The sequence below is a fragment of the Mustela putorius genome, unplaced genomic scaffold (assembly GCF_011764305.1).
Source record: "Mustela putorius furo isolate JIRA1106 unplaced genomic scaffold, ASM1176430v1.1 tig00003846_pilon_pilon_pilon, whole genome shotgun sequence".
NCBI lineage: Eukaryota > Metazoa > Chordata > Mammalia > Carnivora > Mustelidae > Mustela > Mustela putorius.
In genome coordinates this window covers 2,853,237-3,119,415 of record NW_025421999.1, presented here as the reverse complement: position 1 = coordinate 3,119,415, position 266,179 = coordinate 2,853,237, and the positions used below count along the sequence as shown (strand labels likewise).

Genomic DNA, 266,179 nt, shown 5'->3' with positions numbered 1-266,179 from the left:
AGGACAGCAGTCTGTGTTTTAACAGATCATCCAGGTGATTTTGAGCCATGCTGTCATGTGAGAGCCATAGGTACTGACGAAGAGAAATTTGCTATAGGTTCAGAAAAGCAAGAAATTTAATCATTTTATGTTTAAATCCCACTAGAACTATGTTTCTTCACGTAACTATTTGGTGGTACTTCTGGTGGAAAGCTGAGTGGATTCTCATTTTCATTTATTTTATTATTTATGTTACCTTCCCAGCGAGGCCTTTTTTAGTTCACTTCAGGATATACTCCTCTATGTACCAGAGTTGCCTCTAGCATGCCTGGGAAGGTAACTCAATGGAGCTCAGCTGAAAGGCCTTCAATCCCAAAGAATACAAGAGTCAGGCCCCACTGAGACAGAGATGGGGCCTCAAGGTAAATTTCTGAAGGCTCCATTAATCAAGAGTGCATTTTAAACAAAAATAAAAAACAAAGTACAAATGAAAGTCATAGGACCTCATTAAAAATGAGTTACAGGAATAAACCGTGTATGTTTATCGAGGGAAAACCATTTGGAAAATTGACTTTGATTAGGGAAATATTTTTATGCAACATGTGCTGTTCAAAAGTGTTTTGTTTACCATTTTAATCTCTTGACCTCAGCCACAGTTTCTGTGCCATCCTGGTTCTGGGGAGAACAATGGATCCATTCATTCATCTATGCACTCATTTGTTCAACAAAATATCTCAAGTACCCTTGAACCTCAAGTGACATGAAAAAAGAATGTTAACTCTTTACTTTTCCACCCTCATTCTCTTCTGTCTCTGGGTCCTGAGACCTAGTTTCTCCCCCTTTCCCAAAACTGATATTTTGGAGGTCATCTGTGACTTTCTACCAGTCCACCTGCTCGTCATCTGGCTGGTCTTCCCTTCAAGTTTGAGCTCAGTTGACCATCTTTTGCCTCTTGGAACTAAATGCCTTAAGTTCATTCTTTATTTCTATGGTGGCCTCTTCCCCATACCTTTAACTTAATTCTCTTCCATACCTTCTTTCAAAAACAAGAGTTCTATGAGACTCTCTCCTCAGTACCATTTTCTTCTCTTAGCATGTTTTCTTTACCTGAAGGAAGTCATCTACTCACACCAGTTTCATTGAGCTTCATTTATCACACCTGGGGTGGGGGGGCCGGGGGTAGCTCCCTAGTCTTTTTAATTTTAGCACATGTTTCCAAGCTCCTCCACTTCAACATCTCTAAAATAGGACTGATTCTTTTCTTCTTCTTTTTAAGATTTTTAAAAAAGATTATTTATTTATTTGAGAGAGAATATGAGAGAGAGCACACAAGCAGGGTGAGGGGCAGAGGAAGAAGCAGACTCTTCACTGAGCAGGGAGCCCAAGGCAGAGCTTGATTCCAGGATCCCAGGTCATGACCTGAGCTGAAGGCAGATGCTTAACTGACTGAGCCACCCAGGCACCCCAAGACTGATTCTCTTCTTTACAAATTTTTGTCTTCCATTGTAGTAAACACATACTTATTGAGGCACTACTCTCTGCTGGGCATTGTGTTTTTGTTCTAGGAATATAGCAGAACAAACTGGCAGAGCCTGCTCTCAGGAAGCTTATATTCTAAATGAGGCAGGGGAGGCAAATGAGGAAAAAGACAAATAATATGGTGAGATGCATGCGCGTGCGCGCACGCGCGCACACACACACACACACACACATACATACTTTGAAGAGAAGTAAAATAAGATTTGGGAGATAGAGAATGATGGGAATACTTTTTATTGAGGGTGGTCTGGGCCTGATAAGGTAATATTTGATCAGAGATCTGAAGCAAATGAGGGCATGCACTCTACAGATAGAATTCAATGAATTGGGATCATTTGAGTATTTGAAAGGCAGAAAGTTCAAGATGATGCTAAAAGTGCCAGGTAACCAGTGGTGTGCTGAAGAAAAATTGTGACTCTGATGTCAGAAAATTTAGTGTGGCTGGATACATGGTCATGTATCAATTGTCACCATGGCAACCAGACCGGGGAAGGGTGCACCTGCTTCTACCCTCTGGGGCCACCCCATGTTCTGAATCACTGGTTAATTAAATCAGAAATTTAGTTAATGTTATTCCGTATATATGTGAGTGTGTATGTGCATGTGAGTTTGTGGTCTCTCCTTGCCAATCTGTATCCATCCGAGACACTATTTATTATTTATTATTTTAGGGTTACTAATGAATTCTATTTGTCCCTAGTTACTAGTTTCTTCCCACTCTATTCCTATTCTGTTCTAATATGTCTATAGTTACTATGAATAATCCAAGCATAATCTCACAAATATATTTGTGGATATGCTTTGTGTACACAATCCAATGTGGATTTTTCTCCCAGTATTAATTCTTTTTTTAAAAGATCCTTTTAAGATATGGAGAAAGTACCTTTTTTTTTTTTAAGATTTTATTTATTTATTTGTCAGAGAGAGAGCAAACACAAGCAGAGTGGCAGGCAGAGGCAGAGGGAGAAGCAGGCTCCCTGCCTAGCAAGGAGCCCGATGTGGGACTCGATCCCAGGATGCTGGGATCATGACCTGAGCCAAAGGCAGCTGCTTAACCACTGAGCCACCCAAGTATTAATTACCCAATATTTATTAATTAATATTAAATACCCAATATTTCCCAGTATTAATTACCCAATATTTCCAACAACTGTTCAGAATGGTGCTTGTTTAATTCTGTGGGCAAAGAATCAATAAATCTAGCCAAGTACTGGTACTATTTTTGTATAGTCAAAGCAATAAGCCATTAATGATATTTGTGATATCTGCCTTTTTTTTCACTTTCTTGGTTAAAATAACATTGTTTTCTTTATGTTAATGTTTATTAATGACCATTAGTGAGAAAGTTTTATTTTTTATTTTTTAATTTTTTTTCAAGATGGATATTCTTTTTTTTTTTTTTAAAGATTTTATTTATTTGAGAGAGAGCAGAGAGAGAGAGAAAGAGAGAGAGAGTGTGCACACTTGAACAGGGGTAAGGTGCAAGGGAGAGGTACAAGCAGATTACCCAGTGAGCAGAGAGCCTGATGTGGTACTTGACATGAACAGAAGGCAGATGCTTAACCTGTTGAGCCACCCAGGCACCTCACGGAGGCACCCCTTTTAGATGAAAGGAGATTTAATTTTTTTTGGCTGATAAAGTTTCTAAAGACTCGAAAATAACCGTTGGAACTCTGATGGGTATTTCTCCATGAAATACCTCTTTGCATGTTCCTTATTGTCTCGGTTATTTCCCAGACTGCAGCTGTGAGAAAATAAATAACTGCAAGTCAGTTGCACTTGCTAAAAAGAATGGTTTTGTTTCTTGGTGCAAAGAAAGTTCCCAGGCAGGGCAGTTTAATCTGCAAACCCAGTGCTGGAACTTGGGGAGCTTTCTGCAGGCCCCAGGACTCCAAATCACGTGGAATTTCCTGACCTGCAGTTCAGAAGGTACTTTGAGATGCTTAGTCCAGCTGTGGCACAGCAGGATTGATGAGGGGACTTTTAAATAACCCTCATCCTGCTAGAGTGGGTACCCTGAGGGGCCAGAGCCATCACCTGAGGTAGAGAGGAGTGTAGCATACACACCCTGTCTCTACATAGGTTTGGTGTGAGTGAGGAGGGCTACTAGGGCAACAGCATCAGGAGGCACCTGGGCTGCGGGTGGGTGAATGAGCTAGGAGAGCTGCTTTAGAAGGTGGGCGGAGAAAATAAAAGATCTATGATGTTGTCGAGTCAGGGCAGCTGAAAGGGCAGCTGAAAGATCAGACGCAACCAAGGGCTGGTGTCTGGGCCTTGCAAGGAGAGGCGGGGCTCCTTAGCATCACTGCAGACTCAAGATGAGGACAAGCTTGGACTGCAGCTAGCAGGCAGACAGTGTGGAGCTGGGGCCGTGTGGCACAGCACGTTCACAAGGCCATTTTATGGGAAATCTGCCTTTTATTCCCTTAAATAGTTGATAACAATTTGGAGAGAGGAAAAAGGAGAGTGTTTTGGAGAATGCGGTAGCTGGATGCAGGGGAAATAGATCATAAATAGCCACCTCTCTCCTGGTAAAATTAGAAACAGCTTCCCATGAATCGAATTATAACCACAAACTTTGATTTCTTGCTCATGTAAAGCAGGGGTGGCATGTCATTTTATGTTATCTTTTCAAATAGAAGAGAAAAGGGCATTTAAAAGGTTTTAAAGCTTACCACTTTAAATGTCTCCTCAAGTAGTAGGATTGGCTTGAAAGAAAAGTACTTCCTGGCCACATATTTGATTGGGAGTTCCATGCAGCATAACTAAACCCTTCACCTTCTGCTTCTCCTATGTGTCTGTCACTTTCTCTTTCACTCATAATTGACTTACCAATTTTATTTGTTGTCTGTCTCATTCCACTCTAATGTAAACTCCATGAGAGCAGGGCAGAGCCTTTCCCCTTAACATTTATTATAAAAATTCTCAAACACCCAGAAAAGTTGGGAGAATTTTACAGTGACCATTCACATGCCCATCACCTAGATTCTACAATTTACATTTTACTATATTTGCTTTTATTACATATCTATTCATCCCTCTATTCAGGCATGAATCCATGTTACCATTTCATTTTTGGTATAATTTGAAGTTGGAGATGACAGAATATTTTTCTTCTAATATTTCAGAGTGCATGTAACTAATTAGAGTACGATACTTGTTTCTTTTTTTTCCCCTTGAGGTAAAATTTACATGCATCTGCTTACATGTGCAAAGTTACATGACTTTGACAAGTGCATTTATATACCTTTTATTGAGATACACAGTATTGCCATCAGAAAATTCTCCCCTGTGCCTTCCCTGTAGGGTTGCCAGATTTCATAACTAAAAATACAGGACAACCAGTTAATTTGAATTTCAGCAAAGCAATAAATAGATTTTGATTTATTATAAATTTTTATTGATCTCTTTAATTCCAGTATAATTAACATGCAGTGTTATATTAGTTTCAGGTGTACAATATAGTGATTCAGCAATTATATACTTTGCAGTGCTCATCATGGTAACTGTACTTTTAATTCCCATCACCTATTTCCCCCATGCCTCCATCCACCTCTCCTCGGGCAACCAGCAGTTTGTTCTCTATATTTAAGAGTCCTTTGTTTTGTTTTGTTTTGTTTGTTTTGTTTCTTAAATTTAACCTGTGGTTGAAATCACAAGGTACTTGTCTTTTTCTGACTGACTTATTTCACTTAGCATTATACACTATAGCTGTATCCAAGTTGTTGCAAATGGCAAGATTTCATTCTTTTTTATGGCTGAGTAATATTCCAGGTGTGTGTGTATGTGTGTGTGTGTGTGTGTGTACACTACATCTTCTTTATCCATTTACCTATTTATGGACACTTGGGTTGCTCCTGTATTTTGGCTATTGTAAATAATGCCGCCATGAACATAGGTGTGCATATACCTTTTTGAATTAGTGTTTTTATTTTCTTTGAGTAAATACCCAGGTAGTGTTATTACTAGATCATATGGTAATTCTATTTTTATTTTTTTTAAGATTTTATTTATTTATTTGACAGAGAGAGAGAGATCACAAGTAGGTAGAGAGGCAGGCAGAGAGAGGGGGAAGAAGGCTCCCCACTGAGCGGAGAGCCTGATGCGGGGCTTGATTCCAAGACCCTGAGATCATGACCTGAGCCGAAGGCAGAGGCTCAACCCACTGAGCCACCCAGACACCCCTCTATTTTTAATTTTTTAAATGAAATTCTAATTTCAATTTTTAAATCATATGGTAATTCTATTTTTAATTTGTAATTAAAAATTAAAAAAAATTTTAATACTGTTTTCCACAGTGGCTGCACCAGTTTGCATTCCTACCAATAGTGCATGAGGGTTCCTTTTTTCCACATCCTCACCAATACATGTTTGTTGTGTTCTTAATTTTAGACATTCTGGCAGGTATGAGGTGATATCTCATTATGGTTGATTTACATTTTCCTGATGATTATGATGCTGAGCGTCTTTTCATGTGTCTCTGGGCCATCTTTGTGTCTTTTTTGGAAAAATATCTGTTCATGTCTTTTGATCATTTTTAATTGGGTTATTTGTGGAGGGTTTTTTTTTTTTTGGTGTTGAGTTGTATAAGTTCTTCATTTATTTTAGATATTAACCCCTTATTGGCTATATCATTTAAAAATATCTTCTCTCATTCACTGTATTATTTTTTTGTTTTGTTGATGGTTTCCTTTACTATGCAAAATCTTTTGATTTTGGTATAATCCCAGTATTTCAATTTTGTTTTTGTTTCCTTTACCAAAGGAGTGGGAGTGTTTCTGTAACTGATGTCAAAGAGATTATTGCCTATGTTTTCTTCTAGGAATTTTGTAGTTTCAGGTCTCACATTTGGGTCTTCAATCCATTTTTGAGTTTATTTTTATATATCATGTAAGAAAGTGGTTCAGTTTCATTTTTTTTAAGCAAATAGCTGTCCAGTTTTCCCAAAACCATTTATTAAAAAGATTATCTTTTTCCCATTATACATTCTTGCTTCCTGTCATAGTTTAATTGACCATATAACCAGGGGTTTATTTATGGGCTCTCTATTATGTTCCATTGATATATGTATCTGTTTTTTGTGCTGGAACCATACTGTTTTAATTGCTACAGCTTTTTAGTGTTACCTTGAGATCTGGAATTGACATTCCTCCAGTTTTGTTCTTCTTTTTTAAGATTGCTTTGGCTACTTGGGGTCTTTTGTGATTCCATACAAATTTTAGGATTATTTGTTCTAGTTCTGTGAAAGACACTTTTGGTATTGTGATAGAGATTGCATTAAATCTGTAGGTTCCTTTAAGTAGTACGGCCATTTTAACAATACTTGTTCTCCCAACCCAGGAGCATGGACTCTATTTCCATTTGTTTGTGTTATCTTCAGTTTATTTCATCAATGTTTTATAGTTTTTATAGTCCAGGTCTTTTGCTCCCTTGGCTAAGTTTATTTCCAGGTATTTTATTATTTTTGCTACAACTGTTTTATTGTTTTTTTAATTACAACGAGCACATTTTTAGTATAATAATGTCTCAAATATTGCACAGAATATACTTATAATAAAAAAAGACTTTGTTGTTTATTTGAAACTCAAATTTAACTGGAAATCCTGTATTTATCTAGCAATGCTAGTTTTTAAGTAAATTCTTGTCTCAGCCCCAGAGGAACCATCATTCTGATTTTTTTCCCCTATAGATTGTGTATACTGAAGGAGGTGTACAATATGTATTCTTTTCTATAAGACTTTCTTCACTCAGTGTGATGGTTTTGAGATCCATCCATATTGTTTATGTATTTCATGCATTTTCCCATTTTTATTACTGAATAGTATTCCATAATATAAGTTTAATACTTTTTGTTCACTTGTTCTTCACCTTGGGCTTTTTTTCCAGTTTCTGTCTATTATGAATAATTTGCTATGAACCAGACCGTGCTTGGAAACATCCAGTGGCTGCCAACCAAGTTCTAGATGAAGTAGAAACTCCTTATTATGCCTCACAGACACTTTCTACGTTAGCTTTTCTTACCTCTTCCCTGGTCTTACCTCTCACTGTTCTTTTCTCAAGTTCACTCCTCTCCAGTCATCTTCTTTTCAGTGCCCCGAAGTTTCTATGCTGCTTCCACGTTGGGCCTTTTATATAAAGTCCCCCCCATTGGAATCCTACTGCTGGCTGCCTGGCACATTTTGTTCAGGCTCCTCCACTTACTGTAGGGTGACTATAGGCAAGTTTCCTCATCTCTGTGGGCCTCTATCCCTAACCCTTTGTCAGAGTCCTAGAATAATAACCATTCCTTTCTCAAGGGGTTGTTATGTGGATTAACTGAACTAACATATGGAAAGCACTTAGCTAGGCAACACAGTAAGTGTTCAATGTTAGTACTCCATGTTATGAAGAGCTTGAGTTTTTAGAAGCTTATGCTTTAGGTCTACTGCATACAAATGAATGGGGAATCATGGAAGGGGATGGCAGCAGAGTGGAAGAGCAATTAGGAGCAGCAGGCCAACACAGGGGTAAGACTAGCTGAGAGTAATAGTTTATGTGAGTACACTCAGTGGGAATTGAGGTAATGGCAGTAGGAATTGAAAATGTGAAAGATTCAGAAGACCTTTATTTTGGAGTCAGAACTGACTGAATGAATGTCAAAGAGTGAAGTCCAAGGTAGAGACATAGATACCTCTGAGCCTTCTGTATTGGTTATCTGTGACAAGTTTGGTGCAAAGTAATAAGATAAGGGACTCAGGTAGAGGGACTGGATTTGGTGAAAAATACGTTTGACTTTAGGTTATTTAGATAAATTAAGGATGCTCACTGGACATAGGTGAAACTGTCCACCAGAACACTGGAAAAGAAAATAAAATCAAAAGCATGGATTTTGATCAGGAATGAATTATATCCTTGTATCATCTGAGGACTTTGTCTTCCAGGAAATAAAGCGGTGATGCTTCTATTGCTGTTCTATAGATCTCATTCCTTTTTTAGACTCATCCCGGATAAGATTCTAATAAGTGGACAACTCTGTTCCTTCCACATTCAGGTAACAAAGATACAGGAATAAGTACAGGAGAAGGCTCTTTTAGTAGAAGAGGGCCAAGGGCTCACCTGAGGAGCCTGTTTAAAAGTCAGAAGAAGCAGTGTTTGAAGGGAACTACTTAATAAGGTCTGGCTCTGGCTGTGATTCTTTGCTTCTTTCTTCTTTTTTTCTTTCTTCTCAAGGATTAAGACTTTGGTACTTTGAATCACGGTGTTCCAATTTGCAGCTTAGGGCGGATTATTTTAAATCCAAAAACTGAGAAGAAAAAGATGGAGTCTGTAGGTAGCCTTTAGATTCCTGATCTCAAGGCAAGAGGCCAGTAATACATGACACAGGGGAGAGAGAGAGAGAGAGAGAGAGAGAGAGAGAATGTGTGTGTGTGCGCGCACACACGCTTGTGCATGCGTTGTCTGTCTTCCTTGTTTTGATTCTTTTCCACTGCTAGGCAGGAACCGGAGATCAGAGCAGCATCTGGCACTGCTACTGTGGCCATCTCTTAATAAATAAAAACTAATAAAAACTTCCTAGTTGTAATGCTGGGGCTTTGTGTCACTTTTTAGAGAATTAGGCGTATGCAATTTTTATCTATTACTCTATATAGTTTTTATAGAGTGTATTATAACAAAAATCACCCAAGATTTCTGAACTGAAAAGTCCTTTTAGGACAGAATTACTCATTAAGAAAAAAGAAACTGATCTTACTTAAATTTTTTTCTCTGGATGTATTTTAGAAATACATAAATAAAAGCCATAAATAAAGTCCTGCCTTCCTGATAGAAATAGTCATGGAGTAAAATTGTTTCCATCTAAACATTTCCAGGGGTTATCTATCTAACCAAGTGAATCTACTTACAATACGTTATTTGTATTTATGTTCATGCAAGTCTTTGTATTTTGAACAAGAATTCTGATACATTATGTTTTTAAAGAGTTATTTAGAGAAACTCAGAGAATCTTTCATGTCATAGACACCAGGTATTTTACTGCTAATTCCGAACTTCTCATTTCATGAAAGGAATAATTTATTGTTAGAAAAGTACTTTTCCACTCTACTATGGTCCTTAACAGTGCTAATGGTATTCCCATTAGCTTAGTACTCGTAGACTTTCCATGGCACCTATCTCTGTCTTTTATCTCTCCTCTTAAAGATGATATTCCAGCTTCGAGTTCTCAGAAACATTTGCTTATTCCAGATGGATCAGATGGCAGATGTAGAAGACCAGGGCAATAAGAAGAATGGATTTAATTTGTTGCCATGAATATGGAGTTAATTTTCATATTTAACTTAGTTTAATTTCTTTTCAACAAGTATAATTCTCAATTCTCTGAAAGTCTCAGTTTCTGTTTTTTACTTGCTCTTCAAAGCATGACCACCTCTAGGGGTGGAGTGTTGGTCAGGAATATATTTTGGAGATTACTAGCTTTATAACTTAATTGGTTTTAATCAAGTCTATTGGTTATAGCACAAACTTTTCTTTTCAGTGCTTGCTTAACGTGTTAAACCCATTATTTTTCAGAGTGGCTTCCCAAAGCCTTTATAGTTGGTTTGTGTATTAGGAAATTCTTCTACATTTCTTAAGAAGTAGAATAGGAAGTACAGTAGTTGCTTACCACTAAGTTATTACTAAGGAAAAGCAGATATGTACATCTGCTAAACATATATATATATATTCATATATAATACATATATACACACATATGTAAATTGCCCTTGCATGGATTAAATTTAGGTGGCTCCTCTGTTATTATTTATTAAAATGGTGCAGAAAGACTTGGCAGCAAAGGGCATGTATCTTTGCCCATTTTTCACTTGCATGAAATACTGGCTTATTCTCAATTCTAATGAAGGAATTGAGAAACCAAATTTGAAGTGTTCGATGTTCTTAAATAAGACAGCCAAACCTGAATGAGAACTCTGTATTTTTTAGATTGCAAATGATCATGATTGAAAACAATCTTCCCATTCAATGAATAGACATATGACCCAGCTATCATTGTATTGTTACTTGGTTTTCTTAGACGTATTCAGACAAACAGTACGCTCAAGGAAGAATATGTCATTTCTTTCTCCACCTGACTCACATGGGTGAGTTCAAAGGGACTGTGCAGTATTACCTGTTACTTCAAGTTTACCTTTTCTTCTAAGTACAGTCATTCATGCCTTACAAATAGGCATGCCATGAATTACTGAGCAGATTTCTGAGGTGTGCAGGAGTTGGAGGTCCTAGGAGGATTCAGTGGTCTGGTTCTGTTGCTGTACCTGGATTTCTGCAACGTACAATTGTGTCTGAGTTGTCTACCTCTGCACATGGAGGGATTAGTCCCTACATTCTGAAAATAAGCCTCCAGAAAAGAAAGAGCAACTAGAGGAGATGGAAGGAAATACTGCAAGAGATATATTCTTTCTCATGTATGGGGCTGACTTTTGGGACACTGGCATGCACTTTCTAATAAATTATCCATGTGCCTATTCTTATCCATTCCTATCAGGAGAAAAAAGAGAAAATCAAAATTCCTACCAGTCTAGGAACATTGTGAAACAATGTCAGCCATGAAATATTTATGAGAGATTCTGGATGAAGCAGAGTCTGAGGGAGGAAAGGACTGAAAAGTCTGAGACACACAAATATTTTGATGATTGAGAATCATTGTCTGGTGATTTAAAAAATACAGCTAAGAAAAGATTGGTTCTTTAAAAGGACTGGTTCCTATTGGATGTTTCAAGTATATATATTTCTCACAAACACAGGAAAAATTTCTAACAGCCATTGACTAATAACTCCCAAGTCATATTTGAATTGATATATTACCAGTTTAAGTGCCAAGTTTACTTAAATTAACCATATCCTGACCACTAGAATTTTGGTTTGGAACTTCTGTAATATTCTCATAGAAGAAATAGGTTAAATAGAGTCAGAGTAAAATCTCCCTCCCCAAGCTACTTAGAATTTTTAACTTAATTTCTCTTGACGTTTCTGGAAGTGAAAACAAAACAAAACAAAACAAAACCCTGAACTATTCATTAATCTTTGAACATTTTACTTACATGCATAACCCTGCGAGCTATAAATCTGTCATTTCTTTGAGAGGCCCTTAGGACAGAAGTGGTAAAATATATCTGGAGTAGACATTAGTCCCAATTAATACAGAAACAAGATTTGCAGTAGTCTATTTATATCTGTTTGACTTTTGGGAAAATCATATCATTTCTTTTCCCAAAGAAAAGCATAGATCCTCTTGACTGCATGAGAAAGGAAAGAGAAACCTCTAACCTAAATAGAAGGGGACAAAATTAAAGCTGGTAATTGAGTAAGCCTCAAGCTTCAAATTTCCAGCTCTCCCCACTTTTCCTTCCTCTTCTGCCAAGGTTTCAGGAAGTAAGAGTCAGAAGAAGCAGTGAAAAGTCCAAGATCCATTTGAATCATTGCAAAATTCAAGCATCCTGGGCAGTTAAATTCTTTAGCAAAGTATGTTAGACTGTCAGATGAAAGCAGGTAAAAGCAGCAAATAGCCAAAACCCTCTTGAGGGAGGGCACACATCATTTTAATCAAACAAACTGAGAAGAACTGATGTATCATATTACAGAAAATATTAACGAGCATCAGCCTAGTGATCAGTCATCACTGAGATAAATTTGTTGGGTTCTGTGCAGATACAAGCCCTTACAATCTTCATCTCTAGGTGTTCTTAGTTGGTCATTATTGACTTGACAACCACTAGGTGACGCTGTTGCTTCATAGAGTTGTGCGGGACATTCCATTAACCGTTTAAGTTATAGAAGCAGGGCTATTGTTTATATTTGTGATAAACATATTTTTAATGTTTAAATAAGCATATTTGGTTTACTGGCCTGAAGTTGACCGAATATTGATTGTCAGTATTATTAGAAATATCTCTGATGATACTATTTATTATATACAATGTACACGTGCTGAGAATAAAGCGAACTACTACTTCCGCTGCTACACATGGCTAGTGTTTATCAGCTGCTAGGTCTCTGATGACCTTTGTGCTTAGTCTTTTAGGTAATTATTTTACTGGATCCCTGTCAGTAAAGCCTGCTAACGATAATATAGCTGAGAAGTGGCAGAGTAAGAATTCAGATCCCATTTAGCTGGTACTCCAGCCCCTTCATGGATAATGTGGTGATCAGTCCCCTGGTAGGCTGGGGTCAGGACACTACCTGAGCTCTGTCATGGCATTTCCAACCCAGTTCTTTATATCAAAATACAAGATTGAGGGGTGCCTGTGTGGCTTAGTCGGTTAAGCATCTGCCTTCAGCTCAGGTCATGATCCCAGAGTCTTGGGACCGGGTCCCACATTAGGCTCTTTGCTCAGCTAAGAGCCTGCCTCTTCCCCCAGTCGTGATCACACTCTCTCCCTGACAAATAAATAAATAAAATCTTAAAAACACACACACAAAAAACAAAACAGGGTCTAGGGAAAAAAGTAGTAGAGCAGGTTTAACATAAGCATAATATGATTTCCTTTACATTACTTTTAAAAGGTATTTTTGGGAACTCATATTTGTGGGAAAAACAATACCTGTGTCTATTTGATATACCTATTAATATTTTTATTCACAGAAGATAACCTGAGTTTAGGATTACTGGATAAAACATAGGATCTGCATTTAAATTTGTATTTCAGATAAATGACATTTTAGTGTATGTCCCATGCACAAATCTCAATTTCTGACAACCAACAGATACATTTATTCCTTGTGTAAATCTATTCCAAATATTGCATGGAGCATATCTATATTTACAAAAAGAAAAATCATTCTTTATCTGAAATTCAAATTTAACTAGGTATCCATTTTAGTTTGCTAGATCTGGCAACATCTTCTTACCTATTACTCCAGTTAATTTGAGGCAGGATAACAAAAACTCACTGAATTTTCTTTCCCTGTATCTTGGACTTTCTCCCTTTGCTCTGTATGTCTCCTTCCATTCCTGTCTGAGGAGTACACATTTGTTCTTTTAGAGGATGATCCTGTGGTCTCTGTCCCTCATCCTTTTGCTTCCTGCCTTTTCCCAGATTTGCTCCATCTGGTACCGTCATGCAGGTCTCATTTTCACCTCCCTACTTTGTCTTTTTTTTTTTTTTCACTTATAAAAGTGATTAGAGATTTCTACCTCAAAAAACCTCAGGCTTCCTCTGCATCCTATTTGCTTATACTTCTTGAACGCATAGCCCATATTTTCTTACCATCCATTCATTCTTCAGATAACTGCAATTTGGTAACTTACCTATTACTATAATAAAATGTCTGTCTGAAGGGCGATTACCACCTTTCTAATTGCTAAATTCCATCCTTTTCTAAGCCCTCATCTTTCTTTTTTCCTTCTGTTTGATGGTCTTCCATCTCTAATCCCCTATTTCAGTTCTCAGTGCTATTTCCCATGGTTGCATCATCACCTTCTTGTGTACTCTGAGATTTTCAGTATCTTTAGTTCTATTGTAATAATGGCATCACTGTAGACCCAGATACTAGAAAGATTTGTCTTTGACATTCTTTGGTGCCCCCCCTTTTTTTGCTCTATTATGCAGCTTCTGTTTCTACTACATCCTCGCATTTATCCATTCCTTTTGATTTTTAATTTGATCACATTAATCAAACAAAGGAAGGGGATTTTTTAAAAAATTAAGATTAATAGGAAAGGAATTTTCTTCTATTATTCTCCACCTTAGTCTGCTTAGCTGATGATTATCCTGGGGTGACAGGAATAAAAAGCATATTCTAGTGAAGGCGTTCTTTATTTTTCTGGACTTGTGGTTAAGTTGATGAGCTCTCTGCTTTCAGCTGTATGCTTTTGGGGAGTGATCCCCTGACCCATGAAGATGGAGGTGGGGGATGAACTACTTTTCTTATCTTGTACCTGAAGTGGGTCAACAGGTTCACAGGTTCAGAAATTGCTTTATTGATAAACATGATACAGGTACTTTCATTACATTCACTGTTTTAAGCATTATCTACTCAAGATGTGGTCTAGAATATGGGAAAGATCATATATATGCATTGCCTTATTTCTAGTCTCAAGGACCATTCCAGAAAGGCAGTTTATACCTTGAACTCTTAAATTTTTTGCCCTTGATTTTGCAACCCTAATTATGTTAGGTCTCTTAAACTATAATGCTTCCTCATCTTGAGACTTCCTGGGGAATGGGCAATCCATGGAGATACATCAGAAAACATGCTGATCATCCTGCATAATTTTTTAAGCAACCCATCAAAACAGCGGTTTCAAGTAATAAGAATGTTCATTGGATTGGAGACTTTGGGAATATATATTTAATTAGGTGGAGATTGTCTTTTAAGTACAGGTTAGTCAACTGTCCATCAAAAATAATTTCTTCTCCAAAGAACTTCTTCTCTAAAAGACTTGATAGGCACAAGTACTATGTGTTACTAAACATATTCATTGCTTTTTATTCTGCACTAATTTTAAATTTCTAAGTACAATAAAACCTTGTTTTTTTATAGATTCGGTTGAGATAGTCAATTTGTTAAAAGCAATTTATAGATCAAAAATATGAGAAAATGTTTCTGCTAGCTCTCTTAAAGGATTGCCTTAGATTAAAAATTCTTAGAGCAAATATGGTAAGTTTACGCTGTATATGTGGTCACTCCTGCCAATGCCTGTGGAAGACATCACCAATATATCTATGCCAACTTTCTTGCTGATGAACTGCTTTATAATTCTGTCAATTTCTAATTTCAGTAATTCAACTGAAGAAAAAAATTCATCTCTGTTGACATAGGATATGGGTGGCCCTTTTGTTAATTATACTCAGAATAGAGAGGATGAATACCAGAAGATAAAGTCAAGAGTTAAGGAATTTCAGGACCACTTTGAGGACACGACAATGATTAGGATCTGAGCAGAGAGAGTGAAGTTGACATGCAGATCTGCAGACTAGACAGACAGGAGTAGACGACCGTGTTTTGAGGATAAATAAATAATGCTGTAGCCTAAGTCAGAATTTCAGATTCAAGCAAGGTCGATGGCAATAGATTTGGGCTGTAACTCAGGGTGGATGCTAAGTAGACTGGTTTGCAAAAAATTATAAACTGAATAGGAGTATCCATTCCAGAAGAAGAAAACATTCCATTCTAATTGAATAATGATGGGAAGTAAGACATATATGGTGTTCTTCTTCTATGCTTTTAACGCATTAAGGCATTCTAAAAGCTCAGTTCAAAACTGTTGAAATACTCACACACATCTTTCAAATCATCTTAGCAACCAATGAAAGAAATTTATAGGAGTTAACAAGTAAGATTTATCTATGCCTTTCCCATGCGCCAGGCATTGTCCTTGGTACTCTACTTATCTAAGTCCTCCCCTCAACGACCTTGAAAAGTTAGCATAGAGTGTCAGCTTAGCTTGCCAATGTGCTGCCTGGTTGTCTGGCTCCGCAGTATAACACTTCAAATATTTCTTTTTTGTTGTTTTCCTTTTGACATGAATAAAAAGTAATGTTCTCTAGGGTTTGGTTTATCTGCTCTAGTGTATATAGTTTTTACTGCCAATATTACAGTGGATATGGTACAAAATATCATTGTAATCTATGTGCAGTATAAACCGTGCAACTTCTAGTGTAATTTTCAGTAATGCCAATAATTAATTGAGAGAATGAGAAGTCTGGTACTATCCCCTATATGCTACTTCTTAAAGCAAGAGAAGTGCTTTATGGAAGGTATAAAAAGACCCTTAAAATTTTGAATTAATTTTCAATAAACTAAAATGGCTTGGGTATTTGTTTACATCTTCCAATAAATGATAAATTTATAATTATTAACTATTTCTTTTTCTGTTTGGCTTCACTGTTAGAGTTATATATAGTCACCCAATTTGAATTCTTAAGGACAAATAAACTTGAACACTGAGAATTTCTGAATACTGTTATTTTTAAAATTTTTAAATTTTTAATTGAAGTATAGTTGATATATAATACTAAATTAGTTTCAGGTGTATAATATAGTAACTTAACAATTATATACATTATTAAATTTCTCCACAATAAGTATATTATAATATTATTGACTATCTTTCCTATGCTGTCTGAATATTATTATGTGCTTTCTGGTAACAAGACATTAGTGGTAGCCCACATTAGAATTATGTTGTCAGATATGGAATGTAAACCAGAAAGTAAAAACTATCTCAAAAGAAAAATATGTTCTGTGGCTTCAAAGTCCCAAGAAATTCTAAAGATGATGCTTTAAATTTTTATTGGAAAGTCAATTGATCCAGAAAACTAGACATCATTAAGTATTGTAGAAGTCAACATGTGACAAGTCAAAGAATGTCCCAGTGAGACCACTCAAAAGATGAATCTATTATAAATCTAGGGCTAGTGTAAGATGTTAACCCCAAAAAAATGCTTTGGAGCATGAGAAAAATATCCACCAATAAAAAATGACATCATTTGTAATGATTCCTTGCCAGTTAGACCCTAATAATTCTACTTCTAAGGAAATAGTCCAAGATCTGGTTTAAGATTTATGTCCAAAGATGTATATTCCAGTGTTATGTGTAATTAAAAAAAAGCCCCCCAAACTAGAAGAACCAAAGTATCTACTCCTAGGGGAGTGGATATGTAAATCAAACCATCTTTATGAAGGAATATTGTGCAGTCATTTAAAAAAATGGTGTTCCCTTAGAGTTTTCTATGAAATGGTAAAGGCTGATGATATACTACTCAGTGAAATGAAAAATTATATGTGCAGTAATGTCTCAACTACTTAGGGGAAAACTTTTCATGGGGGAAAAAAAATGGAGGACAAATGTACCGAAGTTTCAATCATCAGTATGATTCTGGATTATATTTTTCTTTTTCTATTTTTTTAAATGTTTCTATACTTTTCAAAAATTTCTATTTTATAATAGTAATTTGATTATCTAATAACCAGAGAAATGAAGAAAAATATTTAGAAAAATAAATAATTTCTGAATTCTTGTTGAAGTGTAAATGTTCTGCATTTTGCTCTCTTCATCTCTAACCTCAAAGCCATGAGGTTAACCATGGAAAGTAAAGGCAATTGAATGAGTAGGAACTTGAGTTTTAATTTTTGATATTTTAATACATATATGTTTATGAGAGTACTTTGGTTAATTTTCAGTTTTGTAAGTTTACTCATATTCCATGTATAAAGTAATTGTCTTGATAAAAATACTTCTTGGGGGTGCCTGGCTGGTCCAGTCAGAATATGCATGTGGCTTTTGCTCTCAGGTCATGAGTTCAATCTCCATGTTGCATGTAGAGATTACTAAAAATAAAACAAGTAAAAGAAAAACACTTCTTCTTACAAGTAAGAACCTAAAGAACCTAAAGTAGTTATCAGTCCCATCTTAGAATAGCCCCCTGTTTCATGCATTAAAAGCTGAGTGACCATCTCATAAATGCTATAAAAATTATTTCCACATTGCTTGGATCTTCTTCATTAGGGATTATCTCTAGGTACTATTTAGTACCTAGATTATCTCTAGGTACTACTTAGTACTAGGTACTTTAAGACTTAAAAATGAGGGATAATATTTTGTATGGCAACCTAAGTTAACTAATACAGGTAACACTGTGTGGCTCAGCCAGTTAAACGTCCGCCTTTGTCTCTGGTCATGATCCCAGGGTCCTGGGATCGAGTCCCACATCGGGCTCCCTGCTCGGCAGGGAGCCTGCTTATCCCTCTGCTGCTCCCCTTGCTTGTGCCCACTGGCTCTTTCTCTCTCTCTGACAAATAAATAAGATCTTAAAAAAAAAGAAGACTTAAAAATGAATAAGTCTATCAGTACAAGATCCATTCTAGTATTGAATTTTCACTAAAAGTAATTTAATAAATTAAGCATTGATAATATTGGAGAATAATATTGATAATGTTGGGAAAATTTTTTTTAGGTTGATCCTCATGGAAAATACACAACAGTTCCAAAGAGTCCATTTTTCTCTGATACCATGATCCTTTCTAGATGAAGACTCTGTGTCCAGAGGGAGAGTCTAATGAAGCTAGTAGACAAACTCCATTATGTCTTTCAATAGAAGTATGAGATTGAAAGGTTACAAAGTTACATGACTGCTTAAGACACAGTATATTTGATTTTAGGAATTAAGTTTGATATAAACTCTTAAGATAACTTTTTAGACAAAATGAGAACAACTAGATTTGACTGTTCTCAAATAATTCCTACTAAAGAATAAATTTTAAATGAGGGACATTCTAGTAGATGTGTCTGGTTTTTCTTATCTATTGATTTGAATAAGGACATAAAACATGCATCATTTTTTCCCAATTCTATGGACTGAATTGTATCCTTAAGTTTATGATAACACCCTAACCTCCAATATGATGATATTTGGAGACAGGTCTTCAGGAGATCTTTAAGCTTAGATTAGGTCATGAGGATGGGGCCTTTCTGATGGAATTAGTGCCGTTATAAGAATAGCTATCAGAGCTTGCTGCTTCTTTCTCACCCTGCTGTGAGACACAGTGAGAACAGAGTGAGAAGGTGGATGTCTGCAAGGTAGAAAGAGGTCCTCACCAAAAACCAATCACCATACCTTAATCTTGGACTTCCCAGCCTCCAGAACTGTGAGAAATAAATTCCTGAGGTTTAAACTACCAAATCTATGGTATTTTGTAGGGCAACCGAACTTAACTAATACAGGTAACACAGTGTTTGAAGGAATAACTAATATGTTGAAGTGAAGTATATAATTACCAGTATTAGTAACAGCTATCTCAGATTCAGAAAGACTTTGTCCCAATGAATTAATTAACCAGATTCAAGATGTCAGATAAGGTTTAATATAAAATTTAGTATTTAGATTTTTTATAAAATCTCCTACATAAAAAGGATAGAGAACAAATCATTTAACAGAGTGGTTTGGAAAAAACTAGAATTAAATTGTATGGTACTGTTTACACTTTTCAAGTCAGAACACAGCTAATCACTATTAAATTTTGGTACCATATTCTAAAAAGAAAATTGGCAAGGTATAGCAAATTTTAAGGAAGTGATCACAATGGTAGACTGTTTGAAAGCCATATTATATGATGAATAACTTTAATTTCCATCCAGAATGGAGTAACAGAGACTAAGCTTATCTTTCTGTCTGAAACAAAAAGAAACCTGACAAGCATGTGAAACAATACTGTCAAGAATTTGGACATCAGGCAACAAAGGACAGTAATCTTGAAAAGATTGGAAACAAACTAAATGAGGCACTGATTGTCCCAGTTTACTGCTAGGAAAATTTCCAAGCCAAGGTATAGCAGAGCCTAGGGGTAGATGAGAACTCAGAAGACTGGTAGTCTATTTAACTTGGAGTCTGGGAGGCCAAAGTAGAGAGATTTCACACAGAGTATAAGAGAAAAGAGTGATACAGAGACAGTGTCAGAAATCAGCACATGCAAAATGTTCAGCTAAATAAAGATGAATGCAAGAGTATGAGGAATCTACAGACATTAGGGAAATGGCTAGAAGGAACAATCCTAGGGATTCCTACAGTGTCAGGAATAGTTCACATTTCCATCAGACTGAGCGAAAATCTCATGATCCACAGAGCATCAGGTAGTGACTTTGGTTGTATCTTAATAGTGGGAATAAATGTTCCTCTGGTCCCACCTACCAGTAAAATGCTTTCAGGTCTTGCTTTTAATCTCTGAGATGAAAACCACACCAGATAGAATGTACAATAGATTAGAAATTACAGAATAAAATATTATTGAACTTGAAGACAATGATAGAAGCTACCTAAAATGAAACATAAAAAAAGCTGACATAAATATGCATAGAAGCACCTGCAAACTGTGGGACAGTATCAGGTAGCCCAATGTATATTTATTTGGAGTCTCCAAAGGATGTAGGGCAGAAAAAAATATTTGAATAAGTAGTTGTCAGACATTTTCCAAATATGGTTCAAACTGTAAACCCACAGATATAAGAAGCTTGACAAACACCAAGTACATACATCAAAAAAGGAACAAAATATGCTGCAAGGAAGAAACACTAAGATACAGTACAATGAAATTACTTAAAAACCAATGATAAAGACAGAGTCTTAAAAGATCTAGAGAAGAAAGACATAACGTACAGAAGAACAAAGATGGTGACAAAAAATTTCTTGTTGGAAAAAGCTAGACAGTGGAACAATGGCTTTAAAGTACTAAAACAAGAAAAAGAACACAACTGGGACAATAAAAACAAAGAAAATCTCTGTCAACCTAGAATTCTATACCCAAATGGAAATATCTTTCAAAAACAAAGCAAATTAGGTGTGCCTGAGGGTTTCAGTTGACTAAGAGTCTGACTTAGGCTTAGGTCATGATCTCAGAGTCCTGAGATGGAGCCCCGAGTCAGGCTTCCTGCTCAGTGGGGAGTCAGTTTGTCCCTTTGCCCCAGCCCCCTTGTGTGCTTGTGCTCTCTCTCTCTCTCTCTGCCTCCTTCAAATAAATAAACAAAATATTTTTGAAAAGTCAAAATAAAACCTTTTTCAGATATATACAACCTGAAAGAATTTATTTAGCAAATCTTCGCAAGAAGGTATATTAAAGGAAGTACTTCAGACAGGAGAATAATACCAGATGAAAATCTGGAACTATCCAGGGAAAAATGAAGACCAACGGAATGGTAACTTAATGGGTAAATATAATAGAATTTTAAAATTATTTAACTGTCTTTAAAAGGTAAGCAACTTTAAGACGGAAAATAATAATGTAGATATAAATCTATGACAGTAATAGCACAAAGGAAAGTGGAAGTGTACAGTTGTAAGGTCCTTATACTAAATGTGAAGTGGTATGCTATCACTTGAAGATAGACTTTGATAAGTCAAACATGTGCAATGTAAGCCCTAAAGTGATCAACAAATTAAGAGTTATAGCAAAAAAACTACAAATGAAATAAAGTATAATCATAGAAAATAATCCAAAAGATGGTAATAGGAGAGGAAAAATAAAGAGCTGATGGAATAAGTATAAAATTATAGCAAAAATGGTAGATTTAAACCCAACCATATCAATAATCATATCAATTTAAATGGTCTAAATAATTCAAAGAATTACAATTTATGCCAATAACTGAAGTTACTTAGGACATGTAGCTGGAAAATGAGGCTACATAAGAGAAGCACAATCACAACCTCCAATTTACACATATTTCCTTTAACATGTGTAATGTTCATGTTAATGCTTTTAGAAGTAGGAAAGCTAAAGCAGTATTTATAGATTCACAATCATGGAGCTCTTAGAGGGTGGATTTCTAGCAGTGTACTGGGTAATTCCCTCTTTTGGCATTTTCAAATCTTAAATCATGATATGTCCCCAGCCATAGTATATTTCACTTATTGTGTATCAGTTGGTGGTCAGAAATGAGAAAGGGCTTTTACTAATTCTCAATGAACTAATATTTTTACTGTTTCTTCCTTTTTCCTTCCTTTCTCCCTTCTTTCCTTCCTTCCACATCCTTCAATTCTTTCCTTTTCTGCTCAGAATGCTGTAACAGAAAGACCATGGACTGCGTGGCTTAAATGACACACATTTATTTCTCACAGTTCTGGAGTATCCTCCAATATTCTTATGTTGAAACCTTAACAGTAAATGGAATAGTACTAGTAGGTGAGAACTCTAGGAAATGATTAGATTTATATGATGTCATGAGGGTAGAGACTCCGTGATAGGATCAGGGCCTTTATAAGGAGGAAAAGAGACACGAATTCTTTCTCTTGGCCATATAAGATACAATGAGAAGGTGGCTGTCTACAAACTACAAAGGGAAGAGAGCCCTCACCAAACATCTACTCTTTGGGTGCCTTGTTCTTAGACTTCCCAGACTTTTCCTAAGGAAAAGAGACAAAACATGCTATGTGAATAATCCCTACTCACAAGGAATTTACAATCTCATGAGCCAAATTGAATAAAATCAAATGAAATAGATTTCAAAGAAGAAAACCAATAGACAGTGAAAATGACTATAACTGTAGACCCATTAATAACTTCAGGGCTACTTGGGTGTATAGTATGAACAGAACTATGGGGAAGCCAGGGAAGGCTTCATGGAAGAGGTAGAACTGAGTAAACTGTTTAGATGAGGAAAAAGACCATGGAACAAGAGAAATTAGCATAGAAATCTATTAAAGAGTAAACCATGAGTATATTTATCTGCTGGAACAGAGGGTCTAAGTAAGGTGGGAAGCCTTTTTTCTCAGCGGCCATGCCATTCTCTCCCTTCTCTGGGCAACCATCACATTCTTGTGTGACCTTTTATTAATTTATGCCATTCTGCTTTGAGTCCGTTAGTTATACATTTCCTATTTTGTTCATTAAATGCTAACTCTCAGAAATGAAGACAATCTGCCTGCCCCCACCACTCTACTCCATTTCTGTAGCCCTTCACACAGAATCTAGCAAATAGTAGGTGTTCAATAAATAATTCAATGGATTTGATGAGAAGCTAGTCAGAGGTGGTTAGGGGAATGGAATAGAGTCATATGCTTGTGCTGATGAGTTTAAGTTTGATACTGGACATCACTGGAAGTTCAAAAATGTCACCAATGTGATCAAAATATTATTTTAGGAAGAAGAATTTTTCTGTCATTGCCTAAGTGGTAGAGGTGGAAGATAAGGTCATCTTTTTATTGTATAAGTGTTACATGGACATTTGGGAAGAGCTGTCTCATATAGATTATACACAGTACTGAACTTGAAGCTAATTTTAGTCATTGAAACTTCTGAACAAATATATTTAGTCTTCTTGAATTTTATGGGCTGTATCAAAGTACTCTGAGAATCTTGTGGGTGTGAATAAATTTCACAAGGTTTTTTGGTATTGTTGGTTATAAATAGGAGTGATACCCTGCTTTGGAGTGAGATTTTGGCATGTTTTTAAAAATGTGATAGCATATCAAATTGAAAAAAAATCTGGATTTTGGAATTCTAGATTTATACTTAAAAATTTTTTGAAAGATTTATTGTATTTTAAAAGAGTTTTTTTGATTGAAATAAAACAGAACTATTTTATCCAGCTAATTTCTCCTCTTTTCTGGTCTTAGGATATTTTAGAACATTTGCTGGTACTAATATACTTAGATACTTCCATACAGATTCATCTTCAATTCTAAAAGTCCATTCATGTGAATTCTTTGTGATAAATATTTAACATAAGGGTTTTTAAAAAATGATTGAAATTACACAAATCGTAGCTGTTGCTTGGTGATTTCAGTCAAGTTTTTTTTTTTTTTTACTTTCATCAGTATAGATTTGAATTTATGATTTAGATTTGTTTTGAAAAAATATCTTTAGTGTTAATTTTGATTATAGAAGCATACACACATGCATATATATCTTTGTTACTGAATGTAATATATAAAACAGAGTTAAAGATTGCTGTTTGTGAAGGAAAAGCAATGGAGCATCTCTATTAAGAATGGATTTACTGTACACCTGGGTGGCTCAGTTTGTTGGGTGTCTGCCTTTGGCTCAGGTCATGATGTCAGGGTCCTGGGATTGAGTCCTGCACCTGGGTCCCTGGTCAGTGGAGAGCCTGTTTCTACCCCCCCACCCCCAGCTCCTGAGTGTGCTCTCTCTCTCTGCCTGCCTCTCTGCCTATTTGTGATCTCTCTCTCTGTCAAATAAATAAGTAAAATCTTAAAAATAAATAAATAAATAAAACAGAAAGAGACTGGATTTACTTATCTGGTGGTTTTATCTTTCATACCAAGAGGTAGGGTTAAAATGCTATGACTCAGTCTCTAAATGGACTCAATATCTAAACTAAGGAAGGATTTGTAAATTTAACATGATGTAAACAATTGGAAAAATGCAAAACAAATTCTATCCTGTATGTACGAATGAAGTGTACCTGCATCCCTACATATTTGGGACTTATTGTATTTATAAAGAAAGTTGTTTTTGCACAGATAGAAAGCCATTCATATTTGGAAAGCAGAGATAATAGTTCTCTACCTTAATTTAAAAACAATGGAAAAAGGTACAGTAGAGGAGCTTGGATGTAGTCAAGGGCTCCAAGTACTCTGCTATTCTTAAGGTTTTCAGAAATCAGATTTCTGCTTTCTCAATAAATAGGTATTAAAGAGGCTGTGCAAACTTGTACATGATATTCTTTTTCTTGGCTTCAGGATTTTAGTTAATATATTGGCTTTTTGGTTTAATTCCAATGGCACAGCTCATAAATGCAGTGTTTTTCTTCTGGGGTAGGGGGAAATCATCATAAAATAAAAACCTTTGACAGCCTGTCCTATTATAAAATGTAACACACTACCTAAAAAAAGAGAAACCCCCCAAAGGTCATGTGAAAAGAAGGCAGCAGCACAAAACAATTTGGGGAGACTTTAAACCATAGTTTGAACCATACATTATTCCTTTAGAAATTCTAGTTATGGGGCAACTGGGTGGCTCAGTGGGTTAAGCCTCTGCCTTCGGCTCAGGTCATGATTTCAGGGTCCTGGGATCAAGCCCCATATCAGGACCCCTGCTCAGCAGGGAACCTGCTTCCCCCTCTCTCTCTGCCTGCCTCTCTGCCTACTTGTGATCTCTGTTTCTCTCTGTCAAATAAATAAATAAAATATTAAAAAAAAAAGAAATTCTAGTTACAATAGCATGAGTGTGAGAATTAGATGATTTAGAGAAAAATTGAATGAACAATGTCATAGGCAGGGAAGCACTGTTGCCACAAGTATTTGTTCATGGTGATGCTTATTTTCTTAGCCAGTGAGATGAAATTTCAGTTTGTTTGTGTGAACTGGCTATTCCGTTCTCTGACTGGGCAGCGTCTGTCTGAATGTTTCTTTATGAATGAAAAGCTCATCTCCCAAGGAATAAAAAAGATAAGGATATTTAGCAATACCCTCTTCTTTTTCTAAACTTTGTAGAACTGGCAGTCGTCTGATATATTGAAAATATATACTTTCTCAAAAAGTAAGCCTAGATTGTCTGAATGTATTGCGCACGATAGACCCCTCCGGCAGTTTTATGTTTTTGCACAGCTTGTAGGGCAGAGACTGGACTAGCTTCCTGGTTGCATTAGCATAACCCAGCCCACTTCCAACACACGCCCAGAACTACCTCATTAGCCATTGGGATTGGAGCCAAAAACATAAGACTACAGAGAATATAAGGGGAATTACTGGCAAAAGAGCTCTAGACCAGCTTAACACTGAACCCATTACTTTTCCAAGCTCAGAAAAACCATACACTAACAGGAACCATTTCCCCATCTTGTTCAGATAACGATTCAAGGTTTTAAATCTATACCTTTTATCTGGAATAATTAGCTTCACCACAATAAGGCATACAGCCTGGCTGCATATATTTAAGTGTTTCTGTTAATCTCTCTCCTCTCTCTCTCTCTTTTATTGATTTGTTTTCTGGATAGCTTTGACATTGAAAACCACAGACGAATTGGAGCCTGGCATTGAAAGGAGGTGTTCTGCAACAATTTTTTTTTCTTGTCTAAAGAAGCTTATTTCTACAAGAGGGAATCTGAAAAATGACAGGGACAAAGAGGAAAAAGAAAGGCATGCTGTGGAGCAAGATGCAAACCCCCCATTGCGAAGACTTTAAACAGTGGTGTCGAAGGCGTCTGCCTATTCTGGAATGGGCACCACAGTACAATCTAAAAGAAAACTTGCTTCCAGACACCATGTCTGGGATAATGTTGGCAGTTCAACAGGTGACACAAGGTAATGTACTGCATTTGATTTTCCTGTTTTATGCAGAATAGATGTCACTTCGCTTTCTTGGAAGAGTATATGACCCAAGAGCTATAATTTGCTAGTGAAATGGATAGTTTGTTAACTCTGGGGGAAATAAGCACACGGAATACCTGTACACGAAGGCTTTCCTAGTGGTCTTTTTTTTTTTCTTTCTATTTTTGAAAGCTCTTAAGCACAACCAATTTTTGAATAGCATTAATATGTATTTATAATGTTAAAACATACTATGTAAGAGGAAAAGATCAGTAATTGTAGGAAAGTGAGATTTTATAGTTTGACCTTACTGATAATAGTTTCTTACTTTCACGGAATCAGGCTATAAAATATCTCCTGGCTTGTACGTAAAGTTTGTAAACCTAATTAGCACCACACAATGACCTGTTGTAGCCTTTTGAGTTGCTGTAAGCAAGGAACAGAGCTTTCTGTACATAAAGGAGGCTCTTTGCCAAGATCATTATTTGCAAAGAGAATCCTGTATGTCCTTAGAGCTTATGTTTTACTGTGCATGCTGATTTAATTCTGTATTACATTACGCCCTGTATTTATTTCTCAATAAGAAATTTAAACGGTTGAGTAGTCTGAGTTTAACTTTCACAAAGCAGATTCTAAGTGATATTCTGGATTTAGATATGTGTTTCTCTTGGTGAAAGCTGTAAGTTAAGTGGTGTGTACATGTGTGTGTGAGCTTGTGTGTGTGCATATGTTGTTTGCCTTAAAGGTACATTTGTTGTATTATTATTAGTGTTATTATGATTTTTTTCTAATTCAAGTAATAATTTCCTACCTGTAGCAAGGAAAGAAACCAATTTCTCAACCTTGAGGATTTGGAACACTTTCCTTGGCATAGACTCTGTAGATTTATATTTCCTTGTAGTTTTACTGTATCCCTGGCTTCAACTATTATTCATACTGTTAAATTATAAGCACTCTTTTAACTGAATTATTCTGTAGCTGGAACAAACTGGTTTGTGTATTTGTATTTTTAGTATGATTAGGAACATCTGCACTGGTGGCTTTACTTTAAGATCCATAATACTATCATACTTTATAGGATTCTATTTCCCTGAATAGTCTTATATTACATTTTTAATGACCATTTTGCCAAGAGTGAAGCATGGTAATCTTTAATAAAAATGCAAAGTAAATAATAGGTTAGGACATTTTCAGCCTTGTTTTATTCAGCCTTGTTTAAATTCAAAATGAGACACTACTATGTGTTTTGAATCTTAGGTGATTGACTTCCAAGGACTTTTTCACCAGATAGGTCAGTATATGTTATACATTTATTTTGCTTTAATTTAATGTAGAGTGAAAGAGAAATGTATTTTTAAAACAATTTGTAGTTCCATCTCTGTAAAATATCAAGTTAATAGGGAAATTTGGGGATGTGATATATACCTATGATACACCCTTAGCAGTAGTATTTATGTATAAGTCCTTGGCAATTAATTGTACGGCTTTCATTTGGATATAGATTTTGGGGGGATTTTGTTTTATGAGTCATATATTTCATTGGTCACAAAGAAGCACACTGGCCAGCCCCTGACTGAGGAGAAGCACAAAGCTTATTCAGCTCTGTACATTGAAGTTACGGATCTGGCTGTTGGTTCTCTTGGAAAGCTACCAGTGACTGGTCAAGGCTACACTGCTAGAAAGCTCTTTAGGGTTTTTCTTGATATATGAAAAGACTAATCCTCCTAAAAGTACCTACTCTTTTAAAGACAATTCAAACTTTCTCAGGCTTATGCACTATGGGGAGATAAAAAGTGAAATATAAATAAATTACCGTTGTTGTCAGGGGCCCTGTGCTAAACTCCCCTATTCATTATCTTCCCCTTTCCTAATAAAATCCCAAGAGACAGCAGTTTCTTCTCTATTTTCCACATGAGAAAATGGAGGCTTAGAAAAGCAAGTAATTTTCTTTGGACCTCACACCTGATAAGTGGTAGAGTTAGGACTTGATTCCAAAGCCAACACTTTCAACATCTTATACTTTAGGCAGTACACTGCCAAGATAACTAGACTTTTTCATTATACCAATGTTATTAGTAATAGAAGCTATTTCTTGGGATAAGTATGAATATCCTTCCCTTCAAATTACTTTTGCATTTAAGTTTCATCCCTGAGGTTTTTAGACTTGAAGGTGAGTGATGAGGGAAATAACTACCGTAGAATATAGAGTAAGAACGGCATTTAGATATCATTAGCTTCTATTTATGTGAATATACGCAATCATTATCCGCCCATTTCTTTGGGAAAATCAGAAGAAAGGAGTAATTTTTGCTCTTGCGTCATAACACAATAGAACCAACTACCTGTTTTCACTCTACTGAGCTTTGAAGCAGCTTTTCAGTTACTCAGCATAGTTGAATTATATGAAAGCTTTGAATTTAACACTTTTTACCTACAAATATGCAAAGTTATATGGTTCAATCCAGTAGTTTTTCATTCTTCCCTCTCTATAAATGCATTTAAAATTGAGAAGAATAATGGAAACTAACCTGTGAATGTATTCTATAGGTCAGATATTTTAAATTATGTATTTTAAATCACTTTATTAAAGATTTCCCAATTGTTCCATGTAGATGATTGTCAGTTATCATCATATTTAACTCACGTAAAGCATTTTCTGTATTGACTATACTCTTTCTTTATAACTTTCTTGTCTTGGTTTTGAGACATTGCTCTTTCAGTTTTCTGCTCCTACGCCTCTGTCCCTCTCTTGCTGTGAGTCTCTGCAGACTTTGACCCTATCCTATCCACCCATTAAGCGTCTGTGTCCCGGACACTCAACCTCTAGCCTTCTTCTCCAAGAATGCTGGAGGCTATATAATCAGCGCAAGAGGTTTTAACTACCATCATCCTTCAGAAGAAACTTTCTTATAAACCTGAGATCTGCATATTCAGTTGTGCAAACCTGGAGTTGTCTTCTTCTTTTCCAGTTAGCCAACATATAGTAGTACATCATTAGTTTTTGAAGTAGTGTTCAAGGATTCATTTGCATATAACACAACACATGCCCTTCTACAAGCGCTTCAAATGCAACATTTAGTCTTTGAAAACAAACTGAATCACACCACCATCCTAACCAGAATTATAATAATCAATAATAATAGCAGTAATTTTTAGGCATGCATGTAAACACTGTTGTAAGAATATTTGACATTATGTACAAGGCTGAGGTTCAGAGAGAATAAGTCACTTGCTTAAAGTCACACAGCAAAAGAGTTAGGATTTGCACTCAAGTAGTCAGGCTCCAGGGACGAGGCTCTCATCTTAGACTAGACTGTGTCTCACAGCAGGGCCCAAGAGCCATTTCCAAATCTTTCTTGTCTTTTGCCACTTAGCCACCAGCACACAGTCAGCCCCTAGGTTCTGTTATTTCCAGTCCCCGATTATCTTTCCAACGGGGTAGTCTTCTTCATGCCTCCTGCTGAGGCCTAGTTCACTGTCTGAGCCATTGCAGTCATCATTCTGTGGGCCTTCCTTCTCCCTTGTCTCCTCCTGTAGGCCATATTCTGTATTGCAGTCAGAATGATCATAAAAGACTGAACGCAGCACTTCTCTGTTCAAAAACCTTCAATCCTCTCTTTCTTCTAGAATAAAAGTCCAGTTCTTCTGAACAATTTATTAGATCATTAATAATCTGGGCCCCTTGATACTAAGGTCTACTCAAAGAGATCTCTCCTCTGAGAATCCCTCTCAGTCTCCTGGGAAGATGCCTGTTTTCTTCCCTCCTACTCCCTCTGTACTTTTTAGGTATCTCTATGATAGGCCTTAACAGATTGTATTATAATATTTCGATACAGCCCTTTCCACACTGGTCTGTAGGCTCTGGAAACAAAGATAATGTTTTAATCTTCCTGTTATTACCAACTTGTATATTTCCTGTTACATAGAGTAGGTTTTCAATAAATATCTGTTGGAAGTATACAAAACAATTTAGCTCCTGCTGCCTCAGATCGTCCCATAGTAGCACGTTACCACTCGAGGGAGGACATTAATGTTCTTAGATTTTCAGAATATATGCAACAGAAATACTACTAGTAAAAAGCACATTACAAATATGAGTAATTAATTTCTTCCAATTCCTCTTACTTCGCTGAGGTTACAGATGTGCAGCCCTCCAGACAAATATAGTAAAAAATAGATTTCCTTTGTCTTAGCACTTCCCCAAAGTGCTAATATTTTCTCCAGTCAACATCAACAAATATGAAGAGTTCATATATAAATCCAGATGCCTGGCTTCTCTTGAAAAGGGGGAAAGCATGGGGGTGCCTGGGCAGCTCAGTGCATTACAGCCTCTGCTTTTGGCTCAGGTCATGATTTCAGGGTCCTGGGATCAAGCCCGGCATCGGGCTCTCTGCTCAGTAGGGAGCCTGCTTCCTCTTCTCTCTGCCTGCCTCTCTGCCTGTGATCTCTCTCCTTGTCAAATAAATAAATTTTTTAAAAAAATTCTTTAAAAAGACTTTTTTAAAAAGGAGGGGAAAACATGGCCATACAGGGTCCACATTCCCATTTGGCAAAAATCTTTTGGACTTCAGAGAGGGGACCCCTTTTAGACAGGGCACACACTTTGCATTTTGCCACACTCTTCATACTCACTTGTGCCAAGCCACCCTTCCTGCTAGTGCTCCTGTTACCTGCCCAGGCCCATGAATGTCTGAACTCATCCCTAAACAAAACCTTTACAGAGAGATTATGTAAGATTAGGTTCTTAACTTAGAACCACAGAACCCTTAGGTCTACGTACCTGGATTAATGTATTCCAGTAGACTTTATTTCTTTATAATCCTTTGTATTCTCTGTTAATTATTTTTTAAAAGAGTTTTCTGGGAAGGCGTCCACAGGCTCTGCCAGACTGCTAAAAGGGGAGCTCGCACCTCCTCAAAGTAAATCAATGAAAGTATGGGTGTCCTCGTTGCAAAGTAAGAGAAACCTTAGACCCTCTTTCGGCACGTTTCAAGTATTTCTAGAAACAATTTGTCTTTTAAAACTATTTAACGAATCTGGAGGCTCTTATCATTACCATTAGAGTTTGTATCTACCACAATCTCCTTTAACGGATCGTTTGTGGGACCTCACTACAGAATGTGTTCTGAAGATGAGCAAACATTGTAGAGAAAGTCATTGATTTAAAACATGTCCCAGACATGGTGGGCGAGCTAAGCACTACAAGGCTGTGGTCTCTAGGGTATTTGGACCACATTCTAGCCCAAGCAAGCACTTGGGGGGAGGTAGGTTCTTTGTTTCCAACCTGAAAACTCAAGCACTGAGACAGGGCGGAGCCCTAACTTGCATGACTTGCCACGTAAGACGCTAATCCACTGAGAAGGAATATGAGAATGTTTTGCCTTGCATTCCAAGGGATCACCTAGAAATTGTGTTCCCAAGCCATGAAAATTTTATGCTGCCATAGGGCTGCCTGATGTTCAAACCACAGTGTTTTGAGCCACAGACAAAAGATGGATATTCCTTATAATTATGCAGAATGTGTGGCATTACTGGCACCGAAACATATGTGTGGAAGCTGAGCTTCGTTGCACTCCTGAGGGCAGCTTAGGGACATGTGGAACAATAAGTGGAAATTCCTGTAGCATACCGCCTTGGGAAGATGAAAGGCTTGTCTGGGAATTTTTTGCTGCATGGTCTTAGCCTTGAGGATTCAGAATCCTGGCATTAGCTACGTCTCTCTAACCTAACCCCCTAGACTATTACTTCCTGCTAGTAACTTTTTTCTTCTCAGAAACAAGGGCAGCAAAATATTGCTATGTAAGTCTAAAGTATACTTGTCCTGATCCTTATACAAATATGCCCACAAGCTAGTAACTCTTTGCTGGCTTTTCTCTTCCATTTCCTTTTATCCCATGACCCATCCTCACAGTATAACTCCAGACTTCATTCGATACTTCTGGTTTTCTTATTATTTTTCTTAAATGTAAAAAAGATGATGATCTGTATAGTAAAGGGCCATTTACATACTTCTGCCCCTAAAGTAATGCTCTTGGTAATATTTAGAATTGTTCGCATGGAAGAATCATGACCTTCCTTTTTAGTGCGTCAGACCTTAGCAAGGTTTACAATGAAATAGACCGGCAGTGAGTGTGAGGATAAATTGTGTGGCCTATATATGAATAGACTTCTATTTTTATCAGCTAGGATCCATTCTTACTTTTGCTAGTGACTATATCCATTTTTAGCATATGTGGTTCAGTATATGTGTATATGAGGTTGGAATTTTGACTCTAATGTTGGAGTCAAGGCCAGTTATAGGCTGGGTCCCCCTCAACCAGATTCTCAACCTTGCAGCTTCAAAGAATGTGGATACCTGGGTCCCATTATCAAGCTATTATCAGACTTCCTGGGAAGGGTTCCCAGACATCGAGGCATTATGTTTTTTTTCTTCTTTAAGTTGTCCCAGACTCTATTGTGCATCAGTGTTGAGAACTGGATGCAGACACAGTGATTAGTTCAGGGGAAGGCTTACGGCTAAAGCCATGGTAGTTGGTACAATCCCATACATCAGGCCCGCGACGGTTCAGGGAAGAGATCTGCCACCTACACACAAGGGCGTGGATTTACGATGCAGTAAGTCAGTCATTTTTTTGTTTTAAAATGAGAATGGTAATATAGATGGCCGAATGGTTCTATCAGTCTGGATCCCAGAGTATGTGTGGACCTTTCAAGAAGAGACACCTTTGTTTGTCCTGGGACTGCTGGCAGGGAGGCTTTGTGCCTCTGTAGCTTCCCAGGATCTCCACAGCTGGAAAATGAAGCCAGCCCGGCAAAGAGCATAGCAGAGAGAAACAGTCCTCATGACAGCTAGTATACCTTCAAATTTTTACTTGCATGTACAAACACATATTTTTAATTGCTTAATTAGGTTTAAGCTGGGTTACTTCTAATCACCTTAACTACACATTTGAGTGTTGTTAAATTTAAATGTATCACACAATTTTTTTCTAATTCTACAGAACCCAGCACGATATATATCAGTATACTTTTTATTTTTATGAGAAGAGGAGTTTGAGGCTCAGAACACTAGATAATGGGCAGCTTAAGAGGGGTTCAAATCTACATACGCCAGGCTCCATCCCTCAGTTTTGTTCGACTAGAACAGATATAACCTGAGGAGGACTGGGACTGACTCTGGGCAACAGAATGCCCTAGCCTCCCTTCCCAGCCACCCCTCAGGTGCCCCTTCCTATGACAACATGTCACCTTGCTGATGAAATAAAAACCGGGAGATTCCGGTTGAGAGCGGAAGAGGGCTCTGCCCCTGGGAGGTGGGGCTCCTGTTCTTTTCCTCCAGAGCGTCTCACTGCCCCCCTTAGACTTGCTTCAGAGGAAAGAGGGAGAGGAGATGTGTTTGAACACTGGCCCTGAGCATCAATGAACAATAGCTTGTACCACTTGTACCATGTGGCAGAGGGAGCACGCGGATCAGATGTTTTCAGATGTTTGGATGAGACTTTACTAGAGGCTAGGAGGCAATAAAAGTGAAAAGTGGAGTGCCGCAGGTCTGTAACCAGGCTTACTCATCTTCATACCGTTTGTTCCCCTTCATTCTCAGCTCTGCTGTCCTCAATGACAGTAAATGCCATCTGTAATCCTAACCACCCCTGCTCAGGGCAGCACTGTGCATATCTATCCTTTGCCATTCTAAGCCCAAGAGAAGGCAGCCTCCCAGGAGCTCTTCTAACTTTTCTGCCACTAGAGATGTTTGCCCACCAGGCATGACTCTACGTCCCTCTGTAGCCATGAGCTCAGCAGCATAGGTCTGTCTCAGCTTCACACCATTTCTATAAATAAAAAACACAATAGCCTATTTGTCTAGTCTTTGTTCTCAATCATCTTTTTCTCTATACGTTTTGTTTCTCATGGGCTAATCCATTTCTGTGGCTTCAGTTCCCACTTTTCTGTTGGTGAGTTGTAAAAATATATTTCTAGCACAATATTCTCTTTTTTTGTACTAGATGTAAATATCTAGCTACCTATTAAACATCATCTTAATATCTCCCAGGGATGTATTTACAGCTGGACACATGACTTTCCCCTCTCAAAATCAGTCCTTATCCTCTATTCTATATGATACAGAGAGTCACCCCCATCTACCCAGTTGTCTATACCAGAAGTCTGGGAATGATCCTTACTGCCCTTCCCCCTTAACAACTGTATTCAGCTGAGGAGGTTCTCTGAATTTCCTCTTAACATCTCTTAAATATACCTGATGTCCATTGCCCTTGTGACCATTGGTATTAATAGTATTAATAGATATTAATTAGATATTAGACCTCGGTATTAATATTGTACTATTGTACTTAACCGGTACTGTTTTATTTGCTGAGTGCTTAAAATGTGCCACAAATGGTCCTATACATGCATTGCGTATTATATTAATTAAACTTCAGAATAAGAGTTTGATACTATGATTATCTGTATTTTACTAATGAAAGAAAATGGATTAGTTTGTTTGTAGTGCCAAGTAGTACAGTTTCTATAAAGCAGAGGGTTTTGTTTTTTTTTTCCCAAAAAGCCTCTTTTTTGTTTTACTTGATTTTTCAGCCCTAGGCAGTTGTACAGGGTTGCTTTAGCTGGAAGTTATCTTCTTGGACATTTACATTTTAAGTACATAATAAGATTTCCATCTCCAAAAACAGAGAAAGAATGTAAGTTTTCTCTCAGAAGGAGTTTAAAGGCATATTTGCTCAAATCTGGAGCATTTACTATTTAAGTTTTAAAATTTAATTAATTAATTAATTAATTAATTGTATAGAGGTAGTGTTCTAATATTTGTCTTTCTGGCTCCTGAGCCCATGCTTTTATCTTAATTAAAAGCCACCATCATTTCTTCCATGCCAGTTAGAATGTCTTCTTGTTTATAGTATTGTTCTGTATTCTTTATTTCAAACTTCAACAAAAATTTTTTGAGTTAGATGGGGATGTTTGTCTTAAATTCCTTCAGCCACACCTCTGCCAGTGGCTTTTGGACCTTTTTTGGTTTGACTCCATAGAACACCCTTGTTTCATTGGTCTCTCTCTCACTTTCCCAGCCATCTTTCCTCTCATCACTTCACTCATGTGTCCCTCAGGTGTGTGTTTATTGACTTGTATCATGTTGAGAGCTGACATTCAAATATCAGAAGACTTCATTTTAAAACTGAGAGGGTTTCCCCCTTTATTTAAATGTAATCATTTAAAAACAAGTGACTCATATCTCTAAATGAACACCGTAGGCTGAAGTTTATTGGTGCTTGTACCCTTTCTATGGGCGTGGACTTTCCAATTTATCATATTCCCCAACACTTGCTATTCTTTTCCATTAGTACGACTTCATTCCTCTTATTCAGTCTCATCAGAACTAGGGCAGGATGTTCTCAGGCTCAGCTCATGGCACCATGATTATCCAAATTCACAAGTATTCAAAGAACAACATATTTAATATAAAAGCATACACTATTTAGAAGGTAGTTATGGCTATAAATAGCCAGCTTTTCTCTCATTAGATAGCACTGCACTTCTGAAGATGTTTTTGAAAGCCGCAGAATATCTGGATCTCACTTTTCCAACCACATCACTACTTATTCACCCTATGTTCTGGTTACACTGAACTGCTTAGTGTTCTAAAGGATCATGCTTGTTTTGCCTCAGGACGTTTGCACATACTGCTTCTTCTTAAATGGATAGCCTTTCCCCCTGGATTCACTCTATATAGATTATATCTTCACCTGATTGTATCTTAGCATCTCTAAGGGCTGGGTTTAGCTCAGTGTTATTTGTTTTTGTTTGTTTTTTTAAAGATTTTATTTATTTATTTGACAGAGATCACAAGTAGCAGAGAAGCAGGCAGAGAGAGAGGGGGAGAAGGAGGCCTGCCGCTGAGCAGTGAGCCCAATGCGAGACTTGATCCTAGGACCCTGAGATCATGACCCTGTAGCTCAGTGGTTCTTAACCTTGGCTGCATATTAGAACTCAAACAGCAATTCAGTAATGTGGAACCAATGCACAGAAATCAGTTGCTTTCCTATAATGTAACTATACATTATATAGTATAATGGGAATTATACTATATACTAGGGAAATTAGGAAACCAATTCCCTTTACAATAGCATCAAAAACCATAAGCTGCATCGGGATAAACCTAACCAAAGAGGTAAAGGATCTGTACTCTAGGGGTGCCTGGGTAGCTCAGTAGTTAAGTGTCTGCCTTTGCTCAGGTCACGATCCCAGCGTCCTGGGATTGAGCCCCACATCAGGCTCCCTGCTCAGCGGGAAGCCTGCTTCTTCTTCTCCCATTCCTCTTGCTTGTGGTCCTCTCTCGCTGCCTCTCTCTCTGTCAAATAAATAAATAAATAAATAAAGTCTTTTAAAAGAAGGATCTCTACTCTAGAAACTACAGAACACTTATGAAAGAAGTTGAAGAAGACCAAGAAGATGGAAAAACATTCCATGCTCATGAATTGGAAGAATAAACATTGTTAAAATGTCTATGCTATCCAGAGCAATCTATACTTTCAGTGCCATCCCAATCAAAATACCAATGGCATTTTTCGAAGAGCTGGAACAAACAATCTTAAAATTTGTATGGAACCAGAAAAGACCCTGAATTGCCAAGGAAATGTTGAAAAAGAAAAACAAAATTTGGGGGCATCATGTTGCCCAATTTGAAGCTATATTACAAAGCTGTGATCACCAAGACAACATGATGCTGGCACAAAAGCAGATATATAGATCAACGGAACAGAATTAAGAGCCTATATATGGACCCTCAAATCTATGGTCAACTAATCTTTGACAAAGCAGGAAAAAAATACTCAAGGGAAAAAAGATAGTCTGTTCAATAAATGGTTCTGGGAAAATTGGACAAGTATATATGGAAGAATGAAATTTGACCATTATCTTACACCATATGCAAAGATAAACTTGAAACGGCTGAAAGACCTCAGTGTGAGACAGGAATCCATCAAAATCCTAGAGAAGAATATAGGCCGTAACCTCTTTGACATCGGCCACAGCAACTTCTTTTAGGACATATCTCCTAAGGTAGGGGAAACAAAAGCAAAAATAAACTTTTGGGACTTCATCAAGGTAAAAAGCTTCTTTCACAGCAAACGAAACAATTAACAAAATCAAGAGGCAGTCCACGGAATGGCAGAAGATATTTGCAAATTACATTACAGATAAAGGGCCAGTATCCAAGATCTATAAAGAACTTCTCAAACTCAACACTCCAAAACCAAATAATCAAGTCAAAAAATGGGCAGAAGACATCAATAGACACTTCTCCAAAGAAGATATATGAATGGCTAACAAAACATGAAAAAATGTTCAACACCATTAGCCATCAGGGAAATTCAAATCAAAACCACATTGAGATACCACTTACACCAGTTAGAATGGCAAAAATTAACAAGGCAGGAAACAACAAATTTTGGAGAGGATGTGGAGAAAGGGGAACTCTCCTACACTATTAGTGTGAATGCAAGTTGGTGCAGCCACTTTAGAAAACAGTATGGAGGTTCCTCAAAAAGTTAAAAATAGAGTTATCCTATGACCCAGTAATTGCAGTACTGGGTATTTACCCCCAAAGATACAGATGTAGTGAAAAGAAAGGACACATGTACCCCAGTGTTCATAGCAACAAGACCACAATAGTCAAATTCTGGAAGGAGCCAAGATGCCCTTCAACAGATGGATGGATAAAGATGTGGTTCCTATATAAAATGGAATATTACTCAGCCACCAGAAAGGATGAATACCCACCATTTGCATTGACATGGATGGTACTGGAGTGGATTATGCTAAGTGAAATAAGTCAAGGAGAGAAAGACAATTATCATATGGTTTCACTTATATGTGGAACATAAGGAATGGCATGGTGGACATGAGGAAAAGCAAAGGAAAAATAAAGGGGGGATAATCAGAGGAGGAGATGAACCATGAGGAGCTATGGACTCCAGGAAACAAACTGATGGTTTCAGAGTAGGGGGTGATGAGGGAGATTAGGTAGCCCTGTGTTGGATATTAAGGAGGGCATGTATTGCATGGAACACTGGGAGTTATATGCAAACAGTGAATCATGGAACACTATACCAAAAACTAATGATGTACTGTATGGTGACTAACATAACATAATTAAAAAAAAAAAAAGAAGAATCTCTTTTAGCATTTAAAACCTATTCTCAACTGCTAGACCAACTAAATTAGAATTTGGGGGAATTTCATTTAGGGAAAATCATTTAATTTCCTGGGCCTTAGTTAGCTTCCTCAACTGATAATAAAGTGAAGTAAAATGAGTTGCTAGGGTTGAGAATTACAGATTTTGTTCCCCCATAGTACTCTCACTTATCCGCTAAACTATTGCATTCGTTTGCAATTTGTATTGATTTCCCCCCTTAGTTCAAGTTTCTCGAGGACAGGGGCTATTTATAGTCTCGAGTGATCAACCATCCTGGTTTCAGCAATGAAAGTCCTGAGTCCTGGGAAACCCTTTCAGCTCCTATCGCCTAGTAGGTACTCAAATGTTTGTTGACATTGAAAAAAATCATAATTGAGAAGACAGGACCAAATTTTCTTATGTTCACTCTGCTTTTGTTGACTACTCTCTCCATGGAAACTTTCAGTCTCTTACTCCTTCTGCTTTATCAGCTTTTAGTCTGTTCATCCTGAAGCTTCTTGGTCATGGTAATTTCTTTATTTTTCACTCTTATTGAGCTCTCACCTGTATAACAAGCTATGTATGGGGTGAAAGAATGATATGATTTGCCTTAACTTTTCTAGTGATTAGAACCAATGATCTTTGATTTACAGTCTTTTCTGTGAACCTAGAGAATGTGTGTCTATAGGAATTTTGTTTGCCTGTAGTTGTGGTTCTTGAATATATGTAAATTTACTCTGGGAGACCCACTTGTGATATTGCTTAGCCCTGAGCCCACTGATGCTGTGAATCAGACAGTTGATTATACTGTGGTTTTCTAATAACAATTCTAAGACCACCACAAACCAGTTACCAGAGGGAAATAAACTTTCATCATTACCCACACAGTTTGGGTTTGATTTCTTATGTGTAGTTCTTGGAAGTACCTACTGCCACCTAATTATTTTGTTTTCAAGAATACTAATCTGTCTTCCTAGGGTGCTTTATTCATTTCTATTAAAAAACATACTTGAAAGAATACACAGTATTTTGCTATGTTCTTGGAAAGAGACAGAGAAGTATAAGACAACAATCCAGCCCACAAGGGCCTTGTTATTTTCCCTTCTTCAGAAATTTGTACAAAGTATATGAGAATATGATCTTGTTATTCAGCCTTAAAGATCTCAATCTGGTGTGGGTACATAAGGGTGGGAACATTTTCTTAATGAAAGTTTGTAGAGTATTGGTTTCAGCCACTTTCTGCTGTGAGTAGGTTGTTTAAGCTAGGCAGCTGCCAAAGAATGTGTTTTTATTTAGGAACATGAGAAGTGGTACAAGCCCATCTATATAACATAACATGAAATGAATTGGTGGTAAAAACTGAGCAAATATAGAGATCCAAGTGGCAGTCTTAAACAGCTGGCAAGACTTGATTTGTATAGACATATGGTATTATTATATGAAATGGCATTTTAAGAAATCAAGTCCTGCTCATCATTCTTTCTCTGGAGAGGATCTCAAGGGAACTATGTACACAGGTAACATTTAGGGGAAGGCAACCAGTGTCCCACATTATCTGCTGCATTACTGCTTAAAGTGCAGCTCTAGCTAAGCTGGATTGTGTCAAAAATCAACCTAGAACTGAGGTTTAGATGTGCTTGTGACCAGAGAGTGAGAGAAAGATGTATCATTGCTTACCTTGAGGCAGGCCCTGGTCTTTTTATCATATTAGGAGCATAGAAGAAGATATAGTAGAAGAGAGAAAAACATACATGTGTGGATATACTTTTGCCCATCAAGAAATTTGTCTTTTCGGATTAAGAGTATACATCACAATGAATGTTGAGTAGTATATAGAATTGTAGAATCACTGTATTGTATAACGAACGCTCTATGTTAAATATACTGGAATTAAAAAAAAAAAAAAAGAAAGAAAGAAATGTGTCCTCATCAGAGCGTTCAACTTTCACCTCGCCAATTAGTAGCCCTTCTCTTGGGAGGTAGAGGGCAGTAGGGAGAAGAGGTCTGAGAACTGCTCCATTGTTTGAACTGAGGTTGGAGCTGTAACAGGAGAGAGAGGGATAGAATCAAGCCATTTGAGAAGGTGGGACTGAAGTCAAGTTCAGGAAGGTGAGTTGGGAGATGCAAATTCATCCTGGTGGGTGGAAAGTTTAGCACCTGGATGTCCACCAGTGAGAGCAGGATAAAAGGTAAAACTGGGGAATGAAGTGTTAGAAGCTAAGATGAAACCCAGGAGCAATGCCAGATTAGGACCTTGGTCCAAGGTTCCGGGTAAAAAGGGTCTGCGTTACAATCTAGGAAGCCAGCAGCATGGACAGATCTCAGTGTCTTTTATAATTTTCTACCCAGTATATGAGCAGGCTTCAAATTTTGGTGGGTGGACTTGAGCCTAGTGAAGGCAGTGAGAAAATACACCTGGCTGGAGAAGAGAAGGTAGAAGCATGAGCCAGCAATTAATGTAATGTGGGACGAAATTTCTTGCACTCTGCTGCTCCGTGGTCTAGTGTTTTCTACATGGGTGTTAAGGAAATGTGGTACTCAGAAAAAAACACTGGAAGATGCCAGGGGACAATTCCTGTTCAGATTTACTCAGGTAGAACGGTCAAGGGGAAAGAGCATCAGGATGTATGAGAAGTCTCAAAACTCGCAGTCATACTCTGCCCGATGTGGTTAGCACCTCCTAGAAAACTGGCCTTCGGCACCTTTGGGTTGGTTCTGGTCTCCTCAGTGAACCACTTATTAACCTCATTTCCTGGACTGTTTATAGTTTCTTGACTACCTGACCTTGCTTATGTCTCCATCTGCCTTGTAACCAGTACCTTTCTTTGTCTCTGATCCTTTGTTTGTCTCCTCTCAGATCGTGGGTAAATGGGTATCTGGTAAATCTGGGTAAATGTATCACTTCATTTCTAGGACCCTTCCTGTCTTTATCAGAGCCCCATGAAAAAGATCCCAGTACCTTGCTTGACACCTAATAGTTTACTTATAAATGGAAATAGTTTTTATTCTCTGCCTTAACAATAGATCTCACAATCTCATTGGCGTTCTAGACACAAAAGCTAGATAATTGTAATAATTTTGGTAGTATATAATTGAAGAATATACAGTTGCATTGTATGGCATGATCAAGTCTTGCCCGGAGTAGGGTTGAGGTTTGTAGTTAAGGAAATTTTCAAGAGGAAACTATACTTTGGGTCTTGAAGGCTAAACAATAGTTTCCCAGGTAGTCCATAGATGAAAGGCACTACAGACAGGAGAAAAAAAACATATGAAAAGATAAGAAGAATAAAAGAACAGTTCATTTAAACAGTCATCAGTAATCTCATTCAGTGGGAGTTGTAGCTGGAGAGGATAGAAGGGCCCACACCACATAAGGCTTCAGTAACATGGATAAAGTGTTTGGGCTTATTTTCCAAGGCAACGGAGAGCATTGATGGATCCTGAGGGATGCCAGCGTGTGACAAAGGTTTGTGTCACTGAATAATCACTCTGGCAGCAGCTTCTATTACATGTTTGGCAGAGGCAAGAGACTAGTTAGGAATGACTAGTGAGGAGAAATTCCCTTCAGGAAAGATTATATTCATAGGGTTGGATGGGATCATTCATCATTAGTTCATAGAACAAAAAAAGAAACCAGGAAGAAAGCAACTTTGGGGAACACTGACATTTCAGTGGCTGAGAACTAGCAAAGGGAAATGAGAAGTCATGGTCCCTGAGCATCATAGTGCCCCGGGAGTACTAGAGTACCAGGAAGAGTGTGGTTGACATGGTAAAATGTAGTTATGAAATGTAGAGTTCCCAGGACTTAAAGAATAAACCAATCATGTGAAATTTGAGGGAACCCTGGAAAATATATATATTTTTAAAGATTTTATTTGTTTATTTGACAGATGGAGATCACAAGTAGGCAGAGAGGCAGGCAGAGAGAGAGAGAGGAGGAAGCAGGCTCCCCGCTGAGCAGAGAGCCCCATGCGGGGCTTGATCCCAGGACCCTGGGATCATGAGCCAAAGGCAGAGGCTTAACCCACTGAGCTATCCACATGCCCCTGGAAAATATTTTTATTGATAAACTCAGATGTACCAAAACAAAATGCTTCACAACTTTTCAGGAATGAGGGCAACTTGTGGAAAAAAATTCTTTCTATTCTCAACCCCCACTTCAATTCTTACCTTTCAAAAAAACTTTCTGGGACTAGGGCTCCCATATTTCTCTGAACTTTGACCATACTGATCATTCTATAAACTGCACATGTAATTGTCTCAGGCAAGAACCTTATAGTTCATATCCCATGGTCCTTTCTATCTCTAATGAAACTGAAGGTGAATTTGGGTACACAGTAAAAGGTTTAAGTACTCACAGGATAACTATCAGAAAGACCTCAATTTTGAATTCTACATCACTTGGTCAAGTTCTTTAGCTGATCTAAGATTACTTGTTCCTGTATGTACAAGGGGAATACTAACACCTAGTACATAGAGTTACTTTGGGGACTAAATGAGAGACAATAAAGTACTCAGGACAGTATCTAGTACCAAAGAAGTGTTTAATAAATGCTGTTATTTTGATGCTATGATTGCTGTCGTCTATTTCCCAGGAGAACGTAAACTCCAGAAAAGCAGGGATTTTCATCTGGGTTGTTAGTTACTGTACCTCAAGTACATGGCCCCTTGTATGTGTTTCATTCAAGGTAGATGCCCTCCTATGCCTAGGTCCTACGCCTAGGTTTGAGTCCTGCTCCTTGGAGGTAAAAGAAAGGTAAGAAGATGGAAAATAATCAGTGTTGCCCACAGTCTTCTGAAACAATTAAGTTAGAGAAATTCTAGGCATCTTACAGAACAAGGGTGCCCTCCCAATTCGCCAGGATGGTACTTCAAGTCTTCCTTCCAGCTGTCACGGATACCAGTTGCTAGACAGATGTCCTTGAACATCCGCAGGTGCTCAGTGTATGAGTGTGCACGTCCTCTGTCTCTCTCCCACTTCTCTTTCCTTCCCTGTCTACCCAGTTAAAAAACAGAAACAGAAATGAAAACAAATCCGAAAGGGAATGGGAAGAGGTGCCAAATAAGCGAATTAGCATTTTAAGCTCATTGTATTGTTCTGTTTGGCTCTGGAGGCCTGTGAGCCAGCACTTACATCCGTGACTGGGTCAGAGAACATTCTGAGGACTGTTTGTATCCGGTGGGTTCATGATCATTCTCATGTAGCTTGTTGTGTGTAAACTGGGGGCATTTCTGGAGAATGGCACTGGGCAGACAGGAGGCTCATTATTGCTCTGGTACAATTTGTGTGGCCAAGCCATCTCTGAGGCTGCATTATGTGAGGCGGGAGTGCCAACCCTGGACTGTGGCTGTTTGCGCTGGTCTGCACAGACAAGGGCTCCTTGGTTTTGTCTGGAGCCAGGGATTAGCGAAGTGTGCTTTTCCTCTGCTCAAACAGATCCCCATTTTCATGGGGCCTTACTGTTTGTTCTTAACACACTTAGCCACTTGAAACTGGTGAGCTAATGAAGCCCTCCCAGAAGTAGCTGGGCTATCTTTAAGGAGTAAATTAACCCTTTCTGAGCATGGGGACTGTACATGATCCATTTTTGAAATGACTTAAACCATTACAGCCTGAAAAGTGATATAATCTCACAGGCCTGGTCTGACGTTTACTTATATAATTATGTCACTAAAGTTCAAGGATTACTTCTTTTCTTCCCCCACCCTGAAAATATAGTTTTGAATATAGTTAGGTAATAACTCTAGTATTAAAAATATTAAAGGATGGAAGTGATCCAGAGAAAGTCCTTCATACTGATCCAGTTCAAGACAGGGAAACCAGAGACCACTGTTGCAGTCTCTTTCTCTTCCTAATTAGTGGGTCTCAGAGTCCCCATAATTACAGTAAGAAGAAGCAAAGAAATGGCATATGTTGCATATATTTGAGTTTATACTTGCACACTTGCCTCTGGTTCCTGTGATTCTTCATCGCCACAAAAATCAGACCCTTCCTTTATCACTTCTCCTTCTCCTTCCCTTCCTCTAGTACACAGTGTGTGTCCTCTCTGGCTTGTTATTCCCAGTGATAGCTTCATGGCCAGCCTTTACCAGTGCATCCTTAGGAACCCCTCTTCCTTTGGGAATAAAAATCCACACTTCCAAAATGTTCACAAAATATTCTCGCAACTCATTCGTCTTTCTTAAAAGCTTGTGCTCTTGGGGAGCCTGGGTGGCTCAGTGGGTTAAAGCCTCTGCCTTAGGCTCAGGTCGTGATCCCAGGATCCTGGGATTGAGCCCCGCGTCCGACTCTCTGCTTGGTGGAGGGCCTGCTTCCTTCTCTCTCTCTCTGCCTGCCTCTCTGCCTGCTTGTGAACTCTGTCAAGTAAATTAATAAAATCTTTTAAAAAAATAAAAGCTTGCTCTCTCAGGCAAGGGAATTACCCCCCCCCCCCCCGCCACTCCTCTCACATGGAGGCTCATTGTCCTCCCTTTGCCCTTGGTAATTCACATACAAAACACATCATACTTGTATTGCCATGCTTACCATCCGTCTGCTTCAATACTGCCTCTCCCTTTGCTTGTGCTGCTTCCAGGGTCAGTTGTCTTCACATGGTCATGTATTTTTGCAGAATTTCCCAGGTGAGATATTTTAACAGAAGTTAATTAAGAACGCTGGCTTTTCCCAACTCAGCTTCCCTCGGGCCCTTCCTCTTCTGTCTGGTGGCATTGGCATGACTGCAGATATTTTGGGGATTTGGCTAAGATAAGGTTGCCACAAACAGCTGACACTGACAGAGATCAAATAACACTAATCGGACAGTAATGTAACAAGAGCGTTATCAAGAAACTAGGTAATTAATGTCAGCAGTTCTCAAGTCATATTTAAATTTTCTGCACAAGAAAACTTGAAATGCCCTGAAATCTTACAGCTATCAAGAATCTCAAAAGAGGCTTTCTCAGTTTGACAGTTTGAATTACATGTGATCTTAATAACTAGTTACATAGCTAAAATAAAAATTTCTAATCTATCAAGTAATAAAATACAAACTTAAATACACAAAGGTGACTTTAGTCTGATTCTCCCCACAGCTGGAGCCTGAGTCAGAGAGCTTCTGTGCAACTTTGTAATTAAGGAATGCAAGCCCAGAGAGCCGGGGGAGGGACTGTTAGGGAGAGACAGTGGGGGCGAGAGATGCCTATAAGGGGGCTGGCTCTCTCCAAGGGTGTCACATGGCTCTGGCATGGGGGCCGTACTCCCCAAGAAGGTATGGACTGCACCTGCAGACCATTTTTCAGTTGGGAGAAATGAGGAAAGTTGCATGCACTAGTTTTTTCTGTCACAGGTCAAAGACACACCCTTTGGGTTCTCCTCTGAGCTGACATGTGGGAGTCTGGGCATTAACAGAATCACAGAGCAGGTGTCAACAGAGAAACACCAGGGTGAGAAAAAGAGAAGCTGTCAAATTGCACCACATGAAGTCAGACAGCCCCCGCAGAGCTCTGAGAGACGGGCGAGGCCGAGAACACTTGAAATGATATATTAGAAATGTCTGATGTGCAAGAGGAAAGCCAAATTTATCTTCCTCCTCTTGATAGCAACTATCAGATACTAAAAGTCGTCAGATGAAGAAGTGTTCAAAGAACATCCTAGCCTAAAATTATAAGGGGGAAAAAGAAGTATAGAGATATATCAGGCAGTTAATTAATACAAATAGTGTATTATTTTTTATGGCTATTTAGTTGTGGAGTTTGTCAGCTTTTTAGAATTTATAATTTAGCATGATTTCTCAGTGTAAATAAATACTCAACTTTGTAACTAAATTTATGTTGTAAATTTATCTTTTTTGGGCTCATAAAACTGACTGCCCAGGGGCGCCGGGATCGCTCAGTTGGTTAGGCATCCAATTTTTGATTCTGGCGTGGGTCAAAGTCTCAGGGTTGTGGGATCAAGCCCTGCACTGGGCTCTGCACTGGTCATGGAAGCTGCTTGGGATTCTCTCTCTCTTCCCTCCGCCCCTCTTCTCTCTCTTTCTCTCTCCCTCTCTAAAAACAACAACAACAAAAATCCCTGACTGCCCAAGGGACGTGTGTATCCTATCTTAAAACTAATAAGAAAATAAACACACTCTTTTTTCCTTCATCCCTGTGGCCATTTGGCCCCAAGCCTTTTTCTCTTCTCTTCACTAATAAGGCTTTTTGGGCGTTGGTTCATGTTTCCTGCCTCTCCTCCCTCAGGACCATTCCTTAAACTTCACTCCCCTGCCCCCGGGTCCTATGCCCCCTATTCCCCAGCAGTGCTGGAGAATAGGTCTTCAGTGGCTCTTCTGTTATCCAATTTAAAGGACATTTCTTTTTGTGTTTGTTTGTCTTTTTTGTTTTTGTTTTTTGTCTTATTTTTTATTAATTATTTTTATTAACATATAATGTATTATTTACCTCAGCGGTACAGGTCTGTGAATCGTCAGGCTTACACATTTCACAGCACTCACCATAGCACATACCTCCCCAATACCCAACCACCCTCTCCACATCCCCCTCCCCCCAGCAACCCTCAGTTTGTTTTGGGAGATTAAGAGTCTCTTATGGTTTGCCTCCCTCCTGATCCATCTTGTTTCATTTTTTTCCTTCCCTAACCCCCAACCCCTCACTCTGCCTCTCAAATTCCTTATATCTCTGATCGACTTATTTCGCTCAGCATAATACCCTCTAGTTCCATCCAGGTTGCAAATGGCAAGATTTCATTTCTCTTGATGGCTGCATAGTGTGTGTGTGTGTGTGTGTGTGTGTGTACACATATATCTCACATCTTCTCTATCCATTCATCTATTAATGGACATCTAGGCTTTTTCCATAGTTTGGCTATTGTGGACATTGCTGCTATAGACATTCGGGTACACATGTCCCCTTCGGATCACTACATTTGTTTCTTTAGGGTAAATATAAATACCCAGTAGTGCTATTGCTGGGTTGTAGGGTAGCTCTATTTTCAACTTTTTTGAGGAAACTCCATCCTGTTTTCCAAAGTGGCTGCACCAGTTTGCATTCCCACCAGCAATGTAGGAGGTTTCCTACAACTTTTCATTTTATTTTTTAAGATTTTATTTATTTCAAAGGACATTTCTGTTCTTTGTCATGCATACTGTTTCTATGGAATTGCCACAGACTTCGGCCTTGGCTTCTTTATGCCCTTTTCTCTTAATTCTCTTCCTGTGCATCTGGCAGTTTCTTCACTCTTGGAATTTTGGTGTTAACCAGGCCTTCAGCCTTCTTATGCTGACCTGCCCGGTCTCTTCGGGCAGAAACCAGGATGTTAGCGGGCTCCTGTTACATCCACTTACATCCAGTCAGTCACCTTTGGCCCTGTGACATGTTCTAGGAAGAAAGTGCTCTGTGCTAAAGCCACAGGTCAGGGAACTGATTTGTTTTTTGACTGTGTGTAATGTGCCTTTATATGTGATGGAACTGTACTTTCTTTCTCTACTGCAACTACCTGGATATTGGCAGGAGCTCCCTAACTGTTATTCTTTCCACCAGTCTTGTGTGTCTTCCACATAACCCCCAGAGTGATTGCTTAAAAAACAAATCTCATCACCTTGCTTCCATTAGAAAAAAATGTAATGACTTCTCTAATATTAAGGATAATATTAAGGTTGCTTTCAAAAGTCTCCATCAAAAATGCGTAAGTTGTATAGTTTTATAAACAATGTAAAATGTGAAAAAAGTTTCAAAGATGTGCAAAAAGATGTATAATCCTCTTTCTTGGATTTTTACCTAAAAGTATTACATAAAAAATATATGCCTATAACCTGTTAGTCATGTCTAACAATGTATAATGGACATGTCTCCAGGTTAATGGATACGGGTCTAATTCATAGCTACATTATATTCCATAGTTCTGTTATACCGTAATTCATCTAATGGTCTCCATATTGATGACTATTCCGTTCATTTCCATTAAGATGTGTAGTTGCTAGGCTGATTGCCAGGATTCAATGTTCTTATGTTCCTACTGTCCTGATGTCTTCATTCTAGATATTTCTACCACCTTCTCTGAGTCAGAAAATATCAGATTATTTTAAAACAGAGAAAGAGAGAGGGCTCAGTCAGTTAAGCATCTGCCTTCAGCTCAATTCATGACCTAGCCCAGCTTAGGGCTCCCTGCTCAGTGGGGAGCCTGCTTCTCCCTCTCCCTCTGCCCCTCCACCTGACTCCTGGTCTGCCTTTCTCTCCCAAATAAATAAATAAAATCTTTTAAAAATGCTATAAAAATAGAGAAAGAGAAAAGGAGAAGGTGGGGAGGAGAGAAAGGAGGAGAGAGACAGTGAGGGAAGAAGACAGGGAGGAAGAGCAGAACCCTACAAAACCTTTCTTCATTACATAGCGTTTTTTCCTTTGTAACTGTTGACCTGGAAAAGTACTGCAGGATCACCTTGCCTTCCATTTCCTTTGTCCACACAAGCGGCCCTTTCATTTTCATGAAAAAGGCTAGTCATAAGAGTCTTAAGTCAGTGATTAAGGAATGCAGCACAGGATTGGCTCTTTCATTTCCTTTCTTTGAGTTTTATTGTTGGTGCTTTCTCTAAATTCCAAACACTTTCTCTTACCCTTCTGGGATTACTGGTGCTTAGTCCTCACTCTTTGGAATGAGAACTTTTAAGTGCTTCTATCTTTAGCAATTCTGGGCTTAGAATAAGTTCTGAAATGCGCACAAAATTACTTTTGATCCTTAATATTCATGACATCACACTGCCACCACTTCCACTGCCAGCCCCTAGGCATTTATAAGAAATAATTAAGCTTTTGTTATTGGCTTTTACTCCTATGAAGTATCTTTACTGTGGGGGTGTCATTTGGATAATGCTACAATTTATCAAGTGGCATGACTTAACCAGGATTAGAATCTCGGCTTTAGTTTTAAAATAAAACCAGGGGGCAGGGGGGTAGGTGAGAAACACCACCTTCCCCCCACACTCCCAGCTGAATAGATTATTAGCGTCTATCTCAAATCCTAGAGTTCCTCTATCTTATCCAAAGGCAACAATTCGTCTGTGGGCCCAAGCATCTAGAACTGAAAAGGAGCGCTTGTTTTCTGCTTAGCAACTTAAATTGAATACAGTGCTTTAATGTGATTTTGAGAAATGAATATTTTTGAGGTTGACCAAACTAAAAGCTTCCTGTTTTTGCAGAAGATAAGGGAAAGCTATCTATGCTTTTCTAAAGGGGCAGTCACAGCTCACAAATAAGGTGTGTTGATCATCCAGCAGGGGGCACCTTTTTCTAATTTGCATAGAGTGGGGAATGATCTAGCACCAGCTTCAGTTAGCTGCAGGCTGGGCGCCAAGGCTGGGGTCTTCCCATGAGCTGGTCAGCCTGTGTTCAGCCTTCTTGATATTTTTGTAAATATCTTCTTTCTTGTGTACTAGAAATTGGAGAGATTAATGAGACAGTTCAGTTATTACTTCATATAGAAACTCAATTCACAGAGTTTTTAAAGACTGACCATGGTTTTAGGGGGAATAGCTGCCTGACCTTAGCATAAACAGGTGAGTCCCTAAGCCAGCAGAACATGGAGGCTCCAACAGAGTGGCTCTCTATGTCTAACCCCAGCACCTGATCCTCAACTTTCTGAATAATTGCTACCATGTAAATCCGGATAAAATGGCTGACAGAGAAATAAAAATCTGTATCTTCAAGTATCGAACATTGTCTTCTCTGTGATAAACAGTTCTCTTTCTCACCAGTAGTGACAGTGTGACTTTCTAGCCATTTCAACCAAGAGATTAGATCAGGAGCAGAGGCGGAGACTCAAGAGTGACCAACCAGCCTCTCCCTCATGGGTCAGGCACTGGTAGGGAAGCCATTTGCCTTGCAGCTGGCCCGGAGTTCAGGGGCAAGAGGAATGGCGGGAAATGTGTGACATCGTGCTCAGGGCCCCTCAAAGTCTGGTGGTGTTCACAAACCCTGAAGCTAGGGATGGTGTTGATGTGGGAATAAAGAGTCCATTCTGTTTCTGTACAAAACATGTTTTCTTAAAAACCATCTTTCAGTCCTTCAGAAAGTGACCATTCTTTTGTGGTTACATCAGACTTGCCTTATCAATATATGATTTTTTTTTTAAAGATTTTTATTTATTTATTTGACAGAGAGAAATCACAAGTAGTCGGAGAGGCAGGCAGAGAGAGATAGGGAAGCAGGCTCCCTGCTGAGCAGAGAGCCCGATGCGGGACTCGATCCCAGGACCCTGAGATCATGACCTGAGCCGAAGGCAGTGGCTTAACCCACTGAGCCACCCAGGCGCCCTCAATATATGATTTTTGATCTTTAAAAATAATCACCCCTCTAAAGACCTTAAGGTCTGGGCTCTGTCCTCCAATCTCTCTTTCTCTCTTCCTCCCTTTCCCCCTTGCTTCTGTTTCTTTCCTATCTGTTTCCTTTCCTTCTGTATCTCCTTCCTTTGCTGTTTCTTTCCTATCCGCCTTTGGCACCCTTTGGCCTGATATTTATTTTGTTTTTATTTCTTGATCCTTCTTTTTGTCCTCTTGCTTCTTTTCTAGTCTAAGTTAGATTAGGTAATACAAATATTTATTAGCATTTGCAGTATTTCTTCCCCAAATAATAGAATTAGAGAGTTGTAATCCTGTTCTTAATTTATTAAATACCCTGTTTCGTAAACTTGGAGAAGAGTATAGATAATTCTGGTAATTTGTAAGTGACTCAAACTAGTTAATATTTTCATCATTTTTGAAGTGTTTTCCCTATTTTAGCTGGGTGAATGCCCGTGTGTGAAAATGTGTATGTGGCTTATTTTCTGACCCAGAATAATAAATGAATCAGACTTTACCCAGGCCCCTGTACATTTTGGAGGTGTGTGTGGGAGGATGGCTTGGGTTTTATGGTTCTGATTTGTGGAAAGAGTATTTTAAAGCACCGTTTATCTGTGTTCCCCCATTCCTCATTGCCGTCTTAGCAAAAAAGCAGATTCTGGCTGAGGGGGAAGGACACTGTTGCTCAAAGGGAAAGCTCAGTTTCCGTGTCAGATGAGAGGAAGGAAATGGCTACAACAGTATTTCTGTTTTTTGAGGTTTTTTTTTAGAGTCTACTGAAGTAATATTTTACATTTTTAGGTTTAGAGAGCTCTTAAAGATTCGGATTAAACATGTTTTACATGATTATCCTGACTTCAATTTGATAAGAGTATGAAGTCTGAAGAAATTCTGTTTTTGAATGGATTTTGCTATCTATAGATATTGCAGGGGATTAAAGAAAGACAGGGAGAGAGAGGGAGAGGGAAAGAGAGAGAAAGAGAGAAAGGAATTATTAAAGCTGACAGATAAATAGTCGGCTGTTCACTAGGTAAGAGGTGAGGATCTCACTGCTTCTAGGTAGGTCTATACATTTTCTGTTGCAGATAGAATACAAATGTAGCCAAATAAGGCAACTCTTAGCCTGTTGATATTTAACACATTTATCAAAATTTCATGCGCATATAATTCATTCATCTTTTGTTAAAGATGCTGCGTTGTGCAATTTTCCTTTGCCCCCATCCTTGATTTAGTAGATCTGGTTGATCTTCTGAAATGTGGGCCACATTTTTTTCTTACCTGGAAACATTCAGCATTCTGTCTCTTGATAGGTAATTTTTTCAGGTAACTCATTCTGAAAATGAAAGGGAAAAGTTATTTTCTAGCTTTCTGTGTGACTGATACAATGTACAATTTTTGTACAAAGTTGCATAAGCTATAAATGCCAGGAGGGGCTTTTTTTGGGGGGGGAGGGTGGGGTAACACTTAAAATAGTCCTTCCTAAATCCAGTATGCTGCCTCTTATCATGCATGTATGAAATTTTAGAGCAGAGTCTGCCACTGAACCATCTAGAATCACTTTTTATTTATTTTTACCAGACATTTAGGAATACATTGTAAGTAAATAGCAATACAGACTTTTTTAAGTTAAAAAAATTTTTTAAAGATTATTTATTTATTCATTTGACAGAGGGAGACAGAGAGAGAGAGGGAACACAAACGGGGAGTGGGAGAAGGAGAAGCAGGCCTCCCGCCAAGCAGGGAGCACGATGTAGGGCTGGATCCCAGGACCCTGGGATTATGACCAGAGCTGAAGGCAGACATTTAATGAATGAGCCAGGTGCCCCCAGATGGGTTTTTTAAAAATAAAGAAGGGATGGTCACTGGTAAACATTTTATATATTTTAATTAAAGCTGAAATGTCTTCTAGTGCTTGAAAAAAATATTTGATGTATAACTACTGCTTATTTTTTAAAAAAATTTTTTAAACTTAATTTTAAAACACTAAAAGTTAAACAGTAAATAAGTATTTATCCTAGAACCATAGGGTGAATAATGAATTAACCTCATATGCAGGTAATCTAGATTCTAATGCTACCTCCTTCCTCAAGTCCCTTTGTGCCTTCTAAAATGAATTATGTTCAATCAAATGCTTATCAATAAATTGTATAGACTTGGATGGTTATGTCAGAACCTAGCTTAACTAGCCATGACTAGCAAGATCACTTTAATGAGCTCGTACTCACATGTATTTTGGTCACATGTAAACCACTAGTGCTCATTTAGACACATCTAAGAAAAGTATCTATTTGTATATATAACATACAAACTAAATAGGCAGTGGTATCAATGAGGAATAAAAATGAACAGTTATGGGTTACTCCTTACCTACTCTTTGAATAAACAAAGTTGATTTTTTTTTTTTTTTCACTCTAAGAAACTAGAGCTGAAATAGGTTGGGATCCAGGATGGGAAGTGCTTCAGTTCACACGTCCCCCTGCTCCTGTGACACAGTCTGAGATCCGCCGGCCAGCGGCCAGCCAGGCAGCCTTGAGCGTGTGTCCTTCTTGCCCCAGCTTCCCTGACCCTTGTCAGCAGTAATGCTGCTAGTCCTGCCTACCCCACAGATGCTACTGTGCCAATAAAATGATCCCCCCAAAACTGTAGAAATGCTTCTCGAAGTATGTGTGGAGATATTTTGCCTTAGGTTGGTATCACTTTTACCAGGAAGATTCTCTGGACCAGTCTTTTCTTATAGACGTCTCTGTAATCCAGGGAAAAGGTAGTGGTGCCAAAATAATGGTTTTTAGAACTGAAATTTAAATATGAACTAAATGAGGGAATTTCTAGTTACTTAGGATGGTAACTCTAGAAACTCTAGAATCTCATTGAGCGAGTGGAACAATTAAGTCGTAGTTCCTTTAGTCACTAAAATAAATATCCATTCTGCTTTGTAGTGGACTGTATCTTGGAGTTTTCAGAAGGTCCTAATTACCTGGGTCTGCTTGACAGGGTTGGCCTTTGCGATTCTTTCATCCGTGCATCCTGTGTTTGGTTTATACGGGTCTCTGTTTCCTGCCATCATTTATGCCATATTTGGAATGGGACGTCATGTTGCCACAGGTAATAATTTCTCTCTCTGTTTATGCTCCTCATGCTATTAATGGAAAGGACTCAGAAGTGCTCCTTAGAAGGATGCCTGGGTGGCACATTTGGTTAAGCTGGCAACTCTTGGTTTCAGCTCAGGCTGTGATTCAAGGTCATGAGATCAAGCCCCACACTGGGGCTCCACACTGAGCACTGAGACTGCCTAAGACCCTTACTCTCTGCCCTCCATGCTTGTGCGAGTGCATACACGCAATCTCGCGTCCTAAGACAAATAAATAATTTTTTTAAATGCTCGTTAGTTACTGATTATATTTCCAAAGCAATTCTAAGTTTACTTCTGAAAACCTCAGCAAATATTAGAACATGACATTTAACTCTCTGTGCCTCACTCAATATGTACTGTGACTTATTGCTATATTATTATGTAATCAAGGTTATTTTAAAAATTCTTTGCATTTTTAAGTTGCAAAAAGGTCATAAGAGAAGGGCATACATTCTGAATTTACAGTGAAATGAGAGAAGGTAAGCTCTTTAAGGAAAGAAAAAACTATTGAATTTATTTACTCCAATGTTAAAAAACATTTTTTATGTAATTGATACTTAGACTCAATGATCTGATAGGTTTCATCCAAGCTAGATTCCATAATGCCCTTTGTTCATTTTTATTTTTAAAATTTTTTTATTATGTTCAGTTAGCCACTGTGTCAGAGAATGGGTGGAAGACATGAATAGACACTTCTCCAAAGAAGACATACAAATGGCTAATAGACATATAATGCCCTTTAATTAGTATATCTCTTACCTTGGCAATCTTCTGCCTTACTAAATAAAATGTGAACTATCACAAATAATCTGATAATAGAACAAACTGGTTAAAAACTTGTTTGTAGAGTGAGATGGTTCTGAGTATATATCTTATTTGTTGTTTGCTATCTGCATGACCTTGGACATCATTTCAAAGGCTTATTTGCTGCTTTCTGGATAGTGAAATAAAAAAATTAATATGACTATAATTAGAATTAGATGAGATAATTAATGTATAGTGTCTAATTTAGTACTTGCTACATTAGAGTTAGTAAGTTATTATTATTATAGAAATGATACCTTAATCTTAAATATTAAGGTAATAATGATAAAAATACTTTTAACCAGAAATATTCATAGAGGCATTTCTATTTATTTTGTGTGCTTAAGATCTCAGCCTGTAAGTATGTGTCTATTTCTTCACTGGTCAGTTTGTGTCACTGACTGCGTTGGTTTCCTATTTCCAAAATAATAAGTTACCAGGAGTTTAGTGGCTTGAAACACGATAAATTTATTATCCTATAGTTTTGGAAGTTAGAAGTCTGAAATGAGTTGCATGGAGCTAATACTGAAGGGGAAGAGTTCACAGTTAACCACTGAGCCTAGTGAGGTTTTCACAATTATCATCTCATTTATGTTTCCCCCAAGCCCTGAAAGGTAGGTATTATCATCTGCAGTTTACGGGTGAATAATGGAGACTCAGGGTCATGCACTTTAAGTCACATTATTGATAAATAGAGGATTTGCATGCAAGCCTAAGACAGGGATCTTAATCCCTGTCCTGAGGATACTCTGTGCAGGTCTGCAGAGTGGTGGGAAAATGTACATAGGGTCTGGGAAGAGCAAGGAGCTGGGTGTGGTCATATGTTGAAGGACTGTGTGTATCTGTAGGAAAGTTTCTGCTTCCTCCGTGGAGTGGAGTCAAGGGTGGAGGAGTCAGGGTGCTGAAAAGAGTGTTTCCAATAGATCTGTTTAGTTTTATATCATGTGCTCAACTTCAGTGGTAGAATCCAACCATTATTGTTGAGTCCATGACTAACAGAAGATTGCCCCCACCCCCACCCCCTCTTAGGCACCTTCGCCTTGACATCCTTAATATCAGCCAACGCAGTGGAACGGCTTGTCCCTCTGAGCAGCCAGAACTTGACCACACAGAGTAACACAAGCACACTGGGTTTGTCGGAATTCGAGCTGCGAAGGATTGGTGTTGCCGCAGCTGTTTCCTTCTTGGGAGGTGTGATTCAGGTAAGTGGTACTGAGACTTGGGAATGAAGAAAGGGAAACTGGAAGGAAAGGCAGTTGGTGCTTTGTTTTTATTCCTATTTGTGTCTTTGTCTCTATAGAGGGATGAAGATTTTATCGATGTGTTTTATCTTTATGGAAACACTGCTAAGTGCCAGTTGAATAAATGAATCAGCATCAAGAAATCAGAGTTACAGAGAAGCAGTTTTTGAGTCTTCAGGAATGAGCTTCCGAGGGCACCTGGGTGACTCAGTGGGTTAGGCCTCTGCCTCCGGCGCAGGTCATGATCTCAGGGGCCTGGGCTCAAGTCCCGCATCAGGCTCTCTGCTCTGCTCAGCAGGGAGTCTGCCTCCCCTTCTCTCTCTGTCTGCCTCTCTGCCTACTTGTGATTTCTGCCTGTCAAAAAAAAAAAAGAAAGGAAGAAAGAAAAAAAAAAAGAATGTGCTTCCTAAAAAACATTTTACAAAATGGAATGGGCTTCCTTTTACGGCAGTGAGGCAGTCCTTGCGTTCATACAGTGACTGGATCATCACTGTAGGATAGGGTAGGAGAAGTTCCTACAATGGGAAGAGTCGTGACTAGATTTCTCAGGTCCTTCCCAATTTTCAGAGTTTATGATGTTACTGCCTCCAGCAGTAACAACTGGTATTTCCTTTGTGCCAAAGACTGGCCAGCATGAGGTCTTGTGTCTCAGGTCTGCACCCGTCTCTGCCCCTTTCAGCATCAGGCAGCTGTTCTGTTGCCTGGTCTGCTCCAGTCTTTCTGCTTCTTCAAAGTAGCAGACTATGTAATTTGCTGTTTCTAATCGGTCATCAGAATCAGACAATTCAGAAGTGACTATAAAATAAATGTAGGATAGTGCTATTAGACACGGAATTTATCTGACGGCCATTTTGGCTTAGTCTTCTGTGTTATAATGAGTTGTATGTACATAAACTTCCCAGGCAACTATCTTCTGCGTTGGTAGAGCCTCTGTTCTACAGTGTAATGTTATTTACTAGGTCAAAGACAGTGTAAAGGCCAAGAAGGGAGAAAAAGAGTTGATGATTGCCTGGAATTGGAAGGTTAGAAGAAAAGATGTGATCGAGAGGGAAGGAGACAGAAATTGTATTGCTTTCTAATGAGGTAAAAAGGGTGGGAGAATTTAGGATATAAGACCAATACTAACTCAATTCTTCCCAGTTCTTTAGAGAGTAGACCATGTGAGGGGCAGTTTTGCCTAGGAGACTACTGGACTAGAAGGCCAGTGGGTGTCGTGTGCAGTGATGGTGTGCTTTCAGACTGGTTGCCCGAGTGCCCTGTAAACTTCGTTTTGTTTTTTCAAATGTGGATGATGTGCGTGTATTCCGAGACTTGCATAAGCAAGCTTAGTGGGCTCTTCTTCCTTGACTGGCCACTGTGAGACCCTCTGATGGACCTGTGATCTGTGTCCACTTCAGAAATAATCAGCCATGTGAACTGGTGATTCAAAAAGGGTATGTTGCCATAGATTTGGTCTAGGTTTTCCTTAATCTCTGCTCATTTAAAATAAACTAAAAATCTCTGTATTAACACAGCGAAAGTAACATCACTTCTTCTGGTCCCACTAACTACCATTCACATCTCTCTTTGAATTTATGAATTTTACTAGGTCTGGACTTTTTCTTATTCTTTTAAGCATGGAACAACTAGTTTTAGGTGGATATTAGTATTTTGAAAAATCCAAGAGGGTATATAACTAACAGTAAGACCCAACAACCTTCAGCTTTGTCTCATTTTAGCCCTTTTCCATAATTTAAAACAATCATCAGGTATTTGGTTATCATCTGCCATATTTAGATTAAGAATTTAAATGATAATAAAATATAAAAGTAAAAGCCAGGATTCTAACAACTTAAAAAATGAAAGTCTCATTTCTCAGAATGAAAGTCCTGAGAATCATGAAAGTAAAGCAGGATATTATTAAAGAGAATAAAAATAATTTGATTTTCATGGACTTTTATTACATGTAAAAGCTGATCCAGAGAGTCGCATGTTATGTCTTATAAATTCATCAAACATCTGCTTTCTTTTGTCTTTTCACTCTGATCCTGGATATGTGACCTATGTTTCAGCCAATTTTTGAACAGATGGCTGGACTCTATTTGACCTCCAAACTCATCTGTCCATTGTGAACCAGAACCCTATGGTCTGCTGGATCTGTTGGATCCAGCTTTTCGGTCATTTTTCCTTTCCTCCTTCAGATCTGAAACCTCCTGAATATGAGGGCAGTCCCAGGGTTTCCAGCTTCTATGAACACAGTGTTTGTTTGTTTACCTTGCTTTGTTTATTTTTAATTCCGACTGACGGAAGTATTTATTTATTTGACAAAGAGAGAGAGATCACAAGTAGACAGAGAGGCAGGCAGAGAGAGAGGGGGAAGCAGGCTCCCTGTTGAGCAGAGAGCCTGTTGTGGGGCTCAATCCCAGGACCCTGAGATCATGACCTGAGCCGAAGGCAGAGGCTTAACCCACTGAGCCACCCAGGCGTCCCTGATTGGAACTATTTAGGTTAATAATATTATATATTAGGGTGTTTGAAACAGTCACATCCAATCTGGTCGACAGATTGTGGATTAGCTGGAAATGCTTTCCACTGTAACGGAGAACCTTACTACCGGAGGCTTACTTATATAGACATGCATTGCATTTTGTGTTACAAGAGGTCACAGCAGACCTCAGGTTCATCAGTGTTGGGCAACGCATTCAACTGATGAACTGATCTGCCTTTTTCATTAGATAATAGGGTCTCTGTGACTTAGTGCTTTTTCCTTTTTTGACTTCTCTTCTGGTAATTCATCAATAACTTTTTCCCCTAAATTGTTGCTTTTATTTATCTAACTTCCTTTCCCATGCAACTGTTTCTCTACTTCATAACTGGACTTACATTCTTTAACATTGTGTTAATGATTTTAGTATGTCTTTCTCTTCAATTTTTAGAAGAAACTATGGCATAAAATAATGAAGAGATTAGAATTAAGATATATACTTAGAGCAAACTGTTTCTATACCATAAGATTTCTGATTTTGAGATTGCTTCTTTTTTTGCCTTTCAGCTATCTGTACATCTGTAATATTTTGGTTTGTTTTCTACATAAGACATTATGTGGAACACAAGGTTTTTGCAGTTACAGTAGCTTTATCTGTTTTCCAGTTTTCATAGTACGTAGCCTAGCATTCCACACATGGTAAATTCGCAGAAAATTTAGTGAATTAAAAAATAAACTATCCAGAATCTGAAAAATCAAGAAACAGCAGACATCATGCCAGGTAATAATTTTGTGATTTTTAAAGGAATTGAATCTGACATTTGTTGACTTAATTATTATAACACGAGGAGACTGAAAAAAGGTACATCAGAGAACTGTCATTCTCCCCAGCCCACCCCCCGTCTCTCTCTCCTTTCTGCTCTGTTCTCACCCACCTCCTGTGGGTGAGCTGTCTCATTCATTTCTGGTTGATACTTTTGCAGAATGAGTGTTTTCTTATTTACCCTGCTTTCTGACATGAAAGTTGGCATTCTTTTGTGTCTGACTTTCTTTGCTTAACAGTAAAATATCCCAGAAATCATTCTATGTCAGCTCCTAGAAACACCCCTCATACTTTTTTATTGCTGCATTGTGCTGGGTTATGTGGATATGTCATTGTTTATTCAACGTATCTCTTATATTTGGGCATTTAAGTTAATTCCAACATTTTGCATTTGTAAACAATGCTACTATGTATGTGCATATGTATTTTCATATTGTTGGGGTGTCTGGTCAGGGTGAATTCCTAAAATGGGATTACTCGATCAAAAGGTCAATGCATAGGTAGTTTTGTTGGTATTTTCAAATTCCCTTCCAAAAGAGTTGTTGCAATTTGCATTCCCCACAGAAATAAATGGGAGCACCCTCAGCTTCACAACAGAATGTGTTGTCACACTTTTAAAGTTTTAATCAATCAGGTAAGTAAGAAATCATATTCAAGAATAGTTTGCATTTCTTAAATTATAAGTGATGGCAAATGATGACATCTTTGCATATGTTTAGACTCTTTTGTATCCATTTTGTGGATTATATTTTTTGTTCATATATATTTCTAATTTTTCTGTTAAGATTTTGGTCCTTTTTCCCTCAAATTTTAAAAGCTCTTTATATAATATGGATATTAGCATTTCATCTATGATATATGCTTCAAGTGTTTTAGTCTAATTAGACATGCAAGTTATTTGACCATGCAATTGAAGAAATTTATGTAGATTTATTAATCATTTTTTTGATTACCCCTGGACTTTGCCAATATTAGAAAGCTTTCCTTTACACTAAGTGTATAGAGACATTCAGCATATTTTTAAAAATTTATTTTTTAAAATTATTTTCTATTTGCATTTTTAAAAATATTTACTTTCCTGATCAGTATGGAGTTTATTCTTATGTGTGTGGGAGATAAGAATATAATGGTATTCTTGGGGCACCTGGGTGGCTCAGTGGGTTAAAGCTTCTGCCTTCAGCTTGGGTCATGGTCCCAGAGTCCCTCTCTGCTCTGCAGGGAGCCTTCTTCCCCACCCCCTCTCCGCCTGTCTCTCTGCCTATTTGTGATCTCTCTCTCTCTGTCAAATAAATTAATAAAATCTTAAAAAAAAAAAGAATATAATGGTATTCTTTTTCTAAGTGGTTGCCCAGTTGGTCCAGCGACATTGATTATAAAGTTCACCTTTGCTTCTGTGATTTATAATGCCACCTTTACTGTTTCCACATTTACTTAGATCTGATCTATTCTATTCTATTCCATTCTATTCTGCTGGTCTGTAAATAGCACTCTGTGTTAATTATGGAGTCTTATAGTATGGTTTAATCTGGTAGGACTGGTCTACCTTTGTAGGTTTTATATTTTAGCATGTTTTTGGCTAATTCCTGCATGTTTGTTCTTTCTTCTGAACTCTGGCATCAACTTGTCTAGCTCCATTAAAAAAAAACCCAACTTGCTGATATTTTATTGGGATTGTGTTTAATTGGCATCTTTATGCCATGGTGTTATCTTATCCCAAAATATATAGTTTTGTTCAAGTCTACTTTTGTTAGAATTTCAAGTCTTTCAGGAGTGTTTCCTCTTACACATTTTGCACATTTATTCCTAAGTATTTCATCATTTTTGTTGCTGTTATACATGGAACTTTCTTTACCATTATGTCTCCCAGCTGGCTATTGCTTCTGTCTATAAAAGCTATTGATTTTTCCCCACTCATTTCTTTATTTAACAAAGGTATCTGTTAAGATGCTGCAGAAAATATAATTCATACACAAAAGTGGTTTAAAAGATGGAGTTTAGTGTTTCATATGACAAGAATTCTGGTAGTATCAGGGTTCCTGGTTGGTTAATTCAGTAACTATAATTGTGTCTATAGCCTATATTTTTTAATAGCTTCCTGCTATGCCATCCTTGGCTGGTTGCTTTTCTTCCTGGGTGACCCCTCAGTCCATGACTGCATGGTTTCAAAATGCTGCTGTTGTGGCAGGCACCACGTCCTCATACAATCTCATCAAGACTCAGAAAAAGTCTCTCCTTGTGCATCTCTTTGTCAAGAATAAAAGCTCACCCCAGAAAGACCCTGGTGGACTTCTCCTGCTTGAAAGTATCACATGCCCATTCTTAAGTGAATTGCAAGTGGGGTGGGGGATAATATCACCATAATTGTCATAGACTAATTAAAATTCACCTCTGGGATGTAGAACTCTGGGAGTTCAAGGAACTCCTTCCTTGAATACCTCACAAAAAGAAAAGGGAACAAATTGGGATTCTGCTAGTGATAAAGAATGGGATAGTTACTAGAAGATTAAATATCAGTGCCAGACATGGAAGAATTTTCTGGAACTCTACACTAGCCAGCTATCTGCTAGACATAGGGAAAACTGGAATGAGAGAACAGGCTCAGGTCACTTTTCATAGAAGATATAGTCTAGTAGGTAGAGGGGTAACCGAACAAGTCATAATCGAGAAAAAAATACTGTTATTCTAGTACTGTGTATATGTACATATGCAGTGCTTAGGTCTATTCATTATATATCCTAAAACCTTATCGATTTGTTATTTTTTTGGTTTTTTTTGCTTTTTTACTATTTAAATGTTTTATTAATTATTGATTTTTTAGTATTTCCTAGAGGTACTTTTACTTTTTTACAAATTAATATAACTCATGATTTCTTTTGTTCAATTGCATTACATGGTATCTCTGCTATTATGGTAAATAATAGTAGAAACAACAAGGTTTTTTTTTTTCTTTTCTTTTCTTGAACTTGCTCAAAAGGCCATTAGCATCTCCTTTAAGATGCTAACCTTGAGAATAGAGTATATAAATTTACCATGTTAAGAAATTACTATTGTTTTTTGTTCCTTTTTCTATTGTGGTAAAATTTCCATCACCTAAAATTAACTATTTCTAAAGTGTATGATTTAGCGGCACAATGCATTCTCAAGTCTGTGCAACCATCACCAATGTCTCCTTCCAATATATTTTTGTCACAGTCACAGGGTTTCCTGAGCCCATTATGCAATCCCTCCCCATTCTATCCTATCCCCACCATTACTAATATACTCTCTATTTTGTAAGAATTTAATTATTCCAGATACTTCATTTAAATAAAATTAAAACATAAAAAAAAAGAAAAAAGAAATTACTATTGTTTTATATTTTTTGTGTATTTAATAGAAATTAGAAAAAGGGCTAAATATTGCTGTAGGCTTTTTCAGCATCTATAGGGATAATCATGTGATTTTTCTCCCTCTGAAATCTATTATATGTTATACTCTATTAATGGATTTCCTAACATTGAACCAACCTTAAATCGCTCAAATGACTCCCACTTGATCATGGTGTGTTTTAGTCTTAATGTGGTCATGGATTCTGTTTATCAATTTTTTTTAAAGATTTTATTTATTTATTTGAGAGAGGCAGAGAGAGAACATGAGTGGGGGAAGGGCATAGGGAGAAGGAGAAGCAGACCCCCAGTGAGGGCAGAATCAGATGCAGGCTGGACGTGAGGCTCAGTCCCATGACTCTGAAGATCATGACCTGAGCCAAAGGCAGATGCTTAACTGAGTGAGCCACCAGGCATCCCTGGGGGTAATTTCTTGATAACGTTCTGTATTCTTCTATAAAGTTGTCATGTGTAGCACTCTGTCTCCAATATGGTCAAATTTGATACTGTGTTTTTCCCTAGATTATTGTCCTTTTTAATCTAGCTTTTCAAATTTACTGGTAGGTAGGTCTTTGATTTCTTATGATTTTTAAACAGTTTCTTGTTTCAATGTTTTCTGCTTTGACATTTTCTAGTTTTGTATTTATACTTCACTCTGTTTTTTTCTTGATTAAATTAGCTAGTGGTTTGTCTACTTCAATTCTTTATTTAAAAAAACAAAACAAAACAAAACTAGGATTTTGGGAGCGCCTGGGTGGCTCAGTGGGTTAAGCCTCTGCCTTTAGCTCAGGTCATGGCCTCAGGGTCCTTGGATTGAGCCTTACATTTGGCTCTCTGCTCAGCAGGGAGCCTGCTTCCCCCTCCCTCTCTCTCTGCCTGCCTCTCTGCCTACTTGTGATCTTTCTCTCTCTGTCAAATAAATAAATAAAATCTTAAGAAAAATTTTCTAAAAAAAACTGGGATTTTGAAACAGTATGTCTATTTTTTTCTGTTGCTACCTCTGCTTTTAATTTTGTTTCCTTTCTTTTGTTATTTTTTTAGTTTATTTATTCTTTTTCTAGTTTTTTAGTTGGAAATTCCATCATTTATTATAATTTTAAGATTTTTATTGACAAATGCATTTAGTGCATTTAGTGAATTTTCTCATGCTCTTTGCTTGAAATGTTTTCTGTACATTCTGATAGCTTTTAACTGTCAATGTTTTTTTTAGAAATTCAGTATATTCAGTTTATATTTCCCTTTTACCCAGCAATTATTTAGGGAAAGGTTTTAGATTTCTAAACAAATGGACCTTTTTGGTTTTTGCCAATAATTTTCTGGTGTTATTACATTGTGGTCAGAGAGAGCTGTTTGTAATAACTTTACACTTTCTAATTTACTGATGTTTTCCGTGTAACTAATATATGATCAATTTTTGTGAATGTTTCATGAGCACTTGGGGAGAAGAAGGTATAGTCTCTTAGTGTATAGCTATAAGCTCTGCCTTTTTGATTTAAGTTGCCAAGTTTTCAATATTCTTACTCATTTTTTGTCTACTTGGTCTTTCTTGCACTGAGAATGATGCATTCCTTACTGTAGGCTGCTTTCACTACAATAAACAGACTTGCCTTTTAGCAGTTTGATTACCTTTTAGGTAAACTGTTTATGTGTACATCTTAAACATAAATGCTTTCAAATATCTCTTATTCATTGTGATTCAGGCAAAGAAGTGATTCCTGTTTCTCTTCTTCCTTACCATTTTTTTTAACCATTTCTCTACTCTCTTACCATTTTTTTTAACATTGCTAGTATGAACTGCACTTTTACAACCACAATAATGTAATATGATGCTTTCTATGTTATTGATTAGATTATGGGCCCTTTAAAAACTGCTTTATTGAGGTGTAATTGCTTCACATAAATTCCACACATTTAGAGTGTATAATTTGATGTTTTGACATATGTACAAAGCCAGCACCGCAATCAAGAGAGTGAAAATATCTGCGACTCCCCTAAATTTTTCCTTGACACTTGACCTTCTCACTGCTTTAGAGCCCCCACCTCCCATCAGCCAGGAATCACTGTAGATTAGTTTGCATTTTCTAGAGTTTCATAAAAACGTATTCACTGTATTATTTTTGTCTGGCTTCTTTCCCTCTGTGTAATTTCATTGTTGTTGATTTAGTAGTTTTTTGGTAATGGTTTTGTAACATAGCAAGGACCTCTGTGATTAGAACTTATGCAGTATCTGATTGTAACTGAACTTTCTGGTCGGGGAATCTTTTTGTTTCCCCTTGTACCATCTCTTTCTAAGGTACATTAAGTGTCTCATTTTGCAGAGGAAGTGTTTCTGTTGTAACTGATGCAATTTTGTGCTATTCATGTTACTCTCCAAAAATAAAAAAATAAAAAAGAAACACTTCTAGCCAAAAAACAGTAGCAGCCAACAGAGAAATTGCTTGCTCACTCACAGCAATGAGGCGTTAATTTCAAGGCAAGGTGGAACCTTTTAAAATGTCAGTATCAGTAAGCATTTCTGTTGAGGAAACAAACACTCCATAAAAGTTAAGGCACTTTTAAAAACCATTGTTCTCTTCTGCCTGTAGCTTTTATTATACTCATGTTGGGCATCTTGCCCATTCCTTTTTCCAAGAACTGAGAGGGGTCTAGGATTGTCCCCTGCACATTTACTTCTGGAAGTTTTCCCGAGCTCTGCTTTTCTGAAGCGACTATGGGACAAGATTTCTGCCCTGGAGGACATGGGGATATACAGCTCCTTTGTTTGACAGTTGCACAAGCATGGGGTGACACAGGTGGGGGTGTTCAATGGTGCAAAGCCTTATATTATTGAACTTCTGCATTCTGGAAACACACAGGCTTACATCTTCAAGAATGATGGAAACCAACTGCAGACCCAAATAGGAGATTTTCATTTACTTTTGGTTTAGTACTGAACATTTTTTAGGTGTATTAAATAATGAGATCATGAATATAGAAAGATTTAAGATCTAGACTAGTTTAACCTGCCTATTCAGCACATCCTATATTCTGCTTCCTGAAAAATCATTGCCTTCATTCTTCTAAAGTGCAGGGGGAAGGTAATCTAAAATTTCTTTTGAGGATGTTTCACTATTTCACAACCATTATCATCAGGAAGTCATTATTCTGTTTAATCTAAATCTTTTCAGCTGTATTTGTACCTGGCGAAGCTCAGAAGTAATACACTTAAAAGTAGAATTATAACATCCTCAAAATTATAACAATAACAATTCTTCACATTGAAAATAACAATAATAGTTAGTTTCCTACTATATGCCAAGTTCTGTTCTCGTCTTAGTGCAGGTATTCATACATGCAATCCCCATCACCATTTTATGAAATAAATCATTTTATTCTTCCCATTATACAAATGAAGATACGGAAAGGCAAAGTGGCTTCTGTTTAGAATCTCATAATTAGGAACTAGCCAAATAGGAGTTGGACTCTGGTATACATCCCCCTAACTGCTATGCTAGCTACCTGGCTTTCTCCTCATACTGAGATAGGAACCAAGGAAACTCCATCCAGTAGCTTCTAAGGTCAGGTGTTGGGTGTGTTCTTTCCCACAATTCATCTCCTCAGTGGTAGCAGCAGCCTATGCACTAGGCTTTGCGGCAATGGTCTTGGCTGTATGGCTGTGTGCCTACCATCCTCCAGGCACTCAAGGTCCTTTTCCATGTCACTTGCATGTCCTTCAAGGCTCAACTTAAATATAATCCTCTCAGAGAAGGCTTCCCTGATATCTCTTGATGTGGTTATAAGTGATTTTTCCCACTTCCTTCGGTGAGACATTGCTCGTGACTTACACAACAGGATTTTTCTTTCTACCAGGCAATATTTTCCACATATTTACACCTGCCTTTCTGGACTGTGAGTCTCTAGAGCAGAGACTGTTTATCCCTATAATTCCAGTAGCTAGTATTTAATAAATGTAAGTTGAATAATTTGAATAAGAAAAAGGTCAATTAAATGTTAATGGTATCACTTATGTTAAGTAACCAAAATTAAATTGAGATTTTTAAAAACTTTTATTAATTTACCATTTTTCTCTCTCTATCCCTGACCAGAAGATAAAGAATGTGTTTATATCTGTTTAAACTGTAAACGGTTCTTAATGAAAAAGGAATAAGAAAATGTATTATAATCTTCTAATTTGGTTATGAATTTTGTCAGATCCATCCAGTGGGAATGTGAAGACCTAGTCAGTGAAATCTCTCACCTCTCCCCACAGCTATTCCCTGGCCAGCACCCAGGGAACAATAAAAATACAGCCTCCTCCCTTGCTCCTGTGCCTTTTAATACTATCGTGCTCAGGCATCCCATCCTATGATGTCATTGTTTTCTATAACTGGGGCAGAAAGGGAGGGAGAAGAGTCAGCTCACTGTACACCCATAGCACTTCTGATTCTCATCGCCTCTTGCATTAGAGGCTTTTTTTTTTTTTTTCCCAGTAAAGTCTGAGAACTGAAAAGATTATGGCGCCCCTTTCAACCATGAAGTTCCAAATAAAAATAATTCCTAACACCAGCGAATTTCTGATATATTCGACAATAAAAAATCAAATGGAAAAATAAAATGTGTTTCCTAAGCCTAAAATCAATTTGCCTCTGGATTATCCAACACATGGCTCATTTCTGTTCTCTATTCCTGCTGTGTCCAGTTTAGGTGTTTTCCGTCCTTTTTCCTTTAGTTACTCCTCTTATACTGACCTTTTAAATGGTGAGTTGTTCCACATTTCATCATCAGATTAATTCTAGCAAAGCCCAGGTCTTCTTTTCGAGCCAGTGTGCAACACACTTCTTGGCAAAATTAGGTGTTTAATAAATGTATAGAAGAGTGAGGTCACTCACTCCTGCAAAACTCTGTTTTCACTACTTTTAAGGTGCTCCATATTCTGACTCAAAATGTCCTGCTTTATTTTCTATTACTCCCTTCGGGCTAGTTGTGTTCCTTTGGAACCAGCAGCTCTGTGTCTTCTGAACATATCCCATGCTGTCCTGCTTTATTTTCATATTCTCCCCTCCTTCTGGAATGCTTTCTAATAACCTCTCCCGCTTGGATTCCTCCTTATGTGTCAAGGCACGAGTATACCCCAATCCAGCATAATTCCCACTCCCTCTGAAATCTATGGCATGTTTTCTATTCCTCTCTTTTATATGTGTGCACAGTTGTCTTGGTGTGCTTATTTACTCACAGTCATACCTTTGATGCCCAGCTGTGTCAGGTTCCTCTGAAGTGCCCTCCTCGCCCTCGCCCCCCACCCCCTGTCCACATGTGCAGAACTCAGGAACTCATCAAATGCGTCACACACATGGGGAAGAAATGTCAACTTACCTGAAGATTCTGTGGAAGATGTGGAGGAGGTTTCTTTCCCTTTTTTAACTTTTTGTTTTAGAATAATTTTAGATTTCAGTAAATTTGCAAAAAGAGCAGAGCTGCCACCTACTCCATCCACCTACAGTTTCCCCTATTATTAACGTCTTACATTAGTGTGGTACATTAGTCACAATTAATAAGCCTGATGGATACATTGCTATTGACTGAAATCCACATGTAGTATTCAGCTTTCCTTAATTTTTACCTAATGCCATTTTTCTGTTCCCAGGATCTTATCTAGTACACCACATTATGTTTAATTGTCCTGTCTCTCTCTAGGCTTCTCTTAATTGAAAATGTCTGAGACTTTTCTTGTTTTTAATTACCTTAACAGGTTAAGAACTTCTGGTCAGTGTTCTGTAGAATGTCCCTCCGTTGGGATCTGTCTGATATTTTTCTCATAATTAGACTGGGCTTATGGATTTTTAGGAGGAAGACCAGGGAGACAGAGTGACATTCTGATTACATCACATCAGAAATCTAGACTATCAGTATAACTTATCATTCTTGGTGTTAACCTTAATCACTTGGCTGAACTAGTGTTTGTTAGGTTGCTCCAATGTGAAGTTTCTCTATTCCTTCCTTTATTGTATTTTTTGGAAAGAAGTCAACATGCAGAGCACACTTAAGAGGTGGGAGTTAAGAGGTGGAATAATAATTTACACAGGAGATTTTTCAGCTCCTCCATTTAAAAAATGTAATCAATTATTTATATCAGTATGGACTTAAGGTTATTTATTTCATCCTTTGGATTATAGTCCAATGTTACTTTATTTATGTTGTTCCTCAAATTGTTCTAGCTTTGGGCATTGGGAGAGCTTTCAGTTGGCTCCTATGTCCCTCTTTGACATACCCCCCCATTTATTTGTTTGTTTATTTTTGGAGCACTTCCTTTGTTTCTGACACTACAATATAAGCCAGGCTCCAAATGTATATTTCCTTCCCCAGTCCTAGAGTCAACCATTTCTTTGAGGAGCCCTGGCTCTTGTTACTGGGGAAATAGCATCCAAGATCAAGATCTGGGTGCTAGGTATGCTCATTGCAACTGGGTGTTGTTCCTTCTAGTGCTCTCAGCTGAGAGAGTGAGGAAATATATATATGTATTCAGACATACCTGTATATATTTCTGTATGTATCTACCTGTATCTATTTCTATTTTTTTCCCTAAGATACTCTCCCTGTTATAAAGGCAATAACCTTAATGTCATCTGCAAAATTCCTTCATAAATTAGTGTGTGTGTTCTTTTTTAATATTTTATCTATTTATTTGACAGAGAGTGAAAGAGCACAAGCAGGGGGAGCAGTAGAGGGAGGGGAGAAGCAGGATCCCCTCTGAGCGAGGAGACTGATGTGGGGCTCAATCCCAAGACCTTGGGATCATGACTTGAGCCAAAGGCAAGTGCTTAACTGACCAAGCCCCCCAAGTGACCCCATAAATTAGTGTTTTATTGAATAACTGGGAATAGGAATTTGGGGAAAAATTCTGTCTACCACACTGAGTTTATATTTCAGAACTGAAGTGTGCATGGTTTGATAGCTCCTTCCCTTTTAGCACCAAACGGTATGGAAGAGGGTTTTATGTTCTCAAATCCACAGTGCGTAGGTATCCATTTGACATTTTTTTATTCTCAAGTTTTCTGGCCACACAAGCTTTTTTGCCATATCCCTGTGCAGCACTCAGTAGTTTTCCTATTGTTATGAGCAATTTAGCTCTCTTCCCCAGACTTGCATATGCTGCTCAGAAAAGAACACAGCTCTTAAGCATTTTAGCTCCCACCCAAGGAGCTCCTCAGACTTTACTTTCCTAAGTCACACATCTACCTTACAGTTCTTTATGTTTTTGATTAATATTGCCCCCTCCCAACATCTTCGTTTCACCTCTCTTTGTATGGTTTTTTAAAGCATGAACTGTATCTTTATCATTGTATTCTGGAACAATGCTACAGCTAGCCCCTAGTGTGTATGCAGTAAATATTTATTGAGCAGACAAATAAATGACTTGGTACAATGTAAAAATCAGATGGCAAAGGAACTGATAAACTTGAAATGCATGCTATATTCCATCCGCTTGGGTAGGATATTTGTTTACTATGTACTCTTTTCTTTTTTTTTCCACTGTGTGAAAACCACCTGCAAAAAATGGCCTGAAATCTGAGATGCATTCGATTTATATAGAACACATGCTGTTTATAGAAGCATTACTCAATAGTATCACGCTAGTGAACCTTGATAATATGTGTCAGAGGTTTCAGCATTAGCCTGGATCATCAGCTTTACTACAAACAGCTAAAATATATTGATGGTATAAAATTTATTTTCTCATAAAATGTTGCATGGCTAAATTTTGGGACTTGGCTAACCAGCTTAGAATTATTTTTATCTATATGTTTAGTAAAAGGAGCTGAGGTGGCTGTTTATTAAGTCATTCACTTAAAAAAATGCTTATCATTGATATAAAATTTAAATACTGGGCCTCCGAATGAATAGCCTAGAATGATCCTCATTTCACATACTTAAGTTCTAAGATAATCTTGGAAGTTGCACCCATCTGTGGGTGCTTCTTACAAAACCTGCGTTGGATGGGTACTTGCTGTCTTCAAGCTGTGTACATCAGCCTCTATATGCTAGAGCCCTAATTTTGATGTGAAAAACTGTTCAAATTTGGGTAGTGGGAAAATTTCTCCTCTTTCTGATCCTTCTCTTTCCTTTTTCCTCCTCTTCTTCCTCTTTGTCCTTCTTAAAATAGCCACCATTGTCTTGAGTGTCACACATTTTTTTGCAAGTGGTTTTCACACAGTGGAAAAAAAAGAAAAGAGTACATAGTAAACAAATATCCTACCCAAGCGGATGGAATATAGCATGCATTTCAAGTTTGTCAGTTCTTTTGCCATCTGATTTTTACATTGTACCAAGTCATTTATTTGTCTGCTCAATAAATATTTACTGCATACACACTTGGGGGTCACTCTTGTTACCCACAAGAGTAATTTTTCTTCAGTTAAATCTCACATGTTTGCAGTCATCCTTCAAATACCCAGTGGTTTGTGTCAGAAATGAGCAATTAAGGGGCTTGTTGACCTTTCAGAGTCAAGAATTCTCCGTTTTAGGGATTTATCTCTTGCTGGGAAGATTTTTTTTTAAGCATAAAAATGTGTAGAAGTAGAATATTACAGAAACACTTTGAGTTTTTGGCTAAGCTTTAAAGGAGGGTACTCCATCTTTTCTGGTTTCTATTGTAAGGCAGGTGTTTGTATTTTCAATATGTGAAAAGGCAGAACTCTGTCTATCTTGAACTTTCCTGAGCCCTTCCATTTGTAACATTCAAGCTGCGGAAATGAATAAGAAGCTGCTACTAACAGCCAGTGGTTAGCAGGAAGTGGTTGGTGAATGACTTCAGGTGAAGTGACCTTTGTTTCTCAGCCATGAAAAATCATTAATTCTTCTAAAAAGGTGCTAGAATTGAAACAAATAATAAACAGAAGGTAAAATGATGGTTTATACAAGGGCTTCCAAAACTGTTTTCTTCCACAATAAATGAAGATAAGATTTCTTGGCATCCAGATGAGAACTTTCCAACATTCCATGTGTGCATAAAATTCCATATATGCAAACAGGTTTCACAATTTCAAAGATCTGGATTGCTTGTAGGCTACATTTAGCTGAATTGAAAATCCGTCTCTCTGGTATTCATCTTACCCCAATAATATGTGAATTTTATCCTTAGGGCCTGTAAGAGTTAATGTCATAAGTCGGAATTTACTTACTAGTAGATAGATGGTTGGGGAAAATTGGTTCAATGTTTTTCTTAACTGATTGTGTTTTCAAGATGAAAATCAACAGACTATGAATCAAGAGTTGCCAAGAAGATCAGTGCGTTCCTTTTGTACCTATACCATTGATTGCATATTTCCCTCCGGATAATTCTACTTTAACAAACACACACATAGTTTCTGGAAAAAAAAAAAAAAAAAAGAAAGAAATGTTAGTAGCAGAAGCTGCTGCTCTGGCCTCCTATGTTGGCAGAAAGAGATTGCCTGATTTCTATGTTGGCGATCCATATTATTTTTTTTTTATTGCATATTGGATAAAAGGGGACTGCTAAACTGCAAACAATCTGAATACATTTCTTTCTGCACTGATAAATTCTCTCAAATTTTCCAGCGTTGGAAAAGGTGGGGTGGCCTCTTGTACGTTTTTAAAACTGAGCCTTGTGTTTTGTACTGGGGAAGCATGCATGGCACCCATGTTCCTGGTGCATCATGTATGTTGCACATTTTACAAGTTTCAAAGCCCTTTTTTATATTATTTCATCTTCATTTTATAATGATTCTACAAAACAGCATGGACATCACTGTAATAATTTCTAGATGAGGAGGCTCAGAAAATTTCAGTAGGTTTTCTATATTCGTCAGGCTAGGAGAAGGATTAGGACCTAGGTTTTCAGATTTGAGGAAACTCTGGTGCAAGTTCAGAGCATGATTGCTTTTGGTCAAAGGGCCTTGCAAGGTGATAGCAAGGACATATTTTGCAACTTATGCTCTGGAGTTATCCGATAGCACTTTATACTTCTCTTTCCCATCATTGTGAGCTCTTCATAGAATGAGATCTCATTGTTATTCTTTCCTCTGATTTTTAATAATTAATCTTATTTTCCAACAGGAATTTTAAAACCTGACCTAAATATTATAATTAACACATTGAAAGGTTCTATCAATATGACCCACTCAGGATCCCTTTTGCGGTATGGAAATTCATGAATGTAATTTAATGTTACTTTCAAAAGACTGAATTTTGTGTTTTGCAGTTTCCCTGACGGAGTTTACACAGTTGTATTCAGTGAGAGAGGATGGGCCATCTTCTGAAAGCTCTCTCTCTCTGGCAAAGGAAGGACACTAAGTGCTGCTGTATTAATAGTGAGAGATGAGAGTTTTGATTCTTCCGTCATCTTTTGCCCAGCAGAACTCAATGCACAGCTTCTACTCACTCCTGATCATTATGCCTGGTCATGGCGTGGTTTTTCCATGGAGCACGATGCTATGAGTAGATAAGGACTGTTTAAGGAAAATGACTTTTCTACTGATTCCTGGGTTTCTGAATTCCTATCCCTTTAATCTACCTCTGTCTTTTGCTCTTTTCCACATACAAATAAGTCCTCATATCTTCTTGTTAGAATTGGCCATTTAGAGCCACTTGACAGAGATTCTAATCATGAAAGTGTTCCTATTTCTCAGAACCAGGGAGAAACTCAAGAAATGGCTTTTTTTCTTCAGTGCTTTTGAGGTTTTAAGCCTCTTGGGTGTGGAGTAGTGCATCATGTCCTTCTGAATTTTTCTTAAATTAAATGATAATGCAAATTTAATTTTTCTCCATAGAGCCCCATCTATGAACTGATCTGAGCATATTTCCCCTTTTTATGATGACGAAAAGAGAAAAAAAGAAGTGAATTTTCAGGGGTGAAAGATGTGTTCCTTTTAATTGGAGCACTTACACTATACCTAAGAATATTTGGAAAGTGTTGGAACCTAGTTATATTTTCAAGAAAAACTCCAGATATTGAATATATAAGATTTCAGAATCCCATTTCGTGTGAATTCTTCAGGTCTGGGTGGAACGAACATGAAAATGTGTTGGACATTAATTCCTCTAGGAAGTCTGGGAAATGTCACTCTCCTTTGTCCTCTTAGGTGGCCATGTTTGCACTTCAGCTGGGCAGTGCCACCTTCCTGCTTACGGAGCCCGTGATCAGTGCGATGACGACCGGGGCTGCCACGCACGTTGTGACTTCACAAGTCAAGTATCTCCTGGGAATGAAAATGCCATATATATCTGGACCACTTGGATTCTTTTACGTGAGCTTTCCATATGTCTTTGTTCATGTATTTTGGGAGTGCGTTTCACAAAGTAGAATTCGGTGAATTCTAATACTGAGATTTTTCGGTAGGAATGGAACGTGGGTTTAAATACAATCATTTTTGGGATACTTTTAATGTAATTTAGGATATGAAGCTAACTTAATATGTTCTATCTACTAATTTTGGAAGCAATTCTTCATAAAAATTGAGTATGATATAATTTGGGGTCATGATTAGAAAAAAATAACTGGAATTTTTTTCAAGAGCCAGCTCTATTGCAACTTCTCATGGAAGTCATCTACTGGGATTGGGGCCCAGTTAGACTACAGGACACTCTACCACTTTCATTTAGTATTGTGAACTCCAGTTTGGCTCAAATCACAGGCCTGGGCAAAATTGGTGGCCGGAGCCCCGGTGGCCGACTATGAGCTACTAAAAGTCACTTAAACCTGAGGGAGGAACCTATGGCCAATTTCAAAATATTACCCTAATAATACTTCATTGTTTTTGTCCCCTTTTGAAGCTGACCTAAAATCTCTGACTGCACAGGAAGTCATATCCTATGGAGCTTTATAAGAAAATGAATGTTTCATCAATAAACTGGAGGGCAACCAAACTTCATTTTACTTAATTTCTTAATTTTATGTAGTAGAGAAGGAAAAAAAAAATTTCCCTTCTTTCTAGGTTCTGAGCTGTGGATCCTTTAACAAAAAAACAGATTAACCAGAGAAAACCAACAAGTTTATTAACATGTGTATCATACAGGCAAGGGAGAAACTCAAGAGATGAGTAACTTGAGAAAGGCTAGAATTTGGGTGTAAATACTTTCTTCACCCAAAACAAATGAGGAAAAAGTGTGCAGAGCCAAGTTATGGGAAGGTGACCAGGGAAAGTACTGTAAACAAGGATAAGGTTTGCTGTGCAGATTTAAGTTCTTCTTCTTCTTCTTCTTCTTTTTTTTTTTTTAAATTTTTTATTTTTTATAAACATATATTTTGTTCCTTCTTCTTGATGGGAGTGCTTTGTGATTTAGAGTCACCCTTTCCTTCTATGGAGAAGGAGACACCTTATAGGTGGAGAGTTCCTTTGTGAATGTAAATTTCTCTTACAAAAGGGTTCCTTATATTCTGTTTCCAGAGCTTCCTTGTGTCTGCTGTTTCTCAAAATAACAACCTGAAGATAATCCTTACGTCAAACAGGCATATTTTGGGGTAACACATCCTGAGCTCTCACAATGTAATGCTGCATACTAAGTAACATTAATGTTTTATAGTGAGAGAATTCTGACCCTCAATTTTCTTGATCTTAAAGGCTAAATAGTAGCTTAACATAGAAGTACAATAATTTCTTCATCTAATGCCTGATGTTAAGGTAGTTTGCGGTGTTTCACTATTATACATGGCTTCACGAGGATCTTTGTTATTTGTATGTTATTATCTGCATCACTGATTATTTCATTGGGATAAATTCCTAATAGTGGAATTACCGGGTCAGAAGGATGTAAGATGTTTGCCAAATTTCAGTCTGAAAGTTGTGCTCATTAATATTGCACACTCACCTTATCATTGTCAACTCTAATTATTACTATTTTTAAAATTGGTCACTCTGGTACCTGAAAAGTAGTATTATCTATCTGCTTAAGTGTGCGTTTTTCTGAGTGACTGGTAAAGCAGTCCATAAAGATAATAGTTGGCAACATGGAGCTGGAAGCTGGTTCTGAATTTTTGCTATTTAGGTAATATCCTGCTCAATGACTCATTCATTATAAGAGAGCTTAAAACCAGAACAAGAGCGCTGGAACTGAGCCTGGAGGCCCCAGATCAAAGGAATGCAGACCAAAGTAGCTGTAAGCCATCAGGTGACGGGTCCCTTACGACTTCTGGTGACACCAGGTCTACACCAGAGAACCAAATCAGCATTGGATTCTGTCTTGACCTTCCTGAATGGTGTGCTCATCTGTGCCTGGGAAGTGTAAGGAAATGTAAACAAATTACAAATTAGCCTCTTCAGTCATATTCACACACACAAATAATCATCCCTCCTTTCTCTAATTCTGTTAAAAGAGGCAGGAAAGCCTGATAGGGGAATGACATTCAGTCTTTCAGCTTGTTTCTCTCCTGGCAAGTATATAAAATGCCATGTTAAAGTGTTTTGTGTATGTTTTCTTTTTTCCATTTTATTTTCTTGTGAGGAAAACTGTAAGCTACTTAATCTTTGCCTTGTCTGTCAAATCCTATGTGGCTTTTTGGAGGCAAGGGGTTAAGTTCTCACAATGAAACAGGATCAGATTTTAAAATATTTATAGATGGCTGGCTTTACAGTCACTGTATTCAGTTGGTGGGAATTGCTAAGCTGTGTGCTGAGAGAAAATGAAGAAAGTTGCTATTGCTTTTCCGTGTCCCAGAGTCCTACACTGTTTAGTTGCTGAGTTGGAATGGTGCTTTGAGTCTTTGCCAGGGTTTCAAAAATGAATGTGGTTATTTTAACCTCAAAAATTGTGGTGATCTGAGCTTTAGATTAAGAAATAAATTTTGTGTCATGCATAGGTTCTACTGGGACATTTGCAAAGTGAGCTTTGGTGTAGTTAGGCTGAGGAAACTGATGATGATAATGTAAGTGTGAACTTGCCCCTAGCTCGTTTGAGTGGGGTGTGCAGGACCAAAGCTGAACTCAGGTCTGAGGTATAGAACAGAAAACAAAATGGAGGCCTTGATCATCAGGGCCAGAGAACCCAGAGGAGGGTGAATTAACACATTGGAGGATTGTTCACTTTTTGACTATGTTTCCTACCTGTGAGGTTTCACAACTTCTATTCTTTTTGAAAGCTACTCAGGCTTTCAAATGATGGGAGATAAAGAATATGTAGCTGATTATCTTTGGAACATAAATTAATATCTAGAGTATTTGAGACTCTTGTACAAAAGTCAGTGGTCACGCCTAATTTTCTCAGCCGGAACACTCCTTTTTCTTAAAAGAATTCAAGTTTGGCCAATGAAAATGTCTGTTGGTTAATTTTGATAGTTGTGATCTTTGCTATCAACGTCACCTTCTGCCTTCATCCTGTTCTGAGGTCACTGGAGTTGGGGTCTCTCCTTTCTGCCATGGGGATGATTTCTTAAGTGTCTTCTACCTGGGGGATGCCTGAGGCTGTGCTACTAAGAGAATCTGATTTTCTAGTTTGAATATCTAAAATCTCCATCCCTTTGGTTGCTCTGGACTGGTGGGTGTTCTTGCCTCAGCAAAACATTTTTTTAAAGAGCAGTTTGAGTCAGAAACACCTGGTGGCAGGTTCTGCCCTGTCAGATTGCAGAACAGATGTCTGATAGGTCGTAAGAAGTAGATGTGCCCTAATGCTTCTCCCCTTTCTACATTTGCCATGTAGATCACATGCCACCAATGCCAGCTAAGATCAGAGAGGCCACTTCTCTTCTATCTGAAAACTGGTAAGGAGCTTCACCAGAGGAGGGGCTCTCCTATCAGTGTTAAAGCCTTCTAAAGCGTTCAGCTCCTGATCCTTCGAGTGCCTCTCTCAGAATTTCTAGGATCTTTATATTCAGATAGATCCCCATGTACACCCTTATGATCTCCTTGATTCCCAAGAAAAGTGGGTAGAATTAGGCAAAATTCATCTTTCTTATTTAACTCCCCAAATTCCTTCATGCATCATGTTTTACTTTCCCCTTTGTTATGTGAGTTTTATCTCTAAATTCATATACCTCTAATAAATTTTAAATTATGGCCATTTCTTAATGGTCTTTGAAGTATCGCACATTCCTTTTTAGTTACTTATGGGGTAAAAATCGGGTTTTTTCTCTGAGTTGACTTTTAGCTCTGCTGATTTTATTTAGGGCCCAAACACTCAGGTAGGCCATAATTCATCTTTTCTTTTCCTTAGAAAGAGGCAACAGGAGAAAGAACTTGAGAATTTTATAAGCCCATATTCAGATCATAACTCTGATCTTGACAAAATCACCAAATATCTTTGACTTCTGGTTGCCTGTTCCATAAACTGATGATAATTATACCTATTGGGATTCATTCTTTAAGTGAAACGCCTAGAACATATTCATTAAACAGAAGTCATTATCTTTGTACTAGTAATGCATCATTGGATGTAACAAATTTAAGATTTTTGAAAGAGCTTCTTATGTAAGAGATACTTCTGTCTATTAATAATAATAGAATAGTAATAAATGGTTTTCCTGTAAACTGTGGAGGACTCGATCAGATAACCAAAGCAAAAGAGTAAAACAAAGTTCTATCTCTTCTTGCAACTTAGAAAGATGACTTCAAAATTTATAAAACTTAAAAAAACCCCTGTATCTGCTGTTTATAAAAAGAGGTAGTCATCAGAATTCAAGAAATGCTATGTTTTTAGTTTATTTTTATTTAAAAATATTTCCATCTATTCAGCTCACCACCCCAATAGTTAAAAATTCACTTAATAAATTATAACAGTGCTGGAATACATGTTACACTAAGCAGAAGCAATAACATTCTGTCTTGGGACTTTGGCAAACCAGTGACACTATTTTATTCCTGTCTTTTTTACAATTCGAATATTTGACTGATAGTTGGTTCCCCACATACATAAGAGGGAAAAGTTTAATTCTTCTCTAGAATATTTTTTTAAATTTAATTTAATCTTATTTTTTCAGTGTTCCAAAATTCATTGTTTTTTTTTTTTTTAATTGAGAAATGATGATGTATCTTTTGTTAGAAAGGATGTTTCCCCAAAAGGCACAATAAAAATTACAAAAATTCCTAGTTCCTATTAGCACATGTGGGTTTCTTTGAGATGGCGCCAGTATCTCAGCCTGGAGCAACATATGATAAATTTGGCTGAGTTAGTCTCATTGGCATGGCTTCATGTGAGTACTGTTCTAAATAATTATGTACAGTTCTGTACATTAAACCCAAGAGCACAAGGCAAGCTTGGCAGCATATTCAATTACCCTTCTTGGAAGTTTTTATTTCCTTCCTTAAATCTGAGGAGTTTCAGGACTGAAAAACAGTTTCATTCCTACCCCAATCCCTGAAGTACAAGCAAGCATTTTCTAGTTTGGACATCCCCGAAGGCTGCAAGGCAGGAACCAAGAATGTTAATAAAATGGGGTAGAAACGTCAGAAGGAAATCAGAGCCAATAAAACATTTTTTTAATAGAGAATGAGCTCACAATTAAATATGTACAAATGAGGTTTATATGTGGAGAATTAATCTACTTTGAAGACCTAGGCCCTCTGGGAATTCTGAATGAAGAACACGCTTTGGTGGTTTAGGAAAGCCTATGTTTTCTCTTCAGTTACTATGACATGTCTATTGTGAATTGCTGGGATGTACAATATACCCTGAAAAATGGACAGAAGAAATCGAAGGGGAGAGGAAAGGAATGTTCATCTGCAGCTTGATTCAATCAGTGACGTTGGGAAGAGAGAATGTGGCAGGTTTAATTTGGATACGGGACAATTATGTGGGAATTTATAACAAAGATTACTTTAAAATTCTAAATCAGAGGGCAGTTAAATTTTGCAACTCAACCATCTTGGGTTGAGCTCTTGCTATGCCCCACAACTCACTGAAAATCAAAGCACTACAAAATCCACGCTCAAGTAATTCAAGTTAAACTTCATCTTCTAAACAAGGGATGGCCGGATGCCACCAAGGCTGTGGCGAGCTTGGTTGTATGTGTTGTAAGTTTTGTGTGCCCTGTTGTTTTTAGTGTTGAGCACACCATTCTTCCCCTAGTTCACATTTTGGTTGCAGACTTAATTTATCCCTTAAAGAAATAGTGAATGGATTTTTAAAAAAGATTTTATTTATTTGATGTAGAGAGAGAGAGATCACAACTAGGCAGAGCAACAGGCAGAGAGAAAGGGGGAAGCAGGCTCCCCGCTGAGCAGAGAGCCCGATGTGGGGCTCAATCCCAGGACCCTGAGATCATGACCTGAGCAGGAGGCAGAGGCTTAACCCACTGAGCCACCCAGGCACCCCAATAGTGAATGGATTTATTCCCAGTGTGAGAAGCACTTGTTGATCAGAAGTTTGCATATAATTATGTAAAAAATTAAATGGAATGTGTTTTTTTTTTTTCCCCCTATCTTTGGAGGTTTTGTTTGTATTCATGAAAACACAGCCTGGGGTTAAGCTTTCAGCTTAATATATTTCTCTTGTTTTTCTGTTTGAGTGACTTTAAGAAGTAGAGGGATTTGAGGAGTTTGATTTAACAATACTGACCCTAAAATGTTTAATGATACAATGATATGTAGGCAGAGTTTATAGGAGACATCAAATTCTTAAGAACAGAGAGAACTAGTACTCACATCAATTTTGGAGGGATTGGATATGGCTTTAAGGATCTCCAAGAAGAATCTATATCTGCTTAGAGATGGGATATAATGAATTTGAAAGTGAGTTGAGGCAGGGAGAGGACATGTCTGAGCAACCGTAGCTCATGTTTAAAGGCCCCAAGGATGTGAAAGCTGCCTTTAAGAACAAAACCCAGGGCTGAGAGTGGACTTGTCTCTCCACCTCCTAGGTGAGAGAGTTGGACTAAGTGTGAGGCTTCAAAACCAGAAATCTTCAACAGATTAATGTGGGGGAGATTTTAGGAACTACACATGGATAGGAAGAGATTAGTATGTATGCATCCTTGATTTAAGAACCACTAGAATAGATTTCCTCTGCAAATACTAGCTGACTGCCTCTTAGGCACTGAAGATGCAGTTGAGAATTAATATCCCTGTTCCCATGGAGTTTTATTGAAATACTGAGGTGGGCATGAAATAGGGCAGGAGGAGACAGATTGGTGAACAAGATCATCCCAGATAATGTTAATGAAGGAGGCCAGCTCTTGTAATTGAAGGTGGGTAATGGGATAGAGCAAAGAAGAAATGATAATACTCACCTTGTATTAATTGGGAAATTAAATGAGTCACTGCACGTAAGATAGCCTAGTGCCTACAAATGTTCCTTCTCCTGCTCTTCTAGAGAATCATGATATTGAAATAGGCTCTCCTATTCTTTCTACCACAAGCTGCCCTCTCCACATCTGCGTGTGGTGGTGAAAATATAAAAATTCTTCTGTTCAGGTGGAAATAAAGGGTTAAGGTGAATGCACTGTAGGGATTCAAGGAGTGACCGTTACTAAAACCTTCCTGTTAAGTTTCACTTTGTGTTTTAGAAAGACTTCTATCTCAGTCAGCTTGAAGAGGGGGGAATTTCCTAGGTATACATGAAATCCCGAAGGCATAATATCCTCTGTGTTCATTTTGGTAAGGCTGTTGTAACAAATGGCCTCAGGCTACGTGGATCCAACAGCAGAAATGGCTCTTCTCACAGTTCTGGAGGCTGGATATCATCCGGGTGCCAGCATGGTAGTTTCCTCTGGGGTTGCTCTCCTTGGCTTGCGGATGGCCCCCCTCCTGCCTCTTTACATGGTCTTCCCCCTGGCCACGCACTTCCCTGGTGTCTCTATGTAGGTCAGCATCTCCTCTTTTTATAACTGCAGGAGTCAGATTGGATTAGAGCCCACTCTAATGGCCTCATTTTAATTTAATTACCTCTTTAAAGGCCCTCTCTCCAAATATAGTCATCTAATGAGGTACTGGGGGTTAGGGCCTCAGCATATGAACTTTAGGGGAACACAGTGAGAAGCATTTGACTTGGTATATGTTAGTGTCCTGTGACTACTATTACAAATTACCAGAAACCTGGGGACTAAACACAGAGAACTTTATTCTCACATTTCTGGAATCCAGAAGTCCAAAAATCAAGGTATTAGCAGGGCCATGATCTATCTGAAGGTTCTAGGGGAATCCTTCCTTGTCTTCCAGCTTCTGGTGGCTCCAGGCAACCTTGGCTTGTGGCTACATCAACCAAACTGTGCCTTGGTTACCCCAAAGCGCCTTCTGCTTTGTGTTCATGTCTTCTCCTCTTCTGTCTCTTGTAAGTGCACTTGTTGGATTTGAGACAAATATCTGTGCACAGATGATGCCACAAGTGTTTTCAGACCACAGTCTGAACACATGGTAGAAGCATTTATGAATGTTACAGTTTTTTTTTTTTTTTCCTAGAGATATTCCTGGTTTTGTGGTTGATGACAGACTCAAAGTCATATATTGGGAATCAAGTCTTGTGGATCACAGATTAGTACTTTATACCTACTATAAAGTAAAATGCTGACAGCTTTATTAAGGTTTGCTGATTGTACCATCACTCTGTTGTTTTTCCAGTGAAACATAAAGTGATTTATGACAGATTCCTAATACAAAAATAGCATAGGAATGATAAATAATTATACTAAAGGGATTATGTGTTCTTTTTGGCATAAAATATATGTTAGCATATTTCATGTGGTCCCTTTATAGATAGTTCAGAAATATACTTATCACTGCTACTGAAGAATTGTCAATGATAACATTATATACTTAAAATATTAAAAACATTTATTTTCTGTTGTGGACATTTCATTATAGCAATACCTAGAGCATGGAGAATGCTGGTGGAAAGGATATTTGATTGAGAGAAATTTCTGGTTAATTGAGTATTGGACAGAAAATCCATTAGTTTGCTTATACTTACTAACATTTCTAAACATTTAAGATCTTTCCCTTTGCCTTATGAAGTTTAACAAAATGGACATAATTTAGCTTTTTCAATTACATAATGAGAAACTATTGAATGGGTACAACCTCCTTTGCCTGTTCGTTTGTTTTTTTTCCCCTTAACTAAATCCCAAATATGAGTTTTTTCAGCTTTGGATTTTGCCTCATTCTTATAAAGATGGAGTTACTAAAAATCTGATTATTTAGATCAGATAGAAGATATAAAAATCGATTACTTGAAATTTACTGCAATGGTAGCTTTAATATTTAGCTCAAGACCTGCCTATAATAAAACTTTAATAAACATGAGTGATTAATAAATGATAGCTACAAAGCCCCATAATGTGATATAGCTCAAGTATTGATAATGAGAAAAGAAAACTCTGGGTCCTGTCTCTCTTCATCATTCTGCTTATTCAAGTTAAAGTCTCCTATTTATTATTATTTTTACTACATTAGACCAAAGTATTTATTCATTCGGCAATATTTATTGAGTGTCCATCTGCCAGACACTATTCCAGAAATTGAAAATCCATCAGTTAAAGAAAAAAGCCAAGATTGGCTATTCTATAAATAAATTTGTTGGGGCACCTGGGTGGTTCAGTCAATTAAGTGATTGCCTTCAGCTCAGGTCATGACCTTGGGGTCCTGAGATCGGGCCCTACATTGGACTCCCTGCTCAGCGGAAAGTCTGCTTCTTCCTCTCTCTCTACTGTTTCCCACTGCTTGCGCTCTTTTGCTCATGTTCTCTCTCTCAAAAAATAAATAAATAAAAAAATCTTTAAAAAATTTGTGCGTGGGCGTGCAAACATCTATTAACTACTTCAGAAAAATCTCATCTGTCAAGAAAACAGTAAGAAACAACATATGTATCATGAGTAGACTACTTTTATTTTTTGAAATATCTCAAAATGGATTTGTTTGGACATACCAACAGTTTTCATTTAATGTCAAGTTGTAGTAAATGGTCAATTTAAAGAATTAGCATTATAGTTTCAAAATTAACTGAACTCCTTGTTTTGTTAAAGTGGTCTGTTCTGGTGACACCGTGTATTTAGTTATCCATACACGTATTAAACTGCCTCTGCTCTTCTGAGGGAAAGATGCTCTTCAGTGGGAGTTTTTATCCACTGGAGCTTAGTGTGTGACAGCATTCCCTGATGACTGGATTGATGAGCAATGAGAAATTTTAATGTGTGCTTAGGATGCCTAGACCTGCATATGTAATTACATATGTGTTTGTATATCTGCTTGTATCCCTCTCCCTGTTCCTGCCTCTGTCTCCATATGTCACTCGTGGCCCTCAAGCTGACTTTAGCTGTGACTTCTTCCTGTGGGACCATGTGACAGTCATTAGGATGACACTCCTCCTCAGCCTGCTTTTCTATTGTGTTCTTCACGCTGGTTGTAACAAGCCTTTGCCCTCCCCCACCGTTCTTCTGGAGCATCTTGTGAGAAGTGCTTTGCCCTACAAGTTGTTGTTTAACCCAGACAGACAATAAAACCCTGGGGGGGGGGGCTTTTCTCATTCCTTTCATTCTGGGGTGGTCATTTTTATTATTGCAAACACATGTTCTCAAAATGCACATTACAGCAGATTTGGTATGGCTTGGCAGTTGAACATAGCCCTTCCCCCCTTTCTTAGACAGGCACTTTTGTGGCATACTTTTAATACCATAAAACAGAAGGAGTAATCCTCTAAACTCTTTAAAACATTTGGATGCTTGTGTTTTTTCTTGCCAAATCATCTGAATGATATCCTCATTTTTGTCCTTAAATCATCAGAAAGCAATGTATCTGGACAAAATTTTCTTGACATTCCTCTAACCCTATCCCCTATAGAATATATTTCACTGAGAGGCCTTTTGAATTTTAGTCCTCTGCTTTGAGTAAGGGGTGACTATGAGAAATAGAACTTGCTCCTTCACTTGCTGTACGAATTCAGTGAACAATTATCGTCCACAGCATGGAGAGACAGAAAAAAATGTTGTCTGTGTCTCGGAGAGCTATGATATTGTAGTACCAAATTTTCTTTTCAGATAGTGAGGGATAAAATAGAATACTGGGCAAAAGATAACAGGTAAAGCTATTCTGATCCCTCATTATTCCTTAATATATCTGATACACAAGTAGTGAGGTTTTTTGGGTTGTTTTTGTTTTGTTTCTGTTGGTTTTTGTTGTTTTGTTTTTCAACTGTGGGCAAAAAGGATTCTGGATTACCTCTGTGGTCCCTTTCACTCAGTGAAGCTTCAGTTTAACTGAGTTTATTTAATTTGTTTGTTTGCAAGAGTTACAGTGTGAATGATAACGTTTAACCTCTAGAATTCAGGTTCGGATAACCTGAACCTGATGTACCTCCTTAAACCATCTCTGGACCAGATCTCTAGACCAGATGGGTTAAGTCCTTTGATTAGGAAACCAAATTAGTAGAGCAGAATTTTAGGAGATCCTGAAGAACATGGTCTATGTGAGCTCTTTTGATCCACTGTGTACGTAATATTTTGATCCAGTATTTTTAGTTATGGTCAGCTCATACTTGAGATACTGAAAAGAGAGGCCAAAGAATGCCAACAAGTTGGACTGCTGTAAGAATAGCCTGTGTCCTAGAGCAAAAGCTAGTTTTTATCACCTGAAATGACTTGAAGAATCTGTTGTGGACAAATAAAAATGAGCTTATAAAAATCAGAGTCAGCATGATCCAACAGAAGGAGGAGTTAAGGGACATGTTGAAGATAAGCATTTAAAGCTTATTTAAAAACCTTTAAAATTATACAAGTGATATATCTTTGCAAGAGAGAATTTGGAAGATACAGATAAATGCAAATACTTCCTTATGCAGAGCTCTTAACTTTCCAGATGCATCCATAGATATTTAAAGTGCATGTGCTTGTTCTATCCTGCAGTGTGAGGAAGAGTCTGATGAATCTGCATGTGGGCAGTGAGTTTTAGCATCTCTGCCTGATGAAGGCCCCAGAAGAGTCATCCTCTCTAGCAGTGTCCTTATGTAGGAAGGAGCGACCACTGAGTTTATTGGAAGAGTCAGGGACAAAGCGGTTTTATACATGCAAATGAATTATAGGTTGCTCTGCATTAGTGCTGACCACACTTTATGCCTACCTTTCCACACCCCATCCCTTAACATGATTTTTTGCAAAACATCAATGAGTTCATTTGGAGCCAGATTTCAGTGTTGGTCTGTTGTGGATGACCCCGAGTTTTGTTTGCATGTTCCCTTATCACTGCAGATCTACGCATATGTCTTTGAGAACATCAAGTCTGTCCGACTGGAAGCACTGCTGTTATCCTTGCTGAGTATCGTGGTTCTCGTTCTGGTTAAGGAGCTGAATGAACAGTTTAAAAGGAAAATTAAAGTTGTCCTTCCTGTCGATTTAGTTTTGGTAAGTATGAAATCAACATTTAGCATTCTGCCTTACAGTGCTTGCTTGTTGTTGGGGTAACCTGCAGAGGCTCCCTATATCGTTTGCAGTAACCCACAGCTATTCCTGTCTCTCATTAAAGGAGGGCTAATTTTGCATGGCTATACATTAATGTAAGAACAGGAAACATTTTGAGTCAATAATTTTAAAAAGGAGGCACACATGTTTTCAATTTACACAGCATTTCTCATATGCTTGTAATTTTTTAATAGAAATAATAGAACATATAACTTAAGGTTTTAAATAAGGAGACATTTCTGAGGGTGAGACTCAAAAGATTTCTGGAATGATTCTCTCTAAAGCAGTAAAAAGGGATATCATATCCTATTGATGTGGCATCTATATGATATGTATAGAAGTATTATTAGTTGACAAATGTCCATCAATGATTGGTAAAGTTATTAACACTTTTTTTTTACCAACCTAATTTTGCTTTATTGAAAGGACACTCATGATTTTCACTGGCCGGGGCTGGTTCTCTAAGATGTTTTTTGTTGCTATAGCTGGCCAAACAATGAATTATACTTTGCATTAAGGTTTATGGTTTAAGGTTTATGGGTTATGCATTAAAAAACAAATTTTGAAATTTTAAGAGCCTCTAATGGGAACTCTTAATTAAACAAAGCATTAAGTTGAAAATGTAATGTTAACACAACCATAGTCTACTAATTTAATCATTAATTGGCTTTAGTTTTTTAATGGTCTTTGGGTTACACATGTACAGAACAAGTGGTGTCTAAATAATTTCACCTCTTGAAATAGTCATTTATATTGCTGAAATGGTAGGTTTACATAAATAGATAAACCTAGCACATTGGAAACTATCTCTGAGGACCGTGAATTACTTCAGTAGAGCTAAAGTGGATGGCCTCCCTCCATAGCTAGAACTTGTATGATTCTATACTCCTGTTAATTTATGGAGATCCATGTAACATATGTGATCTATTTAATGTGTGTGTGTTTGTATTTCAAATAAGCCATAAAAGTGGAGGGTACTGTGATTATTAATAGTTCTCACAACAACTGTGAAACATACCATTTTATTCCAAAATCCTATAGGTATTAAGAAATCTTATTATATCTTGGGAATCTTTATTATGTATGTTGCATGAACCAAAAATTGAAAATAACCTTAGGTAACATGTCCCTTGAGCTAGTAATAAAAAAATTACTTATTCAATGCAAAAGTAGTAAGATATACTTTATCCTTATAAAAAAGAAAAGGAGAGGTAATTCTTACACAGTTTGCCCCTAATATTGCAAGATCCATGGTAAAAGTACTAACGCAGGCCCCAATACTTAAAAGTTATAGATCAAAGTGTTAAATAAAACATGTTCTGCGGTGCCTGGGTGGTTGAACTGATGAACCATCTGACTCGTGATTTCAGCTCAAGTCACAATCCCAGAGATCTGAGATCAAGCCCCATGTAGGCCTCCATGTTGGGCATGGAGCCTACCTAAGATCCCCTTTCTCCCTCTTCCCCTCCCCCTTCTTTCCCACCCTGCTTGTATGTGCTCTCTCTCTCTAAAAAATACCCCGAAAAACAAAAACCAAAAAAAAAGCAAGTTCTGTTTTCCTATTTTGACTAAAACACCTTAGTGATTTCCTTGAAAGGTCGGAATAGAGAATTCTCCATCCTTCGAGTTCTGTCAGAATGAGGCAGCATGGGGTGAGCCAGCTCCTTGGCCTGCCCCTTCTCTTCCTACTCCAGCTCTGTGGGACCCACAAGGGGATTCGTATGTGTATGTGTGGCTCTTCCTGCTCCAAGCCCCAAACACATCCTCACTCTTTCATCACCCAAACTGTCCCTTGACCTCTTCGGGGGTCACACTGGGAGGATGAACCTAGGGGAGCAGCCTTGGGCCATTGGAGCAGGAAACTGTAGATTCCTGAGTATCCAAAGTGAGGTCCAGAAAGACAAGTACAGGTGAGCTGGGCACCCCTACAAAGCTCTTATTTTATGGGGAGGGCCAGATTAGAAAGGACCAGATTAGAAAGCCCTGACTCACTGGGCCTGACTGGACCAGGATCCTCTGTTGCCCCAAGTCTAAGGGCAATGATGGCCTTATACACACATATAATATTAAAATAATATTGAAGAGGGAACCAATGATTCATCTGATAGAGGAATTTAATTTTGTCAAAGAGATAAGAGTAAGGAAATAAGATATTGTCTGAAAGCTAATTCAGTGGCTTAAATTACTTAAGTTTAGTATTGCCTATAGGTATTGACTGTCATGTATTCTTCCATTTTCAATAAGGAACCAGTACTTTGTGGCTATGGTATATTTTCTTTTACAGCTTATAGTATTTTCTGACCTGATATAAATATTTCATGGAAATTATTAACAATTAAAATTTATTAATCTTCTTAGGAACTTTTAAATATATTAATGCTTCTGATTCTAACCTAATAGGATGAACTTTTAACTACTATCTTCATCAGGAAACACTATTATATCACAATATTTATTGTTCAACAGTATAACCTATACAGTTTTGTTGCCTTTTTAAAAAATCCTCAAGTCTGTGTTGCTTCTTAAGTCTATTTGATGTTTTAAAATCCTCTGTAAATTAAGTTAAATATTATTATAGAGAAGAGAAATACACAGATAGGAAAAATCCCTACAAAATAAAATTATTGGGCATTAATTGTTAAGTATGTCTTAATTTGCTAGTGTGATTTTGTTATACCTTATTTCTGGCCATCTGTGTGGTAAATTTGTACTTTAAATAGATAATTGGTATGTCTCTTTTTAACAAAAAAGTATAGTACATAAGTAGATCCAAGCTAATACCAAACTGATACCATAACCATGTGAAATTCCCAGTCCCTACTAAATTTATGAGAAGAGTGAAAAGAGAATGTGAAAATGGGTGAAAAACATGGGGGTGGCATGGCTAGAATAACAGAGAGTGAAATGGGTTCTGAGCATCCTTTTAAAGGTAATTTAAAGGTATTTAAAGGTATGCAGGCAGAGAACCTGATCTTGCCTATTGAAGGTCAGATAATAGAGCATAGGGAACCTGAGACTCCAACAGAGGTAATTTTAAGAACAGTGATTCCAGCTTGTTATTAACTAGTACATTTTACTTCAAGAAATAGTAAAAACTTGGGAGCGCCTGGGTGGCTCAGTGGGTTAAAGCCTCTGCCTTCAGCTCAGGTCATGATCTTGGGGTCCTGAGATCGAGCCCCGCATCGGGCTCTCTGCTCAGCGGGGAGCCTGCTTCCCCCCTCCTCTCTTTCTGCCTGCCTCTCTGCCTACTTGTGATCTCTATCTGTCAAATAAATAAATAAATAAATAAAATCTAAAAAAAAAAAGAAATAGTAAAAACTCAAAATTCAAAATTATTCAAGGAGACTATAAATCATTATCGATTACTGACCTATGTAGTCGTTTATGCAATATCTCAGACTCTTGAAAGTTGGTGTCCTATAGGGAATTGTGCTCTGATATAAAGTATTTCTTCATGTTCCAGGAGCTAAGTATTTAGGTTGGTTATGGTATCTGTACACACACACATACGCTCCCATATTCTATTCTGCGCCTCTTCAAAATCAGTCATGTTTGGATTGACGTCTTGGAAAGGATGTTAGAAAAGCCATATTGTGGGGATTCCATTTGGTTTTTGAGACTGCAAATTAAGTGCTTTCAAGTTTCAAAGGCATTTTTTTGATTTTTTAAAATTTTCTTAGTTTTTAAAAATCTGTGCAACTACTACATTACTCTGGATAATCATGGGACAGATAAGTAATGTTTACTTTCAGAAATAGCTTCAAGGTGTTTGGGAGGCCAGTAATAATTTTCTTTTTCTTTTTTCAAATGGAACCACACAGATTATTGCTGCATCATTTGCTTGTTATTGTACCAATATGGAAATCACATATGGATTAGAAGTAGTTGGTCATATTCCGAAAGGGTAATGTAGTCTTTTTCTTTCTTTCTTTCTTTCTTTTTTGTTTGTTTGTTTATGATGGAGGAAAAGTCTTGAGGTAGATGGCTATGGTTTTCATTTCTTTCAAAGGCCCTCTAGAGGACAAATTCTAATTAATTTCTATTTGAAAATGATAGAAACAAACAATACACATATGGAGAAAGAGTAACCTTTTAAACTGTTTACCTATTACTAAGGAAGTTGACAACTATTTTATACAGCATTGCTTCAGGTTAAAGATTTGGAAATTATTTACAAAGATATTATTTGGGGGGAAAAAGGAGGGCATTGAATTTCTAAATTATAGTCATGCTCTGGGATTTATTGTTCCCTATTCCACACATGTATTCTTATGACTATTTTTATTTCACTTAAAATGTAGTAAAAGCACATAAACATCAATTGAAATAGCAATCCCACAGGCCTGGGTGGTGTATAATGGTAAAAGAGGGTAGAAATAGAGAAGAGGGTATGGTTTCCCAGAGCCTTCCTCTGGACCCTAAGAGGAAGGTTAACAAGAAGTGCTCACCCTAAAAGGGCAAAAACATTGAGCCAAATATAGCCTGGAGGAACACAAAGACATCTTGGGGAAAAGTGGGGTGTCATAGGGTTATTCTCTCTTGATGGGCTGTATAAACACTGGTACTTATAAATGTGGGGCAGAGTTACAGTTGTTTCCTCTGTATTTTTATCTTCCAGTCCCAAATTTGGGCTTCTCATTACATTAAAATGGAGGAACAGTAGAAAAATTGTCAAGGGCTAAAAAGATAATTTAAAAAAAAATCCTGTCTTTAACCTTTATGTTAGATGCAGGCTAATGGTTGTTATTTAAATCAACTTGGGTTTTCTGGAAGGGGTCTCTACTTTTCCACCTTCAAAAGTCAATTTATTGTTTCTAGGTCAGCTTATTATTAATAATAAATAGCGAAGCTCAATTTTTATGAAACAGAAGTTCTTATGGTTTGAAATGGCAGATCTCTTATATATCATATTAAAATATCTTAGGGCCTATAACGTTACACATCAGTTTCTCTTGGGTGTAAACTTAAGGAAGTGGATAAAAGAAATCATGCCTCTCCCCCACCTGCTTTAATTCTCCTTTATTTTGAGTGACCTTTCCACACCCATTCTCTGAAGGAATTATGGAAGGAATGTGGCATTGCAAAGAGACAGTGAACCCCAACATTACCATTCGCTTTGTGATTTAGGTGCATTACCTAAACTTTCTTAAAATGTTTTCTCTGCCATAGAGTGCATGAGTGGCACTCACGTGGGGTTGTGTGGACGATTAAATGAAACAGCTAATTGAGAGAGCTGAACATTCCACTTTCTTGCTAGATATTAAGTCAACATGATTTATCTTCCCTTTTTCTTCTACTTTTTCCCCAGAGAGATTTTTTGTTTGTTTTTGGAGGAGAAGTAAGTCCTCCAAAGCATCATCAGGGATAAATAAACAATGATCCCTTGGCTCAAGTGGTTTTCAAAAGACAAGGAGACATTGGCTGGGTATTAGGTGAAAGAAATATTTTAAACACTTCCTTAAAGCTGAGGAACTGGGAAAAAAAAACTGGGGAACTATATTTTGCAACGGAGGGTACATGGAAACTTTACACACATTTTTCTTAACATATGTGATGCATAAATTGTACTGTAAAAGGATTGAGTTAAAAACATAATTAAGATTATGAATTAAGATTATAATTAAGATTATGGCAAATTAAGGGACTAGTTTAAGAATTGTAGCTCACAGTAAACCATTGTTCGCATAAAACACTGTAGTACTCAGGGCAGAAAGTATAGTCTTTAATCCCTGCCAATCACATATTTGGAAAGGTTCGAATGAAAGAACACTCCAGATCTGCTTTTGTTCTGATACAGGACATTTTTGTTGAGTCAGAGTTTCTGTAGTGTAACCTGGGCATAATGCCGGTGGAGGCATGGAACCCATCTCCATGGTGATCCTTGTGATTTTGCTTTTCTGCTAAATAATATTGAAAACAAAGGGCTTCCAACCACAAGGCTCCTTGTTCACATGGGTGTTTCACTTTCTCCATGTAAACGTCAGTCATTACCACAGTTGAATTCAGTGTAAGTTGTTACAGAAATTACATGAAAATTGATGACTTCAGAAATTACATGAAAATTGATGATCTTTCTTTCCACAGAATCCCTCCACCTAGAGCTCCCCCCATGAATGTCCTCTCTGCAGTAATCACTGAAGCTTTTGGAGTGGCACTTGTCGGCTATGTGGCCTCCCTGGCTCTGGCTCAAGGATCTGCTAAAAAATACAAATATTCAGTTGATGACAACCAGGTGGAGTACGCCTCAGCCCCCCTCTATGGTAGTCGCGTCATGGTACTCCGGTTCCAGACCCTGACAATGTTGAACTTACGAGAAATATAACTTTCCTGAGTGTATAGCAAGAATGATAGAACAAAACAGAAATCTCTAAATCATTCATAGAAAGCTGAAAATCTGGCCTCCACGGGTTGGTTTAAACTATAAAAATTTTTCTCCCTAGGGAGAAGGACATCTTGATGTCCTTTCTGGTGTTAGGATAGAATCTACAAATATTTATCATTGCATGCTGACTTTTAAAAAAATCATAGATTTCAAAATAAAAAAAAACACTAATATTATTTGTGTTAGTAAACAACTAAAGAGCGCAAGGGTTTATTTTAAGACTATCAAAGAATGAAAATTTTACTGATTTACTTCTGAAACGACTTCTGCTAGTTTCTTATTTCAATCCTTGTGGCCCTCCCTACATGCCTGCATAGGTCTGCAGAGGCAGCTGTGGGACAGTGGTTATGAATGTTCTATTACCTGTGTCTAAATTTCACTCTAATGCTATGTATCCTTAGTTGGCTGTGTGCCCCGTTTTGTTATCTATGGAAAAAACCCACATTTATTCATTTAACAGATGTGTATTGAGCTGTGCCATGTGCTGGACACTGGTCTAGGAACAAGGGATGCAATGGTATACAACACAGACCATGTCGTTCCTGATCTCAAACCCTCACAGTGGCTTCCCATCGTATGCAAATGAAATGCCTCTTTTCCATGCCTTATAGAGCCCTACACCACCTGCCACCATCTCTGTCCTCTCTGATCTTGTATCCCTTTTACACTCTGTTTTTGCCACACTTACTTCCATGTTTCTGGCTTAGGACATTTGTACTTGCTGCTCCCTTTGCCAGGAGCTCTGTTCCTTCAGATATCTGCATGCCTCTTTTATTCAAAGTTTCCCTTCTCAGGGAGGCCTTCCTTGGTAAACTAAAATCCTAAACTCCAGATTTTTCCACGCCCTACTCTGCTTTGGTTTTCATTATTAATCTTGTTTACTGTCAGCATCCACTCACTAGAGTGTAGCTGTCTGAGGGCAGGGATGTTTGTTTTGTTTACTGGCAACAGCAGAAGCAAGAAAACATCCAGGTAACATTTGATGACTTGGACTGGGATATAACAGTGCCGGAGATGAGAGGAAGACAGATTCTGGATTGGATGTGGATACTATCTGGGAAAAGGGAAAGAAGCCAAAAACATCTCTAATGCTTTTGGTTTAAGTAATTGGAACTTGAGGTGGGGAAGAATGTGGGAGGACCCGGTTGGGGACGGTGGAGAGCAAGAGCCTGATTTGGTGAAGTTTGGGATACCTGCCAATCCAAATGGAGATGCTAGGTAGCAGGTTGGCCATATGAGACTGAACTACAGAGGAGTGGCCCTGGCTAGAGATGTAAATTTGAGAGTTGTCAATGTGTATTTGGGTAGCTAAGATCAGGGAGACAAGTGGTCCAAATTTGTGATTGGTTAGATGAGAAGGAACCATAAAGGAAATGGAGAAGTAGTGGCCAGGGAGGTGGGAGGAAAACAGGAGGGTGTGAGGTCCTAGCAGGACCTAGAAGGAACCTTTAAGGAGGGAGAAGTGAGAAACTATCTCAAAAGCCAATTTTAGGCAAGGTAGATAGGAAATAACCACTGGAGTTAGCATTACGGGGGCCATTGGTAGATGGCCTACTTCCCTAGAAGGTGGTTATGAGCATTAAATGCTTAGAACAGTTTCTGGCTTATTGTAAGCACTCAACAAAAGTTATATATATATATATATATATATATATATATATATATATATAACTTTTATATGTATAAATAAAAGATATATATATATATAACTTTTATATATATACATATATATGTATATATTTTAAATAATAGGTCACAACAAATAGGGAGAACTGAAATTGAATACAAACAAGCTTCATCCTTTGACAAGATGTCCCTGTGGTCTCCAAAAGTTAATAGTGATTAAGTAATATATTCTCTTCCTATCAATCCTGTAGGAATTTTTGGCCCATGGCCTCAGCAATGTGATTCCTTCATTTTTCTTCTGCATACCAAGTGCTGCCGCCATGGGAAGGACTGCCGGCCTGTACAGCACGGGCGCGAAGACACAGGTAAGTTCAGCATTCAGAACGGACCCAAAAAACTGCTGGTTACTCTCGTTTTTGGAAAGGGTGAAAATTGAGCTCCTCTCTAAAGTCCTGAAAATATTTTCACTCCTTCAACTTTTTTTCTAACTAGTTTTGAGAAAGTCTGTCTCTTATGAATGATCCTTCCAGAAGCCCAGTGACTCAGGGAGCATACAGAAATCCTACTAGTGGCAGCATTATTGTTGGCAACCTTTGAATAAAGCTCCCCCTAGTGGTGCTGCTGGTTTTGTGTTTTGCTAATCTAGCCATTCAATTTGAAAATTTTTCCTTCTTGTTCATTTCCTTTAAATAAAATGAAATTGATTATATGAAAAATCTGTCCTTGATGCTGAAATTTATGTCTATAGAGATGTATAAGTATATAGACAAGTGGTAAGTCACGTGTTCATATTTTAGGTTAAAGAAACAATTACATATGTTTTAGGAACTTAATTCAACATTTGTTGAGAGCCTCGTCTATACCAGGTATTGTGCTGGATGCTGGTAGGCAGACAGTGATGATAATGAAGATGTTGTCTTCATTGATGATGATGGTGGGAGTGTTGGTGAAAGCATATACTATGTCATAATTTTTATATAAATGTGTATGTCATATGTATATGTCATGCTTTTTATATAAATGGACTCTTTTAAACTTTGGGCAATTCTGTGAAGGAGGTATAATTATTATCCTCAGTTTCCATATGAGAGAGTTGAGGAAAGGAGGGTTAAAATAACTTATCTGGGTCACAGAGCTCGTGAATGGCAGAGCTGGGATTTGAACCCAGATAGATCAACCTCAAACCTTGCATTTATAAGTACTGTTTCACATATAAAAATTTATGCAGATGTTACTATAAGAAATTAATATTAACAACTAACCATCATTAAAGCAACTGAGAATTTAGAAAACATTTTATGTGATGACTCAAACGTTTATTAGGGTTCTACTTTATATTAAGTCATTTGGGGGGGTTTTAGAAGAATGAATTTGAAAAAGATATGGCTCTTGACCTTGGGGGCAAGTGGCAAGAGAAAGATGGGTAAATGGAAATTAAAACATAGCACAAAAGTAACTAATAAAATTACTGATGAATATACCATGGAGCAGAAAGGAAGCAGCAACAAATTCAGAATGTATAATAATTTCAGAGATAATTGCCACAACTCATGAGCTGAGAGGTGATGTCATCATTCAACCTTGTTTTACATGACAGTTTGATTGGCTTTTACGCAGCTAGTGATGTCAAGCCTAGGTTTATCATGTGCTCCGGCATGAACACTTGCAAACTGGACTCTCAGGTGTTTGGGGGTTAAATTCGAATGTTTAATATGTAGTGTACTCAGTATCATCCCCAACTCTGAGGACCCATCTATCTATAAAATTCTAGGATTTTATAGAAGTTTCCGCCTGGTTTCTCACGAGGGAGAAATATATTCCATTTCTTCTCCTTGTATTCAGACTAGATAAATAAAGTAAATGGCTGAGGGCATGGATTCCAGAGCCTGGGCTGTGTTCTAGCTCCACCATTAGTTACTGAGTGACTTAACACAACTAACTTGACCTTTCTAGCCTAACTGGACTTGGCTGGTAATGTATTTGTTATGGGGATTATACGAGTTAATATGTGCTTAGTTTGCCCAAAGCCTGAACACTAAATAAATACTCCTTCAATGTTAATGATGATCTTTGATTGCATTATTATTATTGTTCAATATTTTTATTATAATAAAATCTTTCCAGAACCTTTTGTTTGACAATCCTGGTTTGACTGCAATGCAGTAAGGCAGTTTCAATTCCAAGTTGCCCCTCCAACTTGCTGGGGATGTTGAACAGGTTAGCCTCCTCATCCATCACATGGACAAGAGGAGGTTGGAATAGAATCTGTGAGATGTCTTCCACCTCAGGGTATATCACGCTTGGAGTTTCTTAGGCATTTACTACTTTTCCAATTACTCTTTTAGTAATAAAACTGTCTCATTAATCCTTGTAACTTTAAATATTGAATGTCTAAGGGGACAATATATTGAGAAAACTCAGTTATTTTTAAATCTTGGAGGGCTTTTTCTCCTTTTAGTTGGACGTGCATTTGTTCGACTAAGAGGGTGGGGATGGAGGGGCACCTTTCTCTGTTCTGTGGGCCATATGTTTGGATAATAACAGCAGTAGAACTTCTCTAACGACTTTTCAGAGTTATCTTCTGCATGGCATTTTATTCTAGACTTCAGAAGAAATGAAAGAAATCTAACAAAACACAAGTTCAGAGAAACAAAGCTCAGCAGGAGAGTATTTTCATGCTTCGCTTGTTGGGATGGGCACTAATCTGTTCAACAATACCCATTAAATTGCACAGGGAGGGAATCTGATTTAATGGGCATACCCAGATTGAGAATGCTTTCCCACTGAAGTTGTTTTAGATCTTCAGCACGTGAGTATAACAGATAACTGACATGACTTGAAGAAGGCACTTGGGAAAGCCTAGTCTGAAAAGTTTTGTTTTAAATAGGCTATCCGTGAAACCTGTTTTCTGTGTGATAAGACTTTACAAAACAACCCCTTAAATGGTTCTGTCCTTTTTTAGGAACTAGAGTTATCCTCAGTAAATTAGTCTAGAAGACCTAAGAACTCTAACTTTCAGGCTAATGACAACTAATTAAAGGAGCAGCGGGAACCATTTTCCATTGTTAATTATTTCACCAACAAACTCTTATTTGGAAATATTATTGGTATTTCTGTAGAAAGTTATCATTTTCAAATGTAAATATGTTCTTGTTATTTCCTCCTAAAGCACTTAAAAGGCTTTGCATGGGTCTTGGAATTCACACCTTTATGGTATCTACCAGGTTCTGAGTGCTTCCTTCTAGAGTCTCATCTTGGACTCCTTTCTTCCTCTTTCCCAGCTCTTAGGCCCAGGATCCTTCTTCCTTCGGGTGGGCCACAAGTGACTGTGTCCTCTGCTGTGGCTGTCTCCCTTTCCCCTCTAAGATAACTCCTCCCATCCCTCAGATCTCACTGTTCCTTTTGGCACAGCTGTTCTCTACTGCACATTAAACATTCATCAATGTGATTTTATGATTGATGCCTGCCTTCTACCCTTGACTGAGGCTCTTAGAGAACAGGATCCCTTCTGCTTTGGTCCACCACATCCTCGGTGTCTAGTCTAGGACTCAGCACATAGTAGGTGTTCAGTAACTATGTGTGATAAGAATGAATAAAATGAAAGCATCTGATTATGATAAAACTAGTGGGTTTTGCTGACATGAAAAGGGACAGGTGAAGCCATGTAGCTTTTATTGAGATTTAATACAGAATATTTGAAGTTGGGAAAATCCCACTTGAAATCAGTCTTAGAATCACAGACTTTAAGAAACTGCTATTCAGTAGAAACATAATAGGAGCCACATAGGTAGTTTAATTTTTTTTAGTTGTCACATTTTTAAAAAGCAGAAGAACCTGTTAAAATTAATTTAATAACACATTTGATTTATCTAATAGAATATTATTTCAACAAAGAATCTAAGAATTGTCAATGATATATTTTACATTATTTTCTAATTGTATTAAGTCTTTAAAATCTGATGTGTATTTTACATTTCCAGCCTATTTTAATATGGGCTATCCATGTCTCAAATGCCCAAGACCTACATGTGGTCATATTAGTGCATTTAGGAACATTTTACATACAAGAGAGTTGGTAGTGGGAAGCCTGGGTGGCTCAGTTGGTTGGACCACTGCCTTCGGCTCAGGTCATGATCCTGGAGTCCCGGGATCGAGTCCCACATAGGGCTCCCAGCTCCACGGGGAGTCTGCTTCCCTCTCTGACCTTCTCCTTGCTCATGCTCTCTCACTGTCTCTCTCTCAAATAAATAAATAAATAAATCTTTAAAAAAAAAGAGAGAGAGTTGGTAGTAAATTGTTTCAGTGCTTTCAAAAATTGAATTAAAATGTTTGAATTCAAATAAGAAAAGATACTAATCATTTAATACCAAGTGCCGTAGTCAGAGACCAACACATTTCTTCTTTTTTAACATCTTAATTGTATTTCTTTCAGTGTTCCAAGATTCATTGTTTATGCACCACACCCAGTGTTCCATGCAATACATGCCCTCCTTGATACCCACCACCAGGCTCACCCATCCCCCTACCCCCTCCATCTAAAACCCTCAGTTTGTTTCTCAGAGTCCACAGTCTCTCATGCTTCATCTCCCCCTCTGATTTCCCCCAGTTCACTTTTCCTTTCCTTCTCCTAATGTCCTCCATATTATTCCTTATGTTCCACAATAAGTGAAACCATGTGATAATTGACTTTCCCTGCTTGACTTATTTCACTCAGCATAATCTCCTCCAGTCCTGTCCATGTTGATACGAAAGTTGGGTATTCATCCTTTCTGATGGAGGCATAATACTCCATTGTATATATGGACCATTTCTTCTTCATCCATTATTGAAGAGCATCTTGGTTCTTTCCACAGTTTGGCGACTGTGGCCATTGCTGCTGTGAACACTGGGGTACATATGGCCCTTCTTTTCACTATGTATCTTTGGGGTAAATAACCAGTAGTGCAATTGCAAGGTCATAGTGTAGCTCTATTTTTAATTTTTTGAGGAATCTTCACACTGCTTTCCAAAGTGGCTGCACCAACTTTTATTCCCACCAACAGTGTAAGAGGGTTTCCCTTTCTCCACATCCTCTCCAACACTTGTTGTTTACTATTTTGTTAATTTTGGCCATTCTAACTGGTGTAAGGTGGTATCTCAATGTGGTTTTGAATTGAGTTTCCCTGATAGATAGTGATGATGAACATTTTTTCATGTGTCTGTAAGCCATTTGTGTATGTCTTCTTTGGAGAAGTGTCTGTTCATTTCTTCTGCCCTCTTTTTGACATGATTATCTGTTTTTTGAGTGTTGAGTTTGAAGAGTTCTTTATATCAGCACTTTGTCAGCCTTCTTTTTCCCACTGGATATTTTTTCCTACTTTGTCGAAGATTATTTGACCATAGAGTTGAGGGTCCATTTCTGGACATATTCTTTTCTTTTGGTCTATATGTCTGTTTTTGTGCCAGTACCATGCTGTCTTGGTGATCACAGTTTTGTAGTAAAGCTTAAAATAAGGCAACGTGATGCCCCCAGCTTTGTTTTTCTTTTTCAGCATTTCCTTAGTGATTTGGGGTCTTTTCTGGTTCCATACAAATCTTAGTATTGTTTCGTCCAGCACTTTGAAGAGTGTCAGTGGAATTTTGATCAGGATGGCATTGAAAGTATAGATTGCTCTGGGCAGTATAGATATTTCACATTGTTTTAACAATGTTTCTTTTAACAATGTTATATTTTATTACAATGTTTATTCTTTTTTTTTTAAGATTTTATTTATTTATTTGACAGACAGAGATCACAAGTAGGCAGAGAAGCAAGCAGAGAGAGAGGAGGAAGCAGGCTCCCTGTGGAGCAGAGAGCCTGATGTGGGGCTCAATCCCAGGACCCTGGGATCATGTCCTGAGCCAAAGGCAGAGGCTTTAGCCCACTGAGCCACCCAGGAACCTCCACAATGTTTATTCTTTTAACAATTTTTATTCTTCCCATCCATGAGCATGGCATGTTTTTCCATCTTTTTGTCTTCTTCAATTTCTTTTATGAGTGTTCTGTAGTTCCTTGAGGATAGTTCCTTTACCTCTTTGGTTAGGTTTATTCCAAGGTATCTAATGGTTCTTGGTGCTATAATAAATGAAACTGATTCTCTAATTTCCCTTTCTATATTTTCATTGCTAGTGTATAAGAAAGCAACTGATTTCTGTGCATTGATTTTGTATCCTGCCACATTACTGAATTGCTGTATGAGTTCCAGTAGTTTGGGGGTGGAGTCTTTTGGGTTTTCCATATAAAGTATCATATCATCTGCAAAAAGAGAGAGTCTGACTTCTTCTTAGCCAATTTGAATACATTTTATTTCTTTTTGTTGTCTTATTGCTGTTGTTAGGACTTCTAGTACTATGTTGAACAACAGTGGCGAGAGTGGGCATCTTAGTCGTGTTCTTCATCTCAGTGGGAAGGCTGCGAGTTTTTCTCCACTGAGAATGATATTCACTGTGGGTTTTTCATAGATAGATTTTTTGACTTTGAGGATTGTTCTCTCTATCCCTATATTTTGAAGAGTTTTAATCAGAAACAGATGCTGTATTTTGTCAAATGCTTTTTTTGCATCAATTGAGAGGACCATGTGGTTCTTCTTTCTTCTCTTATTGATTTGCTCTACCACATTGATTGATTTGTGAATGTGGAACCACCCTCGCATCCCAGGGATAAATCCCACCTGGTCATGTGGATAATCTTTTTAATGTATCATTGGATCCTATTAGCTAGGATCTTGTTGAGAATCTTGGCAGCCATATTCATCAGGGATATTGTTCTGGAATTTTTGATGGGGTGTTTGCCTGGTTTGGCAATCAAGGTAATGCTGGCTTCATAGAAAGAATCTGGAAGTTTTCCCTCTGTTTCTATTTTTTGAAATAACTTCAGGAGAACAGGTATTATTTCTTCTTTGAAAGTTTGGTAGAATTCCCCAGGGAATCCTTCAGGTCCTGGACTTTTATTTTTGGGGAGTTTTTGATCACTGCTTCGATCTTGTTACTAGATATTGGTCTATTCATGTTGTCAATTTCTTCCTATTTCAGTTTTAGAAGTTTATAGGTTTCCAGGAATGTATCTATTTCTTCTGTGTTGCTTTACTTATTGGCATATAACTGTTGATAATAGTTTCTGATGATTGTTTCTATTTCCTTGGTGTTAATCATGATCTCCCCCCTTTCATTCATAATTTTATTAACTCGGGTCCTCTTTTCTTTTGAATTAGTTTGGCCAGTGGTTTATTGATCTTATTGATTCTTTCAAAGACCCATCTTCTAGTTTTATTGATGTGTTCTACTGTATCTCTAGTTTCTAACTCATTGATTTCTGCTCTAATCAATTATTTCCCTTCTTGTGTGTGGGGTTGGCTTAATTTGTTGTTGATTTTTCCAGTTATTTAAGGTGTAAAGAGAGTTGGTGTATTCTGGATTTTTCAGTTTTTTTTTTTTTTTTTTTTTTTTTTTTTTTTTTTTTTGTGAGGCTTGGATGGCTCTGTATTTCCCCCTTAGGACCACCTTTGTCATATCCCATAGGATTTGGACTGATGTGTCTTCATTCTCATTGGTTTCCATGAATTTTTTAAGTTCTTTGATTTCCTGGCCGATCCAAATATTCTTGAGCAGGATGGTCTTTAGCTTCCAAGTATTTGAATTCCTTCCAAACTTTTTCTTGTGGTTGAGTTCCAGTTTCAAAGCACTGTGGTCTGAGAATATGCAGGGAATAATCTCAAGCTTTTGGTATCGGTTGAGCCCCGATTTGTGACCCAGTATGTGGTCTGTTTTGGAGAAAGGTTCATGTACTTTCGAGAAGAATGAGTATCTGTTGTTTTAGGGTGGAATGTTCTGTATGTATTTATTAGGTCCATCTGGTCCAATGTGTCTTTCAAGGCTCTTGTTTCTTTGTTGATTTTCTGCTTAGATGATCTGTCTGTTGCTGACAGTGGCATGTTCAGATCCCCTACAATTAATGTATTCATATCAATATGACTATTTTGTTTAACAGTGGCCTATGTAGTTGGCTATTCCCATGTTGGGGGAATAAATATTTACAATTATTAGATCTTCCTGGTGGATAGCCCTTTAAGGATGATGTAGTGTCCTTCTGTGTTTCTGACTACAGTCTTTAGCTTAAAATCTAATTTATCTGATAAGAATTACTACCCTAGCTTTCTTTTGAGGCCCATTTGCTTGAAAGATGATTCTCCATCCCTTTACTTTCAGTATGGATGTATCTTTAGGTTCAAAATATGTCTCTTGTAGACAGCATATGGACAGGTCCTGTCATTTTATCCAGTCTGAAACCCTGTGCCTTTTTATGGAAGCATCTAGGCCATTCATGTTGAGAGTGATTATTGAAAGATAAGTTTTTATTGACATCATGTTGCCTGTGAAGTTCTTGTTTTTATACATTGTCTCTGTACATTTCTGTTCTATGTCACTCTTGGGTTCTTTCTTCTTTTATAGAACCCCCCTTAGTGTTTCTTGTAGTGCTGGCTTTGTGGTCACATAATCTTTTATACCTTGCCAGTCTTGGAAATTCCTTATTGCTCCATCCATCCTGAATGTCAGCCTTGCTGGATAAAGTATTCTTGGCTGCATGTTCTTCTCATTCAGTGCCCTGAGTATGCCTTGCCAGCCCTTCTGTCTTGCCAGGTTTCTGTGGACAGATCTGACATTATTCTGATGGTCCTTCCTCTGTATGTAAGGAATCTCTTCCCCCTACCTGCCCTTAAGACATCTTGTCTGAAATTATGATTCATGAATTTCACAATGAAGTGTCTGTATGTCTTTCTAGACTCATTGATCTTGGGGAGGGGGTGCCTTTCTGTCTCCAGGTAACAAACGCTTATTCCATTCCCCAGATTAGGGAAATTTTCCTCCAGTATTTGTTCAACTATATCTTCTAGTCTTCTCTCTTTTTCCACCCCCCTCAGGGATCCCAATAATTCTGACATTGTAATGTTTCATGGCATCATTTATTTCCCTAATTCTCTTTTCATGGCTTCTAAGTTGTTACAGGCCTCCTCCTGATCCTGCTTTTCTGTCAGTTTGTCTTCCTTGTCTAATTCGGTCTTCTGCCTCAGTTACCCTAGATGTTAGAGTATTTATATTAGATTGGATTTCATTGATAGCATTTTTTACTTATGTCAGATCAGCCCTCACTTCCTCCCTTAGAGATTCTATGCTGCCACTAATGGTCTTCTCCAACCTAGCCATTGCCTGGACAATTTTTACCCTGAATTCCGTTTCTAACATACTGTTTATGTCCATATCCAGTAGTTCTGTGGCAGAGGTTGCAGTCTCTGAATTTTTCCTCTGTTGGGTGCTCTCCTCCTAGTTATTTTGGTGAGAGGTGGTTGAGGGAGGTATAGGTCTCCACGGATGATCTCTTGTCGCCACAGAGATCCAGAAGTGTTTAATCTTACATCTCAGGCTTATTTCATGGGTGTTCGGAGTGTTCTTGTAGATATTTAGCTTACTTCAGGGGACTGGTTGAAACAGGGTCTCCTACTTCTCTGCCATCTTGCCCTTCCTACTTTTTTTTTTTTTTAAAGATTTTATTTATTTATTTGAGAGAGAGAGCAAGCCAACAAGCAAGAGAGAGTGGGGTTGAGAGGGACAGAGGGAGAGAAAATCTCAAGCAGACTCCCTGCTGAGCATGGATTCCCACTAGTGGGGCTTGATCCCAGGACCCTGAGGCCATGACCCGAGCGGAAATCAAGAGTCCAGAAGCTTAACCGACTGACCAACCAGGCACCCAAAAGGCTAATACATTTCTGTCCTCCACACATAGAAACCCTTTTAACACTGATTCCCTTAAGTTGTGACATGCTGAGCATGGATATGTAGGAATAAGAAGGTCTTGGTGCTGCCTAGACATACAGCACAAAGCAGTGTTACAGATCCTCCTTCCAGCCTTCCCTCTGAGGACTGGTCATCATGGGAGGGAGCACAATATGCCCTGGCTCTCTCCCCTGTGTTTCCCCTTGCTTCCAGAAGATTAGATACACTGGTGCTCTGCAGGCAGTTCAGGAGGCATAACCGAACCATGAAGGATGGGAGGCAGCATCTGCTGTAGGCGAAGCTTGGTCACAGCCGGAAACGACAGCTGGCATGTTTTTCTGCAACACTGATTGCCTCTAGGTTCCAATTTGCCAAGCTATATTCTTTTATTCTTTCAAATTTGGCTTATTGCTTCCAACTTCTTTAAAGATTTTAAAATCTAGCCTTAGTTACCCAGTATCTTCTCTCTCCTGCTGCCCTTTCCCATCACTTTTGCCATTCCGCCACTTTGTTGTGCATACAGTGAGCTCTTGACTGACTTTGCATTCTTTAACAACTATTTAGGAAGGAAATGGCTGGCATATTACCCTTCCTTCAGCCATCTATAAAGGTATGGGTAACATGAATGCCTGTAGTCATCTTTTTTTTTTTTTTTTTTTTTAAGATTATTTATTTATTTATTTATTTGACAGCGATCACAAGCAGGCAGAGAGAGAGGAGGAAGCAGGCTCCCTGCCGAGCAGAGAGCCCGATGTGGAGCTCGATCCCAGAACCCTGGGATCATGACCCGAGCCGAAGGCAGAGGCTTTAACCCACTGAGCCAGCCAGGTGCCCCCTGTAGTCATCTTTTTAAGCAACCTAAAACATATACAATACATACAATAATGTAACAAGAAGAAAATATAGATTTCATTATCCTTTATGCAGAATTAACTCAATGTGAGTAGTTAGATTTTAGAGCAAAAAAAATAATTTGTCTCTAGCCATTTAGTAAGTATGACATGGAAAGAGTTGAAGAAGAGTAAAATACCTAGACTGTTTGCTCTGTGCATCACTAGGGGTGAGAACACTTTTCGTTACTGGTTAACAACAGAGGTCAGCCTGAAACTTATTAAGGAGAAGGCACTTCAGTGGCATTTGTTTTCTGAGTTTTGAAAAAAAGTAACAGGGTTGGGGGTGGAGTGTGCCTGGGTGGTACAGTTGGTTAAGTGCCCAACTTGGTTTTGGCTTGGGTCCTGATCTCAGGTTCATGAGATGGAGCCCTGCATCATGGTCTGCACTTAGCAGAGAGTCTGCTTGAGATTCTCTTTCTTTCTCTCTCTCTCCCTGTGCACCACCCCTCATCCCCCACCACTCTTTCTCTCTCACTCTTTCTCAAATAAAATAAATAACTCTTTAAAAAAAAAAGGGAACAAGATTCTCTTTGGTTTTGGTAGCAACCTACCTTTAAAATGTTTCTCTTGGTAGATCAGAGATATTTAAAAAGCAGCATTTCATATGCAGAGTAACAGATATTCAGAAACTGGGTAATACTTGAAAATATAGCTCAACTGTGTTATTCCAGAAACCTTAAGTTAGAGAAGTCTGTGATACTACTGCAAATATTGATCTCTGTTCAACCTCTTGTACAGTTGCTGAGTCAGCCATCTATGAATGATGACTTGGACTGCGTGACCTCAAAGATTTTTTATGACTCTATACTTCAGCATCTGGGGGTCTTGATTGGAGACACAATGAATGTCAGTATTTTGAGAACTTTGAGGGCAGAAACTGTTATATTATTGATTTCTATGCCTGAGGAGTAGATACACTGGGCAGAACTGATAAAAATTTCTTGTGCAATTACATACACTTATATTTTGAGCTAGGGCATCAACAGGGATGAGGCAAGTGCATTGAAGGAGTTAAGCAATTTGTTTATATGATCTATTTCATTAAATGACTTACCATCAAAGGTACCATAAATAATATTTTTCACCTTTGGAAATAACATCCATTTAGCTCTTGACTTATTTCAACAATGATTGAAATTGTAATTCAGTAAGTGCATAATTGTTGACGTACCTACAAAGCATCAGGTAAACAAAAGGTCAGTTAAATATTAGAGAAAAGGCCAAAGGTAGCTGTAATTTAGTGTTTTAAAATAAAATTATTTACTTTGGTAGTAATTTCTATAACAGCTTCAGTGAATTATAAGATATTTAAGAACCTTAAAATACATTTAGTTTTATGGATCCCAATTTGGCTTATAATCCATATGCCTTCTGGCTCCCAGGTTCTAAGACCTTGGACTAGTCACTTTGCCTCCTTATGCCTCAAACCCTTCCAAAGGAGTTTACACAATAGCTGTCCAAAGTTCATATCTATGACTAAGATTAAGAGTTTTATTTTCAAGTACACTGTAAGTGTATTGAGTGAAGAGTCTCATAACAGGGGCACAAGCCATTCATTATCTTTTTTCATGAAATAAATAAACCTTTACATTTGGTACCCTTTTCTTTCCATAAACGTACTTCACTTACTGAGCCATCTACATAAATCCTATGATCTGCTGCTCTCTGACACCGGCCTTTCTCTAGCCTACTGGAATGTCAGACATATTTTGTTGTTTAAAAATTCTTCTGTAAAATAACCAGTTATTCCTAAAAGATCACTGTAATGGTTAGGTGTACTATGACTTGTTTTATGAGTGATTTTGGTTCCGTAATGATTTGTTTCCCACAGAAGAATTATTTTTTCTCTTTATATGCTGGGGAGTGCTGGAGAAGAGTTCCAGTAAATATGAAATGAAACTGTGTCTACTTTCACTCAGCTTCATGGTTTTGAGTTTCATCCATACTGTTGCATATATTAGTAGTCTGTTCTTTTATTTTATTACTAAGTAATATTCTGTTGTGTGGATGTACCACAATTTGCTTATCTGTTCACCAAGGGATCAACATTTACGTTATAGTTCTCAGTTTATGAATAAAGCTGATATAAATATTTACATATAGGTATTTGCATGGGCATGTGTTTTCATTTCTCTTAGGTAGTTCTGTATGTATTACTATATAAGAAACTGTCAAACTCCTTTCAAAGTGGTTGTACTATACTACATCCCCACCAGCAAAGAGTCTGGCAGCTCTAGGTGCTTTGAGTCCATGTCAATCCTTAATATTGATTGCTGGTTTATAATTTTATTTTTTACTTTAGCCATCCTACTAGATCCTGATTCTCTTGCTATGTCCTTAATGATATTCTGGGCATCTTTGTGGCCCTGTGAACCTCTTTTCTCTCATTAGGCTGACAATTTAGCTAAATGTTTTTACTAAGTCATGCACATTTGTTTATGTGGAATCAGGTTCTCCATCAAGTGGAGCATAGCTAGGAGTCAGGGGTTCTGAATTGCCTTTTGTCAGCAGGTTGAGTTGGTTGGAACCTGATACTAATGACTCTTCAGGATTAATAAAGTTAAGTCTACTTGACTGCAGAGACTGCTCCTATAATCCCATATAACTGCTTCATACTAGAACCCTTCTTAACAAAGAACTCCAAAGACAGTAAATGCTTCAGTGGAAATTTGTCATCAGCGGAGAAAAACCCTAAGCTGCATATTCAGTTATTATTCAAACAACTCGCTAGGAAATGGGGAGAGTCAAGCTGAACAACAACAGGCTAACGGACTTTTAATTGAAATGTCACTTTCACTATTAAACAAAAAAAGCCATTGCTATGATGTGTGATAAAAGTTGATGGTGTCCTATTTCTTTGTGTGGAATTGCTTTTCTCTCATCACTGACTTAATTTGATTGCAACAGTTTGTCAGCTGTCATGTTTGGGTTCCCTCAGCTGCAAACTATAGATAATGGGAGTCTATGCAATTTAGCAATCATGTTCCAACATTTGGTCTCTTATAATCAGGATGAACTAAGAATTTTATTTTCCCCTATGACTTTGGAATAATAAAGTTCAAAGCTTTCTTTTTCATCTGTCCTGTTTTTTACAGGTGGCTTGTTTAATATCTTGCATTCTTGTCCTGATAGTTATCTACGCGGTAGGACCCTTGCTTTACTGGCTGCCCATGGTATGGTAGTACTTTTTTATTATTTACTTTTTAACTTTACTTTTAATGAAATCATTGTATATTAAAATGTCTTAGAAGAGTAGTCTCAATGGCCCTACATCTGAAAACCATGTGACAGAAGTAATGATTGAATGGAGGAGGGGGTTGGACAGAGACCACATTTGATGGGTGAAGAAAGGGAAGAGTCCGTGGCTGTTTTCTGTTTCTTAGACTTATGTGTAAAAATGGCATTGTGGAATTAGATTTATTCTGTGCTTGTTTGGAGGGCAGAACTGGGCAATCTCTGGTGTATAAGGCACAGACTTTGGGAGAATTTTATCAGAACTCATCGACTGTTAGAAAAATATGTGTAGAGCAAGGGAGTAAGGAACAAAATACATCTTGCCACCCTTGATATCTTTATACAAAGTGACCCAGAACACCACTGTGCTTTTTATAAGTCTGGGGCACTGAAGTGACCCAAATAAGATCCCGGTCTTCAGAGAGCCAGAGATCATTCATTCCTGTCTTGTTCTAATTCTTCATTAATATAGTGAGTATCAATCATTTCCACAGCAGATCTAATAATCAAATTCACTTTTCAAGAGAGTTATAAATATCCACATGTGATACCAGATCATTGGTGCTGAAGGCAATTATAAAGAAATATATAATATAAATATTTAATTTTTTTGCAACAAACTTCAAATGGCAGTGGCTAATTAAAGTTAAGAGGACATTTGGCTTTATAACATGCACCCTTATAATTCATTACTTTTCTTTTCTTTCTTTCTTATGTTTTACAATGACATAAATTTTATACTGTGATTTTCTAGAATTGATATTATATTCCTAAAGTATAATAATAGGCTAGTTCTAAACAAAATGAATATTGCTTTAGTCTTCTAAATGGTGATTGCTTTTCTCTAGTAAGTACTTTAAAAACAAAGGCATAAAAATTCCTTAATCTTTTTAAATTCAGATTAAAATCTTTATCTTATTTCTTCATCAACTTTTTTCTATTTGTAGTGTGTTCTTGCAAGTATTATTGTTGTGGGACTGAAGGGAATGCTAATACAGTTTCGAGACTTAAAAAAATATTGGAATGTGGATAAAATTGATTGGGTAAGTAGAAATTTGACCTAAAATTTCCTTCTTTGGCTTTAACATGCATTGCAAAATCAACTGTAATATTTTTATTTGCAGAAAATACTTTTGGCCATTTGAAACTTGTATACTTCATAAGCTACCATTTATTTTCTGAGTTCTTAATAAAGGCATTAAAATATAGAAAGTAAACTATTTTTGTAAATATATAGACTGTAAAATAGAAAACTCATTTATTTGAGGTATATAAGAACAGAAATGGAATTTTGTCAAATTTTGATTGATGTTTTGTTTGAGAACTTTTAATGAAATGCTAACTAACTTGAATTAGGGATTCTCAGTTTCCATTTTGAATTGATTCTGGAAATGAAGCTCATCAAGGAAGCACACACTAATAGAACACATATGAAAAACTATCACTAATTGCTAAGAAATGTGTTGCATTAATATAGGTTGAACATCTTAACAATGACCATATTCATTCTAAATATAGTCTCACGAACTTAGTTTTAAAGGGGTTACATTGGGAGGAGCGTTATGTTAATAGGATGTTGCCAGCAAGAGATTAAATATTACTGATCAATGATCAAGTGTGGCTTTTACTAACAGAAATGTTTAACATACATATTCTAGAGAAATGTATCTATGCAGGAGCATCCAAAATACTTTACATTTCCAATATAGGTGAAGTATTTCATAAGTACCCTTTATTTAGCTCTATCATGGCATTCACCATATGGAAATGCAGTTGTCTATATATTTCCCCTCCCTTAGATTCTTTGCTCAGAGAGACTTTGGGGGGGTTATTTGTGCTGGTGCCTATTTTCATAATATATCTCCCAAGGCTAAGTGTTACTCTACCAAAGTACAAGGCTGGGTGCCATGGGGAATTCAGAGATAAATAAAGAACTATTTGTCTCCTCCAGACACTTATATTCACTTATATATATATTCCAGAATATTTGTGTAGAAGCAGACATAGAAACATCAACTTATTATGCAAAGCATGATACAATGTGACCTCAAGCAAAAGTACAAGTTTAGTTCTGGGGGGAAAAAATGGAGGCTGGAGCATTTAATTTGGACTGGTCCAAATGAAAGAGTCTGACAGCTGAAATGTGAACTGAGACTTGAAGGAACAGTATTTGATAGGCAGGCCAAAAGATTAAAATTAGCCAGACTCATGGAAGATCATGGCTTTTTAAAGGTGATATGTGTGAGGTAGCACATGGATATAGAGAAATTAGAGGATGTAGACTTACTGAATAAGCTATTTGATAACCCTATGATAAAGGTATTTCTAAGGAATGCATTAATTACATAAGAGGGAGCACATGACCATATTGGAAGGGGAGTGATGTCAGGGAAGGTTTTTTCCCAGGAAATGATGGGTAGAACATCTAGTGTGAGGGTGGGAGTAGTGACAGATGGGGTTGCAAAACTTAAGAATGAGTTGGACTTGGAAAGGCTGCTAATGTTGTGCGAAGAAGACTAGACTTCATTCTGAGGGCAGTGAGACATCATCAAAAGGTGATGAGTCTAAAATCCTTTCCCATAGGGCTTTTTAGACCTGGTGCTATCTGCAGGTATTGAGGGATATGACAGAGAAATCACAAGTTAACATGATTTTTTTTTTTTGGTTATTTTATGTGAATTAGTTTTACTGAATGGATGTTCAGTGAAGTTCTTTCTTAGCATGATGTTTGGTAATATTATCAGAATATTTCTTGTGGTTGAACACCCAGCATCAAGTTTCTATGAGAGTGATGTGTCCTTTTTATCTCAGAATTAAGGATTATATACAAGGTTGAAGTGGACAGATATTTTTTAGTTGCTAAGGAATTTAACAGTGAGAAGCCATTGATGATTGGGATACAATCTGGGCATAGCATTTATAGTGAGAATCTTGCACAGACTTTTTTGTATATAGATTATATTACCCAGTAGACAGAATATGTCCAGATTACTCAATAGATACCTAAAATATCATGGAAGTGAAGTTACCAAAGATGTTTATATATGTAAAATAATTTGAAGGTTGAAAGTTTAAGAAAATCATGTAAGCAGTCCTCACATGAAAAGTCAGAAATTTTTATTACTTTAAATTGTTTATAGTAGAGTAATGATTCCACTTTGAGCTGTAGATCAAAACATTCTCTGAGGTAGTGAGGAAATAGGAATCCAAAATGGAGACCATGGGCTCAGAGCTGAGTTTGAGTAACTGAACAGTGGGAATAGAATTCACATCTACAGAAATATAATAATGTATATCAATCACCAGAACAGATCAAGAAGAGGTGAAGTGATTGAGTAGCTGCTCAAATGTATGTGTTTATGTGTTTATGTATTTCCTACTTGAGGTCAGCTTTGGAGTTAGCTTGTGTTTAGGGGTTGTGAGTGCTAATAGAGGAGGGATCAAGTGGGAACATATAATGAAAAAAATAGGAGGCTGGGAGTTAACTAATCCCTTATAGCTGTGACAACAACATTTGGATCTTTAATAGATATTACAGAATAGTTATGGGACTTACGTTAACCAATGGAACTGTATACTGGCTATGTTGTTAATTTACATTTGGTATTTTTTTCAAAGCTATAAATGTAGCCCCAGGAAATAACTAAGCATTGTGAACTCAACTTACAATAGATGATATTGTGGGAGAGTAAATATGCTTTAAAAAATAGAACCAGATGGTACCAAAATTTTTGGTTGCTCTGATGAATCATGGCCTCTGGGCTCTGTGGTTTTTTTAAATGGCAGGAACCAGGATCCTCAGTTCCCTATGCTATATTGAATCATGGAGGTTGGCCATGAGGAATTGGACTTATAAAGCTTTTGGGTAAAATCTTATTCTGCCACACCCAGGCGGGTTCAGTCAGCATTAAGGGATGAGTAAGAAACAAAGCAATCATGGCAAGTTGAAGTAATGATCAAAAACTTACAGCCTTATTTTGTATGTGATGAAGCATAATGTAACTCATTCGGGGGGAAAATTACACTGTATACATATAAAAGACTCAAATGATTGTCTTTTTGCCTGAATAGAGGAAAAACATCCCAGTGTCTAACCTATGAGATGACAGGCTGAGGATGATGTCATAGTAAGTCCTAACTTAGCATTACATTTCTTGGTGATGGATCTGAACATGAGAAAACTCAAAATATATTTTCTCTTTTTACTTCAGATTTTTGTTTCTTCTATATCAAAAAGAATTTTATAGATAAAAATTTCTCCATTTACTTTCAAGGGCTTGGCTTTTCTAAATAGCCCATCACAAAGAACCACTCAAGCTCCATTTAGTTAAATAATACAAAGGAGAAGCATGTAAAAAATGCTATTTAGAAACATTTGCTTCAAACTTGTCTCACCCCGCCCCACAAAAATCTGTGCTATCTTCAGATTATAGAGAAGTTTCTAACTTTTTCATTTGCATATGAAATTGAATTAGGTTGTTGAAGATGTTTTAAAGTTCTAATATAGCCATCTGGACAGAAAGAAATTAATTTTAGAATTGTATGCATAGGTAAAAGTGATGCAAATAATTTAGGGAAAAGAGAAAGCTTGAACATTTTGTTGGTCTACTATTTGATGAATGCAGGATATTGTGTTTAAGAAATAAAACCTCCTGGATTTCACAAATTATTTTGCTTTTAAAGATTTTTTTTTTTGCCAACAATAAACTTAGAAATGTCAACTATAATACAATATTTTGTGATAGATTTTCATTTCAGTAGTTGGACAAAACTGTAATAATGTTGAATAATGTTTGAATCCCAACTGGAGAAAAATAATTTTCTTGCTATCTTTTGAAATATTCCCGAGGCCTAAATTGGCCCAGAATGTTCAGCTTTCACAATGTCATAAGAAGTCGCCCCTTGCAAATAAAATTATACCAATCTCTATAGTGGCTGATCTAAAAGAGTCATTGGTAATGTAGATTTAGTCATTTTAACTGTTAGGCTTTGAGGGTCTTAGTTTATTACTACATTAGTTCTTTGTATAACAATCTTAGAACACAGGCATTGTGGGGAATGACCAAAAATCTGCTAACAATTGCTTGTAATATTACATTAAATGAGAAAACAGTGGGAAATTATGCTTTTGAACCATACACGTCCACCAAATATTTACAGATCTGAAAGGAAGTGTTGTTGGGGATTGTACTAGTAGGGGCTGGCAGTTTCTAGAAATGAAAGAATGTGTCTTTTCCCCACTTTTGCTGCTGGGAGTCTGATGGGACCAGGATTCGTCTCTCTGTCCCGGGCTTCTGTTTACCCCTTTTTAAATAATATATTCTTGCTGAGAGATTTGGTCACAGGAATGTTGTAGAATAAGATTGTGAGGAATTTAGCAATCGTGAGAAAGATGAGAAATTACCAAAGGACTCGTATCTCTTATTTCCTCCTTCTCTTTCAGGGCATCTGGGTCAGTACATATGTATTTACAATATGCTTTGCTGCCAATGTGGGGCTGCTGTTCGGTGTGGTCTGTACCATAGCTATCGTTATCGGTCGCTTCCCAAGGTAAGATCTTACTTAAATGCTGTCTATTTTGACACAGCAGCAAAGTCAATGATATTGCCAGTTACTTTTATATCTGTGGAATATTGAGTGCTATGCTCATGTTTTAGTTGGTATCAGAGAATTAGAGATGAAAGGAAAAATTTTCTCTACATACAATATATAACAATTTTGGTCTTAATGAAGAGACTTATCTTGTCCACACTATAAAGTAAAACATATAAAATCTATCAAAGTAAATAAATTAACTCATACCCATACACTATGCTGCAGAGCTGTTTTTTTTTTTAATCAAGTGAAGGTGATATATTATGCAGTGACTATATAAAAGTTAATCATTTAGAAAGTTAAATAACTTCAGTAAATTTTTCAGAAGCCAAATTTATATATATAATATACATAAATATATATATAATATACATAATCATTTATTGAAGAACTAGATAATTTATTAAAGATAAGTTAGATAATTTATTGAAGAGCTCTAGATAATTTATTGAAGATTTCTACTGAACATCTGTAAACCATTCCCCTATTTTGGCCAGTTATTTTTCTACTTCAAGTGTTCATCACCTGATAATGCTTCTACTCATTTCTCATCCTTCCCTTGAAATTCTTTGTGAAATAATATACTTCAAAAACATTTTAAGTTTTACCTCTATAGATTCTATAGAGAGATTTTTATAGAAATCTGTGTAAATTTATTAGTATCTGGTCCTATTTTGCCACTGATTCCCTCTTTACTTCTTTTTCCCTTAAAACAAGATTTTCCCAAACACTGTCCACTCTCTTATTACCCTTTTGGTCAATCTACCTCTTGTGGCTTGGACATATGGGGTTATGGGAACCCAGATGAGGTAAATTATAATGGTTAATCTCTACCTAGATGTCTCCAGTGTTACTCTCTATTCCTGAGGATCCCAGAGAAATATAGAATTAACAATGTTTTATGAACAAATGGGATGTAGGATTTTAACCATTACAGATAAGTTCTATTTGTTAAAATGACATCCTTTTTACATTTTCATTGCTAATGTAGTGATTCAGAAATGCCATTTTATTTTTATCTGACTGAATTCTAGGGCAAAGACGCTGAGTATAAAAAACATGAAAGAAATGGAATTGAAAGTGAAGACTGAAATGGATGGTGTAAGTTTCTTTTTCTTTTCCTTTGTGTAATTATTAAAAATTTCTGTAGTTCAGATAGTTTTAAGGTATCATAAGTAGATAATGGATTTTAAGTAGATGGTGATTTTAAATTCGTGATAATTTTATTTTTAATTGGCATGAACTTTCCATGGTATCTGTGACCACCATACACGTGGCAGTTGACATGCAAAAAATCAACAGAACAACAGCAAAAATCTTGTGTTAACATTCCACTGAGATGATAGTCATAGAACTACAGTTCACAATGGGATCTTTGTCCAGATTAGTTCAGACATTTGGAAACCTCTTCCATTCGCTAAGTTGCGTAAAATAGTCAAACTAGACAAATAGTCTATTCTGAATTAAATTATGGAAGAAGATAGGGAATAAAGAAGAGAATAAAGCAAGGATGGATCATGGTATTGCTTTATTTTTTTTTAAACACAATTAGATTGCATTATTAGCAGAGGGTAATTAAGTCCAATGGTTATGGAATGCTAATAGAATTGGTTTCTTGAGCAGCGGACATCTTTTTTAAGGAAACAGCTTATGGAAATAGTCTTGCCTGTGCATGTTTGAACAGGCCAGTTGTGTTTGAGTTCTATTCTTACATAACTTATATATTCTGAAGGATGGCCAAAACAAGTTTAAGGTGAGGGGAAAGATGTTGACTTAAATATTTTGCCAATTTAAAAAAATTGTCTGCACTTGGAACCTACTTTGTAAATGTTTGACTAACCGTTGTTGTTGGTTTTTTTTTTCCCTTCTATTTATCTTATTTATTTGTTTCGGTACCTCATGATTGCCTTCAGAACAAAGAGAACTGGCATTCCACCAGAAGGACCTATTGTCAGGGTATTTCTGAGTAGACAGGAAGTAGGAAGTAGCGCCAGGAGTCCTGTGACATGTAGGGAAATGGCGCACATGTTTACACATGAACATGCATGTGTGTATGTGTGTAAATTGAATAATTAGCATATAGTATTATTGTATTAGATTCAGGTATATAACATAGCGATTCAGTATTTACATACATTATGGCTTGTGTTTTTAATAAGTGTGAAAAAGTTTGCTTCATAGAGAGATATTAGAGTACAGAGCCCTAAGAGTGTCTCAGGCTCAAGCTTTCCACCAGTGATGCCTTTCTTTTCTTTCTTTAAATTTTCCATGAGAATTTAGTCCTCACACAAAGTCCTAGACTGGCTCTTGGGCCCCTAGAAGCCTCTGTGTATCCACTCTACACATACAACTATGCACATTACCCTTGACATTTGTAGCTTGGAAATAGAATTCCAGTTTGACCATTTTTCAGCTTAAAGATTATGCAGAAGAATAAATTCTGTCTCATCTGTTCCTTCTTTCCAGGTTAAACATATGGGCAAGTGAATGAGAGGATTTTTAGGAAGATAAAAATGTCAAAATTCAGACATCTTTAAACATTGGTTCCAGTGTAGTCACATACCTGAATAATAACTGTGTCACATGGAAATGTTAATTTTCTTGGAATATTATCTTCACTAATTATTTAGTATTTTGTATTAAAAATAAGAGGGAAAGAAAGCTCAGAGCGAATTTTTTTTAAATTATGTTATGTTAGTCACCATAAAATACATCATTAGTTTTTGATGCAGTGTTCCAAGATTCATTGTTTATGTACAACACCCAATGCTCCATGTAATACATGCCCTCCTTAATACCCACTACCAGGCTCACCAATCCCCCCCAAAACACTCAGTTTGTTTCTCAGAGTCCACAGTCTTTCATGGTTCATCTCCCCCTCCTATTTCCCCCAATTCACTTTTCCTTTCCTTCTCCTAATGTCCTCCATGTTATTCTTTATGTTGCACAAGTAAGTGAAACTATATGATAATCGACTTTCTCAGAGTGAGATTTTGAACATGAGCTGTTTAGGTGGAGTTTTTAGCCAACTTCAAGCATGGCAATGGTCCACCACTCCCTTCCTCTGTTCATGCTCTCCCACCTCTTCATTTGAAACAAATGTCCTTGACTTGGGGGAGACCTCTTTTGGAGTGAACTCAACCCCGATGAGAATTTCTTTTATAACACAATTTGAATCTTTATTCCTAAACAAATACCTGTTTTTAAAAAAGTTAACTTAAAGCAACATATTGGCCCAATCATGTGGTATGATTGGTGGGTTGATCTTCAATGTGGGACTTTTTCTTCCCCACCCCCAAAGATTTTATTTATTTGACAGAGAGAAAGAGATGGAATGAATAAGCAGGGGGAGCACCAGAGGTAGGGGGAAAGCAGGCTCTCTGTTGAATGGGGAGCCCAATGCTGATCTTGATCCTAGGCCCCTGGGATCATGACCTGAGCCAAAGGCAGACACTTAGCCAACTGAGCCACCCAGGTATTCCTGATACGGGGGCTTCATGATCACTAAGTATTACAGGCCCAGGAATTTTTTTATTTTTGGTTTGTAAGAGAGTTACTCTTTTTAAAAAGTTTTTTTTTTTTTTTTTTTTTTAAATTCCAGTGAGTTAATGCACAATGTTATATTAGTTTCAGGTCTACAATATAGTGATTCACCCCTTCCAACATCATCTGGTGCTCATCACAAGTGCCCTCCTTAATCCCAGTCACCTATTTCACCCAACTCCTTATCCTCCTCTCCTCTGGTAGCTATCAGTTTCTTCTCTATAATTAATAGTCTGCTTCTTGATTTGTCTTTCTCTGTAAGAGATTTACTCTTGATTGAAAGTTAATCTGATAACGTAAGGTTTTTGCTTTCTGGAATAGTTTATTTGTAGCAAATCTCACTTTCTAGAGTTTAATCAGTTGTGTAGCCATAGATATGTTTTAAGACTATGTAGTTTAAAAATGTACCTACTTAGAAGATGAGGAAGCTGAAGAGTAACACCTAATATTTTCTTTCTTTCTCTGATTGTATGCTTCTGTATTCCCTGGGTTTCCTCTTCTATGCAAGTACTAAAGCCTGAAGGAGTATCTCTTTATTTAATTGGCAAGGAGTTATTTCACAGAACTTAACCAGCTTCTTGATTTCTAGGTCAGACCCCTGCCCCAAAGATCATGGAGAGCAGGATTTCAGGTGCATACAACCAGATGGTGCCAGGAAGACCTGGGCAGTGGCCAAAGCAGGCACATTTTGTTTGGAAGCTTTTTCTTCTCCCTTCCTGCATCTCCTACTGTGTCCTGGCAGTCTGGTGTAACCCAGGCCTGCTCCAAGTGAAGCCAAATTCCCCATACCTCCTCTTGGTTTCTTTCTCCTAGTTAGGACTATAATTGCTTGTAAGGTTATAATTCCAGCCAAAAGAAAGCTATGTCTTTATGAGGTAAATGACTGAGAGTTGACCCTTTAGGACAGATTTTCATTAAAAACAAAACAAAACAAAACCCTGATGATCAGGTGAATGAAATTTTGATTTCTAGATTGTACGGAAGAGGTACTTTTGGGAAAACAGGGCTTCCTGGTACTCTTTGGATATCCTAGGGTGCTGCTTTCCTCAAATCCATAGGAATAAGGGCCATTTCCTGAAAAGATGCAGGATCACCTCATAGTTATTAATGCTTTTTAGTAAAGAGGAAGTGCATGTTTTTCCTAAGAAGCATGATAATATACTAAGTTCTCCAAATAAGTTATAATAATGACAACCTTGGCTAAGAAACTGCTTCCATCATTGAGTGATATTTGGATTTATAAGATTTAGATTCTTTAGATAGAGTTATCCTCTTATTTCATTCAGAATTCTGAATTTATTCCTATTTTCCTCCAAAAGGAAACCCTGCAGCAGGTGAAAATTGTCTCAATAAACAACCCTCTTGTTTTCCTGAATGCAAAGAAGTTTCATACTGATATAATGACCATAATCCAAAAAGAAAATGTGAGCAACCAGCTACTGGATGATGTCAGCAAGGTAGGATCAGCTAGTTCATGATTACAATAATGTACTACAAATAACCGTATATCATGATACTAAGACATGAATCATGAAATATAACACATTAGAGAGTGCTTGGAGACCTCTCCCTCAGCAAAGCCTTCTGTCATGTTAAACTTTTCATTTGGTTCTTGTAGTTAGTTTTTAGGTAATTACTCTCATTCATCCACTCATTCCTTCCCTCAGCATATATCTAGTGGACATGTGTACTAGGTATTATAGCCCTGAGAAGAATAAATAAGCAAATCACTTACCCTAAAGGACCTTTTTACCAAGAGAAAGAAGAGCCATATCCAAATCCAAGAGATAGAATATGATAAATGACTTCAGCGATGTGTTAACTGTTGCCATCATTTTGTAATTATTATATTACTAAATATTATATTACTAAATATTATATTATTAAATTTTGTATTATTATAAAAAACTAGCATTCCTTATCTGCACAAGTTATCTTCATTAACAGAGATATCAAATGTGCATCAGGTTGATTGTATGTAAATAAGCTATCTGTGATTATTTGAATCCTTAAGCCCTTAAGCATGGACTTTTGAGCGAAGCTGTTTGGGTTTAACATTGATGAGCTGTGGGAAATTAACTAAGTTATTAAACGTTCTGTGATACAGTTTCCTGGTCTATAATCAGGATGATTAAATGAGTTAATATATACAAGGCACTCAGAATAAAGTCTGGCCTACTCAATGCTATAAAATCTTAACTAATATTATTAGTTTGAGTGCAAGTAGTACCCTCTCCATGAAGCTTTTCCTTGACTACTTCAGATTACACAAGTCTCTTTCTCCTGTGTCCTTGAGTGTATATTATCCCGTCACTCCAGTACCTAGAAGTATTGACTCTCCCATTTCTAGAATTGCAGAAGCTGTCTAGTAACATATTCCTGATCCTTGCAGCTTTCTGCTTCTGGGCCTCATTCTGATCTACCCCACAGAGGTCCTAAACACAGGATCAAATATATTATATGCTGGGCATGGTGCAAAGTGAAAATGTGAGGTCCCTTGTTCAACAATTATTGAGTTTCAAGATGACATTCACAGAGCATTAAACCAAGTAGGAGACCCTTCTAAGAATGGGACTCTGTATGACCACACAGGTTGCAAGCCTATGAGACTGGCTCAGCCTGCATATCTCCAGCTTTGTCTTTTCCTCTCTACTCTTCAGTATGTCACTTTCATCAGATTACTAGGAACCCTACCTGTGATTTTGGGTTGAGAAGAACTTGCACTCATGCCTAAGATGGACATCATTCCTAGTTGTTCAAGTTGGATACAAGGCCTCTTTCTTTTATAAAGCCATGCTTACTTCATAGCAATGTTTAGCTCTATTATGAGATAGGCAGGTTCTTGTGGCTGATGTAAGTTCACAACCACCATACACAATAATATTGTGGGAAAATTTGTCCACAGTTCCAAATAACCTAATTAACCCATATGAAACATGTAGTCTTATTTTACCAAAATGTAAATTTACTTCTTGAAATGATATGCTTCTTTGTAGGATTTATCATGACTAGTAGAGACATGAATATTTTTATAACCAGTTATTTATTGGTAGTTGATAGTATTTTCCTTTGAATATTTTCCTGAAAGACAAAGGTTGTTCCAATGTGTTTTCAGAAATTGAAAGTTGGCATATGGTTTATCTCGTAGCATATGAAGTCAGAAATAAACCTCATTAATGCAGCTTTCTGGGAAGAGGTTCCACATACATGATTTTACCTACTTGGGACTTACGAAATTTGAGTCTAATAATCAAGTAGAGTTCAGGGAATCTAAGTTATTGGTACATAATGACATCCAAAGGGATTCTTTAACTCAGAACTCTGTGGTGGTAAGAAAGGATTTCTTGAGAGTATGTTTCACTGTAGTGAGAATAATGCAAATATTCTGTATTAACAGACTGCGAGTTTTAAAGGATACGCTAAGGATGCACATGGTAATCTGGAATCTCTTCTGTCTGAGGAATCAGGGATGAACCTTTATTCAGAATGGTTAAACGGATGGTCTTGAGTAGCACAGATGTTCTTTGGGACACCTCATATTATTCTTATCATACACTGTCTGGGGTATCTACCTCTTGTTTTAAGGCCTGTGCTTGTTCCAGTTTCAGTTTTAATGTAACAAGACAGTATCAGTTAATTTCTACTACAGATTTGCCTCCTTTTGCTGCACCCTATACAGGGGTCCACAGTTCTGTCTTAAACTGGGGTGCTCTGCTGGGGTCTTGGTCTTCTCTCCCAGCCTCATTTTCAACAGATGGCAGTGATGGGAGGGCATTTAAAACACCCTAGGGCAAGAAGAATCATATTGTATTCAAAACACAAACTGATAAAGGATTTCCTGTTTTGTCAAACTTTATGACAATATATTTCCTATATGTCATCATTAAATATCTTCCTGAATGTAGAAGCTTAGGAGGATCTCAGGGTCCTAGTGTTTATTGGATTCATGGTCATTATTATATAGGTTATATATAGAAACTCATGTAATAGTCACCAGTTTGTGAGCTCACTTGGCAAAGGAAGTTTCAATTTGTTGTTTATCCAAAATTTTCTTTTACTCAGACCAGGTATTTTTTTAAATAGACTTTATTTTTTGTAACAGTTTTAGAGATACAAAAAAAAATTGAAACGTATTATAGAGAGTCCCTATACACCCTGCACCATATAGTTTTTGGTGTTATTAATATCTTGGGTTAGTATGACATACTTGTCATAATCAATGATGCATTATCATTAACTAAAGTTCATGTTTTACTCAGATTTCTTTAGTTTTACAGACTGTCCTTTTTCTGTTCCAGGATTCCATCTAGGATATTACATTTTATTTAGTTGTCTTGTCTCCTTAGATGCTGCTTCACGGTGACAGTGTCCCAGACTTTTCTTTTTTGTTGACCTTGACAGTTTTAAGTAGTACTGGTCAGGCATTTTGTAGAATATCCTTCTATTAGAATTGATCATGATAAGATCAGGGTGTAGCAGCCCAAACGTGAAGATTGTGGAGATGGGCTTCACCTTCTGGAAGGTGGAATATCTACATAACTTATTGGAAATTTTTTTGCACAGATTTCAGACAAGATTAAAAATAAGAGGAAGGAAAAGAAACTCACATTCACTGAAAGTCTCTCAAGAACTGGTACTTTTAACTAGGCTAACAATCACCAACAGCCCTGCGATGTAAGCAGTATTACTGGAATGCTACAAAAAAACAAAGATTGAGACTTAGAAATGTAAAATTACCTGGTAGAAATACAGCCGACAACCGTCAGAGCCAGAATTAAAGTATATCAGCTGTAGCATTGCGTATCAGGAAGAGAAAATAGATGTTCTCTACTCAGCCTTTAAGATGAAACTGATGGGATGTCTCGGAGAAGTGGTATAACGTAGTGCTGGAGAGTGTGAGGTTCTGAATGGAAAAGCATGAGCTTTGGTTTTAGCCAAGGTTCTTACCAGCTTTGTGACTTTGGTCAAGTTATTTAACCTTTCCAATCTTTAGCTCCCTCTTATGGAAAATGAGATTAGTAACTTCATAGGATTTTTCTGAGGATTAAATAATTAATATAGAGTCCTTGGTATATAGCAAGTAGTCAAAAATTTCAATTACTATCATCATCATCAACAACATTTGAGAAGTAGATAGCATGTGATTTCATTAGAGGCATCAATCAGTGTCACTTTCAAAGAACTTTAATTGTAGGATGCAGAGTTATTTTCATTTTTCAGCATTTCCATAAATTGGGACTGTTTCTCAGACATTTTCTTGGAGCTGCAGGTGAACTGTTCACTTTCACGTAATATGAAATATATGGTCAGTGGTTCTCTGTAGAGAATGTTGTGTTAATGAGGTTAATTTCTGATTGGATACATTATGTGAAAAGAGATGCAGATTTTTAATTCCTGATCAAAAGTCAAAACAAACAATCTTGCAGAAAATATTCTAAACAAGATAGTCTAACTTGGTAATATATGTTAATTCCTCAGCTAATAAATACTTACAGCCAATGGTCACTTCATTATTTCAAGGTGTTGTATTTATCACTCTAAAAAAAAGGACTGGTGAAAAATAATATTTAGAGCCCAATTTTTTATTATTTTTGGTGAAAAGAAAAATGTGCTGTTCTCAGGGACAGAAGCAAATTTTTATAACGTTATTTATATTCATTTTCATTTCAGTGTGAACAAAACACATTGCTCAATTCTCTATCCAACGGCAACTGCAATGGTGAGTTAGCTTAAAAAAAAAAAAATCCAAGTGAGTGTCCTGTCTTGAGTATAAACCACTGTCCTCTTTCCTCCTCCTGCCATTCTGCCTCCCTCTACTGCCCTCCTCTTCCTTCTCTCTCTGCTCCACCTCCACTCCCTCCCTCCATCTGCTTCTCCTTTCCTTGTTCTGCTCTTCTCCCCAGTCCTCCTCCTACTTCTACTTCTCTCTTCCTCCTTTCTTCTCTGTCTTCTCTCCCTTCCCTCACTCCTCCTCCTCCTTCCCTTCCTCTCCTCCATCTTACCCCCTACTCATTTTTACAATTAAATTTAAGTAAAGATGGGTAGACCTACACAGGATGAATTGTAAAACTTTATTACAAGGTGTTAAAAATACTTGCAACAACAACAAAATACTTGCAACACGTAAGTAAATGGTATTTAGAAATAAATGGAAGGGAATTGCAATGTCCATTGGTTAGAATACTCAATATTGAAAAGGTGTTAGTTTTATTTATGTTGAATTGATTTATAAATATAAATTTAATCCTTATTAAAATTCCAATGGGACATTTTAATGGCAATTGACAAGCTTATTCTAAATTTTGTATAAAAATTCCAAAGACCAAGAATAGACCAAGACGCTCTTGAAATATGTGAACAACGGGGAGAGAATGTTTTCTTAACTGTCAAGATATATTATAATGCTCTCATAATCAATGCACTATGATACTGGTTCCAAGATAAATAAGCAGATCAGTAGGACAAAGTAGGGGCCTCAGAAGGGGAGAAAGATCCCCCACATACTAGTGTTCAATTTGGGACAAACTGACACCAAGTGAGTAAAGGACAGTCTTGCTAATATACAATGATGAGACATGTGTCTACAATGAATGAAATTATTCATTGTAATTCACACACCATACCACCAGATCTCTACCAGGTGAATCAAAATCCTAAGAGTGGTAAACAAAATAAAAATTTAGATTCCCCCAAATCTGGAGACAACTGAAATATCTTTATAATTTTGTATGATTTTATAATAATCTTTATAAATTAATAGTATAATAGATAAAGAACACATGGAATGTTTATATAAGAGGATAACATATTATAATACTTACATTACTGTATAAAAGATATTCTGAATGAATATATAGCATATAGAATAGAATAAAATAAATGTTATATAAATACATGAATGAATCAACAGCATTGACCCATGTCAACATGGGTGTAGCTCAGATGCCATCTTCTCTATTTTTTTCTGACTTTTTGTGGCAAATTGATTTTCTTCTGCTTTATGCTCTCAAAGAATGTTTGCATAATACTGGTATAATACTGACTCAATGATCACTTCTTGAATGTCTTAGTTTCCTGCTTATCTGGAAACTTTTTAAGGGTGTCCTCCCCTCTGTCTCACTAGCCTAGGCCCACTTTTCACAGAGCACTAGCTGATGGGTGCCATTACCTTTTCTGGGTCCCTTCTGTGGAAGTCAGAACTAGTTGATACTAGAACTAATAGAAAGAATGTTTCTTCCAGTATCTACCTCCTCTCCCTCCCCCGGTCCTATCATCTCTCCTTCTTGTTCAGAAACACCAACCTACTCTCCCCTCCCTGTGCTTAAATGCTAATGATTCGTCTACTGTACACGTTCTTGATTTTTTTCTTCCATTTAATTACTAAAACCTATAACTCTTGGTTTTATTAACTTTGCATATTCACTTCTGTGACTCTGATTCTGTCCTTAATCATGTGTAAAGTGAACGAGTAGGTTTTTTTGTTTTGTTTTGTTTTGTTTTGTTTTTTTCTGCTATGAGATATCCTTGGCTTTAATCCATGGATAGAAAATATCCAGTGTCCTATGCTCACCCCAGAGAGAACTACTAGAATTACTAGTAGATCAAGACACTTTCTCCCATGAGTGGGGGTGGGAGGGTGAGGTGGGTGGGTGGAGGGGGTGGGGGTAGAGGTTGGTTGGTGGGTGAGCCCAAGAGTCTTCTCAACCCAGGGCTGTAGGAAGCTACTGCAGATGGTTGGTGTTGACATGCAAGGTGAGATGCAGTTGCCTTCCTACCCGTACTCTGTTCTCTGATGTAATGACTGATTAATCTTAAATCACCGCTACTTTAAAATCTGTCTTAAGGGGGCGCCTTGGTGGCTCAGATTGTGAAGTGTCTGCCTTCCACTCAGATCATGATCCCGGGGTCCTGGGATCCAGTCCCATGTCGGGCTCCCAGGTCAGCAGGGAGTCTGCTTCTCCCTCTCCCTCTGCCTCTCCCCCTGCTTGTGCTCTCTCTGTCTCTGTCTCTGTATCTCTCTCAAATGAATAAATTTTTTAAAAATCTTTTAAAAAATTTGTCTTATGATTCATCGTAAAGTTTCCCTTTTGAGGATCAAGTGCCCTCTCCTCCTCAGCACGGCACCTAAAGCTCTTCCTTCTCTTCTTGAACTGCTTTCCCTTTTATTCCACAGTACACAAGTCCTCCATTCATGTCAGATAAATCAGTTCATGGTCCCTGTATCTAATTCAGTCATCCCTGGCTCTGAGCCTGTGTTTGGATTCTCCTGAATAGAACCATCTCCTCCATCTGCTAATTGAAACCTTATACTGTCTTCAAGATTTAATAGAGAAGTAAAGTAAATTGAAGGACACACTACTTGGCAGTCCCATTAGGCAGAAAAAGAAGTCAACCAGACCCATACAGGGGAGCATACTGCCAGCGTGCGTGGAGTTCAGTATCTTCAGCTGTGAGATGGAGATCATAGTAATAGAAAAACGGAGATACCACATGCTTTACATAGTTATATAATGTCTTATATGGTTATAGGTTGTTCTTTTTCTGCATATTTTCCTTCTAACTAGATTTTTAAGGCAAGAAATGCATTTTGAATTCTCACTGCATTATCTTTCATTGTCCAATGAACACTTACTTAGTCAATGAATGAAAATTATAATGATAGATGATATTTGTACAGCACTGGAAAGTTTTCAGAAGACATTCTTGATAACTCTGAAATAGGTAATAAGTAAATACTGTACTTCCATTTTCAAATAGGTGATAGGATACTCTTCTTTTACTGATGAAGAAGTTGGGGCCGCAGGGGCTGATTCACTTGCTCTGAATCGTGCAGTTAGATAGGAATAGAGGCAGAACACAGGTCCCTGTTGCAGTCGGACAGGCATACAGAAAGAGATGCTCAAAGCTGGGACAGGAGAGCTTGGTCTGAAAGCAGCCTGCAGGGTGCAGGTATTAACCAGCACCGTTAATACCTCTGCTTTGGTTACAAGGCTATGAAAATGGGGGGACAGGATGACCTCGAAAGAGATTTCAGCATGTTGTGAACACAGCTGGCGCTGTCTGGGTGTTGGGGGGTGGAGAGGGCAAAACAATGATTTGATTATGAAGCTTTGAACCTCTCACACTAGGATGATGTGGAACCTGAGGAAGAAAAAGGGAAGATTAATTTACTTCAGAGGGTGGTGAATTAAAGATGCTGGGAAGTCATCCAATGCAGCGGGTTTAGGGGGAACACCAAATAGATCTGGAAGTAGCTAAATTAAAGGGAGACATAGCTGAGCAAGGGAGTGGGAAACAGAGAAGAGAATTAAAAAAAAGTCCACACCCCCCACAATAATTTTCATAGAAGGGGAAGATTTGTAGTTGAGCACATGATTGAATAATCAAAACATATTGAAACAAGCTATATAAATGATAAGATGGCAGTCATCATATTTGTCTGAATAAAAGCAAAAATTGTTCAAATGTGAAGAAATAGTCCATTATCATTCCATTTGGGGAGGTTATGTCCGCAATACATTATAGTCACGTTATGCCATTCCCAAGAGGCACTCTTGCACACGTCTCTCTTAGGCTTCTGGTTGGCCAGCTGTACCTCCACCCCCTTCTCACCCACTCAACTTCTATTCATGCCTCACATCTCCACTCACGTGTTCTGTTCTCTTCATTCTTGCATCCATTGTTTCCTGTCCTGTTTCCTCAGCAAACTGAATTTGAGTTTGTATTCACTGAACATCTACTAGGTTCTGGGCACCATGGTAGGTGCTGTAGGTTCAGCTGTAGGTGCTGATGAAAGTAGGCATGATTTATGCTATCATGGATCCTACAATTTGTCTAAAACAAGTTCCATGCCCTCACCACCACTCCTTACTCCCCCAACCAGCAACCCAGGTGTATTGGTTTCCTCTTGCTTCTGTAAAAATCACTACAGACATAATGGCTTAAAACAACACACATATATTATCTTATGGTTTTAGAGGGCAGAGGCTCAAATGAATCACACAGGAGAAAAATCAAAGTTTTGGCAGGATTCTATTCTTCCTGGAGGCTCTAGAAGAAAATCCATTTATTTCCTCGCTTTTCCCAAATTCTAGAAGTCATGTGCATTCTGTGACTCCTGGTCCCTTCCTCCTCCTTCAAACCAGCAGTATGGTGACATCATCAGATTTCTCTTTGACCTCTTCTGCCTCCACATCTTCTCTGATTCCCACCCTCCCATCTTCCTCTTATAAGGACCCCCGTGATTACATTGGACCCCCTCCTGGATAATCTAAGATAATGTCTCTATCTTAAGGTGCTTAACTTAATCAAATCCACAGAATTCTTTTTGCCATATAACAACCTATTTACAGGTCTTGGAATTAAGATGTGGACATCTTTGGGGTCATTATTCTATCCCCAAGATAGAATAATGGGGGGGATAGAATAATGTCTACAATTTTAGACAAATTGTAGGATCCGTGATAGCAGAAATCATGCCTACTTTCATCAGCACCTTAAGATGTGGACATCTTTGGGGTCATTATTCTATCCCCAAGATAGAATAATGGGGGGGGGATAGAATAATGTCTACAATTTTAGACAAATTGTAGGATCCGTGATAACAGAAATCATGCCTACTTTCATCAGCACCTACAGCTGAACCTACAGCACCTACCATGGTGCCCAGAACCTAGTAGATGTTCAGTGAATACAAACTCAAATTCAGTTTGCTGAGGAAACAGGACAGGAAACAATGGATGCAAGAATGATATAGATATAGGTCACTCCTCTTAGCTCTTTGTGCATATTTTTTTCCAGCCTTCAGAATATTTCAGATTACTAGTTCAGTCAACTGGTTTGCTGGCTTTGTTGTGAGCCTATTGAGGGCAGAGAACATCATCTCTCTTGTTCACCATTCTACTTGCCTTACTTAGGACAGCATTCAGAGCCCTGAATATGCCCATATTGACTGACTGCTTGAATGAATGAATGAACAAATGAGATGCTTGATAATATGTGCACATGTTTTCCAAAGAGAATGTTGTGGTTTGTCCTAAATATTTCATAGTTCCCTGTTTTCTTGAGAAATTAGAGATGTAAATCTGCTTCTCAATAGTTAATTGATATTAACAGAAAATTCCTTCTCTTAAAAAATTATGAGTGACTCACAGACTGTCAAGAACCTTTTGAAGTATATGAAAAGCACTCCTAAATTATGCAGCTATGAATACTTTTTAATTAAAGGAGTTAATGAATATTCTACAGGAAAAAGCTAGCTTCCACAGTCTGGAGTTAATTGCCCACCCACACCTGATGGTTAATTTCTTTCTGAAATGTTGGTTTTTGTAGATAAAGCCCATCATTTACCACATTCCACATGGGTATAGATTAGTTGTCTCCTTTGCACATGCTCCAAGCTTACTTCATTTTGCTTAAGGCAGGATATTAGCTGTGAATTCACTTTCCTTTTTTCTATGATGATGTGATTTTTATTGCACTGGTTGATTTACTTAGAAGCTTAAAACACAAGGTTATAGCCATAAAATTAGTACAATGGCAGAACTGAGAGGGTCGTGTGTAAAAGAAAACTTCACTTATTTGTGGAAAGATTTCAGAAGTGTCCATTGTCTTTAAATTTTCATTTGAGTGAATTGGTAACTTTATCACTAAGGATGTCTTTTTTATTTGGAAAAGGCATCATGAATTGCTTCTCTTTAAATAGCTTACTTAAATAATAACCTACAACTACATGGCACAATTCTTTTGTTTTACTTTATTTTCCTTAATTGTGAATGGCCTGAAAAAATGCCCTATTTTGATGAGGGGAACAAGAAAGATGAAACTGGATGAAAGACAAAGCAAGCCCACTGGGACGATAGAAGGGAAATTTTTGTACTGTTAGTGATAAAACCCAAACATTTTTATACTTAACAGCCTATCACCACTTAAATTATGAAATAACCATGAGAAAATATAGATAATGACAAGTGCAGTTTATAAGTGAAGTAAGTGTGATGGGTTAGGGAAGAAGAAAAAATTGTTTCTTAAAGAATTTTCTGTTTGTTTTACCACCATTTTCTGGTCATTTAGATCCAGTGATCAATCCCTCTAAATAATATCTAAATAGATTGGTTTTTTTTCACAGTAGTATTGAGTTCAGATTGACAGGTACATTTCTTGTGAATTACTAGTGGCTTCCTGAAGCAGGGAGTTGATAAAAATTCTAAGGTCTTTGACGTTGGTGGAAAAAGCACTGTGATTAATCAGCCATTTCTGTCTGGCTGAGGAATGGGTATGACAGAACTCATGCCATAGTGTAATAGTTATAGATAATAATTTATGTGGATTCTTTCAGAAGAAGCAATGCTTTGACATTCTTTTGACATTTCTCAATAAAACAATTCTGGTATTTTTTTAGATTATAGTTACTTTTTTTCCAAGCTTCTCTTGTAGATAGTACCAATGACAGTTGTGTTTTTAGTAAGTAAATAATAATGAAAAAGTTCTCAGAAAAATTCATATTTTTAATTTTTAATTTTTGGGATTAAATACTAATGATAATTTTTTTCATAAAATTTTTTGAACTAAGAATTTAAATTGTAGCTTATTTTGAAATATAAACTGTTTTGTAAAAGACATATGTCATTTGTTAACAATGGTGCCATAAATGGATGGAAAATGGGCTATAGAGATTCTGATATCAAATTTTGTCATCATTGTCATTTTAAGATTTCTTGCTAAAGATGGAAGTGGTTTAAGAAATGTATTAGCGGGGCACCTGGGTGGCTCAGTGGGTTAAAACTCTTCTGCCTTTGGCTCAGGACATGATCTCAGGGTTCTGGGATGGGATCGAGCCCCACATCAGGCCCTCTGCTCAGTGGGGAGTCTGCTTCCCCCTCTCTCTCTGCCTGCCTCTCTGCCTACTCGTGATCTCTCTCTCTATCAAATAAATAAAATATTTTTAAAAAGGTATTTAGTTAAAGCCACTGGATTTTTAAAAATTACTGATTGCATTCCTTATATTTAATAAGCATCTCCACCTTTAAAGAGTGAAGTGCTGGTAAATAACAAGAAACTCTTGGAACAGGGGGCACGAGGTAAGTTGGTGGAGTAGAACTGATGTGTAGTATTTGCCCATTTCCATGGTGTAAATATTTCTACCATGACTGATTCCAAACTACCAACATGCTGTCCTTAATCTTGGAGTTGAGAAGATATGAACACAATTGACATACTGAAGAGATGTCAGGAGAGCTGGTATGAGCTGGCTCCAACCCAGTACTGCCTTTAAAGAAATCACATAAATTTTATTTCTAAGACTGATATATTTGAAAGTATCTGCATAGAAACCATTTAAGTATTGAATTCCATGGTACATTGCAAACATTAGTCTTACTAAAACTTTTTATGTCTAACTTTGTGAGAAAATGTCTAATCTACTGTATACATTTTTTATATGGAAATCATGAATTATCGAACATTTGTAAGAAAGCTTATCTGGTAATTTAATCATTAGAGGGAAATTTTTATACTCTGAAAATTCAAAAAAATGTTTGAATTGGATAAAAGTGTGCTTATGAATTTTAAAAAATACTCAAGGAAATACATATCATGGATCAAATAATGAACCAAATGTCTTAGAAGCTCTGTTAACATTGATCTAGTGATTCTTCCTCTGTAATTCTAAGCAAAATAAAATAACAGTATATATACAGCAATTATTATAGTACCAACTTATGTGTGTATATGTGTGTGTATGTGTGTATAAATATGTGTGTGTGTGTATTTATGGGACTGAGAGATAGAAGGAATAAAGGTCACTCAGCATGTCACCATTTACCTTTGCTTCAGATATGTATTTTTCTTTTTCCTGTGATCTTACAGGAGATCCTCTCTTATCTCTGATAGTGAGCAGGGCACATTATATCTGAGGATATAAATAAGAGTCTTTGCATTAGTAGAGGTAGGTTCCATATTTAATGAGGCAAATAGTGAATGGGAGGGATTACTACTGAGTGGTCAGTGGATGATCTCAGTTATGGTTACTCCCAATTTTGTTTAAAGTCCTAATTTGCTGTTTGGGGCCAATGGAAGCATACCCTAAACCTACACTTACTCCTTAGCCCTCCTTTCTGTGGGAGAAATAGGAAAACAGAAGGCCCTACTGGAGTGCCTAGCACACAGTAGGTCCTCAATATATGCTGGTTGAGTGAAGAGGAATTTGAAATCTCAAAATATCATTAGTGTTCAGTTACAGCTGTCCATATGGAATACTCACAATGCATCATTTCTCCTTTTTGGAATCATCCACATCCTAGAAGTCTACTTTGCCCAAAGTCTTGAGTGATCACTCCCCAGACTTATCCTTCTTGTAAATCTCCATTCGTCTTCATTTATCATGTCATTTATATACCAATCTTATCCTTGGCACTCAAGGATGAGCTTCTAGAATAAAGGGATAGTATTTGACTTGTATTACCCTCTACCATGTTGAAACCTTGTAGTTTGAACTACATTTGAACAACTATATTCAAAAAGTTTCCCTGAATGGAGTACCTGCTTGATACTTATTATTTCAAGTAATAAATATAAGTATAGATCTAAAGGTGAAACTTGGAAACAAATCCTATACCTGAATACTATTTTTCAAATACATTAAAATCACTTTGTGGCAGTTCTCTTTTTGCTAGCAGTTACTGCAAAAAGTAAATGTTCAGTGTTTGTTCTATATTTTCCACCCACCTCTTTTTACCTTTAAGCAGCAGTATTAAAAAAATAGATAATTTCCCTTATACTTCCCTCCAATGCTAACTGAGAAACAATAATATTCCCATGGTTTTGTAGCCACTATAGATGAAAATCATGGGTATTTTAAATAGCAAAACTAGTCCAATTAAGAATTTATTTCTTCAGAGAATTTCATAATCACTAATGACCTGGAATTTATTTGATAGATTTTGCCTATCAACAGCAGAGTTATCTTACTTTACATGGTCTGTTCTGAGAGCCATACACTCCTTAGAGGGACTTTAGACATGGCCTGTCTGAAACCATGTCACGTGAGGAAACCATGGTGGTGAAGATATCAGCAAATGAGAGGTCAGGATCCATGATGTCCTGAGTAAATTTTTCTCCCTCAGGTACATTCAGAGGCCGATTTACTGTGAACAAAGAAAGCTTTGTTTTTTCGGGTCTCTCTTACAAATCCCTTCCATGCCAAGAGATAAGCCCCAACAATGAATCTTTTCCTTAAGATGTGACCCCCAAACTATATTAGCTTTGGACACCACAAAGCAGGGCTTTACCTCTGGGCATGCCCATGAAGGAAATGGTATGAGAGTGTGGAAGGAGTACTACTATTCAGGGTGCCTTGAGGCCTCGATTCCAGTCTGTCTTTGGAGAGGACTTGCCAGTGTTCTTTCAAACCGTTTAAAATGATGGCTGAGTTTCAGCTTGTCTCTCTGTGAAATGAGAGGTAATTAACCCATCCCATCTTCCTCTCTGAGTTATGTATTAAGTACCTGAAGTCACATTTGAGTAGTTAAATGTTAAAGAGTTCAGAAGTAATCCGTAATTAAGTGAAAAACATAAAATCTGAAGAGTGTTTGGAATCAGTCTTGTTAAACATGTGGTGGCTGTTACACATCCACATTCAGCACAGCCTGCAGCAGACATCTCTGAGAATTCTCCCTAACTCGAGTCTCTGTTTCTCCTGCAGAGGAAGCGTCCCAGCCCGGTCCAAGTGAGAAGTGCTTTTTAATCCTGGATTGCAGTGGAGTGACTTTTTTCGACTATTCTGGAGTCTCCATGCTTGTGGAGGTATTTACATAGCTTGTGTTTGGACTGATTCTTTCCCTTTTCTGTAGTAACAGGGCTACTCTCGCAGCCCCAGGGTTTTGACTCCACTTGTTTCAGGGCTCATCTTACCCATTGTCCCCAAAGGCAGAACTTGACGCCTAGCACTGCCATAGCTTGTCTTCAGGAGATCCCATCAAGCTTCCAGTGTGTGTATGTGTGGGGGGCAGTGGTGGGGGTAATCACATGGGGTGATCAGAGAGAATAGAACATAGGCTTGAGATGTAGTGGGCATAGTGCCTGCTGGGCAGTCAGCTTACAAGCTTCTGAAAAGAAAAGTCCCCTCCATGAGAAAGTGGCCCTGGTCATGGCAGGATCTTTTCTCTCACCCTCATGGATGGGTGGAGTTTCACCAGATACCTTATCTGATCTCTCACACAGTCCCCAGTGCAGGAGCTTTTCTCCATTCTGTCAGATGCTAGTGTTTACTTCTCTACCCGGTGATCTTCATGGTGTCTCCATGGCCCTGGTGTGCAAAATATAAAACTGCTTATTTCCTTAAAATGAACATGGGTCACAGGACATTTCCACAGGAAGAACAACACCTAATTTTTCCAATTCAAGGAAAACTCAGACACTTCTGGAATTTTTTCCTCTGCTTTTTAAAAAAAAGATTTTATTTGATTATGCGTCAGGGAGAGAGCACCCACAAGCACGGGGAGTGGCAGGCAGAGGGAGAAGCAGGCTTCCAGCTGAGCAAGGAGCCCCATGCAGGACTCGATCCTAGGACCCTAGAACATGATCTCAGCTGAAGGCAGATGCTTAACCTACTAAGCCTCCTAGACAGCACCCCCCCCTTTTTTTTTTAAACTAAATAGTATGTCAACAGGGGAAATTACCTCCTTTCTCCATTGTTCTCTCCCTCAGTGTCTTGAATTCGTTGGGGGGGGTGTCTTGAGGATGGAGCAACATCTGTTCCTCAACTGTCCTCAGTCCTCTACCAGCTTCTGCTGCGTGGAGCTCGACTAACCTGTCTCTGGGTATCTGCTCCCCACGGGCTCTCTACCCTGCCTCATAGTCATGGGTAATTTTGTATTCTGCCAAAAACTTAATCAAAATCATATGAACATTTCTGGAGCTCTTTCTCTGCTTATCTCCCTCATTTCCATTACTCTCTCCCACTGATTCCGCCCACCTAATCCTTCCTGAACTCCACTTCCGTCTGCTCAGCTCAGTGAAGCTCTTGTATTTTACTCAGGCATCCATCATTCTCTGGCCCAGAAGCTGCTTTGTGCACAAAGCTGAGCTCCTAGGGAGCTTCTCTCAACTGTCTTCTTTCCCTCAGGGCACTCAGTCCTGTGCTCCCTGTTCCCACTGTCTGAAAACAGTTGTTCGTATGTTTTTGTTTGGTTGTCTACTTTTATGGAGTTTGGGATAGTCTTGTTAGTTACTCATCAGGGCAAGATGTAGAAATTGGAAATAGAGCTTTAAAGAGTTAAGATCAGTAGTTTTTGGACAGTTTCACATTATGGGTGTTGGTTGTTTTCTGTGGTGTTGCGTAACTGTGCCTCTATCCATTTATAAATATAAAATCGAAATGTCCACAAACCTCCAGATTTAAGAAAGTGCAAAGTCAAAAAAAACAAAAACAAAACACACACACCAAAAACAAAGACAAGAAACACAGTGCAAAGGTCAACTTCTATATCTCTTTCCTATGAACAAAGGGTGAGAATATACTATCCCACTAGCTGTGAGGCATGAGGGATAGCACTAGGCCCCCTGGGTCGCTGTTTATGCCCCTTGTAAAAATGAGGGGAGGATTTTGTCTCAGTATGAGCAGATATTTAGAAAGAAAATCATGTAAAAATGGTTGCGTTTTAAATATTCTAGACTTAAATCTAGTGGCAGTTTTTGGTATGTCACCCCTTTTCCCCCCATATAATATGCTTTCATTTTCTTGTTTCTTTCACTATAAAAACTGCACAGTTTGGCATAGTTCAACCTGAATACGTCATGTTTTCTTGCATCCAAATCTGGACTGGAGACAGATGGTTCTTGGCTGGTGGGTCTTTCTGTTTCCTTTGCGTCACCAGGGTCTAGAAGAGTGCTCTCCAGTGGGTGTGCAGAAGGGCTCACCTGGGTTGCTTTTCAGCCACATGGTTGGGTGCTAGTTTTGGTCCAGGAAACTTTATTTAAACAACCACAGGTGATTCTGAGGCAAGTGGTCTAAGATCATATTCTGGGAAACACTAGATTAGGATTGTTCCTTTACTGGGAAAGACCAGGATGTACAGTTTTGGTTTAATTGTATTTTAAATTTATTTTGAATATGCTCAAATGTTTATCAGCACCCCTCTCTAGAGATTACAAATCAGTATTAGAGTTAGTAAACAGAAGGAAACGGTTACCTATGCCCACTAAGGTTAAGATCTAAAGTTGAAAATTCAGAGGAATCCAAACAACTCAGGTACTAGGCATGTTGAGAAAGAGTTTTTTTTTTTTTTTTTTTTTAAGATTTTATTTATTTATTTGACAGAGAAAGATCACAAGCAGGCAGAGAGGTAGGCAGAGAGAGAGAGAGAGAGAGAAGGAAACAGGCTCCCCGCTGAGCAAAGAGTCTGATGCAGGGCTCCATCCCAGGACCCTGAGATTATGACCTGAGTTGAAGGCAGTGGCTTAACCCACTGAGCCACCCAGGATCCTTTGGTTTTTGTTTTTTCCATTCATCTTCATGGTTTTAAAATACTGCACAATGGAATTATGAGATAAATCAGCCAATGCATTTTATTTTTAGATTAGCAAAAAATAACATTTGCTCTTGGCCTAGTGTTTCCTGTCTGTATATAGTACACCAGCGGCTTTGTGTCAGTTTGCCCTTTTTAATTTCTTTATTTCTGTTTGGTTTATTTCATTATGATTACAGTAAATTATGTGTGTATTAAGAACATTGGCTTTAAAGATAGATAAACCCTGGCTCCGAGTATTAGCCATATAATGAGTTTTATGATCTGGGCTAACGTATTTACTTTTCTGTAAGTGAAAGTAGACATACCTGCTTCATCAAATTGTGAAGCTTTACAGCTTTACAGTGATACATTGCAAAGAAAGCACACAGCAAAGTTTTTAGAAGTTAATAAGTGCTCAGTAATTTTAGCTTTTATTATTTGTTTTCATTTTGCAAAAGTCATTTCTTAAAATGCAAATAATACTATTGTTTTAGTTTCAGCCACTGAAAGAGGGTCTAGAGTAAAGAACCCCAGGGTTTCTTGAGCTATGCCTGTCTTCCTGCTTCCTAAAGTTCCTCATATATTTCCTTAGTCACTGTAGTACTAGGAACATGCCCCTGTGAGTTCTAGGTTGGAGGAAATGGAATGACTTCTGTTTATTCTTCTACTTAGGACACTGGGAAGGTCAGTGAACTGGAGATTATATTTATCAACATCAATAAACCACCTGTAGCAATGTGTTTGAGCTTTCTGAGCTTGAGGAAAAAGTCAAACACTGACCGGTCACCTTGAATTAGTCCTTTTAACTTTATAAAAATAGGTGTCATTTATTCTGTCCAAGTTTCAGTCCATGTATTGTTTGTTTGTTTGCTTATTTATTCATGCTCAGAGTGACACATCTCTTATTATTCTGCAATTCTTCTACCATATAACTATTTACTGCCGGAAAAATAAAAGGGAAAATTTTTTAATGTATCATGCAAACTCTTAGAATGTGTTGTAAATGCTTTCTCTATTTTGTATGTAAGATACATCTTTATTACACAACCAAATCCATCCTATTGTTGCTAAAACTTCTCATTTTATTTTCATCGAGTTTCATGGATTGACTTCTGTCTGGGTGAATTTAAAATCTGGGCATTCAATAAGTTGTTCCTTCATGGTGTTTTCTAGGACCTGAATGAGGCAAGCCTCCAAAATACACCAAGCACATTAGTTAGCATCTCTCATCTTGATGGACCTTTAAAAAATGGGAGGTTGGACAATCAAACTCGGCTTTGATTCTGTTAGTTCTCAGCTTACCGTCCATGGATGGGATTTGAGAGTCCACGAATATGCACAAATTGTTGTAAAATACTAAACTGAGCAAGAGGTCAGCAGTTTTCATCACTTTTTTAAGTGGGTCCTTGACTTCCAGGAAAAGAAGGTTGAGAACAACTTTCTAGCATTCTTACAGGGAAGGGAATGTGGTGTTTTAGTTTTTATGACATGAATTTTCATTTATTAAGTAGCTGGATTTAGTTGCTGGAAAGGTGAATATCCTGCCGCCTTAATGGTGTTGGCGAAGGCTGTCTTTTAGAGGTTTGCCCCGGTGTGCCCAACTGTGTAGCAATGTCTCCCTCTGGTGGTGTGACACCAGACACATTGGCTTTTTTGTTTTTAACCAGGAATTCTTTCTTCTTAAACCCATCTTCCCTGCCTGTTCTCCTGTATTAATTATGGGATACTATCTTCATTCCCCCAGGTTTATAATGACTGTAAGAGCAGAAGTGTGGATGTCTCGTTAGCCCATTGCACAGGTAAGGGAGGATTCTTTACTAACATTGAACAGGATCCTTCTGCTGCTCCAGCTGGCCTTAAATTACTTGTGTTTTCTTGTAGCTTCCTTGGTAAAAGCAATGAAGTACTGTGGAAACCCAGACTCAGAGAAACCAATTTATTTTGATTCAGTATCTGCTGCACTAAGTAACATCTACTCAAATAAGGTGAGCCATGCAAGTTGGCATGCAGGAGTTATAAGAAAAATTAGAATGTAGAATCCAGGGCTTTGCTTTTTTTTTTTTTTTATTAGCCTGTTACCTCTCTGATATTTAAAATTTATGACAATTTTTCCCCTCTCAGAGTCCTCTGCTGCAGTAAAGGAATGTTTCCATTCCCAACTTGGATCAGTTATGAACATTATTTAATAATTTGGGTCTCCAACAATATCATGGCTTAGAGGATTTGGAGATCACCCATTAAGTGCAAAGTGCTTGCTTGTAAAAATAAATGCTTCTTCCAGGATCTACTATCCTGGAAATTTGAATCCACCTCTGTCAAATGCTAAAACTTTAGATTTAGTCTTATATAGCCTTTTTCTGCTCCAGTACTCTTACCTCTAAGTTCATATTGGCATCCTTGGGAATATTATTTGCAGAGCTCAGCATTCCCATGATGTGAAGCATCACACTTATCCTCCAAATACTGGGCTTTATAGTTAAAAAGCAGTTCCTAGGGCTTTGATTTCCTGCAATTTTTCTTTGACTTTGAATCGTTTTGCTTTTCCCATCCCTAGAACAGCATTTGGCACTTCCCAGAGTCATCCCTATCACATTCAGTCAGAATAGTACATATTTACAAAATGATAACAATGACAGAACAATTATTATTATTATGATATACTTGACATTTATTGAGTATTCCTTATATTGCAGAGATATCCTAAGAGCTTTACCTATATTAATTCATTAGACTTGCTACAACCTTATGAGGTAGATACTCACCAAACTCTCATGCCTCACAGAATGTCTGTCTGCTTAACTTGGCTGGACAGCTTGCATCTGTTGCTACTGTTCTTTGATTATGGTACCAATTTAAGAGTCGAACATGTGCTTATTTCTTCCTCTTCTATTTTAGAATTTGAGCAAACTCAGTGATCACAGTGAAGTCTGAGACCCTTTTGCTGCAGTTCAGCTCTTGCCTTTAGCAACTGCCCTGAAGAGGCCGTACTCTGGCGTTTTGCACAACCTTTTCTGTTGTTGAGATCCTGCAGATGACCTCAACTGTAAGAAGGATGTGACTTAATGACCACGTAGCCACTGGTCGAGATTCACCAGCAATTTTTCCTAATCTTTGCTAGTAAGCATATTTACTTAGTAGGTTATTGTAGAGTTATTTTATAAAAATTGGTATGCATTTAGTTTTAGTGTACTAAAAGGTAAACATGAATTTACTTCCTTTGCCACAGTATTTTGTGTTTTATTTCTGTTTCGTTGTAAGTAAACTTGCAAAACTGAGAAAAACTTTGCATAAGAGATTTAGAACATTTGCAAGACATTTGTAAAAATCCAGGATCATCTGTAACTAATACATAAAAACAACTTAGCAAATGTGCCATGTTCCTCTCCAAAAAACAAGCCAGTAAACATCAATAAGATTAAATGTTTCTTTACAATATGATACAAAATTCACAGAAATTAACTCCAACAAAAACAAATGACAAACTAGAAACCATTGTTCTTCATGTCTTTCCATGCAAGGAAGTTTTCAAGACTATTTTCAAGATAACCAGTGTCCCAGTGAAACCAAGTTCTTTATAGTAATCTGTGTTACTCTGAATATTGGAAATGCTTAGTCCTAAATTCTGCATTCCAAACCCCAAAAGTCTCTGTTTTTACCTTAGGTTTCACTAGAGCCAGAGCATATGGAAGTTGCACATTTTATATTTTGTCACAAATGTGATTTTTAGATGAGAAAATAAATACCAGCAGTAGAATTAAAATAGCTTTGTGCTATTCTAGTATACAATTAATTGTAGTAGTTTGGGACTTTCCTATTTCAGAGAAACAGCCAATATAATATAATACATTTATCTCTCTATCCACTTAGGTCTCCATTGTATGTTTTTCTTTTTCTTTTGCCAGAGTAGAACTTAGATATGCGATTATCTGTAAAAATACCAAATCAGTAGGATAACTGAAAAGCACCATAGGCCAGGATGACCTGTATAAGTTATTGTTTTCATGCTTGTACATATATTTTCAATCATGTACAATTACACAGTTTCATATTTTTATCAGGCAATTGGATACATTTATGAAGAAATCTCATTTTCAAAGGTAGGTCTGCTTCAGTTTGAAGGTATTAGAACTATTCTTGAAATTACCAGTGTAACAAAAAACCAAGTACTTTTAAAATACTTGAATTTGAAATGTAGGTTGAAAACAAAACTTAAAGACTGGTCATTTGGGTATTTTTATGGGCATCTGTATGAGAATATGCCTGCCAAGTGATATAAAGGTCTCAAGCAAATGTGTGGTGAACATTCACATGGCCCTTAATTTTCACGTGAAGTCATAGGAGGGCAATGTAATAAAACGATGGGGAATAATAGATGTTTTGAATCTCATAACTTACCCCTTCCATTTCAATTTTGGTTGACATAAAGAAAAAGAAAAAGAAATGTCTTTGTCCTAAAGGAAGCCTCAATCCTCTCATCACTGATTTGGATTGAAATGAGTGAGGACAACTTTCATTCTCATCGCTTATTGTTCCAAGAATAAGTGAAAGTAATAGTTGGAGGTAAAATTTCTTTAGAGAAAGGAATTTCACTCTGTTTTATCCATTTAAATTATCCCAGCGGTGGATGATTGCAAAATTTACCATCCAGAATCCATTGATGTTGGCACATAAAGATATGTCAAAGAAAGTTAAGAAAAGAAAATATATTTTGTTGTTTATAAACTGATATTTTGCTGTCCAACTTGGACCTAGCTAAAATCATGCGCTGCTGGCATTTTATAATTTGTTAGGGATTATAGGCCATGGATGACCTTGAAATCACTACAGTTAATCAGTGGATGCTTTGTTCTATTTTATTGTTAAAGGTGACACAGTATTGTCTGAGCAGGTGTATTTGAATGCGTTCCAGTGTTTATGTAGAAGTTTAATGGATAAAACTTTGAGGTCACGACCTTGAGTGTCAAATGTTAATATTTTCAAAGTAAAGGAAGACCAAACCACACACCATGTAAAGCTCTTTGTTCTGTCTTTTTCTGCATACAAAATCATAATGGCTGTTAATCTGGAAGAATTCCTTGGAACTCAGTTCTGAGAATCCAAAGTTGAATATAAGTTTTCAACACCCAAGAATCTAAAATACACATATTTATTTCAAAGCAAGCATTAACAAAGGAACTATAATATGGTCTTGATGCTAGAATGTTTCTAGTCATGCTAAATTATTTTTATGAGTTCACCTTATTTTTATATATGATAAACTACTTCCATAGTACTTATTATGGTAAAATAAAATTAGAAAAAATTAAAACTGACCTATAAGAGTGTTAAGGACCTAATAGAGTGACATATATAAATTAAGCATAAAATATGAAACCAGGAAAAAACCGTTAACATTACGTTTATGCAAATTAAATGCCCTTAAATTTTACCATTTGTCTTTCATTTTAAAGGTTATTTGCCCCCGATTATATGATTCAAGTGTTATAAGGTCTAGCTTGAACTACTTTGTGGTAATTTATTTGACAGTTCTCTATTCTATAAATGCGTAATGTAATGAGGAAAGAGATCTTTCTTTTTTAATGAAAACATTAATGTGTTAATACCTTGTATGGATAACGTTTGACATTTAGTGGTTACCAAAATATATTGGTATGTTGTTGAACATACATATGCCTTAAAAATGCATGTTCTGTATTCTGTGGGATGATGATCTAATTTGATATAGCATATGCTTTTTGGCAGTGAGTTTGTTGCCAGATTTCAAATAGGGAGTTAAGTGATGCCTTCACAATCCAAAGATTTTTAGTTAAAAATCATGTAGTCTAATATGTCACATTTATTTTTTTATATTTTTCAATGCATTCAATTATCTCTTTTGTAATTCTTTGTACTAACTCAGCATGTAATAAGCAATTTACATGGAAATAAATTGAAATATAATAACTATTATGCTTGAATAGATTTGTATCCATTATTTCCAAGTATTTACTCTCCTGCAAAGCAAATAATACATATTGCTTTCTTACACTGACCAGGGTGTGTTGAAAATTCTTGGAAGCATCCATTACACTTGGTAATTTGTTCTTACAAAATATCAGTGGTAAGGTATTATCCCTTCATTTATGGACCACTAATAAGGGCACTTTCTGCTGCGAGACAACATCTATACAAGCCTTTCTACAGGCTTGCATCTGTTACGTTCTGATTGCATTAATGGGTCCATGCTCATTTTCTATTTGGGTTCTTCATTTATGTGTTGTTGTTAATCTTTTCTCAGTGTCTAGGCCAGGGTCCGTATTCTTCAGCATTTTAAAAGTTGACACTCCAAAGATCAGAAGCTAACACATGCTTCTAGGTTTTAGAGATATAGCAATGAATAAAGAACAACAAAAATCCCTCTCCTCGTGGAGCTTACATTCTAACAAGGGAAAACTGGACATCAATGGATAAATGTAAAATATACTTATTGTAAGTTAGATGATAGTATGTGCTAATAATAAGAATAATGCAAGAAAAGAGGATGGGAAGTATGGCGGAAACTGGGTTTCCTAGACAAGGTGGCAGGAACAGTGGCTCGGGGGAGGTCTTAGTCTGTTTAGGCTGCTATAACAAAACAGCACAGACTGCAGGACTTCCACTAGAGACATGTCTTCTTCGAGTTGTATAGAGAAGATAAAGATGAAGGTGCCAGTTTTTTCATGAGAGATCTTTTACTGGTTTGCAAATGACCACCTTCTTGCTGTGTCCTCGCATCGTGAAGAGGGAGAGAGATTGCTCCTTACATCTTTTTATAAGGACACGAATCCTATCAGCTTAGGACTTCACCTTCATGACCTCATTTAACCATTATTACCTCATTATAGGCCTTGTCTCCAAATACCCATAGCCCACATTGGGGGTTAGGGCTTCAACATAGGAAATTTGGAGGTGGGGGGAACGATTCAGTCCACAGCAAGGAGTTATAAATTTCTTAAAGAAAAAAGAAAAAAAAGGAAAAATTTTTCTTTTGGGGGTGCCTGGGTGGCTCAGTGGGTTAAGCCTCTGCCTTTGACTCAGGTCATGGTCTCAGGGTCCTGGGATCAAGCCCCACATCAGGCTCTCTGCTCGGCAGGGAGCCTGCTTCCCCCTCTCTCTGTCTGCCTCTCTGCCTGCCTTTCTGACTACTTGTGATATCTCTCTCTGTCAAATAAATAAATAAATCTTTAAAAAATTTTTTTCTTTTTGTGTCTGAAAAACAGGCTTACTAGAATTTTATGTTTAATAAAATGTAAGGTTTTTGCACCAAAACATGATAATTACAAATGATGCAGTTAAAGCATTCTAATACTAGAAACAGCAGGTTAGCATAGACATTGCAGGCTATATCTGCTGCTTAAGAGAAGGTTCTGAGTTGAAGTGGTCAGAAGTGGGTTGGCAATATACCAACGACTATTCAGAAATTGAGCTGTATGCTTTAGTGATGGTCCCTAATGATTAACAATTAACAAAGAATAGAGAATTGAATTAGTTAATTTTCTTTTAGCTATCATATTATTTTGAAGAAAATACCAACAGAGACATGCTTAATGCTGCCTATTGACACAGAGACTGGCACAGAACATTCTGGATGCTAACTGCAGTGAGAGGCTCCACTTTTTTGTTGTTGTTGTTGTTTCTTTGCTTTGAGGTTTTTCTTTTTCTTTCTTTCTTTCTTTCTTTCTTTCTTTCTTTTTTTTTTTTTTTTAAGAAGGAAAGGATGCTAGGTTATTATGAACTAGCTAAGTGCTATGAAATGCTCTCCTTCAGAGTGGGCATTATGTACCAGTCCTTACTCATTTTCTATTGATTTAGCAACTGGAAGGTCATTTTGTTCAACTATATCTCCTTTTTGTCCTAAAATATAAAGAAGCATTCTCTCTATTAAGTATAGGAAGGTTTGTAGTATTCTTTTTTCTTAATTGAAACCTCTGGTTCTTATGGTCACATTTAGAAATTGGCTAATTAACAAACCCATTAAGAATATATACTTATTAATTGCTACAGTAAAAAAATGTTTCAATAATAAAATAAGTGAAAACAAAAAGGGGTTCTATCTTTATTTCCTTTCCTTTGCTTGACTTTTTCCAAAACGCTTCTTGGTTTTGAAGTAAGTTCTGCTGTTGTAAGGATAGAAAAGTGAGGAAAGAGAGAAAGCCTCTTTTAGACTATAATGTGTTTTCCAGGTCAACTTGCATGGTTAAGTCTCCTGTTCCTATACTTCTTTACACTTTGCTTTATATCCTAATAAGGTTCCCGAGCTTCCCGCTTTTCTTAAATTTGTCGTAAGGGTATTACTGTTCTAAAAAGGTGCCTTAACTTGGGCTAACAGTGCCTGAGAGCATGCAGGGCAGGGAGGGCAGGGAACACAGTGCCTGGGCATGGGACGGGTTTGGAGGAGAGAGAAAGATAGAGGGTAAGGCAGGTTTGCAGAAGGTAGTGCGTGTATGAGGAGGAAGTTGCCTGATATGACTGACTCTATGGCGGTATGATTTCAGCAGTATCTCGATGTCTCTTGAGTCCAGAGATTTGTTTTACCAGTCTTCAGACCAGGGGTCTGAAGTTCTCATCATGAGTCATTTATTTAAACTGAAGGAAATATTATAAGAAAGGAAAAACACATGTAAGCCATTGCCATGCATTGTGTGAACCTTAGGAAGGACTATTTTATCAAATCAGTTTATAAGATTTTGTCATAATTTTGATGAGAAAAGCTGGTTTGAGACTCCTTGGAGCTTAGGGTGCTGCTGAGAGTGGGATTAGGAGTGGTGGAGGCTGGAGTGGCAAGGGGGGGCCAGACGGTGATGTTGGGGAGGCACGCTGAGCCTTATGCCCCTGGCATTCTTGGATGATCAGGGCCCTCCTTGTCCCTTACCCCAAAGACACAGACACAGTGGAAGCAGAGTTCATGAAGCCAAACAATTCTTCCCACATAGCAGCTTTTCCTGGGGCTTGGACCTATGCCTTTTGCTTTGGCTCTGGCTCTGGAATTAAAATTTGAGAATAGCAGTGTGACTGCCAAAAACAGGATTGACATACCATTCTTGTCTCATGTAAACCTTTTCTTTCTTTCTTTCTTTTTTTTTTTTTTTTTTTTTTGCCTCTCTTCATACTGCCAATGAAAATATTGAAGTAGTAAGGGTCTCACTCAACAGAGAAGAGGTTTTAATCAATTAAAACCAGTCCAATAACGGTGCCAGATATCTCCTAAAATTACTTGAAATGTAATCCTGATGATATCTGCACCAGAATCACCATGGGTATTTGCTAACTATGCAGAGTCAAGCCCACTACCCGAGATCTAGTGAATCAGAATTTCTTTCAGCTGGACTTGAGAGTAAGGATTTTTTTTTTTTAAGATTTATTTATTTATTTATTTGACAGAGATCATGAACAGACAGAGAGGCAGGCAGAGAGAGAGGTGGGAAGCAGGCTCACTGCTGAGCAGAGAGCCCAATGCGGGGTTTGATCCCAGGACCCTGGGATCATGACCTGAGCTGAAGGCAGAGGCTTTAACCCACTGAGCCACCCAGGTGCCCTGGGAGTAAGGATTTTTAACAATCATCTGCTTTAGTTTCACATCCTACAGTTTGGAATCCTAGTCACAAAAGCTATTTGGTCTAGTATTTGAAAACAACCGCGTACTCTATTAGGCTCTATTTGGGATTGTGCCCTGGTCACTATGTATTCTAGATATATGGCGGGTCTGTAGTGCTATTCTTAAGGAAGCAGAATGGGGTCTATAGTTGTGTCACATGGCAGAGGACCACGTCAAATTCACCGTAGCCTTGGGTCATTATGAGTTTGTGAGAGTCAGAAAGTATCTGAGGCGTACTCTCCCTATTCATATATTCCTGGGTGAGTTTCCTAGGACTGGAAGTTTGCATTTAATACCTTTCATCATGGAAAACTTTAGTGTCCTTCTCATTTCACAAATTTATACTGTTTCTGACAGGTACTGATTCAGTCACGTAAGAAAATGGTCCCTTCCTCCAGGTTGCCGCTCTCACATTAGCCATTAGAAACATATTGTAAAAGAGAGTGAGAGAGATTTCCCTTCTAGCCTCAGGCTCCATGGGTAATTATTTTCTTTCAACACCTTCATTGAAATTCCCTGTATAATGCTACCAGAGTGAATTATAGTTAAACCTTTCATTCTGCACATATGGAACAGGGATAGAGAGACGGTGCCAGCAATATTACTCAGCTACTTTCAGTTTGGGGATTGAGGCTGATGCAAACCATCATAACTAGAGAGAAAATGATATTCAATTATGAATCACTGCCAGATGTGTGAATGTATGTCTTCGGGTTTCGTTTTTCTGGAATCAGCTTACTGTAGGATATTCCTTATCTACTTTTTAAGTGATTCTCTTTCTGTGGGTAATAGATTTAATTGCCCTACATATGCCGAAGATCAAAAATTAATAAGATATGTATTTGGACTCCATCTCACAATAAAAAAAAAGGAAGTCAGAAATTGTTCTAAAGTAAATGTTACGTAATAATGTTCTGCAATCCATATCCCCAAGGAGCCGTGAGGAGGACGCCACAGCACAATTTCCGATGCCTCTCTTGCCCCAGGCCAACCATCCAGGTGGATGTCAGAGTGAGGGAGAGAAAGGGTAAAATAAAACAGGACATAGTAATTGTTAGAAAAATGGCTTGCAGTTGGATTAGACCTGAAGGGGTATTTAATCTGTGTGGTCCTGACATTCTGGATCCCAACCCTGGGGTAATCACAGACCACCAGACAGTTTGGAATCCAAATGAGGTAGATGGAAGATGGTCACATTTCTTTTTTTTTTTTAATTCTGTTTTTATCTTTTTTAAAAAATGTAAATTCCAGTTAATTAACACATGATGTACTATTAGTTTCAGAGGTAGAATTTAGTAACTCATCGGTTGCATATAACACCCAGTGCTCATCCTAGCAAGTGTCCTCCTTAATAGCCAGCAACCCATTTACCCCCCCATCCCCTGCCCACCTCCCTGCCAGCAACCTCAGTTTGTTCCCTATAGTTAAATGATCCCATTTCTGCAGATTGGTGTCTGACAATTCCAAGTCTCTAGCCTGAGGTGGGTCTTAGAGCTGTCTGTCAATGCTTTCCCTTCTGTGTTCTCAGAGATAATGCCACCCCTATTTGCCAGTATTTCCAACCCTCACTACGTCCTTAACCCCTTCTAAATCCCATTCCTTAGGTACTTCCAGAGGTAACCATACCTCTACCTTTAGGAAGCTGTTCTGCTTTTTTTTCCATCAGTTTCCTACTGATCTGGGCCACCCAAAGGTATGTACATCCAAGCCCTTAGACACTTGTATTGCTTGAGCATCACTGGATGAGCTTTCTTTCTCTAATCAAGATTAAATCTGCCACATAGGGTTTTTCTCCTCTCCACCCTGCTTTGTTAGTTTATTTTGTTGTTTTGTTAAATCGAAACTTTCCCCTTGCTTTTCCATCTTGTTCTATCGATCAATCGCTCTTCCCAGTGTCTTCAATCTCTTTTACTTGGTTGACTGTAACCTTGGTCTATAAAGATATCTTTGTTGTCTTATTCCCTTTTAAAGAAAAAGAAGTCCTCATCTGGCCCTGCCTCCTTTTCTGCCTTTTCTCTCCACTTATCTTCAGCCTCTGTTGAATAATTTCCACTCCAATTTGTTGAAACAGTAATCAACATTTGCTGCCTCGACTCGCTCATCCCTGGCCTTTGCAATCTGATTGTGTTCCCCATCACACTTTTAAAGGATTCTGGAAAAAATGATCATTCATTCCAAATTTCCAAACTCAGGGGCTACTTTTCAATCCTCCTCTTACTGCCTTTCTCTGCTCCTCCTACTCAACCACTGTCACCTTCTGAAAATCCTAATTATAAGCCTACCCTTTATGAGCATTTGTTGTCATTCTCTGGAGACAAGATGGCTACCCTTATCCAAAATTTGATTCAAGACTGATGATGCCACACAGGCACCAGTAGGGTTTGAAAAGGTTTATTACCTGCATAATCAGCTTCCTGAAGAGAGCAGGGCGGGCCACCCAAGCTGGTCAAAAATGATTTCAGAGATCAAGGGAAGAAGACTAGCCTGAGATTTTTATGGTGGTTAGAGGGGTGTGGCTGAGGAAAAGGCTGAACTTCCCACAACAAAGGAGGAAGCACCAGGCTTTCTTATCAGCTTGCCCAGATGTGGGGCAGAAGGGAAAGAGTGAGGTAGAGGCTTAAAAGCCGTCCGCAGTAGTTTAGTCAGACATCAAAAATGGATTTAGTTTCTTTATCACAATTCACCCAATTTACATTAGATGCCCATCTGTTCTTTCCTCTAATGTTACACAGACAATATTTTACTGAATTGTTCATTTATATACTTTCAAAGGCATCAACTATGTAGGAATTATTATTGTATTCCTGGCCCAGTAAATGTTATGGATAATATGTGTTTGTTGAAGGGATGAATAAAATGGTAATCTATCAAAACTGAAACTATATGAAGATACTAAAAACCTAGGAACCAACTAAAGGAAAGAGGTTGGCAACTATCTTTAGAAGACTCAAGGTCAGTGTGTGTAGGACAGGCTGAACAAGGTCAGTGGCTTGAGGTAAATCTGGAGATTTAAATAGAACTTTCCTCATGAGAAAGTTGCTGTCTCTGTTGAGCAATTTACACTGGCCAGTTTTTAATCATAATTACATTGTGGTTTTCTAACCTCAACTCCTAGAGAACTAATCTCTACTTTCAAGTTCAGTCAGTAGGTAAGGTACCATCTAAGGGGAATCAGAAACTTCAATTCTCCAGATACCTTGCCAATTTGTGACAGTTCTCAACATGTCTACTGATAAATCTCTCTTTTCTAGTAAAGTGCTAATTCCGTAGGTCTTCTGTACAAATGCTATACAGTAGCCAAACCCCCCAATCCACCAGGGATCTGTTCTAACACCCCCAGTGGTTCTGTTAGAACCACAGATAACACCACATCCTATACCTTGGTTGTTTGTTTGTTTCTGTACATAATACCTATAATAAAGTTTAATAAGTTTATAATAAAATTTAATACATTTATAATAAAGTTTAATAATTTAAAAAATATAATAAAGTTTAAGAAGTAGGCACAGTAAGAGATTAACACCACTAATAATAAAATAGAATAATTTTAACAATGTACTATATAAAAGTTATAGGAATATGGTTACTCTCTCAAAATACCTCATTGTCCTCTAGTCACATCCTTCTTGAGATGACACGAGATAGTAAAATGCTTCCATGATAAGATGAAGAGAAGTGAATGAGCCAGACATTGGGACATAGTGTTTGGCTACTATTGACTTTCTGAAGAAGGAACATCTGCTTCTGGATAGCGTTTGACTTCGACCAGTGGCAACTGAAACTAGGGAAAGCAAAACTACCAATAAAGGGGGACTACAGTCATATAAAAAGAGAAAATCAAGATATTAACTCAACCTTACAATTGATATATTTCATTACCTACTGAAAATCCTGACCTGGGTCAGTGGAACTAATAGGGCGGTAGATCCGGGATCCATAGAAAGATAAACTTTTTAGCAGTCAATTTTATTGTATTAATTATCCATTTCTTTTTAACAAATTACTCCAAAACACGGTGAGTTATCATTTCTCATGGACTGTGCAAGTGGCTGGACTCAGCTGGTCTCCTCTGAGCTCACCCAGGTTGCTGCACTCAGCTGGGCTCACCTGGTACCTGAGGAGTAGGTGGACCTGGGACACCTGAGGAGTAGTAGACCCATGTAGTCTGCACGTGGGCTTCCTCATCAGCCTGCTGGTCTCATGATTCTATGAGAAGGAAGGCAGCAGCTGCAAGCCCTCTTGAGGCTTTGGCTCAAGAACCAAAAAATGTCACTTCCACCACAAATCTAGCCCAGTTCCAACCAAAAGGAGAAATAGACCATCTCTGGGTGGGAGGAGCAGCAAAACCACTTTGCAGAGAGGGATGGGTTAATGTTGTAGCCATGAAACAATACGGCTACTTTTAGTGTTTATTTTCTTTTTAATTTATTTCCTATAACTAAACTAATTTCAGAATCCACTTCTGTTGATGCAAATTATTCACATTCCTTCAACATGAAAAATACACTCACTCTCATCCAGGGACTCCAAAGGTTCACACCAATGATTACGCCAGGCTTGAAGTCCAGGAACTCATGACCCATGTCTAGTTCAGTACAGGGGAAGCTCCTCAGAGGCAGCTGCTTTTGATGCTGAGAGGGGCAAGCTAGAAACACGAGTGATCTTCCAGCTACACACTCAACATAAAATGGTAAGACAGGGCCAGAGTAACCTCGATAGACACATGTGCTCAAAAGCAGTAGTAAGCATGGTGCATGGAGAACACTCAGTACCCAGGTTTTGGTTTTAAATACCACCATCCAGGAGAGGGAACAAGTGCTCCTTGGAGAAATGGCTGATTTTCCATTAGAGAATCTGGTTAGAACTAGAGCAGTTGAACCATAAAAAAAGAAAAAAAAAAAAAAAAACCAAAACCATAAAACCCAAGTTGAGGGTCAAAGTCCTATAATTTGTCTTCAAAAGACCTTCAAAACAAATGTCAAAACCATCAAGATTATCCAATGCAAAGAAAGATTAAGATACTGTCCCATGGGACACTTGGGTGGCTCCGTTGGTTAAGTCTCTGCCTTCGGCTCAGGTCATGATCTCAGGGTCCTGGGATGGAGCCCCACATGGGGCTCTCTGCTCAGCAGGGAGCCTGCTTCCTCCTCTCTCTCTGCCTGCCTCTCTGCCTACTTGTGATCTCTCTCTCTATCAAATAAACAAATAAAATCTTTAAAAAAATAAAAAAGATACTGTCACAGTGGAGAAAGCTAAGGAGACACGTCATTGAAATGCATTGTGGGACCCTGCAGAGTATCTTGAAACAGAGCCTTAAGACAGTAGGGAAATTAGGACACGAGGGAAAAAGTAGTGGAACTTGAGTATACTGTAGAGTTTAATTAATGGTAATGTACCAACAGTGGTTCCTTTGTTGAGACAAATGTTTTATGGTTTTGTAAAATGTTAACAGTTTGGGAAAATGGATGAGAGTACATGGGAACGCTGTTCCCCAGGAAATACAAAAATACCTCTAAAATTTTTAAAAAGTAGGTAAAAAGTAAAGAATGGGAGGGGTGTCCTCTGCTTTCAGCTCAGGTCATGATCCCAGAGTACTGGAATCAAGCCTGGCATTGGACTCCTTTGTTCAGTGGGGAACCTGCTTCTCCCTCTCCCTCTGGCCCTCAAACCAACACCCCCCCCAACCATGGTCACTGTCTCTCTCTCTTTCTCTCAAATAAATAAATAAAATCCTAAAGCAAATAAATAAATGAAAGTGAAGAATGGGGAACATCTAGTAGTCAGGATTTTGCAGTAATTCTGAAAAGCCATTGGGTACACATCAGCAGTTTTCCCTCCTGTGTGGGCAAGGCTGCTTCCTTGATCAGGGTCCAGTGCTGCAGCGTGCGAGTGACTCATGAATCAATCTCCTTTTCTCAGATCTTGGCTCCACACTCTGGCCTTTTGGTTCTGTTCTCTAAGATGCCTTCTCTTTTTGATCAGAAGTCATTGGTGTTTGCAGCTAGGTAGCTGTCTCAGCCTGCTTTTTTTTTTTTTTAAAGATCCAGGAGTTTTTTTTTATTATTATTATTTAAATTTTCTTGGCCATTTTTGTTCCTTTTGGTCCAAGGAGGCAGAGTTTGTATAAGTACCATTTTCTTAAAATTTTCATCAATCTTACTAGAGTTGATGCCATGCCCCAAAGGTGACATCCATGGTTCTTTTGGGGACAGAAATCTATCAACTTTGGGCATATAAAAGTGCTGTGGGACAACCTATTTTCAAATTTTAGAAATCTTTTTGACTGATTAGAAGTCTACTAGCCACCAGCTGAAGTCTTTCTGAAATCTTAACAAGGGGTTTTATAACCCTAGACTTAAATAGGTCTTAATGCACAGAGCATTTCTTACTAAGAATCTTCTATGGGATGGAAATGTCAGTGTTCTCTTACAACCCAGCAATTCCTAATTCTTCCATATTTCCTTTAAGTTTTGCTTTCTGAGAAATTTTCGTGAATTTCTTTCTGAGAAATTTTCTCTTAGTTCATCTCTCTTGCCTCACCTTATTCGATGCAGCTAAAACAAAGACAAAAACAAAAAACCAAAGGGCACTTTTAGTAATGCCTGCCACCCCTCCTTAGACAGACTCATAAATTCATTTTCTATATTCCAAGTTCCTATAGGCAATATTGTCTCAGTTGTTCTGCCTCCCAAAAACGGAGTTGCCTTTTTACCAGTCTGTAGCCATGTTCCTCACTGCTCTTCCAGTTTCCACTAATAAGCCACCTTCTGGTTCCCCTTTTCCCCTTCGTCCTCTCCACCTGCTAACTCCCACTCCCTAATCTGTGACCTAAACATTTATTTGCCCCTGCCCCATCTTGTGAATTTCTTAGCAATATTCTTTGGCCAGAATATCCACATTATATCCCACTTCCTTCCTTGACAAAGGAAGGCACATCAAAGGAAAATTAATAATAATAATAATAATAATAATAATAATAACAATAATCCTAACTTAAGCCACTGTTAAAGGGAATAAAACTTGTGCAGAGATTATTCTCTCCTTCACCTCAATCTCCAAGAAGAGGCAAAATAGACGTTGAAAATGCCCAAACTGATTGAAGATACAGAGAGTTGGATATATTCCTAGGTTATAAGGTAAACCTAAGTAGTTCATTTTATAGGAAAGTGTCTAAAATGTTTAAAAGTGAAATATAAATGATCACTTATTGATGACTTGCTGTGGCAGCATTGTTTTAAATACTTCACGAGTATTATATAATTGAATGTGTAAATCCCTCTATGAGGTAGAAATCTTATTTGGAGTTTATCTTTTTAAACATTGGTTAAGATGTCCAAAAATCTGAACATTCATTTTTAAACATTTCAAAAAGATCCACATTTTCTTCTCTGTATTTATGTCTGTGTGTATCTATTTACTCCCAGGGCAAAATTATTTGGGCTTTGTACATGATTTTGCTTTAGTTTGTGCTTTTTCTCTTTCTATGTAATTGGTTTATACCTGAGGCCAGTTTCTAAAAGTTATGGATTTACAAAGCTTGAAACCATTAGTTTTCAAAGCATAATGTACAAATTCAGAGATAAAAATCTTGGGACTATTAGGGGAGATAAGAATGTATTTAGAATCTTTCCTTCTGCTTATTTCTCCCATAGTGGTGAAATAAAGGTGGTATAAGGAAAAAGAAAAAGGAACATTGTAATATTGTGGTATATCAACTTTTCTGTGGAAATGTTGTATGTGGTATTTCCTAGCATAGAAATATGCTTGGGTCCATTGACATGGATAATGCTATGTCACCAAACAAATATTTAGAAGCCAGTGTACGAGTAGACTGTGGGTTTCTTTAAATTTCTCCAATTATCGGAGGCAGGCCCCTGGCCAGGGCATGCCTCCGCCATTAAAAGATGGCGCCTGGCTAGTTGCCAGGTTAGGATTGCCTTGTGAGACTAAGCGGATCGCCCAAAGAGGAAGTAAACAGCATTGGTTGCTAGCGCAGTTGTTCGTTTAGGTGCACAGCCTGATTCGCTCCCTCCTGTACCCTGCTCGCTGATTGGTCATGTAAACGTATATAAGTGTGTAGACTTGCGGAAATAAAGAGAGAGAAGATGCATCCGAACCAGGGTGTCTTGTCGTCCTTGCGGGGCGAGGGCGATATCCAATATCCCAAAGGTCAATGACTAGAAGGAAAATGTACCATGAGGACCTGACCCAAAGTCATAATGAAATGATGCAATTGGAAACAAAAGCCGGTAATCACACTTAATGGGTTTTACTTTGGTAGAGGAACCTGTCTTAGTCAACTTGTGGTACCATAACACAAACCACTGTTTGTGTGGCTTAAACAACAGGAATTTATTTCTTAGAGTTCTGGAGACTAAAGTCCTAGATCAGTGTGCCAGCAGGGTCTGTATCTTGTAAGAGCTCTCTCCTTGAGCTACTGAGAGCTCTCTCCTTGACTGCTTTCTTATGCCCCCACATGGCCTTTCCTTAGTGCATGAAGGTGGTGAGAGAGAGCTCTCTGCTGGGTCTTCTTGTGGCACTAATCCCATCTTGAGGCCACACCCTAATGACCTCATCTAAACCTAATTACCTCTGAAGGCTCTTCTTTCAGATATCACCACATTGGAGTTTAGGGCCTTCAACATAGGAGTTCAGGCAAGACAACGCAATCCATAGCAGAAACTAACTAACTAACTTCCTTCCTGCTTTCTTTCTTTGTCTCTCTCTCTCTCTTTCCTTTTTTCTCTCCCTTCCTTCCTCGTGTTCCTGCTTTCCTTCTTTCCTTTCTTTCTCCATATATCATAGTAGCTGAAAGTTAGTTAGAAGCCCCAGCAAAATAGAAGGATGATTCCTTTTAGGTTCCAACCAAGACCCCACCAAATAAAGTCCCCCTTACCACTCCTGTGTCTCTAACCCAACCCAAGGTGTTAGTTTTTGTTCCCTAGGCTTGTGTTCAGCTAGAGCTATGGTTATTGTGGAAAGGTTTTACCTTTTCCTTGCTTGATCTGCTTGATGACCAGTTGCTGAAGAGGTGAGTGTAGCCGAAGGATGTTAGGAGCAGTGGCACTCAAGCTACATGGAAAGGATTGTGTATTGGCCCAAGATTGTGATGGTGAAAGAGACTTAAAACACACACATACACACAGACACACACACACCCCAATTCTAAAGGTCTATATCACACTGATGCTACAAGTCTGTGAGACCTGTCAGATGGGCATACAATGGTTAAAATCATGGCCTGAAGTCCTACAAAACTGGTTTTGGGCCTCACTGTCTGTAAATGAGAGGTGCATTGTCCTCAGTAAGCTCCCAGGGGGATCAGTCATTAAGTGAAAGAATTAATTCAAGGCATTTAGCACATTTTTTTTTCATCTAATGAATGTTTATTGAGTACACGTCATATGCCAAATTCTTGTTTATGTGCTAGGTGTAGACAGATCAGTGAATAAAAAGGACCTGGAACTTGACTTTGTGGTGCTTTACCCCAGGAAGGAAGAGACAAAAATAAGGCTAATCAGCAGGCAAATAAATACTTGTAAATTGAAAGAATGCCCTGAAGAGCTAAACAAGGCACAGCCACCGCCAAGGTAGAAAATAACACAGCCAGGAAGGAAGAAGGTTAAGGAGGGATTAAGTGAGTCAGCTGGGAACCTACTCCTGCTAAGGCATTCCTGGAAGGCTTCTTGGAGGAGACAATTTTTAAGTGGGACATTATGGAGGAAAGGATGACACCCAAACTTAAAGCAAGGTTAGGGTGAGGGAAGCATACCCGAGAGGATTCTAAAAGAAAACTCAGGCACTAAATGTCAGCAGGAGGAGAGAGCAACAGTGGACCCACTGGGGTGATGGGGGGGCGCCCAGAACAAAGTCTGGCAGGAAGGAAGCATCTTCAAATGCTTTTCTTATTCTTGACTTTTTTTATGAGGAGAAAATGAGACAATGTATTAAAAACTTCAAGTACTTGCCTTCTGCTCAACCAATAGAGTACATTGTTGCTTGGGTTGTTATCTTTAGCAGTACACGTAGTGTTGTTATTTCCTGAAAGATAGATGCACTTCAAGTGTCTCCTTTTGATTATGCTCTCACGTGTCTTTGTTTCTGTCAATCTCTGATGGAAGAGTAAATCTCTGACTCTTCCTGGGGCTTTTTATCCATACCTTCTGAGCACCACGGTTCAGCTGTCATACCCTCTAGATACTCCACACATTGTTGGTAGCCCCTTTGGAAGATTTCAATATATTTGCATCATGTACTGCGAAGTTTTTTGTCTTGCCTATTAATTAAAACATTTTTTTTTTTTTTTTTTTTTTAAAGAGAAGGGACCAAAGAAAATAATTCAAAACTCAGACTGGTTTGATCAAGTGCCTCTCCTTTGGGATTGAGAGTAGTAGCCATTCCTGTGACAATCTGGGAAGAAAAAAATGGGAGTCCCGCTCCGCGTGGGACTCAAGAACCTCCTCCTCCCAAAACATGTGTTCGTCCCTCTCCAGCCACAGAGAGGCCTATTACTCTCTCCAAAGTATCACGAATGATTGATTTGAGATTCTGGATTCTTCAGAGCTTCTTTCAAATGAACAAAAGACAGTCCTGCTCTGAGTCTTGGTGGCATTTAGTCAGCCCTTTAATGTGATTCTAATGGTTTGTGTGTGTGTGAGAATTCACAGTAAATTCATTATGAAAACCCATTTACCACAGGGTTGACACCAGCAAAAGCCCGAGGCAGCTCGGGGAATTGTGGGACGCGACATCTGTTTCAGTGAACATAACTCAGGCATTCCACATCCGTGCTCGCTCATTGGTGCTTAATGGCTTCTTGCACAGCTCTTTTTCTCCTCAGGACATACACATTCAGACACAGAAAACCATAAAGGCCAAATGTCTTCTTTAATCCTCCAAGGCTTAGCCAGCTAAAAGGAAACTGTCAAGAGCCATAGCAACTAGCTATGTGAAAAGAAAAGAATAATAATAATGATTATTATTGCTACTGCTAATAATATGAAAAAAGCTAGTACGCTGATTTAATACATTAAAGATTCTACCTTTCTCTATTTTGCTGTTTTTTGTGTCAGATTCTTATGCATATTTGAAATAGAATGTATAATTTGATCATACCTACTTTGTTATGATTTACTGTTAATAACTTTGCTGAAGTGTAAATGGCCTCACATGCTAATTGGGTGTGCTTCCTGTGACATATGCAAACTGACTTAGAAACTAACATATGCTGTTATTACTCATAATAGATCAGCTTTGTCTGAAATATTTGTGCCCAAAATTACCATTTGGCATGTCTTCAAATTCAAATCCACCTTCTGCCCTGAGATGAAATTCAAGGATTTGTTTTCTGTTTTTTTATATTTTGGAGAGGCTGCTTTCACTGCTACAATAAGGAGTGTTCAGTGTTTACATTATAATGACTATTTATGGGGGTTTAATATGTTGCTTGTTGCAAATTGCATCCGACGGAAACTTGGCAAAGTGACACAGAGATGTGGGACCACATTCAACTATATTTAACATCATATCAGGCGGTTGATCTTTTGAAAATCTATGGTGTTAAATGATATTTAGCATAATCTTACATCGTCTTTCCATCTTTTGCTTGGTAAAAGTTACAAGTAGTGCTGAGTCTTACAGTAACTTTGCAGGGAAAAAAATGTGTTTTCTGGTTGTCAACAGGTTATTAACGTATGGATAGGAACAATGAGAAAACCTAAAATCAACCTGCTTGTTTTGGGGCTGTTGATGTTTTGTAGACTGTTACTGGATTTTTGTGTTTTGGTATCATCTGGTATGATGCCCTTCTGGCTGAGTAGAGGATGGAGGCAGAAATGGGATCTGGAAAAAACCCGCGTCCATGTTACAGAGTAACACAATAGCCAAAGTGAAATGGTTAGTTTGTATTACAAATAGCATTTTATATGATTCCGTACTGGTTTGAAATAAGATACCATTGGGTGCCTGGGTGGCTCAGTGGGTTAAAGCCTCTGCCTTCGGCTCAGGTCATCATCCCAGAGTCCTGGGATCAAGCCCCACATCGGGTTCTCTGCTTGGCGGGGAGCCTGCTTCCCCCTCTCTCTCTGTCTGCCTCTCTGCCTACTTGTGATCTCTTTCTCTCTGTGGCAAATAAATAAATAAATAAATAATCTTTTTTAAAAAAGAGACAAGACACCTCATTGTAAGGGCTAAACAGCCAGATAATTCTGGGTAGGTGGGGATGGAAGGAGGCTTTTCATTATTTCACCAACTTTAATTTGTACAAAGGCGAAAGGGTTTCAAGACAGTTAAGATCATGGAATCGGAATCAGATTATATAAACAATAGCATGTCCACTTACTGTTTAATTTCAAAGGAATATTGTGGTTTCTTGAAAATAGCCTTGTAAGGGGAAGTAGTTCATCATATAAACTGCAAGTTGTATCGGTCCCCCGAGACCAAGCAGTCCTCATAGTTAGCCACTAGGGCCACGAAGCAGGCACAGATGACCGCAGCCTGGCCTTCGTGTAAATGCTATCCCGTCCCTCTTTTTTTTTTTTTTTTGTTATTTTATTTTATTTCTTTTCGTGCTCGCTTCGGCAGCACATATACTAAAATTATTTTATTTCTTTTCAGTGTTCCAAAATTCGTTGTTTATGCACCACACCCAGTACTCCATGCAATACATGCCCTCCTTAATACCCACCACCAGGCTCCCCCAACCCCCAACCCCTCCCCTCCAAAACCCTCAGTTTGTTTCTCAGAGTCCGCAGTCTCTCATGGTTTGTTTCCCCCTCTGATTTCCCTCAACTCACTTTCCCCCTCCATCTCCCAGTGTCCTCCGTGTTAGTCCTTATGCCCCACAAGTAAGTGAACACTCCTGCGGGGGACAGGTTGAGGCTGCTTGCTCAGGAATTGCTGGTCCCTTGGCTCTGGGTTCCTCAGCCATGGTACAACCCACTTCATGTGTGACATCCGTCTTGTCCCATGGTGTCACCCATGGGACTTGGGGACCCAGGGTCTGGCATCTCAGTGCTGCTGTTCCTGCTGCTGTGCTGTGAGTAAGACACTGTCTTGTCTACATTTGGCATCTAAGGAAACGTCTCGGATTGATTGCCTCCCTTCTCCCATAAGGTTGGGATTCTTCCCTGACAAATCTGTTTTGGAAGATCCTCCAAAAAATGGTTTTGATTCTAATCATTTAAAAATTGTTTATCGGCAAAGTATAATAAACAATGGAACGTATTTTAAATAAGTAGTACAGATACTGCCCTTATTATGAGAAATTATTATCAACTTGTTAGAGCAGAGTTAAAAATAACTCTCATTTACTGGCATCTATTATGCACATTTGTCTCATTTATTGTCTCAACAGCCTTATAAGGTCTGGATTATTATGCTGTTTTTGCACACCAGGGAAATTAGGCGTAACTCGTGAAATAGCCTGCCTCTGCTGGATGGCTTTTGAACCCAGGTGTGCTTGGCTCTAAATTCAGCATCTAAATTCAGCTACCTGAAGACCAATGACTGCTCTAGGTATTTTAGGATTAGTTTTATTTCCTGATATAAATTGTATGTACTAAAACATTGTTCTTAGAAGTATAGCCTTCAAGCTCCAGGTGTGGCTCTTCTACACTTTTCACTCATTGCACTGTTGTTCTGAAATCTTAAGTCATACACTTAGAATAAAATCAGGATTTTTTTTTTTAAACATGGGCTTTTCTTTTTTTTTTTTTTTTAAAGATTTTATTTATTTATTTGACAGAGAGAGGTCACAGTAGACAGAGAGGCAGGCAGAGAGAGAGAGAGAGAGGGAAGCAGGCTCCCTGCTGAGCAGAGAGCCTGATGCAGGACTCGATCCCAGGACCCTGACCCTGAGATCATGACCTGAGCTGAAGGCAGCGGATTAACCCACTGAGCCACCCAGGCGCCCCTAAAATCAGGATTTTTATGTCATAATTTGAGTCTTGTTTGAGTATCATGAGACCTGGGCTGTTTCTAATAAATAAGATGTTTCAGATAAACTTGATTGTTCATACTGGTAAATAACTAGATAGGCCCAAAATGTTGAAATTATTTTAAATAAACTGAATCATGGTATATTTAATTGGCTTCATTTTTTCATACGATAGTACCTCGTTTGGCCAGACTCCTTGGCACTATAGATAAATGTGTAGAAGCTAGGCCAAGCAAAGGACCAGATGGCCTGAGGTGGATGGGAAGGAGTAGTCCTGTTGGGCATATTTGATATCTTCTGTTTAGAGTTTTGTACCTTTTTTTTTTTTCCATTTCTAATGCCCCTGGCTGAAACTGCTACAATAACATAGTTACAATAAATAAAGCAAAACCAGCTGATTCCACTAAGTCAATCTGATTACATTTAAAAAACGTTACTTGCTGTCAAATTTTCTAAGTGCATGCAAGTAATTAATACATGATTGAATATCTATTGTGGTCTGTAGCATTTTAGGCCAAAACTTTATGAAATAAAAACAGACTCTCAAATGGACTGAGGGGCACAGCAGTGGCAGTGGACTCCTGCGAACAAATAAGGATACTTCCAAACTGTGGCTTTGGAGAATCACTGTCTTAAAATTGGAAAGTTTTGAGCACTTGCAATTCTCAAGCTAGTGCCTGAAAAAAAGAGACGTGGGAGTTCCAGTTACATAAGATGGATTCTGACTCCACATACAGAAATAGCCCCAGCCTGCCTGGTTGCTTGAATCTTCTGCCCTCAGGCATTGCAAACGGGGAGAAGGGAGGTCTAGGCTCCAACGGATCCGAAGCCTACACTATTGGAACTGTTCTCTTTAAATCAGAGAAAGATCACAAAATTGGTGTGAAAAGAGATACTTAGAATGAGGAAAAAAATTAAATCACATTTTGAAAATATGACAAAACTGACAAATACCATAGATACCCTCAAAGTCAGAAAAATAATATTATTTTTAATTAATTCACTTCTGGATTTACTTCCATAATATTTTTAAAAATCCTTGTTTTTTGTTTTTCTTGTTGTGAACTCTTTGTCTTTTCATACAACAGAAGTCCAGTCATGTAACATGTTTTAAAGAGAAAGGAAAATTCATGATTTCCTTCAGCATGGTTGACTAAAGTTCATATATTTGTGTTGATAGTATTTAAAGTACTTCGATTTGATATTAGAAATGTCATGTGGACATTTAGGATGGTTGTCAAAGTTGTGAAGATGTCTAATCAAAATTTCTTTGATGTGTCAGCTGTACTATTTCAGGGCATTTCCAGTTTTCTTGTGCAATGATGACTTTTAAGTGGTCTTCAAATTGATAATTGGGATTAACTATTATGTGATTGGTGTTCTTATTGTAGTATCATATTCTCAGTGTTTTATTACTTTTTTTAAACAAATTGGAATATTTGTTTATTTCTCAATTTACAAAAATGGACTTAATTTGATGATGTAACAGATAAATTTCAACTTGATTGCTACACAGAAGTACAGAAGATAATCTGCTTTACCATGAACTTTAAAGTTCAACTGTACACAGGCAGCATGCTATATATGAAAAAATTACTAACTGAATTATAGGTATTAAATACTGAAAAAAGATAACAGCTTATTATAATTGACCTTATTTAACAGTCTCGGAAGTTGGCAGCCATCACGTAGTTCCTGGGAAACTTCAGGTGCTGTTGGGAATTCAGGAATCTCCATGGAGCTGTTAGTTTAGTGACCCTCATGGGTAAAATACATGCAAACTTTCCATAGTGCATGTGAAGGGATGTCTCTAAAACTGAATTCAGTAACTTCATTCTCAGCAAACTGACATGGGCCATTCAACATGGCTTTTATTGTTCCGGATGTTAGTGCATGTTGTCTTTTTACAGTAAATTCACGACCATCCGAAGGTATTGATATGACATACATGGCCTCATAGTCTTCATAGCCATGATAGGTTTTCTCTTCTCCACCCATTATGTTCTTAAGAAATTCCACTTCCCTTCCACAGGAACTTTAGTAGTTTCTGAGTGAGGTAGGGACACAATGAGTCTATCACCCACTTCCATCTACAGAATGTCTGAGTACTTTATTATCTTTGTCACTGTGTTCATATTGGTTATATCAGCAGGTAACTTACACTTTTAAAAAATGTTTTCTTATGATTTACTTCTTTTCATTAATTGGATGGATTCTCAAACAAACCAAGTGCCTACTTATTATTTTTATTTGGAAATTATCTTCTCTTACAAAAAAATTACTGCTTTTGATATTATGTGAATTTTTGTTGTGCTGCAACTCAGTTTTCATTGTAGGATCTTGTTCTTAATTTCCTTGCACATATTTTTGATTCTCTGTTCTGCACCACTGATTTTTATCCGAGTTTTTAAATTTACTTTATAAGTAAATTTTAAAACAGAAAATAAAATAAAGCCAAATTATCTGAAATTTCCATTTGTTTTCTTGAAACCTCCAAAAGATCCTTCCATATTTTATTTAATATGGAATATTTCCAGCTTAATTTCTCTGTAGCCAGATCCCCAAAGATAGTCACAGCCATGTGGAAGTGAGCTGCTACAGGTAAAGTGTGATGAAGGCATAGATGGAAAGAGAAACCACTCTTCATCAGCTGAAGTTAATATGTCCTAGTTTTGTAAGTGTTGAACCCAAAACTTCCATCATGTCAACACATTGCTGAAGTCTTTTCTTGGGGATTTGGAAAGGACCCTTCCAGGTGCAGGGCTCTGAGGGTTAAGCTTTAATAGCTTCATGGTAAATGGTCCTCTGTTGCCCACCTGATCATGGATCTAGCCATGAGCAATCCAAAGAGCTTATAGGTTCTGAAGTTGTAGAGGGCTTCCATGATAATATATTCCAGAACCTATGCCTTGGATGGGACAGAGAAAGGAGTAAGAGAAGGTTAAGTTAGGTCATTTCACTAAGGACTGGTTCAGATCTGAAGACTGTCACGAGCGACAACTTGGACTCAACTGAAGACTGTTGTCCCTTCTGTTCACTACTGAAGATATAAACCAATAGTACAAAGAACAAATATATGAGTGAAGGGACATTTCTTCTCAGTGCTCCCTGAGTTCCTTGCGACAGCAATCTGAAAATTACTACTGAAAATTTGGTAACTCTCAAAGCCAGAGGTATAGACATCTCTAAGCTTCCTTCAGTTACCCCCAGTAGGAGTAACTTCTACCCTCAAATGTCCACTGCTGCATTGGGCTTACCGCAGGCCTGGCCCTGTTGTACCACTGTGAAAAGAGAATGGGCCAGAGTTAAGTCTTCTAACACAGGCCAGGGTTGTCAACAGGCCTGGCTTTTCTGAGATTGAGGTGTGTCCCGAGATGTAGGTCTCAGAATCAGTAGAGTGTCAGGAGAATAAGGATGTTTGCCACCCTAAATCCTACATGGAGTCTGTATCACAATAATCCCTAAGGGTCAGAACATGGATTGTGGCAAAAGCTAAACTGAGTTTGAATCCAGTTTCTAGTCATAGGTCTTGGGCAAATGGATTAACATTTCTGGGCCTCATTCATAAACCAGAGATAACAGTGATATAATTTAGAACTTTTATGAGGAATAAATGACCTAATAAATGTAAAGATCCTAGCATAGAGTCTGATAGTTTCAAAACCAGCCACTTTCATCAATATCACTCACATTATCATCATCCAAAGACTTAGATCTGTTGCGGGGGTGGACTCAGCAGCAGTTTGAACTCACTCATCAGCTGATGGTGATATTTTCAGCCAGGTAAATTGCAGAATCAGGACTCAATTAAGTCTTTCCAGATAAATGCACGATCTTTGAGAATGTCTTGGGGGTACTAGAGAACAGGTTTTAGTCTTAGGGAAAGGAACTGGCAAGAACCAGGAAAGTTAAACATGTCTGAGCAAATAGGCTGGTTTCATGGTAGCACATTGGTTCCACCAAGGCATTAGAACCACAACCAGAAAGCTGAGCCAGTTTGAAGTTTGACTTTGTGTCCTTGGGTGAAAAACGCTTATCTGTATGTATCCTGTTGAAAAATTTTAAAATGAAGATTACTACTAATGAACGCAGAATTCCTAGCACAGAGCCTGTCTCCTGCTAGGCATTGAATAAGTGAGCTCTCTACACTTGCTTTAGGTTAAAGGATGATACAGATGAACTGCCATCAGCCTAGAAAAGCTGATGGGTCATGTGACAAGTGACAAGTGAGCCAGTTACTCAATGCCTTACCGCAAGGCCTGCAAGGAACTCTTTTGGCCAAATGCACATAGGTCTATCTATTTTGTATTGCCAATCTGGATGTCAAAGTGTCTGAGATTAGATCGGGTCCCAAAGCAGAACCTTGGGATGAAGTGCCCATATTCCAGTGACCAGTTGGGCTGTGAGACCCAAGTGGGAGTGCCAATCAGGTTATCAGGAAGCTCTAGACAGAGATATGTGAGAAAGTCCTAAAACAGGGGCAGTCATAGTGACGTTGAAGTCTGGAATTAAGCTATAAGTCCCTTTAAGACAGAAGTTGTGATATCTATCTCAACAGTAGCAGTTCTATCCCAAGATGACAATAGTTCCTTGCTGGTACTGCTGCTGGTAGAGGCTCAGCTAGCAAGTGTCTTTTAGGAGCTGGGGAAGGAAAGGGATCTAAGTTTCACTGGACAGATGGTTGGCTTCATGGGATAATTGAGCACAATAAAGACACAGGGCTCCACAGATTTGTTTAGATAAGGGTACTGTCCTTTGGTTCTGTTGTGGGAACTATTTTGGATCAGGAAGGGAGATGGGGTGAGAAATAGATCAATAGTGATAAGGCAGCTTATTTTTAGTGCACAGCAGTGTGTTTACCAGTGTTGAGAATTCCAGAGAAGCACATGTTTGGCAAAACTGAGGGAACCACTTGGGTCAGATAGAACTGAGATCTCCCACAGAAGAGCATTCCAAAGGTCTTTGGAAAAAAAACAAGTTCACTAGTAAACCTGCTAATTTATAGACTTATAGAAAATAGGGATAATGCCTCATTTGTTCTCTACATCCACAGCCATAACTCAAATATCTAGTATGATGATTAGCTTGATGAAGGGTCCAACATACATTTGTCTAATGGTTGAATAAATAAATTAATGAACAAAGGAATATATTAATTTTCAAGCATTACTATTTTTTAAAGATTTTATTTATTTATTTAGAGTGTGCATGTGAGCAAAGGGCGGGGCAAAGGGAGAGAGACAGAGGGAATCTTAAGCAGACTCCATGCTGAGCATGGAGCCCGATGTGGGGTTCTATCTCATGACCCTGGGATCATGACCTGAGCCTTAACCTACAGTTGGATGCTTAACGAACTGAGCCACTCATGCACTCCTATTACATTGGTTTTCAAATGCCCTGGGTAACTTTAACTGCAGGTTATCCATTCAGGGATCTATTAAATAACTAGAGTATCAGAAAATTGGACAAAACCATAATTTTGTAGAAATTAGAGGGGAATTGTAACCTGACTCAAAAGGCAGACAATATTTCTTAGTTGCCATATTTATTTGATTCAAAGAAATAGGTTGTCTAATGCACACATTTGGAGCTGAGGAGTGTTTTCACTTGAAATTCTTTTGGCTGATCTGATGAAGCCTTGTATTTCCCACAATGAAGAATCAATAGCTATTATTTGATGTATCTAAGAGAACAAGATGGGTTTGTGGTATATAAAGTTTTATGTAGCAGGTTTAAGATGCAAAAATCACCCCATCTTATATTTTTTTTAGAATGAATGGTCACATTCTAAAATTATATTTTTTTCAAAATGGTCACATTCTAAAACTTTAAGAGTTAAAAAGAGCTCTGCTTTAGACAATTTCCCTATTGCCGTTCTTTATGAAGGCTTCTAAAATAATATTTTCTTCCTTGGAGAAAAACACAAACTTTCTAAATTAATTTAAGCTATCTGGTTTATTGTTCATAACCTTTGGCACATCATGTAGCAAATCTTATACTAAAATATCAGCATGTGGAGCATTAGTACAATCCACAAAATCCTCTTGGAGGAAAAAAAAAATTTAAAGAAATATCCCAGGGCATAACATGCAAAACCACTTTTCACTAATCAAAGAATCATTGCAGACTTGGCTGACAATCCTCTAATAAATTATCTTCATTGTTGCTCAGAAACTTACATGTTCTGTGAATACAGCACATTCCATATTATCTAAAATTCAGTTTTGAGGTTGGAGGCTGTTTTTAGTCCAGCAAGGGAATGAAAGATGACTTTTCACTTAATTCCCATGCCCTGGAACATGCCCTTGAAAAATTATTGACCTTTCTGTGTTTACATTCATAGAACAGAAACCCTAACTTGATTAATAGGGATGCAGAAAAAATTAGCTTGAGTTGTGATTAATTCAGCTGCATAAACTTACTTTGCATACACTAACTAAACCAGAGAAGTTTACATAGCCTGATATGTATATTTATTTCATTTAACACAAATTGAGATTTTTGAAATATGTGCACTAGACTTATTTCTAAATAGAAAATTTATACATAATCCTGGTCAATACTGGTTTTGTATTGAAGATCGAGGATATTAAGTAGATTGTATCACCAAGAAACCACTGTTTTCTGTTGCTATTTTTAAAATTAAATAATAGATTTTCTTCTCTATGGTCATGATACTTAAGGAAAATTACTAGGTGGATCACTTTATTTTCTCAAAGATATAATCTGATACTACTCTGAAATGAACTGTAGAGCTAGGATATTTTGGAAGACATATTTTGAACAAGTACTTGGCAAACTGTATTATTTGTATATGATGAAAATGAATAGAATATTTTATTTTATTTTATTTCATTTTATTTTTTAGAAATCGATCAACCTCCTTCAAAAAGAAAGCTTAGGAGGACATCTATACCTAGATGGGGCCAATCTGTTAAGTCCATGATGCTTCAGTAGATGAGTCCATAGAACTTAGAGAGGGTACCATCATGCCATATAAGCACTAAAACCATCTTCTGGTTCAGTGCCTTTCTGAGAACAGTGTAGCAGAGCAACAGTATTGTTAATGCTTGAAAAATTTTTGTGAGAAGTCTTCATAAAGAAAGCAAGATGTTAGAAAAATGTTTCTGGGACAATATTATTTATGCCCTGCTTTATTACACTCCCTTGGTTTCAAATGACTCTTTTTTCAAAGAAGTTCAAGATCCTACAAATGTAGTCCATATTGTTGAACTGGACTACAGAACAGTCATTTAAAGATGCTCTCTGGCCATTCCTTCATTCACTTATTTAACAAACATTGACTGAGAAGTAAAGAATTCAGCTAAAAGGACGGAAGACACTCAAGCAGCTCACAGGTTGCTGTTTGAAAAGGGCCTCACAGGAAAGTAAACTGATGAGGAATGGAGGTATGGCTCTTGGGTTTGTAAGTCCAGGAATTCTATTTTTCAGTGTATTCATGGGTAATTTGAGTCAGGAGGACAAATGCATGAGACATATTATAATAAAAAACAAACAAACAAACAAAGAATCTTGAGAGCTGCAAAAGAAAAGTGATTCCTCACATAAAAGGGAGCTCCCATAAGATTCTCAGAACACTTCTCAGCAGAAACATTTCAAGCCAGAAGGGAGTGGGATGATATATTCAAAGTGATAAAAGAAAAAAAAAACCAAAACCAACAATAACAACAAACCAGCCAACCAAGAATGCTCCATTGAGCAAAACTCGCCTTCAAAAAATGAAGGAGAATTAAAGAACTTCTCAGATTAAACAAACAAACAAACAGCTGAGTGAGTTCATCATCCCACTAGACATCCCTTACAAGAATTGCTAAAGGAATTCCTTGAGATTGAAATGGAAGGATATTAGGCAGCAACATGAAAGTACATAAAAATATAAAGCTCTCTAGTAAAGGTAAATATATAGATAAATACAGAATCCTATGACACTGGAATGGTGCTGCATAATCATTTTCAATTTAGATTTAGAATTTAAAGGATAGATACACAAATATGTAACTATAAAACTATGTTAATAGATACAAAACATTAAATGGCTATAATTTTTTTAAAAGGTTTTATTTATTTACTTGACAGACAGAGATCACAAATAGGCAGAGAAGCAGAGAGAGAGGAGGAAGCAGGCTCCCTGCTGAGGAGAGAGCCCGACGTGGGGCTCGATCCCAGAACCCTGGGATCATGACCTGAGCTGAAAGCAGAGGCTTTAACCCACTGAGCCACCCCAGGGGCCCCAAATGGCTATAATTTGTAACATCGATAATATACAATGGTTAAGGGGGATGTAAAGGAGTAGAGGTTTAAGTTATTAGTTTAAAGTTAAGTTGTTATCATTTTAAAATAGATTGTTATAGCTAGAAGACATTTTGCATAATTTTCATGGTAGCCACCAAGGAAACACCTATAGAAGTTGTGCAAAAGAAAATGAAAAAGAAATCAAAATATGTCATTACAAAAAAACCCAATAAAACACAAAGGGAAGCAACAAGAGAGAGGAAAAGGAAAAAAATAATTATAGGAGATACAGAAGCCAAAGAACAGAATAGCAATATAAGGTCCTTTCCTGATACGAACTACTTCAGATATAAATGGTTTAAACTCTGCAGACAAAAGACACAGAATAGGTGAATGAATGAAAAAAATTTGCCACCACATGCAGTCTAAGAGACCCACTTTAGATATACTGACATTTACAGGCCAAGAGTGAAAGAACAGAAAAAGATATTTCATGTAAATAGTAACTGAAACAGAGTAGGGGTAGATATACTTATATTGGACAAAATCAATCAAAGGTTGTTATAAGAGATAAAGAAGGACCTTATATAATTGTATATAATCAACTCACAAGGAAGAAATAACACATATAAATATATTTGTACCTTGCAACAGAGCACTCAAATGAATGAAGCAAATATTGACAGAATTGAAGAGGGGATATATAGACAGAAACAAATAACAGTAGGAGACTTCAATACTCTACTTTTAATAATGGGTAGCTCTGTCAGACAGATCAATAAGGAAACAGAGGACTTGAAAAACACTATAGACAAATTGGTCCTAATTGACATACACAATGCATTCCACCTAACAAGAGCAGAACATTCTTCTCAAGAACACATAGAATATGTTCATGATAGATCACACATTTGGCCACAAAAACAAAATAACTACCATCTCCTTTCTGCCACCCAGCTCCAGCAGAAGAATCTCCAGTCCACCACAATTGAAAATATACAAGAGAAAGGAATTTTGGAAAATAAATTTCAGTATAGTCAACTGGGCTCATTACACTCATCTTTTAAGATAAAAAGGTATGTAGCTTGTTCTCTTCTTTTCTCAACTTACATTCTGGGGGATGAGGGATGAGGATGCTACCTCATCCCTCTCCATGGCTTCTAAGTGAATATTCCCCAACTTAGCTGACTTGTCTTCTGAGCTATACACTTAGACATCCAAGATGCCCCATGGACATCAACTTGATATTTCCCCTGACCCTCAAGTTGTTCAAAATGAATTCATATCTCTCCTCTTTGTATAGTTCTCATTCTGATTATGGGTACCATTATTTACCTAGGATCCAAAGAAAAAATCTTTTAGTCATTCTATATAGCTTTCCCTCTTAGATAGCTATGATTAGTAAATACTAATTTCTATGTGTTCTATTTATTCTACATTACCACTGCTATTTCTCAGTTCAAACCATTATCATCTCACAAATAAATCGTTGCAACCATCTCCCATCAACCCAACCCTCTCTCTCCTTACCCAATTAACTTCCATGTTCTAAGTATGGAAATCTGATCCTATTACTCCCCTGTTTAAAATCCTTCACTTGTTCCTTTTAACCTATTGGATGGAACCCAAATTTGTGCAACATAAAAGATTCTTAAAGATCTGATCATGGCTTACCTTTGTAATTATGTTTTCTATTATCCTGTTGTAGCTCTCATATTTGTTCCCTTTTATAAGACTCAAACTAGGACTATTTTGTTAGTCCTTCTACGGAAATTCTTATTCTGGATCTGGCTTTCTTTTCTGTTGGTAGAATGGGTAGAATGTGAGTCCTTAACTCCCTGTGGTTGCATTCTCTACCCTTTGGAAAACTCCATGTATAGTGAAAAAGACTAAAAAAAAATGCAAAACAAAGCCGAGATTTGAGACCCAAAGAAAGAAAGATGGAGAAACAGAGTCCTAATAGAAGTTCTGTTCATGGATCCCATTGTTCCAAAGGCTATCTTTGTTTTAAATCAACAGGTTTCCTTTTTTATGTTTAAGGTCATTTGAGCTATATTTCTATCTCTTGCAAAAAAGGAGCACCGATTCATACAATCCCCACACATACACTTAATGTTTAGTCATACCACCCTACATTCATAACCCCCATGTCTCTGTGTCTTTGAACACAATATTCCTTCTCCTATTTTGTGTATGAGCTGGAGGATTATCCTTCAAGACTCTGAACATCACTTCTTATCAATTTCTCTCTTGGTACCTTCAGATTAAGCTTACCATTAAGCTCTGAGGACCTAAATATCCTATAGAATTTACCTTCCTGTATTTATTTATGTACTTCCCTTATTAGATGGTGACATTTTTAGGGAAGGGATCCTGCTTTATTCATTTTGGAAGGCAGCCATGCTCACCACTATACCACCAATGCTTCATTTTGTATGTCATCAATCACAATGTCTGAAATAGAGAAAGTGTTCAATTCATATTTGTTAAATGGTGGATGATTTTGTGATCTATGCTGCTTTGAAGATCACTTTTGTGCTCAGAGAAAATTCTTACTGATTTTGGGATAGTATTTGCTGAAACTCTCTATTTTACCATTTCATGTATTTATGCTCTATCCAAACAAGGAAAGGACCAAATGCTATTGTTTCTATTTTATAAAGTGTATAAATAAGTTAGTTCATAGTATTTTCAAAAATATAATTTAACAAAGGGAATGAGAGTAAAACTGAAAGGAGATCTCCTTTAGGACTTGGATTTCTGGGCACTGTGAAGGAAGGTTGATATTAACATGCCGCAATCCAGTGGAGACTCAGCCAAGCCCTGAGGCAAAATTTTCAGAATAAATACCTTTGTGACTATCAGCTTCAAATTTGGTATGTATAAATGCCTTAGAGTTAAGCTTCCTCTTCATTTTTTAAAATATTAACCATGATATATAAGCGTACCAATGTGTAATTGTCTGAAGAAAGCTCTGTAGCATCCCAATTTCAGTCAGTTTCTTGATATTCAAAATAAAACTCGAGTTAGTCTAAGTGAATTGCATCAGACAGCCTCTGTATTTTATTTTCAAATTCTGTTGTACTGTTCACTGCAATAGACCAAAAAAAATAATTTTGGTGATTTAATGCTATTTTATTGTACTTGAGATTAATTAATATCCAAATTGATAAATGTGTATAATTTTAGTCAACTAGATTGAGATTAAATACTTGTAAACTGTATATTTTAACTCTAATAACAACATTCTTACACTTTAAAGCATGTCTGAAGATATTTTTGGCCCGGTAATATAATACAATGCTGAGTTCAATGGAATTATAATAGAGAACTTTTTCCATTGAACTGCAGAAAAACCCTGAATCAAACCAATATCTTCTCTCATCTGTAGTCAACCACCACCTTTTAAGGTCTATAGCTAAAATAAAGATCTAGGTTCCTCGGATTTTAATCCCAAAGGCAGAAATGACCACTTGAATCAATGAACCCTGATTTTTTTCTATAGGAAATCTGGAAGTCTTTGCGAAATTGTTTACAAAACATAATATTGAAGGAGGACTTTTTCCTTTTTGATCTTCCTTTTCTCCAACTACAAATTCTCAAAAGAGAACTATAACAGAGCTGACTGTTCTTATACTTTTACTGGGCTACTGTAGCTCAGAAGAGGTGGTTTTTCTCTTTCTCGCTTATCCTTTTCTTTTCTCCTCTTTATTTATTTATTTTTTAATGTATGTGAAATGTCAGTGAGCTAAAAAGAGTTGAGTGAGCACAACTTCTTCTTCATTTGATATTCTTGCCTTTGGCCAACCACTTCTATTTTTCTCTTTCAGGAAGTGCTGGAGGAGTTGATGAAGAGTGAGTCAAATTTAAGAGCCCTCAAGAAGAAACCGAGACCAGATCTCTTCATGTCTTTAATATTTTCCAGCAATGATAGAACCACATGATAAAGAAATAGGTACTGGTAGTAATTTTATACTAGTGATGGTGATGGAATACTGAAGGTAAATCTCACTCAAAATATTATGCTGTGAGTCATGCAAATTGGCTTTAAGTTCTATGAGGGCAGAGGGGGTTCCAAAGGATCTGTAATTAGAAAAATGAATCTTGTTTTTTTGTTTTGTTTTGTTTTGTTTTGTTAGCCATTTCCAAAGCTGTTGGTATATGTACCTATTTTTTTTCAGAGGTCATTGCTAAGACTTGTTCATAGTGTCTGCTCAATAACTATATGTTGAATGATTTCTTATTGAAGGCAGAAACTGTATCTATTTTTATGTTAAAATAATGTTTTACTTGAATCTTAGTTGCAGAACAGAAAGATAACTATAATAATTATTACTTTATTATAATTATTATCTATCAAGTGCCTTTAATTTGTGATTGTAATGTACATTGTAATGTGCATGTATTATGGGGTATTTCTTCATGATAATAGGGCTTTCCAAAAATCTCAGTTAATTTCTTAGGAACGAAGTGAGTGATCAACAAGCATCTGTTATCAATACTCTAAAATTTAATAACATAATGATGTTCTATTAGTGGTAATGTTAGTTTTGTTTACAAAATAAACTGATTTTAAATAAGATAACAACAGAAAAAGCATTTGAAAGTTTTCCCTAAAAAACCAGACTATCCAGAAAGACATAGTTTAAGTTTGCTGCAGTAGTGAGAAGTCAGTTGTGAAATGGAGTATTTCCTATATTTTATTTCTTCCTGTAAGTAAATTTTTAAAAATTGCTTTATTAATATAAATAATTGTTTACCCTCAACTGGCAAATCCTGATTTTAAAAATAATATAATGATGGATATGATGGAGAATAGCTTTAGGATCTTTAAACATTTCGGTACACTGAAAAACTGGATAGGGGGGCACCTAGGTGGCTCAGTGGGTTAAGCTTCTGCCTTTGACTCGGGTCATGATCTCAGGGTCCTGGGATCGAGCCCCGCATCAGGTTCTCTGCTTGGCGGGGAGCCTGCTTCCCTTCCTCTCTCTCTGCCTGCCTCTCTGCCTGCTTGTGATCTGTTTGTCAAATAAATAAATAAAATATTAAAAACAAACAAACAAACAAACAAACAAAAAACTGGATAGGTCATAAGTGACAAGAGTGAATTAGTGTTTTTGGACCTCAGGTTAATGTGGGTAAGATGGGGCAGAGTATGTAGTGTGGATTCATGACCAGCAAGATAGCAACCTACCACTTTTTGAAAGCTGGACACTAAAAAACTGGCCAAGACAGAAAATATGCTTTTAGTATACAGCCTCTGGGTTTGTAGAAGCTTCTGTTTTATCTATCTAATCAAATTTTCTTAAACTTTAATTAACAGAGAATTTGAGAGGAGTGGGTTGTGGGCCACAGATAACGTGAACGCGCTGTAAGATGGAATCATAGGAGCAGCCAAGACGTTTATTGAAATGAAGTATTTAGTTTCAAAGCCGTCTACATTGATGTTCTGTTATAACAATTTTATTTTGACTGTATCAAATGATGGATGAAGATGCAGTTATCTGGTCTGATGGATGTGGTACTATGCAAAGGTGCAATGCTCTGAGCTTTTTTATTGAATAATTGAACTTGAATTTTCCCCTGGAGAATAACTAGACACTGCATTTTCACCTAATTTACTATCTTGAAAATTTCTATGCAGTTGGCAACATAATCATGGTTACTTTATTATCAAATAGCAAATAATTTTGTATGCTCACTAGCATAATAATTGTTAGATAGAACTTGGTCAGCAGTTTGTCTATGATGATGATGCCATGTGAGAGTACGTAGGGAATGTTATCTACTGAACTATGTCCTCCTAAATTTATATTTTGAAGCCCTAACCCCCAATATGACTGTGTTTGGAGATAGGTCCTTTAATGAGCAATTAAGAAGTAATTAATCCAATAGAACTGCATTCATAAAAGAAGGAAAAAAGACACCAGGAGTGCAACCAGGAGTGAGAAGGCAACCATCTGCAAACATGGAAGAGAGGTCTCACAAGAAACCAACCCTGCTGACAACTTGATCTTGGACTTTCAGCCTCCAAAACTGTGAGAAAATAAATTTCTCTTGTTTAAGTCACCAAGTCTATTGTATTCTGTTATGGTAGCCTTTGCAAACTACCACATGAGGTCTTATGGGATATCAACTTCAGAGTGTTGCCTACAGCTTCAACTCTTCTTGGTTTCCCTAAGTACCGAGTTCTGGACTTACAAGGAGAAGCTTCTTGAGCTCTAGTTTTCTAGTGGCACCATCTTTGACTTAGTGAATTCCATGCTTACTACCACAATAAACATAAAAATAAACTTTTATTACATAATGTAAATATGACTATTTCAGCTATTTCTAAGTGTACAGTTTTATGGCTTTGAATATATCCACATTGTTGTATAACCATCACTTAAAGAACCATCCCCACCATACTACCATCCATCTCCAGAACTTTTTCATCTTCTCCAACTGAAATTCTGTACTATAAGACACTAACTGCATGTTCTCTGTCCCCTCACCTCCTAGAAAACATCATTCTTCTTTCTGTCTTTATGGATTTGACTATTCCAGGTAACTCATATAAGTGGAATCATAAAATATTTATCTTTTTATTACTGGCTTATTTCACTTAACATGATATCTTTAAGGCCCATCTATGTTGTAGCATGTATCAGATTCCTCCGTTTTAGGACTGGATAATAAAATACATTGTGTGTGTGTGTGTGTGTGCATATATATATCAATCTATATCAATCTATCAATCTATATCAATATCAATATATATCTATATATATCAATATATATCTATACATCAATATATCAATATATATCAATATATCAATATATGTCTATATATATGATATAATTATATATATCACATTATGTTTAACCATTCATTCTTCCACAGATACTAGGTTGCTTCCATCTTTTGGCAATTGTGAATAATACTGCTATGAATAATGAACACATATCTGTTCAACTTCCTGCTTTCAGTTCTTTTGCATACATATTCAGAGGTAGAATTGCTGGATCATACAGTAATTATATTTTAATTTTTTTGAGAAGCCATCATACTGCTTTCTACAGTGGCTGTACAATTTTATATTCCCACCAATAATGCACAAGGAATCAAATTTCTCCATATCCTCACCACTTTGTTGTTTTCTTATTTTTTTTTCAATAATATCTATCCCAGTGTGTATAAAGTAGTATCTCATTGTGGTTTTTATTTGCATTTTCTTAATTATTAGTTATTTTGAGCATCTTTTCATACACTGGGTGAGGATTTGTATATCTTCTTTGGAGAAACGTTTATTCAAGTCCTTTGCCCAGTTTTTTTCAATTGGGTTGCTTTCTTATTGTTGAGTTATAGGAGTTGTCTATACATTATGGATATCAATGCTTTATCAGATACATGGTTTGCAAAACTTGCTTCTATTATGTGGGTTGTACTTTTACTCTGTTTATAATGTCTTTTGTTGTACAAAAAAATTTAACTTTGATGTAGTCTAATTTATTTTTCATTGTTACTTATGCTTTTGGTTTCATGACTGATAAATCATCACCAAATCCAAAGTCATAAAGATTTTCCCTTATGTTTTCTTTGAAGAGTTTTATAATTGCAGGCCTTACTTTTTGGTTTTTGACCCATTTTGAGTTAATATTTGTGTATGGTCCAATTTTATTCTTTTGCATGTGGATATCCAGCTTTCTCAATACCATTTGTTTCAGACTGGTCCTTTCCCCATTTGAGGGGTTTGGCACTCTCATTGAAAATCTTTTAACCATGAGTGAGGGTTTATTTCTGGGATCTCTATTCTATTCCATCGGTCCATATGTCTGTTTCTATGCCAGTACCAGTCTTTTGATTACTTTAGATTTGTAGTAATTTTTAAAATCAGGAGTGTGAAGCCTCCAGCTTTGCTTTTTTTCAAGGTTGTTTTGGCTAGTAAGTGTCCTATAATATTCAATATAAATTTTAGAATGAATTTTTCAAGTTCTGCAAAAAAAAAAGTAATTGGGATTTTGATAAGGGTTACATTGAATTTTGTAGATAACATTGGGTAGTATTGACATCTTAACAATATTAAGTTTTCCAATCCATAAACACAGGATATCTTTTCTTTTTCTGTATTCCTTAATTTCCTTCAGAAATGCTTTACTGTTTTTAGTGTAAAAGTATTCTGTCTCTTTGTTAATTTCCAAACATTTTATTCTTTTTGATGTTGCTGTAAATGCAATTGTTTTCTTAATTTTCTTTCTTTTTTTTTTTTTAAAAGATTTTATTTATTTATTTGACAGAGAACACAAGTAGGCAGAGAGGCAGGCAGAGAGAGAGAGAGAGAGAAGCAGGCTCTGCACTGAGCAGAGGGCCCGATGCGGGGCTCGATCCCAGGGTCCTGGGATCATGACCTGGGCCGAAGGCAGAGACTTTAACCCGCTGAGCCACCCAGGCGCCCCTTAATTTTCTTTTCAGATTGTTTAATGTTACCATATAGAAACACAACTGATTTTTGTGTACTGATTTTGATTTTTGTATGTTTATAAATAAATGCTGAATTCCTTTATTATTTCTAATACTTTTTTGGTGAAATCTGTGGAGTTTCTGTATATAAGGTAATACCATCTATAAATGGAGATGATTTTACCTTTTTCTTCCAATTTGGGTTCCTTTTACTTTTCTAACCTATTTGCTCTGGCTAGGACTTCTAAGACTATGTTAAGTAGAAGTGGCAAATGTGGGCATCCTGTTTTTAAAGGAAAAGCTTTTAGTCTCATTGTTGAGTATGATGTTAGCTGTGGGTTTTTCATATATGGCCTTTAAAATGTTGAGGTAATTTCCTTCCAAGATTTTCCCTCACACTTTCATTTATCTACTTTTCAATAAATTTAAATCCTTGAGTTTTACAACATCACGTGGTTTCTGTATCCAATGGTCTTAGGAGAAAGATTGCTTGGGAACTTGGCATGAACCATGCCACTTTTTCAACCCTATAGCTGCTTTTTATATAAAGGTCTGAGGGCGGGGCCTAGGGTAGAGTTTAGGTCAACTAGAAGGCAGGGAGGCACTAATAAATTAGAGGCAGAGGCTGTTTACCAGCCAGTATGGACTATTTCATTTTAACAACTGGTATTGTCATACCAGTGGTCCAGATGAATATCAGTCTTCTTCTTATGTAACATATCCTAAAGGGTCACACATAATACTACATGGACCTATTTTAGTATATGTGCTGCCGAAGCAAGCACTACATGGACCTATTTTAAATAGTCTTAAATGTGAGAGTCAAAATAATGACATCTTCTCATAAAAGGTAGAATATATATTAGCTTAATTTTTGGTTTGATTTGATTTCCTTTTATTTACCACTTCATACTGGTCATGTTTACTAATGATAATGCATAATATTTAAAAATTGCTTGCTGAAGTGACCTTCAAATATCAAGCTAGATTTGTAATCATTTGCCTATGAAAACTAATATCATCACATATTCTCTTCTTTGGTAATTAGTTAGCTACTCTTAAAAGTTAATAACCTCTAGACTGGAATTGCATCAGATTTGTCTAATTTTATTTGTCACACACCTCTACCCAATATTTTCCTCTTGATGTATGTTGTTTTCATAAATTTACAAATTTATATTATTCTAAATGTGGTTCACTGTTATATATTTTTATAACTTTACTGAGATAGAATTCTTTTACCATAAATTTTTTAAAATAATATTCACTTCAGAGGTTTTTAGTATATTTACAGAGATATGCAACAATGACCACTATCTAAGATTAGAACATTTGATCACCTCATTACTCCTTAGTGGTCACTCCCTATTTCCTAGTTTCTAGACTCACTAAGCTACTTGTGTCTCCATGGATTTCTACATTTCATATAAATGAAAATACACAGCATGTCCTTTGTGACTGGCTTCTTTCACTTATCTTGATGTTTTCAAGGATCATTTATCTGTAGCATATATCAATACTTCATCATTTTTTATTGTTGAATAACATTCTGTTGCACAAGCATGCTAAATTTTGTTTATCTATTCATCAGTTGATAGACACTTGGGTTATTTCCATTTTTTCCTACTATGATTAATACTGATATGAACATGTATGCACAAGTTTCATTGGGTCTGTGTTTTTGTTTCTTTTGAGTCTGTAGCCAGGAGTGGATTCATTGGATCATGGAAAAGGACATTTTTTTTCCAAATTTGCCCAAATTTCTGCATGATTAATGTCAGTTATTATCAGAGTGTAGTATATGTTTATTTGTATGTGTGTGTATGTGTATATACACAAACGTGCTTTTATAATGGAATCTCCAGCTTTGAAGAGTGTGAAGACAGTTCTTCAAAAAAATACTAAAATAAATATTTAGATATTGCATCAGGATAACAATGCCATCTACAGAATATGCCAAAATCCTTGATCATGAAACATTGACTTAGACATTTATAGTGCTCATCTATTTTATACTTTTGTATTTTTATTTTTATTTTTTAAAGATTTTATTTATTTGACAGAGACACAGCGAGAGAGTGAGCACAAGCAGGGGGAGTGGGAGAGGGAGAGGCAGGCTCCGCACCAAGCAGGGAGCCCAATGTGGGGCTTGATCCCTGGACCCTGGGATCATGACCTGAGCTGAAGGCAGATGCTTAATGACTGTGCTACCCAGGAGCATCTATTTTTTTTTAAATTTTATTTATTTATTTGACAGAGAGAGATCACAAGTAGGCAGAGAGGCAGGCAGAGAGAGAGGGGGGAAGCAGGTTGGTTGTTGAGCAGAGAGCCCAATGTGGGGCTCGATTCTGGGATCCTAGGATTATGACTTGAGCTGAAGGCAGAGGCTTTAACCCACTGAGCCACCTAGGAGCCCCTATTTTTATACTTTTAAATGATCACTTTTTGTTGCCCATTGGCTTCTACAGTTGGAGTTCTTTTCTCTAAAACATTTTTTTATAGAACAGGATCGATTGAATGGACACTGAATATAAAGAATTTAGTATGTGCTTAACAAGTTTTTTTTTTTCCTGCCGAGCAAGGAGCCCGATGTGGGACTCGATCCCAGGATGCTGGGATCATGACCTGAGCCGAAGGCAACTGCTTAACCAACTGAGCCACCCAGGCGTCCCTGTGCTTAACAAGTTTTAAGCCTTGACTAAATGACATCTACTTTTTTTCTTCAGTATCTTTCAGTTTCATGTCTGAGTTTCTTTCTTTGCTATGAAATTCTGATAAATTATGGAACCAACAGTTGGTATTTAGTTTTAATGGAATAATTATCAAAGGCATTCTATTGAATCAGCTATTAAAACACTTAATTCTAATCCTTAATATGTCTCATATGTACAGAGACAATAAAGACAAAAATAACTTCATAACTCTTATAAATTTTATTCCCCAAATCAATTGCTATCAATGTCACTAAGGATGTCTCTATATGTAAATTTGGTACTCTACATTTTTGAGAAATCAAAATGTCTTTCCATGTTCATAAATTTGGCTCCGAATGCAGTTCTAATAGCACTCTTCAAAATTAAAATAATCTTTTATATTATATTTTAGAGCAAAATTATAAAGCACCTACTTAAAATATCAAAATCATATGTAATGCTGAACTGACTTTTGAATCATTCTCAAAATTTACATATTAGATTTGGCTTCCTTGCAAATGGGTTATTTCTGTTACTGTTCCCCTTTTGAGAATCATGACAAAACAAATAAAAACCTTAAAACATTCAACTAAATTTTCATGGTTGTTGTGTGGTTTAACCAAATATTACCATTTCGCAATATGTATTTCTGCCCCTTCATGCTTGGGTGGGTGTTATTTCTGAAGATGTTTAAGCCCACTTCCAAATCTCAAATCATTTGCAGTTGATATTCTTTTGGGGCCTGCAAGTAAAACCAACAGAGTGAGTATGAAATCTTAAATAGCAGGATGGTACTGCAGGTCAACACTTGTAACTCTTTCCTGCAATAAAGGGGAATAAGCTTTGAAAAATCACACAATGATAAGGCTTTCTTATCTGTAAAATGGGGATGATAACATTACTTGACCGATTGTTATGTCATTTGGGATATTTGCTACCACCAGTTTTCACACATATACCTGCAATGCTAGGATTCCCATGTTCATTCTTAAAAATTGCCTGCTCCAATGACTGCAATAAGCAGAGCATGAAATTTCTTTCATATAACTTCTATAACTTTTGGAGGCTGAGCTCAAATCGAAAGTTATTACTGCCAAGTTTATTCTGTAACTTCTCTGCTTAATGCCCCCGTCACACTACCTAGAGAGAAAAGAGGCTATACTTGGCCCTTTGCAGGCAACTGGAGCAGACAACTTTTCCACTTGAATATGGGGGGTTCTGACATTGCAGAAAACGATGGGACAAAGAAGTGGAGATGTTTTAATCTTCCTGTGGAAGACCTTGTCTTTAAAAGTTCTGGATTGTACCTCAGTTTCTACATTTATCCTGGTAACAGTAAGTAGTGAAGGACAGAAAAAGAGAAAGAGAGGCTGAGAATAGAGTTGGGTCAAGAGGTATTCAGTGACTACAGAATTTGATGAACTCGGGAGGAGACCTAGGCAAGGCCCAGGATGGATGACATCTTTCAGCTGTTTCTTCTCATGGTTCCATCATTGTTGGAGTGATGTGAGACTAGATTTTGAGATTAAATCTGGAACCACTGTGTGGTTAGATTTGTTTGATAACATTTCAGAGCGCAGAGTTCAAATTCTGACTCTTGTACATACTAAAGTGCAAGCAACTACATTTTATGGTGCCATGGATTTCTTATCTGTAAAATGGGGATGATAACACTGCTTGACCAATTGTTAGGTCATTTGGAATATTTGCTCCCACCAGTTTTCACACATATACCTGCAATGCTTGAATTCTCATTTTCATTCTTAAAAATTGCCTGCTCCAATGATTGCAATAAGCAGGGCATGAAATTTCTTTCTCGGTAACATCATTAAGGAGTTAGGAAGAAGAGTTATAGGACATCTTGGCACTCAGCTTAAATGGAACAATATAAAACATGACAGTAATTCATGGTGTTAGAATTACCTCTGGACTCTGGGAATGAAACTGAGGGTTATAGAAGGAAGAGGGGTAAGGGGACTGGGTAACCACGTGATGGGAATTAAGGAGGTAATACATGGTGATGAACACTGAGTGTTAATAAACAACTAATGAATTATTGAAGATTACCTCAAAAACTAATGAAGTACTATATGCCGGCTAATTGAACATAGTAATTCATAAATAAATAGATAATTTTTAAAAAACTAAAAAATTAAAAAAAAAAGAATTGCCTTAGACTTCATACAAAGCACACACCATTGTGTTGGCATTAATAACATTTAATAAATGTTAGTGATCATATTTATTTATTTATTTATTTTATTATTTTTTAATTAATTTTTTATTTTTTATAAACATATATTTTTATCCCCAGGGGTACAGGTCTGTGAATCACCAGGTTTACACACTTCACAGCACTCACCAAAGCACATACCCTCCCCAATGTCCATAATCCCACCCCCTTCTCCCAAACCCCCTCCCCCCAGCAACCCTCAGTTTGTTTTATGAGATTAAGAGTCACTTATGGTTTGTCTCCCTCCCAATCCCATCTTGTTTCATTTATTATATTTATTTTATTGAATGACATGAGTTCATTCTCAATAAATGTTAACAAATCATGTTGTGATCATTATGTAGTTCTGATCCAAGAGTCCACTTCAGGTATCATCAAGGGTTATTATTCTAATTGCTGGCTCTAAAGCAATGACCATCCTCAATATGATTGCACTTCTAGAGCTGGCCAGGTGAGCAATATCCCTTACAGATTGCAACAAAACTAAACTCATCCCTTCCTGGTCTGTCCTTATGCTAGCAGGACCATTGGGATTGGGATTCATGTTCAATGCCTTGGAGTGGCAGTTCTGCCATGCATATTTCTTTTTATGGTCCTCAATTTAACTTTCAATCTCCATATTACTTTGGTAGGGAAAAATTCTTTTTATGGTTTCTAGAATATTGTAAGATTACAGGCCCTGCATTCTCCAGCAAGCAACATTTCACTCATCCATGCTAGGCTTTCATTTCTTCCAGGATTGACTATTTTAATTTGTTCCTGGTGGCATTCCAGATTGTTTGCTAAACTGGCTGCAGATGGTTTTGAATGCTGCTGCTGCCAGCGTTGTTACGAGGACTTGATCTACAGATCATATTTCTTCCATCTTACAGTCTCTATCTTGGCTGCCTCCTAGACAGCATATGGTTTTTAAAATCCTTTTAATGACCTATAAAGCTCTCAATAGCCCTGATTCTGTTTACCATTCTGACCTTTTAACTCTTACACTCCAACACAGACTCTTTAGTCACCCAATACGATGTTGTCTCCTAGTGCGTAACTGATGCTAGCGGGCTGATAACCTATCCACAGAATGAGCTGCTCTCAGCCTGTCCCAGGGACTAGAAACCACAATGATTAAAAAGTGGGCACAGAGAGCAGAGATTTTGCAGCTAAATAATTTTAGATGTATTGAAGGGCTACACAATTTTCTTGAATTCTTACCTCATTGAGATGTCTTTAGGTATTTCTTAAGTGTTTTTAATAATCTGGCTGGAGAAGTTAAAGAAATGCAAAGGTATCTCAAATGAGTACTTCATTGGTGAGGTTTGGAGCAATCATTGAAAGAATAAAAGTCCTAGGAGACATGCTGTGTATAATGACCTAGTTGTCCTTGGAAATAAAACAATGTAATGCATTTATCTGGTGGACCCACAAGCTGTAAGACCACAAACTGCATGGGCACTTTTGGGTGCCAACTGACATGGTAGTAGGGACTGTCAAGTTATTCTCTGGGCAGCAGAGGAATAGGAAGAACTACCTTGTCCTCTTTCCCATCTTAATTACCGTAAGTAGCAAGCAGCATTTGTTTTACATTTCCTCAGTTGCTTCTTTCTTATCTATCTTTTCATAACTCCTCATATAAAGTTCACCAAGAACTAAATGGAAAACTACTTTTTCATACATACTGTTGTATTTTTCTTTTTTCTTTGGGGCCAGGGTGGGGGGCCAGGGTGGGTAGGATGGGTGACTAGTCTTGTTTTCCAAGTTTGGGGAGCAATTGAGAAATAAGACCTATGAAACAGAGAATTAGAGGTCAAATATAAACTTCATTACTGAGAAGCCAGAGTGAAGAGTATTGCTATAGATTTGCAATTAAATCAACCTGCTAATACTATTTCTTCCCCTAAGCCTGGACTTAGAGCTGCTCATACGAGGGAGAGTCTGGTCTTTAGAGCAACCATGCATACCTAAATCAGTTTCTTATTGGACTAGGACTGAGAAGGAAGATGAGAACAATCCTCTCACCCTTTACGATTTCAGGTTTTTTGTTGTTGTTTTTGTTTGTTTGTTTCTTTTAAGTATTTTATTTACTTATTTGAGAAAGAGAGAGAGAGTGGGCACGAGTTGGGGGCAGAGGCAGAGGGAAAGAGAGAAGCAGACTCCCTGTTGAGCAGGAAGGCAGATGCAGGATTCAGTTACCAGATCCTGAGATTATGACCTGACCTGAAGACAGATGTTTAACCCACTGAGCCACCCAGGTGCCCCTGATTTCAGTTTTTTAAAGAAATTAGTTGACAGAATTCTATTTCTGGGAATAGTGAATTTGATTATTTGGATTACCTCCTCTTGCTGAAAACAGCAAGATATAGTTGAATGATAGGCTCATTCCATATATATTATACATATAATATGTATTCTATAGATCACATTGTTGATTATATATTTTTATAATTATTAATTTATATGTAATATGTACTAGTGGGAAACTGCACATCACACATGAAATATTTTGGGAAAGTCTAAACCTAGAAAAGCAAACAGATAAACAGAATATTAGAGCACTAAAGCTGTTTGCTTATTTGTTTTGTGTTGTGAAGATTTGTGAGAGTGACACATTTTTGTTCTTTTTGGGGCAAAGAAAACAGAAATTAAAATCAAGTTTTTGTTTTTGCTTTTCATAAAAGATCCTCTTCTATGATTTTTTACTTTCTTTCTAACATTAGGCTAAGACCTAACAAGGTCTCACTCTGAGCAAATAAAGGCAATCCATAAATTGAAACTATCTTTGTCTTTCTTTCCAAACACAGGAAAATCTGCTTTAGGGAGCAGTGAAGTAGGAGAAAATGAAAAGAAGGGGAAAAATATTTAAGAACTTAAGTGAAACTTCCCCACTATTATTATTATATTAGCCCCAGGTTTTAGGTGATTCCTAATGGATTATACTGCCAGATATTTCTAGGAGATGACACATGCATCCTAGGACTTAGGAGATCTCCAGGTAAGGAAAACAAACAAACAAAAGCATTTACTATCATCCTGCTAAAGACAATTAAAAGGAAACAAAGCACCCTAGTGAGAACCAGCAGAGAAAGAGATTTCACATATTAAACTTATCCAAAAATTATAAAACATCTATATTTTCTATGTTAAAAAAAACAAAGAAAAGAATTTCTAATTATGACAGTTTAACTTCTGTAAGACTAACTTCACCATTGTAAACTACTAGAGAACTGGAAAAATACATGAAACAATTGTTTTCAGACATTGAACAATAATTCAGAACAATAATTCAGAATGTGCTCTGCAAGAGGGAAACAAAGATAGTGAGCCCCAGAATCACAACAGCTATGTCTGATAGCAATTTCCAAATTGATATAAAGTTAGCAAACCCAAATGGAAGTTCAACAAATTTACTTAGTTGAGATGGAGAACTCGCAAGTAGAAAGGATCATGAAGGAGGGAGCCATGCAGAGAAAGAGCTGTAGAAATCTGAATAAAGATTTCCTACAGACTTTGTCTTAATACCCATCTGTGCATATGTAGGGTGAAACTCCAAAGATTATACAAAAAACAAAAGGTATAAAATGAACAATTACGGGGTGCCTGGGTGGCTCAGTGGGTTAAAGCCTCTGCCTTCAGCTCAGGTCATGGTCCCAGAGTCCTGGGATCGAGACCCCGCATCGGGCTCTCTGCTGGGTGGGGAGCCTGCTTCCTCCTCCTCCCTCTCTGCCTGCCTCTCTGCCTACTTGTGACCTCTCTCAAATAAATAAAATCTTAAAAAAAAAAAAAAAAGGAATGATTATGAGGGGATAGTAAACTGAATAGTGTTAGAAGTCCACAAAGACTCTGAGTCATTTGAGTTTCCACTAGTTATAGTGAAGAGAACTTGTAGAATATATTAGCCTCTAATTAGAGATGTAAAAAGGTCAAACATTAACAGTTGGACTAAAGAAAGGCTAGAGTAAAGCTACTCTAACTTGATTCTACAAAACCCTAGAAAAGATCAAGCTAGTTCACAAGTACCATAACTCCTTACCACAACAAAGCCCATAATTCTAAAGGAATACAACAAAATCCAGTATTGGAGAATAAGATTTAGGATGGCTTGGATCTAATAAAAGTTACTAGACATGTGAGGAAGCAGGAAGAAAATAAAAGGTCCATAACTAGGAGAAAAAACAGTCAACAGAAATATACCTAGAAATGACAGAGACGATGAAATTAGTAGACAAGGATTTAAAAGACTTCCTATAAATAAGCTCAGTAACTGCAATGATTTAAAAGAAAACAACAAAAAAGTACCAAAATAAAGGGTACCTACAAGATAATTGGAAATTTAACTCTGGGTATATGATCATAGTAAAGACTTTCAAAGTTTAATCTGTGATAATATTATTGCAATTATTTTTGAAACATTCTTTCTTTTAGGAAAAAACACACTAAAGTACTCACAAATGAAGTGAAATATTCTCTAAGAATTGCTTCAAAATGTTACAGGTATGAGATAAACAAGGGAAGATATAAATGAAGGAAGACTGGCAGTGAGATGGTAATATTGAAGCTGTGTGAACATTAAGTTTATGGTATTACTGTATCTATTTCTATATAAATAGTTAAAATTAACAAAGATATCTCAATGGAAGTATTTAGCAGCAGACAGTACAAAGAAAAATAGGATGTGTGAACTGAAAAATTGATCAGAAAAATGACCCAACCTACATAGTAAAATCATATTTTTAATTTGTTAGGGAAAACCTGTTCTCACTTAAAATTTCACACCCATAGAAAATATTTTTTTAAAAAATATTATTTTTTTATTTGACATAGAAATAGAGAGAGGGAGAGTGTGCACAAGCACGGGGAGCAGCAGATAGACGCAGGCTTCTCATGGAGCAGGAAGCCGATGTCACACTTGATTCCAGGACCCTGGGATCATGACCTGAGCCAAAGGCAGACACTCAACCAAACCTAAGCAACCCAGTGACCCCCATTAAAAAATATTTTTAATGATAAAAATAAAATATCTTAAAAAAATAAATCTGAAAGAACTTACTAATAGCAGTACCTCAATAGGATAGCCTAAAGATGCTTAAGGAAGAATAAAAGTGATCCCAGATTGAGGGGGTAGGATGCATAAGTGAAAAAAGGGAGAACAAGTCAAATATGTGTTTAAACGAAAATGAACATTTATTGTATAGAATAATTGGAATAATGTCTGAGTTAAAATTTATTGTGATTAAATATGTGGAAGACTATAAAATAGCAGTCAAGAAGACTGAAGGGGAGCTAAAATATTCTCAGGCCTTTGAATTATCTGAAAGGAGGGCTAATGTTTTGATTAGTAGTGCTAAGTATGCAAATTCTGATTCCTAAGATAATCACTAGAACCTAAAAGGAAAGAAAAGCAAATGGTGCAAATTTTTAGTCATACAAAAGTAAACAATACAAATGAGGAAAAAAGAACATTTATCAAGCAGGAAAATGCATGGTAGATATAAACCGCAATATATCAGTATTGATATAAATGCAAAGAGAATGAAAGTTAAAAGATAAAGATTTTCTGAATGAATTCTTAAAAAATCCAATGATACCATTTTAAAAGAGAAACACTTAAAACCTAAGGGTATGGAAATGTTGAAAATCTGAGAATTTATATACTAGGCAGATACCAATAGAAAATTTTTGTAGTTATACTGATAATACACAAATTAGATTTTAGACAAAAACATTAAGGGATATAAAGATGGTCACTTCATACTGATGAGAGGATTAAATTCTTCAAAAAAATTTACCAATTTAAAATTTGTATATGCCTAATCATATAGCCTCAAGATACATAAAGAAAAAATTTTCCATTTACTGAGCCATAACAATTTCAAAGAATTGACATCATATAGGGACTATTCTCTGTTAAAAAGGTAAATAAAAGCTAATAGTCAATATAAAAAAGAGAACTAAACAATTCCTGAATATTTAAGAATAAATCTTCCATGAGTTAAAAAGAAATACAAACGGAAATAACGTATTTTGCACTAAAAGATAAAACTCTTACACATAGAAACATGCATACTGGAACTACAGTAGTACTTAGAGCACACTTATATTAGAAAAAAAGAATGGTTAAGATAAATAAAACAAGCCATCTCAGAAAATAATTTAGAAAATTTACAACAAAATTTAGAAAATAAACAGCAAAAGAAACCCAAACAAAATAGAAAAAGGATTTCAATAAAGATTAGAAAGTAGTGATACAGAACAGGAACATAACAATGGTGAAAATCAATGGGAATGAGAGTTGATTCTTTGAAAGAATTAATATAATTAACAAATATTTGGCATATATAAAGTGTGTCAGTCAGGGGGAAAAAACCATAGCAGTAATTTAAAGATTTAATAGAAAAGCTTACCTAGTGGTGGGGTATAAACTACTCGAGAGGTAAAGAGAACTCTAACCAATATAGGGACAACCCCAAGCTGAGAGAAGTCACCCAAGGGAGAAAGGGACTTAGAAGAGGGTTCTCGTACATGAGAGAATGAGGCCACACCTCAGGGAGATGGTACCGCTGTGGCCCACTCATGTCAGAGAAATTTGCTGAGGGGCCTAGGCCACGGTGGGCAAACAGGAAACCAGCCCCAGAGGTATCCGTGAAAACTCACAAAGAAGCTGCCTGCAGGGGATGCTTTGGAATTTCCTGAACAGCTGTCCCCTGAGGTGCCACCAAAACTTACTGTAGGGTACGTGTCATCAGGTGTCCCTATGGCTGCTGGATGCTGTACGCCCCAGGAAGAAAAGCCTGGAACCAGGAAGAAAAGCCCCTTCTTCCTGCAGTGCCCCCCAGGGTTCTCTACTCACAAAGCTCAATAGTGTGCCGGTGGCAAAGGAGAAATTTGTGCCTGGTGCAGCTCCAGGATCACAGAGCTAGGGCGAAAAGGGCAAGAGATAATGATCTGTCAATCACTGGCCTACACGGACTATTACTCAGCAAGAACAGTAAACAAATTGCAAATTTCAAATACAACGTTACCTTAGAGAAGCAAATTACAAAGGATGGTATACTATGATTCTATTTTATATCAAGTTGAAAAACAATGGTGGTAGATATATGAAGTATGGCAAGAACGTTAATTGCCACAATGTCGCTGTCACAGCTCCAGGAGGGACGGAAACTATTGTGATCAATAAGAGACACGCAGTGGTTTCAGGTGGGGGCGGCTGCACCAGACATACCCTCGTCTTGATCTGGACGGTGGGCCCAAGATGTGTACTTTATCGAAATTTGTTAAATTATGTACACATATTTGATAGGGCTATTAACATGGCTACACCAGCTCGCTGTTAGGTGTTTCTTTCTTTTACCTCTTTCATTCTTTACTTTCAAACCTCTCGAATACTTTGACATGTTATAGGTCTGTCTAGGGAGCTCAGGGCATTCACCAAGGTGGTGACATGAGCTAAGTGTGGACGAAAAGTGGTTCTTGAGAACAGCTCTAATTCCTTATTCTGAGGTTTTACATTTCTTTAAAAGATTTTTTAAAAAATGTATTCATTTGAGAGAGAGAGGGAAAGCATAAGCACAGGAAGAGGCAGAAAGAGAGGGAGAAGCAGATGCCCCATTGAGCAGGGAGCCCCATGCAGGGCTCGATTCCATGACCCTGAGACCGTGACATGAGCCAAAGGCAAACGCTTAACCATCTGAGCCATGCAGGTGCACCACTGAGGTACTACATTTTGATAATGAATCTCTGACTTGGTGCTAAAGCTTATGGAAGTTGAAATCACTTGTTGTATCTATAAATAAACTGGTTCTCGGAGAGGTGAATGATGAGCACAAGGTCCCATGATAACCGCACATACCTCTGGCCTGTCAGTTCAGGGCTAGGTCTAATACTCCAGGATATCTGACATACTACATACCTTCAGAGAACGCATGCTAATATCAACTGGAGTAGAAATACAAACAAGTGTGGAGCCTATGTACTTTTATATGTAATTTATATTCTAAAAAGTTCTGAACACGCTTAAGAAGGGCAGGCTATTTTGATCACTTTTCTCTTAAATATGCATATATAAATTTTGTCAAACTGAATTAGTAATTCTTGGAAGTGATACCATGTTTTCCACTTACATCCTTCCCTCTCCAGTATGGAATATGAGGAAGAGCTTCCTTTGTTTGTATTTATAGAAAAGCAGGCATGTACTGGGTAAGACCAAATGAGTACATTTCATTTTTTTTTAGCCTGAGAATTGTTTCCATTCTCGAAATAGGTAGTTCTGTTCAAACTGATATATTCTTCCAACTCCCTGAACCATATTTTTACTTAATGTGGTCCTGACTTGGCCTAAGATTTTATACATCCTTTAACTATATGGAGTAGTTTGGAGTTGTATATTCAAATAGATTATTCTTGCTTGAAAGTGTCAAAAAACTTTTAGAGTCAATTTGAGCTAAATAATAATTACTGTCTCATGAAACTAAGAATTCTAGGAATAAAACCAACTTCAGGCATAGCTGCATCCTAGAAATCAGGGATTATCATTAGGGATCTTTCTTGCTGTTCTGCTTGTCTCTGCATGACTTCATTCTCTACCAGGCTCTCTCCATGTGGCCATCATGGGACTGGAGTCCCTGTTAGCTTAGGAAATACAGATCGGCTGGAGCAGTATCATGTGATCATATTGCAATGGCCAGCCTTGGGTGCAGTTCTCCACCTTTTGTGTCTAGGGAGTGGTATCCTAGTTTGAATGAAAGCCCACTGGGACCACAGAGATGGGAGAGGCATTATTCTCTGAAGGTAAAATAAGGTTCTGTAAGCCACGCAGGGGAGCAGGAGACACACGATAATGGCAAACATCATAGCTTTCATAGCTCATTATAGGGTCAAGATTACTCTTCTAGAAAACATTGTCTTATTGTAGTGTAGTCCATACATCATGCAAAGAAATAAACAGAGGGTGATATTAAAAATATTTAGTTGGAAGGAAGTTTGCTCAGAAAAAAATACACACTTTGACTTGTAAGATGTTTTATTCTTTCATACAAGACTGAAAACAAAACAAAACAAAACAAAACCTAAAAGCCCTCTTGGTCTCAGGTGTTCCTAAAATTTCTAATGGAAATATAAATTGGTATAACATTTCTGGAAAATAATTTTGTCATTCTGTAACCAAGAGACTTAAAAGACCTTTAACCTAGGTATTTATCTGCTTCTAGGTATATATCCCAAGGAAATAATTGGCACTTATTATACGTGAAAGATCTTGCATAAGAATGTTTATCATAGGACTATCAGAACTGATAAAAATCAGAAGGATTACATGTACTACAATAGGAGAATGGTTTAAAATGTCATGCCATGTCCAAATAATACAATATTACCAACCATTATAACTTCAATATTATGCAAACCACTCAGATGAATAAACCAGATTCAAAATTGAATGCTCATTTTAATCCTTTTTCCATGTTTATAAATAGGTATTTTTATACAGTTAAAACAAAATGGTAACAGCTTCTTTCTGGGGAGAGAGATTACATGTGGTTCTACATTAATAGTTACATTTTTCTAAGCAGATAATCTATGTTCCCACAGATTTTTCAGAAAAATACTTGTATCCTGAAAACTCTATTCTAGTTAACTTTGGTTATGCTATTAGACAGTGTCAGTTAAGAGTTCCAAGGACCTCGTCACTAGCTGGGCAACAATGACAGAATGACTGACTCCTTCTCACAGAGCTCAGTGCAAAGGAGAACAGCTTAAAACTTCTCAGACCTCCCCAAGTACGCAAGTGTGTTTGCAAACAAGCCAGGAGAAAGGTACTGAGACACCTGGGATGTGATGGTAGATTAATAAGCAATCTCCCTTTATCATTCCTAAGTGGTGGTAGGAGGGTGGAAACTTCCTGTGGGCGGGGTCTGTGTCCGCAATCCCCCGCAGAGTGGCCAGACACATGAAACTCACGAAATGGTCATCAAACACATCCATGCATCGTTTTCTCACCCAGGGAAATAACAACTCAACTAACTATACCCAGGAGCCACGAAAACACTTTCTCACCTTCCACTTCTATCCTTGAAATGTTTAAACATTGGCACATAGGAAGAGAGGCTTGTCAGTTTGTGTTTATGGAGAAAAGAACTATGCAACCTGAGGCCTGGAGGTTCTCCTACACTCTCTGATGCCCCGTGAGATGACTGTCAAGCAAACCGCTGCAAAACAACCACTGAACAATGCTAACAGCAAACAAAAGTTGCCCCTGGATTTTCTGACAAACCAGAAATAATTTGCAAGGTGCAGGCAGCATACTTCTGCCGACATTTGTAAACTCTTACACTTGGCCATAAATACTGGGAGGGGGCTGTGTCAGCAGTCTTGGGGGTGGCTGAAAGGCAGTTATTTGATTTATGGTGTTCCAAATCAGAACCGAAACTCCTTTCTTGCGTCAAGTGCACGCAGGGCTTCTTGGCAATATGGATGGTCGGAATGGAGCTTACCTAAACCTGCTTTCCATTGACTTTTACCCTTGTATTTGCTTCTGCTATGGAATCGAAAATGACTCAAGGCAGCAAATAAAACCTGTGGGCAGGACACAGCTCTGCAATTGTTTGGCAAAGGTTAGGCGCACTGAGTGAATAACAAAAGAAAAATAGCCTAGGAACCCACAGATCGAAAGATCTAAATGGGTTTGTTACAGTATGTACTCCCTCCCCCAATGCCTCTTAATGGAGGAATTTCTGTGCAGAAGTACCTGCCATAGGGGTATTTTGTGCATATAACAAGTAAGGGAAATTTCACCAAACCCTTCTCAGAGGAAAGCCCAATAAATATTCTCTGTTTCACGGATGCTCAGGGGGCACAGCAGTGTTGAAATGTCTCAGCTGTTGTGTGCCAGGGAAGCATCCAAATCCGCTAGAGGTTTGGAATAAAATTGAGAGTGGGATCATTTGAAATCAACAGGGTAGGAGGGAAGCAGAGCACGCTAGCTTCCAGCGGCACCCTGCTCATCGCATGACCCCTATTTAAAATCGTAGCTTCCTGCTGAAGTCAGGTCATAAAGGGGGCACCTGGGAAAAACCCGAGTAGGAAGGAGAGAGGGAAGGTGGGAAAAAGATGAATGCACAATGTCCAGAGTCAACAAAATGTTCTTGCCAGGCTCCTGGTCACTGGGCAGAGTGAAGAAGCCCGAAGTCAAGGGCAGAAGTTACCTTGGCAGGTGACGAGTCACTGAGAGACAGGCATCGTGCTCCTGGAGGAATGCTGCTGTCTCAAGGGAATTACTGAAAACACCTGATGGTCTCTGGGGTCTCTGTGGCATTTGCCCCACAGAGGATGCCAATGCAATGACAGCCAAGTGAGCAGAATGGGAAAAAGGGAGCAGCGACTAGAGTCGGACTGGCATTACCCAAGAGTTGTTCTTGCTTTTCTTCGAATAACAATCATCTCCTTTGAGAGGTCCCCACCTTGGAATATCTGAGTTGTTCCTCTGTAGCCATGGTTTTCAGAGTGCGGTGCATCAGAATAACGTGGATGGCTTGTTTTATTTGTTTGCCTGTTTTTCCTTTACTGAATATAGTTGACATGTAAAATCATAGCAGTCTCAGGTGCACGATGTAACGATTTGGTATGTCTATATACTGTGAAATGATCAGCACCGTAAGTCTGGTTAACATCCATCACTGAACATAGTTACCATTTTTTCTTCTTTTAATGTGAACATTTAAGATTGCCTCCTAGCAGCTCTCCCATATGCCATACAGTGTTATTACTTACAGTCACCGTGCTGTATACACATGACATCCCCAGGACTGACTTATTTTATAACTATAAATGTGTACCTGTTGACCCCAGTTTTCTTGTGAAATCTTCTGATTAAACAGGACTCATTGGGACTTGAGAATTTGCATTTCTAGGTTGCCGGGCTATACAGATCCTGTTGTTGGAAGCAACAAACTTTGAGACCCGCTGTCATCCAGCACACAGGACCCTGGGAAGCATTTCCAGGTGGTTTTGATTCAGCAGAGGTTTGTTTTTCTGCCTTGGCTTCCCAAATGATCAATTTCATGAAAAGACTAGTAAGAAGAGAAGGTAAGGAGAAAGTAAACATATTAATGTTTAATAATTCCTTGGAGTATGACGACTGGCAGAGTGCCTGTCCTATATTTTGTTCAGCTACGTTTGTCTGCCAGGACTACGGACTCAGATAACCTGCTTGTCTCCTCTCTCTGTGGTCACAGTCTCTCTTTCCTCCAAACTCAAATGGCAGCAGCAGGTTCAGAAAGCCTGTGGTGGTTATGTCAAGCCTCCAATCCTCCCGGCAGTGCTATTGCTAGGCCACCGGGGCAGCAAGGCAAATTCAAGTCAATGACTGGCAAAGATTATGCATTTCTCGGGAGACTCTGATGCCTTTTTTGCACAACCAGCTTAATTAAGAATCCTTGGCGATATATTAACCACAAGCTTATGGATCTCAATATGCCAATCAAACATAATGAGATAAATGCAAATGTCAAAGCACAGACTCTTTGCCTAGGAATATTTAAAGGCTTAAAGCTGTATCCGCAGTCAGTTGGCAGAAAGCAATGGGAATTGCCGGGTCTGGTGGGGGGAGGGTTTGCCCATTATAATTTAAGTATCTATGGCATGACCTCCAGGACTGAACTATTCCCTATCCGGGTGTGATTTCAGGGTATAAAAATAAAGCCCCAAATTTTAGGTTTAAAACCTGACCCCAGCACAACAACCACCACAACAGTCATGTATCCCAAGACACTGGTCTACTTCCAGGAATAGGGCTAGAAGTCAGGAGCCAAAAATCAGAGCCTGCATCCCAGGTCTGTCTCTCTGAGATCTTAGATAAGTCAGTCAACCTCTTTGCTCTGAGTACCTAGTAAAGGAGGAAGGACAATAGCTGCTTTTACTTGTTTCATGATAATGCACATCAGAGAAAACAGTAATAATTTAATTATATTAATTTATCTTTAAATTTAAATTTTTTATTTTTTTAAAGATTTTATTTGTTTATTTGACAGAGAGTGAGCACAAGCAAGGGGAGAGGCAGGCAGAGGGAGAGGGAGAAGCAGGCTCCCCACTGAGCAAGGAGCCCTGTGCGGAGCTCCATCCCAGGACCCCAGGATCATGACCTAAGCTGAAGGCAGACACTTAACCCACTGAGCCACCCAGGCGCCCCTTAATTTATCTCTTTAATTACTGGGTTAATAAATGGCTAACATGGAGGACTGTCATCTACTTGGTGTATCTGGCTGATGGCCAGGTCTGATGAACTTCTAATGGTCGGATAATTTGCAACATAAAGCTGACTAACAGATGGTCGTTAACTTGAAATGGATGTTCTGATGGCTGAAGGGCTTGGCCTTGTGAGCTTCGTGGGGGTTCACCAATTCCACTGAAGACCTTATCAAATTTGTGAGCGACACAGATTTGGAAGAAATAGCTAATGCCTTCTGTGAATAAACGCAGAACCAAATATATTTTCTTCTCAGTTTGACAATAAGGTGATTTTAGTAAGTTACACTTTAATAGATGTAAATGTAAGGTCCTCCAACAAGGCGAAAAAAAAAACACTCAAAAAAAAACCCAAAAAACAAAAAACCAAAACCAAATTCTACGTACAATAGATGACTTTAAAAGTCACATGTGCGGAAGAGGCTCTAAGGTTTCATGTGGATTAACTTCTATAAAAGTTAATGTGATTTTTATTGCCTCAATGGATTACAATATACAGAATGAGAATAGTGATACCATCGCTATAAATCAGCCAGACTCTATCCAGACTATCAGCTTCAGTTCTTGACACCCCTCTCTTGAATACAGAGGAAAGCAATCAGGTTGGGGAGGGGAGGGAGGTGTGGCTGAATGAACTGAGCTATTTTAGCCCTTATAAATGAACACTGAAGGAAGAACACGAGCTTTAGTTTAAAGTACTTGAAAGATAGTCATGGTGAAGAGAAACTATTATTACTTTTCTGCTGGAGAGCATAATTAGGACTAGAAGGTAAAAGGCAGATGTTAGGTTAGCAAAAGAAAAACAATTTCTTTAAAAAAATATTTATCACAATAATACACACAAACACACACACACACACACACACACACACACACACACACAGAGTTTACAGAGACAAATATACAATGAAGCATGTAAGTACAAATTACAATTATCTTCCTACTCCCCACCCTAATCCTTGTTTGCTAGAGGCAACCTCTTGGGACTATTTTCACTTATTCTTCTGGTTTTCCCCTTTGTTTCAAAATATCATGCATATTCTGCTTTTTAAAAGAATTACCCTCCAAGTATTGTCACAAATGGCAAGATGTCATTCTTTTTCATGATGGAGTAGTAGTCCCTTGTATATATGCCACATCTTCTTTATCTATTCATCTGTTGTACTTTTAAATTGTTTCCAAGTCATGGCCAGCATAAATGATGCTACAATAAACATAGGGATGCACATATATTTTCAAATTAGTGTTTCTGTTTTCTTCAGATAGATACCCAGTAGTGATATTACTGAATTATATGGTAGTTTTCTATTTAATTTTTTAAGGAAACTCCATACTGTTTTTCATAGTGGTTGTACCGATTTGTATTACCACTATCAGTGCACAAGGGTTCCCTTTTTTTTTTTTCTGTATCCTTTCCAACTCCTGCTATTTTTTGTCTTTTTATAGTATCCATTCTGAGAGGTATAAGGTGATATTTCATGGTGGTTTTGAGTTATATTTACCTGAAGATTAGTGATGTTGAACATCTTTTCATGATGTTAGCCATCTGTAAGCTTACTTTGGAAAATATCTATTCATATCCCCTACCCATTCTTTAACTAGATATTTTGTTATTGACTTGTATGAGCTTTTTATATATTTTGGAGATTAACCCTTTACTGGGTATATGATTGGCAAACATCCTCTCCCATTTAGTAGACTGCCCTTTTATTTTGTTGATTGTTTCCTTCACTGTGCAGAAGGTTTTAGTTTGATGAACTCCAAATAATTTACCTTTGGTTTTGTTTCTCTTGCCTTTAGAGTCAGGTCCAAAGCAAACATTGCTAAGATCAGTGTTAAAGGGTTCACCACCCATGTTTTCTTTTAGGAGTTTTATGATTTCAGGTCTTATATTCATATCTTTAATCCATTTTGACTATTAAGTTGTGTCTATGGGGTTAGATAGTAGTCCAATTTCTTCTCTCCTCTCTACCTTCCTTCTTTTTAAATGTAGCTGTAGCTGTCCAGTTTACCCGACACTGTTTATTGAAGAGACTATCCTTTCCCTATTGCATATACTATACTTGCCTCTTGTAGTAAATCAATTGACCATATATATGTGGGTTTATTTCTGGACTTTTTATTCTGTTCCATTGATCTATGTCTTTGCTTTTTTTTTTTTTTTTTTTTTTTGCCCATACTGTTTTGATTACTATACCTTTGTAGTATAATTTGAAATCAGGGAGCATAATACATCTGACTTGTTCTTCCTTCTTAAGATGGTTTAGGTGATTCAGGGTCTTTTGTTGTCCCATATAAATTTTAGAATTCTCTGTTCTAGTTCTGTGAAAAATGCCATTGGAAAAAATGCCATTGGAATTTTGATAAAAATTACATCTACTCTGTAGATTCCTTTGGATAGTATGAACACCTTAACAATATTAATTCTTTCAATCCACGGGCATAAAATATCTTTCCATTTATTTGTGTCTTCAATTTCTTTCATCAATGTCTTAAAGTTTTCAGTGTATAAGGCTTTCACCTCTTTGGTTAAATTTATTCCTAGGTATTATTGTTACTTTTTGGGGATGTAATTCAAATAGGATTGTTTTCTTGATTTCTCTTTCTGATACTTTTTTGTTACTTATAGAAAAACAACAGATTTTTGATATTAATTCTGTATCCTGCAACTTTACTAAGCTCATTTATTAGTTCTAACAGTTTTTTGGGTAAAGTTTAGAGTTTTCTGCATGTAGTATTTTGTCATCTTCAAATAGTGATAGTTTTCTTTCTTTCCTTCCAATTTGAATGCGTTTAATTTCTTTTTCTTGCCTGACTTGTTGGCAGACTATCCAATGTTAAGTTGAATAAAAGTGGAAACAGTAGGCATCCTTGTTCTTGATTTCAGAGGAAACGCTTTCAGCTTTTCATTGTTGAGTATGTTTGTCATATATTATGCTGAGGAATGATTCCTCTATATTTACTTTGTTGAGAGTTTTATCGTAAATCAATACGGAATTTTGTCAAATGCTTCTGTTACATCTGTTGAGATGATCATATAATTTTTACCTTTACTTTGTTAGTGGCATATCATATTGATTGATTTACAGATGTTGAACCATCCTTGCATCCCTAGGGTAAAACATACTTAATGATTGGGTATGATTATGCATTGATGAATTCGGTTTGCTACCATAGTGATAAAGATTTTTGCATCTATGCTCATCAAAAATATTGGCCTGTCATTTCCTTCCCGCCTGCCTGCCTGCCTGCTTTCCTTCCTTCCTTCTTTCTTTCTTCCCTCCCTCCCTTTCTTTTCTCTCTCTTTCTTTCTTTCTTCCTTTCTTTTCTCTCTCTCCTTCCTTCCTTCCTTCCTTCCTCACGTTCTTTCTCTCTTTTTCTCTTCCTTCCTCCCCCCTCCTTTTTTCTTTTTTTCTTGTGTCCTTGTCTGATTTTGGTATCAGGGTAATGCTAGTCTTGTAAAATGAGTTTGGAAACTTCCTTCTGTTAAAGTTGCACTTTCTTGTTTTCTCTTTCTATTTCCAAAGTTAAGTTGTTTATTTGAGATTTCTCTTGTTTCTTGAGGTGGCTCTATATTGCTATGATCTCTCTGATAACTGCTTTTGGTACAGCCCATGGATTTTGGTATGTCATATTTCTGTTTTCATCTGTCGTAGATTTTTTTTTATTTCTCCCTTGATTTATTTTATGACCCAATAGTTTTTCAGGTGCCATGTTGTTTAATCTTCATGTATTAAAACGTTCTCCATTTTTCTTCTTTATTATTCATATCTAGTGTTATACCATTGTGGGGGAAAAAAAGCAAGCTTGAATTGCAATTTCTCCCATTAGGTCTTAGTATTAGATTTATATATTTTAGTGCCCCTATGTTGGGCATTTATACATTTATAAATGTTTTATCTTCCTACTGGTTGACCCTTTTATCATTATACAATGTCCCTCTTTGTCTCTTATTACAGTTTTTGTTTTATAGTCTATTTTGTCTGATTGAGTATAGCTACACCAGCTTTGTTTTCATTTCCATTGCATAGAATATTTTTTTTCCCATCCTTGTAGACTTACTCCTGAAGTGAGTCTCTTGTAGATAGTGTATAGATATGTCCTTTTTAAAAAAAATCATTCAGCCACTCTGTGTCTTTTGATTAGACAATGTAGTCCATTAACAGTTATAGTAATTATTGATAGGTATGTATTTATTGCCATTTTGTTAATTGTTTTCTGGTTGTTTTTATAGTTCCTTTCCGTTCTTTTCTTCTTCTTTTTCTCTTCCTTTGTGGTTTGATACTTCCTTTGTGTTATGTTTAGATTAGTGTCTCATTTTCTTTTGTGTATTTACCATAAGTTTTTGCTTTGTGGTTATAGCGAGGTCCACATTTTTCATTCTATGTTTATAATGGTCTATTTTAAGTCTATAGAAACTTAAATTTAAACACATTCCAAAACTCTGTATTTTCACTCCCCTGCTCACATTTTCTTTTTCTGATGTAATATTCTAGATATTTTTAAAATTTATCTCTTAACTAATTATTGTAGTTTTAGTTAACTTTATTACTTTTGTCAAAAAAATTTTACTACTTTTGTCTTCTAGCCTTCTTAGTAGTTTTGCAAGTAACTAATCCATAATCCATAGATATATAAATTACTATGTATTTAACTTTTCCAGTAAGATTTTTACTTTTGTGTGTTTTCTTGTTATTTATGAGTGCCATTTTTTAACTGAAAGATATCCTCTCAATATTTCTAGTAAGGACATTTTTGTAGTGATGAACTCCATTACCTTTTGCTTGTCTGGAAAACTCTTTATTTTTCCATCAAATATAAATCACAACTTTGCTGGGTAGAGTATTCTTGTTTGGAAATTTTTTTCCTTTCAGCACTTTGAATATGTCATGCCACTCCAGCCTGGCTTGCAAATTTTCTGCTAAAAAAATGCTGATAACCTTAAGGTTTTTTGTTTTTGATTTTGTTTTGTATATAACAAGGCAAGGATCACACTATCGTTTTCTTTTCTTTCTTTTTTTGTGATCTATTTATTTTTAAAATTTATTTTCTCACCATAGCACACACCATCTCCAATGTCTATCACCCAGCCAACCCATCCATCCCAACCCCCTCCTCTTCAGCAACCCTCTGTTTCCTGAGATTAAGATTCTCTTATGGTTTACCTCCTTCTCTGATTTCACCACTATTGTTTTCTAATTTCCGTGACTGCTGTGAAGAAGTCTGGGGTTATTATTTGCATATAAGCTATACTTGTTTTTCTTCTGGGATTTTTTTCAATAAATTCTTTTTATTCTCATTAGTCTCAAATTTCTCAATGATATGCATGAATATGGAACTTTGAAAACTTATTGTATGGTAGACTTTAGCAACTTAATTGGCCTTCAATTATGGGAAAATTTTTATGCTCTTTATTACATTTTTTTGAAAACTAATTTTTATAAATTCCACTTTTTGGTTTCCTTTTGTGAACTCTTATTAGTTAAATGTTGTACTTGGAACTTCTAATTTTCTTATGTTTTCTTATCTTCATCTCTTTGTATTTTTTTCCTATACTCTGGAGTGTTCCACAATTTTATCATTCAACTAGCCTACTGAAATTTTCATTTCCATTAATGTATTTTGAATTCCCAAGAGCAATTCTTATTCTTTAAAAATTCTTTTCTTATAGCATTCTGTTTTTTGTGAATGAGGTATCTTAACTCTTTGAGAATAATTTAGTATTGATATTCTCTGCTTTATCTGTCCAAGTTCCTCCCTTCCCCCAATGTGTACTGATTGGAAATCCATCCTTCATGTTAGTGATTTTCCTAAGAAATAAATGCTGGGAGGGGCGCCTGGGTGGCTCAGTGGGTTAAAACCTCTGCCTTCAGCTGGGGCCATGATCCCAGAGTCCTGGGATCAAGCCCTGCGTTGGGCTTTCTGCTCAGCAGGGAGCCTGCTTTCTCCTCTCTCTTTGCCTGCCTCTCTGTCCACTTGTGATTTCTGTCTGTCAAATAAATAAATTAAAATCTTAAAAAAAAAAAAGAAAGAAATGCTGGGATATCATTTAATGTTCTACAGTATGTGTGTTAGATTGTGTTCCCAGGGAAATAGACTCTGTACAGTAGGTTTACTGTGGATTTTCTTAGGATCTGTACCTGAGGGGGAAAGGAAGAAATCAAATGGGAGAAGGGTTTAAACTAGTTATGATGCAATCATGGAAAGCTCTGGGCCTGGGATGGTTCCTCAGAGATATACCAAATTGACCTTTCCTTTTAACCTCACATCTACAAGTCATTGGATTTGGGTTGTTCTGTGGGAAGGGCTATGACCTCTGGGAATGTAGCCCTCTTTGTTTGAGGGTAATTATCTGAGAGGGAATCAGCTATGATCCATTAGCCACTAACATTTCCAGCAGTTGGGAGTACCAGCTTATAGTCCTGAAGGGGGAATCTGGGTGATACACTATATCATCCACTATAGCAAGGTGCTAAAATGTTGTGATATGGATGAGGTTAGGCAAATGGTAGACCTCACAATGTGGTCATTTTGGGAGGGAAACCATTTAGGAAGAGAGACCTCAAATGTCAGTATTAGAGGTATTTCTCTTTGGTTGGTAAATTTCCACACATGTAATTGGGGAAGGGGCTGGGTAGTGGTCTGGAAGGTCAATAGAAAGGCTCAGTGTTCAATGTGCAAACCTATACTTCACCCTCCTGTTTTCAAAAGAGCTTTACCTTCACCATCCCCTGCACCAGGTGTCCAAGTGTGAACAATCTTATGGTTTGGTACCTTTAGAAAATAAACCAACATGCTTGGGTGGGAAGGAGGACAGTTTCCTGGCTTCATGAGGTGAGGAAGAAAATCTGGGTTTCTGATTCTTTTTATACAGGCTTTCAATAAATTCTCCCATTTTTAGCCCCATACCACCCCTCAGGTATATCTTAGTTTTTCCATGTCTCTCCCCTTGCTGATTTAAGTTTCAAGTTCCTCTATTCTGCCAAATGAGCTTTCAAAGTTTCATTGACATTCTTGGTTTGACTTTAAGTTCTAGTAATTACTTTCTAAAAGGCAGAATGTCTTGTCCCAAGAAGTATTGAAGTCTCAGTCAACGGAGGTGTTCAGGAAGAGAATAGACAGTCACTCAAAAGGAATCATGATAGAATTTCTGCCTCAGATTAGAATTAGAGTTAGGGTCACCCAATCCTGAATTGTTATGGTTCCATATGATGTAGGAGAAAGGGCTTATGTCCATGAGTGGGAACGCTCCATGAAACCAGAAGAAAGGAGACTATTAATATAACTCTCTATTTGATATATTGGTTAATTCTCAAGGCCTTTTTTAATTTGACTTCCATCCACCCACTTTAGTTCTAACTCAAAATATTCCCTCATCTTACCCTTGGATTCAGTTGTATAGAATTTCTGTTAGATTCCCAAATGTATCATGGTAATTCATGTCTCAATGACTTCACATGTGTTTCTCATTCCTTGAGTGCTTTTCTTTCTCTCTCTCTTTTTGTCAATACTGCTCTTATGAATCCTTCAAAAACTTAACCTAAGAGTGTCCTCCTACACAAAACCGTACTTCAGTGACTAACCCCATTCTTATTTAGTTATTTCTTTTCTGTATTTTCTTGACTAGACTAATGACCATGGACATAGAGAATATGTCATATGAGCTTTTGTGCCCAGCACAGTACTTAGTAAATGGTAAAAGCCCAATAAATCTTTGCTGAATTAATGCATGAATAATGAATGGATAAGGAAAACAGGTCTGAGAAAGCTCAGGTGACTTGTCCAAGAACACATAGGTACTCAGCAGCAAAATTAATTGGAAACACAAGAAGAGTTTTAAAATTTCCATTAAAACATTTTTTAAGCATATAAGCTTAAATTTTGTATTTTTCTATCTACCTATTAAAGTATGGGATGACTAGTATCTCTTTCTTCTTTCACCTCCTTGTCTCTTTTTTCTCTCTCTTTCTCTAATCAACAATTATTAAGAAACTTACTTTTGCTAAGTTTGGAAAGTATCAACATATAATTCCATTTTCTGGCTCTAATGTTATTTTTCTTTTTTTTCTTTTTTAATTTTTTAAAAATATTTTATTTATTTGACAGAGAGAGATCACAAGTAGGCAGAGAGGCAGGCAGAGAGAGAGGAGGAAGCAGGCTCTCTGTGGAAGAGAGCCCAATGCGGGGCTCGATCCCAGGACCCCGAGATCATAACCCAAGCCAAAGGCAGAGGCTTTAACCCACTGAGCCACCCAGGCGCCCCTCTAACGTTATTTTTCTGTTACAGGTTTCCAGTTTTTCTCAAAGTTTCATTGATTACTTCATGAAACCTACATTTGTCTCATGTTCACTCAACATTAAATCTTTTCCATTCCTATTGTTTACCTCCCATTTTCATCAACCCAGCTCCCTTCCATTCACAGTGGTCCTTTGCTTGTGTCTCCATTGTTTTTCCAGGTATTTCATTACTTATTTCTGCCCTGATAGTAAGAATTTGTGTGAGAATTCTAATGTCTGTGACAAGGCTATTATCTTTTAACATTTCTTCTTGCTTTGTGTTACACATTATCCTATTGGTTCTAAAACCGATTGAATCCTGTTGGCTCCTGGAGTTTTAAAATATTACTAACCCATTTTCCTAGGAGTCAAACAAAAGTCATGTAAGTCCTATAGATGTGAAATGGGGCAAACTCAATTCTTACCTACTCCTTTTGAGAATTTAGGCTTTGTCATTGGGCACATTTGTCTGTGTAAATACTTTTTCTCTTAGAATGGATCATTTCCTAAGAAACTTTCCAATTCCTTACACAAATAGACTCAAGCTGGTTCTATTCTTCCAGTCAGCCAGTAATACCCAACCATGTCTGAATCTCGGTAGTAAACACAGTTCAAGCTCCAGCTGAGGTCATACTTATATAAGAAGGAAAAATGAATTACATATTCCAGTTGAGTTTATGCGGTCATAAATAGGCAAGCCAAAGTGATCAGTGGCCATGTAATTACCTCTTTCAGACTATTTATACTTTAGAAGTCAAACTTAGATAAACTTCCCTAACCACGCCCCCTGAAATTATTTGGAAGAGTGGCCAACATTTTCTTTGTTTTTCTTGTTTTGTTAATGTTGTTGTTAGATTTTAGATAACACAATACTAACAGCTAACATTTATATAGCTCTTACCTTGGACCAGGCAGTATTCTAAAGCTTTACATGTATAAATATATTTAATCCTTACAATAAAACCTTATAATAAATCCTCATGATAAAACTGTATGAGATAAGATAAATTTTTTTTAAAGATTTTTATTTCTTTATTTGAGAGAGAGACAGTGAGAGAGAGTATGAGAGGCGAGAAGGTCAGAGGGAGAAGGAGACTCCCCATGGAGCTGGGAGCCTGATGCGGGACTCGATTCTGGGACTCCGGGACCATGACCTGAGCCGAAGACGGTTGCTTAACCAACTGAGCCACCAAGGCGCCCCGAGATAAGATAAATTTTGATTTTCATATTATAAGTGACAAAATTGGGTCAGGGAGAAATTAAGTAACTTGCTTCAGAGCACACATTAAGTGACACAGCCAGGATTTGAACCACATTCTGATTTGACTCTAGACTCTAAGCTCTAAAATACTATGTAACTCTGACATTTCTTTCTTTTTTTTCCTTAAAGATTTTATTTATTTATTTTAACAAAGAGAGACAAAGCGAGAGAGGGAACACAAGTAGGGGGAGTGGGAGAGCAGGTCTCCCACCAAGCAGGGAGCCCGATGTGGGGCTCAATGTGGGGCTCCATCCCAGGACTCTGGGATCATGACCTGAGCCTAAGGCAGACGCTTAACGACTGAGCCACCCAGGCACCCCTGACATTTCTTATTAACGAAAAACAGTACCTTCCAAGAAAATTTTACACAGCAATAAATTTGTGGTATAGCATAATATGTCACACAGTATATGACACACCAAAATGTGACACATAAAGGGATTAATATAATGACCATATCTATGACAAATCAGCACTATTTTCTAGTTATTCGGCTAAAATAGTTTACCTGTATTTTTCAATTAATAACCAAAACCCTGTTTATTTTTGTCCCCATTTTACTGGTGGAGACACTAAGATACAGAGAAATTAAATAACTTGCCTAATTTTACACTGCTAGTGAAACCAGGATTTTAACCTAGGTCCATAAGAATCCAGGTCTAAGACTGTCTCTCAAGACTGCTTTCCATGTAACCTAGGGGAGACCACTGCTTTTATTTGGCTTAGAATCTACAGTATATAATAGTTGCAAATGACTCACATTCCACGACATCTAGTACAATTAGGAATCATGGAAACATTAACTTTTTGTGGCTGCTGTATGGGTGCTGGGCACGGTCATTTATGGCTATTTTGTGGTTCACTATTCATATGTATTTACAATTTAATTAAAAGAATATACTACATAGGCATTTGAAGATCTGTAAATTTATGATGGTCCGGGTCAAGCCCTCTTGAACATTATAAAACTGTATTGCGCTTTCCTCCATATTGCCTGACCTCACAAATTACGTTTATATATTGTACATATATAATTATATTATATGTAATTACATGTGTAATTAAATATATAATACAGACAGTCCCTGACTTAATGATGGTTCAACTTAAATTTTCGACTTTATGATGGTGTGAAAGCAATATGCATTCAATATACACCATAATTCAAGTTTTGAATTTGGATCATTTTCTGGGCTACCATACGTGGTATAATGCACTCTTGTGATGCTGGGCAGGGGCTAGTTGCAGCGCCCAGTCAGCCAAGTGATCACAAGGATAAACAACCAGTATACTTACAACCATTCTATACCCATATAACCATTCTGTCATATACTTTCAGTGCAATATTCAGTAAATTAAATGAGATATTCAGATATTATTATAAAATAAGCTTTGTGTTCAATGATTTTCCCCAACTGTGGACTAATATAAGTGTTCTGACCATTTAAACACTAGGCTATAGGCTAAGCTATGATGTTCAGGTGATTAGATATACTAAATGCCTTTTCATCTTATCATGAATCTATTGGGACAAAACCTTATCATTAAATTGAGAAAGATCTACATATAAATATACAAATACTAGTAGGGTAGAAGATTCAAATCCTTATGATCAGGGTTTTTTTTTTCTTTTTCTTTTCTTTTTTCTTTCTTTTTTTTAAAATAAGATTTATTGTTCTGGACAGCTACTGAAGAATCACCATATTTTTATTTTAAGAAGGGAATTTGTTACTGGTATTGGTACCATAAAGTCACATCATGACATATGGCAGGTGTCAGTTCCATCATAAAGGCACATTTGTTCTCCAGGAAAAGAATGTGTACTTTAAAGGTTAATGACAGGACTTTGGGATAAATTTAGATTATTCCACCAGATGTCACTATTTCCCTTTTCGTGAAAATGGTTTGCCATCAAATGGTTTCTTAGATATAAATAATTTGCTTTTACATGGGTAACTCAACCTGCACAACATGTTGTCTACAAAGAGATACATTCTGATATTCAACCCATCCTGCATGTTATCTTTGATACAGGCACAGTACATACTTCTTAGCAAAGAGCCCAATGTGTATAGTGTTGATACAGATTTTAAAATGAGGGGTTCAAATACAGTTTTATAGTCTGTTTAGATCTAAAGGAAACTGTGGGTAAAAGTAATTTTTCTGTAAAAAAGTAAGGGTTTCAATTATAGTCTACCAAGTCTCACAAGCACCTTATTATTTGTTCCTTTATTCTTGAGGGTCATTGAGTCTTCCCAACTTTATGGGACCCAAATATAGAAGTTAAGTTCTAAAAACACCAGAAAGGTGACTGAGAGAAATACAGGAAAACTTCCTCCCTCATCATGGGAGCCTAGAATTTATTGATTAGTATCATCTTACTGTGGGATTATCTACCATCCATTTCAATAACTAGATCAAATATGGAGGGCGCAATCTGATTTTGCATGGGATAAGTGTGAGGGTCAGTTTAATCTCCAACTATTTTCACTGTCATATCATGTTTCATTTTCCTGCCTAAAAATGCCTTAGCCCTGAGTCCTTGAAAAATCCAAGGTGGTGATAAAGTATAAGCTACAACATTTAGAATAGCTGTATATTATTTCAGATGCCAGTATTCTTTCTACCAAATGTATTTGAAGATGCACACCTGTCAAATCAATAAAAGAGTAATTTGATGATTAATTTTTTTAGCAAATATTTGTCCCACTTCGCTATATTTTGATAGGAAGTGAGACACAAAGACATGAAAGATGAGTCCCAATCCTCAAGGAGTTTCCAGTCTAATGAGAAAGAAGGATAAGCAGTAGAGTGTAATACACTCTTGGGGACATAGTGGATGTACTTATACATGTATACATGTAAGCACTGTAGGCTGATGGATTAAGGTGAGAGAGTTTGAGTTCATACTCCAGAAGCCCAAATGCCCACTGAGTCAGCAATTTTACTAATGAAAGTTTGTTCTTATTTTTTTTTTCTTTTAAATATTTTGCTTATTTACTTGACAGAGAGAGATCACAAGTAGGCTGAGAGGCAGGCAGAGAGAGAGAGAGGGAAGCAGGCTCCCTGCTGAGCAGAGAGCCCGACATGGGGCTCGATCCCAGGACCCTGGGATCACGACAGGAGCCGAAGGCAGAGGCTTTAACCCACTGAGCCACCCTGGTGCCCCTAATGAAAGTTTGTTAACCTTAAGCCATGAAGAAACTGACATATTTAGGATATATTCTAAATAAATAAATAAATAAAGTTTAAGGCAGGTACATTATACAATTGCACATCTAAGAGATTTATTTCAAAATAATGTTTTATTCAAGCAGAAATGAGAATAAGTTTAAAGGTTTCCTAATAAGCTCTCAGGCTTAACACCTCCCTGTCAGACTGAATTTAGAAAAACATGACACTATCTTTTCTACCCTAAGTAATCTATTTATTTTAATAACATAAATCTAAATGTGGGACAAGAGAGGATGTCAAGTCTTCTTTTCCTTTGTAGATGTCTAATAAGTCTTAATATAAAACAGAGTTGGAATATTGCTCTTCATATCCAACTATCATCCCCCCCACTAGATAATTACATACACTGATTAGCTTTTTAACCAAAAGAAATGGTTGTGTTTCATTTCATAATCATTTTAAGAGTTTTAATTCTTGGCCGAGGCAAGGGTAATTTTGATTTTTTAAGGGCAATTTTTGTTTTAGTTTTCCATTGTTGATGTATGCAGATCGTGTACACAGATGTATATAGATAGTGTTTCTCTCTTGTTGTCTTTTGAAGCTTTGATAAATTAAAAAAAATGGGTAGAAAATATCAGAAACCAATCTTACTGATTATAAAAGCAATAAATTAAGAGAAGGAGGGAGCAAAAGGAAGCCAAACATGAACTATTAATAATTGTTAATATAAATTATAGGGGAAATCAGAGGGGAGACAAACCATGAGAGACTGTGGACTCTGAGAGACAAACTTAGGGTTTTGGAGGCGGGGTGGATGGGGTGAGTGTGGTCGTGGGTATTGTGCAGGGCACGTATTGCCTAGAGCACTGGGTGTGGTGCAAAAACAATGAATTTTAGAACACTGAAAAAAATTAAATAAAATTAAAAAATAACGTAAAATAAAATGGGTAAGATAGCAAACATATATAAATTATAGGATATTCATAGAACAGAGTGGTACATTATCATTAAAAATGATTTTGTGGGGGAGCAGTTAATGATAATTAAGTATATTCGTGGTATGCATTAATCAAAAAGCAGATTATAAAACAATAAAGATGTGATTCAAATTTGTTTTGTAAGAAGACCTGTGTATAGTTTTCCTAATCTGTACTTCCCTAGTTTTGTAAAAGGAATTTTTAATCTTTGTAATAAGAAAAAAAAGTAGTACAGTTTGTATGTTTGTCTTCTCTTTATTATTTTTATGAAATAATTACTCCTTATTCTATTTTTTTTTTAAATCTGTGATTTCAAAGAGATGTATTCTTTCTTGGAGTCATTGTACCTAGATATCAAGTGAGTAGTTTAAAAGTATTTATTGGTTGTTTTATTTTAGAGATAATGAGTATTAATTATGTCCTTGAGGGAAAGAGAAATGACTGAGGGAGACCTTAAATCACAGAATCCTCAACCACTTGGCTTTTCAGGGGATATGTACAAAGATTGCATTACAGATAAATGTTCATGTTATTTTTCATACTAATGTTGGTCCCTAAACTTGTAACCCAGGGAAATCCATTGCCCATATGTGCTTCTCAAAAGCTTCCTGTTTTCCTAAAAACCCCGCAATGCTTCCCCCTGGCCTTCTTTATTCTAGGCCTCAGCCTTTTCCTCTTACTAAAAGCTATACTCCCCACAACTGTGACTTTGATATTAAGCTCCACTGTGTCTGCTTCTGGAGTGTAGAGGAGCTCCCATAAGACATTTAAGTGTACTTTGTCAAAAATGATGGCTGACTCACTTCCTGAATAATTTCTTCTCTTCTCTCGTCTCATGGTTATGGAATGGTAGCAGAGTACAAAGCCAGCCAAAATATGTGGAACATGGTTAATAAGAAAAACATAAGCAGCAATACAACCTTTGTGTGAAAGACACATGCTCACATACCACTAGAGTAAGAAATACAATTCTTTTGATGTAATACTGGTATGGACCAGAAAATGTACTAAATGGCCTAAATTAATTTTTGTTTCCTGACTCTCACTGTTCAAATTCCAGAAAGCAGTTATTGTTTTTGAGTGGTTGTTACGTTGACCGGACTTCAGATGATCTACTCTCGCTCTATGAACCTCACCTCAGGTCTCTGTTTACAGGTCCAGCTACCCTGATATGCGACTGAGACTGTGAAAGAGCCATTCATTTCTTGACTTCGTCCTGGTACATTTCCCACTAAGCATCACCTAGAGCCATAGCCCTATGAACCCGGGTGGAAACCAGTTCTATCATGTTGAATCTCAACGCCCAATGTTCATGACTTTCATGAGAAAAGAGTTGATAAATGCTCTTGCTGTTACACCAGTCTTCCAAATCCGTAGCTAATTCTTCATCATGTCTGAGCATTATGGAGGTTATTTTTACTCAGTCTGATCGCATTTGCTTTCCACCATTTTTCTTGCTTTGCGGATTTATATGTAAAATTCTACTTCTCTCCTCACATGGGTTTGTTCCGTTTTCTTATTTTTTAAAAAATATATTCATAGTAGAACATAAATTCCCCATGTTTGGACATGGATTCAGAACTGTGTCACATTGAACACCTCAGGTTTGGAAGGTCCTTCCCTCCAGCATGGATTTTCCGAACTCTCCTCCTTTTTGGTGTGTTTTTCAAACATGAATTGAGATCTTTCACAATCTAGTCACACAGAACAACTTTTTTCAGTTTCCAGAATGTGATAATGGTCTTCTCACTTCTTGCCAAGCTGTTCCCTCAGCCTGGAAAGTTTTCCCTACTGCTCACTTCAGCTTGACTAACTTGACTAATTCCTACTCCAGGCTTCAATGTTGATTCCTTTGTTAAAGGTGTCTCTCCTCATTCCTCCTTCCCCAGTTCCCACCAAAAGTACTAGCATTCGACTTGGAAACTTGCAGAAAAATTTATTTAGATCCTGGCCAGTTTGGCTGATTCTGTTTACAAATCTGGTCCCTTTCTCATCTAGTTGACTTCCCTGGTGACTCTATGAGTGTAGAGATGGGGGTGGGGGAAGAAAGTCCTGTCAGCATTCTTCCTCCTCTGCATCACCCACAGAAAAGCCTTCCCAGCCAGGAAACGGTGATTAGCAAAAAGACATTTTGGAGGAGGCCCAATCATAAAGATAAAACAAATTTCCAACCTCGTCATCTTAGAAAATAACACAAATTCTCTAATCTAGTAGTTACTTCTGTTTCAAAATAACTTTTTCCTTTCTTCTGCCCATTCTGGATTCTTTCCCCAGTGTATTAATCATCGTACTGTTAATTCCAACCTCTGAAATAGCCCTTCTCTTCCATTGCCCATGTCCGTGACTTGAAAGAGTCCTCTTTTTTTCTTTACAAATATGCCACCATTTAAAAAGTTTTAGCGACTTAACCTTTTTCCTTCATAAACTTCCTCTGAAGCTCTTCCTTATCCTGGCTTCAGTACTGGCTCAGGGATCTCAGGGCATCGGGCATGGACATCATTCTGGGAAGGCCCATTTTTGCTCTCTTTTATTCAGTCATGCTTTCCCAAATAGAGTGTCTTTTTTTCTTTCTTGGTTTGCTCATTTGTTTTTGCTGCGGTTCATGCTGAAGGAGCTCCCTAAAAAAAAAAAAAAAAAAAACACACAGCAGGTAAATTTTCAGAAACGATACTTGTTCATAAACATCTTCATTCTATTTACTGCTGGTTAAGAACCTGATGGGGTATAAAATTCTACGATAAAATTTACTTCTCCAAAATTTGAGAATGTTCTCTCTCATCTTCTAGCAATGAAACCTGCTTTAAAATGCCTGATGTCATATAATTCTCCATTTCTGTGTAGCTGATGTTTATTCTTTCTGAAGCTTTTAGTTACTACTCCTCACTCCTATTATGAAATTTTAAAAAAGATATGCTTTGGTGAGATTCCTTTTTCCTCTCTTGCACTAGGACCTTGATAAACCCTTTCAATCAATAGAGTAATGTATGTTCACACTGCGAAATTTTCTTCTAAACTGTTTTCAACAGGAATTATATTTAATGGTTGTGAGTGAGAGTTGCATAATGTTTAACATTAGGTAACTTTTTAAACCTTTCTCTGTTCCTCAGTTTTCTTATCTAAAAATTAGTATAATGTAAACTATCTCATAGAGGTCTTTTAAGATTAAGAGAGGATGTTTAAAGCCTCTAGAACATTGCCAGTCATCCATTTTTATTTTAGACTGGAGTTTACACAAAATGGATTGTGCCTTGTATGGAAGATATTACAGTTCACCAAAGAGTGATTGAGCATGACATATCAGAGCAAAATATCATATATAATAGGGAATTTGCTTAAGGAAATGAGGAAACTGTTGCAGTTTTTAATTTCCTGGGCTTTGTTGCAAAATAAAATGGGTGATTTAAACAATAATCACTGAGTGGAGGAAGCCTAGACTTCCAAATTCAGGCTATTTTATCAAATGACTTTATAAGGGCTAGTAAGTAAACAACAGGTCTCATGCAGTTCTGTTTATCTGAGGCCATATCTACCCATCTGTCATTTAGCACCTTGCCTTCCATAATCTTTGCAGCTGGACAGAAACATTTCCTGAAAGTCTCATGAAATTTTTCTATAAAAATCTCTTTCGATGCTTGGCTGGAGGAGTACCCTCATTCTACATAAGAATTTCACACATTTCTCCGCCATGCCTGAGGAGAGAACATAAAATCCATCACTCAGGAACATCATTTGGATTTGTGACTCTCTCTGGAGGCCAGTGTGCTCATAAAACAATGAATGGATTAGATCCATTCAAACGTGGAGTTTTTCATTTATGACAGATGTAATATTGATAATATCCTTCATTTAATAAGTCATCCAAGTAAAATTCAATGCAAGTTTCTGGTATAAATTACCAGCCATATTCATCTTGCTTGACTGTTTTATAACACCAAAGAGGAGCAAGCACAACTGCATAAAAATTCCATGTTGAAATCTAGAAGGAGGACTGTTTCTGCAGGAGGACTGGCTACCTCCATTTTGAAAAGTGACACAATTGTGGTCTCCGCCAGGAAGTCAGCTCTTGCAAGCCTCACTCCATCTGGCTGTGAGCGATTTGCAGCCAGACAGGTAACAGTAAGGAAAGGAAGGAATTCCTTTAAAATGCTTTATCAAGTCTGTCCTTTTTCCTTTATCACTACACAGCTCTTTCCCACTGGTTTCCCCTGTAATGGATTTCTGCCTGTTCTAAGTCACTGTGATTTAGAACATAGACAGCAATATCTGTTCTTTTTAGAGCATGTAGATGCCTGTGAACGCATGCCTGACCTGAGAATTGTTGAGCAAACCAAATAGCAAAGGATCAAAGTCTAATATTTTGATAGTGTCAAATGTAGAAATACAGATTATATGCATTTATGATTATATGATATAGAGACAGATGAAGAAAGAAATCCATGTGAAAGCAGGATTAAACCTACTATTCTTATTTCCATATCTCTCTCTATTTAACCTCCATAAACTAGTTCCCCACTCCTAGGAAACTACGCTCTCTAAGTTCACTATGGTATGATAATGGCCAAATCTATTTTTCATAATTTTAGCTTGATTTTTTTTATGCTTTTGACCTAAGTAATCAGGTCCATCGTCTTTAAGTCTCTTCTTCCTTGGTTTCTAAGCTATTATATACTTTAAAACCTGGCATTCCAAATCTTCTATTTTTTTTTTAAATCCTTTTCCTGCCCCGTTATTAGCTCATCTTTCTGTTGAGGACTTTATTGTGGGTATGGATGTTTAAGACCTTGTCTTTGTTCCATACTCTTTTTCTCATTTCATTATCACAACTTGAGAACTGACTCATGTCCTTTTTGAAGCAACCACATTACCTGTCTATGAATAATTTAAACTCTTATATGTGCTCCTCTACTTCGGAAGTATCTGACCCTTTCACCTTCTTCAGATCCTGTATGTCTGTGTATAGGTAGCCACTGAGTCCTGGTGGTTAACTTCAGGAGGATGGAATATGGGAGACATCATTATTGAGAATATGAGCCTGAAAAACAGCTGAGTGTTGGCTTTACTCCCAGTCCTGGCCCTTAGTGGTTGGGGGACTTTAGGTGAAGCTGCTAAAAACCATGTTGTCAAACACCCCAACAAGTGTTGCAAGGGTCAGATTTGATAATGTCTATAAATCACTTATCATATTACTTAGCCCATAATATATGCTCTATAACTTGTTCTACTGGAAAGTTTTCCTGGGTGACATGCCATATTCAGAAACTCAACACACTCCCAATGTGTACATCTAAAATAGAATTGCTGGTATTTCCCTAGAACTGGCATTCTCACTCAACCTCCTTGTTTCAGTCGGTGGTATCAAGTCTCTCCACTTCCTCACTAACAATCTCTGCATGTCACTTTCCTTACTCTAGTACTCTCTATGGAATGCTTTCTATAATCATCCTCTCTCTCTCAAGACCACCTTCCTAGCCTAAGCCTACTGTGACTTCACCCGCACCATTCCATTTTTCATTTTCCCACAAGGTAAATTTCCAGTGATCCAACTGTCAACTTTGAACCTGAAATTAATTATAGAGAGAATAAAAGAGTTTGATACAATGATCTCTGTTTTCCAACTCTGAAGTTTTATAGATTCTTAATTTAGGTTTACGATCCCATGTAACTTTTTTTCCCGCAAATTTTAAGATTCACCTACTGCCTACAGAAGAAGCCTACACAAAGTTCTCTAACTTTAAAGACATTTTCGGGTATCACCTTACTGAGCAACTGAATTTTTCTTTAAGTCTCTCTCCTCCCTTTTATCCAGCTAGGCCAGCGTCTTCCACACATGTTACCCTCCATTCTTCACACACTTGTCTTCATTGTTAATTAGTTCTTTTTTCTTCTTGCTGCCCATTCTTTCAGACAGACCAGGGAGAGTATAAGTGAGAAGGATGTATGGTAAACAAAAACGAGAAAATAAAAATAACACTGGGCTAGATCTTTAGTGATATCTGAGGCTTGCTTTCTTATGGATACTCTTCTTATGAAGGACATGACAGCTACTACTCACCCTATATCTGCATCCTTCAAGCTGTTAAACCCCATAGAGAACACTGACTGGCCCATATTGATTCATGAGCCAATTATTGCTGCTGGAGGATTGGTCCAGTCCACCCTGAATGACTAGACCTGGTCAATGTGTTCCCCAGTTGGTGGTCGCCTGTGGGTTTTGTGGCTTTAGCCAAAGAATAAAGAATATGTTATCAGAAATAGGAAGGAATATTGCACAAACCAAAACAATTGATGTTCACTATACCCTCTCTAGGCTCAGTTAACATAATACATCCCAAATGTGTCATAAGCATATTCATTTATTCCCTCACTGACCATAATATGGTTGTGTCTACCTGAAGCCAAATGTCAGCCTATTAAGAATTGTGGTAGACACAACCAGCTGTCTAGTAAATACCTGTGTTCCCTTTCCATAAAGGAGAATATTTGCTAAGAAGTTGTGTAGCTGACTACATGAGATTAACTCTTGTAAATAGAATATAACTAGCGGTATACCACTTTCGAGCCAGATTGATAAAGCAGCAGATGTGCCCTCTCCACTTTCCCTTTCCCTTTCTCCATGGGAAATAAAAGAGTGTGTTGCTTAATCTGTAAGCAAAACACCATGAGAACTTTAGGGGATGGTGGTGCCACAACATGGAAAGATTCCTTGTCTTGAATCATCATGCAGAAAACTATGTGCCAGACATTCTCACTGAATTTTTGTGCAAGAAAAAAAAAAAAAACCACTTGTATCATATTAAAACAATGAAATATGGAGATTTGTCTGTTGTAGCCGCTAGCATTAAAGAAATGGAAAAGACCCAAATAACTGACATGACTCAGAGAAAATGAGAAAAGCCTGGCTATATTAGATGGACTATAGCATAAATCTACCCCTTCAGTGAATAATAGAATATTCTTGAGGGAAAGGACTTTTCCTGTCTTTTTTCAGCATTGTATCCCCAATGCTAGAAGAGTTCCTGGCACATAGTAGGGACGTAATAAATATTTGCTCTTTAAAGATGTATTGGTTTTCTATTGCTGCATAACAAATTACTGCAGACTTGGTAGCTTAAGCAACACACACTTATCATCTCACAGTTTCTGTGAATCAGGAATCTGGGAATGACACTATAGCTATGCCTTCTGCTCATGATCTTACAAACCTTTGCACTTGAGGTGCTACCTGTGGCTGGAGTTTCATCTGAGGCTCATTGTCCTCTTCCAAACTTATGTGGCCCTTGCCACAATTCATTTTTTGCACCAGTAAAATATGTGGCTTATTCAAGGTTAGAAGAAAAGAGAGTTTTTGACTTCTAGAGCGTCTTTCAGAATCCTCAGATGATTGGGTCAGGCCCACCCAATACGATCTTTCTTTTTTTTAATTTACAGTCAACTAATTATAGACCTTCACTACATCCAAAATGTCCATCCTCTCTTGTTATAAAATGTAACCTAACCAAGGCCATGACTATCCCATCACTTTTTCTATACCTCATTCGTTAGAAGCCAGTTATAAGTTCTGCCCACACTTGAGGGGTGGCAATTATACAAGAGTGTTTGTTACTCATTAGATGTTAGAATTCTATCATAAAAGACAAAAATTGAAAATACGCTTATACCTTAAAAGACTGTTATGCGACATTATTTGAAAATGGAGTTGGTGACTGCCAAAAAGTTTAGTATGATATATCCTTAGTGATTTGGATGGTTTAGATTAAGAAAGTGGTATTAAGAAATTAGTAAAACTTGGGGCACCTGGTGTTCAGTTGGCTAAACATTGACTTGATTTTGGCTCAGTTCATGATCTCAGGGTTGTGAGATTGAGCTCCACACAGGGCTCTGTACTGGGCATGGAGCCTACCTAAGATTCTTCCTCTCCCTCTGCCCCTCTTGTCTTCCCTCTCTAACCAACAATAACAACAACAACAACAACAACAAATTAGTAAAACTTTAAACAAGTGGTAAAATAAATATTTAACTGCCCTACTTTTTTATGGATCTGGAGTAACTATAACACAACATATAGGAATATTTATGTACAAACCTATTCACATGACTTTAGGAAAATTATAAGATAAAATTTTTACTAAGTTATAATTAACAATCCATGGAAGAACCTTAAATGCATATTACTAAGTGAAAGAAATCAATATTAGGGGCACCTAGGTGGCTCAGTGGGTTAAGCCTCTGCCTTCAGCTCAGGTCATGATCTCAGGGTCTTGAGATCGAGCCCCGCATCAGACTCTCTGCTTGGCGGGGAGCCTGCTTCCCCCTCTCTCTCTGCTTGCCTCTCTGCCTACTTGTGATCTCTGTCTGTCAAATAAATAAATAAAATCTTAAAAAAAAAAGAAATCAATATGAAAAGGCTGTACTCTATGATTCAAACTATATGACATTCTGGAAAAGTGATGGAGATAGTAAACAGATAAGTCATTGCCAGGGATTGTGGGGAGAGGGATGAATAGGCAGAGAATTCTTAGAGCAGTGGGAAAACTGTATGATATGCATTATAATGGATATATGCAATTATACCTTTGTCCAGACCCATAGAATAGGCAACATCAAGCATAAACTCTGATGTAAATAATGGATTTTGGGTGATGATAATGTCAGTGTAGAGTCATCAGTTATAACACATGTACCCACTCTGGTAGTGGATGTTGATAGTGAGGGAAGTTATGCATGTAAGGAGGCGGAAGGTATGGGAGAAATTTCTGTGCCTTACTCTCATTTTGCTGTGACCCTAAAACTTTTCTAAAATAATTGTTTTAAAAAAGTTACTAGAACCTAATTTCTACTTTCTAGGGCAGAATTTTTTTTCTTATCATCTTGTGATGATCCTTCTCTACTCTGGGAAGTTTTATAGTTGTGGGATTTTTAGTTGTTCAGACACACAGAAAGGTACGTACATTTTCTTCTTGAGAAAATCTTGAAATCAGAAAAAATAATCCACATGCAGACAACTTAGGACTAATATAACAAATGTTCTCTTTGACAATATGATTCTGATTTAGATTGGCCTTTGTTAGCATTATTTTCTCTTTGTTTTTTCTTAGGGGATGTATGTGTTTGTGACTTTCCCTAAAAAGCATTTGCTCACAAAATGCTAGTAATGGAAACTAAAGCTTTACTGCTTAATCCCAACTTCCTTGACTCCACTGACATTTTTCAATGCTTAGAATTTGACACTTTGGGAAATATACAGAGAATTCTGTATTGTGGAATTATCTTGAAGGAAGTTTGGGTATACCACCATGTATGGGTAGGGGATAGCATTCTCCCTGAACAGAACCTGTGTTCCTCGTGAATCAGGCTGCTAGGAGTGCTCAATCAAGGACAGAAATTGAGGACACCTGGGGAAGTCACAAAAAGGAAAAGCCATTTTTATTCTCTTGAGCCTCAGCAAGTTGGTATGTAGATTACAAGAGAAGAGGTGCATTTAGGAAATTCACCTTGCCTACCCACTAGGGGTTAAGCAGGACTCTACAAAATAGAAAAGAGATGGCAGGGAGGTTGATTTTTTTTTTTTTTTTTTTTTTTTTTTTTTTTTTTTTTTTTTACTTCAGTGAGGCAGACTAAGATCTAAGGGAAAAGAAAAATGGTGCCAGGAGACCACTGACTGTGGCTTGGTAGGTTCTGAAGATGACTACAACCAATTCTTAGTCTTTCATATTATAGTTCCCTTCTCTGGTTGCTTTTAGGAGTAGTCTTGTTAAATGTTATATAATCCTGTTATACTTAAGAGAATTGAGGGATGAATTTACCACTCTGCTTGGGGTGAAGCTAAGAAGAGGGAGAACCACCCTTGCCCTAAAACACATGAAATGAAGTTCAACTCAGAACTAGAGAACAGGTTCCAGAGTAAGATGCTGGTTTTTCCAAGTGACTGGTGAGTTCCAGAAAAGATTTTGATGTTCTCAGGATGCGTGGGGTCCCTGGGAGAAGGGAACTAATATAAGACTAGCATCCCTGAGTCAAACAGGGTGAGGGCCCACACCAAAGTAAATCAGTAAAAAAGGAAGTACTTTATTTTGAAGTCATGGTCGTCTGAGGCCTGGAGACTATGAGTTAAAATATATTTTCAAGTTTTCTCTTTTTGTCCTTTCAGTTCTTCTTGTTCTTAATTAAGTTCCTGATAAAACAAATGTCTTAAATTTTCCACCTGTAGGTGGAAACACTTAAAGTTTTGTACTTCTGGTAAAGTCCTTGATTATATTTGAGAAAAAGGCTATGGGACAAGAAGAAAAATGATGTTAGAGTACCAAAAGAATAGTAATAATTTAAAATTGAAAATAAACTATTTTTATAAATTAATTTATGAATCTAAGGTAATGTGTTCTACATGCATTAATTTTATGTGTAAAATAATCCAAGCTATATTTACAATATCACAACCTTACTAAACAGATACAGTTTAAAAATACCTGGTATAGGGAAACAATCAGAATATCTACTAAAAAATCCCATTTAGTAAAAAAAAAATTGTATGGAGACATGGAAATATTCACAAACAGAAATGAAATGTATTTAGGACTGTATAAATTTCCATTAGATTGCAGTAACTTTTGAAAATATTTAGCAATTTAAAAGTCATCTAGATAGCAGGCAAAGGAGGTTGTTTTATGGCACCTACTCCTTCCGTCCCTAAAAGATTCTCTGCTCTCTCATGTCAGGAGCAAACATCATCATCTGTGACACCTTCCAGAAAAAAATGCAGAGGGAATCTAGAAAAATTGTCACAGCCTTTAAGGGATGACTGTGAGATCAGCTGACATATTAGCTACAAAAGGGAGAGAAGAAAATTCCTGACTAGAGATGGAATAAAGAGGATCTGGCTGGTTTTAAAACCATAAAGAGGATTCTCTCACGAAAGCCGTGGGGGAGGATTTGATTTCTAAACTTTCTTGCAACTCTTAAGATTCTATGGATTTCACAATCTCATCGACCACTGCAGGTTGAATTACACTGGTGTAGGTTTATTTGTTTGTTTAGTTATTAATGTGATTGCCTCCTTAATTGCTCATGGTTTTTTGTTTTGTTTTGTTTAGAGATTTTTAGAGAGTGTGGGGGAGGGGCGGAGGGTGAGCAAGGGGGAGAGAGAGAGAGAGAGAGAGAGAGAGATTGAGAATCCCAAGCCAACTCCACACTGATCATAGAGTCTGGCCTGGGGCTTGATTTCTTGAAGATCATGACCTGAGCCCAAATCTGTCACTTAACCATCTGAGCCACCCAGGTGCCTCTTCAACTACATTTTTTTTTTTAAAGCTTTTTTTTGAGGGCCCACACATCACCAACTTTCAAAAGAAAATAAAAATTAAATTGGTCATGTAGATGCTTTATTCAAATTGATACTAAATATTCACAAGAGGGTGGGACTTGAAGCATCCATATTTTTAGGGGATACTGATAAAATTGATGCAGCTGTGATGAGTATATGACAAAAGTATAACAGCCCACAGCCCATTTGTTCTCTGATGGTATGAATAACAACAAAGAAGTCATTGATCTGAGCTGCTGGTATATTTCATTATATTTTATTTTACTTCATTTTATTTTATTTTATTTGGTTTTTTATGCTTTCCAAAGAGTATTTCTATGTCTTATATCATTTGCTCTCACCACAGAATGGTAAAGCAGGTATTAGTAATTTCATCTTACAGATGAAAGAATCAGGTTCAGGCAGTTAAAGTTGTGGACCAACTAGTTAAGGGTAAAGCAGAACAGGTTAATAAAGAACGAGACTAGAATTCGAGTCTTCTGGCTCCAAGGTTTATTTCCCTTTTGTATTAGGTACTAGTTTTACCTCAGAATTTTTTTGTAAAATAGGTATATGGTTTACAATTTAATGTTCTTACACCTCAGTGGAAGCCATCAGAATCTGAATTATTGTCAAATGCAAGGACAAAAAAACAAACCAACCAAAAAACCAAAAAACAAACTATGGTGTAATTAGAATACGGCAGGACCTAACTTAGGATTGCTTAGTTTAATGCTCTTTTCTGTACCTTTAAGTAAAGAGAAAATGCTGAATGGTGGCCTTTTCTGATCAAAAAGTGGTTTGTTCCCTCCTCTGAATCAATTTCCATGCTTTCAGTATCACAATGGTTTTCAGCTGAGCTTTTATTTGTGAGGGTAGAAGCTTCTTGAGACAATTTCTGTGTGTGATCGATAAAGCATTTCCCCCTCCTCCTCAGCAGGCTGCCACTAGACCGGACCTGTCTCCCTTAAGTCAGGATTCCTCTGTAGGTTTTATAGAGCGGCAAAGGGCCTCCTGGCAAAGACAAAAGAAATGTCCATGTTTCTCCATTCTTAGCCAAATTAGAGAGACTAGGATATAAACTTCCAGTTAATATAGCTGTTTCCATTTAAAAAAATAAGTCGAGCCAGTGGTTTAGCATCAAGTATATGAAAGAAATCATGCTTTGCCCCCACATGTCATGACTGTTATGGTAAATCTTTTGGCATCATGTAGACATTAGCATTGTCTACATGATGCCAAATGGCTGTTGACAAAAGAAAAGTGCAAATAAACTAGTTATATGATGTTGTATAGCCACAACTTTAATTTTCCTGATGCTAGCTATTATGTATTTTTTTCCCTGAAGCAGGAAAATTATATCATGCTTTATAATTTCTTTCTTATGGATATAAAATTGGGAGTGTCTTTCTTCACTTTTGAAGTAGTCAGTATTATTAATAGCCTATTTATTCATTTAGGCAACTAATCTAAAAATAAGACTCCATATTAAAGGCTTTGAGTTAAAATACCAATTCTCTATAAAACAATGTTGTTTCGGCCCTAGTAAATTAAAGGAAATTTATTAAGAAGACAATGGGTAAAATATACACATACATAAACTTTATGATTGCATGATAAATTAATAGCAGAATTTTGGCTTAGACTCTTTTCAACTATGAGTAAAATAAGAAATGGACTTAAGTAACAAGAAAATCAGTATAATTAGATTTTTTTTAAGCAGTCACTAGAATATATAAACACAAAGAGGAATCAATGGGAAAATACCTAGTAGAGTTATAGGGACTGAGAAGGACACCCTTTTCTCTTCAGTTGAGGGAAAAAATAATATTTATTGAACAATGTTGAAAAATATATAACAGAATACAAGTGCTAAACTGTACATTCTGTAATAGGTGTTCCCAAGAATAAAAGATTGATGAAGGCTCTGTTAAAGGGGCGGTGTTCCAGCTGAGCCTTAAAGCAAAGGTCAAGTTTGAATTGATAGAGGTGAGAAAGGAAGACATTCCAGATGAGAACGGCATTGTAAGGGAAATCCTAAGGGTGAAAGCAAGCAAGGTGTTCATTTTCATTTTGTTTGTGAAAATATAATGGGAATGCCTTAACCTGAATGGCTGACAGATGGCTTTAGAAAATGTCTTGAATTTCCGTCCCTTTTCTGATTTTGCTGACCTTGTCATTGTTGACTTGTTAAGAGCATTAATGGCAGTAGTGTTCATTAGGCAATAACAAAAATAATAATGATGATATCTCAGTAATCTGCTTGTCATATTATTTGTCTAATCTGCACTTAATATTCATCAGTGTCAAAGTACGTCAATAAGGAACCATGCTTAAATGCAGTTCTCCAAATCCATTACTTACTACTTAAGTAGTAGTTTACATGTAATATCATGAAAAGAACATGGCCTCCTGGGACTCAAAATAATGATGTAATTCCTCCAGATTTAGGGGCAAAGTTCAGGAGAAAGGAGGGTTTGGAACTGTTCAAAGTCATCCTATGAACACTAGGCTTTCTGTGTTAGTGAATGTTGGGTGGACAATTTTCCTTTGGTTTCTTGAGACAATCTTTTTTCTTCCTGCCAACAACTAATGGGCACCTGAAATCCCTATGTATTTATGCTGGACATATGAGGTATACCAAGTGACATTTCAACTGCAGCCATGTAACATTATTGGTATCCAGAGTTCTACAATCAAAGTAAAAAAGAAATTGAGAAGACTAACTAGACCGAGGATGAGGCATCAGGAGAATCAAGCGAGATCTGCTAGAATATTCTTCCTTAAAAAGTATGATAGGTGAGGGGCGCCTGGGTGTCTCAGCGGGTTAAAGCCTCTGCCTTCGGCCCAGGTCATGGTCCCGGGGTCCTGGGATCGAGCCCCGCATCGGGCTCTCTGCTCAGTGCAGAGCCTGCTTCTCTCTCTCTCTCTCTCTGCCTGCCTCTCTGCCTGCTTGTGTTCTCTGTCAAATAAATAAATAAAATCTAAAAAAAAAAAAAGTATGATAGGTGAGAAAATTTCTTGGTGGTTCACAAAGCAAACTTCGGTTTTAATAGTTACATATTGAACATCCATTATATTAGAAGACATATGTGTTTATGTTTGCATATAATTAGCCCAACAAAACCACAACTTGATGTGAGGTTCCCAAACAAACTGCATCAGCATCACCTGGCAACTTGAAAGAAGTGTAACTGATCAAGCCCACCCCCCCTCAGATCTACTGAATCAGGGATTTCAGGGTGAGGCCCAGCAATCTGTTTCCACAAGTTCTTCAGGTGATTCCAGTGTGTACTCAAGTTTGAGAACCACTCATTCTATCATTCTAATTACTTAGGGTAAGGCTAAGTAAAAAACCTATTTAAATTTAATTTAAAAATAAATTCTGCTATAAGTGGTCTGTGACAAATACCATGAAGACAGTATTTGAATGACTGAAGTTTAAAAATAGTGCTGTCCTGTGTAGGAATGTGAGAATAGTTGTTTGACAAGGATTTACAGTGGACAACAACTGAAAAAAATCAAGAGAAAAGAAAGAAGAAAGGGGAAAAAAAGAGGTTTAATGTAAACTTGCGTCTATCTAAAAGACCATCTGGAAGATCTGCTATCAAAAAAGATTGGTCAGTCATATATTGGGACTATCTTGCATAATGTTGAGTGTGTGAACCTCATTGTCACAAATAATCTGGTTAAAGATAGCAGGGCAGAGAGATCTCTGACTTTATGGCCCAAGCACAGAAGTACTTCCCAGATGGCCTAAACTAATGGATGTTTTGTTTGTTAAAACACCAAAGGTCTAAAAGCGAATTAGATTCATTTGGGTCAGGAAACCCTGCATGGAAAGATGTATTTCCATATATTTGGACTGCAATCCTATCTGGATTTTCCTTGGACACTCTATAATCAGGAAATTTGTGCAAATCTCAAAAGATCATATTCCCCTTTCCAGACTATATGAAAAAATAATTATTTCAGCCCCCTACATAAAGTGAAGGTGAAATTGTGTTTTCTCCATAGAATTAAAGTGCATATTAGTAAACTTAATAAGTTAAAATATTTAACAGAGTAATTTCTGGACATACAACCTATTTATATTAAAGAAATAAAATTATTTTATAAAATACATATTAGGGCACTTATGACATATGTAGGACATTACCAAACTATTTAAAATAGTGGGGTGTCTGGGTGGCTCAGTTGGTTAAGTGTCTGCCTTAGGCTCAGACCATGATCCCAGGGTCCTGGGATTGAGCCCCATGTAAGGTTCTCTGCTCAGCAGGAGCCTGCTTCTCCTTTTCCCTGTTGCTCCCCCTGCTTGTACTCTCTCTCCCTCTCTGGCAAATAAATAAATAAATAAATAAATAAATAAAATCTTTAAATAAATAAATTAATGAATGAATAAAATATCTGGATGGTATTCTAGTAGGAAGAGAGGAAAGAGTTGGGAGTACAATAAAATATGTGGCAATACTGAGCAAGAATTCTCCCAAATCGACTGAAGACAATGTAGGAAAAGAATAATTTTCCCTCTACCCTTTTGAGTTTGTAGCTGAGACTCCTACAAAAAAGACAAGAGAAAAACATGCATAAGTTTATTAACATGTATACTTCACGTATATGTGGAAAATACCCAGGAAAAATGAGTAACTCAAAGAAGTGGCCTTAGAATTTATATTAAATACCATCTTAATAGAGAAGGGAGTGTAGGGCTCTGAGGGGAGAGTAAATGATTCTTAGGAAAGATGAGTGGGCCCTTAGAAGAATAGATGGAAAGTTTGATCCTTTGTGGTGAAGTTTGTGTGGATGTGATATGGACTTCTAGTCTCTTCTTCTGTGATGAACCAGTCCTCCCTGCTTGATGAAAACTTGAGGGAATGGATCTATCACAACTGAGATCCTTTTGGAGGATCTGAGAGAAAGAATCTCCCTAAATTTGCTGTTTTTCAAATGTCTACAGCTTGAAATAATTAATGTATCAACTGGTACATTTTAAAGCAATAGATTATGCTATCCCTCACCAATAAAATAATTCTAAAGGTTTCAAATAACCCTAAGTATGTTCAGTAGACCTGGACACATCATTGTCAAACTGTTGAAAACCAAAAGTAAAGAAAAAAAGTTGCACAGCACTCAGGAAAAAAAAGTATATATAGACAAGAGCACAGTTAATAATGACAATAGGCTGCTTATTAGAAAGTAAGCCAGCCAAAAGGCATTGAAGTGACATCTTGGCTCAGTAAAGAAACAAAACAAGTTATCAACTGAGAATGTTATACCCAACAAAAATCCAAAGGTAAGATAATTTTTCAGATTAAAAATGAAAACCAGAAGAAGTTTAACACCAGCACACCTGTACCCCAAAAAATGTAAAAATAAGTTTTATAGGCATAAAGAATATGAGCCAGTTGGAAATCTGTTTTCATACAAAGGAATGAATCAGCACCAGAAATGGTAAAAAATGTGAGTAAATTTAAAAGACTTTTTCTATTATTTTTAGCTTTTTCAAAGATCATTAGCATTCTCTAACAAAAAGAATAGCAAAATATTATGGTTTTTATGACATCTATAAAAGTAAAATATATGACAATAACAGTACAAATAGGAGGGGAGAGATAGAAGCATGCTGTTATAAGGTTCTTACAGTGTGCAAAAAGTGGTATACTATAATTTGAAGGAAAAGTATGATAAGTTAAAGAGGCATATTGTTAAACATAGATGAATAATTAAGAAATGAAACAAATATGCAAGAAAGAAGAAAAGCATACTTACTGTAAAGAAATATAAAAAAACTTTCTTTATTCATAACTGACATGGTTGTCAATATAGGAAATCTTAAATATAAATTTACAAAAAGCTGCTAAAACCAAGAAGTGATAAATTAGCAAAGTCACAAGATATAAAGTCAATATAAAAAATTGAATTTCTGTACTAGAAATGAATAGTTAGAAATGGTAATTAAAAAAACTATACCATATAGGATGTATCAAAATAATGACATTCTTCTTATTAATTTAGCAAAATATGTGTAAGATGTGTATATTGAACATTACAAAACATTTCTGAATAGTGGAAATACATAATGTGTTTATGTGTTTGAAAGACAGAATGAAAATCTTAAAATGGTAAACATGTAACTTCCCAAATCTATCTATAGATCCAGTGCAATCTCCCTCAAATTCAAATCAGGAGACATTAAGAAAATTATTTTAAAATTTATATGGAAATACTAAGGATTTAGAATGGCTGATACAATGTAGAGAAAGAAGAAAAAGTCTGAACACTTATACCGCTTGATTTAAATACTTATAAAGCTACATTACCCAGTCTGGTGTTGGCTTGAGAACAATCAATTGGCATAAGATCAAGAGGACAGATAAGAGTCCAGAAATAGATTCACATGTATGTTGTTAATTATTTTTAGACTAACTTGACAAGATAATTGAATAAAAAGGATAATCTATTTAATAGTAAGGGTCAGTAAATTTGATATCTATATGGAAAAAAATGAACTTGGATAACATAAAAGTATCATTTTGTGTATTATGACTATAGACCTGAAAATAAGAACCAAAATGATTAGAAGAAAATATAAAAGAAAGTTTTTGTGACTTTGGGTTAACCAATGATTTCCTAGATAAGATATTAAAGCATGAATCATGAAAGAAATAAGTTGGCAAATACGACTTCATAATAATTAAAAGATTCTGCTCTTCAAAAGACACTCAAAAAAATCAAAAGCAACAAACTGGAAAAATATTTTCCAGTCACATTCTGATAAAAGATTTTTATACAGAATTTATAAGAAAATTTTACAACTCAATAAGGAGACAATCAACCCAAAATATGGGCATAAGATCTAAACCAAAACTTCATCAAAGAAGATACATCAGTAGTATAAGCATATAAAAGGATGCTCAACATCACTAGTCGTTAGAAAAAGTACAATTTAAACTCATAATCATATGCCAATACAAATATATTAGAATAATTAAAATTTAAAACAAAAAGGAATAAATACACCAAAGCCTGGAGAGGCTGTGGGGCAACTAGAAGTCCTAAATATTGCTGGTGAGAGAATGCAAAGTGGCACAGCCACTTTAGAAAACAGTTGGATAGTTTCCTATTAAGAACACACATAAGATTCAGTAATTCCACTTTTAGCTATAAATGTAAATTAATGCTTACAAAGACCTGTGGAAAATGTTCTTAGCATCTTTATTCATAACAGCTAAATATTGGAAACAACTCAGATATCCAGCAACTGATGAATGGCAAACACGTTTGGTATAACCTTACCATGGAATACCACTGGGAAATAAAAATAAATGTGTATACTTATACATTAAACAAAATGAGGAAAATAATTGAAATCATGATGCTAAGTAAAAGAAGCAAGTAACATAAAACATAGTGTATGATTTCTTTTATATGAAAGAATTTTAAAGGGAAAATTCTAAGGCTAGAAGAAACATGAGCGATTGTCAAGGGCCAGGTGTAAAGGAAATGCTCTGTATCTAGACTGTGGTGCTGGGAACACGCCCACATGAAGTAGCCAGCACTCAGTGAATTGCAGAGTTGGAAAGAGTGAATTACATTTTACATAAATTATGCCTTATAAACATTAACATTATTCACATACAAATTAATATCTCCCATTCTCAAACAGTCAAATATCTATTAATATTTGCCCCAAATTCTGTAAGCAAAAATTGCCTGAAACTAAGGAGCAACTACCCTCTTTGGGCAGTTCAAGGGCTCTGCAGTTTGCCCCAGTTCCCAACAATTCCCCTCTAATTAAAAGCAAATGTCAGAGAACTATCTCTCTGAACCTGTGTATTTATCAAAAATGAAAAAAATAAGAGGCTTAAATGGCTTTGTGTTTTTCTTTATGGAAATGAACTCTATTCATGTGTGTTTAATCTCTACCCTGTTCCATTCACTCATTTACACTTTCTGTTTGGCCCTTATGGGTATTTGAATGTGCCAGCCTTGCTACAAGTAAAATTATGGAGTAAAACATCTAGCTTGTTAATTATATTATCTTTTTCTTTGAAAGATTCCATCAGAGCATCTTCCGACATAGCCCAAGTTTGTATATTTCTGTCTTGCCAGAAGAAAAAGTTAATATTCAGGCTTGAGTTGATTCTTATTGTAAATAAGAAACCATCCCCACGTCAAACCTATTCGTTGTGATTATTATCCATAGTAATTGTTGGTAGTGTGGCATTCTTCAATCTTTAAGCCCTTTTTGGATATTCTGAGTCTACCAATCTGTTCTTGCCCATTTTCATCTCTTCTGCCCACAGGCAGAATAAATAACTCTTTGTTTATTGGACCTCTAGATTCTTCGTTACTTTCTATGCACTTGCCTCTGTGCTGTATGTTTTTGTAATCAGGGACCAGTCATCATTTGTTTGCAAGGTAAGACCAGGTCAAATGACTGGCATATAGTAGTATCGAACAGAAACGTACTCAATGGATAAACATTCTTTCAGTAATCTTAGAGTGGTGATTCAAATAGAACCACCACCTGCAATTTTGCTAGTCCGTGAATTTTTTTAAAAGTTGGAAGCATGAACCACTTATTTGATTCTGGGCACTCGTTTGAGATTGGGGATGCTCTCTAATAATGTACTATTCTATTTGAATGATATGTATTTCTATGTTTCCTTAAGCCCAAGATTTCCAGAACTGTTTTCAAGTCCTCCTTAACTCCATTATAGGAAAATGGCATATCATATAGGTCATTTCATAGATAAGGATGCATGCTTGTGTATGAGATTCACTGGGTGTAAGCCAGGCCTTCTGTGGGAATCATGTGATTTATAGATCTTGTCCTTCCTTCTTTTATTCTTTTTTCTCTTTTTATCTCATTTACCTGCTTTTCCCTTGCTTTTATCACTTCCTGTTATAAGAAGAAAGACAAGGCATGAAATAGAAGAAGGAATATGAAAGAGAAGAAAGAATAATTAAATGCAAGAAAATAAAACATGTAGAGATAGAGTTCTGGAAACAGAATGATACATCTTTCAAGGAAGAGTGAAATCCAAATAAAATTGTTAAAAGCTCCATCTGTGAGCATACAAGCTAGCCAGAGGGTGGGGGTGAAGTCGGAAGTATTTGGGTTTTTAGTCTTAACTATCCATGCAATAATATACAAGGCAAATTAAAATATTTTATTAGACAGACATTGTTAAATATCATTCAAAGTCATTTCCTATGAAAATGGTCTTTCCTCCAAACAACTTTACAAGTAATAAAATTTCAATCTAAAATCTAGAAAAATGTTACAAGTTCTAAAGATTTTCATAGAACCTCAACCATCTTCAGTTCTATTAAGGATGTTGCACATTTTTGGAATTGATTCAGAGAACAGTTAAGCACCATCTGTGTGCCATTTACAGTAGAAAAAAAGTATCTTTAAACTATTTATATTCTGAGTTTTTTTTTTTTTATTCTTGTTGGACAAAGTAGAATCAGTTCTGCTTTCAGGAAGCAACTTGGCCTTACTCAACTTATACTGAAAGAATGAATAACTCTGAGAACAGCAGTGCTAACGAAGATAGTACAATAAACACAGGTTCTTGTCATAAGAAGTTAATGCATAAAATTGCAGGTTATCTGGTTGAGTTTTATGAACTTAATCAATACTCTGGAGAGATAATTAATCTATTGGCAATCAACAGAGACTAATTCAGACTTAGTCTCTATGACATGAGTATCTAATTGTTTTCAAGTGACTATAAGGATTCAAAAACATGACATGTTAAACAAGAATCACACGGTCCATTCAACTGAAAGAAATTGAAAATAAAAACAATTGTCTGTTCTGTTAACTAAAATAGTCCAAGGTTGGAATATAGTATCAATTGTGAATAGTGGTCAAGTTTCTTCTATTTTTTCTTAATCCTAAGCAGATGACCTCTTCAGTGAGATACAGACCATAATATCTATACACATAGATTTCTGACATGGTAACTTCAAACATAATTACCTCATCTTTCTTTGAACATTTATAATGTTTATTAGAATAATTATTAAGTAATTATCATATTGTCTTATAATCTTGTTCATTTTCATAACCTATATTCTTTCTTTTGGTTTAGAACTCATGTCTTATTGATCGCCCCAATATCTTCCTCACTGTCTAGCATTAGTAAGTGCTCAATAAATTTTGAGGATTTGGTTGATGAATAAATGAGGAGATAAATGAATGAACCTTAACACACACTTTGGTGTAAATGAGTTTAAGTCAAAATGTAAATGATATTATTTGATTACCTTATGTTTTATTTTGGGGCTGTCTTTCAGGAAGGTAGATTAAAACAAAGAGGTCATTGAGTATCTGAAGATCAAAAAGGATGACTCAAAGCATAAAAATATATTGAGAAAGGGAATCTTTAAGCAAACTCATGAGAGGCTGGTAAAGAAAATATATATCAGTCCTTGCTTTAGAATCAAGGACTGGTTATTTATCTTATTATTTCCAGTGCTTAATAGTGCCTTCCATAATGAGTGAGTATTTATTGATTAACTATAACTAACATATATTGAGTTCTTACTATAAGTCCAGATCTGTGTCAAGTGCTTACACTAATACTAGGAAGCTTTAATATTTTCTTCATTTTATAGATTACAGATTATTGTATTTATTTAGATTGAAGCTTAAAGGGTTTTAGAAATATGCTGAGGACACACAGTAAGTTGTAGGACAAAATTCAACAGCAGAGGTTTATCTATCCTGACAACCTAAACTCATAACTTTCAGGATTTTACAACATAGTAGCCCGCCTTATGCACAAGGGAGACATCCTAAGTTGCCCAGTAGATTCCTGAAACCATAAAAAGTACTGAATTCTATACATTGTTTTTTCCTATACAGATATGCCTAGTGCAAAATGAAGTTTAACTTATGAACTAGGCACAGTAAGATATTAACAACTAACTAATAATAAAATAGAGAAATTATAATATACTGTTTTAAAAATTATGCAAACATAGCCTCTCGAAATGTCTTACTGCACTGCACTCACCCTCCTTCTTGTGATGTGAGATGACAAAATGCCTGCATGATGGGAGGAAGTGAGATGAGTGATGCAGGTCCCATGACATGGCATTAGGTGGCTATTGACTTTCTGGCAATTCATCAGAAGGAAGATCATCTACTTTCAAACTATTGTTGACTGCTGGCAACTGAAACTGTGGAGAGTTGGAACGACAGATAAGGGGGGGACTACTATAAAACTTGAGATTTATCTTTTTTGAGTGAGTGAAATCCAAATTGTCTGGAAGGGTATTTGGGTCCTTGAAGGCCATTTCAGTCTTATGTGAGATAGGCAATAGGTGATGAAGATATATTTAAATTTTTAAAGAATCCAGGGGCCATTCTTTAGGCTAGAAACCATATTTTGTTCATATATATGTTATAACTATGCTATGGTATGTAACCATTTTATCTCAGAAGGAGGAGTTAGGACACATTGAAAACTTCCTTTTATAATGGCTTCTGTGAGAATTCTATTTCAAATACAAGTATATAAATCTCTTCTCAATAGCAATTCTCAGTGTTTTCTAGAGACTTGTAGAATTACTGGGATAGTTTCTTGGGATCCAAAATAAAAAAAAATAACTATTTTAGGGTATCAAGAAAAAACAGTTTTCTCAAAAAATAGTAATAGGACAACTGGATATCAACATGTAAAATAATGACCTTGGACCCCTACCCTCTACCATTACAAAATTAATTTAAAATGGATTGAATTCCTAAATGTAAAATTATTATGTTCTTAGAAAGAATACTGATGTAAATCCTCATGACCTGTGATTAGTTAATGATTTCTTAAATATGATATTAAAACCACACATATCAAAAAAGGAAAAATAGATAAACTGGACATCAAAATTAAAAATTTTTGTGCTTCATGAAGAAAGTGAAAAGCCAACTCACAGCATGGGAGAAAACTTTTTTTTAAAAGATTTTATTCATTTATTTGAGAGAGAGCAAGATCAAGAGAGATCACAGAAAGAGAGGAAGAAACAGACTGCCTGCTGAGCAGAGACGACTCCATCCAAGGACCCCAAGATCATGATCCAAGCTGAAGATAGATGTTTAAAGGACTAAGCCACCCAGGCACTCTGGGAGAAAACTTTTGTAAATCTTTTATCTGATAAGGGATTTGTACCTAGAATATATAAACAACTATTAAAATTCAATAATAAAATGACAAATAACCCAATTAAAAAAATGAGTTAAGGATCTGGATAGTTAGTCAAAGAAGATACTCAAGTGACCAGTAAGCACATGAAAAGATGCTCAATATCACTGACCATGCATTAACCGTACATTGACCATGCAAATCAAAACTTCAGTGTGATATCACTTCACACCCAATACCCATAAACTATAATAAAAAAATAATAGCAAGTGCTGTCAAAGTTATAGAGAAATTAAAACTCTCATATGTTGGTAATAAAAATGTAGATTTATGTAACTATTATGAAAAATGGTCCAGTAGTTCTGAAAATGGTCAAACATATAGTAACCATAAAACCCAACAATTCTACTCCTAGGTATATACCCAAGAGAAATGAAAACATATGTGTGCACAAAACTTATATAAAAATGCTTATATCAACATTATTCATAATTCACAAAAGTAAAAATAGCCCAAATATCCAGATGAATGAAAAAAATAAAATGTGGTCTGGCCATTCAAATGTGGTATTTGGCCATAAAAAGGAATGAAATATTTATACATAATACAACATGGATAAACTTTAAAACATTATATAAGTGAAAGAAGCCAGTTGCAAAGGACTATATATCATTACATTTAAAAAAATATTTTATTTATTTATTTGACAGAGATCACAAGTAGGCAGAGAGGCAGGCAGAGAGAGAGGAAGGGAAGCAGGCTCCATGCGGGGCTCGTTCCCAGGACCCCGGGATCATGACCTGAGCCGAAGGCAGAGGCGTTAACCAACTGAGCCACCCAGGTGCCCCTATATTATTACATTTTGATGAAATGTCCATAATAGGCAAATCTATAGAGTTAGGAAGTAGATTAGTGGCTGCCTAGGAATGTAGGACACAGGTGCTTGGGGTGTGGTGGCTAAGGAGTGTGGAGTTTCTTTTTAGAATAATAAAAATAATGTAAGATTAATAGTGGTGATGGATATACTATTCTGTGAATACACTAAAAGCCATTGTATTGTACAGAGATCACAATGAGCTGGAAGATTATCAGAGATCACAATGAGCTGGAAGACATTCAAAACTTGATTGTCTAGAGTGGAGAGAACTTACTGAGTAATTGGGATATTCAAGAGAGACTTCAGAAAGCCACACCTTAGGGTTGAAGCTAAACTACTTCTAAAATAAAGAGTAGGGGCACCTGGGTGGCTCAGTTGATTAAGCAACTGCCTTTGGCTCAGGTCATGATCCTGGAGTCCTGGGATTGAGTTGCATCATCAGGCTCCTTTCTCAGCAGGAAGTCTTCCTCTTGCTCAGACCCTCTCCCTTCTCATGCTCTCTCTCTTTCTTTCTCTCTCAAATAAATAAATAAAACCTTAAAAAAAAATAAATGAAGGTTGCTCTAAATCTGCCCTGAGAAGCTGTAAAATAATTCTCAACATGATCAAATGATTTGCAAATAAAAATCCAGACAACCAACCAACCAAGTAAATCCAACATTCAACCAATGATTACTATATACATTAAGAAGTAATAATGCCCATAAACAGAAGATAAGTCTGTCAACAGAAATGTTATAGATTGAGTCAACAATGTTTTCTCATAAATGACCAGAAAATAAACATTTTAGGCTTTGAAGTTTTCATATAGTTTCTGTCATATGTTTTGCTTCATTATGTTGTATTGTGTGTTTATGTGCATGTGTTTTTACAATTCTTTATAAATACAGAAACCATTCTCAGCTCATGGACCTTATAAAACAGTCCCATGTGCTAGAGTTTCTGAGAACTTATAGAGAGAGATGGAATGAAAAACAAATTAAAATGGCTTAATATGCTCAGGAATTTAAAAGAAAATATAGGCATAATTAGGAGGCAAAATGAGGCCAACTTACAAAATAAGAACATGAAACTTCTTGAGATGGAAAATAGACTATTTGGGGCAAAAAGTCATTGGCTGAGTTTAACTACGTATTAGATATCACAGAAGAAAATGTTTTGTGCAGTGAATCAGCGCACTAGAAAATTTTGAAACAATTACAAAGAAGAAAAATGATAAACAGGAACAGTGAACTGAGATCGAATGGCCTGTTGGACAATAAGAAACTCTCTGGCACACATGTAACTGAAGTTGTTGATGAACAAGAAGATAATATATAAAATGATTTTGAATGAATCAGGTTGAAAATTTCCTAAATTTGGTAAAATACATAGCTTTACAATTCAGTGAAAGCTCAGTGAAACCAAAACTGGAAACATATGAATAAAACCATGCATAGATACATCATAATCTAACTATTAAGAACTAATTATATAGAGAAAGTTTTCAGAGGAAAATGATACATTACAGATAAGAGAACAAAGAAAAGAGATCGAATTGACTTCTCATTACTTATACTGCAAGGCAGAAAAAAAATGGGATGGTATTTTTAATGGATTGGAAAATTGAAAAAAAGGTTGATTTGGAATTCTATATCCAGCAAAAGTAACCTTCAAAAATGAAAGTAAAATAAGACTTTTTCAGAGTAACAATATCTGAGAGAATTTGTTACAAGGTTGCCTGCATTAAAAGAACTCAAAAATGTCTTCAGATGAAAAGAAAAAGATTTCAGATAGAAACTCATACCTGCCCAAGGGAAGGAATAGCCCGAAATGGTAAAATTGGGGGTCAACATAAGAGATTACTTCTTTTCTCCAAACTTTATTATAATATATTTGACTGATTAAAGCAAAAAGAGTAACAGTATATGGTGGGATATACAACACATGTGGAAGTACAATTTTGACCAGAATAGGACAAAGATCAGGAAGGCAGAAAAATATATTGTAGTATACTGTTGCAATATATTATACATGAACCCATAGCATTCCAAAGAAATGATTCCAGAAAAGTATATCCCTAAATGGGCATATCCAAAAAGACATTATTGGGAAATACTCATATGAAGTCGTTCTTATTTCCTCTTCCACCAGAAAGAGAATGTACTCTAAAAAATCTGGGCTGTATACCACTAACCACTTGCCAAATCCAAATTATGTTTGAATCTGTAGTGTATACATGGGAAATACCCCAAGTATATTACTGTGATGGATGACACAAAGCAGACATAATAGGTTTGACTGAAATGTACCTTGGGGAAAATAGGTGCTAAATCTGGATATTTGATAAATTGTGACATAATATTTGAACCCTGAAAAGGAAGTCAAAGTTAGCTTTTTCCCCACACTTAACAGAAGTGGGGAGAACAGAGTTCTAGCAGCGTGACGAATGCCAGGAAAGTGTCATTAATGACAAAGAAGGGTATCTATAACAAAGAATATTCAAGGGACAGAGAATTTGAGGAGAGTTTCCTTGAATTTCCTTATAAGAAAATCCCAAATGCTTTGCAGAATCTTTTTTGTGTGTGTGATAATGTAAAACTCTTTCACATATTTTTATCCCTTTTACCTTCTGGAAGGATTTGGGAAATTCTTGCAAGTCCAATTTTTGTAGAATGTGTATCTTACAAGGAGATGGCTATGTATTTGCCTTGTTTGGTTGGAATAAGTGATCTAACTGGCCTTACATAAAATGCATAATGTATGGAAACCTTTAATCCAAGGACCATGCGTTGCATGAAAACTCATCTCTGTTAAATCTTAATGCCCACACAGCTAAGTTATTTCTAAAAATCACAGAAGCAATATATTTTCTTCATATACATATGCCTGATGCTTAAATATTGTTGCTAAATAGCCTGGCCAGTTAATAAAGATTAAAGATTAAAAAAAAAAAAAAACAATCCAGAGCAAATACAAGGATGTATACATGGCTATAATCACAGACTGGAACACCGAACAAATGTTTTAAGACTGGGAGGGATTCTATGAGAATATTTTTACCAGCAAAGGAGTTAATAGTTTGAAGAAGAGAAATTCAGCACTAGCACATAAATGGCAAGAGATTCCATGGCTGTCTCTTTGCCAAAGTAGCAGGCTTGTTTTTAAAGCTTATGTAATCATTTATATTTTAAGCAGGTTTTTGAGAAATTGAAAGACAGCTTGGGAAGCTGACACTTCTTTCTTCAAAACAGAGAAAACTTTTAAAATTACTTTTAACATGAAGTCAGTAAAACATGTTCTCTAGTAGAAGGCATAACAAATTCATTGACTCTCAGATGGTGTTGGAGGACCTACTACATACTGCCCTAGTTGATGAAGATTCTTTAGAGAATAGACTATCTCTGTCTTCAGGAAATGTACATCCGGGTAAGGGAAGACAGACATTGAAGAAATGAACCTGTGTAATGTTAGTGCTCCGAAGTAAGGGCAACAGATAGGGACAGCGAATGGTTGAGTGCGCTCTTCCACTTAGAGTGGTCAGGGAAGGCCCCCCTTTTAAGGTAACATTTAAAAAAAAGAACTCGTATGAAGGGATATAGTGATATTTATGAATCCACAAACACATAGATATAGCTAATGCTCCAAGCAGAGAGGTTCCAGGCCAAGGCTGTGAAGTGAAAATGTGCTCGGCTCATTTCAGGAGCTGCCGGAAAGACAACACAGTGAAGTAGCAGGGCAGAGAGAGAAGAGAGGGGTAGGAGAAGAGACCAGAGAGATGAACAGGAACAGGCCATGCAGGCACTGGTAGCCAATAATCAAACTCGGGAACTTATTCTGAATAAGATGAAATGACATGGGAACATTTGAGCCGAAAAGTGCGAATGTGAGCTTGTTGGGAAAAAGATTGATTCTGGGTGCTTCGTAAGGAATAAACTAGAGTAGACTAAACAGTAATGTCAATTGCAGACGACTATGCTATCCAGGCAAAATAGAATGGTGGCTTGGCTAATAGCAGTACTGGTGAAAAATTGTTGGGTTTTGGAAACATTTTAAACTGAAATCCATAGGACTTGTTAATGGATCAGATCTGGGCTGTGAAAGGAGAGGGAGCAAGGAAGACTAAAACCTTTTTGGCCTGAATTGAGTTAAGAATGGAATTGTGGTTTATTGATACAGGGAAAACAAGGGAAAAGTAAGTTTAAAGGGCAAAGAATCAAGAATTTAGTTTTAGAAGGGTTAATTTTGAGATGGCTTTTATACTTTTAAGAATTTGCGCCTGGGTAGCTCAGTCGCTTGAGCTTCTCACTTTGGCTCAGGTCATGATCCCAGGGTCCTGCAAAGGAGTACCGCATCAGGCTCCCTGCTCAGCCGGGAGACTTCTTCTCCCTTTGCCCACTCCCCCAGCTAATGTGGTCTCTCTCTCGTTCTCTCTCAAAAATAAATAAATAAAACCTTAAAAAAAAATAATTTGTGTCAAAAACAGAATTGGATATGAATAGATGGATACATTTCAAGGAGAAATCAAAATGGGTTTATGAACCTGAGGGTTATTAGCATAAAGGTGATATTTAAAACCATGGGACAGGATGAGGCCACCAACAGTTTTTCAGTATGTAGATTAAAAAAGTGATACCATATCTGAGTCCTAAAACATTCCATTGTTCAGAGTTTAGAAAGCTAAGTTGGAGACAGGAGAGAAAGCTGAGATTGAATAAGCAATAAGGTGGCAGGAGATCCTAAAGAATCAGGTGGAGGATATAGTTCAAGAAGAACAGAGTGATGAGCTATGCCAAATGCTTCTAATACTACTTATTGGCTGAATATGTAGTAATATCCAAATTATCTAGAATTTTTCCTTTCATTGTTGGTTTGCCATCATATCCTATTACATAATCAGTACCTCTGTCCAGAATAACAAGACCATATAGTCAAAAGGAGCAGTTATCCACGGTTCAAAGACGACAGGAGGTGAAATCTCACTTATATGGTAAGTAATACTCCCACACCCAAAGCAATGTGTCTGGTAATATGCCTTCCTTCATTTCACCAAACTCCTATCCCCCACAAAATATTTCAGAATCATTAGAGACAGAAAAAGCAACATTGTGTAATATTAAAGTATCTAAAAATGTGACAAAAGTTCCTCTTGGGAAGACATTGCTCCTTTATCACTAAACCAAAGCCCTGGATGAACTAGCCTAGAGAAGATTCAAATAATTCTGCTTAGGCATTCTAACATGTTTGAGATTTGGGGGAAGTTTTTAAAAAATTACTGAATTAAAATTATGTCTTTTAAATATATAGATTGTCCCTATCTAAGATTTATGTCTCTTTTTTCTCCATTCACCTAAACATTTGAGTAATTATTGGGTCTTTGAGTAAACATATCCATGTTTGACATACTCTAACAATTATTTTAACTTTTTGTCTCTGTATTGAGATAAATGCCATCTTTTAAAGTAATGTCAGGCTGAGATACTTCAGTAGAATGTTTAAGCATCATAATATGCTCATAAAAATATGGCCTTCCATAACGACAAAGAATCTGTCTTAACACAGCATAGTTAGGTTTTTATATCATTGGTGTAAAACTTACAAAATCAAATGCAAACTTTTGATGATAGACTATATCTAATATTAAGTTAAAACTAAATATTTGAGAATATTTATTTTGCAAAATTAAAATCAAATTTACAATGAAAAATCATGAAAGAGAGCTCAACTCAAAGGGATTCTTTCCTCCCTAGATAAACCATAAAACAAGAAAAGCTGCTTCCGTTGCGTCTTCTTTTCTTGAGGTGTCCAGACGGTAACTACGGTATGGGTTGGACTCAGGACTCTGACAGCATGCATGAGACAGCCAGAGACGGCCTTTTTAAAACCTCAGGCAAAGAAAAATTACAGGCTACTGTTTTCCTAAGGCAAAGAAAAATTATAGGCTAGTGTGACTCTGGGTCCCACTAATGGATTCTCTACGGGGTCTTAGCAATGTGTGTATGGGAAGGCGGAGCATGGACTGGTTTCCCACAGTAATTTGATGCCACAAGCAATTCTCTTCTAATGGAGTTATAATAGACTCTTTACTTCAAACAAACATTGATGTTAGTGGACGTTAATTTTCATGGTGTTTTCCTCTGAGAAAGGAGGGATTTTGTTCAGGACAATAAGACACTGTTTCAATTTATGAGATGAAAGTTTTCAGAGAGAGAGGGAGAAAGAAAAAAAGAGGACTCTCAGCTTTTATGCTTTATCTGGGATTTGTCTCAACTCTTTTCTGCTTTGTCCTCTGGCCATATCCATATTCACAATTTACTGCGGAGCAATTGATAGCATTGCCAAATGGTTGTGCACTGTGGTCTTTACAACACATTGTGGTCTCTACAATGTTTGCAGTAACCACATTGATGGTCAATCTGATACAGTCACTAAAATCTGTCTAGAAACAAAGCAAAACAAAAACTACCGTGTTGATTAGATTTTGTGGTCATCTGATTGATTGTTCCGTTTTACTTTTTTATTTAACTTTCCAAGTTTACTGGAAAATGTCCCGTCAAATGTTACTTATTGGATTGGGCATCGTTTTGGAATTGAGGGATCTTTAGATATCACTAAAGCCAAGTATCAAGGACCTAATATGTGTGCTTTAGGGATCCTTGCTTTTCTGTTTTTCAAAAGATTAGGATTTTCACGAGAGCACTGGGAGAGACCAAACCCTGATTGTAGGCTTAAACTCTAACCACTAGCCTGATATCTGCTCTTGACTCAGGAAAAATTCCTTTTGAGGAAATAGTACTCAGATTTACTAGTGGCATTCCTCCCCAGTTTCCCCATATCCATGTATGCCAAAGAGTCCTCTTTAATTTTCAGTAAAGATATATCATGAATTTGGAAGTTTTTGTTACAATACATACAATGTGTCTTACAGATGATTCATTCTAACATTTTCTAGTATAAACCCTGAAATTCCACATTCCTTCAGAAGTGTACTCTGTAAAATCCAAGTCAAGCTGTACTTGGTTCTGCTTAAAAACCTTTAGTAGCTTTTTGCAACCAACATGGTGAGACCTAAGCTCTTTCACATGGCATATAAAGCCCTTCTTGATTGGACCCTTTCTAGACAAAACATCTCGCAGTTTACTAGCACTCCATGTTTTCTCTCACCTGTGTGTCTTCATGAATGATTATCCTAGAATTCCTTTCCTGTTGTCCTCTTCCTCCAGTCATCCAAGTCAGGCACAGAAGCAAACTGAACTCCCTTAGGAAGCCTTCCCCCGCCATCCCGGTTATGCTACGTGGTCCTCCTCTGGGTTTTCACTCTGGCCTGTTTCTGTCATTGTACGTGCCACATTGAATTATCATTATTTCTTTTGTTGTCTCTGTATCCCCCAAGATACTATGGTTTCCTTGAAAGCATTGAATGTTAAACTTGAGATCCTTGTCGAGATCCATGCCTCTCTAACGAATGAATAATCTCTAAGTAAATGTTGGTCAAGTGGATGAATGAATCGTTGTGAAAAATGCTTAATATCCCACATGGCCAGTTTTAGTGTTTATTTTATCGATGTTTTATCCAGCCTATCCTAAGTACCTTGAAACAAATACATCTTGAAGGATGCACCATGCATTCTAGTACGTTTTGGTTCAGGAGGCATTTGATATGCTCGCTTCAACGACTGAAGGCATGAGGGAGTGCAGAGAGAAAGCGCATTGACGCTGAAGCAGTCAGTGCTGTCTATAATCTTAAGGGGGGAAGAGAGCCCTAGCTTGTGATTTATTGCCTGAAAGTTGCAATGTGAGTACAATTAGTGCGCTCTTAGAATGGCTCCAAATGATGAAGGATTTAATTACATCAAGGAGCTCTACCTCCAGTGCTAGAGACATAGACATAAATTTGTGTGTCTATTTAATTTACTTGAAAGAGTTTTGATTTTAGTTCCAAATTTGAATTTAAATGAATATAACTGGAAGCTATAGTTAAAGTCCATTATTCCTCGGATTCCAATGATTTGAGATAAAAATGTTTACATTTGTTTAATTCAAAAGAATAGCCTGGTTCTCATACTAAACAGAACAGCCTACTTTTTCTTTCTCTTCAGGCAGCTGTCTAGGAGGGATTTTCAAACAACCTTACAATCCATTTCTTTATTTTTAATGAAAAAGATAGCCTAGGTGTTGCAAAATTAAGAACTATGCCATTTATTTTACTCATGGGAATTTAAATTTTTATTATAGGTATTATGACAATATAATTTTTTAATTCTGATCATTTAGAGTACAAAAATAAATATTTGACACATTTTCTTTAATAAATTCAAAATTTTTTATTGAGATAAAATTTACACAATTAACACGCACCATTTTAACCATTTTAAGGTATAAAATTCAGTGATTTTTTTTTTTTACATTTACAATTTTGTGCAAACATCACCACTATGCAATTCTAGAACATCTCATAATCCCCAAAGAAACCCCATGTCTATTAATTACCCTGGGTTCCCCTCTCTTCTCAGACTCTGGAAGTCAGAAATCTACTTTCTACCTCTTTATTAAAATTACGTATTTGATGACACATTATTCTCACAGATTCCTCTAATTCTTTGGTCATGTTTTCTTTTAGCCCTTGGAACATATTTAAAATAAGTGATTTAAGGTCATTGACTAGTTAACCTGATGTCTGGGCTTCCTCAGAAAAAAATTTTATTACTTGCTTTTCACCCTTGTATGTATGGATCCTGTTCTCTTACTTGATTATATTATATATATATATATATATATATATATATATATATACACACACACATATATATGTATATATACATATATACATATTTTATATTTAATGTAGATATACATATATATATATTTGTAGATTGTTGGAAATTTTGAACATTATAATGTGCCAACTCTAGGAAACAGATTTTACCTCCTACTCAGGGTTTACTTTTTAAAATTTTTATTTCTTGGGATACCTGAGTGGTTGGTTCAGTTGCTTAAGCATCTGCCTTCAGCACAGGTCATGATCCCGGAGACCTGGGATCAAGTCCTGCATCAGGTTCCTTGCTCAGTGGGGAGCCTGCTTTTCCCTCTGCCTGCTGTGCCCCTTACTTGTGCTTTCTCTCTCTCTGCCAAATAAAATTATAAAATCTTTATGATAAAAAAGGTTAAAAAAATTAAAAAAGAAAAAAAGAAAATTTTTATTTCTTTAATTTTTTATTTTATTCCCCCAGGGATTATTTTTGACTTTGCCTTTGAAATTGTTATATATCTGTTTACTGACTTTTCTGAACTAGTTTTTTAATGTCTATGTTCTTTGTTATGTGGGGTGACTGAAGTCTTTTTTTTTTTTTTTTGTTAGTTTAGTGGATAGTTAGTGATTGAACAGATACTACCTTAGGCACCTGGAAACAAAACCTGGATGTTATATGCAAACAATGAATCATGGAACACTACATCAAAAACTAATGAAGTACTGTATGGTGAATAACATAACATAATAAAAAAATAAAAGTGCATTTATTAAAAAAAATACATATCTTTCAGTCTTGGCAGACAGGCTCTGTGCATGTGTTGTAACACATCTTCAGCATACAGCTAAACCATTTACAACACTGTTTTAGACTTCATTTCCTACTTGTGCAAAGCTTGAAGGTCAACGAGGTGACAGTATAGGGCTTTCTCTTTTCTTTTTTCTTTTTTTTCTGAGCATTCACTTAGCCTTGGGCATGTGTAGGAACTTCTAGATTTCCAGGAATATGTCAGAGCTTTTAATATTCTTATCCCTCAAAGCATCTAATTCCCTAGCCTTTCCTCCCAAGGTTTGGTTAGCCTATTGTTTGCCCCAACTGGTATCCATTGTCATATATAACAACAGCTAGTACATAGCCTATATATGTTTTGACAAATGCCCCCTCAGCATTATAGAAGCTTGAGGTAGGTGAGATTAAGGAGGCCCCTTTGAGCTGGTCCTCCATGGAGCCACAAGACCAGTCAAAACCAGTTACTTGTAAATGTCATCCATTCTGCTCTCCTTATGCACCAGAAATGCAGGCTGTTCTCTCCAAGATCACCACTGCTCTGGGGAGTGAGAGATGGGGCATGGGAAAGTAAAATGCCACAACTCCCACTTTTCTTAGCAAGATTTACCTCATTTTTCTTGATAGAGTTTTTACCCTTTATAAAAGGCATTTAATTAGTTATTAGAGTTCCCCAAAAAAGTTGAGGGACATTTTTGCCAGAATTTTCATTGGTTTTATGGAGGGATGGACTTTTGGAATTCTTTCCAAAATGATTTGCATGAGGGCGCCTGGGTGGCTCAGTGGGTTAAGCCGCTGCCTTCGGCTCAGGTCATGATCTCAGGGTCCTGGGATCGAGTCCCGCATCAGGCTCTCTGCTCGGCAGGGAGCCTGCTTCCCTCTCTCTCTTTCTCTCTGCCTGCCTCTCCGTCTACTTGTGATCTCTCTCTGTCAAGTAAATAAATAAAATCTTTAAAAAAAAATGATTTGCACTGACATCTCTCTTCAATAAGTTTTTTTTATAACTTTTATTGCTTGTTTATAAATCTAATGATTAAGCATGGAGTCAAAATATCAAAGAAATAGTCTGTCCTTTTGGGATAAGTGTGGATAAATTCCTAAGGAAAGCACCTCTTCTTAAAAGAATTTTTAGAGGACTTCAAAATAATAAAACAGATTTTTTCCCCAGACTTTTTCCCATTCTACAAATAAAAACAAGAAGACCTAGAATTAGAGGGTAAAATTTGGCAATGATAAAAATAGATGCATCCTCAATTTTTAACAGTTTGATTTACAAACACAGTAAAAATACAGAATCACTTGATCTACCAGTTTTTCTTCTGTCTGCCATTTTTTCTTCTCTAGCCATTCAAACAGTGACTTAACAATTAATGAATGAAAAATAAAAGACTCACTGTTGATGCATAGTGCTATACATGCTTTTTTGAGTTGCCTTGCTGACCCAGACTCAAAGAAAGTGGTCAGAGTGGAAATGATGTACAACCAATGTATGGGACACAGCGATGGAAGAGACAGGGAGGTTGGGAAGCAGTCAAATGGCTAAAAGCAATGTGGGAAACTTTCACCTTTGCCAATTTTCTCCCTCAAGACTTCACTCTCTTGCTTTTTTCTTCCTTTCCCCCAGTCTTACTGATCCGATATCATTCAGTAGGACTCTGGTGAGGATGAATTTCAGAAGTCAGCCTGGTTTGGCTGAGATTGTTAGCCATTTCCCAAGAGCTACTAGTCTGCTTAGCTACCAGCATGTTTATGTACTAGCATGTTTAGCTAAGACAGTATGCCAGAGAGTTGTAGTAGGATTGTTCAGCACATTTTTTTCATTGGAAAAAAGTGAATATTTTTATCTATATAGGTTAAATGGGCCTCTATGGATTATTGAGAATTTCTTTATATATGTCCGCAGGAAGAGAAGGATATAGAGATTTAAAGAGTTAGTGTGAGGAATAAAACATTCAGATAATAAACGTAACAAATAAACTTTTGGAATCCAGCTTATTCATAAATCATGGAGCCTTCATGTACCAGACACCTCTGAGGTCCCACCACAGATTCTTTCTTCTTGCAACCATGGGAACAAGCAGTTCTGCTTTGGCTCAACCTGGTTGCATCTGGGTATATATCCCCATAGCATTGCAAGGCCTCCGTGCAGTCATCTGGAAATGCTTTCAAAGCCACTGGGTGGCTCAATGGGTTAAAGCCTCTGCCTTTGGCTCAGGTCATGATCTCAGGGTCCTCGGATGGAGCCCCGCATCGGGCTCCCTGCTAGCAGGAAGCCTGCTTCTCCCTCTCTCTCTCTCTCTCTGCCTGCCTCTCTGCCTACTAGTGATCTCTGTCTGTCAAATAAATAAATAAATAAATAAATAAATAAAATATTTTTAAAAAAAAGTTCTTTGAGAGGTCTTATGGGATTGGAGAACCGGTTTCACCACAGCAATGGCCATCTCAGGGAGGTATCTTTGAACTGGTTCTTCTTTCCCTTCTTCACTCCTTCATCTCTCGTTTCTTCCTCCCAGTAAAGTGCTCCACATTGTTTTAGGTCCTGATTCCTGGGGAACCCAGTCTAAAACACCATGACCTTAAAATGATTCACGAATACTATAGTGAAGAATTATGCTTGTATAAATTCAAGGTTTCAAAGATAGAGACAAATAAACAAAAAAATAGGTACCACCCCCATTTGTTTAGCTCAGTATATATGAACAAATATATCGGAGGACACACACACACACACACAATTATCCCCTTTATTACATCTGATCAAAAGAGTCCAATTGAAGAACGTGGTGTTGCAACACAAATAGGTTATTCTTGGTCCAGTGCTTTTACTGGACATTTTAAGGTCATGGTGTTTTAGACTGGGTTCCCCAGGAATCAGGACCTAATGTTCTCTATGCAGAGTATGACAGTGGCTGGAGGATTCAACAGGCTGAGCTCTTTAGGTTGAAGAGGAGAAAAAAGGAGTTTTCAACCTTGGAGGTATGGAGTACACTATTCAGTATCTGGTGCTCCCTTGAAGTCTTTCGTGATGGGAAGATAAAGAGCCTTTGGTTTTAAAATCCCTGAACAAGCTCTCATGAAACAATCGTGAACAAAATTCCATCATCAGTACACCCAGAACTAAACGCTTTGCTTAATGTGTCAAGTAAGAATATGATACAGGCTCATTCTGATAGGCACTAGCACATTTTATTCACACAGTGCCACATGTTCACACTGACTTATCTAAAATCCATGCACTTTAGCACTTTGGCCGGCTCTCCCTGAAGATCACACATGCTTCATTCATAGACTGAGTGTTCCATATGCATCTTTTAGGAGTCCAATGCAAGAGCTAGCTAAACTGTCTCCCGTGCAGTGAAAGCTCTGTCACTTCATCTCATCATTGGTCCTACTTTGGCTAAGCTCAGACACTTTGTGTTTTGCTGCTGGAGGAGAATCCTGAGAAAGTTATTGAGTGACAGCGATGGTATCAGCAGATACCACGTGGCATCCTTAGTTTGTCCAAATCACGCTCCAGTCTTGAATTTTAAATGTTGATTTTGTGAAGTTTTTTTTCCCCCTCCCTTGGTTTAATGCACTCAGAACGACAAATAGTAGACTTAAGTCAATGGAAAAAGTGAAAATGACCAGAAAGCTTATTGTCCCTGGTAATATAACCAGGGTTGGTCAAATATGAAGGCAAAATAAACAACTGTCTTTATGGTCTATTGTCTTGTGAGCTGGTAAAGCTTCTAAATATTTCCCTTGGAACAGAATGGGTGCCTGAACTTTTACTCTTACCTGTGTGTACAGCAATGAATTTCTAGTCAGAACACCGTTGTTTGAAGAGCAGCAGAGGCACTGGATCATTGTGTGGCTCCGGAAAAAAACAGATAATCTCTTTTAGCTTTGTTTTCACCACCTGTAAAACATAGACAATAATAGCAGCATGACTACTCTGCAGAGCTCTTGCAAGGAGCAAAATTAGAAAACCAAGGCAAAACAGTACTGCACACTGTAAAATATGTGCAAAACTAATGAGTTACTCTTATTATCATTGGTAATTTCTTTTAATTACTAATAGCATATATTTGCATAGTATCAGTCATTCATATTTTGATGTGAAGTGCAGTGACCTAAAGGTGTGTTTTAATAATTTTAATAGGTATTTTTAATATTTTAATCATTTAATACTTTATATTTCTATTTTAATATATAATATTATATGTTAATACCTAAGAGGTATATTTAAAAGGTATATTTTAATATTTTAATGGGTTTCTGAGGCAAGTTGGTGGAAATAAGTATATCAGATAGGCGTGAAAAAGATCCAGAAAGGACAGTCTGAAATTCTGAAGATAAGCAGCCTCCTTTTTAATATGGTTAAGATTTAATTTGGATAAGAATAATTTGGCCTGGGGGCACCTGGGTGGCTCAGTCAGTTGGACATCTGCCTTCGGCTCAGGTCATAATCCCAGGGTCCTGGGATAGAGTCCCACATTGGGCTCCCTGCTCAGCGATGAGCCTGCTTCTCCCTCTCCCTCAGTCTGCCACTCCTCCATGCTTGTGCTCACTCTCTCAAATAAATAAGTGGATAAAATCTTAAAAAATAATAATTTGGCCTGTTCCTCACCATCCGTGAAGGTAACTGGCAGTGTGCTAAGCGGGCTGATGATCAGTGCAAACTAAAGGCAGCACATCTGTGCCAGCCCTCAGCCATCCGTGCCCTCCCTTCAAGGACCTGAGGAGAGACTGGAGACGCCATGTTTATGTGTGCCCAGTTTTTCTGTGGGAAGTGCCTTTTGTTGTAAAACAGGCATGGGTTACACCTGAGGAATACTCCCCTATCTTAAAGATACTTTGTTCACTACATCCATGAAAGAATGGTGGAGTTGACAGTCTTCAATGAATGAGAAACAGACTTCCCTGATCTTTGTACCCCTGTGAAAGGTGTTTATTCTCTCTCCTGTGAACCTGCATGGCTCGTCTCTTGCGACATTCATCAAATTCTGATAACATTATCATATTCTATCATGCCATCCCTTTCACACCACTTAAATTTCAAGATTTTTGAGGACAGAAACAATGTGCTACTCATGTTTGTACAGTCTATATGCAATTGTAGCAAAATACCTTATAACAGTAGATGACTGATGAAGAAAGAAAAGGGTGAATGAAAAACGTAAGGGTACTAGTGTATGTTCTGATGGCGCCATACCTTTCCTGCTAATAAATTGAGGCCATGTGCCTTGGTGATTTGAGTGAAAATTTGAAAATGAGTTTTTAGATAAGACAGCCTGTTCATCGCTTTTTTAAAAAAGTGTTTCCCTTCTATAATTTCAGGATAAAAATACTGACTCAGACTTGATTCCAAACATGAATACGTCTAAATTTAAAGCCATGTGCAAATTAGGAAAATCCTAGAAGACTTCTTAGTTTTTAAATTAAAAAAAAAAAGAATTTTAAAGGATCAAAATATGAAATTTTGAGGTCAAGATAAGAAAAATGATCTGGAATTTCTGATACATAAAGCATTAATAGATCTTAATGCTTTTCTCAGAAAAAGGGGATATTGGTCTACTAATGCATTTGTTTTTTTCATGGCTTTCCCTGCAGAGGAAGGGATTTGTGACTTAGGTGAAAGAAAGGAGAAAAAGTCTAACAACAAAAATGTGGCATTTCCACTTGGGGAAAGACAATCTGTAGTGAAACCATTAGTCTACGGATGAAATTTCTATGAGAAAGCTATTTTGCAGAAATGGAGAGGCCCCATACTGTGTTCAGCACAATGGTACCACTAGTTGGGAAGCCCACGTATGAGAGCGAAGTACACAATGGCCTGCTGTGTAATTAAAGAGAGATGTTAGAAAGATTGAGAAGCCCCATACTGTGTCCACAGAGAACACAAATACTTTTAGGGAGATGTGATAGAGTTATACAACCAGTCACCAGGTTTTCAAAATAAATTAAAGGGTACCTGTTAATCTTTAGAAGTAGATGACACTTATTTTTCTTTTCACACTAAAAGTGTTCATCCATTATTGACTGTCGCTTGATCTGTTTTTGATACTACCTTGCCTTTTCTTTTCAAAAGCCATATAACTTTGGGGAGAGTTTTTTGAAGGGAGAGCTATGGTAATGGTCTTGGAGAATAAAATATCTTTAAAATAATTTAGTCAAAAATATGTCATTAAAAGATTAAAAAAAAAACCCTGTGGGGCAAAGTACATGCCAAATGGAAAGTTTGAGGTACTAGCCTAAACTATGGCCCCCTTGTAAAATCAATGTACTTTAGCTGAAGTTCCTTTTCTTCCTCCTTCTTATGAAAGGTCATTGGAATTCATTTTATTAGCTTCCTGTAGGCCCCATAGAGAAAAAATCAGATAGTTTATAAGGGTTCCTGGTGAGTTAACAAAAGCTACTGGAGATGGGGTTTCTTTCCACCTTCATATATTCCTTTAGGGATGTGGTTCTTCAAGCCCATCATGCCTCAGGGCTATCTGGCAGACTTTTAAAAACCAAGGGGCCCCCCATTCTCCATCACTGTCCCCACAAGTTTCTGATTCAGTTGCTGTGAGCAGTACAGGGGAATGGTATTTTCAATACCCACCCACATACACACACATACTCCATAATAGTTGATCCTGACAAAGAGCCAAATTTGATAATGACTTAAGAGACTGAAACTTTGTAGCATTTCATGTATCCTTAATTGATTAGTTAGGATTTGGTTATGCTTGCCATTGAGTTATCTCTTAAACTGGTAACATAGACAAAAAAATTTTTTTAATTAGTTTCAACTTAATTTCTTATCTCCTGGGATATAGGAATAAATATGTGTGAATTGGAATTCTCCCATTTTACTAGGGAACTAGGACTATAAAAAACATTATTCTCTGATGAGACCTGGAGGAGGAAGGAATCATAGATCCCTGTGAAAACCAAAGGTGCTAGAAGAATCTAAAAGTGAAATGGAGGGATCTTATCTAAATACCAGGGTCACAGTTCCACAGGCAGAACTGGGGTCACCAAGCAGAAGATCTCAAGCCAAGCAGACAAAAACCCATGAAAGACCAGGATGCAAGCAGATAAAAGCAGATAAAAGGTCCGGGGAAAATCCTGAAATGACCTTGAATTGTCCCTAATTCCTTTCTGGCTCCTGGGCAGAGAGGTGTCATGTGCTTTGTTTGGGTTTCCTTAAAAGACAGAGGGCTAGTCTGTCTTGTGATTTGCTCTTTGCTCATCTCCCGAGTACCTGTGCTTGGTATAGAGTCACTGTTCAATAAATGCTTATTGGGTGAATTAATTAACATAATGAAGGACATGTATAGTAACTATAAATAATAGTTATTCTTTCCTCATTTCATATTTTACGCTTGAACATTCAGTCAATGACTTGTCTCAGTTTTCCCTAAAAGGTGAACTTGACTTTCAGGACTGATAGTTAGGTTAGTGGATCTCAACTTTGCCTGTGAATTTGAATTGCCAGGAATTTGAATCACCATTTAAAAAATGAATATCGGTGCCTGAGATCACCCCACAGATATTCTATTAAATTGGTTTGCAAGGAGCCCAGACCTTAGGGACTTTAAAAGCCAAATCAAGTCAAACTAAAGCAAACAAATAAGCAAACAACAATGATGACAGCAAAAACTGGACTTTCTGTGTGAACCTGATGTTCAGCCAGGGGATTAGACTTCCATAAATGTTCTGGAAACTCACCAACTTTTTTGTTGCCTGCCTTTATCCCAGTCTAATCAAAACTAGACCATTCCAAGAATTTTTCTAATTCTGACTTCTAACTCTGTTGGTTATGGGTAAGAAAAACAAGTTACCAACTTGAAGGGAATATCAGCTACAGTTTAGGCCATTAAGAGATACCAATAATGTTAGCATATGCTCCATAGGTGTATTCTCTCTGTCTTAATAACTCTGGATCTCACCTGCTGAGACCTAAAGATAAATTACGAATACTTGGGATGCCTGGGTGGCTTAATCAGTTAAGTGGCTGCCTTCAGCTCAGATCATGATCCCAGTGTCCTGGGATCGGGTCCCACATAGGACTCCTTTCTCAATGGGGAGCCTGCTTCTCCCTCTGCCTCTGCCTGCCTGTACTCTCTCTTTCTCTCTCTGACAAATAAATTAAGTATTTTTTAAAAAATTATGAATACTCACATATGTTAGGGTCATATACTTAGGGACCTTCTGTGTTTACTTCTGTCCTACTAATGGTGGGAGTCTTCTTTACCTGGTATGAACTTTCGCTTCAGTAATATTTTTTTACTCTGATCCCTGTATCTGTTAGCATTTCCACTCTGTCATGTTGATATTTAGATGTTGACACTGCTCGGTGGATCTTGTCTATGAATGTTAACAAATGATGCTGTCCAGGGGAGGAATACTCTATTCCAACTTCAGCCCCACCTCCAGCCAGGTATGACTGGCTGGTCATGGCTGGTAACCCTCCTGCCCACACTATCTTTATATACCAGCAGAAAATGAGAATACATAGGAGATGGACCGGGCCAGTAGAAAGAAGGAAACAGCATAGAATGATGGATAATTATTACCTACTAAGCTCTATGTGAAGTCTCGAAATTCAACCTCAAGTTGAGTCTACTGATGCACATTAATAAAATAAAAACCAAACAGAAATTCACATTCAACTTTTAGACACATGTGCTGTGTCGATACCTTTCTTAAACTCCAAAAGTCAGCAGGAAATGAAATCCCACTATCACTATTTACTTCTACTGAGTTAGGACCCAAAGGGGGCCTTCCTCTCCGTTTCACTCCTCTTTCTTCTTCTCTCATAGTTTACTTATGATGAGTTGTTATCCCTGGGCAGTGCTCTTCCCATTTATTTATAATACATCACATTGATGTGTGGAAATATCTCCATGGCGCATTTAGTGTATTTCAGAGATTGCTAGAGACTCTCATCTGATCTGTTCCTTTCCTCACCATGTATGGTACACAGCTCCATTTGTCTACAGAACACAGGCTTTATATTAATGTCCCTGGGAGCCTGTAATTTCTGTATGAGTCTTTTACTGTTTTTTTTTTTTTTTTTTTCTCCAAAAAGCAACATGTAATAATTCCTTCCCAGGTATGCAGAGAATCACAGAGTAAATGGGATGAAGGGAAACTTGCATCTCAGGCTTGGGTTCAAATGTGGGCATATTTAAGTAAGACCCAGTGGGCACTGCTGGTAAAAAGAAGAAAGGTTGGATGTGTGTAGGCATCAAAAGAAATGGGCCCGCAGGTTGAGAATCAAGAGACACTAGACCAGTAAGTAGCTATATTTGTCAAGATTCATGTGTGAGATGAAAAATGTTCTGCCTAACAGCAGTGCTGCTATTCTTGGCATGAGAGTGTCACCATCTCCCTATGACCCTGCCTCAGGCGGGGGCAGAAAGATGGCTCATAAAAGGACAATGCATGGAAGCTGGAGGGGTTGAAAGGAATTAATTCTCAGAAAAGTTGATTTTCATGCCTTCTCCATGCCTTTATAGGTATGCACATATTTTATTAAAGGAACCCAGACACTGTATCTGCTATTTATTAATAGCGTAGGGAAAGAAATGAATTCTCTCTAATGAGTAAATTTCCAAGATGTGTTTTTAACACAATAACATTCAGATGAATTGTGAGTAATCTCTTTCAACTAATTCCCTGCCTTTTCTTTAAGTAAGAATTGGCAACTCATTGCCACTGACTTGGAAAAGATTTAAGTTAAGTGGAGCTTCAACCCATATTTCTAGCTTACGGGATGCCATCCAGGTTGGTTATAATCACAATAAATTGCAGCAGTGGTGCATGCATTTAACCAAGCATATGTGAAAATAATTCTCCATAGTGTCCAAGTTCAAATACCGACCTAATCCTTTGTAATTATAGTTCTGAGTCCCCAAATTTTTATTTAATTCTCCCTTTATGAAAGGTTTGTTTTACCCTATGTTCACTGCAGAGCATGATTACTGTATACCAAAACATTCTAAAGACATAAAAACAGACTCTCACAACTTCAAATCTCTAGCCAATCCTTATTTTAATGCAGCAATTCACTGTATATTCTATAATACAAAACATTAAACTTGGCATTTCCATGGAGCTATAAAAATTTAAAACTCACCTATAAACAGTTATTTATGGAAAATCAGTGACATCTGAAATTCTTTTTCAGTGAGAGTTTTGGGAGGCCTCAAGCCTCTGCTATTTCTTCTCTCAGCCACTCTTCCTATTAAATGCCTTCCCAAATCTGTTCTTAGATCTTCATGCTTCCATTTCCTGCTTCCCCTTTACACCACGGGTTAAGGTCTGACTGTTCTCCCGAGGCCATGGGCTCAGTGGGCCAACCTGCGTGCAAAACAGTGTTGAGCCTGAGCCATGTCACCTCAGTACCCCAGGGTCAAACATAGTGCCTGGGGCACAGAAGGAATTCCCTGAGCACACAAGAATAAATGAATATTCCATTTGAATCAGAGACAAAATCTGAACTATATTTGGGGATTTCTCCAAACCAGCCCCAACTCAAGAAACTTTTTTTTTTTTTGATAAAAACTTTTTGTTGCACTCCAGAATAATGGTTTCCAATAATAATTTTAAAATGAAATTAGAATATGCTTCATGAGACATGACTGTGATTCATGTGTTTACACAGACAAATTTGAAGAAAAGATAAGATGTAGAAGGTTTGAACAAGTCAAAAAAATGATGATCATGTTTTAGTTCTATGCCAGCTATGTTAATGAGTGTATTTTGTTTCATGACATTATATAGCAAAGATGTTTTTCACAGATAAAGAGAATGAATGAAAATGTATATTATTTCCTTTAGGCACTCACTGGCTGTTGTTTTTTTGCTTTTTTTTTTTTTTTCCTGAAGGAATTCTGATGTCCTATTGTGGTCAAACTCTAAATTCTTACCCATGTAGAATTTAAAACATTTCCGAGACTCTGCTCATCCATTGTGAAACCTTCCTTCAACTCAATTCCTAGCATTCTCTTTTCTCTATTTTAACACCTCACAGGTTGCAGAGGTGTTCTGGAAAAACGTAACTGAAGAGATCCACAGATATATGAGAGTGGTCCGCTCTGGAGGCACTTGGTATCATGATGTCAACATTGACATCTCACCAAAGGCATTTTGGAAAGAAAAATCACATGGAGTACTCTTGAGACTTACATTTACTAATTAAATAAAACTACAAATACATTTGAGTGGAATTTTTAGTCGAACAGTATCTTATTTTATCCATCTCTGCTAGTGAATATGGTACCCGGCATACAGAAAGTGTCCGAGAATTTGCCCAGCAGCCTCCATTACATGACCTCACTTATCTGGTGTCAATAGGACAGAGCTCTCTTCTGTAGACTGGGGAGTGATAGAATCAGGATTTGAGCCAGGTCTTTGGACTCCATGTGTAGAGGCAGAAAAATTATCTGTTGAATGAAGAGTTTCTCAATACAAGGTTCCCAGCCTAATTCTAGGCCTTTCTTACTTCTTCCTTTGGATAAAGATCTCTGTTAGGCTCAGAAGGTCTCTGTTGGGGTTTAGGGGTCTGTTGCAATGCACCAAATATCTTGCTTATTTGAGGACTGCCTCTCATAATAGAACAGATCCTTGCCCTCTTGGTAGGGAAGTAATTGGGAAACTCTTTAATGTCCCTTAAGCATAGTAAAATGTGCATATAAATGGAGAGGAGCCTGTGCTTTCAAAGTTCAGGGGTTAAACACTGAGAGAAAGAAAAGCTACTCTTTCTTGGTCTCTCTGGGAACTCAGCTCTAACACTGTTGCCATTTTTCCCGTATCAGGCTATTGATTACACGTGCACCTGCCTCACTCCAGTGTGAGTGTTTTAATAATAAGAAGAAAAGAAAAAAATATTTTGAGTGTCTCATATGCATCAGGCCTCTGCACACTGGAATTTTACATACATTATCTCATGGATCCATGGGACTCAATGAGGGCGATATTTGTAAATCCCCACTTACTGATAAAGAGCCCGAGTGTCATGTTAAGGAACTAGTACAAGCTGCTAAGTGGCACAGATGGGACTCAAATCCAGCACTGCCTGGCCACAAAGCCCCCATTCTTTTCATTTTGCCTGAGCATTTGACCTGTCCTGAAGTTAATTTTGTCATTATTCTAATTGCTCCCAAACTCTCCCCATTGAGAGACCCAAAGTCGCTGCTATATCGGCCACGCTTTGTCTGCAGCAAGTACCGAATATTTCACTTCCTTTTACAAGATCGCCCAAATAGCGTTTGTCCAAGTAAATGATCTTTGAAAGACACACCGAAACAGGAAGAATTAAGATTAATGAGGATCAGAGAAAACATACAAAATTGTTGGCATTTCACAGCCATGGCACAGCAAAGAGAAGGAGGAGGAAAATACCAGAAAAAAACTGTTATGATTAAAATTTCTCTGGTTGGCGGACACCCCATTTTAAATGTTTATGCTGAAACATAAACAACGTAAGTAGCATTATTACCTGTATAGCAACCCTAGTGAGCGGAAGGCGGTGCTCCATTTTGTGGCAAGCTTGCGGCCACACACCCAGAACATGTGACACACTGCGCCGCACAAGTAGCTGGTCGTCTGCAAGAGCTGCTCGCTGAAAAATCGCATCAATCAAAACAAGCTCCCAGAGCTCAAAGTGCTGGAGATATCACAATCATTAAACAGTAATGCAAATAAAAAAGCAATATCTCACCTCATTAGTACTAAATATGTTGTTTATTCTTTCCCCAAGTAAAATGTTTAGAAGCCTGCATAATGAGGGTCTCGTTGACAGAGGTGTGGAATTATGAAGCTGCTAAATCCAGCACGAAGACAGAGTGATAAAATAGATTGGATTTCGCAATAGCAGCACTCAGAGGAAACTTGGGTGGCTCGATTCCACATTAGCACGTTGTTTTGACATCCATGCACTCAGAGATTCTATTTCACTGTGACGGGGGATGTGACATGTGGGTGGAGAACAGAGTTTGTGGGCTCAAGTCTGAAGCTATGGGCTCCAGGCAGGGAGGAGAAACAGGATCGATTCTTGAAATGATACCTCTTTTTCTAATAAAGGTATTTGCATGAAAATCACCATGCAAATGGTCTAGAGGCATAGTTAAAGTGGATGGTCAGTAAAGGGACTAAACTTGGGAGTGTTTGCTTGTCTGGAAAGGACTCTGTACAAATGTGTCCTCATGATAACAGTAGTCGTTTGGACTCTATCCTCCAGCATACATCGACATCTAGAAGGCAGTTTAATGTTCGTTACGAGATATGCAATTGACTATTAGTGTGTGATTCTTTTTTTTTTTTTAAAGATTTTATTTATTTATTTGACAGACAGAGATCACAAGTATGCAGAAAGGCAGCCAGAGAGGAGTGGGGGGAAGAGGCTCCCTGCCAAGCAGAGAGCCTGATGCGGGGCTTATCCTAGGACCCTGGGATCATGACCTGAGCAGAAGGCAGAGGCTTAACCCACTGAGCCACCCAGGCGCCCCTAGTGTGTGATTCTTGAGATGCCAACGTACCCAAGCTGGGAAATTTATTTTGCATGAGACCATGGTCCTCGGGATCTGACTTAGAATTTCCAAACTGCTATCCTATAATGCTGACCCCATCTTGGAGATGCCAATTCAACCACTGAAATGTGAATGAGAAAAATAAAAGACACTGGACTGTAAACTCCTCTAGCGCAACAGCCTTGTCTGGTGCTCCTTGCCTGGATAAGGGGCATGGAGCCTAGCGGGTATGCTGTAACTAAGCGCTCCATGTCTGAATAAAAAAGGGCATGTAACCCTCCGTGTCTTCTTCCATCACTACTTCCTTTTTGTGAAAACATCTAGATGCAGATTGAGCCTGAGGAGCGTTATCTGAGCCTTCGTTCTGCTCAGACAGGGGTTTCACTTGTGAGCCCGATCTCACATTCTAGCACCATTCACACAGCTATGCACAGCACACGAATGGAACAAAGGAGTAGCAGCAGAGGCATCCCCAAGGATGTATATTTCAAAACATAATTTTCAAGTTACCACTATATTTTATCAATGGCCACGCCTTTTACTCTAAGGCTCTTTGGGGATCGGTAAGGAGATTGTTGAGGCCCTTTTCTTTTTTTTTAGTCTTTATGGACTACTGGATCTTAAAAGTTTTTTTCCAATGGAAAATTCCCTCAGTCTGGATATTGAACTGCTAGTTTACAAGAGGAACTGATATCCTATGTAATTGAGTGCCTCCGATGTGCACTAGAGGGCAGTGACTCCTTGACTGTGTACAGGGGTACAACATTTGTCCTAACAAACATTGGGACAAGTGCATCAGTAAAGCTACCATTAGAGTAAGAGGTAGGTTAGACAAAAGGGAGGAAAGCAAGTTAGGAAGAAGCTAAACTTACTTTTCCTTGGATGGTTAAGAAGGCAACGTGTTATAGTGGGAGGGAGAGTCTGGAGCAAGTTGAAATGGTGTTCAAATTTTGTCCTGCTGCTTCGTTGTTGTGTAGGAGGGCCCAAGAATGCCCGTGAGCCTCTCAGTTTCTGCATCTTTAAAATGGCAATCCTTCTACTAGTCATCAGGTTGTTACACGAATTCAGTGAACATCAAGATTAGCATATTAGCAGCTATTATAATTTAGTTCATCGTTACTACAACTTTTCCCTTGAATATTCAAACTGCTTTGGTGTGCATATTTGAGCACCTCATTTATTTACTTGTTTTCAATTTAGAAGGTGGTTCAGCTGCCAAGGCCTCTGAACGTGTGTCCCTATAACACCATTCTAAAAATAGAGAAAAATTGTGTGCTGTTTCTTGCATTTTAATATGCTGGTATTCTATGCTTCTTGCCTAATGAAGCAAATGTATGTGAGTGTGTGTGTAAAGAGAGAGAGAGGGAGAGTGCTATATCCACCGTGTGTGTGTGTGTGTGTGTGTGTGTGTGTGTGTATCTGATTTGGTATATTACAAACCCATCCCTGGTTATTGACAATGTTCCCATGCCTCCTATCCTTTCCTAGCGAATGTGCACTTCTTCACAGTTCTTTTTTATTCTGTACAAAGAAGGATAACCTTAGGCAAGTGTGCTCGCTTTCTGAATCTCAGTTTTTTATCTGAGAAGTACAGGGAAAACAAGAGGCAATGCCTTATACTTCTAGAAGAGACACATCCATTTTCATAAGGTCAATGATGGTTAGGGTCCTGCTAATCATACAGATACTTGAACAATTCCTAATACTGTTACTAAGTTAATTGCCTTGTCTCCAAAGTGAATAGGAGGACATTGGTGGACATAACAAGAAGAATCTAGTAGAATGCCCTTATAGAGAATCAAGTAGAACATTTCCCTTATAAAGAAGAACCTGGAAATAAAGATAACCCTCATTATCTAAAATTTCACAATCTGAACTCAAAAATCAAACATAAGTATCTTTCATCGTGCAAATGTTGGATTCTCACTGTCCTAACAGAACCCTTGCACTGGGCGACAGCAGTCATATTTGTACTGACCCAGCTTTGAAACAACCAGGGTGTTCAGCATATCATATCAGTTTCCTGTATCTACTGCTGGGACTTTTTTCTTTCCTTACCAAAAATGCACTCTATATATCCAACCTTTCCCATTTGGAGGGCCCTCTTCTATAATTCCAGAGATTGTGCCTAGTATTCAGGTTAGGAGGGCAGATTTAATTAGCCTCCCAGAAAGTGTGATTTGGTTGCCAAATGACAAGTGAAGAAATGCCTCCCCCAAAACCTAGTGTTTAAGAATGTGGAGTGTAAGTAGACAATTGCTGTTCCCCAAGTCTTAGAATTAAGGAATAACTGATCATACATAAAATATACGATATATATATTATCTCTGTATGTAATATATATTATAATTACTCTAATTATAATATGTATCTAATATATGCTATATAAAATACATATGCAATTGGCAAGAACACAGATAAATGCAGTCACCAGAAAGATACAAATGACTCCCAGCCATCAGCACTGAAGAAAATCTGATTGAAAGAATGAACTGTCTAACAAAGTCCTGTGTAGGTCAGAAGTGTGGCTTGGCCAAGAAAATGCAAATGAAGGAAGGTCATCAAGGCAAGTCTTGGCAAAACTCATCTAAATACTCTCTAGGGAAAAGTGAATATTAATTCTCAGACTTTATACATTTTCTGTATGGTTCCATGGGAAGTCTCTCCTGATGTTCATGCTGTGGTATAAATTACAGGAGGTAAGAAGAGATGCTCTTATTTGAAGGTGGCCTCCTCTATGCAGACTACCCTGACGACCAGCTATCCTCTCCAACTCACATCCAGCCAGAAACATCCAGAAGTATGGTGGTAAAATGCAAAGACAAAGTTTCAAGCAATACTCAACTTTATATTTCAAAGCTTACTCTTGAAGGACAAGGAAAATACTGATTTCTTCATAGAATAGGGCCAGCCCTGTGCTAAATAATACTTATATAAGGATAAATATCAGCCAGGAACAATTTTTCCTGTGACTTCAGATGACATGGAAATCCCATGGGTAGCATTAGCATATATGAAAGAGGACACAAGAGAGATGCCCCTGAGTGTGCTATGAAAGGGTCTACATTCCGTCTCCAGACCTCATTCTGGAGGACCACAGAACTCTCTATTTGTGGAAGTAATGCTTGCTGTTGTAACCACAGTTTGAAGACTTACCACAATAGTATTTTATTTTATTTTTTTAATTAATTAATTTATTTTCAGAAAAACAGTATTCATTATTTTTTCACCACACCCAGTGCTCCATGCAATCCGTGCCCTCTATAATACCCACCACCTGGTACCCCAACCTCCCACCCCCCCGCCACTTCAAACCCCTCAGATTGTTTTACGTAGTATTTTATTTTTTATGCAAAGTTCCCAGCAGTTTGGTCAGATTGGTGGGCAGCTCGTCTCCACGTGATGACTCAGGTCCTCGGGCTCCTCCCACCTTAGAGTTCCTCAGTCCCTAGAACCTTGTCATCCAGCAGGCAAAAGGGAGAAATAGAAGACAAGAAAGTCACACCTCCTTTTTATAAACCCTGGTATAGACATGATACACATCATATCTATTCTTATTCAATTGTCAATAACAGTTTGTATTACATACCCACAACCTGATGCAAGGAGAACGTGGACATAGAGCCCCTGTCCACACAGCCTAGACCCAACAATAATTCCAGACTACGGCAAGAGAAGCATGACATTTTGGTAGAAACCTGGCCATCTCTGCCACTAGTTACCAGATAGGTTTGGGCTCTAAGACAAAATCAACATGTACCCCACTTCCTATCTGTAGTTCTGCTAAGTGGTAAGATTTGAGAAGATTCCCTACACTAGAATGGTGAGGTAGCAGTCAGGAAGAAGTGCAGCTTGAGTAGTAGGAGAAGTTCAAAGTCATCTCCTACCCATCACCATCCTCATCAGCACCCTCCTGGGAAGTCCCCTATTATGCCTCTAGAGTGCTATGGGAGAGCATAGGAAATTCTCTTGTGTACCTCCAGAGCCTTGTCCAGAAAAGCACAAAGCTAATGGAAAGAAGGTTGACAGATGGGAAAAGGTTCTGATGGTAGGATAAAGGCAAGCCAGGGAATGCTACCATGACGCATGCAAGGGAGAGTGGGGCGTGGGAATATGCAGTCTGAGCAGATGCCAGAAAGGTAGCAAAAGATGAGCAGGGACCAGATAGCCCCACCCCTCAGTGCAGTGCCACTACGTAAACTTCCCAAGACTTAGAAATAAAAGAGAAAGAAGAATTCTGATTGAGTGAGTCTACCTTAAATCGAATCTGTTTACTCTGAATTGTTAGAAATTTGGTGATTCTGCAACCAGACAGAATGGGACTGAAGCTAAAAATTAAGTCCAATTAAGTTACTTACTTTGAGGAGCATAAGCAAGATTATGGTTTGAGACATATCACTACTATATGTATAATCAATTATTTTAATCTTGTTGCACACTCCGGAAACAATTTTCAATTTTAAACTTTCTTGCAATGCCTCACTGCCTACTGTAAGTAAATACAGTAGTCAAACTGTACATAAGTATAATATTTATATTTTGTATATAACAAAACACTATATTTATCATGCCATATATCATGTAACATAGGTTTTCATATTTGTATTTTCACATAGTCTGGTGGTTAATTTTATGTGTCAACCTGACTGATAAAATTATCTGTGTAATTTTAAGGGATAAAAACTAGGAGATGCACTGATAACCAGTAAGACACTATTTCTGGGTGTGTCTGTGAGGACGTCTCTAGAAGAGATTAACACTGGAATCTGTAGACTGAGTAAAGAAGATCACCTTCACCAATGTGGGTGAGCATCATTTAATCCTTGGGGGCCTGGGCAGGACAAAAATGTTGGAGAAGGGCAAACTGATGTCTTTGCTTTAGCTGGGACATTCATCTTCTCTTGCCCTTGGACATCAGTTGTCCTGATTCTCTGGCTTTGAACTCAAACCTGGACTCATACCATTGCCCATTCCCCCATTCTAGGGCTATTGGACTCAGACCTAATAACACCACCAGCTTTTGCTGCTCTCCAGTTTGCACAGGGCAGATCGTGGGACTCTCTACATATATAACTGCATGAGCCAATTCTTATAATAAATCCCTCTCTCTCTTCTTTGGTATATATACATACACATATACACATACGTATATATATATACATATGCATATACACATATATCTACTATTAGGTTCTGTTTCTCTGGAGAACCCTAATAATCATAGTTTTAGTTCTATTTTTCTGTGAAAGTTAGTTGACTAATTAAACAAAATTTTTCCTTTTGTATTTTTATTTATGCACAAACATGTTCACATGCCAAGCTATTTTTAAAAATAAAGCTCTAAACCCTGTCCCATCAGGAGTCCTTTGAAACTCACCAATAACTCCCTTCCCTGGCACCATCCTTACAATAGGATCAAACAAGGGTAATTGCTTTGGTGAGTGTTTGTTGGGGGAATGTCCCCCATTTTAGGTTTTATTAATTGTATTTTTAATAGAGTATCTATTATACTCCAGGCAATGTTCTAGAATCTGAGGTTACAACAATAATAAATAAATAAAAGAATAAAAGAGATAAAAGTCCAAGTCATCATGTTTATTTTCTAATAAATAAGCAGAATTTGTGTTCTAGCAAATAAAAAACTAAACAAAATGAATAAGTCAAATATAAAATTGCATCAGATGATGCTATTAAAAAAAAGTAGAGGGGAAAGCAGTGAGAATGGGGTCGGGTATGGGGATATACTGAATTTTAAAGGACATGAGTGAAGCTGGCATCTGTGAAATGGGAAGCACATTTGGCGAGTCTGAGGAAGATCATGGGGGTCAGAGTGGCCCACAAACAGTGTGCAAGAAGTAAAGTAGAAGGTTCACTAAGAAAGATAATAGGGGGGAATGCAGATAGGCAGAACCTGTTGTTCACTGAAGGCCTAAAACAGCCTTCCTGTTGTCTTCATCAGGCTCATGAGTTTAGTTAATGTCAATCTGCCTCAGAAGACAGTTTTCAAGGTGTGGCCAGAATTGGGTTTCTGAGTCTGCAAGGCTCTGGCATGCGGGCTTTTGATTCTAGTGATTTTTGCATAGTGCTGCCAGCCTGTAAGGCACCTGGAAGGTTTCATCTTGCTAGGGAAGGTCTCTGTTAACTTTTTGATACTCCCATGATACCGCTTTTTATTTCTTTTTCCTTTACTGTTTCCCTCGACTCTAACCTTGAACTTACTTAACCTGCATAAAATTATGCAGACCAAGGAAAAGGAAGTTTATGAAGGTGATTTGTGGCCCTTCTCACTAGTCTGGCTTGGCTTGAGTGCTCTGCCAAGAATCCCAGAAATATAGCCAGACCCACAGGCTCAGGGAAGCCCAGGAACTGTTCTCAGCCCTTCTCAGATGCCTCCCCACTTCTTGCTCTCTCTGCCTTACCCTTGACCCCCCAGAACTACTCAGTTCCAGCTGGTCCCCCAGAGCCATGTCCCAGAACAGATATGAAGGCACAGATTAACTGGTAGGTTTTCTTTCAACCCTTGGATCAAAAATACGGAGCATATTGTATTCCTTGATTGTATTGCTTTTCTTACAACTTGGCCAATTCTATGGAATAAGTATCGGCCCAGTATTATCCAATTTGCAATTTAGTATATTCCCATTCATAATTTCAGCACCTGTGGAATAATCAGGATTATTTAACATAATTCTTTGTATATTCAATCATAGACCTGTTTACCCTTACTTTACTTATCTGTTGTTTATATTGAATAAAGGCTCTTAATTGAACATATTACCTTTCTGCCTAGATATTTCCAAATAAATGGGAGCAATATGTTAATTTGGAAAGAATTTTGTTTTCGGGGCGCCTGGGTGGCTCAGTGGTTTGGGCTGCTGCCTTCGGCTTGGGTCATGATCTCAGGGTCCTGGGATCGAGCCCCGCATCGGGCTCTCTGCTCCTCAGGAAGCCTGCTTCCCTCTCTCTCTCTCTCTCTCTCTGCCTGCCTCTCTGCCTACTTGTGATCTCTGTCTGTCAAATAAATAAATAAAATCTTAAAAAAAAAAAAAAGAATTTTGTTTTCATTTTAGTAACCTATTCATATGCTCTTTTCCAAACAACAATAAGACACAGGTAGCTTATTAGATAATTTTCTTAATGATGTTATTAAAGTATAAAGGTAAGAGTTGATGTTGAGACTTCCTGTGTGATAGTCAGCATACATGATATATTGGTGAGCTTTGAACTTTCATATAGAGCAGAGCACAGACCTGCGGATAGTTAGAATGAGGGCTAAGCCTTAGTTTTCCTTCTTAGGAGAATCACAATTTCTGAATATGATATTATATTTCTAAAATGGGTGCAAACTAGCCTTGATAAAAAGATCCAAATGCAGATTTATTCTCTAGCATTCACTCTTCTTTCTTATACCCTTCTAATGTAGAATGCCATCTGATTATCTTATGAATATTAATGTAATTCATCTCCTTATATTTTTGATAAAACTGTGTATGTCGAGATGAGTTCTTAAACTTCTACTTATTTTCTAGGTTAAATCTTACCACATAAAGAGCTGCCTCCTTTTGTGAACAAATGTGCCAAATCAACTTGGATCTGCTTGATGGTTCTCACACCTTAGTGTTCTTAAGACAACATTTTTATGTTGCCAGATGTAACCCAGATGGTACATATTAATTTATATATGGATATTGGAAAAATATATGGTTTCCATCTGAGGTCTTTTAAGTATGATTTTTAAATTGATGTGAACATTGCTTTTTTTTTTTCAACTTGCACCATAATGCAGTCAAAATATGGTTCCCAGGTGAATGAACACTTATCTGTTTAATTTGGCATCGCTCTATATTTCTGAGCTATGCCTTCTGAATGAATGTGTGTCTCTGCAGACTTGGTTTCAACTGGCTGAAAAGCAGTGTGATAGTGTCAAGTAACTATCATTACGTTGAAAGACAGTGCTGATAAGATAAATTTAGAACATCTTTCATCTCATTTTCAATATTAACAACTGTTCTATAGTCTTGCCAGCAGACACAAATGTGTGATAAAGTTTAGACATTTTAATCCTTTAGTCTCTCCTGTTTTGATAAATATTAGACATAAGGTGGTACTGAAACACCATCCTGAAATCTCTAGGATTTCAGAGAAAATAGTCCATCATGAGCTCATTATAAAACTATTTACAAAATAAATTATAGAGCCAATTTAATAGATAAATCTGAGATTTCAGTCTCCTGTTGTCCTTCCCTTCATTCCCTGAAGAGTCTGAATTGCTTTGTTTGAGAAAAGCAAAATGTATGAACATCTTGTGGCTCCTGGAGTGTATTTTTTAGGAGAGATATGATAAAGGTTATATTTAAAAAAAAACCAAAACAATAAAACCAAAATTATTGTCTTCACATTTCTCTCCCTCTGCTTCTACCTCTTCCTTTTTCTTTTCCATATTCTTCTTTAGTCTATTGATACTTGATCAGTATCAACACTTTATCCTCTTTGTATATCTAGCATGTGGGTAGAATAATAGGTACATTTTAGTGGCCAGAATATTGTTCACAATGTATGAAATTGGTATGCTAAGATACACACTTACCTATCCCAAATAAGATGAGAGTAACAAGTTAAAGCATACCTCTGGATTTAGGTTAGGGGTCAGATTATCAGCCATCACCTGCCTGCCCCCCGCCTCAGCCTTCTCCTGTGAAACTTAGAGAATTAACTTATATTTGGCTTCCCTTACTATTTTTACTTATGAATTAGGATGCTTAAGGTCTTCAGAAAATCTGGTCACTGAGTTGAAGGAAGGAAGGTTAAAAACAAAACAAAGCAAAACAAAAAATGGAAGAGCTGCAAAATAGAGCATATATATTCCTTAAAATAATTAAGCATTCAGCTATGTATCCAGATCCAGTATGCACAAAGTTGCTCAGACAAGAGTCATCCATTTCTGTAATGTTTAACATTCCCTTTTATAATTGTATCAAAACCCAAGGACACAATCTCCCAGCACTTTTCATAGTTCAAGCTCTTGAGACAGCAAAGCTACACCATGGAGTTCTTACTGTAAAGAATACAGGATCTATAAGGACAAAACAAAACTGTAGTGCATACAGAAAAGAGGAACATATCTTTTAGACCCATCTGGTGTCACATGTCACGTCATAAGGAAAGCCACACTTCTGAGGTTGCTTTGAATCCTTCCAGGTGAAAATAAACCCTCCAACTTGAGCCTGCTGAGGATCTCAGCACAGACTTCGAGAACAAGTCCAGAAACTACTATGCAGGATAGACATTTGGCTCCCTTCCTATCCCAATCCCTCTGTCCTCATCAAACCTGATGTAGGCAGATAATATTGGCCCCAATAAAGCTTGCCTCTTGTTATTCTTGCCTAAGTGTCCAACCCTCCCTTTGAGTGAGGGTTAGACATAATGGCCTGTGTCTAACCAAAGAACACCATAAACATAATGGGATGTCACTTCCATGATGGAGCTATAAAATGTTGTGACCTCCATATTGCTAGTGGACTTTATTGTTTTCTTGGCTTGCAAGTTTGATGAAATAAGTTGCCATGTGGAGAGGCCTATATGGCAAGAAATTAGGATGACCTCTGGCCAATAGCCTGTGAAGAACCAAGACCCTCAGTCTAACAGTATGCAAAGAACTAAAATCCTCAGGGTCTATCAGCTCTTGAGGAACTGAATCCTGCCAATGACCACTGAATTGAGAAGCAGATCTTTCCTCTGTTGAGCCTTCAGATGAAACCTCAGCCCTGGATGATAAGGTAATTGCAGGCTATGAAAACTGAAGCAGAGGACCCAGAGAAGTTGTGCCCAAATTTCTGACCCACAGCAACTATGAATTATTTTTAGCCACTCAATTTGTGATAGTTTGTTACATAGCAATAGATTACAATTATACTTCCCAGTGGAGTACTTTCAAAATCCCTGTTCTGTTTGTCAATGAAATCCCAGAAGCCTGACTCACCAAATTAACACAGCCTAGTTCAGACTCAAAATGGGCCCTTGTAATAATCCATCCATCAACTTCTTTCTCAGAGGCAGGACTGTGAGGGATATTTTGTATTACTTGTGGGTTTTATTTATCCATACTCTCCCATTATCAAGAATAACTGAGAGTTAACGAAAGCAATAGTCTTACATCTTTAACTTACGCCAGGAGTATAGTCACAGACTATGAGTATGGCAGAACAAAGAAATTGCATAGAAGTGTAGACACCACACTTCTTAAGGCTACTTTATGTTACATCATTTTCTTTCCAGGTAAAGCATCTGTCATGAAAGTGGCATCTTCAGTCTACTGATTTAAGATATTCACAAGGATTAAGTAATTACCTTGTCGTCACTAGTGATACCCAATTGTTATATGTGCCCTGTGATTTTAAAATGGACAACATACACATAGGATATAACTGACTTTTTTTCCCCCTACATTGTCTAAAATGCATCTTTTTCAAAGCCAACTTTGATTTCCAGGGTCCAGCATAAACCTCCAGAGCTATTCCTGTTGACAGCAACAGAAAATCCAGCAATGATCTTACACCGTGAAGATGGCAATTGCACACACAGCCATGAATAGAAGAGGGTGGAAACACCTGGGGTGAAGTATTGGCTGCTGATGTGGATCTTCGGTGTCTACTCTGCCTTCAGTGCATTGCATCCAAATAGTATGATTTGGCAACAACAAAAGCAACAGTTTAATGGAAGTAATGAAAACTCTGTCTACTACATGATTTTTTTTCCCTTTCCCCACAAATTAGAAAACTGGCAGTTTTGCTGACAGTTCAGTAATGTACTTCGTTTTGCTACTCTTCTCAATGACTTTCTCAGTTTCTTGTTTAATAAGTCAATGCCAAAATAAAACGTGGAGGTAAACAGATTTTAATTGAATTTTGTGATATTAAAGATCTGGGAATTTGGAAAATGTAGAATTATAAATAATTTTGGGGAGCTTATTTCATTTGAATATTTGGCATTGAGTATTATAACAGCTTTCTGATGGGAAGACAAATATTTAGGTAGTTCTCTTTGTGGGTTCTCTACAACATTTGGAAAACATTTGGGGGACATTTGCAGAAAATTTCTGCTTTTTATTTCTCTCAACTTTCTTATAAGTAATTCTTTTGGTAAGAATTGAGGATGTTGAGAGTCAAAATTAATAATGTATTATTAATTTGCCCATCAGTAAACTTGATTCTTTTGATCATTGCACAAGATTTGTTTTTTACCTCTTTTGAAAGAACTGTCTCTTCAGCTAGTGGTCGGAAGGTTAAAGCCCTCATGTACGTTGT

General features: G+C 37.3%; 1 protein-coding gene and 1 pseudogene across 1 annotated transcript; one reads left to right on the top strand and one right to left on the bottom strand.

Annotated features, from left to right (window-relative positions):
* Positions 1 to 25,657: 25,657 nt before the first annotated feature.
* Positions 25,658 to 141,400, top strand: SLC26A7 (solute carrier family 26 member 7). The gene is made up of 19 exons (XM_004768594.3): positions 25,658 to 25,806; positions 25,943 to 26,249; positions 53,736 to 53,846; positions 55,708 to 55,880; positions 73,650 to 73,814; positions 85,667 to 85,819; positions 89,698 to 89,780; positions 91,961 to 92,108; positions 94,136 to 94,249; positions 107,659 to 107,736; positions 108,745 to 108,840; positions 113,241 to 113,347; positions 114,427 to 114,493; positions 118,255 to 118,392; positions 122,606 to 122,654; positions 132,636 to 132,736; positions 137,186 to 137,240; positions 137,323 to 137,426; positions 138,337 to 141,400. The coding sequence occupies exons 2-19, from the start codon at positions 26,057 to 26,059 to the stop codon at positions 138,370 to 138,372; spliced, it is 1,971 nt and encodes a 656-aa protein (XP_004768651.1). The 5' UTR covers positions 25,658 to 25,806; positions 25,943 to 26,056; the 3' UTR covers positions 138,373 to 141,400.
* A 19,248-nt stretch (positions 141,401 to 160,648) lies between these two features.
* Positions 160,649 to 160,988, bottom strand: LOC101670401 (annotated as a pseudogene).
* Between the last annotated feature and the right edge of the window lie 105,191 nt (positions 160,989 to 266,179).

Coding starts and splice junctions, on each gene's coding strand:
- SLC26A7 (XM_004768594.3), top strand. CDS start 26,057: ATGACAGGGACAAAGAGGAAAAAGAAAGGCATGCTGTGGAGCAAGATG. Junction 85,820..89,697: donor TTCCTGTCGATTTAGTTTTG/GTAAGTATGAAA, acceptor GGAACCACACAG/ATTATTGCTGCATCATTTGC. Junction 107,737..108,744: donor TGCTTTACTGGCTGCCCATG/GTATGGTAGTAC, acceptor TTCTATTTGTAG/TGTGTTCTTGCAAGTATTAT.